Source organism: Puntigrus tetrazona, chromosome 21, assembly GCF_018831695.1.
Source record: "Puntigrus tetrazona isolate hp1 chromosome 21, ASM1883169v1, whole genome shotgun sequence".
NCBI lineage: Eukaryota > Metazoa > Chordata > Actinopteri > Cypriniformes > Cyprinidae > Puntigrus > Puntigrus tetrazona.
The window spans coordinates 8,031,833-8,262,503 of record NC_056719.1 but is presented as its reverse complement, the minus strand read 5'-3'; the positions used below and the strand labels follow the sequence as shown (position 1 = coordinate 8,262,503).

Below are 230,671 nucleotides of genomic sequence, written 5' to 3'. Positions count from 1 at the left end.
TATCAGCATAATAACACATTCAGCAAATGTCGTCTAATTATCTTCATCGAAAAAAATCTAAGACAATGTTTAGATATTATTTTCTTTGTCAATATGGCACACTCCTAGTAGCCTACTGACAAAATGATTTGCAACAGTCGCTCTGTCACGTTCAGTCTAGACATAGCCTTTGTTCTTTTGGCTAGAAGTTGTTCTGAATGGCCGTTAACTTGAAAATGTAGTAGCCAGATTGTCAGGGAAAGTGAAAAAGTTCATTCCCTGTTAGTCACGTCACACCTGTACACGTTTTCAAAGAAGAATAATCGACTTAGGCATTGTTTTTCAGATAAACAGGCACGTTAACTTAGCATGTTTCTCAAATATCTGCAAACGTATTATGGTGTTTTTATGCTTTAATAGAGTCAATATCCTACATACAACACTAACTAAGAAGAAAAAAAGAGTCAATAAATGACTGAAGCTTTATTTGTATCAGCATCTGTCAGGTCTCTGTCTTCATAATCAAACTTGGATCTTCTTTCACCATCTCCAGTGCCCTTCACATGCCCCACTGTCTTTCAGTGACCTTCTCCAGACTCAATGAGTGGTGACCCTCACTAGCACCAGTGCTGTGTTGTGTGATGGTCTCTCAGCAGTGACCCTCAGTTCCCCAGTGTTCTGCTGTAAACCTTATCGGTCCCATTGTCTTCTGCTGGCCCTCACGCCCCGGTGTCCAGCAGTGGCCCCGGTGTTTTATAGCCATCCCTCCCATTTTTTTTTTTTAACTCTAGTGTATCTGGTCTCCAGAGGCTTCTTCGTGCTCTATGTCACTGCTATGTGGTGAAGGAATGAAAAAGAAAAGTCATTTCTTAACTTTCTATGAACACACACACAGGACAACCAGATCGGTCTCTTCTTCCATAATCAAGCATAAAAATGTTGTCTATCGTGACTGTACTGTGAACCTACCTGTAAGTGCATGAGCACAACGTTCTCCAAAAACCTCTCAATTGTTTTCTAATTCGCCGAAATTGTCCAACTTTGGGAAGCTTTGATCTGCCACAGAACAAGAGTGAACACAACCGTGAAATCATTATTATAAACCTATAATGACCACCGTCCTGAGTGCGCGTGTGCTTAGCATATATACCTTATTTCCGTGAGCGGCAGTTGTGGGACACACTCTTCATTAGCCCAGTCCCTCTTCTCCTCAAACACACAAACACATTTCTAAACATCTCTCGGACATATATACAAAACTGCAGAATGCTCTGTTGCTTTCACTCTTACATTCTAGCAATGACTAATAATTCAAAACATCCTGATGTAATTCATCCACCCAGTCGCACAAAGATGCCTAGTAAAGTAATAAACTCACTGCCGTGTGGCCGGTGGATGCGTGAGGGTACATGTTGGGCAGCAGGTGGATCACGTTGTCCAGCATGTGCTTAGTCAGAGCATCACACTGCCCCTGTTCCTCAAACATGGTGGGGCCGAAAGGAACGCTGCACGTACAAAAAACAAATACATGCCACCTTACTAGATACACCACACACCCCAGTCCTCATTTCATGACTGACAGCTGCATCCGACTAGACCTTATAACATCCTAAAATGTGTGCATGTAATTCTAGACACCTCAGTCCTTAGGTTATTTTGACATTTGTTCCGAAAAACAGACTGTATTGGCTGAATACACACATACAAACACTTACTGAAAGATGTTGGGTCCAAAAACCTTCGACAACTTTGTAGATGTCATACGATTTAGATGACTCCTAGCGGCAACACGGGACAGGAAGAACATCAGATAACAGAGGACATTAAAGTGTTCCTCTGGAAGACTGTTCAGCACAGTCCTCAGAGCCTGATTCAGTTCTTCCTTACTGGAATCTGCAAGATACAAGGATTCGGTAAGACTGAGTCCGATCTTTCTCTAAGTTTGTCTCGTTGAGCAAGCACTTAATACGTTTGCTCATCACCACCCCGACTTCTCTTACCCCTGAACGCCTTCAGCAGTTGTATCTTGTGTGGCTCTGGAATCAGTCCACCGGGGATTTCCTTGAGGAAAACTTTCAGCAAGGAGGCCGACGTATCGACATCCCAACCGTCAACCTCTGGAAAGCCTCCTTCATCAAAACTTTTCCTCAGTTCCTTGCAGCGCTTCACTGATCCACCAACTCTGAAAAGGCCAATCTCACGGAGACCTAGACACGAACACACATTTTACAACCTCTGCATACAAGTGAAAAACACTGAGGAGCACTGTCCAGCACTCACCCTGCTTCTCCACAAACTCCACGATGTGCGTGAGCACCAGAGGAAGACCCTGCCTCATCTGTCCACTCTTCCTCAGGTTGATGAGGGGCACACCGAACACAGCCCTCGGTGTTTCCACCTGCACAAGCCAAAGGTTCAGTAGAAACATCTGAACATCTGAACTGAGAATGTTTTTTTTATTTCTAGCAGGTGTACATTTCGATATCTAAGAACGCAAAGCAACGAAACATATTTATTGTAGTGTTCAATGAACACTGATACAAATTGAGAAATTCCCTATGTGAACATTAAGTCGCATGTGCTAATATGTTCTGAACCATCATTAAGCGCTTTATTGGACAATGTTTGTAATATTTTGTGTGGATATCTCATACTTACACACAGCGATAAAACACCAATCGCTCCCATTTCCACGAAAGGATCGGGTTTTTTCAGCGGCAGAGCTACTGAATCAAGGAGAGTCCGGCCGTGGGTCAAAAACAGAAAAGGGTCAAAGCCGGGAAGTCCAAACAGAGTCAAAATCGTGCGTCAAAACCAGAAGGAAGTCAAAAACCGAGAGTCAAAATACGAAGCGAATCCAAAGCCGATAGTCAAAGTCCGAAAACAAGTCAAAAACCGCAAAAACCGTCGAAAAAAATACACTGTAGAAACTCGTCAAACTCACAAAAACACCAACTTCACAAATCGCCAAAACTCCCAACAGAGAATTCTACAAAAGAACGTTCATATAACTGCTTGCAATTGTCACGTCATGATGTCGTAGAACATTCTTAATACAGCCCAGCTGTGTTTGACTACATTGTGTGCATACATGGACATTTAAAACACGCTAATAAAATCAATGAAGCCTTCATCCTATATCTGATTCTTAACATAAACTAACTTAACGCGTTTCACATCATAAATGTAAAAATAAATAAATAAATAAAAATCAGCGTGTGATGGACATCCAATCGTTTGTGCGAAGAGCGGAAGCTGAAGCGCTTTGAAGGGCATGAAGGCTCTAGTGCGATCACTTGCATTTTTGTTTTCTCAGTAGGCTAAGAGTGGAAAATTAAAACAACCTAATTTTCCTCATAAAGGCAAGAGCAGGCATACACCACTCGGAACTGCAAACTTTTTTTTGGTGCGCGCACTCTGAATATAGCGCTAAAGTATACTATAAATGACTAATTAAATGATTGAAATGAAAACAAACATTAACAAATTTTTACGTGCATTTCTCTAAGAATCCAGTCCAATGAGCAGATATGTGGAGGCAGGATCGTCAACTTCGTATTTATGTTTTTTACGCTTCTTTGGGGCCGCTGTACATTGACTTTGCACGCGGCAGTATAGAAAACAGCGACCCTTTAGAGTCACGCTGTAGCTTACTAAATAAATACGATTAATGTCATACTATTTTAAGAATAAAGTCAAATTACAGGAGACGTTAGTTTGTATTAAATTGTTCTGATTTTATTTCATTTTAAAGGTGCAAAAGTGTTTATTCGTGTTTATTATTAGGCGAGAATCTCCAGTCATTCGTTACAGGACTGCGCGGCACTTTTTTGCTCCGGCGCGCATAAGAAAAGCAACACAAGCTAGTCGGTTTGAAACATCAAGACAAATAAAACCAAGAAACAAAACATACTTTCGTCTTTGTGGTTAATATATCCGTTCTGTGATACATACATACGGTGCATACTGCCAAACAGATAACACAACAACTTTGAATACAACGTCTGTATGTCTCTGTCTCTCTGTGTGTGTGTGTGTGTGTGTGTCTCTGTGTAGATCATCCTAATGTCTTTTGATGACGATTGTTATAGATGTGGGGTTATGCCCAAGATGAACACGATGGGGAACACAAAACCACTTGTTACCGTTAGCATGAATACAGATGCTGACTGTGCAGGAACGTCCTTGAAAATAAATCAAATGAGAAAATCAACATTTTCCTTATACACGAATAATTAATAATAATTAATAATTAATAATAATTTTTACATATTGTATATGTCTGTAACTGCAAATTACAATTACAAAATGATGAGGGGAGTTCATCTTAACATGGACTTGAATGAAAAAAAAAGTTAATTACATTACATATTATAACATGATTATAGAGGTGCTGTTTAAAGACAAGACAAGATGTGCTGCCACTTAGAGGAATGCCAATGGCATCTTTCTTTGTCGGAAATTCAAACAAAATTCAAAAAGTAATTGATTGATTGATTGACATGACCAAAATAACATACCTCAAAATAGCAACACAAACTCATTCATATCACTTAACATTTTTGAATAACATTTTCTTGTTTTTGTATGTTCTGATCCAATTAACCTGTGCTAGTAAGATTACTTAATAACTGATAGCCAGGTAGACACAAGGTGAAGACAGAAATAATTAAAAGAAGGGAGAATCCAGAAAAAGAAGTGTAGTTCCTAAAATAACTTTTAGGTCAATTGTTAAGTTAATGAAGATCAGACAATCTCCTGAAAAGTTAAAAACGCATGAAGATATGATTAGTGTTGCACATCTGCTATAATTCCAGTCAAACGACATCGGTTTTATATTATTCAGTATACAATTCATCGAAAAAATCTAAGACAATGTTTAGATATTATTTTCTTTGTCAATATGGCACACTCCTAGTAGCCTACTGACAAAATGATTTGCAACAGTCGCTCTGTCACGTTCAGTCTAGACATAGCCTTTGTTCTTTTGGCTAGAAGTTGTTCTGAATGGCCGTTAACTTGAAAATGTAGTAGCCAGATTGTCAGGGAAAGTGAAAAAGTTCATTCCCGTCACTATACATCCCTGTCATTATACTGTACAGTGCTTTGATGCAACCTGTGTTGTTAAAAGCGCTATATAAATAAAAAATTATTGATTGATTGAAATGATTGATTCCCTGTTAGTCACGTCACACCTGTGTTCGCGCCTCTACAGGAAGTGCTGCACAGGATGCTTGAGACGCGCTCACCTGCAGCTCGAAACTGAGTGGGAAGCGAAACCTTACGATTTGCAATAAAGATGTTTGATTTTGAGGTTCAAAACCCGCATTAAAGTCAAATCAGTGGGGTTATACACTTTTAGCGCCAAAGGATCATGTAAAACGGGGCGGAAGGCTAGTTTCTTGCGGTTTCTTCAGCGGACACCTGCGCGCGCGTGTCACCGAGTTTCGCTGTAAGGTGAGGACAAAAGGCCGCCTGCATGACGCACGAACGGCAACACACAGATCTGACAGCGGCCAGTTTGACGAATACATCGTTTGACATGGAGCCAGTCAAATCTGGGAAGAATTTTCCGGTATGTTTTTAACTGAATATCATACTTTTTGCTTTTAGTCCGCCTTTTCCGTCGTTGTCGTTTGTTACATTTTCCGATATTCAGGGACGATGTACAGTGCTGTTTGTGTTTGCCCAAATAGTTAGGTATTCATATTTGCTGAACATATACGGTAGGTTTATATGTTAGTTGTATAATATTTTGTGATATAACCTATTTTAATAAGTTATTTGTAATCATCATATGTGTACATACAGTAATGCGAGCACACACACACACACACACACACACACACACACACACACACACACACACACACACACATATATATATATGTACACACAGGCACAAACAAACACAACACGCACATACACACACACACACACACCTGTGTGCTCTGATTTTGTCTCACTGCATTCAAATAATGGTTATTTTTCTTTCAATTTGACTTTAATGCTTTATTTAACATTTTTAATTATTATAAGAAGTGACTGTAAGATTGCCATCTAAAAAAAAAAACCTGCTTTTCCTTCACTAAGAAATGCTGGCACTTGAGTCACATGACCAACGCATGCTTTTGCTAATGCATACTTGATTGGGGTGGGTTGTTGACGCTGAAGTGCAAGGTGTTGGTTCAGGATTTAAAAAACAGTTGAAGCTGCATTATGCCATATAGTCATACCGATGAGTTTGAACCACTTAAGAGGAATAGCCTGTTTTGACATGGGCGGTTCAAAATTAGTCATGTACAGTACAGCACTTCCTTAGGGCAGTTGCAAAACTCATTTTATTTGTAAAAGTCACATGTAAAAACAAGTTTGCATTTCTCTGTAGGACCATGACTTGGGCCAGACAGAGCAGTTTCTTTCAGCATCAGATCCAAAAAAGGTGCAGAAGAAGAGGGTATCGTTCAGGGCCATCGTGGCAGTAGGTCTACCCACAGCCCTGGCAATCATTGCATTAGTAACTGGACTGTTAGTGTGGCATTTCCATTGTGAGTTATTTAACTTAGAAACAAACCAACTCACTGTTATTATCACCATTAAACCGCATTTTATGCATTTGAGTGCTGATGATAACAGTATAACTGTGTTTATTGCTACAGACAGGTATAATGGGAGGGTTAGGAAGATGTTCAGTGGTTATTTGACCATCTCCAGTCAGACATTTTCAGATGCTTATGAAAACAGCAACACCTCTGAATATAAAGAACTGGCTTTAAAGGTCTCAAAGCAGGTGAGGTGGTTCTTTGTAATGTTTTTATTTATCTTTTTTTTTTTTAAACCCTGCTTAAATCTTTGATTCGATGTATGTTTCAGCTCAAAGGTATATATGGTCAAGTGCGCTTACTGTCAAAGTACCATGTGGCGTCCAGTGTGCAAGGTTTCAGGTAATTTAATTATACCGTTTATGGGATAAAATGATCGGGAGTTGACATGAAAGGTCAATCAGAAAGGTTGTTTCTTTTAATAATTTTTGTATAGTTATTAAGTATGCATTTAACCTTGTATGAACCCATATTAACTGACAGACTGAATTAAGTATTTGGGCTTTAGAAAACACAAAATTTAGGTCAAGCTCTAAATTGTCATTATACAAGTAATCAATTTTTTTTTCTTTCCACTGGCATATGCAAAAAATGTAACCTTCTCTGTGAAATCCAGGCTGAATTCTCAAAATTATAACAAGCATCAAAATTTGATTTCAATATGATTTTAATCTTTGACATAGGTTTACTCAGTCAATATTAAAGATATCAAGGTTACATTTTTACAGAATGTTCTTTACCTTATGAAGGTTTTATTTAGAAAACGTTAAGTCACCAAAAATGACATTAGCTGACTAAAATTTTTTTTTTTCACAGCCAGGGTCACATAAAAAGAAAGTGAAATAAAAATAAGATTGAAAAATATATAAAGAATTTAAAACTCATTTAAGACACAAGAATCAGACTTACAAACTTACACAAGTAATAGTGTATGTGTAAAGATTAATTTTAAATTAGATTTTTAGTTATTTAAAACAAAAGACAAGTTTTTGTCAGCCAACTTTGAATAGTTCACCCCAGAGTATATTAGAGCATCACACATGCCAGACTTATTTTACACTGTGGATCTCATTGATGCTTACTTGTAATGTAAGCTCCACTGTTGTTTTTTCCCTTCAGTGAGGGCAATAATAATGGTATTATCGCTTATTACCTGTCTGAGTTTAATGTGCCGGAGTCCCAAGTATCTGCTGTGGACGAGGCCATGGCATCCCTGGATGGGGGAGAAAATGCAAGGAAAAGCCGGAGGGGGTTTAGTCGCAGGACTGACAATAGCCTCATCATTGATGGCATGACGTCAGGAGGTAAATCTGCTGGAAGAGAGATCATATTACTTGCATAGTTTCAGTCTGTCACCTCTTGCAATCTAAATAGAAACCTAAAACTTCATTTTAGTCTAGCAATATTCAGCCTGATTCTTAACAGTCAAAATTCATATTTTGGTGTGCATTACAGCTGTGGATGCTCGGTTAGCCGACAGAAACCTCAAACGTGAGTTAACAATGCTTTCTTTACATTTAGCTGTTTATCGCATGAATGTGTTTACATCGTAGACTCATATTCAACTTGTTCTGTCTTTCAGGGTCCAGCAAGAGGTCTCATCATGCTCACGGGAACCAGATAGACATTATCAGGTCTCCAGGTTTTCCAGATTCCGCCTACCTTCCCAACCTTTACACAGAGTGGCAGATCCGGGGTGACCCGGAGCACAGGATCAGACTGGAGTTTGACGTCTTGGACTTAGAGAAAGATTGCCGTAATGATTTCATCAAAGTGTACGACTCATTAGCACCATCAGAGAAGCATGTCATTACAGAGTAAGTGTTCATGCACACTCAGCCATCCTCTTGATGACACAGAAACACATGTGTGAGCTGTATCACGTTACATGTGCCTGTTTGTTTTGTCTTTGCGATGTATGAAATCTTAAGTAATGTGTTCATGCAGGAAATGTGGATATCGCTTACCTAATGAGAAGCTAATTTTCATCTCTTCTGGGAACGTCATGCTGGTTACACTGGTTACGAATGAAGAGAAAAACTTCCCAGGTTTCAGGGCATTTTACTCTCAGATTCCAGCCACGATTCAAGGTAGAGTTTAGTGAGATATTGTAAACTAACAAGGGTCCAAAGTTTATTTTTGACAGACTTTGCCGATAATAGACAGCTATTTCTTACTTGCCACAAAACCGTATTTTGCATTACTTTGCATAATTTTTACTAGCCAAATCTGCATTTATTTGCTCAGTTTAAACAGTACTGTTATTAATTATTGTTACAATTTACAATTACTTGTAATATCGTAAATATGATTAAGTATTTTTTAAAATACATTTTATTTTGTCAGTGGCAAAGCTTTATTTTTTTGTACCTGTGATGCTTTTTTCCCAGGATTCTTTGAATATTAAAAAAATAATTTAATAATATAATTTATTTATTTTTAATATATACATGTTTTACTGTTGTATTTCAGTTATATAGAAAATTACCAGCCTCTTGTCAGTGACGTACCAAAGCTTATTCTATCGTGAGCATTATTTCTGGGTGCTGTTAAATCTATTAAATCAAGAAATCTAAGCTCAGTATTTGTGTTAATAATGTCTTGTCACGTTGTTTAGACTGTGGAGGGAGACTGATGGGGCTTCGTGGTAGCTTCACATCACCTGGCTATCCCTCTCACTACCCACCTCAGACTGACTGTGTCTGGAACATTGAGGTAAAAGGATTTTTCCTCAGTGTGATTTAACATCTCCTTCATCACTGATCTGTTCCTAACATTCATATTGTAAATTCTTAAATGTTCTGTCTAACAGGTTCCATCAGGAAAGCATATCAAGGTGAAGTTTGACAAGTTGTCTATACATAACACTGAACAAAATACCATCAGCTGTCCAGCAGACTACTTGGAGATAAACTACAGGTCAGATAAAAGTGTTGAAAAAGTAATCATACAATTCATGTTTTGTGATGAAATTATATTTTTCAACTTTCTAATTATTAATAATCCTGAGAAAGTATCACTGATTTAAAATATTAAACTATTTTCACTGCTTCTCAGCTTTGCATTACAGGAATAAAGGATGTTTTTAAATATATTAAAATAGAAAACGGTTGTTTTAAAGTGTAGTAATATTTCACAATATTAGAAGTTTTCGCTGCATTAAATGTAGCCTCGGTGAGTATAAGAGACTAAAACATTTGACAATCTAATAACTGTCATTTTATAAACTGTTTTAGGATATGTGGAGAGAAGCCATCTAAAACGGTGTATACAATCAAATCTAATCAAACAACAGTCAGATTTCATTCGGACCCGTCTTACGTGAGCGAGGGCTTTTCTGCAGAGTTCGAGGCCTTTGAACCCACTAATCGTGAGCACAATCATATTATTTTTCCTTCTGACATTAAAACGCAACGTTTACAACCATGACAGAAATATCGCAAATCATTTTTGCATAGCCTGCCCTGGGAGGTTCGAGTGTGACAATGATCTGTGTGTGTCCACTAACCTGCAATGTGATGGCTACAATGACTGTGGAGATATGAGCGATGAAAGGGGCTGCAGTAAGTTCACACCGTATTACCAGCGCTCAGTCTTTGTGTTATTTTCTCTTTTAAGATACTGCATTACCTTCTTTACCCATGCATGCAGGGTGTAATGAGACTCAAATAAACTGCAAGAACGGCTTCTGCAAGCCCAGTTTCTGGCGCTGTGATGGAGTGAACGATTGCGGAGATAATACAGATGAGGAAAACTGTGGTAAGGATGAAACCGGCACTCAAAATGTTGAACCACGGAGCAAAAGTGATAGAAACTATTTCTGGTTGTTTGTGCTCTTTTCTCCGTAGGGAACTGCAAAGCTCATGAGTTAACATGTCGAAACGGTCGCTGTATCCCAGCACAGAAGCGCTGTAACGGCTACGACGACTGCGGAGATGGCTCAGATGAATCGAAGTGTGAGAGATGTGAGAACTTTCAGTCAATTTTGACCTCAAAAATGTATGTAGTAAATGAAACAATTATCATTATTATTAGTAAGCAGTGGCTACATTAAGTTGCCTCTTTTATATCCAGCCATAGCTGTTAAATGCTCTACTGGCACATATAAGTGCAAGAATAACCAGTGCATTAGCAAGCTGAACCCTATGTGTGATGGAGAAACTGACTGTGTGGATGGATCGGATGAAGCTGAATGCAGTAAGTCCAGAAGTCTTTCCTCATATGCCGTACCAGTAAAAAGGTTTTTATGTTAAATTTTTGTGTTGTACGATTTTTGTTTTCTGAAGGAGTCTATTCTGCTCATCAAGCCTGCATTTATTTGATTTAAAGTACAGCAAAGATTGTCAAAGATTAACTTTTGGCATCATTACTCTAGTCACACGATCCTTCAGAAATCATTCTAATATTATGATTTGCTGCTCAAAAAACATTTGTTTTGTATTACAACTTTTGCTTTTTTATGGATCAATAGATGCAGGCAGAAAATACTTCTTTAAAAAACATTCAAATCTCACTGTTCAAAAACCTTTGACAGGTAGTGTACAGTACTTTCAGTGATGTTTCAAACTAGTTAGTTTTCATGTTTGATTCATTGTAGAATGTGGGACAAAGCCCTACAAGTCCAGTCGTATTGTGGGTGGAAAGGACTCAAACGAGGGAGAATGGCCCTGGCAGGTCAGCCTCCACATGAAGACGCAAGGTCATGTGTGCGGGGCGTCTGTCATCAGCAACCGCTGGCTGCTCACTGCTGCTCACTGCGTGCAGGACAATGAAAAGTTCAAGTGAGTTCTTCTCTTGTTTGGCCGTCGCCTTGCCTCCTGCTCTGATCCTGACTGAATATTTGGTCTTTTGCTAGATATTCTCAGCCTGACCAATGGGAAGTGTATCTAGGTCTGCTTCACCAAGGGGAGACTAGTAAGTCCACCCTTAAGCATGTGAAGCAGATAATTTCTCACCCCAATTATGATCACTTGAACTATGACAATGACATTGCTCTGATGGAGTTGGACAGCCCTGTAACCCTCGGCCACACCATCTGGCCCGTCTGCTTACCTGAAGCTACACATGACTTCCCAGCAGGCAAATCCGTCTGGATCACTGGCTGGGGCAAACAGAGAGAGGAAATTGGTAAGTCACGCAACAATCGACATTGCACTACCAGTAGAAGGTTAGGTGTTGATAAGATTATGTAATGTTTTTGAAAGTGTAAAAGATGCTGTATGTACAGTTGACACCTGGAGGTTGAACTTGGTATTGCAGTTTAATTATCAAGTGCATTCTTCAAAAATGACTTTCCAGTCCAACTAAACCATTAGAAATAATATACATTTTACAGTTTTGTATAAATTGAAATATATACTGTTTATCTGCTAGATTAATTTAATTAATTCAAGGGTATATTTTAACCCATAAAGAAATTATTTTGACAAAATCAAAATAAAAAATAAATTTTGCACCTTCATATGCTTAAACCCTCTAGACCAGTGGTTCCCAACCGGTGTGCCGCGGCACTAAGGGGTGCCGTGAGATCTTTTGAGGGTGCCGCCAAAATTTCAACAAAAATTTTTTATTAAGGCAGAATCAGTGTAAACAGTATTCTCATATCATCTAGGACTAGGTATAAGGTGTTGTTGCATGCAAACTCTCGAAATGAAACAAATAAATAAATAATAAAAAAAAAGCTACAGAGATTTTAAATATCTATTTCCTTATAAGGGTGCCGGGAACTTTTTAAAGGCTTTCCAAGGGTGCCTCAAACAAGAAAAGGTTGGGAACCACTGCTCTAGACTCTAGAGAAACGTATTTAGTCAAGTGTCTCTAAACTCCTGCCTTGAGTTACTGTGTAAAGTACACAGTAAGATATGAGCTTCTCTGATTGTACGAACCAGACAGTGAGAGAGATTACTAAAAAATTCAGGTTACTGGCTAAAAATTATGACACAAGGGCCTTAAATTGTTAGTAAGTTAAGAAATTTTTTTCTCTCTGCTTTAGATAACGTTGCATCAGTGTTGCAGAAGGCCGAGGTGCGCATTATTAACAACACTGTGTGCAACAAGCTGATGGATGATGGGATAACACCACACATGATCTGTGCAGGTGTATTGAGCGGAGGAGTAGATGCTTGTCAGGTGAAACGTTGTTTTTTTTTTCACATTCAGATACATGTCACAGCCTTACATTTCTCAGTAACACACAATATTGGTCATTCCTCTGCCAGGGTGACTCAGGTGGTCCAATGACGTCGGCCGAGAGCAATGGCCGCATGTTTCTTGCTGGTGTAGTGAGCTGGGGAGATGGCTGCGGGCGCAGAAACAGGCCTGGTGTTTACACGCGGGTCACAGCATACCGCAGCTGGATCAGGGAGATGACAGGAGTATAGTGTCACAACACTGATAAGAAATGGACCAAAGCAAAAAATATTAACCCGTATTGAAGATAATTAAGACATTCATGGTCTTTGAATTGTATTTCGGTGGCCATAAAAAATGTCTGAAATCAGGCCAATTGTCCTCTTATTAGATTGAATGTAATAATAATCAGCTTTCATGGTTACTTTTTATGTGTTTCTTCTTGTATTTATGCTCTAAAAAAGTGTGAACAATGCAAAGTCTTTCAGCTCAAATGTTGTTCTTACTGTGGAGGAAAAGTATTCTTGCTGTCTTGCTTAAAAGTCATTACAACTTGAGTGCGTCTCAGGGATTTTTGTAATGGAATTGTTGGCCTAATGTGATAATTGACAGGTTTGTTTTATTACATTGTTTTTATTACATTTTCACCTTTTTGTACGGCCACTTCATGATCAGAGCTGTGCTCAAATGTATTTTATGGGTAAGTGACAGGAAACAATTTTACAGTTTTCATTTATTCTAGGCATTTCTTGATCTGCTTTAACATCATGTTCATTTTATATTACATGCTGATAAACTAATTTCTTCAAGCTTTGTGTTTAGTGGCAGACTAAATGTATTTTGTTTGTGTGTGTATAGATAGACAAAAAATAGTTCTTACCAGTGGAGTTTGAAACTTGAAATATGAATGTCAGCATTTTTTAATTGGCAAGTTTTTGTTTACATAGTAATTCTCTTTGTTTTACTGCAGTCTTTATCTATGATATATATATTTTTTTCATTTTATTTTTGTTAATGTCCTCCTTGCAGGATTGGTATTCCCGTAATGTGCCTTGATACTTCAGTGGATTCTTTGTTAAACATTAAAAGGGAAATTCTTATCTGCAGTGTTTTTGCTTAATTTTTTTCATGTTGTGAAATCAGAGGTCAAGACAAAAAATGTATTAAAATATAAAAAATTTAACATGTAAACACCTTAAAAACAACATAAAATAGGAAGAGGTTATAAAAAGGTCTATAAAGATCAGTGAATACTTTTACTTATCTTAATTCTGTTTTTGTTTGTTTATATGTGTGTATATATATATATATATATATATATATATATATATATATATATATATATATATATCTATGCAATGGCTTATTGTCTTAAAATTGTAATGTAAAGCTTGCAAATGTGATATTTTCATATGTGAGATTTACTCAGAAATAAACGAAATTCACATGAAACTTGCATATTCTTAAAATAGTGTTCCCTTTTTAAACGCTACGCAAATATGCTTATGGGAAACTTCTGTTTACTCGGAATGCTGAAGCTTTCAAGTTCCATTTCAGCCTGTTGATATGGGCACTGAATAGCATTACATACTGGACTGAAGAAGAATGAAGAAGCCTGCTGTACTAACCCCTATCAGCACAGACAACCTTTGGCTTAATCTTACAAGAGATCAAAGATACGGACAAAGTCACCTTCCTCAGTTCAGTGCCGAGGCAGGACCACCCCAAAGAAGTCTTCCAGTTACCTCTGGGATGATGGTCCTACCTACTCAAAAGAGCATTTCACCTCTTAATGACGATACTCACTTGCTACCCTGGTACTTTTGGCAAATTTTACAGCAACTATGTCATCCTTAATCTCAGACACATGAACTGTGCCCTATAATGATATGTCTATCCAGTCTACTGCCTGTGTATTTCTTTTATAGTCCTAATTTGTAAGTCGCTTTGGATAAAAGCATCTGATAAATGACTAAATGTACACGTGAAATGAAACTGCATTACATTTAAATGAAAATTAGTTTTAAGGATGCCTTCATTGTTTTTAGACTGTCTAAGTCCAACAATACAATACAATCCTATATAGAAATCAAGTTGACTGGTGCTGTATAAGTGCAGGATAAGACAGGATGAGCTATCTGTTTGCCCAAAACAGATAATAAAAGAAAAAAGCACTTAAATGTCACAAATGATGACATAAGAGCTAAAATTGTTAGTAAGGTAAGAAAATGTCTTCTCTCTGCTTTAGATAACGTTGCATCAGTGTTGCAGAAGGCCGAGGTGCGCATTATTAACAACACTGTGTGCAACAAGCTGATGGATGATGGGATAACACCACACATGATCTGTGCAGGTGTATTGAGCGGAGGAGTAGATGCTTGTCAGGTGAAACGAAAGGGTTTTTTTTTTCACATTCAGATACATAGCTTTACATGAATGTGTTAATTTACTGTTATTTTTATTACATTGTAGTTTTATCTCCTTTTATACCGAACAGACCTCAGGATCGGAACAAAATTCTGCATTTTTGATTTGTTCACACAATTGGTAATATTTCACATTTTATTTGTGCAACGTTTGTTTATTTACTTATTTATTTTTACTGTTATTTGTCTCTGTAATGTAGTTAAAATACTTCAAGTGATTCTTTGTTAAACATTTAAAGACAAATTGTAATCTGCTTTGTATTTGCAATTTTTTTTATGTTGTAAATCCAGGGCTTGATGCTGCATTTTAAGAAAGTTCTGAAAAATATTACAGTTGCATAAAATAACCTACATTTTAGATTGTAACAAATTTACGTTAATAGGTTAACACAAAAATTAAAATGTGATGTAAGGTGCCATTATTATATTTGCATTTTTGTATATATATAAAACCGGAGAATAAAGCCAATAACAAAACTTGTATTTTCTTACGGAGAAAAAAAAAAAGTTGATTTCTTTATCTAAAAGCTATGCGTGCGTTATTCTCCATCTAATGCACAGAGATTCATTCATTCATTGATTCATTCATTCATTCATTTGTGTGTTTTTATTTAGGATTAATATTTTTTGGAGAAATCATTCCTATGCAGAATGAACGGAAGTTCCGATGACAGACCGGAAATGTGCACCAATGTTTTTATTCCTACCGCCCTTGTGCGAAGCTAGTTAGCATATTCTTTTCTCATTTCCAGCAACATTCATGGTAAGATGCTTTAAATATTTATTTGATGTACGTAAAAAATAGATTACAATTACGATACATTTGGTTAATTAAATCATAATAAATATAAAAGCTGAACGGGACTGTTAGCTCGTTGTATTAGCTAGTAGCAGAATCGGCACAGCATCTAAGATAGTTATTACTTGAGTTTTTGTTATAAATACATACGTGCAAGTTATCAATATAATTGTCAAGGTAACAGTTTTACGGTTTTTATACTTTATATTCGTCTGGTTTGTTGTCGTCAAATGTAACGCAAGCAAACATGCTTGACAATTTACATGCATGCTTATTTTGTTGCCATTTATTTCATTAACACAAACGGTATATTAAATATGTGTGAAATAAAATAATTTAATAATTATGTATCTTTAAAAGCCGTGTTAATTACCAAAAATCTTTCTAAGGTCATACAAAATACTGCTCTAAAAAAAAAAATGAAATAATGTTTTTATTTAATTTTGTAAATCCACAGATACCGTTTTTGTTGCTGTGAAGGCTTGGGTAAAGATGGATGCATTGGATCACATGTTAACAGACCCACTGGAGTCTGGAATGGACCAGGATGGACGTGTGATGGAAGAGTGCATGTTAGGAAACTGTAGAGTTCGGGTTCCTGAAGATTTGCTGGAGGACGTGAGTTATCATCCTTCTTATTTATTATTTTAGGAAAACATGCACACAAAAACTAAACCATCCCTTTATCTTGTGTGTGTTTGCATCTTTGCGTAAGAGCAGCCAGAGATATTCTTCTCAGTGTTGAGTGATAGCACATGGACAGATGTGCTCACAGATGCTCAACGGACTCATCTACGTCAACTCCTGCCTCATTTCTCCGAAAATAACATCTCAGAACAGAACAACATCATCGGCGACCTTTTCAACAACCAGAATTTCTTCTTCGGAAACCCCTTGCACATTGCCCAGAAGCTGTTCAGAGGTTGCTCTCTTTTCTTCTTATTTTTAATCCTTTTAACTTTAACTTCACTAAAATACCATTTTAAATACAACTTCATGCATATTAGTTTGTTCACGTTTCCTTAGATGGCTACTTTAACCCAGAGGTGGTCAAATACAGACAACTTTGTGCTAAATCGCAGAAAAAAAGGCACATCTACTCTCTTCAGCAGTACTACCACAAATTGCTCAAGCAGATACTGGTTTCTAGAAAGGTAAAAAAAAAAAAAAACACAGACCTAACAGAAAAGCTAATTCAGTTTCTGTTACATCGTTATTGTTTATCTTTCCGTATACACTACCGTTTAAAAGTTTGAAGTCAGTAAGATTTTATATATTTTTTTAAAAACTGTAAAGAAATTTAATTTGACAAATTTTAATGAAAATTATATATGAAATACTAGTTAAAAACTTTTAAATCTATTCATCAAAAAATTCTGAATCATGATATCATGATAATATTTTTTTTACAGTATGTTAAATAGAAAGCATATTATTATTTTAAACTACAATAATATTTCACAGTATTACTTTTTTACTGCATTTTTGGTCAAATGCATGCAACCCGGATAAGCATTAAAAAATCTTACTGACCACAAACTTTGTAAATAATTGAGTAGTTGGTGCAACTCTGTGTGTTCTACTGTTTCTCTTGTCATGCAGGAGTTGCTGGATTTGGCGGTCCGCAGTGGACCTGAGCTTGCGGTAAAACGGCGGTACCCTGTCCCATCTCACAAGGAGATGCTGGAGAAGAGGGTGAGACGTCGAGTGGGTCACATACTGAAGGATGTGAAAACTGAGTGTGGGGACAGTAATGTGTCATCCGATGAAGATGGTGAGTGTGATGCAGTGTGAAAATGTATTCTTTATTGTAATGATGTTCGATATGACGATTATATGTTCATGTAAGCAGATACACCTTCTTGGCTGCCTGTTCCTCAGTCGCCCTCCTCCCCAACTCCAACTGTCTCTCTTAGGGTGCTACCCAGCCTTTCTACTCAGGACATGAAAACCAGAGGTCAGTTAAAGCTTTCATATAGCTTTAATGCTATATAAAGTTATAAGAAACTAAATATGATTTTCCATGTAGACAAGCCTGAGCTGGGTGAGAAGGAGCTAAGAGCCATGCTGCACAGACACAGAGAGAAAAGAAAACGGCAGCCAGTAAGTTGCCAAAAAGGGTCACTGTTTTATCGTTTATGTACATTTCTTATGTTATGTTTTTTTAATTTTTAGTTCATTTTACTTCTGCTGCATCTTTAAGAAACTGATTTCACCAAGTTTCAAACGTGCAGAACAAGCCATTTTTGCATCTCATTTACAATAATCATTTATTGTAATATAAGTTCTCAAATATACAACATGTTTTAATAACTGAAACAATAATTCTAACAGTATTTTATATTTGGTTGTTGTAACCTAGTGAAAACCACTATCTTAACAGTGCGCACACACACACACACACACACACACACATATGTGCTCACAGTATAAAATTAATACTTAACGCAAAACAAAAAGAACCTGCATTAAAAATTGGGGTCCCTCCCATGAGGATGATTATGTTTGGGGGTCTGTGGCATCCAAAAGATTTAAAAACATGGCACTAAAAGACAAGATAGAAATAAGTAATGATGTTATTTTTAGGACCACCCTGACCTGATGACCTCTGACCTCCATCTCGGGGATATCATGTCAAGAGTCAACATCGGCAAAAAGGGATCTGCCACAAGTGAGAATGATTCATTCATGTGCTTCTCTTAAATATGAGATGCATGAATTATCGCAGCAGGTAAAATCTGTGTGCTCCGTGTCTGTGCTTTCGATCTGTAGATGTTTTTGACCTGGCTTTACCTAAGAAAAAGATAAAAGAGGAGAGGAAGAAGAAAAAGATGCGGCCTATAAAACTGGAATCGGAGGAGGTCTGCGATGTTCAGATGTCTACAGCGTCTGTAAACGCAGGTCTTGCTGATGTCCCCACTGCTCCTCCACAAAGCGTTAAAGAAGAGTACGTCTTTCTAATGTACACAAGATACTTTGTTCACAAGTCTCAGCGTTTAAATATCTCACACTTCCTTTTGTACCAAAGGCCCATAGACGAGTCCCAGACGAGCCCTGACACAGTAGAAGAGATAGCTATGAGCTTTTTTCATTTGCTTGAGGACATCCTCAGACTGGAAAGTCTAGCAACATCCTCAACGGTACATGTAGCACCTTTGTATACATATATACAGTATTTAGACACGTTTACCTCTTCCATCACGCTTTAGTTTGGGCACCAATTCTCACTATGGACTGACTATTATCTACATTTTTTTTTTCCTCAATAAACTCCTAATTTGCTTATTAATGAAGATTAAAGTGTTAATATGTGCTTTATAATCAGTCAGTATGCTATAATGTGCATGCTAGTTAATAGTAAGAACTGGATTTTAAAATAATTATTAAAATTTGTTGTTAACATTGTTACAATTTTAATTTTGAATATATACAGATACATTACTTTTCAGTTTTGAGTTTTTCTTTTTTTTTTTTTTTTTTTTAGTAGAGAGTAATGAGCTTTGAAAATTATTACTTGCCGTTATAATTAATTTTAAAATACATTAAAAAACAAATTGTTTTTGCTAAAACAAATGCAGACTTAGTGAGCATATTTAAAAGTATATATATATATATATGAAAATACCTTACCAACACCGAACTTTTTAACTGTATTATGCATTTCTTCATGAGGTGCATCCTAGTGCTTTAACTGTTTTGAAGGACTTACCATGTATTTTGGCCAGTTTTCTTTTTTTTTTTTTTTTTTTTTTTTTTTTTACAAATGTACAATTCATTCATTTAAAACCACTGTAAAGTTGTAAATAAACTAAAAGGTTTTAAATTCATATACTAATTGCAACATTTTGTTTTGGACCAAAAGTTACTGTAAGCATGAAAAATATACATTCAGTGTCCAAACTTAAAATCTGAAAATCAGATTTGCAGAAGGGGGTTTTGTGGTTTTTCTACTGACTTTGCTGCTCATCCTAAATATGAAATAATTATTGTGATTGTGTCTGGTGTTCTCAGCTGGAGGAAAAGGTCCAACAGTGGCAGTCATCTCCTGCCAGCACACTCAACCCCTGGTTCTCTATGGCCCCCTGCTGGTCAGAGTTGGTAGTTTCTGCTCTACAGTTTCTCGCTGGAGAGAGCAAAGGTATACCTGAATAATTTTTTTTTTAATGAAAAATTTATGAAGATAATTTGTTGGTTATATTTTGAATTATGGTTAATATCTCTGTTTCCTGTCAGCTGGTGTAATGGCTCTTCCTACTGGCTTTGTACCTTTTGTGGAGTTCAAGGAACTTTCCCAGCAATGGAAATGGATGGGTATGATTCTCTTTCCTATAGAAGATTGCAGGATACACTAAAATTTGTTTGAGGTTGGGGAGTTAATTTATTTTATTTAAACGTTTAAAAAACCTTTTAACCGTTTAAAAATCAGCTGTTTTAGTGTTCAAGAAGCCTGTTTGATTATCGTTGAAGTTGAAAATAATCATGCTTCTTAATATTTGTGTTTTTTTTCCTTTTAGATTTCTTTTGAAAAAAATAACAAATATAAATTGAATGCACTTACAACAGTAACATTCTAACCATTTTACAGTGAGAACTGCAGTGTGCACAATTATTGCGTAAGACTTTTTAAAATTACTTTTAATATTCAAGAATTCGTTAAATAAACCACAAGTGTCTAATAAATTATTTAAGAATAAAATATGAAATGAAAATAATGAAAAAGTCTTACAGTTGTATACACTCCAGTTGTCTTTTTGAAAGGAAAAAAAAAAAGTTAGTATTATATTATTCGTATAAGTATTTATGTACTGTATAGATCAAAAGCACCAGTAGTGTGAATGTCTTTACGCTGATATGTACAGGTCCTGGTCAAGAAGCAGACAAAGACCTAAGTGCCCTGTGTCAGTTATGGCTGGAATCAAAGGATCATGTGATTGTCAAGGTAGTAAACGTTTTATGTTTTTTCACAATGATGTAATGGCATACTTGCTGGATTTCTCATCCTGTGTTTGTTTTACAGCAAGAGGGAGAGGAAACTGCAGAGCTCACGCCTCCAACACCCAGAGTGTAAGTTTGACAAGAGGATCTCAGTGTGTTTACTTAACCAAAACTGTCATACCCGAACAACAACCTTTGTCCGAACAAGTCTTTTTAATTGCGACCGGTGCATTTCATCCTGCTTTTTCCTGCTCTTTATTAGGTGGACTGACTATGTGGTGAGGCCTAGTACGGGAGAGGAAAGGCATGTTTTTCAAGAGCAGGTTAGTGCTACCCTACGGAGGCATGCTGTCAAACGTGCATTTTTTTTTTTTACATTGTTGGACTGCTTGCAGTATGTTGTTATAATTATTCTTTCAATCACTGAAGTGTTTGTGTTTTTTAGGAGCAGCAGCGTTATGATCAGCCTCATAAAGCCTTCACTTACCGAATGCATGGCTTTGAGTCTGTGGTGGGACCAGTCAAGGGAGTTTTTGACAAGGAGACATCGCTCAATAAAGCACGAGAGCATTCTTTACTGCGCTCTGACAGACCAGCCTATGTCACAATACTATCTCTTGGTAACCACTGCGTCCACTTTCTTTTTGCAGTTCTGTTAGGGATGCTTTGTACCAACATGATTTATTAAACCATGTCAATACAATATATTATTTATTAAGATCGTTTTTTCTTCCCAATTTCTGGTGTTAGTTCCTCAGAATGATAACCGTTATCGGGAACAGTTTATTACTACAGAGATTCGCAGAAGGGAAAATAAAATAAAAAGGCACATCTATGTTTTTACTTTTTACAAAAACAGTGCGAGATGCTGCTGCCAGGCTTCCTAACGGAGAAGGTACTAGAGCAGAGATTTGCGAGTTACTCAAGGACTCCCAGTTCTTGGCCCCTGATGTCACCAGCGCTCAGGTCAGACTTGTTTTATGCTGCCGTATTTACTATTATAACATTATAGTCATTGTAACACTTACGCCTTTTTTGTCCTTTTTTTTTTTCAGGTGAACACAGTGGTGAGCGGTGCCCTTGACCGCCTGCACTATGAGAAAGACCCTTGTGTGAAATACGACATCGGTCGCAAGCTGTGGATCTACCTCCACAGGGACCGGAGCCAGGAGGAGTTTGGTGAGCAACCCTTGCTGGCTGTAACCAATGCATTTACGACAGAAAGGTTTCATTGCCACAGGCATAATGTGGATCAGTATGTGTGCGTGTTGTCACACTTTACTAATGAATCCCATTTATTTTGCCCAACAAGTAGAACAGGTTTAGGATTCAGAGAATAGCAGGCTGTGTCAAGTTTCTATATGCTGCTATTGGTCAATATGTACCTGCAAAGTCAGATATGGTACTAAACCAGTTTAATTTTTGTATATATATATAGCTTAATTTCAGGTAACAATAACAATAACAACAGTCCATTAAACAAGCTGGATCTTGGTCATTTGTCTGATACAGTGCTTCCAAAAGTTCCTGATTCTTGAAGAACTATGCAAATAAAGGTTAAAAGGAAGAAAATGCCTAAGAAATGATTTAGTTACATGCTGGGTGTAATGTAAAATAGATCCGTATACTATATGAATATAGAGTATGAATACAAATAACATGAATATATCTTGAATCAGAGCGAATACATCAGGCCCAGGCTGCAGCTGCCAAAGCTAAGAAAGCTCTGCAGCAGAAGCCCAAACCAGCTCCCAAACCTGTGAGTACTTCCAGATACATCCATGACATTGTTTTCTCACACTAATTTGAAATGTGGTGTGACTGTTGGTCCAATGCCGATTTGCATCAACTGTTGCATACGTTTATGTTTGTATGTAACGTAGAAGGCGGGTGGTAAGGAGCCAGGAAGTAAAAACGGTGCTGCAGAGGCTGGTCCGAACTCAGGGAGTGACGGAGTAGCCATCGCAGCTGCCAGTTTGTCTCAGCCTCCCTCCACCCCCACACCAAGCACCCCAGGAACCCCTAAATCACCCCTCCCTCCCACAGCAGCTACTCCAACCAAAATAGGTGTCCCAGAAACCGTCAAAACCAATCCCAGGTCAGTGGCTGATAAACAACTAAAAAAGAAATATGCTTTGGAGCTAATCTATCTTTGTAGTTGGCACAGCTAAAAACAAAAGTCTTGTCGTTATTTTTTCGCCTTCACGGTTTGCCTTTTTTGAAACCCATGTGACTGAGTGACGTCTTTGGAACACTGAGGAAATGTAAAATTAGAAAATTCCAAAGAATGGTTCTTTTTCTGATCAAGTCGTGCAGGTTTTACAAACAGCACGAGAGTGAGGTAATGAAACGGTTTCCTGTTTTGGTTGAACCATTTGTTTCATGTGCATCTCACAGAGAAAAATTCAGATGAAACTTTGGCTGACAATGCAATGCAACACAAAGATAAAATTCAGCTGTACTGTTGCTGCCGTGCTCCATTATTTGACTTTATATATGATTATTAAATTTCCCTTTTTTTTTCATCCATAGTGTACTGTTGGTGTCTCCTCCTTCGATGCCACAGTTAGGAACGTTGCTATCTGCCAGTCAGCCTGGCCCACAGGTTTCCCAGCAGGCCTCTCCGCAGCCTGCAACTCGGGTGGTGGCACACTCTGCTGCCACTGGTTCTCTACCTCAGGTGCGAGTGGTCACTGCTCAGCCCGGGCTTCAGACGTCTTCTGCGGGCCAGACGGCCACATTAGTGCATCAGAGCCCTCACCACATCCGGGTGCCGGTCACTGTGGCCCATGGAAAAAACATCACGCAGGTGCTCTGCAGCATCTTAGATTACAATAACGTTTGCTTAGTCAGTGTAGTATAAACAGACGACGTGTCCACTTGTCTTTGAGCAGGCGGTGGTGACTCTACCTCTAAGAGGCCAGTCTGCAGGAAGTCCCATTCAGGTGCAGGCATCACGGAGTCAGGCCGGTCTTACTGTTCCAGGTCTTGCCTCTGCGGTCACAGTAACCAAACCTCAGACGAGCTCCCCTGCCAGCCCGGCACACAACCCAACATCACCTGCGGTATTGCAGGGTGTCAGCAGCCAGAATATAATCAAACAGGTACAAACTGTATTTAAACCAGGTATAAACTGTGGATGTATTTAATATTGTCCATTAACTATACCTTTTAATGGACAATATTAGATATCAGACATCACATATCTACATCAGACATGTTTTTGAATTTAGATTACCTTTGCTGTCATTAATTACTGAATTTACAGAAATTTTTAAATTAAAAAATTGAGTTTCCAGGATTGATGAATTGACCTGTTAGGTTTAAAAACAACAACAACAACAACAATGTAGGTTTGCATATCCAAAATCAAAACTGGGTTTAGGTGCAGGACAAAATAAAACCAATAAATTAAGAAATTGGAATTATGTCTGATAAAGACCTTATTCTTCAATGTTTTTTTAATAATCTTTCTGGAGCAGTAATTTCATTTTTTGACTTATCTGTATTGGTCAGAATGTATTTGCACCTGTAATTAAAACACTGTATGATAAACAGGATGTTATCCATTCTATTTCCATACAAAATCTCACTCCCATTTTTGTTTCAACCAGGTTGCAATCACTGGTCAGTTAGGTGTAAAGACCCAGAGTGGGGCAGGGATCCCTCTCACTGCCACTAACCTCCGAATTCAGGGGAAGGATGTGCTCCGCTTGCCCCCCTCTTCTATTACGACCGACGCCAAAGGTCAGACGGTACTTCGCATCACTCCGGACATGATGGCCACCCTCACTAAATCTCCAGTGGCCACTGTCAAACTCACTCCAGACATGCTGAGCGGCGCCGCAAGCGCGGGCAGTAAGAGCATCTCTGCTACACTACATGTGTCTCCACCACAGCCCTCACCTCCTGCTTCGAGCAGTGCTGCATCCGCGGCAGCTGAGAACCTAGCTGCCAAAGCACCGGCTACCTTAGTGAAGGTTCACCCGGAGCTGAAAGCCGCCTGCGACACGGCCATCCGCCTCATGCCCGCCCTGGGTGTCACGATGGCTGACCCCAAGGCCCGCACCTTCTCCACTGTCACCTCGTCCGACTCTAAAGCAGGCACCACTATTCGAATTGTGCCAAACCTGGGTGTGATCCCTCAGAAAACAGGTCAGACTGTCTCAATCAGTACAACCACCACAAGTTCAAAGCCTGTCACGGTGTCATCAGGGGCGGCCACTGTGACCATAGCCACCAGTGGAGTGGGAGGGGCTAAAGGTGTGACGCTGGGGCCTGCAGGAACGGGCTCTACGCTTTCACTGAGCACTGCTGGGGCCACTGTCAGACAGGTGCCGGTCAGTGCTACTGTAGTAGCCACACAAGCAGTAAGTTTATCTTTCAGTATATGAATTAACACGTTTCAAAATTAGCTAATTTGAAAATACCTTTTTAGTACTCTACTGTTCTAAAAATGTTTTTATTCTGAATTATTATTGGAAAATTCTGAAACTATTAGTAAAAAAGTATATAATAATAAAGTATATAATATTATTATTTCTATTAAATTTAAACAAAATTAGAATGAAACAGTCATGTTTTATTTTGCATGGTATTATGAGCTTTTTTATTTTTTTAATTAAAAATAAATATGTAAAATATTTTTGAATCACTTTCGGTTCAGAAAATGTTTGTTTAGATCAAAAATACTCTTAAAAAAACAAAAGTATTCTGAAATATTATTTTAATGTACAATTGCTCATCTCTAGCCATTACTGCAGTCTTTAGTGTCCCATGATCATTCTAATATGCTGATTTACTGCACAAAAAAGTAAAAAAAAAAAAAAGGCAGCATTACATAAATGCTTTGTAGAGAATGCAATCCCATAACAAGCTTAGTTTTAAAAAAATCTGTATATGTTGGTTATAAATAAGTATTATTTGCTACTGTTTTTGTTCTTTTTTTTTGCTGCCTATTGAGTGTTGCAAATCCGGGGGTTTAATTTCAGTTATGATGCGGCCTATCAGTGCAGACTTTGGAGCAGAGCCACTGTCTGTTGTGCATAACTGCCTGTTACAATGATGACTGAAATTCTAATCTTCGCTCTTTTCAGGGAAAACTTCCCACAAGGATCACGGTGCCTCTATCTGTCCTCAGCCAACCCTTGAAAAATAAGAGCGTGGTCACTACTCCCATACTTAAAGGGAACATAAGCACCAAGTGAGCATTCCGTTTCTAATCTTTTATCATTTGTTTATGTTCCCCATCAGCTGAAATTGCGAATGTGTCTTCTTTGTTTTTAGTATCAGCAATCTGGGAAGGAATATTATCCTAACTACCATGCCGGCAGGCACCAAGTTGATTGCTGGGAACAAGCCCGTCAGCTTTGTCACTGCTCAACAGCTGCAGCAGCTACAGCAGCAGGGACAGGCCACACAGGTTGACTCATCAGACTTCACCGGCTCACTCCTAAACAAACTATAACTGGTCTTACAAGCCAAACCAAACCATATGCGAATTAACCGAATGCGTTTCTGTGCCCCAGGTTCGAATCCAGACAGTACCGGCCCAGCAGCTACAGCGCACAGCCGCCGGCTCTCCGAAGTCCACGGTGTCCACGGTAGTGGTCTCTACCGCACCCTCGCCAAAAACAAACCCAGACCCTCAATGAGAAGCACCGTAGTTAAAAGGTCGTAGCTCCAGCCATTAAACGTCATAATAGCCTTCAAAACAAAAAGTCTGCTTTCCCACGAAGCTTGCATATGGGCAAATTAGTGTCAGATTCTAAGTGCTGGTCTTGTCCTGACGCAGCGTTTTTGTAACATTGTTCCCATATTTCCAGTTATTTGTTGAAAAAGAAAGGTTGATTTGGATGCTGATATATTGTAAAGTAAGTAAGGTATCGGTCTACGACTTCAGTTAAAGTGAATTGCCTTTCTGTAGAAGCTGTTGACATGTACACAGAGGCAAGTTTGTTTGTTTGTGCTTTTTATATCATGTGTTCTCCTAAAGAAATGTAATTTAACAAGTACTGTTTATATTCAGCGACCAGTTTGTGTTATCGTAAATAAATGACCGTGCTTAACAAATCAAATCAAAACAACTGTTACGTTAACTCATCTCAACCGAATCTAAGGCTTAACCTTGCATTTAAATGACATATATGTAAAAGTCAATATTTGCCTGTTTTGGGCCACTTCATTTACATGATGTGGTCGGTAACATAAATCAAACTGACAAACAATTGCATGCTTGTTTATTCATGTACATTTCATTAGAAAATATTCAAATGCATTATTGTGCAACTATTACAGGTATTTCGGAGTGAATATCATTCAGACGTGTTTTATATCCTGAAAGAATATGTGATCTGTTTTTTTTTTTTTACCTCTAGTTTGGCAAATTTCAAGGTTTCCAGGTGCTTCTGACACCTGCGGCAACCACATTATTTACAAGTCCATTTGGATGTGATATTTTCAGCATGAGCACTTTTGAGAAAATCTTTTGCAGTGAAATGATGCAAACATAAAATAATCCTATCAGAAAGACAGCTTGCTAGAAGAGAAATTCGTTCAGTGCGTTCAGCCTCGGCGGTCGTCACAGGCTCTCGTTACTCTTCGTCTGATTCCTGGAGCAAAGCCTTCTGGGAGCTAGTATCTGAGGCGGCGGACTTTCTGAGGCCCATCTCCATGTCCCCGAGCTTCCTTCCTTCACACCATTTTGAAGACCTGTAATGGGCGCAATATAAGCAAAATGAAAGAGTGGAAACTTTTCGATTTGTCCAAAACTTGGTTTATCCACCCACCAAAAAACTCCACAGTAGCAGATGCCCACAACCAGGAGAGCCACAGCGTAATGCCAGCAGAAGCACATGGTGATGAACATGATGTTATCGTGTCTTTCCAGATCCCACTGCTCTCCGTTTAGAGGATACAGCACGAACCCGATCTGAAACATACCAACATAACTCAACATTGCAATGACGTATTTACTCATTTTAAACCAGATTTTGTCTGATGTTGTCCTTACCTGATAGAACCACGTGCCTTGCAGGACGGCCAAAGTGCACCTCAATAGTTCCAGCACTACGTTATCTCGCTTAAACACCTCCATCATTGTGCTGGCGGCTCCACCAAACACCGCAAACAAAAGCAGAGAATGAATGTGCTGGTCCAGAGGAGGACGATTGTGAACATGGAAATAGAAAAGGAACCCTGTAGAGGAAGAAGCGATGACATTTCAGGAAGCTCCACGACGGTGTATCGCTGCATATTCACTTCATCGGTGACTCATTTTACCTTCCACAAAGAGAGCCAGAGAAAGAGAGAGGCGGTCGAGGCCGACTGGCACGTGGCGAGAAGACATGCTGAGAACATCCGCAATGCCAGAGATCCCGAAGAACAAGTACATGGTGCTGTGCTGCCAGTTCATCAGCTTCACCCAGCCGTCCTGATACAGATGTGCATGAGGGCCATCGGGCACGAACTGCTCTGCCATGATTCCTGGAGACAGATTTCAGTGTTTCTAATAGTACAGTGACTATTTTGCCTCATTTCGTTCTCATGCTTTTACTCTCAGAAAGGAAGCGGTAAAGAATTGCGCGCGATTTGCAGCTCACCAGCGAATGCAAAAAAAATCTTCAGAGCTCCTTCAGCTAAATCGAAGCGGTTGAACAGGACAGTGTGCATTTGTCTGTTACTGTTTCCATGCTGTCCCCTCTCTTTTTTCCTCTGTATCTGTCGAAACGGGTACTTTATCGACCACCACAGGCCAAACAGCAGGAAGAATGTACCAGGTAAAGCATGTCCCTTGAAGTTGGCCATTCTGCCCCTGGGAAAAAAACAGTGGCTGCTATGAAAATAAATAAATAAATAAATGTAAATATTTCAGTATCAACTACAACAACGTGCATAAAAACAGCCTCCAGCAACTGGAAAGCTGAGTTTCATAGGGCCTGGACATGTTAGTCATGCAAAGCAAAGTTCAGTATGATAAGCCTTTATTACTTAAATCTATTACAACATATCTGATAGCGATTCTAAAAAGAATAAATATGTAGAAAGAATAAATATGAAAATGTTATTGATAGGAATGTATGCTTAAACTAAATGTTTAAACAAAAACTCTTCTTTCTGCAAGACTGGTCATAACTTTTTAAAGTCAGTTATAAAAAAGGAAAATAGTCTGATTTGAATTTAAAAATTAAGTGGTTATCTTTTTGCTATAGCTACTAGGTCAAACTAGTTATTGAAACACAGTGCAACTCGCCCCCGGTTACCTGTTGGAATCCATATCAGCTCAAAATAATTAGTCTTACTAATAAAGCTCTGTCTAATAAAGATCAGACATAGTTAAATTCCTATAATCCACTTTTAATCTTCATGCACCCCTGACGCACAAGAAACTCCTTTAAATCTGAAGCATGTGAGGGAGTTCTCCTAGCAGCTGTCACATTGGCTTTACTATTCAAGTCATCTTCTGTAAGAGAGGTTGGAAATCTAGTTTTTCCCGGTAGGTAAGATAGCACTTTTATTTACTCTCGCGCGTGTGGGAGAGGTTATTTTCTTGAAAATGAATAGTCGACTATTGTTTCAGCGCAGCAGAATCCTCCAAGGAGACCTTTCACCACAGTAACTACAGTATCATATAAAATATATCCACAGTAGTTATTGTTACTGAAATTAAACTTTCGGTAGCCAATTTCATTAAAAAAAAATTAAAAAAAAAAGGCAGATCTTTGGTTGTCTCTTGCTTGTTTGAAAGAGACGTGATTTATTTATAATTTTTACAATACAATAATTAGAATTACTGGCATATTGGCAAAATCTGTGGTAACACTAAATGTAATGCAGCCTACAGATTTAATATCAGAAAATCACACTAGCTGAATGATTGTTCGAGCTCGAGACTGTGCAGTATTTGTATTCATATTGGCTAGTCATCCTTAAAAAACAAACAAACTATAATATCTGGTACGAATTTCCATAATTGAATTACATAGGCTACCGTAAAATGACCTTATGAAGCTGAGGGTGTTCGTGTTTGTTTACTGTACCTTATCTCTGGCCTGTGTTGTCACGGCGGGGCGCCCAGTGCTCCTGTGTGGGTCTTGTGATGGGAATATCCTAGTTACCTGTCCTCAAAAAACGCACCTGCTCACCTGCCCTACGTTGTAAAAAAAAAAAAAAAAAAAAACCCGCCCCTCCTGTGCTTGACTGACAGAACGTGTGACTTAGAAAAGATGACCCCGCCCACCTGCTCCTAGGTAATTGACAACTTTTCTAAACGCAACTTTGTTATTTTAAAATCTACTTTTTTTTTTTTTTCATATTGCTATACAGGCAGCATTGTAAAAAACATATAGCCTAAATATTAAAAAGCTAGTTAACACAAATAAATTGTACAAATCTGTTTAGGTATGTAGGTATTGATGAACTTGTACAGGATAGAGTAATAGATGTTAATATATAAACCATTCACGGAAGCTGATACACAAGGACATACAATAAACAAACCTTAAGCAGAACGAACTTTGCTCTCTCTTGTTTTATTGCTGTTATGTAGGCTGAGAAACCTCACTAAACACTCAGCGGCGGTACGGATGAATGCAGGTTAACAAACCTTTTAAAACTGTAGCGCCACCGTGAGGAAAAATAATATATTCATGTAGGAAGAAATATAATTAAACGATGACCTGGATGGATGAAAATTCCAAAACACAAAGAAAGTTGTTCTTGTAGCCCAAAACATATTCGGACGTTTAGAGATTATTCACATTTGTTGACATTTGAGTGGCATTTATGAGATCAATGAAACATTTGGCTTAAAGAGATCGTTGACCCCAAAAAAGAAAATTCTCTCGTTAATTTTCATCAGAAACACAAGTTAAGATATTTTTGATGAAATCTGGCCCTCCATAGAGCATAGAGAGCAATGCAACTGAAATGTTCTGTAGTAAGGGCATATTTAAAATTTCATCAGAGAAGAATTGTTGAATAAAACAAAAATAAAAAAAATTGCATACAAAAAGAATTCTTCATAAAACTACAATGAATATCACTGCCTTTCTGGATCATTTGAGTTACATTGCTCTCTATGCAGAATCAGAAAGCTCTCGATTTTAATCAAAAATATGTTAATTTGTGTTCCTAAGATGAATGAAGGCCTTACAGGTTTGGAACGACATCAGGGTGAGTTATTAGCCTAATGACAGAATTGCAATTTTTGTGTTTGTCCCTTTAAGGTCTTGGAGATATCTCGAAAATAACAAAATAAACCTTAACCGTATGTTATAAATAGCATCTACAAAATGGTACAGAATATCTTTTTCTCTCTGAAGGGGTTTTCTGAGGATGGTACGGGGGTCACCAGGGGGTCCTCTTTTGCATGAGACTCACAGTAAGCCATCAGCTCAGCCGCTGCTTTAGATACCTGTGCGAAGAGATACATCCCATAAATGTGCTTTTCTGTGTATTATCTTTTCCTCTCAAACAACTGTAAATCATTTTGTAAATGAGTTTGAGTATCTAAAATAAATCACTTAGCAAAAAAATGCATCTTACCATCATTCTGTCAATATTAACCTCCAGTTTCAGTTGTTCCACTGTTTTTCGCGCGTCTGCAATCTTAGCCATGTTATTAGACATTCTGCTCTCTTGTAAGACACCAAATTAACCCTGCAGGAATACAGCAAAACAAACCCCAGGAGAGTCCAGCTAAATGCATCTGGTAGATAACAACTCACCTCCAGTTCTACAGACGTCTGATGTTTTAGTTCCCTAAGAAGACAATGCTATTGGCTCCTCTAGGCTATTAAAGACATATCTGTTGCAGAGTTGCAGTAATTGTTTTGCTGGGTCTCAGCTGGTTGTGCTTTGGATGAGGCTCAGTGGGAGAGAGGAGTGCAGATATCCTCTAAAGACCACAGATAATCTGCTAGCTTATTAATACAAAGTCGTATAATGATAACATTTAAGTGACTTTTTCACAAAATTCAAACTGTTTACTTTCAGCTCAGAAGCGGAACAATATATCGTGAGAGGCTATACTGAAATGGTTTATGCATTTTTAAAAAAGTTTTGAGGGCATATCTTCATAAATTTAGCATACGGAAACTAGGAACATATTTCCATATGAAAATCAGCAATGCAATATAATGTGGCATAACTGTCTGTCGTATTATATTAAATTATGTTAAATTACAAAACAATACTTTATCTATATTTAATACAGCATGCTGCTTACATATCGTAACGACTTACCCCAGTTGATCCAGATTTATCTGTGATGCCGGCAGAAGAAAAGTCTTGTTATCGTAGATTGATTGTTGTACACATTACGACCTGCAGGACTGAATGAAGAGATAGTAAGGAGTGGAAGGATGGGAAAGCCTGCCGTCTCTCATAATTAGCTTTTATTCCTCCCCCTTATAGGGCTGAAGAGGCAAGTCACAGGCATCATGGGGTGTGACCTTCAGCTGAATATCTCAGTCATGCATAATAGCATTTGAGTGATACCTGCCACCACAATGAGCAGCACCGAGCTATTATACTGAGTAAAAAAAATTTTAACAGACAGATAAAACATTGATAAAACATTGATAATTAATGAAAGATGGTTTCAATAAAAGAGAAGCATTTTTATTCTTCGTAGAGCGTATAAAAGCCTTGGGTCTGGGATAAAGGTACACCACGATGATTTTCAACAAATTAAGGTTGCTCTACCCGAAAGCTGATTAAATAATCTGTCCATTATTGTATGGTTTATCAGGACAATATTTGGCAACTATTTGAAAATCTGAAATCTTAGGATGCAAAAAAAAAAATACATAGAGAAAATTGCCTTTAAAATTGTCTAAATTAAGTTCTTAGCAATGCATATTAAAAAAATTACGATAGGAAATTTTCAAAATAACATCCTCAAACATTTAGGTATACTTGGCGACTTAAGACTGCAGGGTCCCAAACGTTTGCAGCCTGTCAATACAGAAGGCTATCAATCCTGCATGTGATTGCTATTGTTTCTCTCTCTTTATTTTTTGATCTTTTATTATTTGTGAAAATTAAATATTTGCACACTGGATTAAGATGTCCCTCTTGATACGAGTCCTACCCAGAGGAGGTGATACCAGGAGAGAAACCGATGCTGTGGTTAAGTGTTTCAGTTCTCATTATTAATACCTGGGGAAGGATTGCCTGTTGAGCTCGCTGCAGGTGGCTCAAAGCTCTTCTCCAGGGCTTTAATGTCAACCGGCTCATTAGCAGCTGTTCTCAGACATGATTTATTGATCTACATGTTAGTGCAGATGTGAAAAATGCAGCTAAATCCAGAGCTGTACCGAAAATTCACTACACCAATCGGCTTTGGCATTTAAACAATTAATCATGGCACTTAGAGAGTGAGGGAGGGAAAAGAAAAGAAATGAAACAAAAAGAGACTCTTCCAGTTTAAAAAAAAGACTTTCTTTGGCTCAGTGCCATATTTTAAAGTTACATGATTTAGTATATTTGGACAAGCATTTAAGAACACGTGTCTGCTGGTTGTAGTACAATGTTTGTGTTTGCAAACATGTTAATATCTGAGTAAGGTGCATTTTCAGAGAACTAATATATTTTCTTTATTTGACTCTTTTTTTTCTCACCCCACAGATTTTTACACATAAACCTCACTATTATTTCCCCACTTTTTTATTTGCCCTGCAGAGTTTAGCTCCAGCCCTAATTAAAAACACCTTCCTGTAGCTTTCTAGTGATCTTAAAATACATTCATTAGTTAGTTCTGATGTGTTTGATTGGGGTTGGAGCTAACTCTGCAGGACAGTGGCCCTCCAGGACCAAAGTTTCTCAGCCCTGATGTAATGTGTCATGTCATATCATGCACTTCATGGGTTGAGATTTTACTCCATGTTAAACTTCACAAAGCACTTCTTCTCTGCTGTGAAACAGAGGTGCATCTTACACTTTTTGCACATCATATATTAGTTGTTCTTGCGCACCCAGGAACCTTGCATCTTCCCTTTTTTTCACACTTGTATGTATTGTCAATGGGAAATTCTAATTAGGTATAGGAGCCACAGATCACTGATTCCTTACCCTTTAATACACAACGTTGCCCTTAGGCAACAAAATGAAAAACAGAATTTCTGAACATGCAAAATACACCATGTGTTCCTGTGACCATGTGTCAGAAAAGGATGACCCACCTTTAAATAGTACTTGATCGGTTGCAATTATTTAAAAAAACATGTACTGAGCATGAAGCTCAATAAATAAATAAAAATAATTTATAAAATTAAATTTTTATAAATAAATAAAAATGATTGATTGATTGAAGCATAAAAAAAAATGCAATAAAGAGATATTTTGCTTTTAGATGTTTTTACTGAAGAAGAACAAAACAATTCTGTCATGGTGACCCTCACAATGGGATATATTTTTATTTGCACTTTTTTATGTATATTCTTGTCTTGTTTATCATTTAATGTGCATCAGTTTTAGGAAAACTGTTATTGTTCGTTTAATGTCAGCTTTCCACTCCAAAACAGAAGCTATCATAGAGAGAGAGAGACTGTAAATCATGATGCATGGATTATTTCTTTTTGAACTGTTGCATAATTGTTTAGATATTTGAATACTTGAGTACTTCAGTGTGTTCACATAGGTTTTGACAGTTTGTTGAAGTGAAAGCAGGAAGAAAATTTAAATGTTGGTTCTGTTAACTCATTTTACTAAAAGGTAGGATTCAAAACATGACCCTTGTGATATTGTTTTATTAAAAAGAATCACGGACCAAGTCTTGAATGTTTCTGCCTCATGTTCATGCAGAGGTTCCCTGCAGCAACATGTGCTGTTTAATTCACTTGCGGGAATCAAGTAGAATTACACAAAGCAGAATTTGAACTGAAAACACAGATTCATTAGGGTTACAGCTGTTCTCTTGTGTCACTGACATTATATCTTAATGTCCATCAGCCTCTGTCTTCAGCCGTCATGCTTCACGTCTAGCATGTGCAGTAGTATCCTGAGATGGAATCGTTCCAGTCTCCAAACAGGCCTTTCTTCACTTCCTTGAGGTGGTACACGATGCCAGCAGAGAACTTCTTCTTATATCCTTGTTTCTTGGATTTAGACCACACTGTCAGGGAGCAGCCTCGGCCCACCACAAGAGAAGAAATACGGTTATTCCAAGCCCATGACATGATTGGGGTGTCTTCATCGGGATAAACGTACAGGAATTTGCCGGTACAGCTTTCATCGTAGTAGTAGCTGCTGTGCTCAAACATCTGGGCGCAGAGCTTGCTTCCATAGTCATCCTTCAGCGTGGCTGGGTCGGGACACTCTGCATTGAGTCCCTCAAAGCAGAGAGCTGCCAGGAGAAGAGCGATGACCCCCTTCATGTTTTCAGCGTGTCGAGTGAAAAGAGATCTTTTGCCCTGGACTATATACACGGAGTTTCTCCACAAGAATGACGTGTGTGAGAAACTTCAGATGGTCCAACAGACTCTGTGAAGGTCACCTGCAGAGTTCTTTTCCATACAGGTAAAAAAAAATGCAATTCTGCAAAAATAAATATTTATTTAAAAATATGCATTTACATGCATTCATGTAAATATATAAAATCTATATTAGAACTAATATTTTTGCTCATAAACATTTATATACAATAAATTTTTTTAGGCTTGCTTGTATTTTCTGTTTATTGTCTTTTTAATCTGTTTAGGTGAACTGAGAATGTAATTTTTACAAAAAAAAAAAAAAATTAAAAAAATCACAAACCAAGGCCATGTCTGAATGTGCCGACACTTATGTAACAACATGTGGAAACCTTCCATATGCAGTGACTGTCAATAACTGAGACTGTCAAAAGAGAAATGTGCATGTTGTTGAATATTTGGAATTTTTTTACATTTCGAAAATTTATAGAAATATCTTCAACAATTAAAATGAAGCATTTCGTATACAGCTGTGCATACATTATCACTGTATCTGAGCTTCTGTAAATAAAATGTTTTGCCATGAGATCTAACACTAAAATTGTGGCTGAAAAACTAAACAAAACAAATATCTAATGTGTTAGCATGATTTTAAAAGGTTAAGTTCAAATCTGGATGCACTGCACTACTAAAGATAAAATGATTGTGGTTATTCTGTAAAATGACGTTCATTTTGTCACATACATTTTCATATTGCCACCCCCTTAATGTGATGTTAATGTGATTAGTGTAGTTGATCACTATAGAATAATGTTGCATTTAAAAGATTTAAGAAAAAGAAAAGCGATTTAATATCTGAATTAATAATGCATAATGTACTTATAGAGATTCCCTGCACATGCTTTTTTTAATTCATTTGATGATCTTAAAATATCATTTAAAATAAAATTATACTTGTATTCTTGTACACTGAGCTTTTCTTTTTACTTAATAAGGTTACATATAATGTCTTTTGAACTGCTCCGCAAAGAAGTTTTCTTCACTAAACAAAGACAAAGAAAAACTTGTCTGATCCCTCCACTCCTCCAAAGAACACAACAGTGAGCAAATAAGCATTGTGTCAACTGAACCTGGCACAGAGCTAAAATAAACTTACTGAGAAGCCTCTGGTTTACCGACAGATGCTCTGAAGGTTGAGAATTCAAACAGCTTTGGCCATCAGATAATTTACTCTAATAAGTCTTGATGTTGTAATTTAAATTGTTCAATAAGTATCATTTCCATTCAAATAACTACTATTATTGTAATTGACACTGACATTTCAAACCATTTTATATAGTTATGAAAAACGATAGATTACTTGATGCATTGTGTTCATTCTGTAACATTTTGGTATAAAGTACTCAACAGAAAATTAAACATTGTTGAAATTGTTCTTCGAGAATGATAAGCAATTTTGTTACTTTATTCTTACATCAATATTAATATTGTTTCTTTTTGTTTTATAATTATTTAATTGTTTTATGAATAAAAAGGCAATTTTATTCACAGAATGTCAGACACAGTCAGGCTGTGTGATTTGATCCTTGATTCTTTGCGCATACAGACACAGATCTTGTTGCGATCGGTATCTACAGAAGAATTGACTTCTTTTGGTGTCGGCCATTGTGTATTCAGAGCAGCTGCAAAGCCATTATCATCTTCATGCTTTCAGTCTCTTTAGGGATTGTTGTCCTACATTTGAATACAGACAATCTGATTTTAGTGTGAGAAACCAAGTCAGTATTTTTTATTCATTCATTCACACACACACACACACACACACACACACACACACACACACACACACACACACACAGACATACAGACAAACAGATAGATAGATTCTTTTAGGATTTAATGGTGGTTGTCCATCATCTAATACAACCTGGAGTGACAGATTATTTATTTCCAAATATCTTAGAGCATGACTTAGTTGGAAACGTTGTCTTTCATAAGCCGCACATTTTATATGTACATGTTTTTTTGTTTTTTTGTTTTTTTTTTACCCACATTTTCCATTTTCATGTTTTTCTATTCTATGTAAGCACTGGTTTAATAAACATTAGAACATCCTCTTTCCTATTTCTAAATCTTCTTCTCTCTGATCCAACTTTTTCTTGTATATGCAATATAATTGTCTATCTTTTGTTCCTTCTTTCCATTCATTCTGACACATTTCCTGCATTTCTTTTGGTATTAAAGCTTTAATTTCAGTTTTACATAAAGCTACCTCAGTGTATATTTCTGAATGATTTAATGCCTCTTTAGCCAGATGATCCTCATTTCCATTCCTCCCAAATGTGAGGTTACCCACACAGCTTTTACCATAAGCCCATATTGTCTAATTCTAAAAAGACTCCTAAAAACTTCCTATGTATCCTGTCTTGCTAATGATTTTTCACTTTCACTAGTGTTGAAAGAGAATCTGTACATATCACTGCCTTTGCTGGTTGTATTTCTTCTATCTCTATATTCTTCTATTCATGTGCCAGTATGACTGCTATCAGCTCTGCAGTAAATATGAAAACGATCTGAGGTTCTTTTTTGACGGCCGCCATGTTGGAACGGTAAACTTGGCGTCACCGTACTGTAGATAAGCGCTTTTTATACTTATTTCTGGGGACCCACAGCTCTGCACATTTTGCATTTTGTCTCCCTAATTTACGCAACTGAATCAGATCATCAGCTTTTTAGAAAAGAGCTCTCTGAACTCAAAAGAGTGTGTCAGATAAGGGAGACACGCAAAATGTGCACGTAATGCATCGCTGCCCATAGAAACAGCCTCTAATGAGGCATCTAGGTATATATATCTACGGTCATAGGCTTCCCCCGCTGCCGGAAGTGGCGTCATTTCAGATCTGTTTCGTTCCTGTTGTGGCGGGAATGCGCGCTAGTCTCAGGCAACATGGATGTTGAAATGAAAGAGGCGGACGGTGAGCAAAGTCAAGCTGACAGACCGCCTAAAAAGGATGATGCTGCACCAAAATCCTCATCGAATGCTTATGAACTACCATGGTACAGTTTGCGGTTTGTGTTTGAATCGCTTTAATGTCGCTGCAGATAGCGAACTGTTAGCTGTGTTTACAGTCAGCAAGCTCGCTTTGCTCTGCAGCCGCACGTCCGTTGGAATGAATAATTGTGATTTAATTCTGTTATTATTGTTAACAGGGTTGAAAAATACAGACCTCTGAAGCTGAATGAAATAGTTGGAAATGAAGAAACTGTCAGCAGACTGGAGGTCGGTGTGACACACAGCGCAGACTGATTTGTTTCAGGGGGCCAGTTTGACGTCTTTCCTCTTTTGCCCTTTTATTGTTGCAGGTGTTTGCAAGAGAAGGAAATGTGCCCAACATAATCATTGCTGTAAGTTAAAATGCGCTTTTACAACCAGGTGCCGTGATTGAAATGATGCCACTGTGCACTAAAATAAGGATGTCTTGTTTAGGGTCCTCCTGGCACTGGAAAAACGACCAGCATTTTGTGTTTGGCTCGAGCTCTTCTTGGTCCAGCTATGAAGGATGCTGTGCTCGAGCTGAACGCCTCAAACGACCGGTAAGAAACGTAAACATAAAGCGTCTTCAGTACATTTCGGATGATCACGTTCTTGTTTTAATGTCTGTTATTTAATGCGTAACCGTCTATTATCAATTTTAGTGGAATTGATGTTGTGAGAAACAAAATCAAAATGTTTGCCCAGCAAAAGGTCACCCTCCCTAAAGGTCGCCACAAGATCATAATCTTGGATGAGGCTGACAGGTAAGAGCAATTTCTCTCTCTCTCTCTCTCTCTCTCTCTCTCTCTCTCTCTCTCTCTCTCTCTCTCTCTCTCTCTCTATATATATATATATATATATATATATATATATATATATATATATATACACACACACACACACACATATACATACCGGATTATAATTCTTATAATATGTTATCTTCACAATGAGTTTTAACATTGTTAGTGTTTATCGTTATTGATGAAAATACCAAATGTCATTTTCCAAACTAATAACAGACACAGGAATCACTGAAATCACCAACCTGAGTATTAAATTGCAATTAAATATTTAGGTTACATTTAATAAGCATACACAATAATGCTTCATGCAGCTATGTTTTTTTGTATTTCTAAAACAGCATGACGGATGGAGCCCAGCAGGCTCTCAGAAGAACCATGGAGATCTACTCCAAAACCACACGCTTTGCTCTGGCATGTAATGCGTCGGATAAGATCATAGGTGAGCGACGTGGCGCACAAAACGCTTTTTGGAAAAGAATGACTTTGATGACGTTCTTCAGATGAACTCGAACACCGAAGTGAAGGACAGTGCACACGTAAGTAATCTTTTCTTTCGCTTGCAGAGCCCATCCAGTCCCGCTGCGCAGTGCTGCGTTACAGCAAACTCCGAGACGACCAGATCATGATGCGCCTGACGGAGGTGGTAGAGAAGGAGAGCTTGCATGTGACCAACGACGGCCTTGAGGCCATCATCTTCACCGCCCAAGGAGACATGCGACAGGTCAGTTGTCTTCTTCAATTGTCGTGTGTATTATGAACAATAACCACAATAAAAGTAATTAACATTTTAGACAAGCAAAATAATATTAATAATATATATGATATATTAATTTATTCATTTAATTTGAATAATTAATATATGTACAGAAATAATGAAAAAAAAAAATTTAAGTTGTAGTAATAACAACCTAATAATTTTTTTGTTTATTAATTTCGTATTATTTACATTTTTGCCTGTAATATTCACTTACTCGCTGCACTTTTATTTAAGGTCTGGTACTTTGACTTTTATTTAAGGTCTAATAATTTATTATGATTTTACCTGCAATGTTTGTTTATTGTTGTTTTATTATTATCAATACTTTATTATTGTTTTGACTTTTTATCCAGGCTCTGAATAACTTGCAATCAACAAATTCTGGATTTGGTTACATCAACAGTGAAAATGTGTTCAAGGTATTTTTGGATGCATTTTTACTGCGGTCGTTTTCTAATGCATAGAAATAATTTCTGTATGAAAATGTATTGGCGATTAAGTACCAACAGCGTTATGCTTATGCAGGTGTGTGATGAGCCACATCCTCTGCTGGTTAAAAGCATGCTGGAACACTGTGTCAATGCCAACATCGATGAAGCCTACAAGGTAACATTTGCCCTAGAAAATATTCTTGATCAGCTAAGAAAACAAAACAAAAAAAAAAAACGCTTGATGAGGCAGAAATGGTGCGTCTTTCCACAGATCATTGAGCAGCTTTGGTCTCTCGGATACTCACCGGAGGACATCATAGGAAACATCTTTAGAGTGTGTAAGACCTTTCAGATGGCAGAGTATTTGAAGCTGGAATATATCAAGGTGTGTATCGCCCTTGTAGTGTCTCTATAAGCAGCTTTTACATTAGCTTTTAGCTTTAAAAGTTTCGTTCAGTTATGTCAGTATTGCAATGAAAGTCAGTTTTGTCACCAGTCAGTATGAAACTATCATATGTCATTGACTACTCTAGGTTAGATAGATTAGCTATTCATTAGCTACTGTTGTGGCCATGTTAGTTTTAATTACACTGTAACTTGACTTTTGGTTCTCCAGGAGATTGGCTACACGCATATGAAAGTGGCAGAAGGAGTGAACTCTCTGTTACAGATGGCAGGGCTCTTGGGTCGCCTGTGCAGCAAGACGGCTGCGCCTGACGCAAGCTAAAGATAAGAGATCATCACATGCTCATACTTCAGCCTCATTGTTCCTAATCTCCAGAACAAGTAGCAATACTAATAACTGAATATATGACAAATTGCAGTAATAAAATGTTTTTTTGTGAGTGATGGCCTGTGTTTGGTGTCAGAGTGCTTTATAATGCAATAGATCTTACCATATGGCAGAAATAGTATTGCAGAATGTTATGACGGGTTTAACGTCAAGCTGATGATGCCAGTGACAATTTTAGCGCGAGGGAGAGAAGCATTATCAAGAGCTGATGACATGGTTTTTTTTTGTATATGATGTGGGCTTAAAGTCTTGCACTGATAGCTTTTTGTTTCACTTGTAATGTAAAGGGCAGAATACTCATCTGACTCATTTGTCACACCTCTGAAACTGGTGAGGTTTTTTCCTTTTTCAATCGCCCATCTCGACGTGTGTCCCTCATGTTCAGTGCCTTTTGTTGTGCAAAATATTTTAGAGGTCTTGTAGTTTATACACTTACTCATTAATTGACAGTTAATTAATTGTTTATTGATCAGAAGAGCTGACTGCACATTTCCACTCAACTGAACACTTCAAAAGTCAAGCAGTAGACTTTTTAACATTTGATTTAATAACAGTAATTTCAACACCGTAAAAATGCTTTTCTTCGGTTTTTTTTTTTTTTTGTTTGTTTGTTTTTTTTTTTTGTTTTTTTTGGTCTTGTTTCCAGGCAAAATGTCTCGGTATGTTTCATTGTTTTGTTTTTGAGAAAAAGCAAGTTCAAAATTAGAACAAACAACATAATTTTGTTTCCTGTTTGGAAAAAAAAAAAAAAAAAGGTTCCTATTCACTTTCTGACGTCATTCACGTAGTCTGGTTCATCTAAATAAAGAGGAAAGGGGAAAAAAAAAAATTTGTTATTAACAAATTAAAATGTTTTATCCGTGTTATTGGTTGAATATTGAACACATTACCATCCTCATATCTATTGTCCCAGTTTTCATAATTACAGCTATCTGAAAAAAAAAAGCAAAGAAACATTTTTCTTAAAATGCCAAGTAAAATAAAAAATGCTCTTAATCTTAATACTCACATTTAATGTAGATCAAGTCTATTTTACTATTTAAAAGTAAAAAAATTTTTTCTATAATAACTAGTTACTTTGAATAGAATTGATAGAAGTAATAACAAAATAACACACAAATGAATAAACCACTTGTATGCATGTGTGTGTGTGTATATATATATATATATATATATATATATATATATATATATATATATATATATATATATATATATATATATGTACACATGCATACACCCACCCACACATATACATACTGAATTATTAATTACATACTGAATGTTATCTACCCGTTGAGTCCTTCATGAAAGAAAGTTTTTCTGAACTAATAACAGTCACCAACACCAACCTGAGTCATGCCGCACTTCTGATGTTGGAAAAACATTCTCGTATGTTCCTGTGTCTAAATTTAAATAAGCATATAATTAAAACCACTGATTCAAGCATTTTGTTAATTTGTGCAGTTAATCACATCCATGAACGCTTTTTCAGTTTTATGATCTTTTTTTTTTCATCTACAGTTTTCTCACATGTTTACAGGTTTTCTGGTGGTCAGGTTAACATGTCACTTGACCTCATTTTTCCTGTGAGCAACTGAAGAGAGTGAACTGTATGAAATGGTTGCATTAGACCATGACAATTATCAGCACACATTTATTTACCTGTGTCATCCTCGTTTGCATAAAGTGAATTTGGAATTGGGTCTCTATACAAAAGACAAACATGTATGTGTATGAAATACAGAATGTACAAATAATTTTGAGCAAGCTTAGCTTATGTAAAATCTTACAATTTTTTTTTAACAAAACAATATAAAAACACTCACACATATGTTGGTTCCAAGATGCCCTTTTCTACTGCAGAGACAAAAACATGCATTACTGTTTGTGTTTAACGAATGGCTTTCGTCAAAAGTAACGTGTTATGATCGCAATGGTGATGAATCGTACCATCTGGGAGGTTTTGATAACTCCACTGGGTCTCGCCTGTTTGGAAACAAATATCGATACAAATTTTGGATACATTTTTAAAAAAACCTTACCACAGAAAATAAATTGAACATCCCAAATTGTAAAAAAAAAAAAAAAAAAATCTTACTATTCGGCCTGTTTGTCGATGACAGTCTGTGAAAATAAAATATCACGCCTATAACATTTCCTTCCTTTTGATCTTTCTATCATGACTATTCATAAGATAACAGTTAATATTGTTCGGTTAAATAATGCGGATTTTGAATGCTTTCAGTTTTATATAGAAACATTTGAAAACATTTACATATATACAGTATAAATATATAAAATATATATATATATATATATATATATATATATATATATATATATATATATATATATAAGTAGCTGCAATGAATACTGCTAAAAATCTCACCTTGAGGTTGAAGGCATCTTTGATTGGTTCGGTCTTAGCGCTAAAAAACATGACATGAATAAAATCTAATTCTTGGCTAAAAAGAGCGCATTTTGAATCTCAGCTTTCCTCTGATAGAACATGTGTGTAATAGTAAGTGCTTTGTAATAATATCCTAAAGATAAAGCATCGTATATGCCTGCATTTGGGTGCATTTTCCTCTTTAGAAAGTGTTAAAGGTGGACATCGTTTACCTGGTTTATGTTTTCTGCTTTCAGCATATTCACTGTCCTGACTGCTGAAGAAGAAAAACGTCATTATACCAATTATATAATTAATTAACATTTATTAATATATAAAACATTTTTCTTACAAATCATCTTGGTCATACAGGTCGTTGTCCTCTTGTTGCATACCTCAAAATAAAACACAGCAAAATTAGACGAAAACAGCAAATATGTGTATAACAAAGAATTAAATGTTGAGAAAACAAGCATAATTTTTTTTTTTTTTTTTAAAGCTGAAAGCATTTTAATGTCAGACTACTTACTTGATTTCTTTCCGCAGCACAGACAGAGAGCATAAATACAACCAAGGGAGAGCACGGAAATAATGGCAAGGACAACTCCTTGCTGGCTTTGGACTTCAATCATGCCTTGAGTGAAAAGATTCAAAAAGATTTCTTTGGAAGCCGTAATTCTCTTTTATCTTATTTTGACACTTTCAAGGGCTCACGCATTTCTAAAACGTCTTATATGGGCTATAAGAAAATCAGGAGAACAAATTACAGTTATTTATTCACAACCGCAATTACAGCTCTCGCCGTTCTGACACAATGGCACGAAGAATTAGCCCTCAAGATAAGAAGTGCAAGATGATAGCGTTTCGATGGAGCACTGCTTCACGTGTTCTTTCTCATCAGCAACTAACTCAACCACAGGGTGCACTAATGTAACCATTGAAAGTTTCTTTCTTTAAATTTTATATTTAGATGTGAAAAATGCAAGCATCTGATAACAACAAGCCAGTTTCCCCCCCGCATATCAAAAAATGCGTTCAAATACGTCACAGTTTTCTATCAGTCACAGAGTCGGATTAAGCGGAGTATTAGTAAGTAATCTGTTACCTTTTGTGAGATTGGGCCTTTCACTTCATCTCGCGCTTGAAGTCGAGTGAAGGACTAATGAGAGCGGAATGAAGCTTTGTGTTTCCTGTTTAAACTGAATCTAACCACATCCGTGCAGCACCGTGCCGGACACCAAGAAAGAGACCCCCACAAACCCACAGCAACGCACAAGACTGCTCGCTGCCTGTCGAAACCTTTGAAATGCAGCCCTTTCATTAGCACTTGGTGACAAACTGTCGCAATAAGCACCGTAGAACCCGTTTTTTTGTGTCTTCAAACAGCAGAGTGATACGAAGGAGAGAATCGAAAGCTGGGTGTTTCAAGCATAAACTCTCAGAGGCTCTATCGAAGCTGACGAAGGCTAGTTAATGGCTGTGAGGTGTAGTTTTGTGAATGCCAGGATGGTGTGTCATTATTTAGGGTTTTTGACATTTGGAGTCTGTAGGTGGTGTGTGGGTATGTTTTCCGCTTTTTAAGCGTTTTGTGAAGATTGTTTTCTTACAACAACAATGCTGTTACACTTGCCAAGGACCTGTTTTGAGATATACTTATATAAAACCTGCTATGATGTAACTGAATTCAGTGCACGTGATGTGATAAAATAGTGCACGTGTAAGATGTGTATGTGTGATCATTATCTTTTCTCTTTAGCCCGCTACTTGTGGTGTTTTTTTCTCCTGTTTTACATCCTTTATGTGTTTATGTTGGGTTTTATCGTTTTTGCTAGTACATTGTGCCGCTCATTGGTCAGTTGTTGTAAATAAAGCTTGTTTGAATAGGGTATATTTGTTTGACAAGATGTGGAAAGCATTATTTAGATTCATTTATTTATATTTATAAATATTGAAATAAAATTTCACAATAAAAAAATCAATTCATTAACATTATTAGTTAACATTAGAGCTGCCGTTTTCTAAAGCAATTGCTAATCTTAATCGTTTTAATGAATTTTTTTTTAATTAAAAAAATTTACTAATTTATTATTACAATTAAAAGTTGTATCTGCTTTTATTATTTGATGGACCTAACCTAAACTAACAATAATCAATCAGTACTGTAACAAATATATTGCTCATGGTTACTTAATATTAGTTGCTGCATTAATCAACATCAACTAATGCACTTTATTGTAAAATGGTACTGAATTTTTAATAATGATATTTAAATTGTATAGTTTGCATATATGTGACCCTGGATCAAATAGAAATAATATGCGTTAGAATGATCTTTTAAGCCAAAAACCATTCGGATATTGAGCAAAGATCATGTTCCATGAAGATATTTTGTAAATTTCCTATTGTAAATAACTTATTTTATTAGTAATTTGCATTGCTAAGAGCTCAGTTTCATTTTTTTTCTTCTTCAGATTATCAAATGGTTGTATCTCAACCAAATACCAAATACATCAATTTATTCAGTTTTTAGTTGACTTATTAATCTCATTGACCCTCATGTCTCGTCCAAGGTCACATATCATTTTTTTTTACGGACACACTTTATTATTATCATTAAGTTATTTGAATTTAATTGATCCTTATTATTACTGACATCTTATTCATGTTATTACATGGAAAGATCGAGGAGCGAATAACCAGAATAGAATTTCTTTTATTATTGTAGCAGGAAGTGATCTGACAGTTTGATCTGGTGTTAAATTAGTACAGAATTCAGAGAACATCACCCCACAGTCGGGGGAACTGGTCTTTCATCATTTTATTTTTAATGTACGTGATGGTGTGATCGTAATGTCACGTAATGCTTAATGGAGGTGTTCTTCGTGAAGTCCGTACGTGGAGCGCAGCATTCTGTTGTGGCTTGAAGAGTGGAGGCTGTGAAGCTTCAGTAAACAGTTGATGACACTGCGTGAAAACGACGGAAAATGTGACTACAAACCAACATGACATTTCACTGCGAAATATTACTCTGTGAACATCATTTTTACCATTTGAGTTGTCAATTTTTATCATCACTTATGCTGTTTTATGAGCAGAGAACCCCGAGGGAAAAGATGAACTGAAAAGCTTACATATTCCAAGTGTCTTAGTTACCAGCATGACGTTAGAAAGATCCAAAGATCAAGCAATGGTACATAATACATTTATAATATAATATAGTATAATATGATATTACTATTTTTATTATCATTTGATTAGTGACTGACACTAAAACCCCCCCGAAATGTTCATAAACTTCATGAACTTTCATTTTACTCACAACTACATTCTTTGTGTGAAAACATGAATACTTACAGGCACTGCTGCTCAGGCTGGAGGACATGTAACTGCTCCCTGCACCAAAGGAGCTTCCCGCTCCTCCTCCTCCAAAGCCCAGTCCTCCACCGAGTCCCAGTCCTAGACCCCCAAGACCACCTCCCAGGCCTCCGCCCAGCCCAAATCCACCTCCAAGACCTAGACCGGCACCTCCACCAAAGCCTGCAGCTCCTGCACCCAGGCCTAGACCTCCTCCTCCTCCTCCAGCCGCTGCTCCTCCTCCTCCCACCACAGTCTTAGACATGTGCACGGTGACACCACCTCCGGATTTCAACCTTTCCCACGAGACAGACACAATGTGATCATGAAGTAAATCTCAATTATTCACGTCAAACAATCTCACCTGTTCTCCTCACTGTCCAGGAGTTTCTTATAGGCTGTGATTTCAACATCCAGCGACATCTTGCTAGCGAGAAGCTCTTGATATTCTTGGCTATAATGAGTGATTTGCTGAAAAAAAAAAAGATTGTAAATTGGAGTGATGATCTAGGGTATGTCATTGTTTTATTCTCTGTTAGTGTCTATCCTTAAGTCTTCTAACAGATTGATATGTTTTACCTTTCTGAGATCATCAAGCTGGGACTTAAGAGTGAGAACCTGATCCTGGTATGTTTCTGTGTGGGAGCTGGAGTGAACCTCTGCCTCGTCCACCTGAGACTCCAGCTGGAGGTTCTGTCAGTGCAGAGGACGTGGGTTATTCACGAGATCTCTAATCTAGGGGGTTTTAATCTTTCGTGACAACATAGTAAGTGCTCACCAGAGACTTGAGCCTCTCGATCTCTCTCTGCACAGAGTCAATCTGTAGTTTGTAAACTCTGAGCTCGTCCTTGGCTGAGGTGAGTGTTTGAGACGTGGGCTGAGAGGATACAGACATCAAGGAGAGCTATATAGCCGAAAAAAGAAAAAAAGAGGTTGTGGCTTGACCTTAGCTTTGACCAGAGCGTGCTACTAGACCTGCAATGCAAGGACTGACCACGTGAGGGAGGCAGTTAGTAAAAGATGAACTGGGTTTCACTGTGAAGCGGCACAAGGACGCCTTAGAGTTATGTTATTCATTAGTATAATCTAAATAATAGTATTTGGCATCACATTTCAACTAGGTTCTGTATGTTAAAACTGCATTAAATAAAGTGTTTTGCAATATATCTGTTATAATTGCATTTTATGAAACACGGTCTAAATATAAGATAATAAATAAAATTTGATTAAATAAATTATATTACATGTTAACCACAACTCAAATATTTTATATATTCTTAATATGTTTTTATATTAATGATTTATTTAGAACACACACACACACAAGCATTATATATACTATATATATATACATACATAAAATAATTAACTAATATATAACCTATTTAGTTACAGTACCTAATATTCTAAATGGGCAAAGGTTTTCTTACACTGTCCTGCACCGAGAGGAGGGCATCCTGCTTGCTGCGTTGAGCCAGGACTTCATAGTGAGACTTGACTTCAGTCAGCGCTGAGGTCAGATCCTGTGCCTGGGCTGCGTTATCCACTGAGATAGACACTGCTGACTTCACACCACCAGTCACGATGTTCCTCACCTCTTTCACTTTCTAACACACACGCACAGACAAAAATAAGCTTAGCCCCACTTTGAAATGAACGATCCATTTTAACACTGCCGAAATAAACGGAGGCTCAGAGGTATCCTGCAGACTCACAGCGTCATAAACCTGTTTGGACAGAGCAATCTGATCCTCCAGTCCGCCGATGCTGGTTTGCAACTCGAAGACGGAAAGGTAGAGATTATCCACTTCCTAACGGAGGAGAATTTGTCGGAGTCAGTCAACTGTCAGCCTATAAACAGTCCTAATTATATTGTGTGTTTCATACCTCTTTCAGTGTAGTCCAGTCAAGCTCCAGAGATTTGGTTTGAGCAGTTTCCTCATCATACCTGGCACAATAAAGAAAGACAGAATGTGCGGGTACATAAGTAATTATCCTCTTGTCTGGCTTTTCTTACCCAAAAAAGGGCAAATTTCACAATAACCTAAGCAGATGGTCAGAGATAGAAAGACTAATTTGAGAATGTTTAAATGCCTTTAAATATTCATTTGCACAATTACGTTGGCGATACAGATGAGGACTATTCACGTAGAGTATTAAAATCAAACCACAAAGCGACAATAAGAAAGCAGAACTAATATCATTGAGCAGCAGATGAGTGGAATATAATTACAAATGTGTTCTCAAATGTAATAAAACATTTTATGGAAAGATAAAGGTGTGTCTAAAATTAGCTGTCAGGTTTCTTTGATGCAATATTTCAAACTAGTTTTCAAAAGTTCGGGATTCACAATATTCTTTTTCTAAATAGTTTTGAAAGAAGTCTCCTACAAACAAGAACAGTAATATTGTTTTCTATTTTAAAATGTAATTTATTATTTGCTTTAGTCATCAATGCCGTATGGTCCTTCAAAAATCATTCCAATATGTTGATTTGGCGCTCTAGAAAAATATTATCAATGTTAAAAACATTTGTGCTGCTTAATACTTTTTTTCTGGATTCTTTCCTTTGCGACAATATAAATGTATTCTTTGATCGACATTACTAAAAAATTACTAAAAATAAACTCACTGCCGGTTTGATATATTTCTCTTGAATGTGTGTTTCTTTAGATTGTGTGGGCTCACCTAGCCTGAACATCTTCAATAATGCCTTTATAGTGATCAATCTCAGCAATGATGGCCTCTTTCGTAGCAGTGAGGCCGTCGATCTGGGATTTATACGTCCCGATGGCAGAGGTCAGAAGGATAGAAGAGCTAGCAGGTCCACCCTGCTCTGGGTTAGTAAACATGGAGATTTTGGCTTTTAGTACTGCGTTGTGCTGCTCCAGAGACCTAGCCTGTGAAACGACCGAGTTACAACCATTAGAACCCATTTGTAGAAATCTTTTCTAATTACTGACCATACTAACACGGCTTGCTATTCGTAAAACTTTTACCCACCTTATCGATGAAAGATGCGAATTTATCGTTGAGGGCCTGCAGCTCCTCCTTCTCTTTCATGCGCGTGACCTGGACCATGTCCGGTGACGGGAGTGTTGGGTCGATGCTTGGCATTGGACCGGCACCTGCATCCACCGTAGTGGTAGAGCTGATGAAGGAAGGGTTGAAACCATAGCCTCCGATTTTAAAGACTCGGCCAACCAGACGGGTTCTCAGTGGAGCCACACCAGCCCTGGCCCCCGCTGCTCTGGCTCCTCCGGCGCCCAAACCGAGGCCCCCACCGAGAGCGAGAGCCCCTCCGCCGAGACCCAGTCCAGCTCCGGCGCCGGCCCCAAAACCTCCTCCCAGGCCGAGACCGGCTCCTGCTCCGCCTCCTCCTCTCGCCAGGCCGAGCGAACGGGACAGAGCCGAGCTAACGCCTGCACCGCCCCTGGCTCCGGAGAACAGACGGTTGCCTCCATAGGTGGCTCCAAATCTGACGGCTCCCCCACTGATATGCAAGCTTGACTCTGTCATATCTACACTCAGAGCTGGGGTCCAGGTCTTTGCAGAGGAGTCCTGGTGCTCAGTCAGGATGCCTCGATCACACTTTGTTCTTTAAATACACAGCTCCTTGAAGGGCCGCCCAGTAAAAGTCATATGCAGACACACAGGCAAGCGTCCCCCCTGAAGGCAGTGATTTCTCTCCAACACGTCTGAGGTAATTTAACAGCCTTGGTATGTGGGATTGAGAGAAATACAAACCCTGCAGCAACTCTGTGCACATTTAAAGAGAGTCTGATTGACGTTTTGAAGCTCATTTTATATTGATCTATAGCGTCATTATTTTTGGTGTTGTTCTTTGTGTTCAAAACTTTTTTACAAGTGGAAACTGATACATTTTTCAGGATTCTTTAAACATTCTTCAATTACCATTAATAGTTTTTAAACGTTCTAATAGCGCAATAACATTCATATGAAACGTTTTAGGTGGATTTTTTATTTAAAGCATTATATGTTCGCAAAATTATTCAATGTAATGTTCCATTAACGTTGTCTTTAATGTAAACCAAATAAAATGTATTTTAAACGCTTAAAACTGTACGTTTTGAACATTCTGATCAAATAATTTTGGACAGCAAAACATTCTTACGTTTTTGTAACATTATAAATGGAATTTGTAAATGCATTGCTCATTTTAATTTATCCTTTTATGTGTGTGTTTAAATAGAGTGTCCTATGATTGACATTTTGTTATTTTATATTATGGTACAGTCTCATTTACTACAATAAATGTTGAAAACAATTGTCTTTCTAAATATGTTTTTTATAGAAACTCATCAGTTTTTCAGGATTCTTTATAAGAAACTCGAAAAGAGCAGGACTTTCTGAGCAACATTACAAACGTCTTTACAGTCACTTTTGATCAATTTAATGCGTCCTTTAATGCAAGAGTGCATCGTATGATTGACATTTTGAAAGTCATTTCATATTCGCGTTTAGTCTTATTCATGCTCGCGTAACAGATAAACCATGAATTTCATGTTACAGAGCTGACAAACCTGTAAGAGAGACCTGTCATAAATCAAGATGGCTGTGACAGTGAGAGGCAGGTGAAATGCATTTTTTTATAAATTGGAGTTTCTGCAAAATTGCTGACAGGTATGCAGCGTGCTGCAACAGCTTCCAAAGTGTAATGCTGGGTCAAGCTATACTTTAACTGTTACTTAATCAGTTTAGCTGTATCTTAGTTACAGGAATCAACTGTTAAAATAAACAGTTACAGTAGTTGGCAGCTGAATAAGATAGAGTCAAAAGAGATCAAAAAGACATGGAAAGTTATTGTCCTGACCCTGACACGCCATCTGAGATAGAAAATCAGCCTCTTTTTTAATCATTTTCACCAGTGTTAGATGTATATTACAGAAACCTGCAATTGTGGGGTTGCTGATGAAAGCTGTACAGATTCATACGTTTATGAACGCATAATCAGAGATGAAGTGGGATCTCGTTGAAAGATAACAACCAGGCTAATAAGAAAATTGTCTTCTTTTTCATGCTTTCTAATAACAAGATGCGAATGATTATAAGATGATCTGCAGGTTGGCATGGATTACGCTGAAACTTTGCCAGAGGAAAAACAAAGGCTTTCATGAGTGTCCAAGCCATGTGCTCACTGATACAGAAGACTCCAGAAATACAGAATACAGACTTGCACAAATAAAATCCCATAAGAAATGTAGCAAAATAGAACAATGTTCTATTCATCTGCTGGACGTGTAGTCAAATAACCTTTATTATGTACACGAAAAGTCATCACAATCATTAGAGTATGTGTTTTAATAACATAAGAGGTATAAATCTGAAAGAAACACCTTACCAATGATCTTTTAGATCAATGTGCTTTAACATTGATAGGATTAGTAAATGGTTTTGCTAAACACTTGGTTATGGATCTGGAAAAATCAATGGGATAGGATAAACAGAAAGTTGACTGAGCTCTTTTCCAAGCTCTGTAATATTGTTTCATTACAAACAAATACATAGTCTAATGCTAATAGTAACTATTCTAACAGTGGAATAATAAAGCTCTAATTTCTATCACTCCCCTCCTGATTAGACTAAATTAACCCATTTAATCCCAAATATTTTTTACACACCTTGAATAGACCTATGGAATGAATGGCGTGCAAACACACACACACACACGCGCACACACACAAAAGACTGTGTAAAATGTCAACATATTTATTTTTTCATTTTAATGTATAAAGTAAATGTATTTTTTTCAGTTAGTTTTGAAAATGGAAAGATAAAAATTAATTAATTAATTAATATGACTTTGTGTTTTCATTAATATAGCAATACATTGACATTTACACTGTTATGTTTGGATTCTAATAATTTTTTTTATTCAAATGATTAAACTAGAAGTCACGTGACAGTTTACAGCAGCCAGGTAAAAGCGTCCGCAGATTCATTCACGGTGTGTGAAACACCTCAACTACTCGTTTGAACGGATTCCAACTCCAAACTGAATGCAATCAGTGGGATTAAACGGGTTAAAGGAGTACAGAATAACATCAGCACCTTGGACAGCTTCTAGAGACAATCAAGATTTCCATTAATCACTGGCCCACTGTTGTGTTTGACCATCCATTGATTTCCAATTATAACGCGCTTAACTCATCTGTTCTTAAATTAAGACGGTCACTATTCAGATACTTCGTAAAGTCCAACATACAGCGATCTTAGGAAAGGTCAGTCGCATCTTCCAATGCGAACGAATAGATTATAGGCGCCTGCTCATTTTACGTATTTACAAAAGCCACAGTTTTCACTGGTCCCGTTACGAGGAGCCTGCAACACCGTCCAAATCGACTCCGTCGCGGTGTTTAGCGTCAGTGTTTGTCGGCGGATGTTGCGGTGGAGCGGGGCGAGCGATCACGCAGCGGCTCAGCGCGGGCTTTACTCGGACCGGGACAGAGGAGCCACAGCTATCCCGCTCATATTCCTCCTGTGCCCTCAGCATCTTCCTCTTCTTCATCTTGCTTTTGTGAAAGTGGTAGGTGGTCAGCGACAGCAATATAATCCCTATAATGACCATTCCCAGCACCAGGAGCGCGACAGTGGAGGAGAAGGGCTGGAGCACGTGCTGAACTTTCTCCGCGCGCGTCCCGTTAGTCTCGGTCGCTCCGTTAAAGGCGCCCCACGTAATCTCAGACGTCTTCATTATTCACAGTCCAGCTTTACAGGTCCAAGAGAACCGATTAGAAATATCCGTTACGCTTTGGATCCGTTCCAGTCATCCCTTTGCGACGGCCCTGAAAATGATTCGAAAAGAGAAGAATAATGAGAACGCTTCGAAACTTGAAAGATGCCATTTCGCAGACTTCAAAGACAACCAAAAATAAATAAATAAATTGCTTTTTGGAAAATAAGGCACGCTAATTAAATGTTTTGTTCGTACCTGATATAGCAGCCCGATCCCGTTGACTGAATTGGTGTGGGAAAAAAAGGTGTTGGTTTGGAAAGATGACTTCCCACAGATCTCTGACGTAGCCTGAATTCATTACGTATTCTGCAAGCCTTCGCGCGCAACTACGTTGTAAAAGCCTCAGGAACGGCGTTAACGTTTTATCGTAAGCGCGTAATAAGACAGGTGTCGTTTTTTGACGTAATAATTATTTTCACGTTTTGAAATTATGTTATGAGGCTGTAAGAACGTCCGCTTGCGAGGTTTTAAGAAAATCACTGCCATGTGCAGACTGCATAGAAGTATAGTAGCCTACTGCATGTCGATGTTTTTGTTAAAGCGCTTACCATTAAACCGGCATCAGGGAGAGAAACGGATAAATCAAACATAAAACTTTACTGTTATTGATATCTGTCATGAGGTAAAAGTGCCTTACCTCAGGAAACAGTTGTGTCAGACTCCCTGCGCGCGCCCGTGTCTTTCATTCACGTTTAAGAAAAAACAGTTTTCTCACGTGAAATATCTGGCATTTGTGGTGAAACGAATTGACTTCGTCTTTTAAGTGTGTTTAATTCAGACTTCGCGTAAACAGTAGCCCGAGAGAGCTTTCTCATTAATCTTGCGATCCAGTGCGTGCTCCCCTATCATTTTTCGCCATTTATTTTTAATGACGCATGAGCTTCGGACTGCTCACCCGGCCAAATAAACCCCACGAGAAGGAACATTTGGAGCTCCAAAGGCTAGTGAATCAATGAAGTGCTCCAGTAAACACTTCACAGAGAGGGATCGCGTGGACATGCATGTAAATGAGACAACAGCCAACAATAACAAATCCCCAGAAAGATAAGCTAGAGAGAAGGTGCTGTCCAGTGCTGAAAATATCCGGTGGCCGCAAATTGCCTGCATAAATCAAGGACGCATATTCCTTTTAGATGGGTCGTTTTAATGTAAATTTATTTAGGGGCTTTAAAAATTGTATGGGACAAAGAATGTACAATATATACATTTTTTGACACTGTCTTTTGGCTGACAGTTTATGTTTAATTGCTAGCAACCACAGTCTTGACTTTACAACTGTTTACTAGAACAAATAATTTTCTACAAAGATCCGGTTTGAAAACATGCTAAAATACAGATTTATAATTACAGCAGATTTAGGGAAAGAACTCAACAGTTCATCAGTGAACACGAAAAGACATTAAAACTGTGTTTGTAAGAAACACATCCATCACTAAGTCGCAGCACATCTTTATGACGCTTTGTAAAATTAAAAAGTACATTCCATGTTGTTTTCTCACATCAAAGTCCAACAATGTATTAGTTTAAAACTGATTTGACTTGTAAACAGTGCTCTCTTGATCAAGACAAGACTACTTTTTCTAATTCATAAAGCAATATTATAATCGCCGGGTTTCTTTTTTGACACAAGAATGTTGTTTTTATAATCTTTAACCTCAAGAAGGGTAAAAATGCTGACCATTCAACCTGAAATGATCCAGTGATTGTCAGACATTTCTTCTCTCATGGTCCAGCCTACCTTATCTGAAGTCAAGTCGACAGCTGTCCCCATCTCTTCACAGGTCAGACAGCTCTGGACACATCTTGAAACCAGAGCTAAATTGCCTTATAATCTTCACCCGGCCCAAGAGCCAATAAGCAATTCAACCACTTGGCTGACCTCCCAATACTCTATAATTTGATGCAAACCCATTCTCCCCAGCTACGATACACAAGTAAAAAATTAATTCACACATTCCTTATAATTTACAACACCACCATCACCATGGGGAAATGGAATGTTACGATCCAGGGAGTAGGAGAGATAAAAGCGTCTTGGGCATCTCCTGTGTATCATCATTTTTACTGTTGTACAGTGTTCCAATCTACAGCATATGGAGAGCTGCTCTCATACGTATTCACCGGATCAGAGGCACAGATGTGATGAATCTAAGCTTTTCTGTCGCTAATAACAACATGGCATGTCGCATCCTCTCCCAAAAGGCACTGCGGTCCTTCTCTGTCACAAACGAGCCACGGCAGCATCAAGCTAGAGACATCAGCTAGCATGGAATCAACAGTTCAGCTTAGAATAAGAATTTGCTGATAATTTACTCTCTCAGACCATCAGAGATGTAGATGAGTTTGTTTCTAAGAAAATTATTCTGATAGGTTTAGCATTACGTCGCTTGCTTTCCAGTTGATCCTCTGCAGTGAATGGGTGCCGTCAGACTGAAAGTCAAAACGGCTGATTAAATCATCACGATAATCCTTAAGAAATCCACATGACTGCATTCCATCAATAAAAAGACTCATGAAGCAAATGTAATAAACAAATGTAATCGTGCTTTCTCCAATGAAGTTTTATTTTCTGAATCAGGTAAAAAATGTTGCTCAGATCAAGCAGTGATCAAAAACAAATAGTAATTCTAAACAAATACAAAAAAGCAAGCCCAGTCTTTGTTTTTTGATGTGAGAGGATAACAGGCATTAGACTTCACTTTCACTTGAAGAGGTGTTTTTATAGATTATGTACTCATTTTTTGGCCAAAAGCGACGGTTTAAAGTTAAAATTCCTTAAAGGATATGTTTTTTTAGTTACTTGGATTACTTGTGCATTATTGTAATGCTTTTATCAGCTATTTGAACTTTCATTCTGATGGCACCCATTCACTGCAGTGGATTTATCGTGAACGACAGATATTTTTAATGGCTTGTCCAAGCTTTTCTTTTCTATATAGTGAATGTTTATCATGGCTTTTTCAAAGCAACATTTTCAGTGAATAATGGCTTAAATTTCTTTTCATTTCATAGAGCTATTGCGCTTTTTCAAAAGACTTATACAGTAGTGTTTAAGACGTATAGACTACCACTACGGCAGCACATACATCTTTTAATGTACTTTTAATGGTGCTTTTTTGTCTTTTTTTGGGCATCCACCTTTATTGCATTGAGGAGAACTGCTAAACCTCCAAGAAGAAAGGCTAAGAAGTTGAGAATGACATAAGAATGTAAATGATAAGTATTTTCAAATTTGACATAAGCAATTTCTTTAAAAATCCTTCTTTGTTAAGCAAAACAATAGATGCAGCCTGAATTTGTATATTCATTAACACGTGCATGTACATTAAGCTCTGGGTGCACAATGCTACAGAGAAACGACTGAAGGGCTACACACTCCTCAGTGCTGAAACAGTCATTAGAGGGGAGAAATAGCACCAAGGGAAATAGCTTTCCAGGCAGGATGAAGGCGCCTAATAAACTCATGCCTGTGATGGATGACTCTGCACACACAAACCCAGAACACAAAGAGAATATATGCAACCCAGTCATATACAAACACAATACATCAAGTTGCACGGCTGTCACATCCACCACACTACGAGTACAGCCTGCCTGCAGTCGTTCGGTAAAGGTGATAAGTGATAAGAATCAAAGATGAATAAACAAGTCATCTCCAAACTACACAGAGTGAGCAAAAACAAGCCCACTCTGAACAAAAGCCTTCACCGTGTACGTCCAGTATGCCGCTCAATTAAATGCGCATTAAAGTTTCGGTGAAATCAAAAGAAATGTTTTTTTGGCTTTTAGTGCAAGTAGTTGAAAACAGCCTCATCAAAGCTGCTTTTATTAGTTTGAAATATTATTATTAAAATAAGCTACATTTTTTAGCAGTCATAACCCGGTCTTCAGTGTCAAATGAACCTTAAATCATTCTAATATCCTAAATTGGCACATACCACGTCTATATAAGGTCTGAAGCTGAAAACGCATGGAGCATGTGGCTTCCACGATCCTTAATGGAATAAGTCTGGAACATGCAGCGGCTTCCTACAGCGGCTCTATTACAAAAAAAAAAAAAACATTTTCCAAGCATCATGTCTGGAAAAAAACAGGCACCACTCACCACAGTACCTTCCCTATGTTGAAGCATTGCTGGGGGCAGCTTAATGCTGTGGGGGTGATTTTCAGTGGCAGGGACTGGGGGTCTTGACAGGGTTAAAGGAAAGCTCATTTCAGCAAAACATATCCTTCACCTGGTTCAGAGGGCTCAGAACCGCAGACTCAACAGAAAGTTTACCTTCCAACAGGACAGTGACCCTAAACACACAGCTAAGACAGCTCTGTAAATGCCCTTGAGTCGATTGAACCCACATCTCTGGAGAAACCTGAAAATGGCTGTCTGCAGAGAAAAATGGCAAAAAAAAATGGCCAAATGCAGATGCATCGCACCAAGAAAACCTGAGCCTGTAATAACTGCCAGGGAATGAATACTTACGCATCTCAATCTACAAATCTGTTTTGCCCCTTGTTCTTTTTGCACAATATGGTGTATGAAGAGTAGGTTGATTGAACTGACAAAATTTAACATGAGGCTGCAATGACAAAATGTGAAAAATGTGTGCGAAAAAATTCATAGCTTAAAGGGGTCACATGTTGTTGCTAAAAAGAACATTATTTTGTGAATTTGTTTAAATACAAATGCAACTTGTTTATGCGCTTTAAGGTTAAAAAAACCAACACATTATTTTCTGCACATCCTACATAATTTGTGCTCCTCTCTTCCCCACCTTTCTGATAAGCATTGATTTTTACAAAGCACACTGCTTTGAAAAGCATCCTGTGTTTTGACTGGCCAGCTATCCAGCGCATTGCGATTGGCTGAAATGCTATTATATAAATTTTCTCACATAGTTACATATTTGTGGGGGCGTTTTTAAATTAGACGTTCTAAGAAAAAGGGTTGATGAGACTTTTAGAAAGAATATCTTTTTGGGTTCGAGACTTTAATCTTTACAACCTTCCTTCGTTACTAGTTCTAAAGTGGCTTTTTTTGAATTAGTAACAGAAGCTCATGCTTAGCTGGTAAACGCTCAGCGTAAGATTTGAATACATGGTATACTTAAGTAATTTTTGAGAAGCAATTTTCTTTAAACATTTGGTAAACTCTTTTTATAGAAATTAGTCTTTAAACTACTTTGCAAACTTAATTATTTTTGAAAGCTCATTGTGATACTGTATAACAGGAATGACCCAAGACACCCATGTTAAACTGAGGCTGTAATTACATAACGTGCATTAAAACCCATGTCGTTATGGAAAACCAGCTGCCAAATGAGAGTGGGCGAATGATTAGATCTCTAGAGCACTTTGAGAAGCTGTTAACGGATCTGATAAAAGCAGGGTTGGATAAGGTCACCATTGCACAATGCAAAGTTATGCTGGTGCTAAATGGCGGCTATATATAAAACCAATCCAATGCCCCACCTGACATGAGCCAGCTAAATGCAGACAACCAGACAGTTCAGAAAGATGGATTTTTGTTGAATAAGGGACAATAGTCACGAAACCAAAGTTTTCTCAGAGAACCCTCCGTTTCTATTTCTGCCACAGAAATGAGGGAGAGTAAATCACACATTAAGTGACAGTTTAATGTGACAGGAAGGCAATATTCAAACCAGAAATAATGAGAGCAGTTTAACAGTAATAGGTTATAGATGGCACCTGGGACTTCACAGTGGTTCTCGATCAAGATTGACATCAGCTGTGCTGCTTTTTCGCTTCACAGCAAAACAGGAGTTTTTAGGTAATTTGAGGCTGTCTGGCAAGACTCCACCTGAAAATTCAATTCCTGTCTTGAGGATGTAAAGAAGGAAAGAGGCAGGAAAGGAAATTATAACCTGCGCTCTCACAATAAATCACATTAGATATGTGCCGCAATGAATCTTGAGGTTGCCATCACAATCAGGATAAATTTTATTAGTCAAGGGGCATTTTAATAAACTCGTCATACAGGTACAATAAATGAGAAAACTCTGGGGGGGGGGAAGCTGGGTGTAGGGATCTAGCTGTGACTGCCCAATAAATGCAGCACAAGCTCCTCGTCTTCGGCCAGCGAGAGGCCAGTGTCCAGAGGAGTTACTGTGGACTCTTTCCTGGGCTTCTTCTTGCCCGCCTGTGTCTGCTGTACTTCATCGTCGCTATCATCATCATCATCCTCCTCGCTGCTGAAACTTCTCTTCCTGCCACCGCGGTCTGATGAAGAGCTGCAATGACAAAGAAAGGTCAATGCACGGATGTGAAGACGAAGGGAAGATAGGCTAGATATACAGTGAAGAGTGGGGCCAGATGTGTCACATAAATCAATTTTATGGGAAAAGTTATATTCACTACTGTTCGAAGTTTGAGGTCTGTAATATTTTTCAACATTTAAATGTTTAAACGTTCGAATGTTACATGTTTGATCAGGAATGCAGCATAAAAAGTAATACTAAGGCTGGACAAAAATTCAATATCATGTATCGCAATATAATAAGGGCGTTATGATTTTTAAACACATTTCCGATATTTCGATATGCATTACCAGTGTTTCCCATTCATTGATTTATTTGTGACTTTTTCACGTTTCAAAATCAAAATGCAGCTGTTTATATGAACTGTTTTCCGATAAGTTTCTATAACACTTTCATTTTTATCTGATAATGTTGTGCTCATGAGCGGAGCGGATTTGATTACAGCAGTTCCTGGATAAACTGATAGTTTTAACACTTCATTAGAGCAGTAAGAGACTGACTTTGCATTTTCAATAAGCCTGTCTCCAGGAACATTTTTCAGTTTTTGTTGTTTTTTGTTTTCTGCATCATTACTTTAGTCTTCAGTGCCATGTGATCCTTTAGAAATCACTAATATGCTGATTTGATGATTATCAATGGTTGAGTAATTTTTTTTTTCTGAATTCTTCAATGAATGCAAAGATCCAAAAGCTCATGTAACATTCACTATTCCATTCCAAGTCAATATATTTGTATTTTTTTCAGGGTGGAAATAAATGATAGAATTTAATATTTTTATTTAGGAAGAGTGCCTAAAATTGATCAAAACTGACGATAAAGGCATTTATAATGTTAAAAAAGATTTTTATTTTAGATAGTGTTCATATCGATATCAGAGTTATATCATATTGACCGAAACATATTGTGATTTCTGTTTTAGTATATTTAAAAATACAATTTATTCCTGTGATGGAAAAGCTGAATTTATTTATTTATTTATTTTCAAATCCCTACTTTTTTTTTCTATACATACACAACATTAAAATATTTTCACTATTAAAGCTTGCTAGGATGAATCATGGATATCTTTAGGAAAATGTAAATAAAAAAATTGGAATAATATATAATACTAAAAAGTTAGCTCGTTTTGTAAGCTCCTTTTTAAAAGCAACATTTAAAAAAAAAAATCTTTCGAGAAGACTCAAATTAAAGATGCTCTTTTTGAATTTCGGTTGATAGGGAGACACCTTGAAATATAATTAGGCATATTTGTTTAGCGTCATCTAATTTCCCTTTGCCTAGAGGACAACTTAAGTTAATGCGGCACAGCTTACCACATCCCATCTACTACTTACAAACACAAGAGATCCTATGATGTGATACTCGTACTTGATCTTTAAATACAACAGCAGCTTTCAGCTGTCGATCAGAGATTACAGAGCATAGATACGGGCAGAGAAAGGAAAGGACTTTCCTTGAGCTGACTGAAACTTCTTTGGAGTACTTGCATTTGCAAAACAAGACATTGAACATTTCCCAGAGGACCACTGATGCACCAAAGCGCTTACAAAAGCAATCATCCGAGATACATCTAGGAGGCATTGACAATTCCTATCATCAACGTGCACTGCATTTTAAAGACATCTATGTGCTGTTGAGTTTTTTTTTTAATGTGCCGGCCCATGCAGGTGACCTTGATAGCCAATGCAGACAATTCCTAACTTAATTAAATGAGGCTAGAATGGTGCATTCGTGCACATCCAGGGCAAGTAGTACTATTAAGGTCCTGTCAAGAGACTCTGAGGTGTAAAAAGCTGTCATCTGGTCTATAATAGGTAGATTTATAACAAGAATAAAAGTTTTGTAAGAGAAAGTTTTTGGACTTCCACCATTATTGGAGTTGTGCAGAATCAACAGCACAATTATTTTGAGCTGCTTAATTATCAAAAGTGGCAAGTTTTTCGCTGCACACTGTGAGTGCTAGACTGTTTAAAGCATGTTTTTATGGGAACTTTCTGTGCCTTCCTGAGCTTTTTGCAAAAGACAAGGTTTTACACGTAATGAGATGCGTACTTGATGGGAAAGATCAGTGTGTTTGTGCAAGTTATTTATTAGGAATCTCATTCAAAGTGGTCGCTGCACAGCTCTCTTCAGGAAATCAGGTAGGATGACAGATCAGAACAGCATTTAATTAAGTTAGAAGGTCTTAAATGGTCTGAGCTTAATTAAGTGAGTTGGTACATGAATGGTGTACTCATGTACATCCAGGACGCCTAATATCATTAAAGGTCTATCCAGAGACCACCTGGAGGAGGGAAAATCCATCCTGTGGTCTATAGCAGTCAGGGTTGTAGCTAACAAACCTTATAAAGCTGTTAAGGGCTTCTGGTCATAGTTTAACATTACTGGGTATGTCCGACCAGCTCAATGACTCAGGATTAGTGTGTAAATTAACTAGCTAAATAAAGCAAAAAGTAAAATATCAAAATTTGGAAAAAACAATTACCAAAAATGAAAATTTGGAAATTTGTGTCTCAGTTTTTTTCCTCCATGCAATGCAAGTTAATATTGCAGTTAATAGTCTGTTAATAGCAAGATTCGGACATTAAAATAAAGTGTGACCAGAAAGTCATACATGTTTATAATGACTTGGGGTAAATAGGCATTATAGGAATTATAAAAAAAAAAATTGTCCAATTGCACCATCCACTGTGGATTACCGTCAGGCAAAGGAGGGGTTTATTTTCAGTGCAGAGAATATTAAAATAAATATTTTCATATAGCTTAATATAAAAATATTGCTTTTTTTTAGGCAACATAAATTATATTAAATTCTAAACTTAAATCCCTGATCGTGAACTGTTTGGATGTAAACACAGTAGCGCACTTCACTTACATTTATTTAATGAAATTATTATTACAGTGCAAATTATTATTATTTGATAAAGCACTAAAATGTATTGCATATCGGTTTTTTTTTTTCATTTCAATTAATCATGCCGCCCCAGCTGTTGGATCCTCTCTATGATCTGTCAACTGCTGCGACAGGATCAACGAGTCAGTTAGTTATACTTGAGACAGAGAGTCATAAATTAATAATTCAGAAATGTTGCTGACCCCATCGCCTGATTCACTGAACACATTCATCATTCACAAAACATTTCTCCTCCATACTCCTCATGAACCTTTACAGATGGACACTCATTCATTTTATTGTAACTCAGCATTCATTGCAACTGCACTCTCCCTTTAAGGAATATTTCTAAAGATTTGTACGACCTATTGCTATTCTGGACACAAAGCGTTGGCAGGGGCAGAGGTGAGGCAGGGCCAATAAGATCCCATTAGATTTATGGGAGGGGGGTGGTAAAAAAGCAGGAAGACAGGTACCGCAACAGGAAAGAGCTCAGGGTTAGTGAAGCCTCTGGCTCCAGTCCCGAACACCAGCCTTCGATATGACGGAAGAGAAAATGGGCGAGCGAGTGAGATTTATCAGATTTACAGAGCCGGAGCCTCTCCTGCATTCAGTAAGGGTAGCCATGCAGTAAACACACCGCACCAAGTCATTAATCAGAGCCGCCGCTGCTGCTGTCTATGCCGTATCACCTGCACTGCTACGCCCCAAGTGTTTGTGTGTGTCAGTGAGCGTCCTTAATGCGCGTACATGAGTGAGTGACAGAAAAACAGAGACATAAAGGTACGGGCCGACAGATGGAAAGACTGAAGGCGAATGAGAACAGAGGACGTGACGGGGTTTTACAAGAGGGGATCGAACGAAAGACAAAAAGAGAAAAGAAAAAAAGAAAAGAAATAGCGTAATGTATGGTCCTGCCTCTCACTTTAAATCTGGATGTAATTATGCATTTTATAGATTATCTACAGCCAACTAAAGGATCTGTGCTTAATGCTGCCATGGGGAAAATGAATCATCATGAATCATTTTAGCCTGTAGTGGTATACCTCCTCTGAGAGGCAATTCTGCAGCGAACCTCAGTACAAAAAGAACACCGGATCAGCATGCCTGAGCCTAATCGAACGCTACAAACTCAATACAAGCAGAGAGAGCTGAGAAAGCCGAGGCGGTAATTAAGTATCAGAAGAATCAATTCCTCATTTCGGAATAATTATGGCCTCGTGATGTGGTGTCGGACTGATTGGCTTGATTTACTCGTGTAATGGTTTTCCACTAACACAAAGCCCTGCATTCCTCCGCAATGCACTGATAAAGGGAAAATATGATCTTTGGTTCGACGCTCAAATACAGGTTTTCAATTTGAAGCTGTGCATAATTAGAAACTTTGTGGAATCAATATCTTTTAGGGCACGTCCTGAGCCTTTTTAACGCTCCTAGCTTTTCAAGAAAAACTCAATCTGTCTTCATTGAGATGAATCGGAGGTTTGACAGATGAAATTGCTGCAAGACCTTTGAAAGTGGTGAAAGTCGTTCATGTTGTTCGCAAAAAGTTTTATTCTTACCCTTCTTCCTCCTCAGAGGAGGACTCGGAGTTGCGCACTTTGTCGGGGTCGGGAAGTGTGCTGGGGTCAAATTCTTCATAGGCACCCGACAGATATGCTACCGCCTCTTCCTCATCACCGTCGTCGTCATCATCATCATCATCATCATTATCATCATCACCTTTCTTTTCCTGTGTGACAGAGAGAATACTTCAATTACATCCTATACGTATGTATCGATAATATTTTTAAAGTAAGCATATTGTATTTTTAGCGTAAAAACTAAGCCAACATCATGATTTACACAAAAGAAAATTTTCTTAATATATTTAGAAAATATTATCAATTCATTTGAATTTTACAATTGGATTATCCTTATTATTATGTAGTAACTTATAACACATTTACAACAAAAAGGTGAATATTAGTAACTTAAGAGAAGTAATATGTAACCTTAAAGGGCACATAAGGTACAAAGATGTCCTTCTGATGTCCTGTTGTACCCCTAAAGGTAAAATCTTTGCATCAGAGGGCGTCCTGCACCAGCCGAGCAACTGCCATTGAGAAAGCTAATGGATAGATCTCTCTAGGTATTATAAATGCACTTGTGGCCATTAGAGGTACTTCACATCCTGTTCAGTGGATACCATCTCCCTAAATATGTCAGGACTTTGATCATTTACAACCAAAGTGTGTCTGTTTCCATCAGCGGTAGTGGTGAAAGGATCGATTCCAGCCCTGTCTTTGTTCATTAAAAGTTTTCAAAAACCTAACAACTCAGACCATAGGCTGGTCACAAACAGCTTTATTTTCCCACTGGTCTGCTCCACCTCCAAGACTAACTTGCTGTGCCCTCAGGCAAGCTTCTTAAACCTGGTAACGTCTATGGTGTGCAGTGTGACCCCATGTGCTGACCTCTTTTTCTTTGGTTTATGACAAAAAAGCATATATCAGTGGCCAAACGTTTTTTCTACCTTGTTTCATACACGCCATAAATCTACATCCACACTGTGTAAACTCACAGATCTACGGTACTACGCACATCTAAATAGACTGCCCATATTGGTAGAGGCTGAACAGGCTAATATTGTGGTCTATAATCCATTTCAGATAAAGTATCAAAATGAACTGTGCTTGGTCACTTTACAGGCCTTCATGTGGATCTTTAAGTGGGTGGTACTTGGGTCTGAATAATCTACAGTGTAGAACAGCCTTTTGCCATCAAAGATTTGGATAGGTGGACCGTGTATATCTTGTGCCCGGACCCGATATGGGTTTTTTTTCAGGTACAGGATACTCTGTATTCAGTGGTGCTTCTCCCTGTGTTGTAATCTAATCATGCTTTGTAAGACCCATTTGAATTCTGCTGACAGACCTGCGCTTTGAACAGATGCGTCTATGTGCACTGAATAACGCCAGAGAACGAGAACATAAACGGGGGTCAGTATTAAAGACTCTGGAATAAAGCATGAACAAAACAAAACTAGAAAAAAATTAAATACACTACACTAAATACAATACACTAAAGTGACAGTAAATAGTACACTACCATTCAGTTGTTTCTGGTAATTTTTTTTTTAAAGAAATGAATGCTTTTATTCTGTAAGGATACAATAAGAAATTGCACACTTTTTAAAGTTTTCACAAGTTGGAATGATTCATAAAAAGTCTATAACAAACTTTGGTTAAAACTTCTCAATAGTAGTGTAAAACAACACCCCTTTAAATGCTAAAAACTTAACTTATTAGTCCTATCAAACGATTATTGCATCCAAAAAAAGTTTTTGTTTAAATAATGTGTATGTGTATACTGTGTATATTTATATATGTATAAATAAACACACACAGAGGACATATTTTGAAAATATTTACATGTATATATTTTATATATAAGCATTTGTATTTAAAATAAATATATGTATTTAAATATACATAGTATACAAAAACCTATATGAAAAACCTATTTTGGATGCATTTAATCATTTCACAGCACTACCGTCAATAGTTGTGGGAGGAGCCTTGGCCTGTGTGATGTCACTATGCCAACAATCTGTAAATGGCTTGACCTGAGACAGTGCTTATGATTTGGTGTAATAAAAAAAATTGTTGGTTGTGTATACATTGCCAGTGCACATTTATGTTCAAAAACAATGTAAAAGGGAATTTTGCATCTGATCCGATAGAGCAACAAGACCAGGGTCCACCTATTTTCTCAAATGCCTCAAGAGGAGACCCAAAAGAAGTGAAACTGACAGGAAATGAAGCGGCACAGCTATCTGTTACAGCATACGCTGTCAAAAGGGGCAATTCAATAGCTCTCTAAATTAATCCGGACCATGTGTAATGACTGATAGATCGACCACCAGTTGGGCTGTTAAGTCGAAGGAATGAGTGAATGCTAAAAGAGTGCTGAGATTCATTGTTAGGGTGGTGATGAATAGTCACGCGTTCTTGGACAGACCGCTGCATTGATCAGATGACAAACGAGAGGAGAGCAGCAGCTGCATTTCCATATGGATGCGCAGAGCTCAATCCCCCAGCGAGGACAAGCAGAGAGAGACGAGACACATGACAGCTGCCATCCTGTGAATTATGAGTTGTCTGAGGGAGGGAAAGGCCAGAAACTGAGGGGATCTTTCCCCTCTGACTTCCTGTCACAGGAGTTCCTCATTTCAAATAGTAAACTTTTTATGGACCTTTCAGATCCTCAAATTTGCGTTAAATGCGCTTTGCTTTAAATTCACATACTATGCAGGCTCCCATCATTAACATTCAGCATTCAAGATGACATTGAGCTACGCTTGACGTACCTCTTTATGCTTTTTGCTGGCTTCCCTTCGAGCAGCTTTCTCCTTCAGTCTTTTCTCCTGTTGATACGAGAGAGAGAAAAAGAAAGACTTAATAAATAGGTGCTCAGGTACTTATATTTGGTCACGCCACAATCTCATAAACATGTCAAACAGCAAGGGGTTGAAATGATTACACAGACTCGGGGAAAAGAAAGCACAATTTAACTTCAGTGCTCTGCATTTCTTTCGGAGAAAACGAATTGGACTTGATGTTTGTCTCGTGTCACTTTCCAACACGAACCGGGCGGCTGGACTACCAGACACAACTATACACATTACTAGTGACTCACAGATGTCTGGGAGACGGAAGATATTAAGAGGTTGAGGGTTGAATGGAAATCAGAGCGCTGAGAGAGTAATAAACCCAATGTCAAGTGCATTTCATTGGCTTTTCATTACTTTCGAAATGTCAAATGATGCTAAATGTGGAAACAAATCCATGGGTTCACTTGGATACGTCACTGCACAAATACCAGTGCCACAAAATCAAAGTCAATGACAGTGGTGGGTCGTCGTTAAACATGTCATAATATATTGCGGTAACAATGAGTTTTCTCTGAACAAACTCCTAATTTGCTGCTTATTAAAAGTTTGTAAGGTAACTTACTAACTAATAAGGTAGGGTTGATAATGTTAGGTAGGATTAAAGGATCTAAAATATGGTCATGCTGTTAATTTAGCTTAATGTGATTTTATTTGCTATTCATTTTCAGTTAACTATAAAGGTGTCTTCATTTATTACATAAATAAAAAAAGTTATTATGAATAAAGTTTTAGAGTGAGTTTGACCTGAGCATATCTGAGAAAGCGAGGAACATTATTCTATCTAAAAACTCTATAAATAGGTTATTATCCTCCAACAGATGCGCAAGAACACTGCGATACTGTACAAAACTATATTCTCATTTAAAATAAGTTGCTGACTTGGCACACGTCACATATGCAGCAAAAACCCATCAGAGGTTTTAAAGGAGCGTAAAAAACCCTATGCATGATGTTAGTCTCAGGGTTCAGCTACAAATGTTGTTCTGCTGGAGTAATAAAGACTCCATGAGAGAATATGAATCACAAAGGCACCGCCGAGCCTAGCGTGTCTGATTAATGAACATGCGCACGTTTCTGATGGATTACTGGGTAACTGCCTCTCAAAGTCTTTGACAGCACAAAACGCTAAATCCAAATGGATTAGGATGGTTAGGCTTTTCACAGGCGCAAGACAATGTCTTCTGCTTCGTGACTTTCGGAGAAAAAAAATAGTTTTTACTGTATGCCAGTCTGCATGTCAGTACTTGACAGAACTGGCAGGGGAAATTGGCAGCAGAGACTGGCACCAGCATGTTTTATTTTAGTTATTGCTTGGCTGAGAAGTGAAAGATTTAAAATGTACTTTGCTGGGTTAACACAGACAACAACTTCTCTGTTTACAAAAATTTTGTGCCAAAAATTCAGTGCATTAAAATGACAACACTTAAACATATAAAATAAACTAAATAAAACTTAATTTCACAATTTAATGTATTTCTGAGCAAAATTGTGTTTTTATAAGATGAAAAAATGGTCATTGTATTAATTGGAAAAACATGGCCAGTACATATTAAAATAGAGCCCGACCAGAACGAAAGTTTGCTAAAACACTGGCTAAATAGCTGTGTGGCTACTGGGGAACATTACATGTAACACGTAAAGTCTGATTTATGAAGAACTAGCAGAGATAATGTAAAAACAGCCATGCAGCAACAAAACTAAATGCTGTTGCATCTTATTTTACACTGACTTGAACATTTGTATTTAATGGATGATTTATCCGGTTGAATGCTTGACAAAAACCAAGCCGGTACCTGTTGCAAAGACAACAGATTTTTTTTTTTCTTTAACAACACATTTGCATGTTCATGATTCACTGAAGTAGATTGATTGTTACGTGACATGCATGTAAACAAATGAAATATTTGTTACTTTTTTTTTTTTTTGTAAACAGATTACTTTCATGACTTTATGATTAATTATTTGTCGCTAAACACGTAATCTTTTGATTAAAGTATTTTATTTTGACAGTTTTTATTCTAAACATTTAACATTTTTGATTTATGATTTCATTATTCATTTTGATTTAAATAAAGTTAAAACCCTGATCTACTAGTCAGCGTACATATTAACGCCAAATTGTTAATGCGACTACCACAAGTTAAAATCTTTTTCTAGTCAATTCCTACCTTCTGTACTCCACCGTAATAAACCTATGCCTGGGTTTAACTGGAATGAAGAAGGGCCACCAAAAGAGGACATGAACACATCTGGTCCGTGTCCCATTATAGAAATAGATTACTTCTGTGCTTTCTCGTTGGAGCTAAACTCAAACAAATAAACTGAAAACTACATCAGACATAAACTAGGGATGCACTTCACCATACTTGACTGTCAACAAAAAACGGTCTTTGCAGTGATTTTGCCGGAGAGCAATCCTTTAAAAACTTGTCCGATACTCAGAACTACAGTAATAAGTCAGAGGCCCAATCTCAGCACTGCTGCCTGGAGCTTCAAGCCACGCTGCCTGCACAGGCATCTCAGTTATTTCGATTTGCCTGAACCTGCGAGAGCACCAGCCACAGGGCCAGAGTGTCTTTTCGATTGCCCATTGCTCTCAGCTCCTTCAATATTACTTTAATCTGAACACCTGGAGCTGAACACAATAAATAAAGTGATTCAAATGAGCCTTTTGATTCGAGGAGGAGCTATATAAACCTGGCTTGAACCAAGAGGATGAAAAATATGATGGTACGGTCGATCTCACCCTGTGTTTCTCCCTGACTTTACGGCGGTACTCGATCTTGTCAAACTCCTGGTCTTCCTTGCGAAGCCGCTCTTTGGCTGCTTCCATGTTAATGCCATACGTCCCATCATCCTCCTCCTCTTCATCTGGCACCACGGTCCTTTGAATAGGAGGCCACTGCTGCACCACCTGCACACATACATCACAGTTAATTTACACCGCTTTTTATGACTCTCAGTAATGCGCTTCTGGTAATACAAACCTCTCCCTCCTCAGTGAAGACGACCTTCGTGTTGACCTTGTAGTTCTTTTTCTGCATTTTCTTTGCCTCTTTGAATCTGGATTCCTTTTGTTTATTTTTTATGGCCTTATCACCTGTTACCTAAAGAAAGACAAGATGTATTTTACATAACCAGATGTAATTATAAAAGCTGCCATTTTTACTTTCCTGGGGCCAAGATAAAAAAAAAAAAATCATAAAGGAGCTCCGAAAGCAGTTTATTCAATCCAGTCATTCAACCAGGGCACTGAGATACCAGACACCACTTCAGAATATTACTTTCTCCTCCGTAGTCATGAAAGTCGATTGCTGATGAGATGTGAAAGGTTTCAGATCTTGAGGAAAACCACTTTCCAATTAAACTCCCTGCAAACTTGAAAAAAGGTACTTGCTCATCTGCACTTCAGCTGTGCGTCAGTTACATCATAACAGCCTTTGTGGATCATAATGACTGTTGACTTGACTATAAAAATCTAAATCAAATCATTTACAATGTGCTGAGTAATCAATATAACCACATTTGCAGAGAAAAGCCAATAAAAGATGATAATTCAAAGACACTTTTATTACTGTGGTATGTAATAGCTGAATAGATTTCAAATGTTTTTAGATCTCTATATATGGTTTAATTTTACATTATTTACTTCATTATAAATTATTATGCAATCAAGTTTTCCATCCTTTATATATAACTTCAAAAATAAATTCAAAATAGTTTTTACTTTTAATTTACTTTACAACAAATTTATTTCTATTTTCAGCAGCCTTTACTTCAGTCTTCAGTGTCCCATCCACATTTAGAAATCATTTTAATAAGTTTATTTGGTATTTAGGAAACATTTCTTACTCTTCTTAATGTTAAAAGCAGTTGCGGTTTCATAGTTTTGCGGAAGCCGTGACTTTAAACAGAATTTATTTTTATTAAAAAAACAAACAAACAAAAAAAAGCATTCATTACTGTCACATTTGGTCAATTTAAAGGATCTTTATACTTTAAATACACTCCAGATGCACTTTTTATTTATTTATTACTTTAAATATTTTTTAATAATAACAACAATACAAATATAGGGTTAAATCAACACAACCGACCGCCCTAGTTTTGGCAAAGTCGCTGTATGGAAAGTTTTACAATTATCTTATTATTATTATTAAAAAAAAAAAAAACACATCTGACTGTACTGCAGTATTTGATTGCGGGCCCTAAAGTCAAATCAGGCAATTCTGACATGACTCACAGGTCCGCGTCTCTCATAAACCTGCCAGGTTTGCACAGGAGTCATGTTGACTCTGTCTCAAAGGCATACTGAGAGGAGAGTTACATAATTGAGCTTGTCTTCATATCTAGAGGCTTATTAAAACAACGAGCTTTAAATGCAAAGTGCACAGAACTTGAATAGAAGCTCTTCTGAATAACAGCGCAGAAGGTCACAACAGCCGAGACCTTAGAAGAAAGATGACTGAAAAAAAAAAAGTCATCTTCCTTTTACAGATTTATTCTCTTTCATGTTAAGTAAAGCTTATTTGTTTAAAATAGATGCCAATGAAGAATTCAGGAATATCCTGCTTCAGGAATATGTTTCTGCACGGCAAAACAAAGCCAAAAGTTTGCAGACAGTTTGCTCTAATTTATAGTTTGAGCCATTTCAGCCACACTTATTACTAGCAGGTGCACAAATTCAAACATACAGCCATGAAATTGCCTTAGGCAACCATTTATATCGAAATGGGACCCTTAACTGCTAATAATTGCTGTGTTTAGAAGCACATCCCATCAGAAATGTGCAATAACTGTAATTACACCAGATGTGTGTTGTTTATTTACCTCAATATCCTGGTTCTCTTCTTTGATATTGAACACATCTTTACGCTTGACAGTCAGCAGGTCCTGTTCATTCTGGTCACCCTCATCCTCTTCATTAAAGCCACACAGCAGAGTTGCGGGCTTTAATGTCTCCTTATCCTCATCCTCATCCTCATCTTCATCCTCATCCTCCTCATCATCATCATCATCATCATCATCTTCTTCCTCAGACTGTGAAGACTGAGACTTAGACTGTTCTCCTTTAAGTTGGGCTTTGAAACTGTTCAGCTCCTCTTCAGACTCATGTCCTGCAGCGCTGCTGTCCTGTCTGTTCTGTTGCTGGGCCTTACTGAGGAAACGGACCCGTGGAGCCACAGCCAAACCCAGTGAGCTGACATCGACAAGACCAAACAGACTTGTCAAACTTGTTAAATAATTGTTTTAGATTTTTATCTTAATAAAATCAAATTGGTAAAATACATTTAAAAGGTACATTTTGGTAATTTTAGGTAACACTTTTTGACGTTTTTTAAAAGTAAAGACAGTTTTGGACAGGATATGGGGAAACAGAGACAAAATTATGGACACTAACCACTAGACTATAATAAACTATGAACAAAGAAATTGTATTAAACAGTCTGTTTTTAAAACAGATGGTTTCTTTTTGCAAGATTTAATTGCATAACAATGGCGCATCATTTGAAGTCCTCATGAGTGTGTTCAAAGTGGAAACACATGGTGCACACACACACACACACAAACACATTTACACAGAGGACTGCTGGGCATTACTTCACAGCATCCACTCACATGGCATATTCTGGGAGTTTGAGCTGGAAAACATCAAAGATGTCTTTGTTCTTCATCAGATAGACAGAGCGAAGGTAGGACACAAAACACTGCCGTGGGGAAGAGGGGAAAAAGAGAAAGACCATTACAGAGGATAAAATCTGAAAACTTATACCTGATAAACACATTAGTGAGAGTGCACAAGCAGGCAGCAATTTGCCCGATTACATTTCATGCTGTTCTTCTCTCTATAATGAGCCTCGCAGAGCTCAGCGCTGAGAGTGAGGCAGACAATCAGATTATCTTAAAAGCATGGCTCAGTATAGCATCAACCTTTAGTGTTTGAGTCGAGGTGTGACAGACCGCACAAGCAAGTGAGGTCTTCTTGGGCCTTACCCTCTGTGCTCGCTCCTTCTGCTCCTTCTCCTGTGCGAGAAAGGCCTGTAACTTCTCCTGGACACACAACAGCTTCTCTGGGTTCACCCTGCAGATAAAATAGATGATTAAGCCAATGGCCTTGTTTAAACCACGTAATAACAACAGCCAGTGCAGATGTTAAGAGGGTGAAGCGTGTAATTGGATGAAAATGAAAACGACTAATAAAAATGTCTAATTATGGAATATACACTAAATAAACACAAAAGCATTGGGACACCTGACCATTACGCCAACAGTGATTTCGATGAAATTGAATCTTAAATAAACACAAACTGGGGGAATTATTGCCCATTTCATTCAGGCACTGATGTTTGTAAATGCAACTGAGCATTCTGGTTATAACGTGACTTTTCTGGGAAAACGGTAACACTGACTAACAGCAAACATAAACTAAGGCCCGTGGAGACTGTGACTGCAGCTGCAGATATCACCGTTCATAATAATCTCACATGATTACATGCATTAAGCTGCCATCTTTCATTCTCAGCATGCATGTGGCTTCACAAAGCCTATGCATACCCTGACAAAACTACACCTTATTTCCTAACTCATCTTATTTTCACTGCACTGCTGTCTGCATGCGGCCACACAGGAAAGGAGAAACGCACTCACTCGATTTTGTTAATGGGAACTTTCTTCTCTTGAAGCTGTGCAATCATGCCCTTCTCCTCTGAGGGCAATAGGACAAGAAGAGCTTCACCTCCCTCCTTATACCTGCAGAGAAAGAGAATGCGTGCGTGTTAAAGGAATATTTCACTCAAAATGTCCTCTAATCCGTGCCGTGAAGGTTGGAATAACATGATAGTGAGTACACAAAGTCAGAAGTTTCATTTCACCCTATAAAAGGAAAATAAAAATAAAAATTGTGTCATAATTTACTCACCCTCAAGTAGTTCCACATCTGTATGAATGTCTTTGTTCTGCCGAAAACAAAGGGACATTTTGATTTTGAAGAAAGTTTGTAACCTGATCACCATTGACTTTCATAGTATTTTTTTTCCTACTATGGAAATCAATGGTGATCCCAAACAGCCTGGATACAACCTTTCTTCAAAATTGTTTTTGACAGAACAAAGAAATTTGGAACTATCCGAGAGCGAGTAAATGACAGAATTTTCGTTCTTTAGTGAACCATTCCTTTAAGGTCACACTAGGTGGTCTGCTGCAGTACAGGCCTCTCACACATCCATTTTTTTTTTAATGCTCAGCTCTGTGAGTGTTCGTGTTAAAGCTCATGAGCTTTCTGCAGAGGGTGGTGATCTATGAAGGGGAGTTACTGAGAATATTGATTGTACACTGAAAAGATAAGTGTAGCACAAAGAAAAGAGTGCAGCTGGGTGGATGGCAGGTGTGCGCTGTCTCGCTCTAAGCGCTGAGAAACCTGACATGTTTCTGTAGCTATCCAGCTTCTAATACTTGCCCTCAAGGTGAGACTGTAACAAGTCAAGCCAGAGTCCAAAAATGGAAAAACTCAATAGCTGAGCTGCTGTTAATCCATCATGTGTCTAGTGTAAATAGACAAATGTGTTCAGTGGTTATATATGATTTTATGTAAGAGCTTATTCAATGTCAACATTGTTTTTATATGTATTAGAAACATGGAAGTGATGAGAAACAGTTAAAATCTGCCATCTAGTGTTACAGGCAAAACTTATGCAAATTCCTGTTAAGATTTTTTCAATGTTTTTTGAAAAATTAACCGTGGCTAAATACAGATAAAAAGAGTTTATCAGTGGTACCTGGCTGTCCTGCCAACTCTGTGGATGTATGTGTTTGCATCTTCAGGACAGTCAAACTGCAGAACCCAGTTCACTGCAGGGAAGTCTAGGACCACAAACAAAAACCCATTAAAAGGGTGTCAGTTACGGACGTCAATCGAATTATTTACAGGTCATGCTGCGTCATTAAAAAAATATTTCCAAACATTTGCTGAGGTTTGTACAGTCATTCAAAAGTTAATATGTGACCCTGCACCACAAAACCAGTCATAAGCAGAAATCATATATATATATATATATATATATATATATATATATATATATATATTTATCATATTATAGTATGTTTGTAGCAAAAGCCCAAAAAATTGTCAAAATTACAGATTTTTTTTATGCCAAAAATCATTAGGATATTAAGTAAAGATCATGTTCCATGAAGATACTTAACAAATTTTCTACCATAAATATATCAAAACTTAAATTGTAATTAGTAAAATGCATTGCTAAGAACTTCACAATTTTCACTATTTAGATTTTTTGCACAGGTCAGATGTTCAAATAGTATCTCTGTCGAATATTGTCCTATAATAACAAATCATACATCAACATTATGTATTTATTCAGATGATGTATAAATCTCGATAGGGGTTGGCTGATAAACTGGTTAATGGGCATCGTAATGTTGAGAGATTTTGGAGAAGTCGCCCAAACCTAAATCTCAATAAAACAAATATTCACCCTTTTGTGATAACAGGGTCACATATGTGCACTGTTCCCCAGAATACATTTCCATTACCAAGTCCTCTGGCAGCGATGTCTGTAGCAAAGAGTACAGATGAGGTCTTGCGGATAAATTCATTATAAACCTCCATCCTCTTAAACTGCCGCTGTTTGCCATGCAGAGCAAGTACGGAGATACCCGGACGCAGCCGGCAGAAGACTCTGAACATATACTGAACCTGCACAGTACAGTACAACGAGCATTTCATCATCTTTACATTACACATATACATATACACTACCATTCAAAACTCTTTTGATCAACAAGCATGCACTTAATTGAACTGAATATAGTGATAACGTTACCACAAATTTAGTTCTTCTTAACTTTCTATTCATTAAAGAATTTAAAATAAATCTTAAGCAGCACAACTGGATTCAAGACTGTTCATATAAAGACATGTTTAAGCAGAAAATCAGCATATTAGAATGATGTCTATATGATTATGTGACACTAAAGACTGGAGTAATGCTGCAAATTCAACAAAATAATTTCCAAATATTTCCAAAATGTTATTGCTTACAATATTTCCAAAATGTTACCGTTTACAGTTTTATCTAAATACAAAAGAAATTTCTGAACTAAATGCAACCTTGGTAAGCATAAGAGACTCAAGAAAAGTTATATAAATTTATATAAGTTTTATAAAGTATATTTATATATATAAAATAAATATTTAAAAAGAAAAGTTTAATTTAGTTTTTTTAATAAATAAAGCTATATGATTTTTACTAGTGGTTTTGGACTTTTTAAACCCACTTAATTCTTTAACCCAAAACAGACACTGAGGTGTAATACAGAAATTGTTTGAGCCGTTACCTCTTTGCAGCAGGAAAAAAATACAATTATCTTCTTCTTAAGGTGACTCCTCAAAAATGAGAAGAGCATGTTGACTTTCTGGTGCAGCTCACACACCACATAGTTCTGCTCCAGAGTAGCTGGTGTGCTGCAGAGAAGATCAGGGTTTAAGAGCTTTGTGTTCATGAAGCTAGACACATTACAGGTATATTACAGGTATATTTGAAAGAAGGTGGGTAACCAAGCAGTTGCTGGTAGTCAATGACTTCTACAGAATTGTTTTCAATACTAGAGAAGTCAGTAGGTAGCAGCAACTTTTTGGTTTCCAAACTTCTATTTTTTGTGTTTGTGTGTACCAGAGAATAATACACATTCATACAGGTTAAGTGAATTAAGGCAATTTTTATTTCTGGGTGAACTCTCTCTTTAAGAGCAGACTGACTTACACAGATGCCTAACATAAATCACTTTAAAACCACGATCTTACCTGAACTTGGCCTGCTCATGGACCCACACGTACTCTGGGTTCTTCAGGCTAAGTCTAGCCAGATCTTTGACGGACTTGGTTTGAGTTGCAGAGAAGAGAAGGGTCTGCCGTGTTTGTGGAAGGTTTTCAATAATAGCATTGAGCGTGTCGGCAAAACCCATGTCCAGAATTCTGTCGGCTTCATCAAGTACTGCCACGCAAGAGCAACAATGTCATGTTATTTAAAGTAAGAGGCTGAAAACAGGAACTGCACACATGCAAGATATGCATCATGAGCATCAAAACAGCCAACTAAAATGATTTCTGAAGGATCGTGTGACACTGAAGACGAAAGTAACGATCAAACAAATACTCTGATCGAAATGTAAAATCTTACTGACCCCAAACTTCCGAACAGCGGTGCATTTAAAACTCTTTCTAAGCATCAGCTTACCTAGCATGTGCAGATCTGAAGCGTAAAAGCTAGCCGTCTCATCCATGTGCTGCAGCAGACGTCCTGGAGTACAGATAATGATATTGGTCTGATGGATTTTTTCTGATTCATCTTTAAGATCCTGCAGACATATTAAAAAAAAAAAAAAAATAGAACACGATAGAAACCTTGACAAAAAAAACATGCAAGAACCGTACTAATCACTAAAGACAAGAGATACACACCTTTCCACCGATAACAAGACCAGCAGAAAATTCATGGTTCTTCCCGATCTTCCTCAACACCTCAAAGGTCTGATAGGCCAGCTCTCGCGTGGGAGAGATGATGAGAGCACCGAGGCCGTCCATCGCAGTCCACTGTTCACGGTACAGACACTCCAAAACCTGGAGACAGTCAAATAGAAAAAAACTAAAAAAAAACTCTGCTTAAAATGTAAAAGAGTGTCGTTAAGTATGTCATCATTTTCTCAGCCCTATGTCGCTTTGAAAGGTTTATTACATATTTACATGAATATATTAACATACTTAATCTTATGATATATTATTACATTTGAAATGTTACATATTGGACAAAAATATAATTGGGCTAAATATTTAACGTGGTTTCTAAATGTTTTTTTTTTCTTTTTTTCAAAATGTTCTTTTCTGGCCCTAAACCATTAGTGTTGGGTTTTGTGAAAATAACCAGGGTGACGCCAATTTCCAAGCTGACATCCAAAAAGATGTCACCATTGCTCTATTGCTCACCGGGATGAGGAAGGCCAAAGTCTTTCCAGAGCCAGTCTTTGCAGCACCAAGAACATCTCTCCCTTGCAAAGCAAAGCCAATCGTCTGTCTCTGAATCTCTGTGGGCTGCCTGTACTGAGCCCCAAGAAGACCTGACGGCATGACCAAGTGCATCATTAAGATCAAGTAGACGCGAATTTATTAGCATGCAAATGATGAAGTTTGCTCACCTGTCAGAGTCTTTCTTGAGATTGGGAAATCAGAGAACTTCACAGCCTCTCTGGGATTGATCTAGAAAAACAGTTACTCGCCGATCGATTAGGTGTCTAATGAAGGATATCAGGACTATTACAAAACATCACCACATAAATGGATGATGCAGAACACTAAACGTCTGATCACTTAACATGTTGGATCAAATTAATCCAAAATATTTTACATCTAGACTAAAAAAAAAACACTGACCACCAACAAAACAGTACCATGTTTATTTGAAGAACTGTGCTGGCAAACTTCACGACCAGAAACAACCACCAGCATTTCAAGAAACATCCAAAGGACTAGTACTGGTAAACATTGTTTTTAAATGTCAAGCCAGATGCCACAACAGCTGCATAACAAGTACGTAAACACGTGGCAACCCCTAGAAACATGTACTATACGAGAAGTCAGAAATATTTTGCAATATTAGCCTCATGACATCTCACCTCCGAGTACTTTTTCATCAGCTTCTGTATGTTTTCTCTCTCCACCTCCCAGTCGCGTTTCTTGGTCTTTTGAACTCGTTTGATTTTTTTCTTTGTTCTGTTGTATTTCCTTTTCCATTTCTCAAAATTCTCCACATGGTTATCGGTTCTCTGTGTTTTTTCTTTATCGTATTTATCCTGCATTTCCACTCTGTTTAGCTGACTAGCTAGTGTGTAACACCGTAACGACACGTGAATGTTTACTTCGCGAGATGTTTCGCTGTCAGTGAGCGTCGCTCAATACATGACTCAGCGCCACCTAACGACCTGGAGCGAGGATTTATTGACCGCTAACATTATATTAACGTTATATTTTATTTAAATAATTAAATTGATACACCGTTTTTGTTTATATTGTGTCACATTAATGTTGTTTATTAATCTGAATGCAAAGGGGTGATTTTATAATTGGAGATACATTTGGCATTTCATAAAGTTAAGAAAATAATGCTCACTAATAAAAATTCTTTCTTGTGTCTTATTGAAAACACATTTATGTTCTCATAATTCTCAACTATTACTTCCTTTTTTACTTAATGAAAACAAATTCTCATTTCCTTTAGTATTATTTGCCAACTTTGTTGAAATGTGTCCAAGTAATAATAAATCATAACAGGAAAAATCCTTCTTGCTTCAGTCTTTTTATTAAAATACTTGAAACTGAGATAATTACCTATGCATAACATATGCAATTAATAAATAAACATAAATGTTTTTGTGAGTTTTTTGATACTTTTTTTATCCCCTGTGGACCTTTTTTAAATAATGCAAAAAATACTTTTGCATTTAATAAAGCTTATTTAACAAAAAACACACAGTGTATACTGCTTCAAACTGTTTATTTGCAATCCAGATAACGTTCTTCTTTAACCAGCAATGCAACCAGCAGTAATCATGAGTCATGTCACAGTCACCTGCGTCACCATCAGAACGGTTCTTGTTAGCTACAGGCTTCTCTGATGAGAATAATTGTGTGTCTTTTTTGGATACAAAGGGGACATTTTCATATCTTTAAAATATTATTCAGTATTTATAAGACATCATTTATACAGTGTAAAGGCACTATGCCTCGCTCTGTCTCTGAAATATTAACATATTTACATAAATATAAAACAGAACAAAAATACAAAAGGCAAACCCTGGGCACCTCTTTTTCTTAGCAGATTCCAGGCACTTTCCTGTAAACTCAAATCAGTGCAGCTGAACATGATCCGATAGTTAACGTTTGAAAGATAGATCATTGTATTTGAAAGCCTGCAAGTGATAATGCAATTTATCTGTACTACATATTATGTTGTGCTATGTTCAAAATCATGAGCTGTAATTTCACCACATTTATACTACAGTCAAATCTTCAGTGCAGACAAGCATACAAAAAAGACATGCATACAAAAAAAGAAAAGAAAGAAATCATCTCTTTAAATGTTAAAACCAAGGCTTCTTTAAAAAGACGAATTGAATCTTATATCAATCAAGCAAAACACTTTGGTCCTTGGAGAAGTCTTTTTTGCAGAACTTCATAAAGAATGTGTCTAACATATGTCTTAGGGAAAAAAAAAATGTATATATCTCACAGCAAGGCAACAGCAGACGCCCAACTCCTTTCTGCTCTATACTTGCATACTTTTACTGTATAGAGATGCTTTCTTAAGATTCATAACCACATTCACACATGTACTCTTGACAGTCAAGATTACCTACTTCTCTATCCACAGCAAAATCATAGAAATTTTGGTTCATCGAAATCAACAACAACAAAAAAAAAGTACTCTGGCAGAACCTACTTAAAAGTAGGAGAATTGAACAAAAGGCTCCTCCGTCACAGTGAAGAGTTTGTCTGCTAGTAAAGCATTTGTATGGGTGTCTTTTCTATGGCAAGACCTCTAAAAGAGATCTAAAAGAGTTTTCCCATCTTCTGTACAGTTATGTTTGAGTAATACTGGTCTGGACAGGACACAAGATGGGACTTCCTCCATATGGTGATCGTAGCAATGATCTTCCATGTCTTTTCTTGTTCATTCTGCTGTTCAGCTCATGCAGGACAGAGTAAAGGTGGGTTTGACTTTCTTAGGACACTAAATCTCCGTCTTCTGAACACTTTTGAGTGCAAGTCAATGTTTTTTCATTTTGGCACAGACGTCTCCATTTTCTAAGACAGTTTCTTGCTGACTTGTGTTAGGTCCTGTCGAGGAAAATGAAGAGAGTGAGCTTAAATGGTGAGAAACGGATGTGGTAACAGCTGTGTAGATGAATGCAGTACCCTCTTTGCCCATGATCCTCTTCTACCCAGGCCACGATCTTCCCTTCCCAGCCGGGCACCACTGTGTCGTCCTTAAACACCTGGGAGAAGCCATGGGTAGTTTATATGCAAAATTGTAAAAAAAATAAATAAATAATTCTGTATATCTCATGTTGTTCCAAACTTATAAGAAAATTAGTTCATCTTTAGAAATCCAAATGATTGTATATTTGATGAAATCCGAGAGCTTTCTGTTCTCCTTCCATAGTCAGGGCCAAGAAAGATATTAAGATAAGATATTAAAGTAAGGACATTATTAAAATAGTCCATGTAAAATCAGTGATTTAGTCTTAACTTTATATAGCTATTAATAAATTCAGCCAATTTATAAAAATTTGTGCTCCAAAGATGAACAAAGGTATTACAGTTTGTAACGACATGAGGGTAATTAATAACAGAATTTTCATATTTGGGTGGTCTATCCCTTTAAAAGTCACTACTGTTCAAAAAATATTTAAAGACCCTCTTCGTGGCCCTCTAATGGGCCCTGGCCTTGTGTATGAGAAACACTGATTTAGATGCTTGAACGTAATGAGCAAATATCCTGTTGACGGATTATGTGGCAGTACCTCTTCCTTCACAGTGCCAAACTCTGGATCCAGTGCTTTAAAATGGTACCGATAATTGCCTTCCCGATCAACAGCAGCCTTGAAGTCTCGCAGGGTGACCTCCCCAAGTCTGTTGAAATTAGACAATGGAAAATCTTATATAGCACATATGTGTCCCTAGACCACATAAGTCGCATGTGCATGTTTGTAGCAATAGCCAACAATACACTGAATTTCTTTTATGCCATTTTTTAAATAATCATGAAGATATTTTGTAAATTTGCTACCGTAAATATATAAAAACGTCATTTCTGATTAGTAATATGCATTGTTAAGGACTTAATTTGGAAAATTTTAAACGCAATTTTCGTTATATTTAGATTTAGACCCTCAGACTCCAGATTTTCAAATAGCTGTATTTCGTCCAAATATTATTCTATCCTAACAAACTGTGGTCCATGGTAATGTGTCTAAAAGTATATTACATTATATTTACTTAAGGCTAAAGATCCACTCAAGCCACATATACATGTGCAACAGAGTCTGACTGACCTCTTGGGGATGTTGATCATGAATGGCGTGAGTGAGCGGTCAGTGAAGTACAGGACTTTGGTGCATGCTGATGAGTTTAACGCAGGGCTGCTCTGAGAATGAGCCATTTCTGTAAGTGAGCAGAGGAGATTATTCACTTCAGTAGCCACACACCTACTGGGAAACCAGACAAAAGATAGAAATAATATTCCTATTTATTTAAATGGTTATATCATTTCCTGCACTGAGCTGTCCTGTAAGGTGGCTCAGTAGTGCACAATGAAATCTCAACACAACGCATAGGTTGTGCCGTTGCTCGTGTTTGTTGTGTTGTAACTTTTGTTTGTTAATTGCTAATGTGCTAATTGCATGCTCACTTGAAGTAGGAGGCCAGGAGTCTCGATCTGAGTGCGACGCCTTATGTCCTGGAGATTTGCCTCGCGTCTACAAAGAAACAGATTGATTTGAGAACAGGATGATGATCAGGTGCAATAACAGCTGTGTGAGAACGGATAAACATTCATCGTACCCTCCTCTCCTGTTTGTGTCGTGTTTCCAGGTCGTAGAGGCGGTCCATCAGGCTGGATACTCCTTGCTCAAGGGTGTCCAAGGTGTGATGCTGAGGGTCGTGACCCCCAAAGCTATTCCTCAGACTACGGAGAGCATCTCTTACTAACTGCAGCTCCTCAGCCTAAAAGAGACACAATTACATTTCTCTCTCTCTCTCTCTCTCTCTCTCTCTCTCTCTCTCTATTTAATATAAATTAATTGAGGAAAAAAAAGGCTTGAGGCTTATTTACCCCATGGTGTGTTTTTGATGTTGTGACGGGTGGGTGTGAGTAGCCGTTGTTTTGCGAGCCAGGAAGCTGAAACAGACGACAAGGTGACAAGTCTTTACTTGAAAATGTAATAAATAATAATTTAAGCACTAAACATAATCTGCAATGTGCGAAAACAAACAGCTGTGGGGAGAACTGTGTATTATTTATAGGCACGTTACCTCCTCGGTCTCATGGCTCATTAACTCTTTGAGAATACTCTCCTTGTGCTCCAGCTCCCTCTGCAGGCAAGCCTGAGAAACACACAAACATTCTCATTCACACTGAACTGTTCAACTGCAGAAGCCTTCAGTTACATTAAGAGGTAAACAGATTCATTAGGGATCAACAATATTTTTTCCTGCTGGGTTGGGCGGGCCTGTACTTGCCTTAGTGACATTTCTACTTGCAAACTTTTAAATTAAGTTGAAAAAGCATTCACTCTATATGTATGTTTATATGTATGTATATATATATATATATATATATATATATATATATATATATATATATATTCAAAAATTTCTCAACTATAATGTCTCTCCTATCAACCCTCAGGCAGATGGGGGTCTCTGGAACAGCCCATTCTGGTGGTTTGAGTCCTACCTTATCTTTTTTTATAGGTCTTTCAGGGTATCATGGAGGGTGATGTCTCAGAGTCTCATCACCTCAATACTGGAGTGCCTCAGGGCTCAGTACTTGGGCCACTGCTTTTCTCCATCTACATGACATCACTGGGTTCTGTCATTCTGAAGCATGGCTTCTCTTATCACTGCTACGCTGACGACACTCAACTCCATCTCTCCTTTCAACCAGACGATCCCACTGTTTCTGCACGTATTTCTGCGTGCCTAAACGACATCTCAGTCTGGATGAAGGATCATCACCTGCAGTTAAACCTCACAAAAACAGAGCTCCTCGTTTTTCCGCCAATCCCAACATACAGCACAAACTATCTTTTCAGCTAGGCTCGGCTACTGTATCCTCGTCTAGGTCAGCTAGGAACCTTGGAGTGATCATTGACGACCAGCTAACTTTCACTGAGCACATTTCAAAAACTGCTCGATCTTGTAGGTTTGCGCTGTACAACATCAGGAAAATCAGATCGTACTTATCAGAACACGCTACACAGATCCTCGTCCAGGCACTAGTCCTGAGTAGACTTGACTACTGCAACGCCCTCCTTGCTGGCCTCCCAGCCTCTACAACCAGACCTCTTCAGATGGTCCAGAATGCAGCGGCAAGGGTGGTCTTCAACGAACCAAGGAGGGCCCACGTCACACCCCTCTTCATTAGTTTACACTGGCTTCCTATAGATGCCCGCATCAAATTCAAATCCCTGATGCTGGCCTACAGGACAATCACAGGCTCCGCTCCCTCGTACTTACACTCACTAATTGAATCATATGTTCCCTCCAGGTGCCTACGCTCTGCAAACGAAAGGCGTCTTGCAGTGCCTTCACAAAAAGGTGCAAAATCACTCTTGCGCACCTTCACCTGGTCTGTTCCTCGCTGGTGGAACGATCTGCCCGTTACCACTAGGGCAGCAGAGTCACTAGCAATCTTCAAAAACCAACTCAAAACTCATCTTTTTCGTTTGCACTTGACCCAACATTGATAGCACTCTCTTCTTCTTCTCCTGTTCCTTCCTATCCTTTTTCTTGTTTAATAAAAAAAAAAAAAAAAAAAAAAAAAAAAAAAAAAAAAAAAAAAGCCTTGTGTCTGCGTTAGGTAAGACAAGACCCCACTCAAGAGCACTTATGCACTACTGCCCTTTTGCTGATATTAATTTGCTTCTATATGCCTACCTCATTTGTACGTCGCTTTGGATAAAGGCGTCTGCTAAATGACTAAATGTAAATGTAAATGTAAATACTAAATACAAAATGTCCAATAATAACCGAACATTATATAAATCCAGAAATCTAATAACTATCCTGCATTTCCATTCCTATCATGCAGTTCTCCTTCACAGCTAGTTTGGAGTAGAGTCTGCAGGGCTGTGTTTGATGTGGTACCTGCTGGCTGCTGCCGTCTGTCAGCTTGCGAAGTGTCTCATCCAACTTTAGCTGTTGCTGCTGCAGAAGCCGATCCTTTTGGCCCAGTTCTTTCTGTACAGCATAAGGGCAATAAGTTTGAATATATTATAGAAAAAGATATGGTATATCTACCGAAGCTTAATGCTGAAAATCAGCATTTGATTAAAAAAGGCATCCTTTAATATGAGGAATTGCAGAATTTTAAGCAATAATCCATTCTAAATTAAAGTACTAAACTCAAGCTACCCTTTTGTAAAAAAATAACAATAATGAAATAATAATAATAAAAACTAGTAACAATATATTTTAAAACGTATAAAAAACAGATAACAGTTTATTCATTTAGCATTTAAATAATATAATCTTGTGTGTGTATATATATACACACACACACATACAAAAATTTTAATTAAGGTTGCAATAAAACATTAATCACTATATAACAATCAAACTAAAAAACTCTACAATTTATATAAAAACAACTGAAAATGCTAATCAGTAATTAGAGGTCATACTATATATTGTGGAAAAAATGTTTGTAATAAACATTATTATAGTTTGCAAAACAAGACATGCCTTATATTCGCTGAGAAGCCTGTTCCGCTCCTCTAGCTTCCTCTGTAGCTCGGCCTAAGAATAAATATACACACATAATAATTGACAAATGATCTCAGATGTGGTATAGCTGAAACAAAAATAATATGGATATAAAAAGCACAAAAAGACGTCAGCTCACATTTTGTCCCGCCAGCTCGTCTTTGGCCATACCGGTGCGCAGGAGTTCCTGTTTGAGCTGCAGGACTGAGGACTCCTGCACTGCCATACGCTGCTGAAGAGCATCCTGAGTGATGACAGTCAATCAATCTCAACTCGCATATATAACTTGTTCTGCTTTATATCAGTCTGAGACTAATTGAATTCTTGGTAATGTGAGTGTGAGGGTCTTATTTTAAAGACGTGTGGAGGTATGCGAGGCTTACCTTTACTCCCTGCAGGTTGCGAGCCTCCTGTTTGAACCTCAATAGCTCCCTCTACATGTAAATATAACACAAATAAGCAAAATAACTCTAGAGACTTTACAGCATAGATTGGTTATAAAAAAACAACAGGACTTGACAAGATCAGCACATAAATAAGATCTTACAGAACAAACTATCGCAGGGATCATGTATCATCATAAAGTAGTCAAACTAACTAAAATGATACTGAAAACAAATACATTAATACAGTATAGTAGTCTCTTATGCTCACCAAGTCTGCATTTACTACAGTAAAAAAGGTAATAATATTACCATTTAAAATATATTTTTGCTGTTTAATATTTTGTGGATAGTTTTTTTTCAAGGTTCTTAATAAAAGGTTAATAAAAAAAGAACTGCATTAATTTTAAATAGTTTTTTTAACATTATAAATGTTTTTACTGTTTAATGTATCCCTGATTAAAAGCATTTATATTACATATATTGTTTAAATTATTTATACTGCTTCAAAAACTAAATCCTGTATAAATATCTGGTACAAAATGAACGAAACAGTCCAGAACTAAAATACCCACCTTTAGTTCTTGACTCTCCTCCATGCTTTGGTCCAGGCGACTTCGTATTACAACCTGTAGCACCGCAACAGAGGGTTTTTGCTACTTCAAAACAAAACCACCAAAACTACAGCACACGCTAGATTAAATACATAAAGAACAAGTTTACACGATAACCTAATAGTAAAGAAATGGAAGCGAGAAACAGACACTGTAGGAGAGAAGGAGAGAAATGGATACCTGCGTCTCTCCCACAAACAAAGCAAAGTTCACCGTGAGAGTAACATGATCTGCCCTGATAGAGCTTAGTGAAAGAGCAGGAGAGAATGAGAGAGATGGGGGAGAGGGAGGAGGGGCCTAGGAAGTCACATATTATCAAGAGGGAGGGATATGCAGGATATGGAAGAAAAGAGGCCAATTTGGGGTAAAACACAGTCGGGACAGAAATAAAGATACACACCAGTTGCTGCTCCGCATTTTCAACTCCCTCACCCAGACTGAGCGACACCTCCTGCTCATCCTCGGGTAATGAACCGTGGAGAAGGAGAGCCTGTAAAACACGCAAAACCATCTGTTATAAGCCTCTAAAAGCCATTTAAACTAAATTAGGAAATGATGTATGTTAGTGTCACCTGTAGACTAGACACCATTTTCCGTGCCTCCTGCATCTCCCTCTCCAGATGCTCCTGCTGCTCACACAGTTTGTCCTCCCAGGTGTAGCCACCTGCTAGACCATCATGCCCCGAGACAATGGCCTGGTCACACAGGGCCAATTTCACTGTGTCTTCTAATGACAAACCGAGATTGATCATGACAGTTTTATGTGGATGAGACCATCAATGTCCAGCTGACTGATTGAAAGGAATCAATACCTGACTTAATTGTTTTCTCCCTGGACAAGGTGTCTAATAGTCCTGCCTTCACGTCTGATAGGCTGATGGAGTCTTTGGGAGTGTGGGTGGGGCTTGATGAACTGAGGCTGCGGGAAGAATACAAAAACATAATTACTATATACATACATATACATATGTACACTTGTTGATTCTGAACATTTTACTGTTTTTAAATTACATTTAATTAAATACCCTAACAGAACTGTAGATTGTAAATGGAAAATAATTACTAATCCATGCACTCGCAGGAACAATTTGCTACACTGTATGATTTATAAGCGTTTTTGAAAAGTGTCCTGAAAATTCACCTTGTAATACCCATGTCATTATACAAATTCATGTCCTGATTTGTCACAAAAATGAGTGCCCACACAAAAATGTAATTACAATAAATTAAATAAATCAACCAACCAACCAATTCCATAAATTATCATAAAAGTAGTCCATATGCTCTATTTCTGGTCATAGACCGAACATTTTTATGCCTGTGTACACACTCTTCTATGAGTCTGGAACAACATCAGGCTGATTGAATGATTAGAAAAAGTTAATTTTCATTTGAACATCCCCTTTAAATTAATTCTGCTTATTGCAGAATTATCATGAAAGTGTTGCAAAAGTGAGCTAGAATATCACAAAGACGGATGCTTCTGTTGTTATCAGGTGCTGCATCAGTTTTTTTCAGGAAGGCAGAGCTAGATAAAAATAAACAGTCCTGAAGCAAAGGAGGAAAGTGCCTTTTAAAACCAGTTGCCATGGAGACCTTTTGCAGATATGAGCAGCAAAGTCTGTCAGGATCTGCTCTTGTGTTTGATCTGATGCCCTATCAATAATGCACCATTAATCCATTTCAAAGACGCAGGATCATGAGCCAATGTCTTTCATGCATGAAAATTATAACACCTTCAGTTTGAATTTTTCAGTACAACATTTCTGTATAGATGTCAAACATATGTTTTAAAATATAGGGTATTAAAAATACAGTCTCTAGAATGACTCATTTGCTTAAAAAAAAAAAACTCAAATAGACTGTAAAAGCAAATCACATGACCTAAGGTTAAATGCGTGTCTCTTGAGAGGACATGATTGTTTTAAGCAAAGAAAATATTTAATTTAGGTCTTTTTTCACACATGAACATTGATCAACGCACATATAAAGAGCAAAACCAAATACTGTAAAAATAGGGTTGCAAAAAGGTAAAGAGTTTCCAGAAACTTAGAAACTTGGGAAAGGAAATGTTCCACTCCTTTGCAACCCTATATAAAATAGAAACTTTTCCATACTTGTGCATCAAACAAGCACATTTACATTAACATTTCCCATATTTACATTTTTTATTTTATGCCAGTCCTAGTCTATGGAACAAATTACCAGCCTCTATTCGAGCTGCACAATCGCTTTAAGCTGCACACCAGTATTTAAATACCTCCTTAAAAACACCTTCTGTCAATACTTTCATGTAGCCATTCAGTTGTATTGTTATATTGTGTTTTTTTATTTGTTTTATTTTAGTTGGATTGCACAGCATTTTGGAAAAAAATTCTTCATGCATATTCAAATTGATCATGTGCATCTGCAGCGCTGACTAACAGAAAGCTGCTTTTTTTTATATATCTTTTTTTTTTAAATGAAAGTTATGTATTTGTAAGAAGGAAATTGTGAAAACTATGAACAAAGAGTATATTTCTGTTAGTTTCAGTTTTCCTGGACAAAAGTAAAGGCTTGACACCACAATGTCTTTTAAGCCCTGAAGTGAAGGACATGGATCTAAACTCAGCTCATGATGGGCCAGTCCGTGAAGGGACAGCAAACACTTGCAGCTCCAGTATCCTCACCCACTCTCAGTCTGCTATCCTGATGCATGCAAATTTAAACCCTCCCACATCAATTGTCCTCCAAATCCAAGTCACAAAAATAAAAGCACAGTTCTGCACCCTTTGACAAAAATGACCTTCAGAATGAACAGAGTGTGACGATGCAGGCATTATCAATATTGGACTTATAAATTGAGAAATAAATCCCATCCACCTCATTGGTTCCATTCAGTTACAGTGACATTTCCACCAACACATAGATTGAATGGATCCCGCTTGGGTGACCTTTGGAGGATGCATGTTTATTTTCAGACAGATTAAGGCCTGGGGTTTCTTCATGCCAATTGTCATTGTGTGGATCTGGTGCAGTGCTTCAATAAAAAAAAACAAAACTCTGTAAATGATTTATGTTCTATGTTTGATGGATGAAGACAAAATACCAAGGCTGAACTGCTTTGTCGTTTTAACAAAGCAACAATGCTTCTTCTGGAAAGAAACAGAGTGCTTGTTGTTGTCTTTTCTTTTTTTTGTTTAGTGTGTATGTTGTGCTGGCTCTCATTGTCCTAATCCAGGCTGCGGGCCGCAGAGATCCTGAAAGAGGCGGCCCGTCGCACTCCACATTACTCTCTTTGTTTTATTTTTCTCACGTTGTGGGGAGGGGGAACTAAGGGGACTGTTCTCTTTCAAAACCAAATCCAGAACCCCCTCCTGTTTGTGACCCACTCAGACACTAAAGACCCTTACTTATTCAGTTCAGTTTCCACCATTTCATTCTTCTTTCAGTGCTGTGTTTGCCAAAGGAAAACACAATTAATAGATGGACACTGTGAACTGAACTGAAACTCGTGATCTAAACTAAAATGGAAAAACCCCTCACTGAGTTTTGTACTGATTTTGAACCACTGGTCTAAAAACAAGTCTCTATGAACAATGTGCATATTGATGTGAAATCTACAAATATACAACATAAGACTTAAGTAGAGGGTGTATTAAACGAGAGTACCAGTTCTAGGATGGTTGCCAGGGTGTTGCTAAGTGTCTGTTAAGGAACTTTTTAGTGTCTACCTGTGTGGTTTGGAAGGTGTCTCTTTTATTATTTAATGGCTTATCTCCAATTTTCTACAATATTCTGATCCATAGATTTGGCTCAAGTCGTTCTAATGCACATTACTGTTTGATTGTTTGGGGTCAGAAAGATGGGTGTTAGATGACATTGATATGTAAAATTAGCAGACATGAACATGCATAGTTAAATACAAAACAGATACCTGAAAATATGGTACCAATATATTGTGCATCCCTTATTGCCCTTATTGGCTCTTCCAGCATCGGTAATGCAGGTGGATGGCAGCCATTATTCTGAAGCTTCATAAATCAAAAATATATCCGAAAGCACTGTGACGTAAAACTAAACTATATGTCTTCGGGGGTTGGATGGGTTATCACATGTCCTCTGAAGCAACTCGATGGGTTTTTGTGACAAAAATATTTCTAATTATAACAAAAATAACTGACTGACAGAATGAGCACTGAGTTCTGTCCTCTTGGCTGACCTATAACTCAAAGTATGACGCAACATATGTACATCGAGTCAGAAGACAGCCAAGAAGCCAGAACTCAGCACTTTTCTATGGAAGTCAGTGGGGTCCAACATCTCTTTGGTTTTTCAAAATATCTTCTTTTGTTTTCGACATAAGAAAGAAACTTAAACAGGTTTGTACGACATGACGGTGAGTAAATGATGACTGAATTTTTAAGTGTCCAAGCATGATTTCTATAAAGGAAGCCAATGCAAAAGGATAACAATATTGACATCCACAATTTATTTTAAGTAGAACAGATTGTCAGTGTTTTTAACACATCATTCGGAAAAAGAGTCATTCTGAAAGTGATTCCAATGATATCGTTCCCCTGTGTTGTTAGTGAGAACTGGCATTTAGATGTCAAAAACCATCAGATTCAGTGTATGATTTAACTAGCTGCCCAGAGGACATGAAAACTAACACATTCAGCACTGTACAGCGAAGGCATTTCAAATGGCCTTGAAGTGTACAATATCAGCAATTGCTGTTGCTGAAACATCCTTTATCCACAGCAAAGATGGATGGAAAACGACAGCTAGAGAATGACTGACTGATTCCACTGGGACGGTATCAAAGCGAATCCACAAAGCGTTCTTCTAGTTATAAATAAAGATCCGCTAAGGCTGTTTTCTCTGGATGAAACACAAGCCTGGGCTGAGATCCTTTCTATGCAAAGTATTCTCACCATTCTTTTTGAAATGCAAAACAAAAAGAAACAAGTAAAATGTGCTCCATTTTTCATAAGCTGCTGCAGCATGCACTGACTGGGTTTTATATAACCACTGATTGAATGCAATGGGAACATACAGAACTGTTGCTGTATGGTGAAGCCTGATCTGATGATTCAGTCTGCCTACAGAATCCCAGCAGTAACCCAATAATCTCTTTAACAGAGCTCCCTGTGATCCTCCCAAAACGTCTTCTCCCATGATAAAATATTACCGGATCTCAGAACCATTTCTCACATCTCCCACACACTCGCATATCAAACCGCAAAAATGACCAACAAGTGGTCCAACGCAAATAAACTTGAGATCTGCTCTGAGATTCTCACATGAGATTAGTCAGTCTGAAGGGTCATTAGATGATTCTCATGAGAGCTCATCAGACAACTGTCACAGACCCAGAAGTCATTTGGTGGGATGGCAGGAAGCTCATTAAAGTGTATTTATGCTTCAGCATCAATAATTGGGCACAGGAACCTGTGTTATTTAAAGAAAAAGGTCAGCTGATGCAAAACATCAACATAACGGAAATTCTCGGCTGCCAGGGTGAGAGTTCGGGAATTATTTCACATCTGGGAGGCTGTTTTGGAGAGAAAAGGCTGAGCAGACATATCCGGCATTCTTTGCACTGTTGTAAGGAAAACAAACAGCTTTATAACAAAACAAGAGAGGAATATTCTTCCAATATTTCTTATCAAATCCACATGCATTCAAGTCATTTCAAAGTGAAATATTGTCAGTGAAACGTCAACGGCAGATGCCAATGACACAAAATTTGTTGCTAGAGCACCGCACGGGTGGCACTGACATACAGTAGAGAAAATGATTCAAAATCTTGTATGTGACATATAGTAGAGAAGTAAACTGGGTCATATCCTCTGAAGAAGTCACAGCTGTCATTCACAGCCAGACAATAACAAACAGGCGGATTCTAACTGACAACCATTAAATCGCTGGAAGTCAGCAAGTCGCTGTACTGGCGGCTTCTAGAAAACGTTCCTGCTGTATCGGTGAATCATGCGTTTGCTAAGAATTTGCATAAAGTTGAACCCTTCACAATGTTATCACATCATTAATGGTCTATGTAGCTCACATCCCCTCAGTCTGCCAACTCTCCTAATTAATTCATTTTGAAAATCTTGAAATGTTTACTGAGAAGCCCCAAAAAGTATGCTAAATCAACTTTACTAAAAAAATACTAAAAACACTTGTAAACTTGCTTTTCATAGAACTATCAACTGTTAAGTGTTTATTAAAGGGATAATTCACCCCCAAAATAACAATTCTATCATTATTTACTCACGCTCACGTTGTTACAAACCTATGTTCTGCAGAACATGAAAGAAGATGTCTTGTATATATCTTTATGTTCCACAAAAAAAAAGTATTTTGCAATGACAGAATTGTCATTTTTAAGGGAACTATTCCTTTGAAACAAATATGCTTTGATAGAATCTTACCATTTGATTTGTTTGGCTCCCATTTTGGTTCTAGAGTTTCTAGCCCTCTGCACCACGTTTATTCATCCATAGACCATAAGGAAGTCTAGACATCAGCATCGTTCTTACAGACAACTTCTTTAGAGTCCTGTCTCAGCATGCAGTGTCTACAGCATTGCCACCGGTTTGCTAACTAGCTCCTCTTGATCACCATGCCTGGAACTGACAGCGGATCCTATCTGTGAGTTCAAAGCCTCTTCAGATACACCCGACGTTGTCCATATGGAAATCCTGTTTTCAATCCGTCCACGGTGACAGGAGAGAGCGGCACTGCACTGTCACCAAGGCAGCTGCATCCTACCTCCCTTCTCTCTCCGGCTGGGAGTTGGGCTAATTATTCCTCTTTCCAGTTCAACCTGTTCAAAGACGACTCCTTCACTTCATAAAGCTCTCCATTGCTGAGATCTGCATGTCCCTGTCTAGTTCTCGCGCTCCCACCCTCCCTCACTAGCTCCTCTTTTTCTGTGCGGAGATGTTAGACTCAGTCCGGCCTTCCTCTTTTTACCCTCCCCCTCCAGCCCTCCCTCTATTTCGTCTTCTCTCTCTGTCCTGCCTCTCTCCCCATCTGTTAGGACCGGTATTTTGACAGAGGGGGGGCTGGTACCGGACTGTCTGGCTTGTAGGTGGGCACAGATCGGCTCAGTTCTGATTTCCAAACATTTTTACTATCAAATTGCTATAATTATATACATGATTAACCAACATACAATTGAGTATATGATTCAAAAGTTTGGGGTGAAATTTTTAAAATGTTTTTTAGATTTTGCAGAAATCATTTTAAGGGCAGAGACGCTGCAGTCAAAAACCCTGTTTTTCATGCACCTGTCAAATGTGAGATTATGGGCTTTTTGGTTTTTCGTAAAAAAAAAAGTTTCAGACTAGTGGAAAGAAAACATCCAAAAGATCTTTTATAGAACTATCGATTTGTAGTAATAGAATTCAATTATAACTTGTTTCCCTGTCTATATCCTAAAGGTTTTCATATATAATTTGCTTATATTCAACAAAAAATGTTTGACTCTAATATGTCAAAAAAATTTCATACAGTGTTTAGATGTTTGTTCTAGAAAGGTATGCAAATTAGAGCATTATTAAAGCATATTTCATTAAATAATGCCTCGTTTGCATATTTAAACTTAATATAGAAAACTTGTGATATAAAAATGTTTGCAATTATCAATGTAATCAATCAACTAGACAAGTAAGATTTTTTTTTTAAAGTTTTTTTTTTACTCTATTTACCTGTAGTGTCTCGCCTTAAAATGCTATTTTGGTTCTCAAGAAACAATTTCGAAAACAGCTGCTGCTTAATATTTCTGTGACAACCACAATACACTTTTAGATTTACTTGATGAATAGAAATTTCTTGCCTTTATTGTACATTTTACTCTTTACAAATTAATAGTTCTTTCCTGAATAAAAAGTTTTTCTTTCAGAGGAAAGGGGCATTATTTTTTGCCCATATTAGCCAAAACTATTTAATTATGAGTTTAGAGGTTCATTTAAATTTTTGTACATATTGTTTTATTAAAAATAAAAAAAAACAATTGTGCATTATAAATTCCTTGGGCTACTGGTAGATTTTGTAAATGATTCTGCAGACACAGATCAGCGTAGCTCATATATTTGTCTGTCACTACTATTTAATAAATGGAACTGTCAAAAGATAATGAAATAATACTGTGGTAAAATGAATGGAATGATTGTGACATTGTAATCTTGAACGAGTGTCACTCATGTAAGCTCACATCAAAAGCCGGCACATTACCACTGCAACACCTCTGAGAGAAAGGAAATCTAAAATGATCTCTGCAGAAATCAAAAAAAAGTAAAAAGCTGCCTATTATGGCAGACTAATCTGTTCTGTGTAGATGGATTGCAGAGATATCAGAAATACCTACCTCATAAGGAAAATAAAGAAGAAAAATGTGCAGAGAAACAATATTTTGATATTTTCAGTCATTCTTCTTAAAACCTATACATTAAACGGTCAATATAAACGTCTGAATGATTTATTAAAGCATTTGAGTTTAAGCATTACCCGAATGTAGCTTTCTAGATCTGCCAAGTTATCACCGATCCAAGTGCCTCTTTACAAGTCACTGACCTGACAGTGTCCTAGAATGCTTTCTTACATAACATTTTTAAAGACATTTACATACATCTCCAAAACCAGTATTAACGACTAAGCGTACAAATGGTGTTCTTTTTGGACAATCAGCTGCTGAACAACCATTAAATCGCTGAATCAGCTCCTCCGGATAAAATCACAGCATGTCCCACATAAAAGAACAGTCACACATTTTTTGGTTTTCGGTGGCAAAGCATGATGATGCCTTAAAGAAAGCCTGTGGGCAGGAACATCTCAGGCCTTACAAAACAAGCAATGAGAAAATCCTCGTGACAGCCTCCTCCAGCCTATCTATGTGGTCTCCTCTCATAAAAGCAGAATAAAGAAGAGGGGTTGTGATAACTTGTTTGTGTATATTTTGTAACTAAGAGACGAGAATGCTGGGAAGCCGGTTGGTTTTTACAAAACCAAAGCAAATTATTTACAGCTAAACGTATTGTCGATGTACATGGTTTCACTAATGCTTTGCTCCAATAATAATTAACTACTAGGTCTTAAATATTAGCGTTGAAATTTTTTTTATTTACCCAGCAGATCTTGCTCCCGTCTCCTCTTCAATTGTCCCTCTCTGGCCCTCATACTGCTGAACCAATGCTCGGACACTCCAGCAGGGGTTGTCACTGTCCTCTTCACCACTGCAGCCACGACTAAAAGCAAAAAATACCGTGAGATTAGAAACTGTAAAAAGCTGTTTCAAGTATGTATGATCCATTTATTTGTACACTAAACAACTTTCTCTGAATATATATTTTTAATCATTTTAAGGGCACGCTAATTATTGCTGAGGTGACATCAAATCTTAAGTTGTGGATGAAACATATGCTTAGATCTGGAGATCTGATTATCCATATGCTACCTCTCAACTGAGCTGCAACTCCTAATTACAGCAGCAAGAGGGCAATGATTAATCCGTTTTATTTTGTCATTGTTTTTTATTAGGTCACTTCATTTATTCTTTGAAACACAAAAGGGGGACTATTAGCACTAATATTTCAAATCAAAGAGACCGGAATTTATGTTTTCACTGATAACATGATAACACAGTTTGGGGAACTGAATCAACTAATTCTTAAGAAAGATCAAAATCGTCTGATTTTTTTGTGACTAAGCGACTAACAACATTCTGGTTGACCAAGCCTATTCTGGTCGACTAACCATCAGTCAGGGGGCAGATCTACTAATCTCTGTACGACAGAGTGGAGTTTCAGCTAGTTGACGTAAGATATAGGTATAGCGAGAATGTGCTAGTGAGTAAATCGTGGGGTAATTTGAATTTTTGGGTGAATTATCCCATAAAATGAGAAGGAGACTTAAAAATAGCTACTCATGGAAGTAGGCATTTACAAAACTCTTTTAAAGGAGGTGCAGGATATGAAATTAAAAAATGAAGCTACATGTACCTCCATTCTTGCCTTAGATGAAAAATGGAGCGGCCAGGGCGAGAAGCATCCTGCCTGGCTGCTGCCAGTGCTGCTGCTGCATTCTGGGCCATGGCCATGGTGGAATGAGGTCTGTGATTGGCCGAGGAGCCAGTGGAACTCCTGCCAATGCCAGCTCCAGCTCTGTGACTGGCTGATGCAGAGGGTTTAAAATGTGCAGCTAGAGCGAGGATGAGCCTCATGGCGGATTTGAGGTTCCCCTCCACAATGTCTTTGAGTACAAAGAGAAAGAGGAGATTTTGAATAAGCAGTTTCATCAGCTTAACCATGATTAAAAGCCTTCTTTGTAACTCACCCCTGGCAGACGTTTGTGGCATTCTGATCCGTTTGGATGACACAAACTGCAGAACCTTCTCCACATTCTGCTTCTTCTCCTGGTCATCACGTGGCACATAATGAATGCCATCCAGCAGCTCCCCAGCTTGCCAAATATATAAAACACATCTCAATACAATGCCGTATTATACAGTCCTGCAATAATTAGAATTGAATTTACAGGCTTACCCACTATCTCAATGAGGTGTGCTAGAACCACACCATCTCTGAGATCCTGTCGTAGATCACTCACAGGTTTTAGTCCGGGCTTCTTCCTCAGCTGTGCATTAACCCAAGACACATAGGCAGCCAGTTGCTGCTAGAAAAACAAATATTTCATACAGGTAAGTGCAAACTTACTATTTGAATATATTTAATATTTTTAGCAGTTACTACTTCAGTAGTATGATCCTTCAGAAATTGTTCTAATATGCTGATTTGGTGCTCAGGAAACATTTCTCTTTATCAATGTTGAAAACAACTGTGCTACTAAATATTTTTCTGGAAACTATAATACATTTTATTTCAGGATTCTTTGAGTGGAAAGTTCAAAAGAGTAACACCGATCAACGTCATTATGTTTATTCTTATAATCAGCTGAATGTATCTTTGCTGAATTAAAGCATTTAAAAATCTTACTAATGCCAAACTTATTTTTAAAAAGGAGTGTATATAAATAAGCATGTATTAAAAACCAGATGACAATTATATATCTGCAACTTCCACCTTTTCCCTTTAATTACTGATGATTCCAAAACTGATCCCATTTTTGCAATTTAAACAAAACCTCATCTACTCTACAGTATAGGTTTATTTTCCTCAGGCCCAGCCTAAGCACAAATCAGTGGAGTCTCAATGGAGCCAATGACTCTAGTGCCGCTAAACTGCATACCTCCCCAGTTATCATTAGTGCTGACGGTCCTGGTGGAGAGGTTATGCAGGATATGCCTGTGTTGATACCCACTAGGATACCCGTTGTCAAAAGAAATTTCTGCCTCAGTGCTCAAGATGCACCTGCTTTGACAGAACAAGTCCCTCCTCATTCACCCCGGCTGGTCAGCATCACCCGGGTTCAACGGAGTGGATTAGTCTGACTTGCACTTTCTCTGCCCTGTCACAAAAGGACAGCTTAACTCCCCACGTTCACGCTTCCTCTTCAGCAAATACATGTAGGAACACATAAAGACAGCGGTGAGGTTTGCTGCAGTACTACCCTCTGGCAAAAATGAGGTTTTTTTAAATGCTGAAGAATGTGGGATGCAGAAAAAAATACAGCATGTAGAAACAGCATTTACTTATTTAGACTAAACGAGTCCAGTACGTTAGAGGAAAATCTTGTTCACAAAATTGACATGCTATTCACAGATTCTTGATTTGATTATTCGTTCCAATATCAGTGTAATTGCGATTTAATCATTTGTTATAATATAGTAAACTATACTATCTGAACTGAACCGAGCGGGACGATGACGTCAATGAATCAATGATGAAACATTTACTGTTGCCTTCTAGCATTATAGACACACTATTTTCCTGTTAAATAATGTAAAGACTGTGTAAAACACAATCTGCATTGTAAAAGTGCTATAAACCAGAATAACTGATCCATTAAAAAAAAAAAATACGGTAAATAAAGTCGGTGATCACTTTTTTTTTTATTTCCTGACCAATAAGAATTATCATATTATAGTTCAGAGTTTAATGCAGTCATAAGGACTAATTTTGTGATGCTTCCTCCTCCTTTTTGAAGTCTAAAGGTTATTCATTTAAAGATAAAAGTAGATGTTCATGTTTCTTTTTGGGAGGAAACATTTTTAATTATGGAGTAAATGAAGCAAAAAAATGTAAGTTTTTGATAAACTACTCTTTTAAACAATTCTCATATATATAATACACTATTTAGTAAGATCAGTAGTATTATGATTTTTGCAAATTCTAAAATGACATTTGTTAATGCAGTAACAAGTTATTTTTCAAATAACTGATGTATATAACTATTCATCAAAAATGTCATGTATCACAGCTTCCACAAAATATTAAGTAGCACAAGAGTCTTCGAAAAATTGATCATGATAAGCATCTATCTTGAGCATCAAATCAGCATAAAAGAATATAATAAGACTTCTGTAAAAAACATTTCAAAACCTTATTGACCCCTAAACATTTGAATTAAACTAAACAGTCATTTGTGACTTCAAGAGTCACACCTCGACAAAACACAGTCTCCTATTAATCTGGATGAAAACCTTTCCTGGGTTGTGAATGTGTAGTTCACATCAAATACCAACACAAGCACCGTCAGGTAAAACACCAAAGTAAAGAAAACAAAACGAGCTCTGCATGTTTTTCACGAGGGCTTCCATGCACAGCAGCATTTATTGATTTGCCACATGGTGGGCTGACTAGCACAATGCAAGCTCTGTCTGAAGCAAATCTGTCTCACTTCAATTTAACAGTGGCCCAGAGTGACAGGCTTCCCAGTGAGAACAGCTAACACCGAGAGCTTTCAGCACAGATGCACTGTAAGATGCTGACCGTGCTGTAAAACTGGAAGGTAGTAATAGTCCTGCGCAGCCAGCTGCACAAATGAGCACACGGTGACCCGACAGAGCGATACATCTCCATCAATGGAGCCTGCCGTTCTGCTGTGTTCTCGCCTTATATTCTATGTGGACTTGAAATATCTGTAGAGACTAAGACAGTTGGAATTCATAACAAAAAATCAATGATGGTTTGAGAACAGCGCTTGACGGTTTAATGGTTACAGCCGAAGGGCAGGCAGATGTAGAAGCACTCAGTCTTAGGTAACATCAGTAGGGAAAAGTCTGATGGTAGTGCACATGGTTATTGAAATGGCATAATATGTTTAACACCTCCTCCCACACTTATCACCATTTCAAAGTGCATGATGTAGTAATTTCCACAGATTAAAAGAACTTTAACACTTATTCAGAGCTAGTTTCTGCATTAAAAACTATCACATTATTCTAAATTTTAAAAATATAAAGTAATCGAGCACTACACTAATCTTTATAAGTATATCAAAGTAAGCAGAATAGAGAATACATGTATAGCACAATGTGCCTCAAAGCCCAGCTCGCTCCCCAAAAATGCTGTCAAGGTTGGCAGCTCACTAAACAAAATATGATTTTTCATTAGTAGGCCTGTGCATAACATAGTTTAACAGCCGTCAAGTCCATTCTTTTCTCTGTCTGACTGACATTTACTGCTAACAAACAACTGAAATGATAACTTTTATTGTGCAAACTGTGATGTATATATGGCATAATTTAAAGCTTACTGTTTTTATTTATGATTTTACGTTACCACTTCCTATCAAGACTTCCATTGGCATTACTACTAACAAACCACTAAAATTATTAATAAACTTATCTATGGCATAATATACAGCTTACAGCTACATATGCAAAACATTATTTTCAAAGCGTTACCTCTGTAATCGTCATTTCCACGTGAATGCATTCACGCACCAAATACATCATATAAACCCGTAAGTGTATGTGCAGCAGTCTCTGTCGATTCAGGATTAATAGGATTGTGTCCCCCATTGTTTATTAGCTGCCAGGACAATCCTTCTTTCTGATTAGAAGTCTTAAGGACTGCTATTGACATTATACCGCTAATATTATCATTTCTGCTGTGCAAATCATTCTATACGTGCCATATTTTGATAACAGACTATTTTTATTCGTACATTATTTTCAAAGCTTTTACCAAAACGCATTTATATCATTATTAATTATAAATATACAGACTTTACAGTAGGCCTACGTATGCCAACGCATGTTACATATGCAGATCAAGTATTTTAGTCCGCATGTGCTCTATGAATTTGCAGCTGTTAAACAAAAAACAACGACTGTACACAAACTTGACTTTAGTGCATGAAATACTACATTCAAAAGAGCCCGTGTATCCGTTGTTATACAGCAGCTGCTCGCAGAAGATGCAAACAATACAACGCCGTCGGAGTTTCTTGCGTAAAACGCTTCATAAGTTGCGACAGCTACCGGTTTTAACTTTTTAGTGAGCCTGGACTTAACAGAACCTACACGTGAAACGAGCAATGCACACGTAAACGGACATGAGGGTTCGGGTCGGAGTTCGGTACCTCGTTAGGACCCTCCTGCAGCACGTCAAGCAGATTTCCTTTAGACAGGGATGCGATCATTCTTCCGACTTCTCATCAAGGTGAGAGCAGCGCGGGTGGAAAATGTTAACGTCCTTTGTCAGCGAGAGCGTTTTAACCGCATATCGGAGGAACCGGGGTAAACAAAGGAAACTACAGAAAACACCTCGACCACGGCGATGGCCATATGTGCCACCCCGTTAGCTCGCTAGACCTGAAACAGGATACGAGGTGGACGCGGATGGGGAGAGAGGTAACGCGCATGCGTCCGCAGCAGCTGGTGCCGCACGGTCGTTATGGCGACGCTTCAGCTTTCTGTCTCTAGCTTCTGCGTTGAAAAGTACACTGGTCTGGGACCGTAAATGCACATTAGGTGATATAATTGAAATTATTGAAATCCTTTTAAGTTACATGCATCTTTTTGAACGCAGAGCATATGTGCTCTAGCCTGTATAATCACACACTGCTGTTCCTGATTGTTCAAACCAACAATACACCACAATGTGTGAAATCAAAAAATTGTGTACGAAGCTTACTCTGGCTCCATTGTGTACAGCCCCATTAGACCACATCCTTCCTGCCTGCCTCATGCTTCCTGCTTCTGCCTCGACACTTTTTATATATAACAACTATAACAATTAGCTATAACTATTAACTATATATATATATATTACACTGAGTTAAAGAAACACAGAGGCTACCTCTATAATTAGGGCATGTTTTGTCTATTATTTTATTCATTTAAATATTCTTTATATTAAATGCGTCTCCCCCTGCTGTAAGAACTACAGCCCAGAAGCAAAAAACAGTTCTAAATAGCCAGTAATGATAATAATAACAAATAATGGTATTTGGATTGTCATAATGTATTTTATTAAATACAATATTAATAAAAAAAATATCGTATTAAATGTTTTAAATCATAAGTTTTTTAAATTATGAATTAAAATGATCAGATCACGAAAATTAAAAAAGCAAATGATCAGTTATATGAACCTATAACAGATTGAACAACAACAAAAATATAATTTCATTTTAAATGATAAAAACAAAACAATAATACCATTATTATTATTCTTATTAATGATTATTATTAGTATTAAAACAACAACAGCAATAATAATAATAATAAAGTATTATTAATATTTAGAAGTATTTATTTAATTTTTTAAACCTTATTAATGGGATTAAAACATCGAATACCTTGTATTTTGTGTGTAAATGCATTCATGCCTCATACACAGCATATACACCTATATTTGTGTGGTATTACACAGACTTCAAATAAATGCAGCTTCTGTGTACTGGCGTGCACAAACACCACCATCATTTATTTCAAACATATTTATTATATTTTATATTTTATCAAATGCATTATAATAGCAGATCATCTAAACTATATTTGCAGACAGTTAAATGAGCTCTACTAAGTTGACTGGTAAAATTGATTTTTTTTTTTTTTTTTGTTATTTGTAGCAAACAGTAATTTACTGCCGTTTTTTAACAGAGGCTCATTTGAGTAATCGGTTCAATATGCATTTGCAATTCAAATCTTAATAGACCCCCTAAAATGCATTGTGGCTCATATATAGCACATTTCAGGCTGAACTCCTTTAGGATTACACCTGTCTTCCACTTCCGAGTTTTATCACACTCACAGATTTCTCCGCAGATGGCGAATGCAGCGTTTTGATGATCTACGGAGCGATAAACGTTTACGTGTTTTGATTTGTTTGCTCCTTATGTTACGAACCGGTTGGAAAATCGAGGACGGGAAAAATCACTCAAGTCCCTCTCAGAGATTTTCATCGCTTTCGCTTCAAAGGCTTCACTTAAACGGTTCATTCCGACTGAACATGGCGAGAAGAAATATTACTTAACGTTACTGAAACTTGTAAAACAAACGGGCTTGTTAAACACATTCCTCAGCAGCCCCCGAACACGTTAAAATTAGCGTTAGCATTCATAACGTTACCGTAAACCGGTGTTTTACGTTTAAGCGACCTACCTTAGGTTTCTCCCGCTTTCTTGACGATATCATTAGTGATTTAGGTAATCAACGTTCATGTAAATATAGTTATACATTTCCACCAGTAGAAAGTAAATCAGAGTAGCAGACTTCTGACTCTGCAGCGGTCATTGTTTCTATGGTTACCAGAAACAGAAGCACGTGCGCCGAACAGCCATTGGTTTAAATCTGGATTGACATTAAAATGGCTGCAAAATTATTAGTGCGAATGTTTTGAATCGTCCCTGTAGAGATAAAAAGCTACATTTACCCTGTTCATTTTATTTTATTGTTTTGTGTTAGTGGCCTGTGTCTCCCCCTGCTGTAAAACCCATAAACTGTAATGAAGGTCAGAAAACACTAATCAAAAAATCAAAACCGAATAGTTATTAAAACAAATCCCAAGTGACACATTTTTAGCTGTTGTAGGTTTGTTTATTGATACAAAAACAAACAAAACAAAACAAATATCTGCACAAGAACAACCATATATAGTAACAAAATTTAAAAATATATAAATTTATCAATAATTATAAACCTTCCAATGTTGTGTTTTACAGGAATACGGCATTTAGCACATCAGGCTCACTGCATATTAAAGACAATATTGGCAATCTGACATGCTAGCTATGTGATAAATGTTTACTACATCTGGAACAGCGTTATTTGAGTTATCAGCTGATTGGATTATATTTTTATACAGCTTAAAAGAAAATCACAGTCTCAAAGAATCTAAAAACAAACAAAACCAAACAATTTACAAAACGATACACAAAAGTTAATACAGAATCCAGTGTCTCCTCTCCAACCAGGAAAAGTTCATACAGGCATTTCTAAGCACCTTTCAATAATCTTTTTCTTTGCTCATACATGCAGAGCTCTTTTTCCCCCTCATATTCTTAATTTTTTTTTTATATACGTCTGGATACACATCCGATGTTTTTTGTTTTTTCCCCTCTTTGCACACAATTTCTCAGTGCGGCATTAAACGACAATATATTTGCAAAGACACTTTAGCTTCCAAATAATGCTATATTTCCTTTTTTTCACTTTTAAGTTTGAATCGAGCTTTAAATCATGTTTATTTTCACTCAGTTTCTGTAGATATTTCAATCTTCAGACCGCAACACAACCACTCCACTTTGCACATACACATACATATTTGGGCACCTTTGCTATTACATAAATAACATAAATGACTTGGATTTCGACTTAACATGTAAATCTTATTCTGCCCATTTATTTTTTTTAAACTAGAGCCGTTAAAGCACAATATTTAAGCTCCAAGCACCGCAGAACTGAGCAGAAATTCACACCCATCGCTTAATATTTTTGCTATTCGCCTGTCCATCATCAACTTTTTAACATATCGTGGGGAGGTTATGGATATTCATGCTGGGTTTGAACTGACTAGACGTTTTCAATGACCAGTGAAACAAAGACAGTGATTAATCAAGATATTTTAGGATTCATCGTGTGGATGCTCGATTGATAAATTGATGCAAATACGTAAAACACAAAGCTATCAAAATATAGAATATGTACAGGTTGCATATCCTGTCAAAAGTGTCCAATAAGGACAAGCCAGATCTTGTTTAAAGGATGTTTTAGAGATGGGCTAACTGATTTAGATGGATCTCAGCGTCATCTACATTCATCTCCAGAAAACAAGGAATCGGGAGATATGCATCGGATAAAGATATTAAACGTTCCTATATAACCACAATCATTCGTAAACTTGCAATTTTAATCATACTTTTCGAATAGTTTAAACATCGCATCTCCACAAGTGTGAGCGTTCAAGTTTAAAAATGAGAGATTTCAAGAACGTACAGTTATGGTTGGCTTTATCACGCCATGAAAACGTTTTATTAGGTTAACACACTTTATCATACAACAATAAATGTAGGCAGTAATGAGCACCTTGTGACTAACACTGACTTGTTAGTAATACTAGTAACGGTGGAACACTAGCCACCAGTGTAAGAAAGAAAAGAATGTACTGAAGCAAAAGTCAAGCCAGAAAAGCTTTCTTGGCAGTTTGGAAGTACTGGTTCTGCCTAAGATACAGATTCGAGACCAAAGCATGAGATGGTTTGTGATTTCTAAGTGCACAGAGCCTGGAAAATAGCACCTACTCACTATAAACAAGTACCAATACTGGTAGAGAGCGCAATAACTTAAAGGAATAGTTTACCCAGAAATGAAAATTTGCTAAAAATGCATTTATCCTCAGGCCATGCAAGATGTAAATGAATTTGTTTCATCAAATTCGTGATCTTAATCCATAACAACACTTCCTCAAGTCCATCCTCTGCTGTCCTCTCACATCAAAATCAACTCACATATTTGATTACAACTTTGGACTGATTTTGCTTATAAATGGTGCTTGATCTACTTTTTTTTAGTGGTAAGTTTATTTTTTAGTGAGAAGCCGTTTAAAACATTAAAGATTCGTTACTAACAAATGTGGAGGATTTTACAAAATGTTAATTGACGGACTGGGGTTGCATGGATGACTTTTATTGTGACTTTCGGACTCTCATTCTGGCGGCACCCATCCACTGCGGAGGATCCATTGGTGAGCAAGTGATCTAATATCTCCAAATCAGTTCTTCTGATGAAGAAACAAACTCACCCGCATCTTGAAATGGCCTAAGGGTGAGCAAAAGTTTCATTTTTGGGTAAAGCATTTCTTTAACCAAGAGTGTATTGACCCCTGAAGTGGTCACATTACAGTGGCGATTTAACTGCAATGGTGAACTACTGTACAGACTTAAACACAGAAACAACATGAAAATCAGTGCTCCAAATAAAAAGTCAAGTCAACCATACCCTGTTTTCACATCCCAGACATTTACAAGTGTTTTCCACCCATTTAAAAGCGTTCTTTATACAGACAGACACACTTCTTGATGTCTTAACCTCTAATAAACATCCATTACCGATGCAACTTTTTTCATTAAATCTTGTTAGCTTATTACTTACTATCAGCAATGCAAACGCTGTAGGATGGACATAAAGAAAAATCGTAATAATTTAAAAAGTGCAAAAGTCAACAAATAAATTACACAACTTCGAAGCCACACCGTTGTGACGAAAAAACAAATAAGTGCACATTTAAATCATGTAAACTTATAAACAAAGCAGCAAAATGGAGCATTATCAAAAAATGTGAGAAAATGTTGCTCAACGTGTGAAAAAGCAACAACCTGCAGGGGACAGTCTGTGTCTTTGCACCCGAATTTCACGATCTGAAGACGTGCACGGCTCGAACCACGTACTGTCGGCAGATGGGACACTCGTTCATGCGTTTCCCGCACTTGCTGCATGTGACCATGTGCCCGCACTCCAGCAGAACGCAGTCAATGGGGGAGTCCATGCAGATCTTGCACAGGTTCTCCTCCTGGCCGCTGGGTTCAGCAGGATCAGCTGGAACAGTGGTGAGATTCATTTATCACACACACAAATTCAAGAATGCTCTTACTTTTAAATCAATTTTATAGAACATTTTGGGGCTAATTGCCACGGTGTTTAGAAAACATACCTGCTTCTGTTTTTGTATTTGAAACTGAAAGTAAAAGACAATGCAAAAACGTCAATTACAGTAAAACTGAAGGACAACACTATACAACGATTTAAGTTACACTACCATTCAAAAGACTGGGGGCGGTAAAAACATTCTTATACTTTAAAGTCTCTAATGCTAACAATGGCTACATATATTTGATCCAAAATACAACTTTTGAATTTACTTTCTATTTTAAAACGTTATGCATTTCAGCCATGGCATTTTCAGCAGCCTTTATTGTCAAGTGTTCAGTGTCATGCCAAGATATATTTCATGATCAGGATTGTTTTTGATGTATAAAAAAAGTTTTAAAATAATTCTCTTCTGCTCACCATTTTGATCCGAAATACAGCAAAAGCAGAAATATTGTGAAATATTATTACTATTTAAAATTTGTTTTTGTCTTCAAAGCTACAACAATTAGTGTCACATGATCCTTCAGAAATCATTAAAATACGCAAGAAAGAGATTTATAATGTTACGAAATATTTCTATTTCAGATAAATGCTGTTTTTCTGAATTCTACTCAAAACAACAGCAAAAACAATAATAATAGTAACACTTTAGAATAGGTAACACTTGTTAACGACTTTTTCCTTAATAAATTCTTAATTTGCTGCTTAATAATTGTTAAATTAAGGGACTGGGTAGGATTAGGAATGTGGAAGAAGGAATTAATATGTGTTTAATTAGCACTAATAAATGGCTAATATTCTAGAAATATGCATGCTAATAAGCAACTTATAGGTGTAACCCTAAAATAAATAGTTACCATAATAATAATAATAATAAATGTTTTTGAGAAGAAAATCTGAATATTAGAAGGATTTCTGAAAGATTGTGACTGGAGTAATTAAATTCAGCTTTGAAATCACAGAAATAATTTATATTTTTAATATTTATGGAAAAATAGAATGCAGTTATTTTAAATAGTGAAAGTATTTCACAATATTGCTTTAATTGTATTCTGGATCAAATAAATGCAGGTTTGGTGAGCAGAAGAGAAATTAAAAAAAAAACATTTAAAATCTTGCTGTCAGAAACTTTTGATTGGTAGCGTAAATGTGTTTACTAAGCTGAATAAAAGTATTAATTATTAATAAAAGTATTAAGCATCAGGAATAAATAAAATCATACAGAATTTCCAAATACTAGTGTATATACAATAATTTTTTATTGTGCATTTATTGCAATCTGATCCTGTCTGTTTAACTATCCATTTAAATACTTTTCAAAGAATATTTCTACTTGTTTGAACAAAACATGCTAAATAATACACAACAATAATGTTATTATTTAATATTATTACAATAACAGTATTTTCACGAAACAATCAAAACTGCATTATTTACGTTACTAGTCCAAGTCTTTAAGCTCTAGGCAACACTCCCGCTATCATGGTTTCCCAGTGTTCATGCAGAAGGACATACCAAGGTTGTGAAGGTCTTTCTGGTCATTGAAGAGGTGGGTGACCTTCTCCATTAGTTCCCATTTCTCACAGCAGCCCTGGTAGTTCACAAAGTTACGCGCCAGAATCTCCTTCAGCTGCCGCACGCTGAGGCCTTCGATGTCCTCCACCCTGCTCAGGTCAGACAGAGAGGCTCTTCTGCTGTGCACCAGCGTCTCCTCGCTGTCCGTGGACTACAGCCAAGCGCAGATCAAACACAATTACATCTGGACCAGAGGCTTCTACCACTACCACATAAACACAGCGTGTTTCATCCATACCTCTTCCTCATCATCCTCATCATCTTCTTCGCCCCCTTCATCTTCTCCTTCTCCATCTCTTTCTCCATCTTCTTCTTCCTCCTCCTCCTCCTCCTCCTCCTCCTCCTCACCCTCTTCGTCCTCATCCTCGTCATCCTCCTCCTCCGTGAGGGCTTCCGATTCTGCGAGACGATGGGAAGGCAGAGGACGCGCAGAGGCGCTGTCGCTGGGAGTTTGTTGAGCCAGCACCAGCTCCACCAGCTCCTCCTTCTCTCGGCACATCTGCGTGGGGATTTCGTGCAGGTGGAGATAGTCACGGAGGTCCTTCACCTTCAGCCTCATCAGCTCTGCCCGTTCAAAGAAGGTGCAGTGGAGCCGCTGACAGGTGTGGCACATCCTCGGCCGGAGGTCCACCTGCACCGAGCAGCGGCTGCAGAAGCTGTTTTTGCAGTCCACGCAGACATGCTATGAAACGGAGCGAAATCAGCAAAAATGCTCAAATACGATTAGAATCGATATCGCTATAAAGGGTTAGTTCACCCAAAAATGAAAATTCTGTCATTAATTACTCATCCTCATGGCGTTCCAAAGCTGCAAGACCTTCATACATCTTTGGAACACAAATTAAGATATTTTTGATGAAATCCGAGAGCTTTCTGACCCTGCATAGCCAGCGTGGATCCTAACACGATCAAGGCTCAGAAAGGAAGTAAGGACATCGTTAAAATAATCCATGTGACATCAGTGGTTCAATCTGAATTTTACGAAGCTACAAGAGTACTTTTTGTGAACAAAGAAAACCAATGACTTTATTCAACAATTTGTCTCCTCCACATCAACCTATAGCACCATTTTAGAGAGTGTTACATATGTAAAGAACGTATGTGACATACGTATGCGGATATGTTGCTTACCTTCAGATTAAAGTGTTAAAATCGACAACATCTCTGCATACACAAAATATCTCAATTCATCTTCTGAAGATAAACAAAGAATTGAAACAACATGTAATTAATGGCAGAATGTTCCTTTTTTGGTCTCCTTTGTTTTCGGACCACAAATGAACATATTTTTGATTAAATTTGAGAGCTCTTTGCAACTGCAATGTTCCTAGGACCAAAAAACGTAGCAAGGACATCGGTAAAACAGTCCATGTGAGATCAGTGGCTTAACTTCTCTTTTGCAAAGTTATGAGAATACTTTCTGTTTACATAACATAATTCATTCAACAATTCTTCTCTGTGTGTTATCTTCTGCCATTTTGGAGAGTACCACAGTACATGTGTGCTTTCCCCAGAACGTACTTCTATGTAATCAGTGTTTTTTACATTCAGTATGTGTGTTTTCTCCTGAGCGTAAAGAATTTTGCTTATGTTGATTACGTCCTGGGGAAAGCGTACACATGTGTCGTGGTAAAAAAAATTCTAATAGCTTTGCAAAATTGAGGTAGAGGCACTGGAATGTTTTACCGACGTCCTTACTATGGTTCTTGGTCTGGGAACATTTCAGTTGTATTGCCGTCTATGCAAGGTCTGAAAAGTCACAGATTTAATCAAAAAATCTTAATTTGTGTTCCAAAGATGAACAGGTTTGGAATGACACGAGGGTGAGTAATTAATGACAGAATATTTTGGGGTGAAATATCCCTTTAACAGCAGAACTGGAGTGGATGTAACCTGATTTACCGTTCTTACAGTGTCAAACTGGCCTCCGCAGGCCTTGCACAAGTGTTCGGGTGGTGCTGGGAGGGGGCTGGAGCCCGAGTTTGTGTAGGCCTGGTGCCATGAGCTGCCGTTTTCTTCCACGGTGGCGGTGATGTCCACACAGAGCAAGCTATAATATAAGGTCTGCGCAACCCATCCTGCTCACACGACAAAGTATTAGTTATTCTGAGATTAGATTGTTTCAATATATGCTTGTTCTTGCTATCAATTAATATTCTCCATCGCTCTACGCTAAAGAATTTGAAAAAGAGTCCCCATTAATTCAAGTTTTATATAAGAAACACTTTGTAATAATAATAAGTCTAACTAATAAAATAACTGCAAATCAAATCAGACAAATATACATTACAGTCAGTGTAAAAATTTCATCTTCACATTATAATCAACCTAACATGTTTTTCACCAGTCTATAACTGAAACTCTTAAAAAAAAAAAAAAAAGTTTAGCTGTAATAGGGTTATATTAATTCTATATTATTACAGATTGTGTTAATATTTTTATGACTTTAGTTTCTAATTTTAATTAAAATAATTTAAAATCTTTTTCATTTTTTTAAATTTACTTTTTATCTATCTATCATACGTTTTTCAGCTATTTTTCATCTAATATGTTTTATATTATTTCATCTAACAAAAAAGATTTTAAAATTGTTTTAGTTATTAAAAAATAAATTAATAAAACGATTCACTGTTGATATTTCAAAAACAAAACAAGAGTTTTATACGCATGTGGGCCTGTTAGAATAATTTACCATAAACAAGCAAAAACAAAATAAAGTAATAGTATTGAGCATTACTGTGATGCAGTAAGACATTTGCATGCATGCATGAACCCAGAGAGCTGCCTACCAAGACAGGTTTGCTATGACGGGGGCTTATGATGTCCAAAAATGTTGTCTAGATAGGCAGAACGCTGGGTTTTGAGACGCAGCCATAGACTGTCTCTTGCAGAATACAATTAAGGTAACCGAATGCATATGAGATCTTACCCAAAATAACCGTTGCAACGTCCTATTAAAGCCATAACATATGTGTTTAGTCGGGAACGCACAAACGATAAAATACTTAAACGAACGAAAATGCTCTATACAGAAATATAGGTGAAATCGCTCTGCAGTTCCCTTGACTAACGCAAAGGAGCATGACGTCAGAACGTGTAATCACGCGAGAACAACCGGCGCCTGCCTAAACTAGGGTTTCTTCCAATGTTGCCATGTCCACTTTATTTGATTATTATTATTATTATTATTATTATTATTATTATTATTATTATTATTATTATTTATTTATTTTTTTTTGTAAACCTCATTTAAGGACCCGAGCATCGTATTTTATTTTATTTTTAAATTGTTATTAATTACTTTTACCTTGTAATAATTGTAAACACACCACACAATCTAAGCAGCATACCCCCAAAGTTATTATGTACATGTACGTATGTATGTATATTTAAATGTATATGTACGTATATATATATATATATATATATATATATATATATATATATATATATATATATATATATATATATATATATATATATATATATATAAGTTAATTTGTTAGTTAATGCATTAAATAATGTTAACAAATGACACATTGTAAATTGGGCAGCAAAATCAGAAAACCTTCCTGGAGTCTCCACAGGTGCGATGTTTCAGGTTCTCTGAGACTTTGCTTGGGTACAAAATAAAATGCAATAAAATGACCCCCACTTAATAAGAATAACATGCTGAAGTTGTCAGATCCATTAAGACTGATTTTTCACAGGTTTTACGGACATAGAAGTTGTGAGTGACTCTTGAGGGAACAGCATCACATCGAAGAAGTTATCTCCCACAATCCTGCAGTAAGTTAAGGGAGCTCGTTTTAGTCTCCTATCCTGAAATGTCTGTGTAGCAGAAATTGACTAAGCTCCTAAAACTTGATGGATTCTGTAAAATAAATTCTTCAAACAGTGGTGATGCTTATCCTTCAAGAGTATATGAAAGCAATTTACAACAATTTCAATTAGAGTATTAGACTGAAGGAGATTAATTCATAGACGCCTATTGCAAGTAGAATCATTCCTTGATGCTTTAAGGATTGGGATAAAAGTTAAAACAACAACAACAAACTATATTTAATTAATTTATTTATTTTTTCTCGATTGTGGAACCTTCTGCAGATTTATCAGACCAATATGGTTAGACTACGAGAGTTTTTTTTTTTTTATTGTGAGATCTGGCAACCACAGTTTTTCTTCCTCTCTTGTGCTTCAGCGATCATCAGCGCTATACTGCCATCATCTGGGCTAATGCTACGCATTTTACTCCAGATTTACTACATTCGTAATTGATTTCTTCTTCTTCTGCTATATATGACGCATAATGTGTATCTAATATGTACGTATCTATCTACTTATACGTACAGCGCAACTCGCTTCCGTCTACACACAGAGATAAAAGGATTTGTGAATAATTTGACGGAGCCGAGCAGCCGGACTGCTAGGAAAAACGATCCTTTCTGCACCAGAAGAGCGCGCTGTTTACCAATCTTTGGCCGGCAAATTCATTTGCGTCCGCCGACCCAGAGCTGTTTAGCGTCCAAACAAGCAGTAGATTAATCTAGAGAGGTCAGTGGATCAGAGGTGAAGCCCTCAGCAGCGATGACCCAGCAGAGCAGCTGATTCGGGTTAACTCGCTGATCACGCTGCCCCGCGGATCCCGATCGAGGAGGCTGTTAGGTGTAACAAGTGGATTTCTCCAGTCGTGTTTATAAGACTAACGCTGTTAAGAGAGAAAAAGCGGCGTTAGCAACAACCTCGCGTTGATTGAAGCTCTCTTTCGATCCGAAACCAATTAGCAAGACTAACATTCAGTATTAATAACAAGTGTATCAGGTAAAAAAAAAATTTAAGTTGTTTTTATTTTGCGCCTTCCAAATAAGCAATTCGGTATTTTGTGTATTTTGTTATAGCAGTCGACTTGGACCCGTTTGTGAGATAAATGTGTGTTCAGCTGGACATAGCAGCTCCCCTTGAGGTGACCTCCTCCATGTAAAATAAATCTGCTTTTATTAAACCACTCGGCCCTTCATCCCTTTGTAGGCCCACAGGATATTCAAAAGTCCTCATTTTTATGCGAGAAACTAAACTACGCGGATTATTCGCCCAAAAACTTTATTTATCGACGACTTCCAGAATTTCTGTCTCTTGTCGTTACCCGTTGCCGCCATTTCTATATAGACGATGAATTCATAAAAAAAAATACCTGAAGACAACGTAATGAATTTACGAAGTGAGTTTTATTAATCACAAACATACTGTTCAAGAATTCACACAGGATTTGTACCGGCCCCAAACCAATGGGACATTACATGAATTCGGTGAATGAAATATGTTCCATTTAAAATTCCAGCTGTCTCCAAAAACAACCACAAAACTAAAATGAGTGAAAAACATCTGAACTCAGCTTCCAAGAAATCTTGCTCAAGAGTTACAAACAAAATAAAATAAAAAAAAAAAAAAAAGAGAGAGAGAACTGGGAGCAGAATAATACCGGGATTGGAGAAAATGCTCTTTTGGCAGTCAGTATTTGGTACAGCTCTCTGTTTTTTATTCTTTTCTTTCAAACCAGAACATTTTTTTTTATTTTCTGTTTCCCTCACAGTACTCTAGTGACCTGTGCAAGGGATATTGGGCTGCGTGTGACCCATAACGTAGGCTTACCTCGCTTTCTAACTTATTATATAAATCAATCATTTCCAATTCCACCTGCTGAATTAACACTAGCGCTCTGTCCTCTTGAAACATTATTTCATTCTACATTTAGGCACTAATACATAATAGAATATCTACGTCAATGAAAAAAAAAAATAAAATCCCCAAATCAATGCACAACAACAGGTCTATTTACAAAAAATATATATAATATTAGATATGTGTGACCGAAACGGTGAGCACAGAACATGATCATTCCTCTCAAACACCTGTTTGTTTTTTTTTCTAAATGTTGACCTGGTTTAAGAGCGATGGATCGGATGTGGATTAGAAAAATTGTCCTGCGTTTTCCAATTAACAGCTACAGCATTTAACGATTGAAACTGCGTTATTATCACCGTCTGCATGCAGAGGAAGGCACTTAAGAGGAATGATTTATGATTCTCATCAGAAGTTTTCTGAGAATAAAAAAAATGGTTTTACTCATAAAATATTATCAATAGCGTTTGCTTTCTTTGAAGTCTTCGAAAGCATGCGAGTTCAAATAGTTCGAATCCATAATCGCCGTTACGGAAGAAAATGTTTTGAAGAACACGAATAAAGGTTTACATGGTTCCCGAGTTGGTTTTGTAATGTATTTAATAAAGCAGATCCCCTCTCTACCGCGACCGATTAATTTGTCAATGCAAAGAGTGTCATATTTGCCTCATTAAAGGTTCGTTTAAACCAGAAACCTTTTATGCACAGTGTAGCTCACAGTGGATCTATATACAACCAGTACAGTTAGTCAACAAACAAACCCTGTTATGTTAAAAAGTAACTCAAATAAGAAAAAGAAAAGATGAGAGAAAAAGTAGAAGAAAAAATAATAATAAAAAATAAACAACCTAGACAGTATATTCACTATATACAAGATAAACAGCTAGCATAGAAGGACACTTAAAATCAAGGATACGCAGCACTGGTCTTTCAAAATATTCTCCAGCTTTTTCGCTGGTGTTTTTCTGAAGATACTCACTGTCTAAGACTATCTACAAACATGAACATGGAACGTCCTTTCACTATTAACATGAAATCCCAGCAGTGTAGTAAGTACATAAGACCTTTGATTGAAGCCGACGTTGCTGGATATACAATTGAAAGGATTTGAAATCTGAATGGAAAACAAAACATCCACACATCGAGTGGTCTGATACATTATTTGTTTGTTGAATGACTGAAACAGAGGATGGGAAGTTGGTGGAAATGGTTTCTTTCACAACCAAATGGAAAAAAAAGAAAAGAAAGAAATGTACTGGCTTCCAGGTTAGTATTTTACAAATATTTAAAAAAGTAAAACTTTTTTTTTTTTCTGTAGGCATTTTAAAATATATTCCATCAAAAATAGTCTGACAAATTTACCTAGTACAAAATAAATGTTTTAAAAATGACAGAAGATTTGAGGAAAACGTTTTCTTGCTGGATATCGGCTTCTAATTTCAGTAAAAAGGGGCTGTAAAAGTTGAATTTAAAGAAACAAGCAACATCTAGTGTCTTTAAACAGTGATCAGACAGGATTTTTTTGTCACCTTTGGCAAATACAAATTGTACCGTCGCAGACGTGCCGTAAAGGGAGGCACGTGCAATGGCAGCTCCGACGCCGCTGTCCTCATTTGGGGATTTGTGTTTGCGAGGTATAATAGCTCCAATAACTTTCAACGTAATTCCACATCTCTTCCATCACCCGTCTTCCTCCTCTCAGATGACGAACGAGGATTTGTGTCGGAAATCCCCCTGGAAGAGAGAAGATTGAGTAAAGGAGGTTTAACTGATTCTCTGTCTTAAAACTGCTAGACTTTCCAGGAGGTTTCTTAAGCTCTTGGAAGTCTTAATACAAAAATGAGATCTTTTTATTTTCCTTTACCTCATCCTCTGTTCTGACATAGTCCACTCCATCCCCTTTTGCTGGAGCTTTGTAACTGAGGAGAAAAAATATAAACTCGGTTTTACATCTGCGAAATCTTCTAAGCCGACAGTCACTGCTACGTATTTCAAATATCTGAACAGACTGCATATGATGTTAGGACTAAGCTGGAAACATTCAGGAGCTCCTTGGGTGATGAAATGGAAAAAAGCCGTAAAACGGTGAGTCAAAACTGCTCTGGGACAGAGTGTGACTCAGACGGAAGTCGCTGTCAAAGTCGTGTGCTTACTTGTTTCCTGTCTGCTTCTGGCTGGTGAAGTAGCCTCGTTTATAGGCACAGAAGATGCCAACTGTTATACACAGAAGGACCATCACCACAACCACTACGCCCAGGATGATTCCAGCAATGTTGATGTCATCTACAAAAAAAAAAAGGTCAAGTGTGAGATCGTGGCTTTGCAGGGTGTCTTTATCACATGTGAAAAGGCAGTCAAAATACGTACAAACTTCCATCATCTGCGGTCCACATTCAGAGAACCCAGCCTCATTCCTGGCTCTGCAGTAATATTCTCCAGCATCCTCCTTCCTGACCGCACTGAATTTCTGAAGGTCATAAATTATAGTGGATTAAATCAACAAGTCAATTTGGATAATGTTTGGGCTCACTAGGGTTTGAAATGTTTTTATATTTTAATATTTAGCGAGGTTACATTAAACTGATTCGAGAAAAAGAACGTTATAACAGTTTTAAAATAATGATTGTAATTGTAATTGAAACAAATAATAATTACATTTATTTTTTTATATTATTAAAATAATTTATTAAGGTTAAAAAAAAATAAGATATTAACAATGTCTCTGTGTTAAGGGTTTGTTAATAGTAAGAATTGGACTTTAAAATAAAGTGTGACCACATTTTTTAAATATACCATGGCCCATAGACAGGGCTTAGCCTAAGACAGGATTAAGCCATAGTTCAATTAGTTCAATTATTTAAGTAATTTTTATAAACATGCCTTAGACAAAACAAAGGAACTGACATGTTTTCAATCAGTGCAATTTCTTTCACTTGAAACAGCTCAGATTTACATTTAGTCTAGGACTAGACTTGACTAAACTGAGGGAACATTTTAAAATATTTGGTTTATTTTTGAACTCTTGCATCATAACTGACCTAAAATTAGATGCCAAAACTGATTCAACTCAATGAATATGACATGATGAAATATTAACGAAATGTAAAGGAACGTTTCATCGAAATACCGAAGCCTAGAAGCATCTTTGTGTACGTGTATGTTATAAAAGTAAGACAGAGGTGTGGAGCGAGGCTCTTGCAGATCTTAAAAGACACACAGTAAACTCTTCAGAGGTTGTCTCCTCTGGGAAGGGGCTGTTTTGCAGAGCAGGTCAAACTTTAAAAAGTGGTGTGAAGGTTGACGAGGGCACAGAGTACAAATGGCGGAGAATGGCACTCTGGAATGTGCAAATGAGGGCAGCAGATTCCCTTCATGGCTGAGCCCATCGCACATCAACTGGCTCCCCAAAAATATCCCTACGCCTACCCCATTGCCTCTTTTCCCCCAACTCACCAGAGTGCCCATCTCTCCACTCAGGGTGTAGGTGGAGTTCAAGAACTTTGGGCTGCTCTTGGGATCCTCCGGGATTTCCTCCTTGTTGCGGAACCACTGGTACTGGGACTTCGGGTAGCCCTCGTCTTCCAAGCAATGCAGCTCTGCGGGTTTGCCTACCGGGACGGACTTGGGTACGGAGCATCTGGGCACGACGGGCTTGACTGCATGGCACATGAGAGAAAAGAAAGCATCCTCACACACATGCACCTTAGTGACTCCAACTGCAAGCATCCTGGCCAACTGAACATGCTGCTCTTTCCCCTTTTAGAGCCCTGATTAAACTCAGATGCAGTTTCAGAGGTTTCCTCATATAGCCCCGAACACGCCCTGTAGAGTTAGAGCTGCAAGCATCCTCAAATGTGCGCCAAGGGTGGGTGCGTTGGCCCACCGTTCCATCTCGTGTTACATCGTAGCAGTTGGGAAGTACTAACAATGCTACGTCTACAACAAATTCCTCTCAAAAGTATGTATAGTGAGGATCTGTTACAGCACAAGAGAGATTGAAGACTTTGTGGACTGAGCAGTTCGTGGATAGAGAGTTATTTGTGTGGAACCCTCACCTCTTACAGTGAGTGATATCAAAATCTCATCAAAGGATTTCTGGTCGTTTGGGGCAGTGACTTCACAGCGGTAATCAGCAGTGTCGGCTCTTGTTGCGTTGAGAATGACTAAGGTCGCAGGTTCTCGAATTTTTGCTCTCTTTTCCAAGTCACCTGGAGAAAATTAATAGAAGTGAGAAGATTCACAGTTGGAGGAAAAGCTCCTAAAGCTGTGTTTGTACAAACACTTTATAATAAGTTTCAATTTGACAACAGTAAAATATAAATTATTAATGTTTAAATTATTAATATTTAACATGAACTAACAATGAACAATACAATATTAAGGTTAATGTTATAGTAAGATACAATATTAATATTATTCTATTTAAAGTTTTTTTTTTTAATGACATACTTTTAGTATGGAGGTACTGAACTGATCAAAAGTGACAGTGAAAACATATTTAATCTTTCAAAAAAAATCTATTTCAAATGAACACCCTTCTTTTTTATTCTTCAAAAAATTCTGAAAAACTAATTCTCAGTTTCCACAAAAATATTAAGCAGCACACCTGTTTCCAACTAAGAAATATTTTTTTTCAGCATATTAAAATTACTTCTGAATGATCAAGACTTGAGCGATGGTGCTAAAAATTCATATTATGCCATCAGTAGAATAAATATATATATATAAAAAAACATGACTATTTTTACTATACTTTTTTGTACAAATGAACAAAATGAACAACCAACATGCTGTTTAAATGTACTTGTTAAATATTGCATGAACTGAATGTCTCAAAGTGTTGTAAGGCACAGTGTTCGGTAGAAAGTCGAATGGCTTACCTGCTATTTCTTTTTCAAAATATACATAACTTGGCTCTCCCTTCTTAATCTTCTTCCATTCTATTCTGGGATTAGTAGTGGAGATTGACTCTATCATGCAGGACAGCTCGATGGCTGCACAGGGAGAAAAAAAGCGAAAGAGCTCGTGATCAGATCCAATGGCCTGTTTAATGTTAGAATCAGCAGCTAACGACTGCTGGAGAGCAAATTACTCAGCCTTACTTTCAAACTCATTGACCCATGGTTTAGCATTCGTCGTCTTGAGGATGACTGCCAAGGTGCCGATGTAGCCTGCAACGAGAAGACACAAACAAACGTCAGTTTTGCGTAAAAAACGTTGGGGGGTGGTGGTTGTTACGGTCAAAACCACATGTGATATTGGTACCAATGCATTTCTCTAAAGATTTCTGAAACTCAATTAACAGTTGAGCCCAGCGGCCAAACCCTCTACCCTGACAGCACGCATTCTTCGCGTCACTGTGAGCTGTGAACGGATATGTTACCAGCCATTTTTAGTTTCACTCTCACAACAAACATCACTGATGTAAAAGCGTCCCACCGCAAATAATTGTGTAGACTGACAAGCAGTCTCCGTTCTGTTATGAAAAACAGCTGACTGCTTTAAAGTGAAGGCCAGGGGGCTCGCTAAGTTCATGTAGTCGCTAATAAACATGCTAAATCAAAAAGGTCAACTTTGAAGTTCATACTAATTTTAGAAATTTGCGTCTCATCGTTTTTGTCCAGCATCAAGGAAATGTTCAAAAGGATTTAAACTAATGTAGTAATGAAGAAAGGCACTGCTGTATTTGCATGGAACATGACCTATAAACCCTATCGCTTTCTTTACCACTTTAAAAGGTTAAAGGTTAACTCCCTATGAAAAGCTGGTCGGTTAAAATTTTTTTTAGCACTACCACGGATAAGCAATTAAACGCCATTTATAATCAGTTACCGGATTAAGGTAATTCTGTGACCTAATCTTCCATATAAATATCAAAAACATTGTTTTTTGAGCATATATTCAGGGCAAATGAAATTTTAATGGCCATCTGATTGCTAGGGATAATTTTTATGAATCTTTGATGATTGTATTTTGGGCCAAGGCTCTTGAGAATTCATCCATCTAACACAGAACAAGGCTAGCAATACAACAGAAGTAGCAGCAAATCTGACTGAGAAACCATATCAGTGTATTGAGAAAGACAGTAAGTAATGATAAAGACCACTGTCAGAAAAATCCAAGCCTTTTCTTTTTATTCCTAATTACCATTATTAATGTACATAACAAAACTTTGCTGTGAATATGCATTTTTATATACACATTGACATAGGACCACCGGAGTAAACAGATTGATGTAATCTCCCAAATCAAACGTTTACATCATAGTAACAATTCTCAGTTCATTTCACAACAGATAGAAAAATGACTCAGTTGAACTTAGTAAAGGCTCAAGATGATTTTGAGTTTTGAGTTCTGAGTTTGAGGCTACTTCATGAGTCTTTTTGACCACATCATTAAAAAGAATCATTTGATTGCAAATCAGGATATTACTACTCAGCCTTAGTAGGATTCAGTTTAATTTTATTAATTACTTATATACTATAAAGGCATTGATTCATATTTTAATTGATTATATTTTCTTTTAATTTCAATTTAATTTAATTTTTTAATATTCTTTTAATTTTTTATTAGATTTGTTTTGTTATTCATTTTATTTAGCTCATATTTATTTTTATTTAATGAATATATTAAGTACTTATTTTCTGAGCCAACATTTCAACATTTAACTTTTAATTAAATTTGTTATAAGACATTCATATTCCCATTTCAGTTATTGATTATTAACTGTTTTAGATAATAACAGCAGAGGTTTACTCTGATGAAATCAACACACACAAAGTTTCCCTGACTATATTTGGAAAAAAACAGTATTTTCTAGTGACAGACCAAGGCCCTGCACAGTCTAAAACATTGTTTTGTGTATAAAACAGTATGAGATAAATGTCCAACTTAAAATAATAAAAGAAAATTCTTTACAATTTTAGTCAGATAGACAAATTAAGCACAAGTGTTGGGTGTAATTAGTTACATAGTAATTAGTTACTGTATTTAATTAAAATGTAAATATTTATTATTAATATTTAAAAATTGTAATTGAACCCAATACTATGTATAGACTGTAGAACATTACAATAGTTTATTTAACATTTTAACGTTTAAAAATGTTAAATCTAACCCTTAAAATGCATGCTTTTATGTACCCTTCCCACTTAAAATACTTTGTTGAGTTAATAAGTGTATTGGTATCACTTTAGTGTCCATTTCTCATTATTAACTAGTTGCTAGCGTGAATATTTCTGGGTCTATTGTTTCCTTTAAAAAACACATATTATTATATATTATTCAGCAAAACCTTGTTCTAAATCCTTAATGCAATCCAATTCTTAAACTTAACAACTACACTATGTATTCATAAGCAGTCCGTAGGAGTATATTGAACCAAAAGTCATAGTTAATAGTTAGTTCATATTTTAAAATTGGACTCTAATATAAAGTGTGACCAGAATAATTTATGTATTTATCTATTATTTATTCGAAAAAGAAAGAGCCCTTAAAAGAGCCCTTCATGTCTATCCTTGTACCATTAACTTATAGGATTTAGAAAGTCATTAGTAACATGTGATTAAATACTTTTTGGAGAGAGTAATTTGTACAGTAATCTAATTACACTGTTGAAGATGTAATTGGTTATTAGTAACCAACAGTTTGACCATATATTAGTTGTTAATTCAGAACCTCTAAGAAGACGTGCAGATCAATGGGAATTATGTAATTGAAAAGGATGCAGGATGTGCCAAAAAAAAAGACAATACATAGCTCACAAACAAACACATGTACGGATGATAACATCCTCTTTTAGAATCCCATCCAGCCATACACAGGACACAAAGGACACTGGCCACTCTAGACGGGCAGGAAGTGGTGATGATGTCTCCCGTCTCCTTTTTCTGCCCGCCACATCCTGTCCTATCATATCATCAAATAGGAGGCTGGTGCTCAGCGCTACCCAAACCATAGCTCGTGTCAGTAACGTTCGCCTCCCTACACCTCACCCAGTGATGTAAGGTCTGTCCTGTCGGGTAAAGTCTCTGTGGTTTGATGCCATTTGAGGAACAATTGAGCCCTCAAACAAGGCAGGTGCTCTATGACCTACATATCCTGACCTCTCTCTTCCTGTTTGGAGAGCACAGCTGGATGAGATGTGACAATCCTAGTCAAGCTTTAATCTTCCGCTTCTTCCTTTAGAGGCATAACTGTTGGTTCTCTTCAGTAATCTTAGTGTAATGCCACGGTAAAATCCTAGGCATTACAGAACTGAATAATATGATAGACAGAGAGAGCTTCCTGACTTAGCCTAATTTCCATATCTACATAATGCATCTGCGTGCCGTTAAAACTCAATGAATAGTGTTTGTGGCATAATGTTGATAATCGCTAAATTAAATTTTTGCTGATCCCTGTTTTTATTTTTTTTAAAAGGGTCTGGCTAACAGTGAGGTACTTATATTAGAAGAGAATTAGGTTGTAATAATAAAATACTGTTTCAATAGTATAGCTACAAGATATAAACAATATGCTTTTTAACATGGTTTGTTTTTAAAAATAAACTCTTACAAACATTGTATATGTGAAGTTATGTTTATTTAAAAAAACAAAACAAATACAAACTTATGTAAATGTATTTTGTTCACCAGTGATGTGAAATAATATTACAATTACATTTTTTTTATATATTTGAAATATAATTTATTTCTGTGATGGCATAGCCATTTCAGCAGCCTTTACCCCAGTTTTGTCACATGATCTAGAATCATGTGAATCATGTCACATGATCTTGCTGATTTAGAATTTTTTTGTAACTTTATAAATGTCTTTACAGTCACTTTAGATAAATGGGATGCATCCTTGATAAATCCAAATATGAGAAAAATATGAGTAAAAACTCTTACTGAAAGATACCATCAAACTTTTGAACATGAGTGCTATTATAAGCTTCACATTTCTGCCTTTATATAATTTCTTTGAGAAAAGGAGAGACGTGTCCAAATGAATTTTCTGAAGTAATCAGCATCGCCCCTGCAATACTTCTTCAAAAGCACACAAACAGACCACCATGGAATAAAACTGAAAAAGTGCACGATGGTGAAAAAGGTCAACAAAGGGGTCGCCCTACACGAGGAGGCCATTTTCTAATCCTGGCAACGACACCTAACTCAACATGATGGTCTATGGAGAAACATTACACCACAGAGAAATGAGTTATATGGCCAGAATCATGGGGCTGTTTGGACAGCCTCCACAGCGCAGTGTTTAAAGCCCACCACACCCTGCATCGTGATCTGTGTGCGGCGCGCAGAACCGCCGAAACACATTCTGCTCCGATGCAGCCTGTCAGAGAGCATTCAACACATGCGGTTCACTCAGCAATGCATGAAGTGGATAATATTCCTTGTTATTTTTAAACTGCAGCATTGATTCATTTTGCTGGGGGGAGGAGGGGAGGCTGTTCACTGGCTGAGAAAGAGATGCCCACAGAGCCATTCATTACACATCCCGGGTCTACTTCACTGGGATTTGATTGGATGTTGATCGTATCCAACTGGAATAGATTCTAAAGCTGGAGGAGCGATATCACATGGAGAGCCGAACTCGGGCTCTGCCCCCACAGCTTTAAAATGATCTGCATGTTTGTAGCCCTGAACAATTCATGATGTGCAAGAGGTCACAAATCCTCCTCCACTGACACATGGATAACTGTACAACAATATTCCCAGAGTGACTTCGCTGAGGAGTGTGTTTCTTACACTACACCCTACGCTTGTGTGGATGCATGGTATAAACTTGAGTGTTGGATTTCTAAATCATTGAGGAATAACAAAGGAGACAACATGTTTAAAATTCACATTTCGTCTCATGGGCATTTTGGCATTTTGTTTTTGTTTGACACTGACAGAAGGAATTGAGGCTCTGTTCTGAAATCTATTGGGCTACCTACCGCCCACATATAGGCAGCTGAATTCTAAGGGAGCATCTTAATGGACAAAGAGCCTCATGGTGACTGATGTGCAACTCCAGCAACTCCATATTTACAGAGATTCAGGGTACAACAGTTTGAACTACACACACACACACACACATATGCATGTAAAATTATAGTTATGAAATTTAAATTATAGCAAATATAAAATATTATTATTATATTATTATATATGGGTAACTGATGTATCAATGTGTTTAAAAAATAATAAGATAAACCTAAACTATTACATACACATATAAATTGTATATAAAATTCTTTGTAATTATTTGTAATAGAAAAAAAGTAAATAAATAAAGTTAAATATATATATATATATAAATTATAGTAATCAGTAAATATATATATAAATATATATATATATATATATATATATATATATATATATATATATATATATATATATATATATATAAATAAAATTATTTTTACAAGACTTTAACATTTTTAGGTAAATAATTAACATTATTACACAAATATATGTAATGTATTGTATTAATATGAATGCTTTTCATATTTTATTAATAATATTATATATATATATATATATATATATATATATATATATATATATATATATATATATATATATATATATATATATATATATATGTATATGTATATATGGAATTACTATAAGGAAGGGAAATGTCACTTTACTTTACGCAAAAATATTAATGTCCACTCTATTCCAATATTCTCTAATAAGCATAAATTTACAAGGGTAATATACTGTGCATTTCTGTTGAGATAAGGCTCCTCATGAAGCCAGTCACCTCAATACTTGACATGGCAGTGTTAAACCCCCTCTACAAATAATCTCCTGCATAGGACATCCCACCTGCTCCAGGGAAAGTAGCTTAGCTGACCTCTCAGAACTCACGAAAACAACGGCATCAACAAAAGTGTAGAGGTTTAAGCTTTGAGTCAGTAATGGTGGTGTTTTTACAGCTGTGGACGGCTCTTTCTCTCCTGACGCTGCCCAAATCAATGACCTCAACGTTCGACATCCTTTATTTAAACATTTACGTTCGCTACGGTTTATTTGCATGGAAAAGGTTCAACGAAGACTCTTTTGCATAAGCACATAAGATTAAAGAGAAAATCTTCATTTGTAAAGGTCTGAAGTTGAACATTCAGTGGCTTCCCGTCTAAAAACCTCCTAAGTTGCTGTAGAAATGACAGTAATGACCTCTTGCTCTGCCCTCAGACTCATCTGTTTCATCCAATCTCAAGTGAAGACATCTAATAATAAAAGCTGAGAGGAAGGTACCTCGGGGAGTCAGATACAGTCATTACATGGGCTGTACATCTTGTTCATTTCTCTGTATCCCTCATATTGGATCTATCTGTATTCTCTGGTTTTTATTCAATTCAGAAAAATAATTCTGTTACGCAACATATTCCCAAAGTCCCATTACTCTAAATGTTGCGAACTGCCAGATTTCTACCATGGAAGAAATGAGTTTGTTTCTTGTTCCACCAAGACTAAAAATAGTAGTGTTCAGCAAAGATAAGGCAATCTCCACAACGAAAATACCTCTGATATTCCTTCAGCTGCTGAGCAAATGTCACTAGGCGTCACTTCAAAGTGCAAGTGTAGAACAAGCAGGCATTCCTCTGACGAAAACACAACACTGAATTGGCCTACAGTAGGAGGAATGTTTATTGTCTTTGTGAAGATGTGCAATCTTATACTTATACTTATTATACTTATATTTCTTATAGAGCATTTACATAAGGAGTGTTCCTGTGTTCAAAAACAAGTAGACAAAGAGCGAGGGAACGAAATAGAAAGCAGGGGAATTGAGACACCTTTTTAAGAATTTGACTATTTTTATCTCGACGCAGCGTCTTAGAAACACACCACCCGAGATGGGACGTTTAGAAAATGGCATGCGACAGCTTAAGACATCTGTCAAGATATAGATCCTATATATGTGATATATTCCAAAAATAAGCATAACGAAATATTTAATAATAATAATTTATATATATATAAATATTGTACAGTATGTTTTATATATATAAATATATATATATATATATATATATATATATATATATATATATATATATACATATATAGACACACACACACACACACACACACATATATATATATATATATATATATACAATACACGTTTTAAAATTTATAGATGCATATACATATATATTGATGATCCAAATTAAACAATTTAAAGAACTTTTTTTTAAATAAAAATTAAAGATGGATCTATCTGATGGAAGCTATCTTGAAGCATTTTTTTATTTAGATGAGAGAAATCTAGGAAGACTAGACTAGTGTGCACTATCACGTGCAACAGGATTCATTTGCATTACTTCTAAATTTGGTGGTCTGTGACAGTTCACTTTTTGCCACAGGCTCTGCTCTTTGCATTTGTAATTTTTGCATTCACGTGTGGATGCTATAGGCTCTCTTGGAGGTATTTGAGGGCTAGACTCCAGCCGAGCTCCCCTCTGATCTAGCCAGGTCAAAGACTAAGCTTGAGTTGAGCCAGTGAGAGAGGGGCAGCGGTGTCACAGAATGCCTGAGTACATGTCACTTTGCGTCAGCATTAGTTACTGCAGGAGGCCCCCTTTCCTTTTGTCCTCCAGCCGACTAGAGTTCACAGGACCGGTGTGCGTATCTCCCACTCCATATCTCTGTCCTGTATCGCTTTATGCCCCTTCTGCATGCCAACAAGCTTCAACTGAGGTGAGATTTTGACAGTCAGATATAATTTAGTCGGAAGATCAAAATAACCGAGTATGGCTTCAGTTGATTGCATTTGGAAATACTATATTTTGTCACTAAAAAGCAGTATAGAGAAATTAATTTCACAGATATGTCATATTAGAAATACGTTCCACCTCACATTCCAGTCACATGAAATAACTGGGTATGATTATATCACTGCTTTTTTTCCAATAAAAATAGACCCCTTGTTTAGTGTCACACATCACATGGTTGAAGTTCACATGAACACCAATCGAAACCTTTGTTTTGTGACACAGTTTCAGGCAGTGGGAGTGAATGAATACTAAATTAATCGGGACAGGGCCTGATGGCAGAACAAAAGCATTCCTGATAGCAACAGTACAAAGCCAGATCATTTTTAAGTGGCACAATTTCACAATTATTTTAAATACAAATATCTCATCAAATTGAAAAAAAAATTAAAAGTTCTGTTAAAATTTTTTTAAGTTTTAAAAGAGTGAAAACATTACATAAAAATACTCACATTTATTAATTAAACAATAAATAATGAAATAAAAAAACTAAGTAAAATGTACTATGGAATGGCCATCTTTCCATGGTATTTCATTGCCTTCAGTCTAAAAAATAACATTAAAAATAATAATAATAATAATAAAATATTTATTGGGGTCCCTGAGGCCTCAGACATCAGAAATTCAAAATACTTTTGAACACATAGGAAAAGCCTTGATGTATCAAGTTGATATGTAAGTGCTTTCCAAGCTACTGAAATGGCCCTAGGGTCTCAGAGACGGCCGCACAGAACATGAGGGTTAAAATGCTGCCTCAATTAACCCAACACAACACAGGTTAGTTGAATATTCAGAGGGCAGTTGTATGTAGCAAGACCATGAGTTATTTTCCACAAGGGTGAGAACAGGTTACCGTTGGAGAAGCCTTCGCTATTTATAGCAGCTGTCAACAGCAGGCAGAGACTGCACGGCATACTAATTGGTTGCATTTGCAGGTAAGTCAGAGCTGTGCTGTATCTCCTCCCGTCCCGTTCGTGGGCAGCCGGGAGCACTGACCGTCCCCCCGATAAGATCTACTGGAGGCTTATTTTTCACCCTCGTTGCTCTCAGATGCCATTTCAACAACTGCTTTCCACAGAAACTGATAATGAGAGATATGAAATGCATTTGCATACACGCACACATTATTTAGTCTATGCTTATCTCCTCCGTCAGCGATAAAAGGCCCTAATTTAGCTCACCAAATCGGCTGATCGGAGGATCCCGTATTCGCCGTGAGGCTCCAGCCCGAAATCTGTAAATCGTGTCGCACTCAGCTCCAGAATTAGCTGCTCCCTGCTTTCAGCACAGATGGCGTCATCCCCGCTCACTGCAAATGCCTCACATTCTAGTACAAGCACACTGACCTCTTCCTTAATCCTAATTAGGACTGTAATTTCTGCCAGAGCCTTCTTCAAGAGGGGTGGTGGTACAAGCGTGTGCATTGAAACATAAAGAAAAACCTTCTCTAACTTGTGACAATATGAGATGATGACGTGTCTGGATTTCTGATGACGTCTTTACGATGATGGATTATAGCAATACATACAGAGTCGTTGCAGCCGGACTGCGTGTTTCTCTAAATAATGAGCTGTGACAAATACATAGGCGAATTGGGATAAATCCCTGAGCAGGCTTAATAAAATCGAGAGTGAGCTGAAGTCTAAAGGACATTAACTCGTATATTCTCTCAGCTGTTAGAGTCCTAAAAGGGCCCAGTGCTGGAAACAACATCTATTGTTGGGCATGTGAATTGTGTAGCAAAAAAGCGAGGTGAGGATTGGCTAACAGCTGAATAATGCCACCCCACAGTCGCTGGAGACTTGTTGATTTAGCAGGGATATGCACATAATCCTCCTCACTTCCTGTTGAAAAGAAATGCCCCAGAATGCAATGGGGTAGGTGAAAAGAGCTCCCTGGGGGTGATTTGTATTGTTATGTATCACAAATGTAATAAACATTTAGTGAAAAAACATCAGGGTTTTGGGGATCATCTTGGTAAATTTTAAAGGCTATTTTAATAAATCATATATATGATAGACATATGTACTTTGATAAAATTCTAAGTCTTATTTTTTACATATTTTTTACGTATTTTTAACTTTTTTGTATATGTACGTTTTACTTTTACATGTAAATATATTAACAGAATAGCAAGTTAATCATGTAATTGTGACTTTTAAAAAGAAGCTATACGGCATATTAAAACATGCACCCAAACAATAAATAAAATGAAATAAACTCAGTGGGGTAAACAAGTAGTATCTCTAACAGTCTCTATAGAATCAGCCTCTCACTGAGCAGTGACTAAACCAGCAGCAGGAAGCCTATAAACCGCATAATAGACCCGGTAGCAGCATTCACTCCTCTCTTCAAGATACAATCAGTGCTAAAACAGCAAGCCAAGCAAAAACCCCTGAACTCTCATTGTCTATTGTACAGCGCCGGCCCCCCATAGCATCTCTTGTTAATTGCCTTTTGTTTGCACTCTTGTACAAAAGCCATGTTGTGCGGTGCAACTCGCTGCTCTGAACAGTTGGAGCTGAAGTTACTGCTGCCGTTATAAAAATCTTTACCTCTGCCACATGCATCTGTTATAAAATAGATTGCATTTAAAAATGAAATCGATATGACTATTGGCTGAAACATAACGTTAGTTTGTGTCAGTAATTGTGGATTGATTTCTTGTCATCACATATTTACAATATAGGGAATTCTAGAAAACAACAAGTAAAATGCGTTTCTTAGCGTATAAAATGCATCTATAGTATATTTAAAAATGATTGTTCATGTCTTGCACGCAATGTATTTTTTAACGACTTTTTTCTCTTTAAATCTATATTTAAACGCTATTTTGTCTTTAAATCAAATCAATTTTCATTATTAGATTTGAGTATAATTTTAAAAGCAGCTGATATTCTGCTATAAGAGTCTGCAAAAAGGTACGTTCCTTTATGACCACTTCTTTCTTTTCATTTGCAAATGCGCGAATACTCTATAGCAACACAAAATATGCCTTCTCTCTCCAGCGCATTTCGCTTTACTTCAGTACCAATGAACTAGCAGAGTGTTTTAAATCAAGACCACAAAACCCAATCAATCTATGAGCACAGTTCTGCAAATACTGTAAATAGCTGGTTATGCAATCCTTTCATTGGGAAAACGGCCAAACACACATATGTTGAGGTTTTCAGCATCGCTAAAACGCGGCCTGTTTAAAAAAAAAAACCTGTTTATCTGAGTAAATTAATTAACGTGCAGAGAACTGTGACAGTCTTCCGGGCTTTTGAATCTCCGAAGGGTCTCCAATGTAAACGAGAGAGGGTCTACTCTCAGTATGATTTATACTGTGTATAACAGGCTTGCTTGTTTGAGGAAGGCTTTTGGATGTGTTTTCTTTGATGTCAGATTAATGCTCATCCTCATGCCAGATCCACAGAGGTAATGAAGAACAGATAGACACGAGGGTCACTGATAATGTGTGTCGCTCAGAGACAAGAAGACAACAGGTGAGTCAGTGTTTGGACAGACACTAACGGTGAGAGGTCGAGCAGGGAAAGCTACTTTCAGTGCTGGATCGACTTTCTACAACTGTTGCGACTTTCCTTGTTTGCCGATTGTAAGGGATTTTTCAGTCGAAATTGAAAATGCTGTCATCATGTTCTGTATTAAACCTATATGGCTATACATATTCACACCACACATTTTTTAGTAGTCTCTCATGCTCACCGAAGATGCGTTCATTTGTTCAAAATGATAGAAAAACTGTGATGTTTTGAAATATTATTAAAATTAGAAATAACTGTTTAATATGTTCATATATTAAACATTTTAGTGAGACAAAGCTGAATTTAGGAGTCTTAAGTAGCACGCAATCCTTCAGAAATCTTTGTAATATGCTGATTTGAAGCTAATATGACTTTTTTGGGAAACATTTTGTTCAGTTTTCTTTGATAAATAGAACGTTTAAAAGAAGAGCATTTATTTGAAATAGAATTTTTTATAACATTATAAATGTTTATCATCGTTTTCTATCAATTCAACCTTGTCGAATAAAGTATTCATTTAAAAGGTTTACTGATTCCAGCATAATACATTCATATAATATATAAAACTAAATACAAAAAAGGCCAAGATTTAAATTTCAGTCCTAAACACTGGATTCAGAACACAGGACTTATAGCATAACATGTCGTATGTACCAATTTATTGATACTTTTAGGGTATTTCTGTGGATTTTTGAAGCATTAATACTCCAGACCCAATTAATTGTAACAGCATCACTTTTGTGTTTTACATCAGAAAAATATTTGAGAACACTTTAGTATATAAAGACAAATAGTAACTAGTTAATTGTTAGCATGCCTATTATTAACATATTGACTGTTTATTAGTAATTATAAAGCACATATTTGTAAGTTTGAAAGTAATAAGTTTATTGAGACAAAAGTCATAGTTTCTTAATAGCGAAAACTGGACCTTAGATGAAGTGTGACCAAATCTTCATATAAATTCCATTATAAAACTAAGAATTTTCCAGCTTAAACTGTACCGAGAAGCTTTATGCATAAACATCTTCAATTTGATGGGCAAAACTGATCGCTCCTCAGAGACCGAGTTTTAACACTTCCATAAATTAAAACAGTAAGAGTTTTGCATAAATCTGTAATATATACTCATGCTTCACCTAAAAAAAAAAAAAAAAAGAGGAATTTAAAGAGAGTGAGTTAGCCTGGAACAACAAATGTTCGCAAAGGCATGCTTCAGACTCAAATAGTTCGCATACGCCGTCTAAGTGGCCAGAGAGGGAATGCTGCAGTGAAACAGGTGGGGTGAGAGTGGGGGGTTCACCATCTGAGCACCACGCAAGCAGTGACCTCCCCAAAGAACCACTTCATCACCTGCTCAGGAAGATCCCCTCTTGTTTGGGAAACGCTTTGCTCCTGCTCACTCGGCGAAAATGTGGAGCATTCGATGCCCATCCGCTTGCCCGGACATCTAAAACAAATGTGGACATTCCGGTGGACCGTGGGAGGATGTAAAAGACTGACATCTTGATGCAACCACAGGAAAGCACATGATATCACGTGGCTTTAACAGTGGAGCAAGGGCATGCAGTCAAATTCTGTTGCTCTTTTCCCCATTTGCAGATCTGCCAGAAGCGTTAACACTTGAAAAAACAAATGCAGCATATTTCAAATTGTGAAATGTTCTCGGTTTTCTACAGAGGCGACACTAAAACTTGGACAGAGCTCTCACAATCCTTCATGATTTACCAACAGTGACATTTCAACTGCTTTGGCGCTTCTTCAAGGCCCAGGAGGCCACACTGATTAAGGATGGAGATTACGGACGCATCTGATGTTAACATGCCCTGTTTCAATGGAATAAATAAGGGAATAAACCACATTTACAAGTGAAGGTTGAGCCAGAAGTATTCAAAAGAAGCAAAACAGGTTTGCCAGTCCAAACCTGTAAGACCTTTGTTCATCTTTGGAAGACAAATTAAGATATTTTTGATGAAATCTGAGCGCTTTCTATATTTTTGTGCCTTGGACGCTTTAGGACTCTTGCTGTCTATGAGGGGTCAAAAATATCTCAGATTTCTTTAAAAAATATCGTAATTTGTGATTTTGTAAATGAAAGAAAGTTTAATTATTGAAAGATTTTGTAAAGTAGGGATGGGTATCGATAGACATTTTCTGATTCATATGGCTATATTTCATTTACAATGTGCATTTATAAAGCAAGTAAAAATGATGCAAGGTAATGGTAACTGTATGTTGAGACATTATTCGCTCTGTTTGAATTTATTATACTGATTGAAATTCCTAAGCTATACAGTTTTTTTAATGATTTATCAAAAGCACCCACTAATACGAACTGCACTACAACTGTTGTTCTGCACAATTTTGATTCCCTAAAAAAGGACTTTTTCATAAGAATCATTAGTTCATATATTGGATGTTGACATGCATAGTTTAAAAGAAAAAGGGACAGAACAATGCTTACTAGTGAAGCTTGAACCAGAAGAAACAGAAAAAATAGGTATAGGTATATATACACACTCCCTGATTTGAGGGAAGGTTATTTTTCAACTTAAATGGTAAATGGTAATGTAATGGGAGGTAAGTTTTATTGTGAATTAGCAAATAACACGCTGTTCTGGGTCAGCAATGACACATGCACTGTTTTAGTTCAAATCAAATCAAACACTTAAAAGATGTATCCTTCTGTCGCAGCTGACACAAATAAGCGTGCAGTGATGGACTTGTTCCGTTTTCTTTTCGTGCAAAAAGTATTCTGATGGCAGATGGAGTATTCAGACGATGTTTTTCATACTTTTCTGGTAATTTACTTGGCAGTCAATGGGACAGTCACAAGCCTCACGGTTTCATCCAAAATATATTAAATTGTGTTCCAAATATGAATTAAACTTTTAAGGGTTTGGTATAACATGAGGGTAAGTGATTAATGACAAAATTACAATTTTGGGGTGAACTGACCCTTTAGCGTCTCATTAAAAGGACTCCCTCAAAGGACTTAAAAAGATTTAGGCAAAGGAGTCATTTGTTTATAAGACGCGTTAGTTCATGAAACCGGCCACGGTTATTGTAGCCCATGTGGACAGTGGTAAGGCAGCACATTTTACCTCACACGTTCTATTTGGAGGGCAAACTAAGGTAAAATATGGATTCTTTTTCGACAGTTTTCATCGAGATCTCACAGTTATCATCATCAAATGTTGGTGCATTCAAGCTAATCCACAAATGTAGCGCAAAACTCCCACCTTTACTGTAAGGGATTTATACGCACTGCATACATTTTGCATCAGCTGATCCAGATGTGCGTTCCTGCCAATTCCCAATGTCCTGACCCGACTGCATGATGCTTATCTGCTTTAAGCCTTTGCTGCCCAGAGAGAATACAATGTAAACGCACTAATGAGGGTAGTTTTACGAGGGGAATAGTATTTCCTCAACTGCTGAAAATATCTCTCACTTACTCAACTCATTTTGGAATCTCTAATTTGTATAGCAGCAGATATAATTAACCCCACCCATGATAAGTGTAGCACATGCGATGCCTGCTTCTGATAGACAACTGCACTCAACTGTAGTTTCTATTTTTTTTGCAGCCAGATCAATTATCCAGCAAACTGATACAAGAATAAGTGCTTTACCCTACATTTTCTACCTCAGATTTGCAGTTTCCATCGCACTGATGGTCTCGACTTCGTACAAATATTCTCCCTCAACAATAGGATGTTGCCCATAGACATATGAGGAGTGATCTTGAGTGGTGCTGATAAGAAATAAAGCTGCATGGTTGCCCACTTCTGCATGAATGACTCTGTAGCAGAGAATTTATTTCTCTGTACATCTGTAGCAGTTTCATCCGCTCAGAAATGGAGATTACGAGTGAAAATTCCATGAATGTGCACAGAACCATAAGATCATTGCGCAGTGGAAAAGAGGAAGAAAAAGAATCTATTCTCAACTTTGGGGAAAACTTTTACTTCTGAGGAGTGCAATGGCTGTAGTGTATGGGCTCATACTTTCAAGGGACCGAGCTAAAAGGCATTATTTGTGTGTCTTCTTGGGCCATATTTTTGCCATAAATTATTTGTTGTCTCTATTCTTTCTCTACTGTTTTATGTTTTAATATTTCAAGAAGCCACACATCAGTGTTCTCTTTGTTCTTCAGTCCACAAAACAACAAAGCGAAGCCGTAATTTAAGGTACTACACAACACGTCCTCGGAAAATATGGCTTTCTGCCACTTCTAGCTCAGTACTAAACACAATAAATTTAATCCAAGTGCACTGCATCATAATAAAAACATAGAAAAAAACTTGTGAACTTATTTTTTTAACTCAAAAGCATGAAAAAATAAAAGTAAATTATAGAAATAAAAAGAGAAGTGTTATTGAGCTTGAAAGCAAATGATTGAAACTAACCTTCACAGAAATTCAATTGAAGCATTAGCATAATTACAAATTCTCTGTCCTCTAAAGGCACAATTTATGCCATTGCAGTTCAATACTTTCAGAAGCCAGAAATGATCATAGGGCATTAGGAAAAATTGCTAAAGCCAATAATTTCTACTATTTATAAGAACATCCCCCAGGACATGCGCACTCCCAGAGCTTTGCTAATGAAGAGGTCAAGTACAGCAGATACAGGCCTTTAATGTAGTGCAATAATGCTAGCAAATACACATAAGTGTATATCTAATACTAAATCCATGCACAAACTAAATTATAATCCAGATCTGAGCGTTGTACATATATGTATAGCTTTACACTGCTAAACATATAAAAGTGCATACGGAAAACATATGTACAATCTGTAATGGGCATTATACTTGATTTAAATGAATACATTAAATCAAAGTTACAAAGCTGCACTCCTTCTGTATTTGCTCTGATGTTTCTGTAAACATCAACAACAGCAGCAGTATCTTTTCCACTTCAGTTAGTTACAGTAAGATCTTTTAATTACATCCAGCATTCTGGCATTGTTTCCGTATCTCTGCACGTTATTAGAACGTCTTAAGTCTCAGCAAATCTTCTTAAAGGCTACTGACTGATTAGTTTCCTGCAGGAAACGTCTCATGCATCCTATCTTAGTGACTCCTTTTAAGGTCATCTTGGTGTACGCTGATATGCAGCCGTGATGTAAACACGTAGCCTGTATTGTCTGCTATAGGCCAAATCTCTGAGATAACATGTCCGCCTTGGGACACTCCGAACAAACTGCTATGTATAACCCCCACAAGCAAGAAAGTAGCTTTTTGCCATGATACTCAGGCCCAGTCCCATTACTACCCCTTACCCACACTTACCCCAACCCCTCCACTTCGAGTGTTCATGTGAAGGGGTAGGGGTGTCTTCATTTTCTTTTGGTGTGAGGCGTAGGGGTTGGGGGAGGGGCCAGACAGCCCACCAAACTAAGATTTTTAGGGACCACACTTCAAGCGAAGGGGTGCGACATTTATCTCAGCATAAACTGGCTACAGCGGGAATACGACTGCACAAGCGACCAAAAAACACCAATAAATGTAAGCATTTTGTGCATTAATAAAGATTTTAATGAAAAGTAATCATTTGTTTTATGTCACATTTAATTGCATGTTCATATTTATGGTCCTGTTATTAAAAAGAAATATTTGCAACAAAATAAAAAAATATTAAATAGTAAAATAAATAAATAAAAACACCAATGTAGGAAATATTATATTCTGAGGAAATATTTTGATCCCTACCCCTTTGCAGCACTTTGCAGGTAAATGGATATAAAATTGAACTGGGATTGATACTTAATGAGAATTGTCATTTTGGGTGATATATCCCTTTTTTTCCTCCTCATAAATTAGAAACCGCTATACTCATAAAAACTCAAGCGAAATTCCTGAGTTTTCCACATTGGCCTTCTAATTGGCGTCATGATTGAAATGCTTTATTGTCAGTCAACAGTTGCTTAACAGCTTTATCCATAAAACCTCCAGTCAAAACAAAACTATTCTGCACATTAAATATACTATACGTACATAGGCTCTTGCACACACCTCTGGGCCACCGGGTAGTAAGATCTCAACCAATGTCTGGCATAATGACAAATATCCCAGGCACTTACTTGTTCAGGACACACTCTTAAACCCACAGCAGCTGTACTCAGCGCATACTATTACAAAGTTCATTTAAGTTTTGCGGCCACTGGAGGAATCAAACATCCTTTTCAAAATATAAGCAAACCATTAAGCTTGCACTTAAGAGTAACTTGCTTTTCTTCGGTCTGATTTTGCTGTGCATAAAGTCTATGGGGGAGCTACAATGATGGTAATCTCACTCGAATAAAGACTTTTAAGTTTTATCTTAATCTTTAAATACAGACGCTCAGATTTAATAGCATTTTGTGAATCAGATGGCATCTTGAAATAGATCTAGTTTGCCTGTGGCTGTCATAAAAAGTTCAAGCTCGGCTTTAAGGGTTGCCCGGTTTTATTTTCAAACTCATCCCTGTTAACTTAGCAAGTAAGTGCGAGAAGCGTTATGAGGTGGCCTTAACGCCGGTCCGCCAGATGGTCAAAGCGCAATCTGTCAGTGCAATCTGACCAGTCGGCTAAACGCATACAACAAATCTGGTGCTAATGGTGGATTTTAACCTAGAGTGGAGTTACACTGCAAATAAGATTCTCATTATGGTTGCTCCATTTATGTTGCCTTAACTTATCAACTGCTAATTATTCTTTGATACAGTGAGTGGAGGCACTATTTTAAGAGAGGTGTTTTGCAGCTATTGCTCTTTAAAATATATAGCCTTAAAGGGACTACAAATGGAAATCGTTAAAAATTGATATGAAATAGGCTAGGGTAATACATTTTCTGCTTTCTGGTGAACAGCCGTGCGAACCCAATGAAAAAGTGGGCCGTTGAGCAGGTGATAAATTGTTCTTATGATTGACTGTATGCGGGTCTGGCTAGAGTCGTAAAAATGACAAAGCGTGATTTGATGGAGAGATAATAAATCCAAGTGTGCGAACTGTTTGTTGATAGAGTTTCGTACCATGTATCTGAGTTTCTTGTACAGCCACACATCATCTCCCACAGTCGCTAACCTCAAAAATGAGCTTCTGCTTGTGTGAACTTCTCGGTATTTGGAAATGTGAAAATATGTCACGTTCATCTCATTCCCTCAAAACCTCGGCTGGAACAGTCAACAAATGCATTTGCAGGTCTTTTTTTATCGCCATACCGAAGTCATCTGCTTTTCATAGCAGTCGCTTTAGAACTTGATATCTGCTGTGAGGGATTCAAATCATCGTCACCAAGGTGAATCATGGGAGTTCGTCTGTTCTATCTGTCAACATTTGTACTTGTGTTAGCGAACATCAAATACAAGGTGTGCATTCAGCTGGGAGGAACGTAATGAAGATGCCACTCAGTTTAACCCAGACAATGGTCTTATAGCAGTTTTCTGTCCTAACATATGCATGAGATGCATGAGACATAAGGCAGTGGAATGAAGAAAAGTTGAATTTCTTTTAATCTGAGAAATGCATTTTTAGAGTGGCACGTCATGCACCAGCCATTGCAAAAGATGTCAGACACAAGCACGATAGCGTGTTTGATAACTGAAAAGCAGCACAGCAATTCATTCTGTTTGAAAGCCACCATAATCTATACGTGACTGATATAAAACCAACAGAAAAGACAACAGTTAGAATTTCATTTCTTATAATGTCAGTTCTATCGAAACTATTACTGTCGTAGGCATTTGTAAGATTATAAACAGGGCACATGACTTGTTTCCATAGAGAGTCCTGCATTCGATTCCAGCGGCTGTCAGATGATCTGTTGCATATTTCTATTTTTAGCAATAATAATTACCTTTGTGATTACATTATAAATCAAGGTTCAGTTTGAATTTGTTTCATACGCGAAACAAGTCTATTTGAAAATTAAAACGGAAGGGGAGAGAGATGCTCATTATCTCCGTCTCTGAAATTGGCTAATAAGAAATTATTGCATGAAGCTGACAGTGTCCAACTGATTCACTCTCCAGCTATTCACCTACCGGGAAAGATGAAGTTCAGAAAGAAAATCTTTACTTCGTATAGATGTGAGAAGATTTTTAATTTTCTAAACAGTCTATAGTATTCAGAAGTTATCGCCCAAACTTGGATTAGATGAAGAAGAATTATATCTGTCAGCATACAAAGGCTAATTATGTATTATGATAATTACATAAAAATGTTTTTAAATACTAGTCAAATCAAGAATCAAGAAATCAAAAAAGAAAGACAATACCTATTTAAAGAGATAATTGAATAATGACTCTGAAAGAACTAATTAAACTAATTAACAAATGAAAAAATGTTGACTCTTTTTTTTTTTGTTATAACAACTTCTAATGAAGTTATGTTCAACCAAGAACCTACACGGAGTTAAGCTTCTCCAGATATTTAATTCCTGTTCCTGGAACCAATTATTCACCAGCTAATAACACATGTAATGTATTTAGTATGCAGATTTTACTTGTCACTGGCATTAGCAGTCATAACCTAACTACAAGCATTACTCTACTTCACAATAGCAACCATAAAAGCCACATATCATGAACACTTTCAAATGTGAAACATAACATTACATATCCTTACCTTTATTAATGAAACACATAAAAACTACACTCCCCAGTCCTAAGCAAAAAATGTATGGAACTAGAAATCCACTCTTAATAAGACCATTTCATTAAGTTACCATAACTTCATTTTTAAGAAAATAAACTGACACAGAAATCTGAGTTTACATTACACACAGTGTTATGTTGCTGTAAATATCAACTTGTCAGTTAACAACCTTGCATTTATTTAAGTAGCAATGAAAGGCATGTTTGTCGGACAACCTTTGCCTTTTACGTTATGTTTCAAAACATGTACTTTCGTGCTCTAAGAAAAGAATGACACAAAATAAAAATAAAATTGCGGTCCGTCCTAATCCTTTTGCTTTTGCACGGGCTCCAGTATATCCAGCACAGCAGTCAGAAACTATTTTGATCAGCGCCCATCTTACACATGGAAGTCTTATTGACATTTAGGGAATGCACATGCTTGCCATTCCTGACTCGCGAATCTGTTAGTTCTAGGCTTTTCCATCCACATCTGTCACTGCTTACCAAAAGATACAAACGAATAAAAAAAGCAGGATAAGCAAAACGGTTCACGTTTCTTTCAGAGCGACTTCCACGAGATTTCCTCTTTACATTTTTTCCTTTCAATGCCTTAGTTTTTAATACTTCAGAGGGCAAAATGTTTAGTTCTCTTGACATCGTCTGCACCCTTGCGTGTCTGTTATGACGCATTCGAAGTGAATGAATTCTCACGGCTTCTGTTTGTGTGTGAGCGTTCCGCATTTGTTCTCAATGCTGAGTATCTGTGGTGGGCTGAGTGGGACATATTTCAGTTTCGTGTCAGGGGGGGTCCTTCAGTCACTAGCACCCACAGCACCTCAGCTGTTTCTGCACGTCGGCCAGTACTCCGGCTGGCCGACCGGACATGTGCCGCTCTCCTGTTGCTCAAAGACTCAGCATGTTTCATCACGACAGCCTGCCTGTCCCGGTACCCAATGCGGATTACGCTGGGACCCCCCGTCTGGAATTTTTCCCATCACTATACAGTGACGATAAACTGCCTTTAGGAACACAAGATGCTGTTTGCGACATGCTTTTCTCATGCGGTACCTTCCGGCTGAAACGAACCTAAGCACGTGCGGAAGGGCAACGTGTCTTTGTCCGCAACAGCCCTGGGTGAAGAACACAGAGAACGGCTATCTTTTCCGTGCATATTTCTCTCTGTCGCTTACTGAACACATCAAAAATGTCAGCTTGTAACTGATGGACATGCCCAGAAGGTCCAGCATGCTTTTCACGAACCCCCAGAAAGCCATTTGCTGGGAAGCAGCGGGTGGAAGAGAAAGCGCACTCAGCCTTCTAGGGACAAGCTATCACTTTCACTGTTTTTCACTATTTAAGCTGTATTTAATCACATCTAAAAGTACCAATCTCACGAACCGACAATTACCAGCATTTTCATAGGCGACAACTACGGTGAATACGTTTTACTGTTTCACGGCACCACGTTTCTCCAGAAGTCTGAAGCGTTCGCTGTGGACTAAAATGGAAGTCCAAGGCTCGTCCAAGCATTCGTATAAAATATGGGGTGTGATCTCAACCTTTGTACTATTCCTGAATCTATTTTATCCTATCCAGTAAAGCATATCTTGGCACCAAAAGTGCTGGCAAAAGACACCGGAGAGTTTCCACTGTACAAATACACTCCAGAGACTAGACACTGGCTTTTAAACATATAAGGTATAACAAAGCGCAGGGAAACTGCTTTTGGCAAAGACTTTCAATTACCCTGTTGATGAGCTGACTCGTAAATGTACTTTTCAAATAAATGAAACAACACCGACCGAAAAAGTCATGCCTGAAATTGCTTAAAATTACACTCCACATTAGCTGCAATGCTTTTAAATGAGTAAACACCAAAACAAAGCATGGTTGGAAAATGAAACCGTCGCTGTCATGTAAAATTTGACATTTTTAAATTGCAGTTAAATATTCATGTATTTAAATGCAATCTGAATGCAAAACTATTTTTAAACGCTGCTCTCCTTCTCGAAAACATAAATGAATTAAATAAATCAAGTCATATAAAAGAAACCGAGAATAATAAAGACAGCCAGTATACAATACAACACAACACAGACTTACCAGCAGTATTTAGTATTTTAGTCTATAATTAAGCCAATCATCACACTTTAAATAATCACAGAAGATGTGTTTTTTTTTGTTTTTTTTTATATATATAACATTTTAGGTGACAGTCCACGAGGCTATGTCCCTACAACCACAAGCAGGCTACAGTTAACATTTCAAAAGGTCATTTAAATCAAACAAAAGTAACAGAGATAAACAGAACATTAAACACACATGACCTGAATAACTCAAAGAGTTTATACCGTGTTCAAAATCGAACTCAACAAACTGTCGATATGAATTATTTAGGCTCCAACGTCGAAGCTACTGATTATTTTCAGTCCACAGAAAGAAAAGAAACCTCGCCTTCTGACTGAATTTAATTAAGCTATCGGTCTAGACGGAGTCTGAAGCCTCCGATTAAATTACAACCGACTCTTCAAACGACGCAGGACAAAAATATGCCATCTTTTTAATTATTTCCCGGAGCCCTAAACTGAAGACCGAAGTACCGCGCAGGCTGAAGGCAATGTGCTGTTCAAAGCGCGCCGCGTGATCCCCTCTCGTGAACACTTGAGGCGGAAAACCGTTATCTCGCAACAAACACGTCCTGCTTGCACTCCAACAGTTTCCAATCGTTAAAATAAACACCCGAAACCACCGAAAACCTGGCCGTTTTGAAAAAGCAAAATGGAGAAAACCACAGCATCGAGACGCTACGCGGTCCTCGCTTGTTTTGTGTCATTTCAAAAAACTTTTAAAGCGCGAACAAAGAACTGAGCCGGAGAACAAGAGAGAGAGAGAGAGCAACTTTTATGCGAGTTTTATGGGATTGTAAAGGCTGAGCTTTAAAGGCAAATCTAATATTCCCCGCAAACAGCCCGCGTAACCTGTAGAATAAGGGAATTGTAGAGGCGTGCGGATTTATTTATGGTTAGTTGCACAAACACGCAGAGCGGGATGCGAGTCTCAGCCGGCGATGAGAAACATTCCAGCGAGAGAAAACTAAATCTCAAGCTCGTGCCGCGAAGCACGGCGCATTCGCGCGAAAATGTTACTTTTCTCCCACTTTGGATTCAACAGCCACATCTAACATATCACCCAAAAGAGCTAACGGGTTAGCTCTATAGTTTAGTTGGCTTGAAGAGACGAGCACTTCTGTGAAACAAGGACGTTCACTCAAACACGTTCGAAGAACTTCGATAAATAATTCACCGCTATTTGTATCACTTTTGCCTCTTCTACAGAGAAAGTGTGACAGTGCGGGGATGCGTACTCACATTGCATGGAAAGGAGAAGCAGAACGCAAGCCAGTGGTGTTAACGCCATCTTGGAGTCGATGAAATGTTCAGTTTAGCCGTACATGCGCAAAGTAAAAGGCTTTAGGAGAGGATGGAGAGGGCTCGCGCTCACCGACCGAAGTGAGAGAGAGAGAGAGAGAGAGAGAGAGAGAGGAGGAGAGGGAGAGGGGGGCACGTCGACCTATTGTGTCGAGTTTCCATGACTACAAACAGCATCATTGTCAGGAATATTCAGCATTTTTTAGTTTAAGTTGCTTCAGTCCCTTCACTGGAAATGAACGAACATCACGTTTTTAGTTATGTTTGCCATACGACAGACTATCTAACGGGGACGGATTATGGGTTTCTTCAAACTTTTAAAACTTTACATCACATTATATGAAGTGCCTTCCTACATGTCCAGCATGATTACTTATTAATTTATAATATTTCACAAAAAAACAGGAGTGAAGCACAGGTCAAGAAATTGTATATATTTAAATATAAAGCTATCCACCTCTATGTAAAAAAAGAAATATAGAAATATGCTTGAATGTGCATTTGCGGTGTAGCCTACTTCAAATTGTACAAGTATTAAAAAATGTACAGTGTAATATTAATGAAATAAAAGGCCATATGAGTTTACTCTGAGACTGTAATTTTATAACTTTGTTTCTTAATGCATTTAAAATAAAACCTTTAAAAAAGAGAATTTTGTAATACTTTCAAATTAAATTACGTACTTTTACATTTTTGTCATTTAGCAGATGCTTTTATCCAAAGTGACTTGTATACTTTATTCATTATGATTTAATAATCTTTTGTTGTTGTACTTTAAAGTACACTAATTTAATTTGTTGACTGACGTATAAAGCACATACAAAGTACTCGATTATAATTTCTGTGTGTAACTATAATTGCATCTTTATTATAGAAGTATAATTTAAAATATAATCTACTTAAATGGATTGCATACACGTTTCAACAGAACCCACATAAAAGTGTATTTTAGTCTACCGTATACTACATCAGTATTCTCAGCAGTGCACTTTATTCATATAAGACCAGAAGTCATTATGAAATGAGAGCTTCCTATGCAAGTATGCCAACAACTATGCCAAAATGCTTCTATTTCAAAAGGGCAGTCTAGTTCAGGGTTTTCCCTACAGTCTGTTTTTAACTATACAACGTGTTGGAAATCAAGTACAGTATTGGACTTTGACAAGCACACATAATCTTAAAGTAAATTGTAGGATTTTAATCTGCAGAAATACCACAGAATTAGAGTTAATAAATGATGCTATCAAAATCTGTTTATGTGAATTTGTCTGATGGCAAGGATACGTGTTTGTGAGGGACCATTTCAGCAAAAAAAAATCATTCCAGTGTCTGACAATGGGAGATAAGCGCAAATCCTGAAGGCTTAGGGCACATTATGTTTTTTTTTCCAATTCCAGACATTATCGACAACAAGAACATTCAAAGCAAGAGTCTTTGGCATTGTCAGCCACTTCGGCACATACTAAGAGAAGACTGTAATCAGCGCTCTGATTGTCTGTGCTTCAGTAAGACATCGATGTGCTGGGAAGTGATTATAGTGGGGCTGAAAAACGAAGAGATATCAAGGCTGTGTATTTATATCTTGATGTTCCATCTTTTATATGGAGGGTATACCAGTCAAGGCCACTCACATCCAATGTCACTCTTGTTTGACAAGAAATATAAATAAATAATACAAATTAATAAATAAAAAAGACATTTAAAATGACATTTACAGGACGAGCACAAGCTGAAAAAAAAAGCCAGAATAAGCATCATGGATAGATATATTTGTTCACACATATTTTTTTTTTGATATTTGTTGTTGACACTACTCCTTGTTGCAAGCTCCAGAAAGTGATTTATAACATATTTCCTCAAATAAATAAATACACATATAAAATAGAAAAGTAAATAAATAAATAAAAACAATAATATAACAAAACAAAAATCATATCTATCTATCTACATATATAAAGAAAAACAAATCAGCATAGCATTGTCAGAGCTGCATTGTAAGTCGTTATAAATGTTCTGCAAAATCTGATTTAAAATGACATTATCCTACATATTATTAGAAAATAGCCTTTTTAATACGTTTACTACACTTCAAAAATAAATATATAAATAAATACATGCATACACACTTAATCCTGTCATTGAAAAAAAAAAAAACTGGCAGCTGTGGTTGCCAGAATAATTAGGACAAATACAATAAAAATGCAAACATCTTTCCAAAAAAAATTTAAATGTATAGTTAAACTCTATTCACCTGGAACATCTCTGGAAGATGCAACCACTATTATATCCTTTTGATTCATCCAAGATTGCATTTATATCTCTGTTAGCAGGTCCTGCGCTATAATAAGCAGAGACAACCGTCTCTCAGACTGGCCCCGTTCAGTCTCCAGAGCTATGTCAGCCACTTCCTGTGTTTGGGGAAAATGGACTGGGATGCCTCTGTAGGTGAACAGATATAGCTTACAACAATGCAAAAGTTCCATTCACGAATACACTGTCAGATTTACTCTTACAACTCATACAACTCAAGTGGTTAGAATGAGAAGTCACTGTTGACGACCTACAGATTGAGGTACTGGTTCTGGCAGGGTTGAACGCAGACATCATAGGGTGCCCATGGTTTGCGAAGCATAAACCTATTCTATCCTGGAGTTTGATTCTGAAGTGGGGCAAGGACTATTTCCCTGGCTGCTTGCCAAATAAGCCATCTCATCACTCTAAGATACTTCCAGTAAACCTCACCACTATCAAGAGCCTGGTAGAAGAGATCTATGGATATACCTCCCTTTTACACTCCCTTCAGCAACATGTTCTCTCCAAAGAAAGCTTCCCAACTACCACCACCCTGTCCATGGGACTGTGCCATCGACTTTCCGGGTAAGCCAGTGCCTCATGGAAAAATCTACTTTCACTACCTGAACAGAAGGAATGCATAGACTAGGCTCTTGAGAGGTTACAGTCGTCATTTCAGTTCCCCTGCTGCTTCCAGTTTCTTTTGTGGCAAAAAAGGATGGAGGCTCGAGGCCCTGCACTGGCTACAGCATCCTCAACAAGGCAAACCCGTGCTTAAACGATCCGCTGGGTGTTGGTATGCTCCCAACGCACCCCACTAATTCACTCCTAGGCACTGGCCACTGGATGAAGCTGTGTATGAAGTAAAGGAGATCTTGGCTTTCTGGCGTTGTGGTGGTTGGCTTGAGTATCTTTTGGATTGGGAATGATATGGTCCTAAAGGATATTGGATGCCGCACTCATGGCTGAATTTCAGGAGGAGTAGCATGAATTCCATGCACTTCGGGGCAGAGGTAGGCCACCATGACACCTCGGTCCTTGGGAGCGGATTGTGGAGGAGGGGGTACTGTCACGGATCAACCAAACTCTGCCACCAACCCTTCAGACAGATCACTATCACCAGAGATCTGCGCACCTGTCACTCATCAAGCACCAAGCATAAAGGCACACACCTCACCCACAGCATTCATCCAATCTCGTACCTAAGAAGTGGACTCCCTACCCCCCTGGAACATCTGCCCATTGAGTGTTAATAAACTAACATTTCATCTTGCCTGTTGTCCAAGTCCCTTCTGTTACAACAACCTAATTCATACAAAAATGTTTGAGGTCATGCAACTTTATGTTTTCTGTGAGGGTTTGGGTGCAGGGTTAGAGGTGGTCATTCATACCAAATTACTATTAGGCACTTCATAAAATGCAAATTGCTGCGAGATCAGGTTGGAAATGCACAGAAGGTGCAGTGTCATATAGAGTAGTAATACACATAACATTAAAAGAACACAATAAACATCATGCAGTAACTTGCTGTTTTTATTTTGCAAAATGTATTTTATTGTACAATTCTGAAATAAATGCAGGGGAATTGTTAACTTGCAAGTGGGTTGTGTTTTTTTTTTTTACTGTACCATTTCTAAAGTTTTTGCCTTTTGCATGTTAAAACTAGTATTAGCAAAAATCTAAATGGCAATAGAAATAACTTCTTTTTGGTTGTTTCACCTTTCCCCCCCTTTAGGCGTTTAATGCAATTTCTTTTTGTACCACAAACAAAGAAAACGAGCAGTGAAAGCCGTGTGTCACACAAGGAGAGCCAGATGGTGGACAGTATGGTGAGCTCAGGGGAAAATGAATGAATTCCCCATGGCTTTGCGTGGCTTGCGAGCATTCAGGCAGACATTCTGACATCTTCACACACTCACTGCAACCCCTGGCCGCTGAACACAGGAGAGCAGTTCTGTGTGTGAAGATGTACTTGATATTCTGGGAGGCAACAGAGGTTTGATCTGTTAAAATAGTTTTGTGATATTGCATGGAAATTTCCGAGGAACCTCATGTCATGGAATCTTAATGGTATTCTTAAGGGCATTACTCATGTTTTACTGGAAAACAGACTCATTAGTAGTCATGTCTGATAAAACAGCTTGGTTATCTGTAGTCCAAAATATAAATGAAATACATCAACATACATTCCACACTACAATAAACACAAATTAAACATGATAAAGCAAAGAATTTGTATTGCAGTGGCCTGCATTTCTGATTAAAATGCTTTATACTTGATTACCAGATATTTCATAAATACCAAGGCATCTGCAAACATGACTGCCTGAATTTAGCTGTTCAGTTCCTCCTCCTCCTCCTCTTATATCAGTCATGCAGAATTCCTTTGACTTCCTGTGTTAACACACTTCCCATCATGCACTTATGTTAAACAATATTCTCCGCTTTCCTATAAGCATCAATCACTGCTATTCCCTAACAACACATTTCCTCCAACTGCACAAGAAAAGGATGTGCATAAACATTAAATATGAATACATCCTGCGCCTTTTACCTTCAGAGGTTACCATCTAATCTGAATGATTACGCTTGTTATTATTAATAATACTAGTATTATTATTAGTAGTAATAATTTTATTATTGCTGTTTATTTATTTAATTTCTTTTGACAGATATGAGACCGAAAAATAATCATAGTAATTACTAAAAATAAAAAAATACTCATTGATTTTATTAAGATTTTTTGTTATTATTGTTGTTTTCTGTCTTATTGTTATTTACTATGTACTACTATTTACTGTTTTTACTACTACCACAACTAATTAAAAAAACCTCAGAAATATGTCAGTTTAATGTTGGAATAATGCTCCATAATAGAGAGTAAAAATCTTCAGTAAATTTGAGGAATTGGGGAAAACAGTCCAGTTCAGGATTTTTTGTTCTTGTTACCCTCGTTTGATGAGTCACACTGTAAGATGACACATTTAGTCAAGCTGCCAACAAATGATTTTAGCCAAAAATGAGGAAAACTGATCCAGGCTTCACGCAGCTTAAATGGCCCATGGTGAAAGGCTTCAGTTTTTAAAAGAACATTATAAAATCCTCTTGAGAAGTGGATTTCAACTCAAGTGGGTTGTATCCTGTGACTCTCCCCCCTCTAGCTAGGGAGGAAATTTATTCTCATAATACCAAGAAAAACAGAGCCTTCCACCAATGTGAGCGGTAAATTTGTCACCTGAACCAACTTAAAATAAAATGCGTTTTAAACCAGGGGTTCTCAACTGTTTTGACTCCAAGGCCCAAATTTGGCCAAAACTGCATCGGATCTAAGCTAATATGTACCTATGGTACTACTTTTGTAAAAAACAAGCGAAAAAAATATGATGTTAGCTGAATGTTGTACATCTTTCATTTGAAATGTTTTAATAAGCATTTGCATTTAATCTTTTAGCAGATGCTTCTATGCAAAGACACAAATGAGGTCAATATAAGCATTTAGAATGAATAAAAATTATATCAACACTTAAATAAAATTATTGGGGCCCCTCTGGAAGCTTGCTGAGGCCCCCTTGTGGGCCCCTGCTTAAGAACCACTATTGAAAATCAGATTAAATTTGGTTTACAACAGCAGGTCAAAGGTCAAATCAGAGAACAATCTATAAAAATAAATAAATAAGGCCACATGCACTATATTGATATGAAGGAATTGTCTGTATTTTTTTATATTTTAATATGGATGTTTGTTCTTTAATTTTGCATAGCATTGAATTATGTCTTTAGGATTGAAGGAAATGTGTTGAACTCTAATGTAAAAGGTACTGGCTCGAACCTGCAGAGCAAACTATGAAGAGGAGCAATTCTACCTCTGCAAGGACAGTCTGGTGCTTCTGACTCACAACTTTTAAGTAAGTTATGTTTTCTTATTGAAAGAACCTGCTATTTACTATTCAAACGTGAAGGATAATGTTAGTGCTTGTTGTTTGTTGTTCGATCACGAATGCAGACGTGTTACATTTAAGAGGTGACACGTAAAAAGACAGTACTAAGTCATTATAATTAGTAATTATGTCTCCACTGGATGCCTTGTTTGTAATGTGTTTTATTGTTTTGTTGTCGTAGTGCCAGGACGCAGCATCACATTGTGGTAGGAGGCATAACATTTCAATACAAATAATGTATTTTTTGCACCTTAAACTATATAAACATATTGCATTACACCAAATACACAAAATAATGTGATTTTTAGCAACATCATCTGACCCCTTTAAGAATTTCGTTACATATACAGAAGAGAACACTAATGGAGGTCATTTTTATAATTGTTAGCTGTCCCGTGGGTACCACTTTAGACAGGAAGTCCGACAATTAAGTTAGCAACTCCCTGCCCCACAGATGTTTAGTTTTACATTTTATACAACTTAACCGTTTTTTACTGATAAAGCCGGTTCAGCTGTGCCCTGCAACAACGTGAGGACTGTCACGAGAGACAACAAAAAGTCAATGTCTCAGCCCGAAATGAACATCGATCACTTCCTGCTTGTGGTGAAACTAAATAAGAGTCATTACAGTGGATGCAGCCTGCTGAAAACTAAAAATGTGCAGTAATGAATTACTGTTGAGATTCACGAAGTCATTCGAATTCCAACCACTGCTGTTTCTATGATGAACCAACGACACAACCAACGATAGGATTGTGACACATGCGAGGTGCGGTTGCTATTTTCCTCCACGTATTTTGAAAGAAAGCTGCATAAACAAAGCGCATCGTAACTCTTTGCTCTCGTAAACATTTCGCGTTGCGTAAGACAGCTTCACACAGTGTTTACGTTAAATGCTGTTGCCATATCCGTCGGTGCGTTGTCACCGGCCGTTAACTCCCTCTCTTCGTAGAGAGATTGTCGGACGCCTTTAAAGTCTGCAACATGCAGCATCTGTGTGAGGCTGAGCGAGACACGCCATGCAGGCAACAACACAGGACAGCTGCATCTCAACTCCAATTAGGTAATGGGAGCTGACAGCGTCGGTGCCTACAGCCTCGGTTCAAGGGGAGAGAAAGATAGAGGGGCTGAAGCTCTAACCCTGCACCCCTCCAATCCCTTTGGGCCAGGCTGGAGACAGGACGCAGGCGGACCCCATCAGCAACAAAAATGATTGTGGGGAACCAAGCTGGAAGTAACTGTAGGTGTCACGTGAAATCGAAATGTAGGCTCGGTAAAGCCCAGCACACGGTGAGGGAATTAATTGCTTAATTCACTTAGGTGAAGTGTAAGCACTGCCGGTTTACACACCTAAATTAAGAGGGATTAAGATTCACTGAATCCATTTGATGCAAAGCTCTCGTTCGGAGTGAAGCTTCTTAGTTAGTAAAATACTAGGACATTAGAAGAGCTTTTGAAGAAGGTATTAAGTCCTAAACCTCTTACACCTTTCTTTTCACACTGCAATATGAAGTTGGATTGCGCTTGCAGTGTCTATAAATTGTGATAAAATGATTGTAATATCATTTACGTCCTGGCAGAAAGAGTTGTAGACAGTCATGTCTCTTTATGTTGGTAAAGGATTTGCTTTCTAGTTTCACTCAGAAATGATAAGTGACACAACGAGTTTATTGTAAAAACAAAAAAAAAGAAGAAAAAATGAACTGAAATGCTACTTTTTTTTACAGTGTACCTACATTTTTGCAGAATTCAAAAATATACCTATATACAATTCACTGCAGTGTCCAGCTGACAAAACGTTTATTCCCTTATACACAGAGACAGATAAAGACATATTTTCATACAATTCCTTGCACAATATTATGTTAGGAGATCAAATCGTTTTTAACATAGTGCATGATTTTTAAAACAATACATTTTGAAGTTTGCAACACATAACCGATTCCATACGTAGGGCTTTTCTAAGCTGGTGTTTCTGCACTTGATCCTATTCACAGTCTGTGATCACATATCTACAGTTATTAACACTATAGATCTACATTATTTTTACATCTTCTTCTTCTTTTTTAAAATATTTACATTTTAGTGCTATTACTTGTATCCAAAATAAACGTTTTTGTTTATATATGTGTATACTGTGTTTATTTATTATGCGTATATAAATGCAAACTCATGTATATATGTCACGGTGTGGTTTGCGAGAGAAGTCTCTGCCCAACGTCTTTTCACAGCTCCGTGTTTACTCTTTCCAGGTATTTGTCACAAATAGATTAAGTCACTTGAACACCAATGCCTCACATTCCTGGCACGTGATATAGGTGTGCCCTTGGCCAACCCCGTACGCAGATGGGTCTGCTAGTGCTAGTCTTATCCACCTGTTCGCCCGGCCTGCCAAGACTCAGGCACTGTCACTGTCTGGCCCTCCACAGCTACAGCTGTCGTGAGCTCCCAGCGTGTCAGGCGTGCATGTGGTCAGGAGAGCTAAAGAGGGCAGAGCCTGAGTCTGAGATGGCCCAAACACAGTCGGCCACCGATGGAACGCGTTCTGGCTGTAGTCACCGCTCTAATAGGACAGAGAGGAACGTATGCAGAGGAGCAGACAAGTGAGAATCAGCAATAAAAGTAGTGATGCAAGTCTCTCGATGATTTAGTTTCCTTAAAGGAGTGTTTCACCCAAAATTAGTACTTAAATTAGCTTTTATGTCGCCCCCTGAAACTTTAGGAAATGATATATTGAAGAATCTCGAAGAATTATATTATATGCTGAAGAATTTCACTGTAATGAATAAATGATAAAGATATTTTTTTTAAATAATCATGCAGTTTTGGAATGACATAAGAGTAAGTAAATCATATTCGTTTTGTGTGAACTTAACTACTGTTAATGGTTCAGTCAACCGTTCTTTTAGTTCTTTCTTTCTTTATAATGTATTTAAAACACTACTTTTTAATGCAACGCAATAACTGTCCTTATATATTATACACATAGCATATATTATACACAGCAATTCATTACAAAATGAATAAATAAATAATGTTAACGTTTTAAACAGCCAAATTGACAGTTAAAATAATAAAAATTTGACAGTTATAAAGAATCTGTTCTAAAATAATCATTGGTTTTGCAGTTACTTTCATGCTGCATTTAAAAAGAAATAATGCATAAAAACAACAAGAAAAAAAAACTGAACTACATAAGTTTTGCTGTATGTTTCTCATTTACAACGACTCATTAGATTGATTCATTCTGGTATTTGATTTGTGCTGTATGTTTTGGATTCGCTAAGAACTGGCTTACAAAGATTCATTTGTATTTTTCATTCCCTAATACATTCGAAAATTGCCTACATTGCAGCAAAATATGTTTTGATTTGTTGAAAAGAAACAAGACTCAGACTATATAGCTGAATGTGTTTCTATTGCACAAGAATGATTAGATTTAGATCAATTCTTTCAGGAACAGCAGCCTTCATCTGTATCATTCTATCTTTAGTCAGTGTTACAACACTGTTGTGCACTAAAAGCTGCTTTGCTGTTGGTATAATAGTCTGTCGGCAATAGGTCGCAAAATCGGAAGCAACAGGAACAAGGCATGGATCTCGGTTCTCAACCCTAAAGAATAGACAGAAAAAGAGAGCATGGAGAAGGAGAGATGGGGCTCTGGATGTCTGCCATCTGAGCAGATGCTCCACACAGGAACACCTGGGTCTACAGCTTGTCTAACCTCCCCATGCACAGATTAGCCAAAGACTCACACTTCTGAAAACCTCATGAACCAATGATAATTATCCTGGATTGTATTTATAGCCCTCGCGTTCATTGGCAGCTCCCAAGTTAATTTCCATTGTGGGAGGAAATTTATACACCTGCGTTGCATGGCAACTGTGTTAAGCTAGAATGCGACTTGATGGGGAGGCGTTTCTCACGGACCCTTGATTAAAACTGGAGGGGCTGAGTTGCCACAATTAGTTTAACCAGTTAGAAATTGATGAAATCTCTACAGAAATCTGTACACGTTGCAATTGCTACCCCAATTTTTTGCTATGATTTGTCACTGACATACTGTAACTCTTCACAGTTGATTCAGAATCACCACCGAGTGTGGGTTTGCTGTAAAAGAGCCTCCCAGCAGTGGAAGGATTTTAGTGTTTCCCAACGCTTGTTCAAATTCCAGGCTGGTTGTCCAGGTTGCCAGGCCTTTTAAGACTTTGCCAGCTCTCCTCAAACCCTGAAATGCTCTCGTGGATTGAAACTCTCCAAGCAGAAGTAATAATACGGCGTGCGGATGATGAATTCGTAACACCTGTATTGCTGGTGTCTTTCAAAACAACCCCCACCACGTTTGAGGCTAACGGGCTAACTCACTCAAGGTGTTCTTCTGAAAGAGAAACTGGTCACATCTGGAGCTGGTTAGCTTTGTAACGTCACACGCAAATGAACTACATACGGTGTCGTATGAAACTTATGCAGTCGAATGAATTATGTTTAAAAGCAAGCACGCGCACACACACACACACATTTTTTTTTTTTACTTTTATACAGTAAGGATGCATTAAACTGGTCAAAAGTAGCAGCAAATAATTCAAAAGCTCAGAAGAACTGAATTATACGTTTGAAAAAAAAAAGCTTTCATTTACTTTTAAAAATATGTACAAACATATCAAAGAATCTTAAAAAAAAAAGGATCAGAACGATTTCTGAAGGGTCATGTGAAGCTATGTTTTAATAAAATTATTAAACAGTTATTTTAAAGAATCATTTATAATATTATCTGTTTTACTGTATTGTTGAACAAATAAATGTGGCTTTGGGGAGCATAAGAAATTTCTTTCAAAAAAAAGAAAAGAAAAAGAAAATAGAAAACCTCATAAATCCCAGACTATTAAATAGCAGTGTAAAGTGTTGTTCTAGCAAATATTGATACTGAAACATTATTACTGTACTGACAGCAACTTAAACACGAGAATTTCACATGTAAACAACTCCAGATACATACAAATGTTTATGAATCTTTTTTGGTTAATAGAATACTGAATACATTTAGGTAATTTACAGATTTTACTGTATTTAACTGATTTAATAGAGATTAAATTAAACTCAAATGAACTGCATTGTGCTCATTCTGAGCAGAATTTGTAATTTATTAAAGGTTCATTCTGCATTCTGCATCATTTCGGTCTGCATCATTTTACTATATAACAGCTAAACCTAATGATACAAATAAAATTACACTGCAAATATAAATATACTAATTAATACTTCTAAAACTTGTACATTTTAGATGCTCTTAGTACATATTTGTATATATCCAAAAATACAAATATATACATGTAAACATGCAATAATTGGAATAGTAACGAGATCACAGATCAAAAATGAGCAGCGAACTACATACAAATAAACATATAATATGGTACCACAAGATCATCAGAGAGATGCATCAAAAGTGTCAAGAAGTGACATCAGAGGAACAGTCAATGTTTTATGAAGGAGTCTTGTGCATTATTCACCACTTTCATCTTTTATGGAAATGTGTCATCATACACTCAAAGATTTAAAAGAAGTTGTCGGTGAGGTTTGTGAGAAGTATCGGTCACACCAAGCAGCATCTTGTGACCTTCTGATAAAAGGAGCTCTTCATTGGTTTGGACTGGCCTCTAATGAGATTTTCAGAGGCTGTCACATTTGTCAGATTTAAGTGCTGATGCTTCAACAGGGCTCATGATAAAAGCTTTCACGCAAACAAGCTTGTATATATATTATTGAAACTCCTTTCTGTGACTTGCACGCTACTTTGTGGGTTACGTCATCAATTTGTTTGGAAAACAAGTCACATATTCCCTTGTTCTATTAACATTCTAGTCTTTATTTGAGAGAGGAACCTTTTGTTTTTGTTTTAGTTTTTTTTGTAAAAATGTCTATAATGAAAATAATCCTAGAAAGTCCACTCTCAAAGATTTTACGTGGGCAAGAACATTATATTTATTTGACATATAAAAAAGAATACTGAAAAAATGATCAGAATGATTTCTGAAGGACCAAGTGACAGCGAAAGCTTTGAGAATCCAACTTTTATGTAAGTAATTTTTTTTTTAAATATACAAACCTGTTATTTTAAGTTATCATTAATAATATTTTCATTTTTACTGTATATTGCTCAATTAAATTTAGCTTTCCTGAGCATGAGAATATATGCTCAAGTATATATATAGTATGTATGCTTTTGTAAAAAAAAAAAATAAAATAAAATAATAAAAATAATATATATATATATATATATATATATATATATATATATATATATATATATATGCATACACACAATTTATTTTATTTACGCACACAACATTTATTTATTTATTTACTGATTTTTTTTTTTTTGGGATTGACAAAAAGTATAAATATATATAAACAGGACGAAAAAGGAGCATGAATCAAAATGCACAGCAATAATGCACAGCTGGATTGTTTACCCCAGAAGCAAATACTGAGACCAGAGGGATTTCAGCTTTACAGCTCTATAGCACTATATGAAAACAGACATTGCATAGCTTCCACAGCAAGGACAATTGTTTAGCAGCGCGTCATAAAGGCTCCAGACTGTCAGTTGTTGTCATTTTGTGATCTGCCAAATGCTTTCTAATGTTGTAAATGAAACGCTGGAGAAGGAATGTCATCAGAATGTACAGTTGACATCAAAGTGTGTTAACGTCAGCCAGAGTCTAGAGGAGCTGTGATGACAGATGAGTGGGCCACTCCGCTATGGGATGTTCCTTCTGCCAAGGCACAAAAGCCTCTTGGCACAGGCACGACTAAAGACGCCCTAAAAGATGAAGAGATAGTCCTCTCATTCACTGTCCGTTGCACAGAAGCAAACTTTGTAAAGTAGATTATCTATCTATCTATCTATCTATCTATCTATCTATCTATCTATCTATCTATCTATCTATCTATCTATCTATCTATGAATTGTATGAGGCATCTGCAATATCAGACAGAAAGGCAAATGTTCTAGTCCGCCACTCTGACATCCCGGGCCATTTTCATGCTAAATGTTTAAGCGGCAGGTCTGCCCGAGGCAGCAGAGCACCGAGAGGAGGTCTTAAATGCCTTGTCAGATCCAAGGAAACTCATGGTGAAACTGTTAGTAGAAACACCTGCCCACAGCAAAGTCACTTCAAGTCTCTCCTCAACAAAAGGCCTGTTTCAAGACCGCCAGCAGGCGAACTGAGGAAAAACGGCTCTGACAGCACAGGAATACGAGGAAAAAGCACAATGAGGTGACCTTTGACTTTCTCCCCAGTCTTTTGACTTCTATATGAATGCATATTTAATTTCTTGCAGTAACTCTGTAACCTGTTTCTGGTTCTGTGAATGTGTGCTGTTAAATAATAATGACAACAAAAGTAGTCGTAAAATATTAATTGTACATAAGAATAGCTTTCTCGTCCTATACCCTGTTCTCGTGATGATTTGGAAGTCAGCTGCTGAAGTTTTGACGTCTGAGTCTTTTGACGTGCGTATTAATATTTTCCAAATTCCGCAATGCATTTAAACCAACAACACATCTAGGCAGGAAAACATTAACATTCATAAATAACTGATGAAGAATGAATTGAAAACATGACTGAATTATTTATTTCTAGTTGGTAAGGTCTAGAAAGATATTGCTGAATGGTAAACATCAATTAGCAGGGTCAGCTTCTAAAAAAAAATACTGGATGATCACTGACATCTAGCGGTACAAATGAGACTTGCAGCCATTTCTTTCTGAATTTTTGCTTTGAGCTTTATTAAAGTCTTACTATCTCACTTCTAACAAAGAAAGAGAAAGAGAGAGAATATATTAATAGTATTAAATTTATCAGCTAACAATTATTACTTTATTATTACAACTAGTAATGCATATGTAGCAGTAGTCGTGCGACAATAGCAACGAACAAAACAGTTTTGTTTATTTCATGTAATAGTTTATCAAAGTGATGTTGATATAGTTCATTCCCAACATGTTTCTTGAAGAATTACGTCAGAAATGATAAAAAAAGCATATTATTCTCTTAACCCAGGTAAAAAACAAGTACGCTTCCATGATGTAATTGAAGTGCTATATTTTCGCGCACTAATTTTGCGCTTGATGTACTAAAATTGCTTCTTTAGCACTTCTTAAGATCATATGTTTACAGTTGAGTGCACTAATGTATAAAAGCTGGATAAGTGTGCTACAATTGGTAACTAAATACATTTTTAAAAACAAAGATAGCATGTTAAAAGTGCATATGGTGTCTCAAAATAGCACAGTTGAGTACACTTAGAAGATTTTAAGTTTATCTTAAGAAGTACTAAAGAATCGCTTTTAGTACATTAAGCACAAAATTAGTGCACAAAAATAGAACACTTTAATTACATTATGAAAGCGTGCTTGTTTTTTTACCTGGGAATACAATCTCACAGAACGCCAGTAGCTAATGTACTACTATAGGTGGCAATCTTTCACTAATATATAGTGCGTGTACCATTTATATGTGGCACAGGTAATATATAAATGCTAGTTTTTTAAAGTAAACATAATTAAAAAATGCTTAAGCTTCCTATTTCAGTTTAAGGAGACTAAAATTTCCTTATACGTAAAAAGAAATAAATACAAACTTTCAAAAAGTCCCAGATAAGTAGATGAGACTCTGAGGATTAAGGGAGAGGTGCCCAAACTGAGATCATGTACTAGTCCTCTGTTTCTATACGAGCCATTAAAAATAGTCAGCGATAATGAAGTTAGTGTAAAATCACATTGAATTTAAATTGCCTTCTGTCTGGATATTTAACAGCAGGGTACAAATATTCTGTGACGCCAGTTGATGCATTTTCATCTGCTATTATGAGACGTGTGATAAAATATAACTGAATACGAAGATGATTAAAGCCTTCCTTCATTACGGATAAAGTTTATTCACTCTCAGATCTCAAAGATCTGTTTCACATGCCAGCTTCTGCGCACAGGTTTTATTTACTATTACAATTTAGTTTTTTAAGCTCACTCCTTATCCTCTTCGCCTTAGTTTTAACTGTGAGAGAGAGCTGATAGCATCAGTGTGCAATGCTGTATCAGTCACAAGAAGCAGAGAAAATCCAATATAATCCTGCATCGGATATAAATCAAGACTCCCAGCTAAACAGGAATTGCAAATCATATAATGAATCTGCCAGCCGTGCGCATATAGAATCACACAGTGACGTAAATGCTCGCTTATCGGGGGTCTTCCGCTGCGGAGGGGTCCTAAACCCTTGTGTCACAGCAGAGCCAGGTGATGCCATAACCAACAAAAGTTGCTAAGCGATCCAGTCCCCCTGGATAAGAGGCCTCTCTCCTGAGACAACTATTTCTTACACGCAGCACTGAACCCTATGATACCGAGAGAGGCTAAGAATGAAAGCCCTTGGATTGTTTTTCACGTTATATGGCTCTCCTCAGGGGACTCTTTCGTCAGTGTACTATAGCCATGTGCCAATCTGTTTTTGTAACATCCATTCACAAATAAGATTTGTGTGAATCTTATATACTGTATGAGCGTTTCCTAGCTTTTCTTGTCTTCTGCATGCCCACAGGGCCATCAGAAAAACATCCCCCGTTCAATGGCCCAAACCAGAAATTAGCTTAATCTATAAACATTTGCTATATTAACCTTACATTAAGTATGACACGACAGAGTTTCAAAAGTTTGGTCTTAGTAAGATTATAATTGTTTTTTAATTGCTGCCCAAGAAACACCAATTAAAAATATCAAAAATAGTTGCTTAGTATATATTTTTGGAAATCTATGAAGAATTATTATATGAATAAATTCTCAAAAATCATTTCCGATTAATATTAATCAAACTACAGTTAAAAAAGGTTAGAAATAACAATATATAACAGCTAACTAACACAATAGAACCATAATAACAATAAAAACCTGATTTTTGATGATATATAACTTAAGCATGTATGATTTATAAGCTGCTTTATATGTTTATGTTCATAAATAATGTCCTTTGGTCCCCATAATGTAATGTATACCTGGACAATAGGCCAAAAAAAGTATTCAATTTTAACTACAAAACAAAAAATTGGAAAAGGGAATGAAAAAAATCATGGCACCCATCATGATCTTTTTCTTTCTGATTCATAGTTTTAGCTAATCGCTCTTTTAGAGGGAGGTCCATGATGCATTGACTTGCATCACTATCTGGCAAATATTCTTGCTTTTGTAATTTATGGAACTGTGATAAACGGTATCTAAATATACTAACTGTTAGTGTGCCGAGACGTGAGCGTGATGTTGTTATATATAGTGCAGTAATAGTGGGAAGAATAGTTCCTACATACTGCAGGAAGAGAGTTCTCGGTAACATGTTGTGGCTATATCTTTAGATGTCAATTAAAAAGTGAGACACCTACCTGACATTTTTAACAGTTAGGTGAGAACCGAGATTAAATAACACGTAAACGTCGATTAAAGGGATAGTTCACTCAAAAATGAGAATGATCCAGTCTTTTACTCACCTTTGAAGCATCCTAGGTGTATGTGACTTTCTTCTTTCACACAAATCTTTGAGTTAAACAGGTGATAGCCGTTACACTTCGGAGGACGTGCAATAACGCGCAAAGGGGGTGAATAAAGTCCTCTTGTAGCGAATTCATGCATTTTGTACTTTAAATATCCATATTTCAATCTCATTAATGAATTAGAAGCGCAAACCAAGAATTTGCAAAGAAAAACGTAGGAGGATTTCGCTATAATCTAAGAGGAGACTGGTTTTCCTTTGCTAAAGTAAGGAAAAGTTGTTTCCTTTTGAAACTTCATTTCCCAGAGGCACACACGTCCACCGGGACTGCTTCCGGTTTTCAAAGACAGCAGACATGAAAGAAAAGTGCTCATTACTTTTAAATATGGATATTTATTGAACAAAAATGCGTATATTCGCTACAGGAGGGACGTTTTCTTACGTTACATTATTTTACATCTTGCGAAGTGTAAGGGCTATCACCCATTTATTTATTCATTGTTTGTCAAGTGTTTTAATGCATTATATGCGTCACAATGAATAGATGAGTATTGTGTTTTGTAACTGAGCTTGTAATTATTCATGGGATCATACAATGCGTCTCTTTTTCTCATAAAGAATCTGCTTGAATTTTAACAGCAAAACTCTCACATTTTTGAGACTTTGACACCACACATAATTCTGACTTGTGAGAGGAAAATCTTGAAATATCAGATAAAGAATAGAAAAATATATCAGAATTGTTAGATAAAAAAAATGTATTATGCTGTGATGCTGTCTTAAAAAGAGTTTGTGAGATATAAACAGAATTCTTAAAAAAAACAGCTGAGTAGAAGTATATAAACAGAGAATTAAGAAATTAGTAAAATTAGTTAAAAAGTGAAATTAAGCAATTTATTCATGTGATGGCAAAGTTGAATTTTAGCAGCCATTACTCCAGTCGTAAGTGTGAAATCAAACTTTATAAACCTTAATTTCTTGATCAAAAAGTTTTTTTGATACCTCTTCAGAATTCTTCAAAAGTTTAAAATAACAGCATATACTTTTGAACATTAGTAATTTACTGTCTCATTTAATCAATCAAGCATCTTTGCTTAAAACCTAATATCTGATAATGTATCTAATAAAAATTAATTTTAATAACTGTTAAGGGGAACACAAGCGTAAAAAGCCAACAGTATGAACTAACGGCGTAAAAAGTTTCACGGGTGCATTTTATCTTCTGATTTAGTAATGTATGATAAACATAGTCCATCCAGTCTTGTTTCTGGGGTCAAAGGTCGGGCCTACGCTGCTAGTGTTTAGTAAGACCTACTCTAGTTTGAGGGTCTGACTCGCAACTCTTCCCATCCCTTCGCTTTAACATGCAGGGAGCCACACGCAATACACTGTGACGAATGAGCTGGAAACCATGGCAACAGCAGGGAACAAGCGGCTTGCCTTTCTTCAGCTGTACGATCAGAACGACAGTCTGGCTGACCAGCAGAGTGCTAACGGTGGGCCGGCGGCTTGATTCATTGTTGTGAATCATCTCTGTAGGTCTAATGAGCGTGTTCATTTCAACACCTCCTTAGAACATGAGAGGGAGTCCGGTACAAGGAGGGGGAAGGGAGGGCTATCTGACTCACGCTGGACAACGGAGGAGACGAAAAAGGTAGCTGAAGGTTTCTCTGTCAACTCCTATCCCGTCACCATAAGACTGCTACAAGGAGATGTGCTCTGACTCACGGTGAAGTGTAAGTACTTAATGTACCAAGGGCAGCACGTATCGGCGTAGGGACGCTTAAACAATGACGATACAGTGGGGTAAGTTGTATGAGGCATCGGCATCAGGTGTGGGTTGTTTGTGGGCAGCAGCTGAGAGGAACATATCATTCAAACAGGAACGTGAGGCCTTTATTTTATATTGCAATTGTGCTGATGCTACGAAAGGTCATAGATGATCATCCTACACACTGCGAACTCTCTCCATGACTGTGAAATCACTGTGAAATTTTTGTTTCATGCTATTTCATCCTATTATACAATAAAGTTCATTAAATGACATTTGACTCATTGAAAATGTCACTGTATTATTCACAAGGTGCCTTTCGATGACAGAACCTCGACTGAAGAAAAAAAACATGTTTGAAAGTATTACATATCTGAAACTTTTTACTGCGGAATAGTGAAAACTGCCTTTAAAGTAGCGTTTGAGATTGGGTTTGAGATTAAGAAAAATTCCTGAATTGCAGGCAGAAATCTTACTGAAGAAGTGGCGACCAATGTGATTAAATGTAATAATGATTGCTTTTCCCGGATAACCAACTTTTGGAAAAAAAATTCTGTATTGTAAAGAAATACATAAAAATGAAAATTTGCTGAAACTCACCCTCAGGCCATACAGCATGTAGGTGAGGTTATTCCTTCATCATGCTAGATTTAGAAAAATTTAGCATTGCGTAACATGCTCACCAATGAATCCTCAGCATTGAATGGGTGCCGTGACAATGAGAATTCAAACTGCTGATAAAAACTTCACAATAATCTATAAGTAATCCACGCAAATCCAGTTCATCAATTAACATCTTGTAAAGTGAAAAACCGTGTTTGTAAGAAACCAATCCAACATTAAGGCATTTAAACCAAAATAACAAAATCCGTAAACAAAGTCCGTAAACAACAATAATGCTTCTGTTTGGTGTAGACATGGTGTGAGTTTTTTTAATGGATTATGTTATAGCCGTACTTGTTTTTTTAATTAAATGCCTGCATGATCATATCATTGTATTATTTACTGCCATGTAAGCCACAAAATTGCAAGCTTTGCAATTAGCAACACTGCCTTAGTGAAAAAGGCCATGTCCTGTTGACCCCTCACATCAACATCTTTCCCAACTTATTTCTCTCCTGATTCAGACAAAGTTACTTTTTTACTTGGGGAAAGAGTGGAGTACTTCATCAGCTGTTTGTCCTCTCATTCTAACGGCACTCATTTACTACAAATAATATACAGTATTGGTGAGCAAGTGATGTTATGCTCAATTTCTTCAAATCTCAGCAAATCTTGAATGGCCTGAGGGTTCAAGTTTATTAATCAAACTAAACAAGCTATGAACAATATCTAAAATTCACTAATTAAAAAAAAAGGTCTGAGAAGTTCTGTTTTAGTCTTTACTGCTCACCACAACATAGAAACTGCTCTGTGATGCATGAAAAAGTCCTCCTATGGACCCCAGTGTGAGGGGTCATGTTTGTGGGCAGAGAATTACATGCACTGTACCGTCATTCAATGAGTCACCAAGACCACCTAATGTCCACTATGTCTTCAGATTACAAACGCACCCCAACACCACCGCCCACAACAACAACTACATTAAAGAACACTCAGAGAGTAAGTGACAAGGGTGACATTTTAGAGCACACATTTGCCAAAACAATTTCTTTATGGTTAGTGGAAAGATTCAGAAGTATTACAATTGTAACATAAATATCGATATCCCGGCACAACATATAATTTGGATTTTATTCACGTGCTTGTAAGTGAATCATGGTTTGAATGTATGGTTTGAGTTTATTTTGAGATAAATTCTAGCTAAATGCGCATTAATGTTACTTGTCTACCAACAAATGTCTGTTACAACAAAAAAACTGTTGTGTTCGTATGAAACGAAAAGTGTGTCCACAGTGTGATACAACAGACCTTAAAGTAGAGCTGGTTTCAGTTCTGAGAGCTTTCAAAGACTTGTGATACTTGTGGTGGCAGGTGATGTCACATATTAATTTGCATATTTATGATGTCATTGCGTCAACTTTTTGCGTTTAGATGAGTTTTGTCACATCTGTTCTACTCTATGAACAGCTGGGATGCTGGTTTAAGCTGGTCCTTTTGCTGGTTTAAGCTGGTCCTTTGCTGGTTTATACACCAAATACACTTGGGCGGCTGTTAATATACCCACCCAGGTACAGCCTATGTGTGAGAAGCACTGCAGTAGTAGGAAGCAGTGACACTGTGTAGGGACCCTGTCGATTGGAACACAGCTTATGTTTAAGCTATAATTTTTAACAGTTCCCCTTTTGACTTCAGGCCATCTCTTAGCTCTAGACATGTAATCATTTCTTCAATGACTTTCTTTATTCAAGCAAGCACCTCAATGGCCTCATTTGCAGGAATGACAGGGCAATATTTGCTCGCCGCTTACTGAAGCACTCGGGCCCTGTGGGGAAATATGAGACAGCCTTGTTAATATTCCACTCAGTGGTCAGACTCTTGTGAGGGATCACAGCAGATGAAGCACAGCGTTGTGTAAAAGTGATGCGCTGTGTCACTAACAGGGTTCTGTGATAATGAAGATGACTGCTCTCCTTGACAGTGTCCTCTCTTTTTTCCCTCCCTCTTGGGAAACGCTTCTCACGTTTTCTTCTCCTCAGCACTAATCCGAGAAGAGTCTGGCACCCCCACGCTCCCCATAGCCCACAATCATATTGCACTGAACTTGCTGGGAACTAAACATGGAAACCAATGATTGCAGAAATCACCATGTTGCCCAATTAGAATTTCAACAATTGTTTCTCAATCCTCCTGCAAAGCCTTTTAAGTGTTTCAAACAACCTTCAGCTAAGCATGCAAGCTCAATTATCATTTAAAATAGGACGATTAGAAAACATTCTAAGCACAATGCATAAGAAATGAGACATGCACGCAGGGCCAATTACAGTACACTAGAAAGTACTAAAAGCTGTTTGGAAAATTGGTTCAGACTGACGTTTTACTGTAAAAACATTATTTATTATCCCTTGCTCCATTTACACACAAAATGTACATCTTACCTCAGTTACATTTCCAGTTTATAAGAATAGGCTTAAAGTGCACTAATTATGCAAATTATAATACTACCTTTATAAGGGCAGTATTACTTTTGTACAGAATCAGAACGTATAGGAAAATATAAGAAAATAATGTGTGTGTATGCCCTTAGTATTTAAAAAATCTACTTACTGCATGATTACATTTTGAGTAAATCTGAAAAACAAAATGCTGAAGTCATCACAGCTTTGAGGTGAGTTACTGAAATGGAACCAAACGAAACCCTGTTCCTGCTAAAATATCCACTGGCATAGAACTGAAATTTTAATAGATTTATTTAAAAGGATGAATTAATTTACTCCAGCATGGGAATAGAACCCAGGTTATTCTGTATAATGAGCACCACTGCTAATTTTGCCCCAACTACACACTGTAAAATTCCTAAAGTTCATAAGAATGCCTTATAATGTATTAAAAGGGTTGAACATTATTTTGGTGTAATGCAATGTGTTTATGCAGTTTAAGGTGCAAAAAACACGTTATTTTCCGTATACTTAAATCCCTGCCTTCCTGAAACGGGTCGATCTGTACAAAGCTCATCGTTCTAAACAAGTGAGGTGTGCTCTGATTGGCCAGTTAACCAGTGCATTATGATTGGTCCAGATGCTATGACACCAAAACTATAAAACACATTACAAACAGGCAGTTGTTGCATCCAGTAGGGACATAATTGGCATTGCAAATAGCAATGGATTCTATTTACACTAATTGAAAATAGTTATTTAGTGATATGCAACAGAATACATCTCACTGAGTGTAAATGATTATTTTAATTCCAATTATTAAATAGATGCTATGGTTAACACCTTTATTGAGACAATAAAGCCCTCCCTACACCTATCATAACCCGACCCAATTATCTTCAACTTTTTGGATTAGTTCCTTCATTTTTATTGAAAATAAATGCTTTTCTGATGTGATTTGATATTTAAAAAGGGAGAAGAAGTTAGTCAGAAGGTGGATTCGAACCCAGATTGATTGTGTCAAAATAAGTGTCAAATGACCCTCTTTTGTAATGATGACTAGACCAATCACATGTTGTTGGGCAGAGTTAGTATAAATATCCACTGCCAATAAGGCATGCTATTTGCACTTAGTGTAAATACATACTCCGGATATAATAACTGATTGTAATGATTTAGCACTGTCTTTTTACGCAACGCGTTGCATTGCACCTCATAAACATAACACCATGTCTGCATTTGTGATCGAAGAAACAAATAGTATTAATGTTAGCCTTCACTGTGTAAAACTCAGGTTTGAATAGTAAGTAGCAGGTTCTTTTAATAAGAAAATGTAACTTACTTAAAGGTTGTGAGTCAGAAGCACCAGACCGTCCTTGCAGAGATAGAATGGTTGCACTTTGTAGTCTTTGTGCGCAGCTAACATAGGTTGCTTTGTAGGTTTTAGGAGTCAGTCCTCCACAAGTGCGCTGAACACACTCTAATATTTGAGTTGAACTGTTCTGGAACTGGTCTTGTGAATACAACTTGACCGCTGATTTCTAGTTGTCCTTTTTTGGAAGCACAAAGTACTTTCACTGTCACAACGACACATTGTCTCTTGAACCACGGCTCCGGCAGCAACACTACAGTGAGAATAATAGTTCCACCTGTTTTCTTTGTATGCACATTTGGACTGTGTTTTAAATTAAACCCACTCTGTGACGTAGAAAAGTGGGGGAGTGTTTAAACAAGCTTTTATAAAGAATATCTCTTTGAGTATTTAGTCTTTGCAACTTCAGGGATCTTACCTTATCTAACAGCTAGCAATTTGGTGTAGCAATTAGATGATTCGGAAGTGCCAGATTGACAGAACAAAGACAGAATTTACACATTTTTTAGAAATAGCCTTTGCATGCATTTGTATTCTCCTAGGTTAATAAACTGTCGTCCATAAAATGCATTAAACAAACTCAGCTTGTAACACTCCAAAGAAAAATGAAAACTTGAAATCACGTCATATAATACCTTGAAGTGTGAGGTCCTGAAATAATAACGTTTTATGCTGTCAACCTAATATGCTAAAATGAAGCAATTTATAAAAATACTAAGAATTATTATTCATTTGTCCATTTCCAGTTGACCCTCAAGAACAATGACACAATTTATTACAACCTAGTGTCATACAAGCACACTGATAACACAACCAGTTCTGCTTTCTATCAAGTGACACTCAAGTCAAAGCTGTGTTGGATTGCAGACAAATCAGCCCATGATTTCTCTATCTCAGAAACAAGCAGTGTGTATTCATCTTTAACAAAAAGTCAGCACTGGCACAATACAGGGTGGATTGTTTAGTGTACATGGGGGACAACTCGGCCATGCGGTGTCCTGCTGAGCCACATGGACATGACTCAGAGAGTAATAACCGGCGAATGAGGGCATTAAGTCTGTGTGACAGTGTTCCGAAGGCCCACTTTACGTCTGACAGGGGGGTGTTAAAGGTCAAGGCCACATCCAGCGCTGTTATTCCTCTAATTTCACTCCCTGTCAGAATCGTTCTGCTCTTCGTTTGTGTGAACGATTTTATTCAGGCCTATCAAACCAATAGTATCAACTGAATTATTATTAATGTCATTTGTCAGTTTGTCGCAAGTTGGTTGGTTTGGCGTAGTGTATAGCAAAATGTGACATAGCATTTTAACTACATAACATGAGATAGACATGTATGTTTTTGATGCTGAACAATAAAAACCTCTGGTAATAATAGCCACCATTTTACGCATAGTTTTCACCAATAGATCAATTTTTTCCGTAGGGGTGAGTTGGAACTTTAAATATCAGTCCAAAAGTGAGTTCTGCGTAAAAGTGAATGTCTATTCAGTCATTTTTTAATGTTAACATTTCATGCTAGAAAAAAACGAATTAGCTGTTTAAGGCCTGTTTTTTATTTGACAGGACAGCATAGAACGTGCATCGTTTTATGGTGTTTTTCATAGATTTTATAGGAATATTTAATGTATTTTAAATCACAGTGGGTCCCTGAATTACTGGCATTACTATGCAAAGCTTGATTTATCCAGTGACATCATCGCAGAGGAGAGCTCATGGGAAATGAGGTATGATGAGTCAGTGATGAAGCTGACGAAAAAGAAAAGGAAGATTGGAGAACACTGCTCAAACACACTGCGCCATCTATATCTTATAAAACTAGGACAACTTATCAGACCAAAGAAAGCTTGAAACACATTTAATTGTGCTGTATTACCTCAATATAACTCACAATCGTGATCAATTTATCATGTTATTTTTTAATTTTTTGCTCTGGACATATTTGTATGAATGTAGCTACATTAATGAGACTCCTGTTACTTCAGTTCGTGGTGAGGAATTAATGTATGTGATTGATTTAACTTTCCTGAGATGATTTTGCAATGGGAATAGTAAGTGTGTAATTTTTTATTAATTCCCTGAATGGTAACAAGGGGTTGTTTGCTCAGACTGCATATCTAAAAACTCATCAAGTTTTGGATGACTCAGATTGAGTAAACAATTAAAAAAGAAATCTGTCAAAAATTATAAGCATTTAAGGGCATTTAATGGAATAAATTTGACCTTTTTTTATCCCCCTTTACGTCATTCCAAATCTGTTAGACTTGCTTTATTTTTTTTTTGAAACACAAAAGCAGCTGTTCAGCAGAAAGTACCTTATGAAGGTTCACTTTAATAGTTCTGTAAAGTGGTCAATATATAGTGTTCTGCAGTCTTCAGAATGCATTATAATGTTAATCTTTCTCTCTTTCCACATGAGACTGACTATTTGTAAAGGAAAGGTTATATATATATATATATATATATATATATATATATATATATATATATATATATATATATATATATATATATATATATACTGTTTTTGAACAGAGGTATTGTTCCTTAAAGAGGTAGGAAATAATAATAATAGGATAATAATAATAATAATAATTTAATAATAATATTTTTCTAGTATTTGTGTTGGTGGTATGGCAGCCTTGTCTTTTGAATGGCCTTCTTGAGTTAGAATAATTAAAAAAAAATTCTAGACTCACAAGATTAAAAAATAAACACAGAACAGTAGTTCAGAGCTTCAGGCCAGGCATGTATACCTAATGAAACATCAGGAAACCTGTAACTGCCTGTACAATAAGGTAAAGTCCACCCTCGTTGCCAGGTAAGCAAGTTTTGCTGCACTGTATGGTTGTGGTGGGTGGGACAACGGGTGGCAACTTGCCAAGAAATCACAAAAAAAGGTTCCCAGAAATGTGTGACAAAAAGCAATTCTATTAATTCTGTATAGTGTACTACTAATACTATACTACAGTGCTTACGCATGAGCAAATACAACAAAAAAATATGCTATTAGTGAAGGGATTAATCATAAATTGTGCTTACACTTGACTTTTATATTCTGCAAAGAACTGTGTCCTTAAACTCCATGCAAATTATGTCAAGTGTCAGCCAACTTAAAATCAATTGCTAAACTCCCAGTAGAGTTCTCACTTCTCAAGCATTTGCCTGTGGGTTCATAAGAGACTTACATGTCCTTAAACCTATTGGTTTTGGCAAGCATAGTTTATAAAAACAACTTTATGTAAATCTGAATTTAATAGTGGTCAAGAACTGCCTTTGTTTTTTAATGTTGTACTGTTCTTTAAGGTCCCCTTATAATGTTATCCAAAAAAGAATAAAACCTTGCAACATAGAATATGGAATGCCTGTTTTATAAAAGCAATAAGCACCATCAATTACAGTACGTTTATTACAGCTAAGGGGGTTCCTTATAGATGCACACTGCTGTGATTTAGGTCAAAAATGCATAAATAACTGAACAAATATAATCAAACAGAGCAACAGAGAGCACTTAATGAAAACAGTCATTCACACTTATGCTGTGACATTACTGTCAGCTCCAATATATAGTAGTCGGCACAGTACCATCTTTTAGTTTTAATATTTTTGAAAATCCTGTATCAAATTGTGCTTTGTTTGCAAATGAATGCATGGTAAAAATGGAGTGAATAAACGACCATGTTTTTATCGGCACAGTACCACATACTGATTAAAAATGAAGCTTTCTTATGGAATCAGAAGGAAGGTAACACAAACACAGTCGTTGTTTTTTTTTACAACTTGGCACTGCACAGCACCTTGTCTTCAGAACCAACTTTATTGTCTGGTTTCTGAGTAGACCTGCGCGTTCGCCTCTCTCATAAACACTAAACAATGGGCAGGGCTAAACAGGCAGCAATGCGGAAGCAGGCGTTGATCGTCAAGGCAGTGCTTATCTGCACTTTATCCAATATCTGAACATATGGAAGAGACCACGGTGTAGCTTGACATGTTAATGGAGGCCTGCTGTTTCTCAGGATAATCTTGTAAGCACTGTTTGTTTTCTGCGTAATTAAACAGAGTGAGAGCCCGATAGTGTTCCCTCTAATGTGTGCTGCCCTCTCTGTTGCTCTCTCACTGTATCTGTGCACTCTCATTAAGCAGAAGCACTATCGGGATTGCAAGCGATTCCTTGGACTGCTTCCAGACCAACCAAATATTTAGGAAGAAAAAGTAGAGAAATGAATCAATATTATAATGTCACATTAAATATAAGTATGGGATAATAAAACCTAATAAGCGATATCATACTTATGGACATGAGACATGGCTGTGAGTCTTTGTATAAGGCCAGTATACAACAGTTCGATGACACAAGTGTGTGAATACATAAAAAATGGACTGTCTTTTGTGAAGAACTGCTTGCTTCCGCCATGGATTCAAATCTAAAGTTTAACAGCTGAACCCAAGACTACGTTTCTAATTCCAAAACATTTAATATAATATAAAAAAATATATATTATGGACTAAAATCGTATAATATTTGGTCTAAATAAATTAAAAATACAAAAAAATTAAATCAGTAAGTTTGAAATCAATAAAACAAAAAACACCATTGCATGATTAAAATATTCCAGAGAGTCTTATAGTAAATACAAACAAATACAGAGTTTCATTAATCACCTTCTTCTTTTCAAACTTTAGCTGCATTGCCTCACATATACAGTTAGGACTGTGTCTGGACTTTCTTCAACTGGTGTGCCAATTTTTTCTCTGACAGCTCTTTGAAATGCTGTGCCATTTAAAAATGTTTTTTGACGTTTTGATGTATTTTTAACACATCTGCTTTGTAATCTAAATTAAACACAGTTGCTCTTGAACTGCATTGCACAAACAAACTCTAAGCATGCTGATTTCTCAGTGCCTCCACATCAGGAAGTGACTAAGCTGGACCGGAGGCCCTCAATATGCTGGCAATTAAGCCTGAGCACCGCTATAAAGCATTAACCGTGGGGTCGAAGCACACTGCGCTCTGATTTATTGGCCCCTCTCCATTGAGAAAATGAGAATGTATATGAGGTAGATGTTCCTCCAAGCATCAGGCCATCTAATGAGGGCATTCCCGCTTCGTTCCACTACTGCTGACCAAGTCTCAAGCTTTATTTCAGTTATTTGGCTTTAGTATGGCACAAGTAAAGCCTGATAGCTGACACATTCGAAAATGAACGGACCGGACAAAAGTACTGCCGGGAATGTCTGGATGCGGGAATGCGGATGAACGGATGTGAGCACAATAACCTCGACTCGGTGTGTAAATTACGTTCTGTTTACAGTTATAATCAGCTTTGAGTGATTTGACTCCCGGGCATAAGCGTAACCGTTTTGATAATGTTCTCCTCAATAAAAGAACTGAACAATGATTTTTTTAATGCCCCTTGGCTCCTCGTGCCATTAATGTGCTGTATTCTGTGTAATTTTGTCTGAAGGCAAGGTTTTAATGAAACATTAACTTGATTACAGGCCACCCAGAAAGCTGTCACAGAGGGGAATGACTCAGGTAGAAAACAGTAAGCTAGTCATTTTTGCTTTATTCACGGATAAAGCAGCTTAAGAATAGCTCTGCTTCTGTGTTATACTTTAAGGAATGCTGATATTTACTACAATAAAACACATAGTAAACTTTATAGTAACATACCAAACATAGTAAATTGCCAATGGCCAATTACTAATAAACGATGTCAAAATAAAACAATATCAGCGCACATGGCACAGCAATTGACATTAACTACATAACACGAAATGCTCAAATGATCATGAAAAGAATAATATAATTTAAATTAATTTAATATAATGTAAATAAATACAATCGAATATGAATTCTGGAAAAATCTTTTACTGCATTTTACTTTACTTGAGGTGAACTAGTTGAGTGTAGTAATTAAGTGTAATTTTTCACTATTAATGGCAAGGTAACCAATCAGCACTACAGTCATCCTACAAGATACAAGGACCTGTTACTTCAAGAGCGTCTACCGTGAAACTGCTCACTTACCTGAACCTTCTCCGGCTTGATTAACATCTGCTCAATGAGTGTTGAAAAAAAACAAAAGACTTTAATCTTACCTCTTTTCTGAGCCCCTTCTGTTGCACCTCCAGCGTTATGAAATAATTAAGACTCTTCTTCCAAGATATCCATTAATAGACAAGAACTTTTACTTTGCTATATGAATAAAAATAATGAAAAGACTAATATAAGTAAATGTGAGTTTTGGGAAACTCACTGTATTTTTTTCTGTTAATTATGGTGTGATTTGTATGTTACACACACTCTCTCTACAAAATCTGTCCTTTTTAACCTATACGTTTGTACCTAAAGGGTCCAATTGATGAACAATAACGGCTTTTCTATGAATAACCCATCATTTTTAATATTCAAAGATTCTGCGCATTTTCAATTTTTTCATTTCACAGTAGCCAACCAGACTCTGTCCTACTAAACTGACACATATTGTGTTTGTAGTAATCACATCAGTAATCACTACATATCTAGTGGACCATGTTAGCTTCTAGATGCAAATTCATCATCCTAATCATCATAAAGCTAAATTTAAATTGGTTTCATCCTCTTCATCCGACCCAACGCTTGCGTGAATTCTTATTTCAGTCTGATTGGTTGTGAAACTGTGGACAATATATAGCACGATTAGCATATATTCCTCTGAGACAGGTTTTCTGATTAATTTTGTCTCACCAGAGATGACATCAATTCCACGCACTTTACAGTTGCACAGATAATAGTGCATACACAAGAGTTGTGAAGTCTCAGCGTAGAAACAGCTGCTGTGGAGGAGGCAAATTGATGTAACTTGCGATCCCTGGTCAGCGTGACTTCATGTAATTCAGATGAGTAATAAAGATCATGATTATGGAAGAGTTCAGATGGTCTTATTAATAAATGTCTTCCTACGCATTTATGGATGCTCATATTATACCTCTTAATGAATCATATTGACAAGAAAAAACTATGTCTGATCAAAAAGTGAAATTATGAATGTAAAACGTAATGTAAATAATAATAACGAATTTTGAAAACGCTAAAAGCGGCATCTAGTGGCAAAGAATGAATTTGCATTTTCATTCAGACCAATGTGTGCAGGTAATATCTGAATGTTTCATGTTGAGTCAACATGAAATGGCTTGAGATTTGTTTTAAAAATGACTCATCCTCTACGCTTTAACACACTTATGTATAATGTATAACATTTTGTAGAAAAAAAACTGACTAATAAAAATTAAATTCGTCCTTTTTAAACAACTTTGGCCTTGTGACTTCCCTCCAATAGCCTTTTCATTTTCTTTCCTTCAGGGTAAAACGATCCACACTACACTCGCTAATATGCTAATGATGGCATATGTCATATGAAATAACTGTGGTTGTCTTCTGAAGTGTTAGGACCAGTCTGATGCTCTCATAGGTCAGTGAGATTTTGGCAGTGTAACATTAACACTGATCCTGGACCAGCTGTCAGGTGGCCAAAAAAAATGCTATGTGACAAACAAATTACGAGAGCAATCTCATTTGCTCACATCGCAAGACGTTATCAGCAACGAGGATTTAAAACATACTGTATCTCACTAGATTCGTAACACAAATACTGTTTTTGGAGAAAAGTAACAAGAAGGAATAAAAAAATTGTAAATCCGGGCTATTTACCGGATTAGATAGAATTTGTCTTTCTTGCGCTAGCAGAGAGCGCAGGAATGCTGAAATGGCAAGAATTCCCATTTTTAATGCAGTGTTTTAGGGATAAATAACGGCAAACCGTTTTATAAACGCAATGCACTTGGATGTTGAGCATTTAGTTAAAACTTTAAAAGCTGTCTGGCGAGAGGACAGCTCTCTTCAATTACATAGTTCAGTGGCCCAGAGCGACCAAACAAGTTCTACCTCAGTGACGGGGCTGGATTTAGATATTGCTTAAAATCTTGCTGTTGGATTCTTCGGTCTTAAAACTACTCTCATCTTCCAAACAACATTTCAAACTCTTCTATTGCAGTCTGAGCATCCAACTCATGCGGTGACGTGTATGCATCTATCCGAGCTTGACTGACGGCAGTGAGCAACACTTTTGGCTGGAGCCTGGTGCAAACCCCTGTCTGGTGGGAGAGAGAGTCAGTACGAATGTTCCAGAGTGTCACTCAGTACTTGACTCCTGATATCTCTATGAGAGCTGCGAGCAGGGTTAACCTGGTCTCGGCTGACCATTATTTGACTGTCTGTCCAGAAAGCACTCCTTCATTCAGTCGGCCCAATCCAGCACAGGAGAGGATTATATTTAGAGCGTCTCACACACGTCCCTTTTTGTAATCTCTCTGAGGTGAAAACTCAATGTACAGTTATTTAGAGCTCATGTTGCTGACTCACTCTGCAAGATAAAAGGTACTTTATAAAGGGTAATTCACATTTTAATTAACCTAAAGATTAATTTTAGAAGAAGATGATTAGTGTTCGAACAAAACATCTGCCAGAAGACAAGTTTAAGAATAATGCCGGTGTAAGTAATAAAAGGATAACTCTGTCTGTACATGTAAAATCTATTGAACCCAGTAACAGGATAAAGTAATAATAAAAAAGTGACTTAATATTTCACAGTTTGACTTTATATCACACACCTAGACCTAATCTAGCACTTACATGTATAACTTGCAATTTTTTCCTAATATGTCACGATGTGACTTATATATAAAATTTGCAGCTTTATATCTTACACTTAGACTTTATCTTGAAATTTTGACTTTATACTTTATACCGGTCTGGTCTCTTTATCTCACAAATGAAATTGTATATGTGAGTCAAAGCAGCAAATTTGTATAAATGTGCAAATTTATATCTGACACCCAGGATTCATTTAGCAATTACAATTCTATTATTTTATGTCTGGCAGTTTGGCCTTTATATCATAGAATTTAGTGCGACTTTATATTGCATACATATGACTTTACATCTCACACATATAATCACAATCTAGCTCACAATCTATATTAACAAGATCTCCCAGCTGCAACTTTGTTATGAATTATGACTTTAGCGTTTTATCTCACACAAGAGACGTCCTTATTTTAAACTTAATTTGACAAATATATTTTCTTTTTTACACATTTATATGCATGTTGAATTCCTGGGCTTTTTAAGGGGGCAAAAAAAAAGAGTAATACAGGTCCTTTTTCCAACCTGGTCTCAAAAAAATATGTACCTCTGTGCACTTTTTGCGCAACACCGTTTTTATGTCCCTTAACGTGAGTTTTGCCACAGTTTCAAAGAGAAATGAGTGGGAATTATACGTCGGTATAGATATGCATTGCTGTGGTTCAGAATTTGAATTCCTGTAACTGTTGCTAAAAGTTATCATGTTGGAAATATGCACTACACAAAATCCTGATATAAAATTACTGATATAAAAAACTGATATAAAAATGCATTTGTTGATGCAACCGTGCCATTTCAACTTCCTTTATATGTTCTATGCGTTCCTGGGTCAACATTTTAATCCAAAAATTTAATTTTGACCATATCTCTACACCTAAACCTAACCTTACCCATGAGCAATGCTTAAAATCTGAACAAATGATAGATGAATGACACTGAAGTACAAGCAACAAACACTGATTGTAAGCCTAAACTTCACAAAAACTGTAAGCTGGTTCTTTACATCTGATTGGTTAATCACTATGTTGTTCCAGGGTCAACAAAGGTGTTGATCCAGGAACATATTGCGCAATCAGGTTCTGCGTTCTGTCAAACTGTAGTTACACAGGATTTGAGCTCCTCAAATCTCAAGTATCTCTGTACTCCGTGATCTACCAAACGAAACTACAGAACAAAACTAAGCATCAGATTTCAAATATCCCAGCATATTAATATTGTTTTGAAGTCATAACATGAGTTTTACTGTTCATTTAGTTTGGAGACTGCAGTGATGTATACTTGTTGTTATGTATTTGGTGTCTCGCTTTTAAGCCAATTTGAGAACTACCTAATCAGAAACAACCTTTAAGTTATTTCACACATTCAAGCATTTCAATCTTTCTTTGGAGGGTAAAGTTTTGTTGAGAGGGTGTGTTTTCTAATTCAGAGCTTTTGATAACTTAAACGTTCATGCAAAGAGTACAAAAACTTTGGTTTAGTTGGATGACGCATCTCTGAACAAGATGGTTGGAGAGGCTGTTCTTTTCCAAATAAACCTTGGCCGAGTGGTTTGATCATCGTGACTCTGAGTGACACATTCACAGCACAGTCTGTCGACAGTATGTCCATCACACATGCTGTGCCTGGCTCCACTAACCTTTAACTCTTAGTCAGATGTGTGGGATCTCAAATCGCACCTCAGACCTGACAGCAAAAACAAAGTTTGAAACATTGTTTAATTGATCTTTAACAGAATATTAACATGAACAAAATGCTTGCAAGAGTTGATGCAAGAAAGTTGAAAATGTATATGAGAGTTTAAGTACCGAACATCTTGATGTTACTCAATAAACCATTTAGAATGCTTGACAAGTCTGAAGCTATGCACAAAATGGATTTCAATAGAAATATTGATTTGAAAGAGGTTTTCTCATCATTTTAAATCACAACATTTGCTTTCATTGGGTCGTCATTCACTGTGCATTCATCTTTATGATTAAACGTCATCTCATTAATTAATTGCATATTTGTAGATGCTGTTGTTGACGTGTGTCAACAAGTAAACTAACTCCCATTGACTGTTTTGCTACTCCAACAAAACAGCAGCAACGCTCAGGGCCTGTGTGAATCTCAGAGCAGAGTATGGCTTTGAACACAGCAATTAAAAATTAATCTAAACTGCAGAAAACAAGTGAGTTTGTGTTCTTCTGAGGATCAATGCGCTGAGAGACTTCATTTCAATATCTTAAAATAACAACCGAAAGAGGGACAGACAGAGTTGTGTGTGATAAGTCATTGGCTTTAGGAAACAAAAAGGTTGGAATAAAAGTGATGAATAGCAGCAGAGAAAACACTTTTCAAGTACAATTTCCATTTTATTATTCACCGAAAGTGAACTGATTTATAAAAACTGATTAATACTGAAAATTTTGCATTCCATCACAATAAGAAATCTTCCAAACCTTTGAGTTGCAAGTGCTGTGTAATATATATATATGTATGTGTGTGTGTGTGTAATTATTCCGAATAATAATTAAAATACATTTATTTATGACCAGTCAGAATATGAATCATGTTCTATACAGAATTAAAAGTAAATAAGTACTAACATTTTTCAATTACACTTCTAAATAAAGTTTAAATTACACTTTAAATTAGACAATAACGTCAAATACAATTACTTTTTCAGCCTCTTGGATCTCGCTGTATAGTTTGGCAGGTTGATTTGCATTTTATCTTATCATTGCTGTATATACACTTCACAGAATCTGGCTGTCTGAGGATGTTTCTTGCTCGCCGTAATGAATCACACTTGCACCTTTGGCCTGTCAATAAGAATTATAGGGCTGTAATCCAGGCCCGGGGGCATATTACTGAGGAAGAATCCATAAAGGCTGGCATTTGTGTCAGCATTATTAGGAATGAGCAGTATGAAATTTACAATCATATTGAAGCATCGCCTTCAGTCAAGGGAAGATAGTAACTATGGCAATGCTAGAGATTGACACCGAGGACACAAGTGGGATCCGTGCTTTCGACTGAATCACAACACAATGACAAAGATTTAGTGGAGAACAGTGCGTACAGTTATTATCCTGGCAGCAAATGATGATGTAATCAAGTGTCTTATATGCACGAGGAGAACGTATCTTATTGCTGATGAGACAGGAGTGCTGCAGTATACTGTTATTAAACGCTGAATAACAGGATGGTAAAAATAAACTGACAGTTCCTGCCGCTTACGAGCACTATTACGCTCACAATTCATCATGTCATGTTTTATTATGATGTCTATTTCACGCCACTGACATGTTTCTCATTTTCTAAGCAATCCCTTAATGGTGTTCTAGCATTCAGGAGTTTTCACACCGTTCAAACCTGAGTCACTCGTGTGGGTTTGTGGAAGTCTTGCTCATCGACATTTGTGCAGCCGGTAAAACTGAGTGTCCTTAGAAGGCAACAATAATTTTTATACATCCTCTGCTGGTAAAGCTCTGCAATTACATCAACGAAAAGAAAAAGGATTGGGATTTAAAAAATATCACCAAACAGCAAGATAGAAACGAGAAAAAGGGAAAAATGACTTAAGCAGGGTTGGGGGTCACAACGCTAGATGAACTAGCAATAAAATGTGAAAGTTCAAACTATTCCTGGCTGTTTATCATCGTTTGCCACTTTGTATTCATACTTCTAAAAGATCCCGGTGTTTATTTTTAAGGTCCCTGATCATTTCAGTTTGATCTTAAGAGCTTGTGCGACACATGACAGCACAGGCTGTTTTATGAACCTGTCGCAAATGTAATGCAGACTCTGAAAAGATCGTGGGGCAGTTATAAACTGTAACGGACACCACAGAAAACCTGCAAGCTGGTGTGTAAGCAATGAATTCCAGCACTCAGCTCTGCTGCTGGTTTCACATGCAAACGGATATTTACATAAGGGTCTTAAAGGAGCGGCAGCACAACAGCAATATTTCACATCACACAGAACTAATTATAAAATCAAGCAGCTTTCTGTTGGTCAGGATGGTACAAGGTGAACGAAATCTGTGTAGGGAAAGCTGCCTATTGCAGAGATTCCTATTGAAATGACTCAGCTTTGCCAAACAACGGTAAACATAACAGCACTTTAAAGAAATAGTTTCACCGAAAAATGAAAATTCTGTCATCATTTACTCACCCTCGAGTAGCTGTATGAATTTCTTTGTTCTGCCGAAAAACAAAAGAAAAAAGTTTGTAACCAGGCTGTTTTGACTTCCGGAGTAGGAAAGAAAATACTATGGATGTCAATGGTGACCAAAAACAGACTGGTTTACATAACTTTCTTACAGATTTGGAACTATTTGGGGGTGAGTATGATGACAGGATTTTCATTTTTGAGTGAACTATTCCTTTAAGAGGTACAGGAACAAATACTAAATATAAATGTGACCCTGGACCATTGAATAAATAAACTTTCCATTTATGATGTATGGTCTTTTAGCACAGGACAATATTTGGCTGAGATGCGACTATTTGAAAATCTGGAATCTGAGGGAGCAGAAAAATCTAAATATTGAAAAAAGCCTTTAAAGTTCTTAGCAATGCGTATTACTACTTAAAGAATAAAAATGTTGACCCATGCAGTGTATCGCTATTGCTACACATGACAGTTTTTTTTAATGTGTCACAAACACATTAAAAACATTTAAAATATGGGACATTCTGAAACAATAATTTTTCTAACAAAGAGCCTATTAAAAATAATAAAGCAACAAAATAAGTGCAACAAAATGTTTTTTACAATATTGCATAAATATATAAAATATAATAAATATTGCGATTTTTAAATAAAATTACCTTATGTAAGTCAAAATTAATTAGCTTCACTGAGCCATACATTTCTAAACTGTTTTCAAAAACTGCATGTGAAGAGCAGCACAAAACACTCTACAGTACAGCAACTGATGATCTGTGGCTTGACACGTTTTATAATTTATCTGTATCTCCGTATCATTCAAACTGTGTCCCCAAAAGAAGGAAAGTAGTTGTTTATCAGACCTGAATGATACACAGTGTTTGCAAAGCAATGGATCAAGCCCATGGCTTAAAAACGCAATGAGCCCTGCCACTGAGCTTTATCCGATTACAGTCCACAGAGCTTCCCTCTGTTTGCTGAATGATGCTCTGTTACAATTACCTTTGATCATATACTCTCATTATATATGCCAGCAGAACAATTTAATGCAGCCATCATGTACATACTATAAGAACAAGGATATAAAATCTGTTAACTATTCACTAGGGCATATTTGATGTATTTCATAATTCAATTGCACTGACCTCTTTTTTGGATAGTTTATCATAAGGTAATTAATCTCATTGCTTAATAGATGCGTGGCAATTATTCCAGGGCCGTTGATTTCCCTCCCTCCTTTTTTTTTTAATTAGCACATTGTAGGATTTTATGAATAAAAAATGCTAGCGCACTTCTCTATGTGCTCGCAGGGGACTCATTTTGCCTTTTGGCCCAGATTCGTTGCTTTAAGCTTTCATTAGGTAATCTCACTGACATACAGTATATTACCTATCCTCTCGCTCTCCCTCTATCACACACACTTTCCCTCCCACTCCTTCCTCAGACCTCTCTTGCCATCTTTCTGTGGCTCAGCAGTTTCTTCCTTCTAAATAAAAACCAATTAGTCTTGGCATCTACATTAAATATAGGCTAGAGGAGCCACCTATTCATCTTTAGAGGCTGACACCTCTGTTGAGGATCTGGAAGACAACAAGAAGAAATGTTAAGAGTGTCTGTAGACGGGGGTGCAGCCGAGCAAACTATTTTGCTAAAATAAATTAATTAATAATGGTCATAGAAAACTTGTTCTGTACTAAATCCAACCTGGTGTACCTCTGTGCACTTTTTGTGCAAAACCATTTTTACTAGTGCACGTTTTCAACACATCTGTTGATGCAGCCATGCCATTTCAACTCTCTTTTACACAGATTTGAGGCGTTTTGCTGAACTGTAATTACACAGGATTTGAACTGGAGCTTTTCGCCTCTCAAGTACTTCTCTGCACCCTGTGACCTACTGTCCACGAAAACCCATGAAAGTTAGTTATGAAACTAGATACGTGTCGAGCTAACGTTCAAAAGCATGATTTTTCAAATATCCCAGCATATTAATATTTTTGAAGCAGTTGTGCGAAAGTTATGTTTTATTAATCAGAGCTCTGTAAATTTGTGTGAAAAAGAATAAAAAATGTACTGCCTATAGTGTTAATTCCTTTTGGGACTGCAGTGATATGTACTTGTTGGTACGTATTTGGTGTCTTGCTAAGAAGTGCACCAAGGCCATTAGACCATCAATTTGATTTAAAATACACGCAGTTCAGTAAACAAGGTTATTACTCATATTTTACACACAATATGGCCAGTTAATTTGTGTATATTTTTGTTCCAAGCGAAGCCACAGCAGAATCAACTAACTGTTTGAAAAACACACAGTGGTGCTACTGAATACATCATAATGTTTGAATGAATTGGCTGAGTAAATGATTCAATGACTCATTCATAATATTTGTCTATGAATACTGTAAATTTAGATGTACTACTCTTTTCTTTTTTTGAAGAAACCGCTTTTGTAAATGATTGTATTTTCAAAATGTAATGCAAATGTAATTGATTTGTAAATTAATCACTTGTCGCCACCTACTGGCATATTAATGTAATGAGCAGAAAAGAAAATCCCTACTGATAATGCAAATACTGGCAGTCTGTCCGAAATGTGCAAACAGACAGGCAGAATGCTACAAACAATAAAAAGTTCCAGTGGTGTCTTAAAATCTGTCAGAAAATGTCAGCCCTCTAAGAAAATGTCAATTTGGACTCGCTTGTGGTCCGACACAGTGTGAGGGGCTGTTTTATACACACAGATGCCCCGGAAGATCAGGATGCGCACTAAGTACTCAAAATAACTGCACTTCACTTTAGAGAGGATTACGTCCAGAATCCAACCGACAGGCACCTCATATCACTCTGTCTTCCCCCTGCCATTACAGCCAGGCTCTAAAAAACAAGATGTGCCACAAGCAGGACTTTCACCTCAGTTCTTTCATAAAAGGAGTAGAGTGACATAAGCATTCGGTATGTGCACTATATATAGTTTTACGCGCTCATGAATTTGAGATGCATCAAGTAAAGCTCTCCATCTCCAATCAGCCTGTCTCAAACAGTTACCATGAGAAATGCATCTTATTCCCTAAGGAATATGGCAGCGCTGTATGTCTTCTGAAGTATAACTATTCTACATAATTGAAGCAAATGCATGTGCTATTCGCCATTAGTGCATTCTGCAGCATGTCATCGTTGCTTTGGGTGACATGTAATGTTGAGCTGTACCAACTTGGTATACAGAAAAGTACACTTAGATAGATAGATAGATAGATAGATAGATAGATAGATAGATAGATAGATAGATAGATAGATAGATAGATAGATCAGTGCTATCTATCTTGTCAAGAGTAATGATTAGAAAAAGTTTGTTGACTGTAATCATTTGGACGTGAATTACACACTTCAGCTATGACATCTTTATATCCAATGCAACAGCAGTAATCACAGTGACCTTGAATTATGCCTATATATTACGGGTTTTTTTGCCGGAGTAAAATCTTACATGCTGGTGATAACAAGAGGACAGTCGACAGCTCAGTGATGCTGCTGACACACTAATGACCCAACATATTGATCATTAGGGCTGATTCTGTGCTTTCAACACAAGTACTCACAGTTACTATGGTTATAGTCCCAATAACACTTACCAACTAAAACCGAGAGAGCTGATGGTTTTGAGTAGGGCTAATGAATTACTGGTAGGGGGTGTTGGTCACAGGCAGACTGTAGCTGACAGGAGTCCATATGACCTACTTTCCACCCCCCACCATGCCCAAATCCGAAGTGCCATGGCCATGCGTGTTCACCAGACTTCCCATGGGCACAGGGGTGGAGCAGTGCCAGCCACCCGCTATGCAATTATTTGCTCAACCCTGACCAGAATGAAGGGGGATTACTTTGGCTAGTTCATTTGAAAGGTGCTTTTAAAGGTGCCCTTTATTGTACAGCTGCCATGCTGAAAAATTAGTGGAAATTAAACAGCTGACCACTTATCAACCGCTCTAAATGGCCTGTACAGTAGATTACAGCAAACAGAGAGAGGTCATTTGTAAATGAAAGGGCTTACTGTGGATGCAGTTTTTGGAAACATGATGATAGTGGCACTCTAAACAAAGCAGGTAAACATAGATACAATTACAAATGTGCTAAGGGTGAGTGTGTACTCTGCACATTTGTGCACACACATTCCTAGCGACTTTGTAATTCCTGAAAAGTTTGGAAACTAGTTAAGTCACACACACACACACACAGTGGCGTGTGTGGCGGTAGACATACAGGAAGCGCGTATATGAGGGTACAGTGGCGGTACACAGTGGGTGTGGCGTCAGGCCTCTGAGAGGCTTTTTATTAACAAAAATATACAAAAAGTGTCCAGGGGAAAGAGTGTCCAAAATAAACGGGGAGCTGGTGTCCTCGTCGTGCTGCAGGGGGAGTGCAGGTAGGGCAGTGTTCCAGGGGGAAGGGTCCAGGTAAGGTAGTCGGTCGCTGGGACTACGGGTCCAACGGCTCAGAAGGATTCTCTGGCCCGTCAGCGTGGCATTTCCCTCGGGTCGCGCTCGCTTCCTGGACCCACGAGGACACCAGCGTGCGTGCACGGGGGAAGAGACCGGTCTCTCGAGGAGAGGCGCGCTCGGTATTTAACGGCGGCGGTGACGAGGCTCGATCCACTTCAGTACACTTTGCAATATAAAAGCTGGATTTTTTCAGCCGCCACACATCACTCCAGTCTTCAATATCACAAGATTATTCAAAAATCATTCCTTTATGTCGATTTGATGCTTTAAGATGCTTTCTTATTGTAATCAATGATGAAAACATCTTAGCATCACAAAATGCTAAGATATATGCTTAATATTCATTTCAGTAATTTTTTCTGAAATCTGACAAACAGAAACTGTAAAGAACAGCATTTTTTTGAAAGATGTATTTCTTTACTGTCACTTCAGTTCAGTTCAGTATTATGTGTGCAGTACATATACATATCACACACACACACACACACACACACACACACACACACACACACACACACACACACACACACAGAATTCAAAATATCTTAGCATTTTGTCAGTAATATATTACATTACACATTTTTAATCCCACATTCTTAGTGTGTACACTTTAAACGTCATGGGAAGATGTACGCAGAGAAGTGCACTAGCACTTGAATCTGAGTGTTCCGAGCATGCAATCTAAAGAAGCAAGAGGCTGATCGATCGTCCCCTCCCCATATGTGGTGCATTTTGTCAATATGGCCCTAATATGGTGCTAACACATGCAATAAACCTCTTTTGCATTACTCTACCTTTTTCTGTGATACAATCTTCCTGATTTGTTGGGTAAAGACAAAGACATTCATCAGATAAAGAGCGTAATGTCATTTTACCCAACTAGTTTTTTCGTCTACTGTTGTTTAGATGCACTTGCTGTCTATTCTTTTCACCAGCGTTTACCACTTGCCCTTAGCTCATCATTGATCAAATTCAGATAAACTTTATTCGGAAGTGAACGCAAAGCGATGGAAGACATTTTCTGCAATAGCTACGCTAATTTCTTAACTCAATTTACAATATAGAAAAACCCACCTGATAAAAAGATCTGTTTGTCTTTCTAATCCAGGAATCAATGACATTGACTGAACAAGTTGCTCCTGATCAATTGCAATTACTTTTAAGGAAGACCGAAGGGATGGAGAAATAATTGTAACATCAGAGTTGCTAAATGGTAAACGATTAACAACAGCCTTTAAAGAATGAAGGGACACATGATGCTTATTCCCCATTCACACAGTAATGCTTTGGATTGAAAAGCGTATTACTGACAGATGTGACTGTCAAATTATCCTGTTCACACAAAAGCTTACAGAAGCAGTTCAAGTAAAGCCTGTATGAATAAATAACCGAAATCAAGGGCCTTTCTGGTTATGGAAAGGTCAAATATGGTAACTGCTATATGCACCCTAGACTAGTTCCTACTAGGCTGAAGTGTGTTTCTCATTCAGAGAGCAATTTGATACAAAAAAAATAACCTCTTATGTCAATTTCTGTCTGTTTTCTCACTGTTGCGGTGAAAACATCAAGCTACATGCAGCATTAACATTAGCCAGCTGTTTATCTGTTGCCTTTGTATTTCTTAAGGGACACAAGAGCCTGGCCAGAGATGATTTGCGTTCTTGTGTTTGTCAAGTTGACAGTGGTTAACATTTCATGAAACGGCAGACAGTCCAAATGTGCCCTGAGCACAGAGAAGTGACAAACTATAGTGCAAAGCATCTGCTGTTCCTTTGATATATGTAAATCTTCTAATGGAGTGGAAAAACACAAAAGTCCTATTTATTATCCCCTGTGGGTACATGTGAAAAGTTTAAAGCTTTTCACGACTCGTGCCCTGGAGGACCTAATTTATGATGCATACACATTTGATATGAATTTTTATTATACAGAGTGCTCCTGACTTTCTGGTCAGCATTTTAAATATACCCTTTAAAGGAATAGCTTAACCAAAAATTTGAATTTTGTCATCATTTAGTCACCCTCGTGTCGTTTTAAACTGGTTTGAATGTCTTTCCTCTGGAACACAGAGGATATTTTAAAGAATAACACTGGACCGCTTTGACATATGACAAAGCACATACACGCACGACAAAACCTCTTTTGTTTTTGTGTTCCATAGCTTTGGAAAGACGTAAGGTGGGAAATATTCCCTAATGAATCAGCACTGAATCACATTGAAAGCTTGTGAATCTAACTAAATCTGAAAATGCTGGTTGTTTCCCGGTCCGGCTTTATCTCGATAAATCTAATCGTTGAACATGTTCACTCGAGGCATAAATCATATCAGTCCCTAAGTCTAAGATGACTGCAGCAGCGGCCTGCGTTTTTTTCCGTATAGCATTTATTTAAACATGCAAATCTTTGACTCTAATGGCCCTTTAAAGGCTTTGAAGCTGCTAGTTTGCCTATATATAGCACACATATGGTTTGAAATGGTAAGGAGCTGCCTAACTCCATCTATCTTCAATATCAGGAGATGGATAAACTATACATACTTCAGCGAAGAAAAAAAAGAAGAAAGAAACGCAAACCAAGACTTCGCTCATATATTATGCAGTTCACACATTGTGTCACACTTGCATGTCACACATTCAGGGTAAAAAATAAGATCCAATCTGCTTATGGCCAATCAAAAGAGAGATCTGAGTGTTGTGATGAGCTCTGCCAACAAGGTTCAGTGAAATATAAGATGCACTGAATACAAGCTAAATAAACTGTCTCTCGAATTTTTAACCAGTTTAATAAATATATTTATAAAATTGTTTATCTCATTAGTTAACAATAACAGCACTGAAATCCCTCGCTGGAGTGTTTTGATTATTATGTGAATTTTGTGGTCATTCAGGCAGTCAAAGCTTAAGATTGGAGGTGTTGCATTTTAGCCTTGTTATTATTCTGTGATACAATGCTCCAGTGAACTCTCCAGTCCAAGATGATTCCTCACTCTTAAAAGTGTCCTCAGAAATGTTTCCTTTTCTAAGCAGCTTTAACCCTGAAATGAATAGCATTTTTTTTTTTTCAAAAGGTATGTTTAAAAACATGCTTGCATGAAAACCTAGTCACATCAGTAGCATTATAAGCAACTGTTGACTATTAACAGAAACAGAATACTTATAGAAGGATAAAGAATAAATAAATAATTATTCAATCAATTAATTCATTTGAATCCTGATACAGGTCCTTAACGTCCCAGATCAATCCATTACTCTATAGCTATTTTCAGTGGCTTGCATGAGGTGCTTTTCAGAGCCATGGCAAAATAAATATCATCATACTTGCATGTGAACGTGAGTCCGCAACCTGTATTAAATGTGATGCAAATGAAAATTGAGATCGTGACCTTTTTAATGCTAAAAATGACCATTGTAAACTAATTCACGAACAAACGATACTTGTAATGAACTGGACATAATAACTGAAATATAACCTAATGAATCAGCACTGAATGAAACTGAAAGCCGTAAATCAGAACTGAACCGAATCTGAAAATGCTAATCAATACCTAGCCCTACTTTAACTTTATCACCTCTGTTGCTGAATGGGTTCATAGTATAATAAATCAAATCGATCAATATGCACCACTAAAAGTCCAAGACAACTACAGTATAACATACACAAAAAAAATACAGTGCATCTTAGCAAAACTTTTTTCTGTACATCTACACCATTTTAACATTACTCATGGTTTCCTGAACATCATAATGCCTGTCTGAAGGTGAGTTGTAGGCTCAGCTGAATATCTTTATCTGCCCTTCAGCTCTAAAATGGTTATGGAAATCAAAAGCGTTTTGAGGCCTGTGTGTTATTTTCAGTTCAGATGATAGCGCAGCACTTTGCAGCTGGTGTCAAAGCCAACAGATGTGTATTTCTTACCCGAGGGAAAACATATCTTTATCTTTTTACCTGAGAGAAAACAAACACATATTTGTGCGAAGTAATGTATACAGCCGTACCTACAAATACCTTCATATTGACTGCATGTACAAGCAGGTTAATAACTAATATGGGTGAGTGGGCGGCATAAAACTTGGCAATGAATGTAAATACTGAGACAGATAAGTTAGAGGTTATAAGAATTCATAAAGCCTCCGAGTGTTGGGGAGGTTTTTTTCTTCTTTTTTTTTAGTTGCCTCTGAACAGTGTGTCATTGAATGTGGGTTTGTATGATGGTACACTCATTGGCTAAATACAGCCTGAATGGGCATTTAAAAGGAGGATTTTAAAGTTTTTTTTCTTTATAATAGCACTGTATTAATGATGCAATCAATAAATCCTGCTATTCTATTTTGTATGACATCAAACATTATCAAACTTCCTTATGAGGTCTATTAGTTTCATAAACAATACTTGTAAGAAATGTACCCAGCCTTAAGATCTGTATAATTCTTGTCCTGAAGTCTATGAGCACATGAAAGACACCGGTTGAGAACTGTCGGCTCAAGCTGCTTTATAAACTCTCTGAAATGGCTGGAAGTTTTAAGGTACATAAGCACTGGCAGAACACAAGAACTGCCATTAAAAGCATTGCTCAAATGGACCGTATAGCAGATTCTACCCTTTAAACCGGAAGCGAGATGCTACATGTGAGTTTACGGCTGTCTGCTATTGGGCTGATTTGTGAATGTTCAAAAACCACCAATTTAGCAAAGAACCCAGCATGCATTAAACATTATGCTACTGTACATTGTAATTATTTGACACCTCTGCATTCCTGGAAATTTGCTTTTTAAACACATTTTATTCAGACTGAAAACAGCCTAGAGCTCCATTTTAACAATACATTATGTGATGAATGCAGTTAAAGTTCTTATACAAAAGAGCTTATACAAATGGGCTCAAACCCATAAGCTGGGGAACAAATAAGAAAAATATTTAAGTGGCTGGCAATAAATGATAAAATCAAGTATTTTTTTATTCTGAACTTGAATAACTAAATTATATTTTGGAAAATAATATCTGTTTCTAAATCTACTGTATAAATTCATAAGTTGTATTTACTACTTTTTTCAGATGTTGCTGTCAAGAGATTGGGCTGCAAAAGATCCTTACTTTGACAGAACAACCGGGCAAAATTTTCAGTCAATCCTTATTTTTAACTTAAAATGAGTTGCCAGCTGTTGAACTTTTTTGTAACATGAAAAGGCAACCGGCACTGTGGTCTTGCGACTTTAACAATACTTACATCATATATGCCACTTTCTTTTATCTTCGCAAATGCCCTGGCCAGTTTTAAAGGCTGTAAAAACTATATTTTCTCTCTTTTTAGCATCGCAACTGATCCCTTTTAGCATTTGGTAAATCAGGGATCAAGGCAAGCTAACTTTTTTGAAAACTAATGACAAAAAAACTTGAATGACCTGTTGATATTTTCTAATAAAACATTTTGCGTGTATGGAAAACAGCCGTTTTAAAATTCTTTTAAAGTTGCAGCATACGGGTTTAGAATGTTCTGAGGACAAATGACTGGATTGTGTTTCTTGGGTGAACTATCCCTTTAAGAATAGGCTAGTTTATACACTTAAACGGTAACGTTGTGTTCTTTATCCGAATCATATAAAGATATTTTGGACTCACTGAAGCATGATTTTGTGCAACAAAACTATATCGTTTATTTTTAGTGAACAGCAATACAACAAGCACTTATTTGACTCATATGTAAGCTGTGCCATTTCAATACAGTGCTCTCGTCACTTGCCTTCTTAGAACTAGTTTAGAGCTAAAGATTTGGTTCATCCATGATGTCACTAAGAAGTGACATCACTACTACCGGAGAATTCAGCGTGGCTCCAGATTCACGTCTCGGTACTGAGACCGCGCGCAGTGCAATCGATGGGATGAAATGCGAATGACGCATACAGGTTAAGGGTTTCCTCCCCGCACAGTGAAGTGTGACGTCTGCCCCTCCGCACCTTTAACTTTCACAACACGCGAAACCTTGTTACCTACGTTGGGCGTCCGACGGGCTTCTTTCACGACTTCAGCTTTTGCGCATGATACTGCGGTTCCGACGCCACTTCACGCTCCAACTCACCTTGAAACGCGGTGCTCTCGGTTTTTACAAGGAGAGCGACGGAGAGGCGACCAATCCCCGCCCCGACGCCTCCCCACCGGCCAATGAAATTCGAGCGGGGCGGAGCTAACAGCTAAATTGTCATGCTTGGTTTCACGCAGGCATTGCCATCAAGCCGCGTCTGGCTGCCGTGCGCTGGTGCAGGTGCTCTATTTCATCGAGAGGATGCGAAAGGAAAGAAGGGGAGGGAAAGAATGAAGGGAACCGTCGGAGAAAAGTATGCAGGGCAGGAATAAAAGGGTATCAGCAGCTGACAGTGTGTCTAACGTCCAGGGCTCGGCTAAGAATGATTTATTGAAAGGGCACTTTGAGATATGATGAGGTTTCTCTCTGGTTGGCAATAGTACTATGATTTGGTATGTGGCCACTTTGATAGCAAGTGTATTCAGCACCAGAGGAACAGCTGCTCAAGGTGAGTTGAAGTGCAATTTATTATATACAGCCTTAAGTTTGCTGAGTTATTTTCTTCTTCTCCAGTATTTAGCTAATATATAAATATATGTTTCTGGGATTGGGTCATTATGGGTTATATTTAAAAAATATATTTATTTAAATGCTATTTTATTCATGTTGAATATTTTCTATATGAATGACATAGCAGTTCTGTTTTTTTTATATTATTTTGTATCATAATTTTGTATTTATTTAAACATATTAATGCTGTGTCATCATTGCTTAGTGGCATTTCTTTTTAAGTGCTAGTTTTAAGTAATTTGGTCTCATAAAACTGAAGGGTTTGAGCAGTGCTCTCTTTTCCATCCATTTTCAGTAGTTTTTAATCCCATGAGCAACTTTGAGCTTGTGTACTTAAACATATTAAGTGTGTTTTATCAAATTAAGGGGATTGATCACCCCAAAATGAACATTTTGTCATGACTTACCCGCCAAAAGGAGATGGTATCATTGCATATGTATCTAAGGCTGTCATTTAGACTAGCATGGTTTGCATCCTCAGGATATTGAGTAAATTGTGACAAAATGGGTGAAATATCAATTTAAGCTCTGAAAATATACATGGTGAACTTTAATTACACATCTTAACATGCTTTTTATGGAGATGCTGTTATGTATAACTGGTATGTGCTCGATACTGATTATTATGCAGCATAAGTGTTTTTGGCTGTATGCAGTTTTGGTTATTCACTTTTTGAATAGTATGCCTTTTTTTTGACCTTGCAGACCTTTTTAAACGTGAGAGCGCTCCAAATGAGCCGTTATAATTGCAACTTAAAAAAAAGTGTTCTGTGAATCTGATTGCCTTTCAGACTAGTTTAAACAAGTGGCGTGTCTTTGTTTTAAATGTTAGGTTCATGGACTCACATAGCCCTGCAAATTCCAACTCGACCACAAGAGGGCTGCTAGTCGGATGGCAAGGAGCATCCAATCTAGAATCGCAAGAGAACTTTTCTCATTGCATGAACTATGAATAATTACACATTGCCAGAGTGACCTATACCTGCTTCAATATAGGGCTGTAGATGTAGGTGTTATTTAACCCTGATGTTTTACATATATAAAGCATAACGCGATCGTCTTGCCTTGCTAAACTTGAGCTGTATCATCTGTTTAATCTGACAGCGAGACGCCTCTTTCACCTTGCTGTACTGACTGTGCACTTTGCTACGCACGCTCAGTGTCTCCCTCCTGTGTGTCAGAGTCACGCTGCACTATCCCAGCCCCAATGCAGCTCTCTCCTGCCCTCACCCTCCCGTCTCAAGCTGTCAGCTGGCAAACATGCCGGCAATCACTAGATACAAACCTGGCCTAGTGCCAGATCTCTACTTTGTTGCTCTGTCTAAACAGAGGGCTGGGAGACGGCAGACTGAGAGCCATGAGCTGATGCGCCGCTCCGGGTAGGCCCTCGAGGCTCAATGCTAGCTGACCGCACTGAACTTGTTGAGACCTCCAGCAGTCCACCTCAGGAACAGACCTACTTCCCTCATGATAAGAGCTTGTGCCTAACATCTGTCCCCTCTAAACACGTTTGTCTGTTCGAATGTCATTTTGGCAGGTGCTCAAATTGATCTTTTGTCTAAATTTTTCTAGATTGGCACCAAGGAGGTTTATACTAGGAGAGAGTCGTCAGACAGCATTTCAGTTTATGTCTAGAGCTTTGAGCCAATCACCTGAGCCCTAAATGACATGTGACAATATAATATAATATAATATAATTAGTGCTGTCAAACGATTCATTGTGATTAATCACATTTAAAATAAAAGTTTACATAGTATATGTGTATATACTTTCTATATTAATTATGCATTTATGTGTTTAAGAAAAATATGTTGTTTATTATTAAATACACTTAATATATAAAATATAAGAATATACATGTATACATTTAAATATTTTCAAAACACATGCATGTGTTTTATTTATATATACATTATAAATATCCACAGTACACATACATGTATTATGTAAACAAAAACTTCACGATTAATAGTTTGATAGCACTAAATAATATAATATAATATAATCTATGAGCATGAGTAGCTGAGCAATAGCTGTGATTTTGCCTTTGGCACACTGTATATTAGTTATATAAAAATATTATTTATTGAACAATAATATATAAGTGAATAACAATAGCCATTATAAAAGTATAGTAAGTTTGTAAATAAACACAAGCAAACAATTCAGTCAAAAGTAGAAAAATATGCTCTAATACAGAATTTAATTACATAAAAATGAAAAGATAACTGTAATGCCAAATTGATTTGCTCTGCTACAGGTAATAGATTAATAAGACCAGGAAACAGACCTTGGCTGTTTAATGCAACTAAAATGAATAAAACCTTGCATAACACCATCAACATAAGAGCCAGCATCAAATTCCCGAAGGACAAAATAAAACTATATATAATTGTTTTATCAATATGTGAATAATATTATTCTCAGTGGGTTTATGTGCCCCAAATGGCCGTTGTTTGGCTTGAAGCTTACATCTCCCAGAATTTCTAAACAAATTGTCAAATATTTGCTTAATCTATATATACGAGGACACCAAAATCTCTTAAAACTACATTCTGTAATGCAAAAACAGTAATAATATTGTAAAATTATAAGTATATATTTTAGAAGTATCCATTTTCTTTAAAAAGTTTGACCAATTTTGTGACATTTTCCATATGTATATTATATTGTATTATATTATCATTTTATCCTCCACAATGCCATAGTTACAGCGTCTACCAGAAGGTGGTAACAGGCGAGTAAGCAGCCAAATCTTCACTCTTTGATTTGAGCAGACAGGATGTGATTTGAGCTGATGTGGGTACATGCAAAATGATGGTGATTTGTTTTAGCAGTTAGCACCTGCTAGCAGACTAGATACTGCCGGGTTCTTAACCCTTAGGCGTTGTTGATGTAGCTGCCAGCTGGAAATGGGGAATCTAAAGAAAGCTTGCACTGGAGGTTTGTACCGGAGTCTATGTTTCATGGAAAGCCTGTTAGAGGAGGGCTAGCGGGGGACCTGACAGCTGCTCATTTTTAAGCGGTGTTGGATAACATTGGATGTGTTTTCCAACAGTCATCACTTCTCTTTCATCCTCAGGCTGTGATGGCTTGATCCTCATCCAGCGGAATGATAAGCGTGTAGGCCTCTTTCCTGTGGAAAAATTAAAATTGTTTATATAACAAACAAGCAGCCTGTCATCACATCTGGAGCAGTTTCCAACACCACTCACACGAGCATGCTGTTTTCATGTCATTTCTCTGTCTTGGTAATACAGAAAAAAAAAAAAAGAACTCTCAGATTGCTGTATTTCAACTCATTGGCTCTCTTGACCGATACTTTTGATGTCTTGTAATTATGATTTATAATGTCAGCCATAATCCAGCCAAATCCATGGCAGGCGTTCCAATCAAACAATGAAAAGCAGCTGACTTGCACTGATTGCATGGAAAGCTGCAGAATGCACAGAACCACAGAGGGCACAGCTGAGGCAGCCAATTTCCAAATGCATTTTGTTGGCTCCAGTGATTCTGAGTGAGGCGTAATGCTTTGGGCAATAAAGAACAAAGTGGAGTTACAACTATAAGAATTTTTACAGTTACTTTTATTTGTTTCTGGGCTTTTGCTATATACACACACATACACACACACACACACACACACACACACACACACACACACACACACACACAATGTTAACATTTTTAATAGTATAGAAAGAGAGAGTCCAACTTGCCTGCCCTTTTACTTTTAAATTATTAAATAAATAAATGAATTGTGTGTGTATATATGTATATATATATATATATATATATATATATATATATATATATATATATATATATATATATATGTGTGTGTGTGTGTGTGTGCTGTGTATATTTTTCATGTATACATAAATACAAACACATGCATGTATATATTTGAGAATTTTTTATATATTTTAAATATAATTATATATAACATATAAGAATATAAAACACTCTACACACACTATAATAAGAATATGGTCATCTTAGATATATTTTAGGGCACTGGAAAGTGCTATAGGTTGTGAATCATCAGGTTTTGTCATATTGAATATACATTTGGGATGTCTTGTTCAGTTTTAAACAGTAAAAAACTGACAAAAATCTTCAAATAGCTCCCCAGCACTGTAGATTCTGATGTGAATGTCTTATCTATGTCTGTGGCTGGATTCCATTTCTACTTTCTCAGCACTTCAAAGGCTGTTTCCTGTCTCTGATACTCTCTCTCCTCAACACTATCAGTCTAGTCCGGTACCACAGCCAGATATAAAGCATGTGCCCAAACAGACTCCCCGCCGGAGCAATAGAAGACTTTGTCTCATTCAGAAATTTGTGTTTCAGATCTAGATGTTTCTATTATCCACAGACCCGTTGAGCTGTTTGGAACTTGGATATAAAATCTGGCCATTATCTGAGCTTCAGTCTTTTGGGGAGAATAATGAAAGTATAAAATGATTTCTCTAACTTTGCTACCGAGCTTCAGCCTCTGTTGTTGGTATGATATTGTTGGTAAAATATTGTGATTCTAAAAAATGTTTGAAAGATTTTTTCTTAAATATATTTGTACAATTTTGTAATGCAAACATTTTAACTAAAATGCTTAATTTGTTGTATAAAAATATTAAAACCTTTACGTGCTGTAAAATATTATATTACTAGTTAAAAAATATAATGTGCATATTTGTATATTTATGTGCATGTTATAGAACTATATAATATAATATAATATAATATAATATAATATAATATAATATAATATAATATAATATAATACAAAGCACAAACTGTTGATCACAGTTTTTAAAGGTTTCAACACTTTTTTTATATGGAGTTTTGTCTATTTAGTAATTGTTTTTTTCTGTAACAATATTTCATCAGTTTAACAATTGAACACCCTGGACATCTCTATCCCTCACGGCTATGTTTTTATTACAGTCAGAAATTAAATATTGCTCTACCCTTAGATCTAAAACTTAAATTCCTGGTCTGTTAAGTTTTTTTTCCCTTAATATCTTCCTCAATGAAATCACTCATCAAACACATTCTGCAGATACCCTGTGAACCTTGCATCAATTTTTCACCATGGGCAGACCTGTGTCCTGATTGATGTGAATAGGAAGTAACAGGCCACCGATGGCCCAGGGTGAAGGGCTCGTTCCATAAAAGTCACTAACCCTTATATGTCAATCAGCTGGTATTTGGGCCAGCATTGACTCAGGTCCCCCTCCCCCAAATACAATCTTCCTCTTCCTCTTCCTCTGTCTGTTAAATGCATGCAAGACAACACTAGTGGAAGATGTTCCATATATAGATACCTTCAAAAGAGCCCTGTGGAATTTGGTTAATTATGCATGACTTAGCTCTGGCGTCGAAGTAAAGACAGTATGTTTCTAATTCAAGCTCATCAACAGATGAAAACCTCCCCTCCCATGTTGGAGAACATGCCAGATGACTGTTTTATTTATGTCTAAGTACTCACTGGCTCCATTTAAGTGTCATCAAAGATCTAGACTTTAAACAGCAGTGTAAAACAATCAAGCTTACATGTATGCATTGGTGACACTATTATCCAATGTGACTTTTACATCGCTACTTCCACTTAAAAAAACCTAGTTTACCTTTTAACCTTCTTGTTGGGTATTTTATGTATCGTCCACACTGGGAATGGAAGAACTGGGTTTTTTTCTATGCACTGTTCGTTTAGTCAATGAAAAGCAGACTCCTGGTCTAAATAAAAGCTACAGCTTAACATCTGGCTTTGATCGTTAAAGAATTGAGAGCATGGGCCTATTGATCGATACACTCTTTGCTCTTGTTCAGATCTGCATCTGTGATGCAGCCACAGCCTTCAGCACACCCTAAATATCATCAGTCATCTCAGAGGGCCGTCGTGTGTGGAGTACTGGTGTATTTTGTGGACGATGCTGTAATGCAGTGGTATCTTGAAACACTTCTTGATTTCAGAAACAGAAATGTTTCTTTTTGATTGGCACAACTGAAAGTGATGACACTCAAGGACGCTTGGAAGATGGTACTCCAGCAGTGCGGTTAGAGTGCTGACTAATGGAGGAGTGATGCTGGGCGAGGTGTTTAGTCTGAGTCAGCGTCGGGAGAGCAGAGGAAGAATCATGATTCAGCACGTGGTAGAAACGTAGTTCAGAGTTTGAGACAGTGGAATATTAGGATAGCAATAGGCGCCAACGCTGATGAAAAATACACACAAAAAGCTGTATATGCTGGTTAGGTATGTTTGTTGCAAGTTCTGTTCATATTTTCTTGGGCCAGGATTTTGCAGATAAAGAGCATTTTGTGATATTTTGAACTTTTTATGTTTTATGTGGAGGCGGTGGATTTGTCTTGTAAATTCTGATTCTCAATTTCTCATATTGTCTGCTCATTGATGGCTAAGATATGAAAGCATGGTCAATATATCAGTATCGCATCTTGGCTAATTCGATTTTTATCAGCTTCCTTTTATCAGCTCATTTCCTAATCTAAGTTAAACTTTAAAACACTCAAACCCCTGGTTTCATAGAAAAGGCCTAGTCCCAGACTAAAATGTAAACCTGAGTTGTTCCAAGTGAAAGAAACTTGCACTGACTGATCTTAAAACATGTCAGTGCCTTTGTTTTTAATCTCAAGATGCCCAACAATAATGCTGTTTTTCTAAGCCATATTTATAAAAATTGTTTAAATCTCCTAATTGAACTATGGCCTAATCCTGGCTTAGGCTAAGCCTTGTCTATGAAACTGGGCCATAATTTAATAACACTCTTAAATGTACATTATGGCAGATTTCAAAATTCATAACTACTTTTTATACTTTATAATGCTTAAACCTAAATTAATCTGCAGCATTGATGACTGTCACTTGTTAGTGATTTATTTTATTTAGTCAAAATATCGGTGACTCCCTAATAAGGAATGTTAGTTTTGCCCAGTGATATTTCAGTATGGGTGGGGCTTCTCAACACAAGGCTGCAGAAACAGTAGTTGATTAGAATAAAAAGTCTGAGAAACATGCCTTTTTACCATGTTTCCACTTCACGTCTGCACAGCGTAACACAGACACTATCATCATCAGTCAGCGCTGAGATCGAGATGCCAGACTAAGCGTACGGTTTCAGATCCCGCTGTATCGTGTGTGTCAGGAAAGGCTGCTGGACTTCACAATGAATTGACAGAGATGTAGAGAGCATGTGTGAGCGTGTGACTCCTTTGACGTGCGTGGGCCCGGCAGGCAGCCAAGCAGCGTGCTGATCTCCTCTCTCCCTTCCCCCCTGACTGGACCGCTTCCCCCCCATGTCTCATTTTTCAACTGTCCATTGATGCAGAGCACTCGGCTTCCTCCTGCCCGGCTCCACCATGTCCATTAAACATTCATACTCTGGCCATGAGATACTTCAGTACTGTACCCCAGGCTCTCTGCCCAGGATACTCTATCGCCGCCCCTCTCGCTTTTCTCTCCGGCCCTCGTTTTCCTCTCCTCCTTCACCGCCATCCTTCAGAAGGCAATCAATTCTGAGCGCTCGCTATCTGTGCATCCATCTCTCTCAATCTGTCTGGCTGCGCTATAGATCTGTTAAAATTAGATTCATCATCCACCACGAGTCTATGTGTTTGCTCACTGTGTATCGCGGTGGATGCCTGGCACGGGACGTGACGCAGGCGGGATGCTGACTGGCTGTGATGAATCAGGCCCTCCTGAGCCGCCTCCTCTCTTCTCGTGGCATGGCGCCTACCTTCGATCAACTTTTCCCTTTAAATCCAACTATCCGACCTTCCACCCCAATCATATCTGCCCTGCCTCTTTTACTCAGGGTCAGCCAGACCATTAATAAGATTTAAAGGTATATTCGGATGATAGAAATGACGTTAATTAAAGAGGCTATATACAGTATATGGGATTTTTCAACCACTAAATGCCGCATGAGAGCACTGCCTCTCAGAGTAAAACAAACATGGTCTTTGGTAACACCTCATCCCTTCAGATCCCTGTGTTGCCAGTTGGTGGAAAACAGAGCGCATTTCATTTCAGTCATTTAAGCTACTGAACGAAATGGGCCCGGTAACCTTCATGTGTGTCAAGTTTGATTAAGAGGGGCCTTTGAGTTTTAGTTACGTGTTGGTGATTTAAGTTGTAAAATTTAATATATATTGCAATATAAGATATAGTTTTACAAAAGAGGTAAGTGAGCATTTTTTCACACTAAGACATTTATGGCTATACTCCTTTTATTAAAAGAGAAGTGAAAGGAGCTTAATTTGTTTATGGAACATTCCTTTAATGTAGAAATCTCCACCAGGCCGGCAAATTTAAGAGCAGCTGACATACTAGACTGTGATAGTTTTTCTGTTAAATTAATATTTTGGGCTGAATAAGTAATTTTGTGCCCGTGTTATATAAGGGAGCGACATGGGACATGACACTTTTATCTGCTTCTTCACAGTGCTGTGGAGCCAGAGGGAAAGAAATGTTGTCAGGAGACATTCGCTGTGCCATCTTGCCATGCACAAAGTGTAATATTCTGACAGACTGACAGCAAGTTATCTGTTAGCCCCTGTGTTTGGGAGATGAAAAGACCATGCTGTTTGTGTTTTAATTTTGAGCAGACTGGAACATATGTCTGTTGAACTATGCAGATGAGTACTCGCAATGCGCCAGGTTCAAAAAAGAACCAACCAAGCATTAGCCAACCAGTCTGAAACTTTTACTACTATCATTGCACTAACAAACCATTTTGGTTCGAAACATCTTAGTATTGACTGTTTAGACAGTCGCTGTTACAAATGAAAACAGTTTGCTGAGCTAGCTTGCTACTGTTAGCGTGTTTTCTGGGCTCTCCTGTTCTCCAGAGTGCAGTGGAATGAACTACAGCATGCGAAAAGCATACTAGGTGCACACCGCGAAAAGGTGAAGGGGAGGTACACAGGGAATAGCTGTCAGATAGAAATAGAGAGATATATTGCCAGAGAATCCAATTGCTGCTTATATAATGCTAGGCAGCGCAGAGAATTGTAGGTGTCTTCTGCCATTGCCAACGCAAATGTGCGTGTGTTTGGGAATATATTTAGATACAGATTCTGTTTTTGTCTCAGTTATTTTTATATTCGATAGGATTAATGACCTGATACCTTGAAAGGCGTTCCCGGGAATTGCTGTAGCGACTAGTGTTGCTTTCTTTGAGTAAAAATGGGCCTGTCTTGTTCTTTTTTAAATGAGTCTCTGTATTGTTGTAATCCACATTTTCCGGTCAAAATCCACATTCCAGCATGGCAATAAAATAATTACAACAACTATTGTAGTAAAATATGAATTTGGATTAGCTTAAAACTGAAATCCTGCTTTTGAGAATCATTCAAAACCAGTGAGATGGTGTTAGCGCGTGCAGGTTTTAGGGGACAATAGGTTTTAATTGTCCAATCCCAGAAGGACAGTTTTCCCTTTTTTTTTTCCTCAGTGCACAAAACTCGGATACTCTCTGTTGCTTTATTAAATCCATTTAAATGTCACATGGAAAACAATTGTTATGATATTATGCCATCAAATTTCGTTTCTTTATTGGACATTTTACCTCAGAATTTCCTTACAAGGAGTCATAACACAACACAATTATTCTCTCTGAAATCTTAGTTATGCTGCCAGGATACCTCATTCTGGCAAATATATTATTCTTTATGGAAATTCTAATTATAAATAAACATATTTGATTTAATATTAAAATGTATGAGAGTTAGCTTAGCAACATGCTAACATCAGAATCACTTGTAAGATGAGTTTCCCATGCAGAGTGCAATTTGTGAGGCTTACAAGGTTTCTGCCGATGTACTAGAGCTTTCAGAATCGATTATTTAAGAGGCAGCATGACAGTTTGGATGTTGGCGAAAGTAACTGCCTATTAAAGTTTTGAAACAGTTAATGTTTCACTTCTATCCTGTTTGGTATACAGAGCATGTGTAATCAGTAATATGCACAGATTTTCCAGGGAATGATTTTTGGATCTGCAGTCTCGGTTGCAGAAGTGATGCTGGAAGGCTGCAGATTAATCACTGACTCTTCAGCCATGAAAAGTTGCAGACTAAGAGGATTGAATACAGTCAACATTTCCCCAACAATATAGGATTAGCAGCCGATTCCTGCCATAGATGCCTGAGTATATTCACAAGCTCATATATTACAGTGCGCCCACTATTGTCAGATTTGCTGTCTTTGCTGGCAAATGAGTATAGTTTAGTTTAATAGAATTTCACAAGTACTTGTAAAAATATACAGTTTTGCCTACTTTTGAAAGAAGAATTACTGAAATAATATTCTTTAAAATAATACATTTAGGTGCAAACTGAATGTATTATCTGAAAGTACTGTTTATATATATAATAATCTATCAACACTGGAACTATAATCACTCTCCACCTCACATCTAATTATTAAATTACTCCGATTCATCTAGCAAAGCAAACCAGTACAGTATTACTAGAGTTTTTGTTTTCAGCTATGAACTGTGCAAAGTAATGACCGCTATAGATGGTTAGAATGGAATTTAGCTATAACTCCCGAATCAAAATAGATGCAAGAAAGAAATCCAGTCACCAAAGGCAACCGTACTGTCTTTTAAACATTGTAGTTACCTGAAATATGATTGTATAACCAATCATTTGTCAGTCTGGCAGTCAGTTTTTGGTTACTTGCCAGGAATCAAAAAAAGGCAATTGTCACAGAAGCTTTAAGACCTCATTAGTGGAAACCAATATTTTGTTTCTGTTTCTGCCTAGCCTGTTGTTGAGTCAGCCTCTAACATCATTACTACACAGTCATTTACACACATGCCTAAATGAGGAGCGAACACTGCCTGGGAGAGTTAGGGAGGAAATCAGACTATCCTCGGAGGAGTTTGTGGAGCTGGATCTTAATCATGTGGCCCCTATCTGGAGGATAGATTAACCTCTGTAGCCCTGACAACGCAAGCTCACAACAGCTGCGGGATATTGAAAAGAGAATTGGCAGCGAAACGAGAAATGAAAGTCGTCTAACAGGTGACACATCAAAAAAATCAGGAGAATATTTTTTGACTTAACACATAAGATTTGCGTGTTATTTTTTCAGCGTTGAGCTTCTCATTCACAAATGTCAAAAAGACCATTAAACCCATTGCATAATTGACCATATGGTGCTCATGCACCATGTGACAACAGAATATCTGTGGATTATTTTAGCTTTGTATAGGAGCGGTTTTGCTGTTTACTATACATTTTAAGCTGATGAGACTTTTGGCCTCTACAGCACATGCTGAGCTTTCTAAAGATCAGGTTTCTCGACCTCACAGCCAGCTTGTCACTCTCAAGACACTCTTTACAATAAACACAAATCAGTTCTGTGCATATTTAGTGCTTTAGTAAAACCAAGGTGTTATGTAGACTAGCACATCCCTAAATAAGTCAGCTAAATTGAGTAGTTTTTATTTGCCTGAACCACTAGTTGACTTATCTCTCATGTGAACTCCTGAAAGGTTTTATAGTTTTAAGATGTTTTGAACTTGTTTTATTCAACTTGATCAGCTCATTTGCATATTTTTGCACAAGATGTTTATTCCACACATTTCTGTACAAGTCACATGGTACAAAATGCATATTTAGTGGCATGTTATAAAATTGTTTTAATGTTGGATCGTATTCATTTTTGTGGCTGTTTCAATGGGGTTATAACAGAGATGCACAGCATACAATAAAGGTTTTTAAACTGTCCAGCTGTTGACTGTCACAATTCAAGCACAGTTATGTGCTTACTTAAAAAGTAAATAAAAGTCATAAGTCACATGGGTATATTTGTAGCAATAACCAAAAATACATTGTATGGTTCAAAACTATTGTTGGAAATTATTACATTTCCTACTGTAAATATATCCAAATTTCCCATTTTGATTTGTAAGATGCACTGGTAAGGACTTCATTTGGGCAACTCTTTTTTTCCTCAATGTTTAGATTTAGTTTTTTACACATATTGTCCTATCCTAACAAACCATACATCAATGGAAAGCTTATTTATTCTTTTATCTTTGTTGTCCAGGGTAACATATTTAAACCTGGTAAAGTTGTCTTTGTTTTCTCCTGTGTTTTTCTCAAACGCTGACAAAGCCACCAGCCTGTCTAAAAAGACCTCAGTGGTTGTGCCCTGCAGAGAACGTTGTAGGAACACTATATTAATTATATTCTCAATTTCCATCTCTTTGAGAACACTGTGCTAGAGGGCTGAAGGAAACAGCCAATTAAGTGATTTCCTCTCATTGCATTTTAAGTGTTAGGTCTTTAGCATTGTTGTTTTTAATGGGAAGGAAAAGCATCCATTTAGCGTTTCTGAGACATAGTCTGGAGTTCTCATTGCAGGTCAAATGCAGATGAGATTTGCCGAAGTAATTTCTAGTCATTTGCTTTGATTTGCTTCTTACTTTGCACAGCCATTCAGATTCGATTGCCTTGAAAAACATGGTTTTAGGCATTACTGCGTCTACAGTGTAGTCATTTTGAATTGACTTACATTAAGCATAAAAAGCAAACGTATTAGGGAATATTAAGCAATATGTGCTGGTCTACCATGAAAAGTGCTGTGTCGTTCAGTCTGAATCTAATGAAAGAAAATGGATTAAACCCTTAGTTTAGATTAACTGCTCTGTATATCTCTGATACTCTTGTGCCAATTGGCCTGTGGTACTAAAGCAGATCGAAAACCATATCAAATAGAAAGGAAAGTTAAATGTATTATGTTAAATCATTAATGTGTCTGTCATACTACTGTATTGCCTTATAATTTTTGGGGTACAGAACATTTTCTACAGACTGATAAGATCCCGAGTCCTGCCTCTTGTCAGAATATTCCAGAAATATTTGTAGCTAGCAATAGCGACAGTAGCTAGCTATTTTGATGCAGTGTATTTTTAAATCAAAACAAAAAAGACTTCAAGCCAGGGCTAAGAAAGAAAGTCATTTAGGGATTATATTCTAGTTTAAGTCTTAAACTCCAGCTGACCTATTAGGTTAATGTCATACGTGCAGGGTAAAGCTCTAAATGTGGTTGGCATGCCATTACTGTTCTTTCAGGAGACCAAGAGTTTGCTGATCCATCCTTAGCCATCTGCCCCAATACTAGCATTCAGCAGGGGTAAGAAGCTTGGTTTGGGCCCACATCTGCAATGCCCTTTAAACCCCGAAAGGCCAGATTTGTCTAACATTTGCATAATAACGCCATTGCCAGTTCTAACTTTAGAAAGATATGTGAAATTATATGTTCTTAATAAGTAACTGAACCAGGGATGTGTCTCCTGCCAGCCTTTAACCCAAAATGACCCCGATCTGACTTTGTAAGTTTGACACAGAGCAACTTTTGCATGCATAAACATTGCATTTCTTTCTAGTGTGTGAACTCATAAGCATAAGTCGTTAACTAGACAACCATGAACAAACATTTTAAGTTTTCATGTCTGCACATGAAATTCCATCTCACAATTTTTTTTTTTTTTTTTTTTTTTTTTTTATCAAGTCGAGGTAACCAGGGAAACTATATGATCTGAGAAGTGTGGGGGATACATTCTAAACCTTATCAGTCTGGCTCATGAATATTAATTAGGTGATGTAACCAGCAGATATAAAATATGACTGAATATATACACAAAATCTATTTAAAAAATGAATTTCTACTGCTTGGATACATCTACAACATTACAAATATTTACATTTTTAGATAAAAGAGTATTTACTGTAACTAGTCGCTTATTAGCATGCATATTATTTATTAAATATTTGCTGTTTATAAGTACTTGTGAAGCACATATTCTGCATGACCATATTCTACATTCCTATCCGATACCTAAACTTTAAAACTTCCTTACTAACTACTAATAAGCAGCAAATTTGGAGCATATTAAGGCAAAACATGTACTTAATGGTTTGTTAATGGCGAGAATTGAACCGTAAAATGAAGTGTGACCAATATTGTTATTAAAAATGACGTAATGCACCTCAAAAGTGCGTGTGATATAAATCAGTGACATTAACATAATAAATGGTCACATTAAGTATCAATCAATCATCCGAAATCTTTTAGAGAGCTGTCAAATGTGATATTCACCTTGAAATATGGGAGTAGCTGTGGCAGGTTACTGTGCAGCGATCAGTGTATTCATTAAGGATCCTGCTCACGTGAGACAGAAAGTTATGCACTGCCCCCAGTTCCTCCTTTGCAATTAGAGGTCTATCAACTCTTACATCTTACTCTGTGGTCATTACTTAGGAGTAATTTATGGTTATTTATAGAAGCAGGCATAAGTAGGTTCATCCTTTGCAAAGCTAACCTCTCAGAGGGTTTTTTTTACGAGGCCGGTCATTACAGCTCAGGACCTGTTCATAGAAACATTAATAAAGTGATTCAGGCGAACTGAAATAAAAATTGTGGTGAAGTGGTCGTCTTTATTGAGGTTGTTTCTTGGCTGTGACTTTCTGAGATATACTGACTTCACTCCCCATAGACAGTTTTTCATTTTTTTTTTTTTTTAAAAAAGAAATCACTTATGAACACCAAGGCTGCATTTATTTGAAAAATATAAATAAAATACAGTCAAAACTGTAATATTATGAAATAGTTTTACAGTTTAAAATATTTGCTTGCATTCTAATATATCCTAAAATTCATTAATATTCCCTTTGCCTTTCTCTTCAGTACCACGTCTTCCAGAAATCATTCTGAATTGGTAGTCTATATATATATATATATATATATATATATATATATATATATATATATATATATATATATATACAGTTACAGTAAATGGGTAAAAGGAGAAGGAATTTGAGTTATCTCTGGCCTGCACACAGAGTAGCATGAAATAATCTAATTATCCACATTTGATCATGAGCTGAAGAATCGTATGCTATTTAGCTCAAGAGTCTGTTTATTCCGCTCAAGCTGTAATCATACGGTTAAAGTCACCTGAAATCTGAGTGCAGCTCTGCTAGAGGAGACAGAAGCTAGTAGCCTGAACCTCTGAGGGTTCTGTGTGAACTCTGTGAGTGATCCATGGCATGGGTGGTGTGATCCAGCCGATCTAGGTCAAGTCCTTCCCTTCCATTAGAGCGCCATTAGTTTTCAAAGCCACCATGGTATTTCGGTTTTTATCAGCCTTTTCAGAATCGCCTGATGCAGATGAATGGGGAAGCTGCAGTCTATTGTTCACCAAGGGAGGTAATGTCATTTAATTCTGCACTGTACCGCTGAGCTTTTTATTCTTTCACTTTGTGTTTGCCCATTTGCAGTCTTTTTTCTCACCTTTTCTTTTCTTCCCAAGTCGTACACAAACCATCTTAACTTGTCGTCCGGTTGTTCTGCCAGGCGATACACTCTTCTAGATGTAATTGCACAGTCAGGAGCCATCCTGTTTAGTTGCTGTGTGTGTTTTTTTACACTGAAAATCAGAAATTCTCATCACCGCTCATTAAAGTTATGCAACACTGACAAGATTGCCTCTAAAATAGTCAGATGCTCGATGGATGCTCAAACAGATGCTTAATTCATTTTCTTGAGCACAGCAAACAAATATGTTTTAAAACTGCTTAATAGTAACAGTTAATTGTACAGGTGTGATTTTTTTTATTCATTTATTTATTTATTTAATTTTATTTGGAATAGTTTTTAAAGGCCTGGCACGATTATGAAAAACCCCTTACTTGAGCATTTCCTGTATATAGATTTTTTCTTTAATTAAGATTTCTCATTTGTCTTGCCATATTGATTTTGTTACTTATGAAATAGATGACAATATTATGACTCTTGGGTGTTGATTCAGTGTTTTCAAAATGAAGCACACTGTCCTGAATCAAATCCTTCACAATCTCGAAGCACTTACGGGTTACTTTGACCTACTTTTCTAAGTGGGATTTTCAAAGGAAGTACGGTGCCTCCAGCCTTCCGCTACATTTATAATGTTGAGCAAGATCTGTGAAGATGATGATATGCTGCAAGATCATTAATGTATGCCTAATATATTGATGCTTTCCATCAGTATATTCGTGCAAATTTGATGAACCTTCAAGGAGTCTGAAAACCAAAGTATATATTATATTATATTATATTATTTTATATGTGACCCTGACCTCTTATGTTCTTATGCTGCAGCTATGTTTGCAGAAATAACCAAAAATACATTGTATGGGTCAAAATTAACAAATTTTCTTCAGTGTAAAGACTCTGTCCATGAAGATATTTTATACATTTCTTACCGTAAATATATCAGAATTATTTGGATAACTTTTAATGGTGATTTTTCACAGTATTTAGATTTTTTTGCACCCTCAGATTCCAGATTTTCAGTTAGTTGTATATCAGCCAAATATTGTTCTATAATAACATCAATGGAAAACTGATTTCTCAGATGATGTTTAAATTATATCAACCGATTAATCATGATTAATCACATCCAAAATAAACTGTTTTGTTTCCATAACAAACACACAAACATATATTATGTAAACAAAAACTTAATCATGATTATATTATATTTGGTTGCGTTACAATGATTTCCTAATTTGAAATATGATCAAGGCTGCTGGAAATATAACAAAAAATATAAAAACCACTCTATTTTATTTGGGTGCACAAAACATTCCCATGATTATTTGTACTACTGCTATAATTACAATAATAATAATCACACACTGATATGTAAATACAAATGTAAATAATTAAGCAACTTTTACGTTTATTTTAAGTTTAGGGGCGCACGCTTCTGTCTTCTACCAAATAAATACTTTTGTGAAACAACAAGACTAAACAAATGATGTTTGGATTTGTAGTGCACAGAATGCTTAAGTCCTCTCTGTTGTAAATGCACATCCTATTCTCTCAGGGCTCAAGTGGTTTGACTGGCTCAATCCCTTGTGTCTTTCATTGTAAACGGAGTAAATCTGAGAGGGAGAGGAGAGAAGCTTGTTAACCGCTTGTTGCTCTCAGCCTTGCAAACAGTGAAGTCATACCTTCCAAGGCTTGTTTTGCTCTCCGGTGATGTCACCAGCAGCCAATCAGCAGGCGCTGCTGCAGTAGGTAGTGGGAGCAGCGAGAGTCTTGGGGATACGCACGGGGACGCGCCGGCGGCTCTCCGGCTCTCATCATCACATCATTACAGAGATGGAGAGAGAGAGAGAGATGGAGAGAGAGAGAGATGGAGAGGGAGAGAGATGGAGAGGGAGAGAGAGGGAGAGAGAGAGGGAGAGAGAGAGAGAGAGAGAGAGAGAGAGAGAGAGAGAGAGAGAGAGAGAGAGAGAGAGAGAGAGAGAGAGAGAGAGAGAGAGAGAGAGAGAGAGAGAGAGAGAGGAAAAGCAGCAGCTGAGAATATCTAATCACAGTCGTGAGTCAGTCATTTGATTCCTCAGCTCTTTGTATGTGATGTGCCTCACAAAGGAAATTACATACTGAATAAATCAATTTTAGTTGACCTAGGTTTTGGATTAGGCCAGACTGTTTTATCTGTCTTATTAGGCACCTCTTAAAGAAGCTATCATACACTGATTATGCCAGTTTTTCTTTGGCCAGTGACCTTAAGCCAAGGTCAGTTTTGCTCGCGAGGAAGGCAAGACTTGGGTTTGTATCCCATATAATGCAAATATCATGTTTGATGAATCCTTTTTGATTGCCTGTTTATCTACTGCATGCAAGATAAGCTGGGATGTCATGGTTACTGTAGCGAAGGTTGAAAGGTTGATAGCAGTTTCTGATAGCAGTTAATACTGTGTCATTGCTTGTATAGCTTTCTGAAAATTGTGATTTGATAAAACCTACTCATTTAAATCAATCTCAGTGTGGTTGTTGTTATTCACCTTTTCAGGTGTGTGCGTGACACACAGTGGGGTCTTACAATATGAGACACATTTTGAGAGGACTGAGAGATAATTGTTCAGAATCATTAAATGATACAGTTTACATTATAGTGTGTGTGTGTGCGTATATATATTTAATCTGACATAACTGTAACTCTAGTTTATTAATGGAGTCAGTTGTGAACACATGGTTCTAAATGATTCACTCATTTAGTGAATCTGATTCGAGACTGTTTCACAGAATCTTTTGACTGCCTTATTAAAAAGAACAAAATATGTTTGTTGCCATGTAGAAACGATTTTTATTTTAAGCCTAATTATTATGATTTGAAAATAATCCAAAGAACATTTTATGCTTCAACGAAAGCAACAACTGAGTGATCATCTGTAAGAAATATATATATGATCAGTGTGAATTACAGAACACAGAATCATAAATATTTCTTATTTTATGTTTTACATTTTTAAAAAACCTACAAAAACTTTACTTCCAGCTATAATAAATATATAGGGACAAAAAATCTATATTTTCTTTTGGAGTCCATTGACATTGTTGTTGTAGTTAATAGAGAATGAATGAGTGTGCGTATATTGATTAGTAAAATAGTTTCAGGAAATCCGGATATAGCTAATTTACACGGAATTGAACTTCAATCAATGCTTTAGTGCAGCACATAGTCTGCAGACTTACTTGATCTACTAACCAAAGTCTATTTTCAGCAGTCAGATGAATCATTGCTCCCTAGAGCAGTTTCAGTGTGCGGTTTGTACAGTCCTAAGTGTGTGTGATTGCTCATCAAAGTCCATATGTTTTCACAGGTGCCCACGGAGTCAGAGAAGAGCCCCAGTTTGTGACGGCCCGCGCAGGGGAGACCGTGATTCTGGGATGTGACGTGGCCCACCCACTCAACGGCCAGCCCTACGTGGTGGAGTGGTTTAAGTTTGGAGTGCCCATCCCCTTCTTCATCAACTTCCGCTTCTACCCTCCTCATGTGGACTCGAATACGCCGGTGAGCTTGGATTTCCGCCTCACCGCCTTAAATTTTTCACATGAAAACAGCTACTTTTTATTATTTGGGCAGAATCGTAAGAATTGTTGAATGTTAATGATTCATTATTGCATTTAATACAGTAAACTCCTATTTTATAAATCAGGTTTAGACTTGATTTATTTCAGGCAATGTTTTGCACTGAAAAATAAACGCCAAAGTGACATTTTTCTTTTTTCCCGCTTTCACATGACTTAAGCTTTTTCATGCCCCGATGTACTCATTAAATTGCACTGCAGCATAATTTGTGTTTTGTTTTTTCGGTTCTGATTTGTCTCATGAAATTAGTGAACGGTAAAAAGCGTGTTTGCTTCATTTGTAGTCTTTGTCAGATGAAAGAGTTTGTTTCAATATCCAGAAAACACTTGGATTGTTTAATCTGTTATATATATATATGAATTTAATTTACAATTTTTTTTTCAAGGTACTGTCTATACTAGCAGTCTGTACTAATTTGGTCAATCTTCACCTATTTAATTTTTTTATTTTCATATGCATGGAATCACAGCAGGTCTCTCAGTCATGTGTTTGACTCACGGAAATGGAGATTACTCAGCCCAGTCCAGATCTCAGTACATTTAATCTCTCTCATAGAGGTTGAAAGCTTTATCACAGGGCAAGAGCCGGTCGTGTCAACAGATTATGAATCGAAAAGTGCGGGTTGGTTTGAAGAAAGCTCTTATCTTTGCTCCGTGTATCTGGCGGTCCAGATCTGTGGACAGGTAGAAGAGGTGCTGATCTCAAGAGCGAAGCACCAGCTCTGATACATGAAAGAGGGGTGGAGGGAAGTGCAGAAGATCAAATATGATCCTTTTCTTCCTAATTGAGATTGGAAATTACATCATTGATAAGGAGTGGAAACAGAAAGGGCATAATTTAAGAGCATGTCAGATTTATAAAAGCAAAGAAACTGTGATAGTTTATCAGACGTGGCTCAGGCAAGATATGCAATTTTAATGGCTCTCACTCAGAGTGAATGGTAATGAGATTGGAAAGTTTTTTAACTTTCTCTCATCCTGAATCCTCAGCTGAATTTCCAGCAGTGATCTTAACACATTGTGCAGAGCTGAGCTGTATTTTTAAAACATTTTAAGATATTCAAAAGTTGTTCTGTTGGTGCTTGAAACCTGAGATTATTATTTATTATTTTAAATAAAACGTTTGAAATATTACTTAACAATAGTTATAATTATAATAGTATTATAATTTGCATATATTTTATTTTCAACAATGCCCACTTATTGCTTTTCTAATATGCATGAAAATACGAAGCTATTTAATATTTAAATTCAAATAATGATTTGTTGATTAGGCCAGTAACACGCACGTTTCTTGCAGTAATAAGCACTGTACATACTGTTGTATTTGTACGGTCTCCACACAGGAAGCACAAGTTCCACATGTCTTTATCTGCTCCACTGATCAGGATCCATAATTACCATAGATGGCCTTGTGACCTGTACATACATGAGTTCTTGCATGAGGCCTCATTCAGCAGTGTATTTCCTCTGACCTCTAGTCTTATATTGGTCATCGCCTCCTCCAGATAAATAGCTCTACTCAGCAAATATACAGTAGCTCTGTGTCTTAGCGTGTGAGACCCCTGCTGTAATGGCAACTGGTCCAGCATAACTCATATCTGATGTCCACCACAAAAAGCCTGCTTGTTACCAAATGACTCTATATGAATCTCATGTATTGGGTCTTTGTGTAAGCAAGATACTGAGAGAAGATAAAGTGGATACATATGTGAGAGTCAATGTATTATTCATTAATGCTAGATGGAGTTGAAATAGCGATGCTTCAAAAAGTTTTAGTATCGTTCAACAGTTTTTTGAAAGCAATTTTTTTATGTTTTAGTTAACATTAATAACAATTGCTATTTACTCTGCTTTTGTCTTCCGCGACAAGTTTGAACTGTGCATTTATCTAATAAGAGAGAGAGAAAGAAAGAGAAAAGTGAAAAGAATACGAAAGAAGGAGAGGAAGTTTCGTGCTTTCATTTTGTATTGACCTCCAGCGTGTCACTTCCTGAGGACTGTCTTTACCCTACATTGCGTGTCAGCATTGTTTCTCGTTCTCCCATCAACACTCTCTCACAGCTGTAAAAATAGGCCAGGCGCTTGACCGCTCTCGCTTTCGCTTCTGGTTCTCCTTCAGTGTTATTGATCTGCGACACTGGTGTGGGCTAAATATCCAGCCGCAACAAAAGCGCTGCTTTCTGTTTGAATGAAGAATATCTGAAACAATTTGTGAATGTGATATTATTTCAAGCAAAGTAAATATGCTTCTTTAGCTCGACTTATTTTTTTCTGGCCATCCAACTAATGCACATTTTCCTATATTGATGCGTATGTTTGCTAAATATTTTTTTATTTTGTATACTGTGGGACGGATTCCTTTCAGACTGTGTATTGGCCGTGGCAATTCCATTTGATTTGGGAAAAAAAATGTTTTTTGAGGACAAACACAGGCCCTTAATAGCCTTTAACACTGCTGTCTTGCAATCCCTCTGCCTGTGCTGATATTGTTTCCTGCCATCTGTCCAGCACTGTTGCCAGAATATAGAGAAAAAGGCATAAATCCTCTCTGTTTGACCTTTGAAGACAGCCAGCTAGCTATATCATAGTGTCATGATGGATTTGCCCACGTCTGGCACGGTTAGAGATGTGTTTCTCCATGTGCTCACGGGAGTGTCTGGAATTACCGTGGGCCACTTTGGCTCTCACTTCAGCCGTCACAGACCTCTGGACCTGACACTGCTGTCGCCAAAACAACATTCATGAGTGAAGCGGCTGTGGACCCAGGCTGTGTACATTATCGCAAGAGCAAAGATAAACAATTAGATTTAATTAACTTGAATTAAATGTGTAAATGACCTTTGGCTTTTTTTGTCTTTTTTTACGTACCAAACCAGAATGTATTAGGATTTTTTTTAAAGTCCCTGTTGGAAAGACCAGCTTGGCGTGGTGTGAATAAAAAAAAAAGTATAAAGTATACAAATTATTATTATTAAAAAGTATATATATTTTTTAAAACAAATTTAATTTAGAGAAAATTTAACTATAATTTTAAATGTTATTTGGAATGAAAAAAATTCACCCAATAATTAATCTCTCACTCCTGTCGTTCCAAACCCTGACAAATCCTGACAAACCGTCCAAGACCTTTGTTCATCTTCTGGACACAAATTGAGATATTTCTGAAGAAATCCAAGAGTCTAACCCAGAGTAGACAGCAATGTTTCTGAAATGTTCCCAGGCCCATAAACATAGGAAAGACATCACTAAAATAGTCCATGGTCCAATGGTTCAACAGACGGTGACTCCCAAGGAGCAGAATAGTTGAATAAAAATGTTATTTTTGTAGCTTTGTTACATTACAATTGACCCACTGGTGTCACATGTACTAGAAAGCTCTTGGATGTCATCAGAAATATATATTAATTTGTGTTATGAAGATAAACTAAAGTCTCACAGGTTTGGAACAACACAAGGGTTAGTAATGACAGAATTCTCATTTTTGGGTGAACTGTCCATTTCAATAATATTTGTGTCTCCAACTGACTTCCTGTACACAGTTTACTTGATTTAAACAGTTGACTTGTTGTTTTGAGGTAGAGGATGTTTTGGATCCCGTTAGATCATCTCTCACATCTTCTGTATCTCTGTATCTCTGAACTCCACAGGCCGAGCCAGCCTGCATGGCAAGTCGTCTCTACGCATTGAGAGGGTTCGCCGGAAGACCAGGGCTGGTATGAGTGCAAGGTCCTGATGCTGGAACAACAGTACCACACCTTTCACAACGGCAGCTGGGTGCACCTCACAGTCAACGGTGAGTCTCTGACGTAAGATCAGAAGTCACTCAGAGGAGTTAGTTTTTGTTTTTAGGCCGAGGAAGATGAGCCTGGATAAGGCTGAGAAAGGCAGGTTCGTGACAGAACATCCTGGAAATGTCTTTTCCAGATATGATACGATAAAGTCCATGCGCTGTTCTGATTGGCTTTTGCTGCCGGATCATGCCTCATGCGACACAGTGTCTGTCTTCCTGTGAATGCATCATGTCACTGTGCCTTCTAGATTCCGTTGCCTAGGTAGCAGACACCCAAATCCCCAAACCGGTTACAGCACATTAACTCCAGCTCATTGCTGTGTGATATACTCTCAGCCTCTTCTAATAGACAACAGCTGTGAATCAGATCACCCTTGTGCATCATTTCATTTGACTCTCAAGTTTTTAAAAGATGAAAAGCATCGCCTTCTGCAGTGTCTCTCCGCCACATTGTGTGTGTGTGTATCCGTTTGTGTTGTTGCTAGTCTCAAATCCAGCAGCTCAGCACACAAGTTGGAGTGTTGACAGGCCAGTTTATCAGCCGCGTGTGGATGTGTGTGTGACTGTGTGCCTTATGGCCCTGTGTGACTAACACACTAATATCAGCAGTGTTTCTTCTATGAGACCATGACCAATCGGTCTAGCACTGGGAAAAGCAGCAGCATACTAGTCTCTTTTACACAGTTTAATCAGAGACTAAACTGTACTTTTAGGGTGTACTGTAATATGTTTGCGTCTCATCTGTGTGAGGGGCAGGTCTTCACCCTAGTTAGCAATTCCTGCTCTCTCAAAGGTTTTTCTGCAGGCTTTGTGAAAAAAAAAAAAAACTTCACAAGCATAAAGCTTTTTGCATATCTCTATGAATATATGCATGGGGACGGCTGATTAAGTGCTTTCTGAAGGGTATTGTGTGGAGTGCTGGCGTATTTGGGGCCATTTAAGGGCGGTTAGCGCGGCAAGAGTGAGTGGCTCTCAGGAAAGAAATTAGCTCTATGTTAGCTGCTGTCGCTGTGTGCCTCAGAGCTGTTGTTTTACAGCTCTTGTGATATTTTCACACACACACACTCACACTTGTGTCGCTCGAGGTGCGAGGCACATGTCAAAAGTGCTAAGCAGGGGGAGAGGAAGTGATGTAATGGTTAATCAATCCAGCAGGGTTGAGCGCTCACTCATACAGGTGATTTTTGAAGCGACACACTGGAGTGCACCTCTTTTGGTCTGCGTGTTTAAAGCAGTAACTCAAGCAGAAATCTAAATTCATTCTGCTGTGTAACACACCATAAGAAAGAAATAGGTGGCACTATATTTCAAGCCTTCAGAAAAACACTACTAGAAAAAAAATGAAATAGGAAATTTCTCAATATGATGGAATCTCCTAGTGTTTTTTTTTTTTTTTTTAAACAGGTTTTTTGAACCTGTATTTATATATACATTTATACATTTTTATACTACAATAATATAGACAATAAATAATAATAATGTAAAAAGTTGCTTTGTAATGTTGTTGTTATACATTTATTTAAATAATAGTTTGGGCTGTGTGTTCTCAGTTACATTAAAGGAATAGTTCACCCAAAAATGAAAATTACCCCATATTTTACTCATCCAGAAGCCGTCCCTAGGGGTATATGACGTTCTTCTTTCAGACAAACGCAGTTGGAGTTTTTATAACATTTATCCTGGCTCTTCTTCCAATTTTCATTTTCGAGTGAACTATTCCTTTGATGCTGTCTCTTATTCGTACACTCTTTTCCTCCTTTCTCTCTTTAATTAATTAATGAATTAAATATATAATATATATATATATATATATATATATATATATATATATATATATATATATATAACAAAAAATACACAAAATAACAAATACATTTTAAATAACAAATAAATTAAAAAGCACACTGTTTCAGAATGGCCTGAGGGAATGATGACTACATAGGAACTATTTAAAGTAACTAAGATCTACTAAAGGTGCCTGACTCTTTAAATAGAGAGTCTCCTCTGCAGTGCTGAACGTCTGTGGAGAGAATAAACTCCAGCACAGGGCAACACTGGAGATCCTCTGCTTTCTCTGTGATCTTACAGCAGATTTACACTCCACTGCTGGTTAGCACTAATCCTTTGGGTTTCAGATTAAACTTCTTGCAAAGTTGGAGAGGGGAAGCACAAAACTCTCATTGAAATCCAAACAGAAAATCGGAAATGTTCAGCATTGCCCTTTTGGAATTATTTAATGTTTAATTTAGCCTTTGATTTCCAATGTTAGCCAGTTTCATCATCAAAAGCCTAGTCAGTGTGAGGCTAAAAATACATTTTCACAGGTAATGTGTGTATGGTTCTTTCCTATCCATGAGACATTTCTAAGGATTCTAGGGTGTTAGTATTTACATTCTCATCAAGTACACTTAAACAACTTTTCTATGGAGCCTATTCTGTGATCAGTGACAGCTATTCAGCCCTAATTTGACATCACATACATGCCCTTAAGCTCAGTAGATGCTCCGCCTCTTTCAGTTTGAATGACAGCTGCACCCTGTATTCTGGGTTGTGATGTATACAGAATGGACACACGGTTATTTGTTTATTTCACCTTGTGGTGACTGTTATTGAAGTTAACTAGACTCTTAGAAGCTAGGAGGTCATGTCCTGGCCACAAGGTGAGAGGCTGGGTTGTCGTAGCATCTCGTTAATACTCAGATCTCTATGGCAGGGTCAGAGAGGAGAACAGAGCGGTTAAATCTATTCCAAACTGACTGTGAGCTAACGCTAATCCTGTGGGATTTAATGGGATACCTGCATGAGGAGAGAACGTCTGTTGCTTAGTCTCAGGGCAGTCCAAAAATCATATTGCATTTCCGCTCACATCCTGTGACTTTGCATGATTGCTGGTGGCAGATTGCTTGCTGTGAATACAGTCAAGCCATACGGTTCACATATTCACCCGAATATCTAATGTTTGAACATATTAAGGAATGCATTTCTTTTAAGTGCTTCATCATGTTTTAAAGAATTTAAAAGAATTTAAAGAATATTTATTTAGTTGTTGGTTTGTTTATTTATTTTATGTATATATGTCTTTGTGTAATGCTACATTAATAATAATATACAAATAATGTTTTTATTTTAATTTTTATTTATTTTACATTTATTTTACACTTAATATAAGGCTGAATTCATTAAAATATAAAAACTAAATTGAATCATTAAAGTCATTTTTTGAGTTTTAGTTCTTTGTAAATGTATTTATATTTATTTATTTTAAATTAAGTATATAAACATTGATATATAAACAAATTTGGAACAATTTTGGCTTCTGTTTCCTTTTCAGTGGTTATGAGATGTAACCAAATGTCTGTGATTTTATTTATTTGTTAGTTTATTTTAAATGTACAAATTTTGTCTCAATATGAGGTGCATGCACAATAATTATACACTGCATGCATAATAATTCTAAACACACCTGATATAGCTGTTTAAAACATCTTAGATTTAACATGGCATGTCAAGCCTTCCAGTAGTTTAGCTAATGATCCATCTTACCGCTTTATATTTAGAAAAAAACACATTTTAAAGCATTTCAAATGACTTACTTGCATCTACATTGTTCCTCTGTAGACTGAAATGAAAAGCAAAAGGATATAAGCATGCTGACATTACCCTGACTCTTATGTTCAGCCTCAAAGATGAAGTCATTGTCATTTTAAACAGGTGCTAATTGCCTGCTAGACATCTTTGTGTTTAATTAAGAGCGTGCATTGTTGGTTTAGAGACTTGTGAAATAAAAGCTCATTCCTTTTCGAGCAGGTGAATTCATCCACAGCTTAGAAGTTAGAGTTCAAAAAAGCGCTGTTATATCAATCGGCTTAAATGAACCGCAATTTTGATAATGCCATTACAAATCTTCTTTCCCACAAAGCTTGTTAAGTGAATGAAGTTGCAGCCCCTTCGGATAGAGCACAAACCCTGATAAAGCCACAGAGACAAACGAGCACAGCAATTTTGGAGGTTTTCTGTTGGACTTCATTGACCTTCAGGGTGAAGTGTGGCTGTTTGGATGATACTGTTGCCTATGCTGCCATTCTAATTGGCTCATTATCAGGTTTGTGATGATTCAGACTGAGCCTATAGCAGAATCACTACAGGGCCGAGTTAGGGAGCTGTCCGTGGTGCTGATGTTCTCGGGCCAGGGAGCTGTCCAGGGTACTGATGGCCTTGCAATCTCATGTGGGCGCTAAATGCTCAGCACCACAAGGCCATATGCTTCAGAAACACTGCAGATGGCATCATGGCATGGGATAAAGGCTTTTAAACGATAGCGCGGCAGTAGGCACAAAATTCTAGAACTGGCAGAATTGATATTTGCAGCTCCGATTGTGACAGTCTGTTGACCTGCAGCATGTTTGTTGGTTTGTTAATGGGAATGGGAAGTGTGGGTTTAGCCACAGGCAGCCGACAGGCCTGGTTTTACAATTTTAGTTGAGGGATGGCCCTTGGTGTGTTGTCATTGGGTGTAAATAAAGCTGACAGCATGCTAACCCCTCGGGTGCCATATTGTTAAGAATGGTGCCATTGTGCACTACACTTACTAATAATGACTTACTGTGCTTATTTCGGTCTGTTCACTCATTTTATTGACAAATGTGTTGCGTGTTTGTGAGCGAATGTTTGATGGTTGAACTTCAGCCATTTCTATTGATTCTCTGACTTTTAAGCTATTGATAATTTCACTAATTAAAAACAGGAGACACCAACAACTTCTGCAGGATTTACACGGAATGGCAGCATTATTTCAAGACCCAGACTTTACGTTAGACATCAAGTTTTATGTGATTTTGTGATGTTTCATGCTCATATCAACGTTGTTGTTGTTAACTAAAGAAGTTTCGTTGATTAATTTTATGTTAGTTGAAACTAAATTAAACTAAATATTAAATTAAACACTTGAATTAAAAACAAGAAAATAAATATCACCTTGGCACTTAACTAAAATAAAAAGTACTAAATCATTTAAATGAAAAAAATAAATGAATAAAACTATTGATTAAAAAAAGTCACAGAATAACAGAGTTACTAAAACTTAAATGAAAATTGAAATATACAAATAAATTTAATGGGGTATTCAAATATTATAATTCACACATTTAGGCTTCATAACATTATAATGTATAAAAGATAGATTAAATTTGAGATTTGCTAAAGATTACATTAAATTGTATAGTGAAATGAGCTTGAACATCCAATACAGATTAATTAATAATATCAGCTGATGGTCAGTGCATCCCCACTGGAATCCTCTGCCCTATATCATGTTTACTTAACCTGAAACGGAATTGCATAATTAGCCATAAACTATACATCATGAACAATAACCAAGGAGGACAAAAGCCATGGATTACATGTGTAAGCAGATCAAAGTGTGTAAGGTGATTATATATGTCTGTAATATGAAAAAGGAGAATTAAAGCCTGAAATCTGCACAGTCATTCTCTCTCATGCGTGTGTGAACTAGATACAGGAGCCAGGGGGCCATTAGCTTCTAGAGCCTTTTGGATCATCTTCTAGATTTCCATCAGTGTGAGATAAAGAGTATTTTTACATTATGATTAGTGTTTCAGAATAGTGGTCTGGGGATGGTTCTGGCTTTTTATGTTTGTGCTTAATTAGCTTTGGGTATCAGTCCCTTTAAACTCCTCACCGGCTCTGTTTTGCTGATTTCTTTCATGTTGTAACAGGTTTCACAGTTGCACCATCATAACATAAACACACACATATGAACTGAGGGAAATTTGCCCCTGCGGTTTAATATTACAAATCTCTACCTCAGGCTTCTTTTGTTAGTTTACTGCAATGTGAGCAAGATTCTATATTTTTTTATAAATGGCCCACTGGATAAATTTTACTCTGTATAAATAAAGATAAACCTGAATGAAGTTCATAGCTGGAGTGGTTTATGTAACCTTTCCTTATTAGCTACTTTGAAACACACTCACACACTAATAGAAAACACACTCATTTACTGTACATAACAGAGTAGAACGGTGATGGCGAGCAATATTAAACTAAATGTTTTGCTTCAAGAAAAGACCCAGTGACTTAATGGTCTAATTTTTGTTTGAACTCTCATTCTGACGGCACCCATTCACTGCAGTGGATCCATTGGTGAACGATGTAATGACAAGTTCACCAAAATTCTACATCTAGGAAGTAAATATTCGGTAAATGTTCATTTCTGTGTGAACCATTCCCTTACTGCAATCTCTCGATGATTTTCACTGAGAATCATTAATTGCAGTGAACAAACTGATTCACTTAAATGAATCAAACTCACCATAGCTATGTATACAGATGCGAGAATAAAACACGTCCGCTTGCTGTAGCAGTGAGGAGAGATAAGTCTCAGCATTTGACACGGAAGGAAGTAACAGAGACAGAGAAACAGGAAGTGAGGGTCAGTTCTCTGGGCAACTGAATCAGTGTTTTTTTTTTAGTACGGACAGAAGGGTTGTTTAGCAGAAAAGAGCAGTGATACTCAGTTCTTTGTATTCGTTTTTGGGTTCTGTTGAAAAACCTTCTGTCCACCAGGCTTTCAGTTTCCTCTTCCAGCCTCCGGTGAGGCTCCTCTCTTCTCAGTATGCATCGCTCACATTTAATCTGTGTTTGACCAAGAGTGTTTGGGAGATAAGAAAATAGGTTTGCTCACCGATGGGCCCTTCCGTATGTGACAGGACTTAAAATTTGGTTGCATTCACGTAACCTCTTATATATAAAAAATAAGAGTTTTCTTTTATGGAAAAGTGCTTTGCTGCTGCTATAATTGGCTCTTTGAATGGCCTCTTATCTTCCATCGTTAACAAAGACACTACATTTGTTTGAGCCGTTACAATTTGATGCTTTTGTTCAAGTGTGTTTCTTTGTTAAATATTAGAAATGAATCATAAAGAGGATCTGTTAAGCGAATAAAATCTCAGCTGCTGTCAAAGCTTTTGAAGGAGCATATGAGCAGCATGATCTAACGGTACGGGTCTGTCAGAGTTTAGCAAGCTTCCGCATAGACGTAATATGTAATAATGACGTGAAGTGCTGTATTGAATGTCTCTATTGATTCACTTGAGTAGATCATGTGACCTTGATAGCGGCAACATCCTCACCCAAACTTAGCTTCCTGTCAAGGTCAAGCATGACTACAGCGTGTATTTTAAACACACAAATCGATTCACTGTTGAGTGGGCAGTTTGCTACTAATGTTTCCTAGATAAAAACTAGATAGATATAGATAGATAGATAGATAGATAGAGAGATAGATAGATAGATAGATAGATAGATAGATAGATAGATAGATAGGATAGAAATTAAAATTTAGACCTGTTAAATGTACCATTATTACGCTGTACAAAAATTGGTTATAAAGTAATAAATAAAAAATACAGAATAACATTATTTACAGAATAATACAGAATAAATAATAATTAATATTTGCACATAATATTTGTGTGGAACTCTGGATTTTTATTTCTTTATACTGTGTTTTTTTATTTTATTATCCTGACATTCTGTGGCAATGTATGACATGTGCATTCATACTAAAAGTACATTCCGCCCCATTTCAGACCTTCTGCATTCAAAACTATCACTTAGCTTTGGATTCTCCTGCGGTTGAGATATGTGACAGATAACAGTTTAAGCAAGCCGGTGTGTGTACAGCTGGAAAGTTGCCTAATGATACTTGCATGTGTGTAAACGCGTCTCACAAGGTGTAATCCAGCCGAGCAGCGCTCACACAGATGCCCTGTACTTGTACAGGATTCTAAGATAGACAGGGGAGGATGAAGATGTTCCTGTGGGACTCATTCTCCACGCGCATCCCTCTCCACGCTTCTCCTGCCAATTAGCTCAACAATTGGTGCAATGCGTGTGCTGTTAGTGCGTATGTGCACTAAAACATCTGCCCGTGGCCGTGTAACCACAGAGCCTTATTATAGCTGAATTCTACAATCTGTGCCTGTGATAAGAGCTTCAGGATTTTATCAGCTGCCGCCGGCTGACACACGCTCGGGTGCAAAAGAGGTGATGTCATCTTTCCTGCAAGCACTGGAAATATCGGCGGGATTATTATCCAGCAACGGGCAGCAAAACGCGGCGTATGTAAGGTTTCCCCGCGTGAAAGGTGTGTGTGTGTGTATCGCAGCAGAGGAGTTGAGCAAAGATCGCCTGGCAACTGACAAACTATCCAGGACTCTACTATATAGGGACATAATTATGAAGATTAATAACCTCATGCTGTAACAGGGTTCAGTGAGAGGCTCTTGTTTGCTTCGCTTCACAGATGAAACTGCCCTCTTATGAACGCATAGATAAACACATAACCTGCTGAAGGGTCAACAGCATCCACTTAGTGCTTCAAGGCTGGGGCAGGACTACACTATAGCTAGGCAATACTACAAGCTCCTCTTAAACCACCTCATACGCTTACCTATATCACCAAACCTGTCCTCAACAATATCCATATCCCACCCTGATGAAGTAATAATTATAAAAAAATGAAAAGTTATAACTCATCAGCAGCTTTTTGATTACCTAACATTGAAAATCCAAGTTGTTGATCAACCGTCATCAAGTCAGATGTTTTTGATCAGTTAACATAATTTCATTATCTTAATAAGTTGATGAATGTTTTTTTCTGTTCTTGAAGTCTTTGTAAGTTAGCTCCAGTATTGTCTTGTTTCTTGTAGGATGGGCAAGATAAAAGACTATGTATCCAGAAAAAGGACATAAGTCAGCATATTGGAAAGATTATGTGACACTGAATCTGTAATGACTTGCTCAAAATCTGCTTTACATCACAGAAAAAAATAGAAATAGAAAATATTATTAATATTATTATATTGATAATGATTTTTTTTAATTAAATGAAACCAGTATTTCATTTTGCTATCTAAGTTCGCTATAAAAATTAATTTTACTGATGACAAAATCAAAACATAAATACTAACTTTCTCCACTTGTAAAATTAAATCATTGATTACCCAGTGATAAACAAGTCCTCACCTAAATAATTTACAAAATGTTATTGGCTGTCCTCTGGAAATGATCACACACAAGCATGTCCCATAGCTCATTATTTTAGCAACTAAACTTGATGGCTAAATAAAACACCACTGGTAATTTCACACTGACAGAATAAAAAGCTTAAACAAATTCGATTATCTGTGCAGTAAATCACACAGTATTTTTTTCAGTCTGGCGAGACTTATTCTATGATTTGTATACACAGCAGGTGCTGGGCAGTTGCTCTCCGTTTGCAAAAAGGCAGCTTAGCTAATGTCAAGTAGAGATTCGCCTGAATGTTGACACCAATGGAATTCTAGATTGAACAGAGGCAAACTAGACGTGTCCATATCAATTAACTGCTTCCTGCATTATGAAATAATAAACAAACACAGATGAGGCTGTTTTTTTTAATGTCTTTTTCAAGGCACATAATATCTCATCTTTTAGTCACTATAGAGAGCGTGTGCTCTCTGCATTTTTGTGTGTGTGTGTGTGTGTGTGTGTGTTTATGTTTAATCAACATCACAGGTCAGCAGTGTGTCAGAGTGTGTAAGGCAAATGAATTTATGCAGATGGAGGCTTTTGTTTTACAGATGTCTCCAGCCGCTGGTCTTCAGAAATGCTGGCTTTCCAGCACTCAACACAGCAAAGAACAATCTGGTTCTTCAAAAACTGAAACGCTTAGGTTTTGAACAAGCAGAATAAAGTGGAGTGCTAAAAAGCCAGTAAGCAACAAGTAGGAATTGGTATTATGAACTTTACCAGTTCAAATCCAGAAGGCTGGATCGAGGTGGTTTCCACAGACAGTGACATTTAGGTCGTGCATAATAGATGCTTGGCTGAAGAAGGTCTAGTCCAGGTCTCTGTAAGTGCAGAGATATCGCTAAACCCATATTCCTGAGAAGCGTGATGTTCCTGGATCTGTGTGGTAATGTGTGACCCTGTCCAAGCTGTCTTAATATTTGAACACAGTCTGAGATGTAAAAAGCTTCCTAGTTTAGTGTTCTTGCTCAAATGTCTATCATTGTGTATAGAAATAATTGAGTAACCAACAATTAATTTCCTAAGAGACACAACAAGAAAATGGATCAGTTATGTATGTCACTAGTATTTTATTGATTTTAAATATATATTATGCAGCACAACATAATCTCTGTGTAATACAAAACTAAACCCATTTCAAGTTATTACACACAGAGATGCGCTTGAGTTGCAACTGTAATCAGGACAGTCTAACAAAATATACAGGAAGTACTTTATGCTCGCTTACTCCATATTTATGCTTGATAGCCTGACTGGAACTTTATAATTATCTGTGCATGTGTGTATAATTGTGTCAACATTATTGGTTTTAAAATTAATATGAAATATTTTGTAATAATCACTTGAGAAGTGGTAATTATATATTATATATTTGGTGACAACTGAGATTTATGACAGCTCCTCGAGAGGAAAAGGTCCAAACCATGTTGGGTCTTATTAACCCCAGCTGTCATCTGAGGGAGGGGTAATGTCTGATGTTGAATGACCCAAACACCAAATATTCAGGAACATCACTGATTATTGTGTCCCAATGTATCTAACATCTATCTATCTATCTATCTATCTATCTATCTATCTATCTATCTATCTATCTATCTATCTATCTATCTATCTACTTCTCATTCATCTATATCTATCTATCTATATGTGTGTATGTGTATATATATACATGGCCATCCCTTCTTCATCCTTCATTTTAGCTTCTAAACCAACTAGCTGTGAACTAGCTGGGAATCAACATATACTGTATACTAAGAGTCGCAAATGAGCGCTTATGTGACCAGGAGGCAGATCCATGACCAGGAGCCTCTCACCACAGCTCCGATGACCTTTCTCAGAACTCCTATGGCTCTTATTAGCTGCGAAGGGTCTTATAAAAAGAAACTTATACGAGACAAAATATTGTTATGAATAACTGTCTTATTTCAGAGAATAATGGAGAATTCACACGCTTCGTCGCAGCCCCCCAACTTTCACGGACACACCACCCCGCGCAGCATGGAGGCCAAAGAGGTGGCAGATCACCTGAGCTGCACGGCCTCGGGAACTGTAAACCTTCAGTCAGCTGGTCTAGGAGGAGAGATCCTGTACAGACAGCAGCAAGTATAAGGTGAGCAAGCACATCTCTGATTTAGGAACTTGAATAGCCTACGCCAGGTCATCTGAAGTTGCATTATTTTTGCATTTTCAAACTGTTACGCTTCATCGGGCAGATTAATAACAAATATGCTGCAAAATGCCGTTGCCCTATTCTCTAGAATAAAATGTTTTTTTCTCTGTGTTTTGTACACTTATGGATCTGTCCTTATATACATTATATTTATTCAAATTAAACTATACCTCTAATTATTAATCTGTTGCTTTGTCTTAGTTATGCAAAGTGCTGCAACAAGATTAATGAAATCAAGCCATTTAATTTATATACATATTCATTAAACTAGTTTTGGTGAAAAGACACTTCATTTGAGCCTGTTTTTTTTTTTTTATAATGAGATCTGGCAACACTGCTTCTGTTTAAATTGTTCAATTTTTTTTCAAAGTTTGGGGTTGTTGAGGTTTGAAGTCTCATCACTATGTGGCATTAATTAAATAAAAGTTACTCATAAAAACAGCATATCTGAAATAGTTTAAATAATAGTTTTATAGTTTGAATGGATTTTATATGCTAGTTATTACTGTAAATTCAGTAAAAGTTAAAAACATCTTTTATGAACTGATATAAATGTCTACATTTGACACTTTTTGATTAAGAAAAACCCCATCTTTTAAACCCCATCATTTTGGTTGTGCCTCTACAAATGCAGAAAAACATGCACAAATGAAGATAAGTAGATGTTATTGTTCGCTTGTTAGCTTTAGGACTCATAGATATTACTGCAATTGTTAAAACTAAATACAGGGACCATCATTAGTGCATTTTAATGATAAATTTTCCATTAAAACATCATGAGATAATGGAAGCAATTTTAGATATAAAGATCATAGTTTCAAGCATTAGTAATGTGCCAGAGCCGAGCTGGCTTGAAAAAAAAGCACACTGCCGGGGTCAGTTATCTAATTGAGGAAATATACAGTGAAGTTATACACTACAGACAGAGGCTATGTTCAGAATCCAGCGCTCTGACAGATGAAAAAAATGATACATGTTTGTACCATCACCCGGGAGAAGAAAACATTGTACTCATTATCTGCCTACTTCCTCTCATAGCTGGGATAGTTCTGCCTGTGTGTCTGCTGAAGATACCAGCGCCCAGTGGTCCAGCAAACCATTAGTGTCAGTGTAGCCAGTGAGTCACTGTAACTGTGTCTAAGCTCTTAGTAGTAGAGTATAGACTAGTAAATAGTGTAACATCTGTAAAAAGTCATTTTTAATGAAATGAGACGTAATTGCAATATGGCTTTATGTGTAAGCTTAGGCATTTGTATTAAAGCATATTTAGTTTTGCTGTGGTATAAGGAAATCGTAAAACTTTAGTATGTGAGGATATTAAGACAGAGTTCCTGTGTATTGATATCCCTCGCACAAATAGAGGGCTGGAGTGTCACTGTGAGGGCTCAGAATATTTAAAGGCAGCGGAAAATGACAGGTCAAAGGCACTTTGTCATTTTTTTTACTTGTTCCCTGCCTTTGTCTGTCCTACTTCCACCACTGTCACAGCCCTAAATCCAGCCCTGCATGAGGTTATCAGCGGCACACCAGCTCAATAAATGTGCTGCTTCTCTGTCTAAACTCTAAAGAAGATCCACATGCAGCCTCTACTCATGCCTAAAGATTTTGTTTAGGCTTGATTTAATTGTTGTTCATTTAAACTGAATGAATATTTCTAAGAAATTTGCTCACCCCCATGTTCACATATTTCTTCTTCAAGAAATAGTTTGAGGAAAAAACGGGCAGGATTTTCTCTCTTCATATAGTGACTCTATGTTAGCTAGCTGAGGAAACAGAAAAACTACTCAAGACAAATGCAAACTTTTATAAAACTGTTTGACCTTCAACTCATTTTATTCTACTTGAAGCTCATTAGTATGGAGAAATTCCTGAAATGTTTTTCCTCCGCAAAGAAAATGATTTCTTTGGACTAAAGTAAGAAAAAGACATGAACATCTTGAATTTTTGCTCCACACTGTTAATCTCTAACATTGACAGGAGGAAAATATTCTCTGAAGCCACGTAGTTCAGGTTTTGTATTCTGCAACATACATTCATTTGATAACGTGATAAAAAGGTGGTATTTGAACGCATGCTATTTTGAATGTTTCAGCCTTTGAGCTAAATTCCACACAACATTAATAATACTAGAAATGTTTCTTGAGAAGCAAACTGCACATTAGAATGCTTTCCTAAGAACACTTTCAGCACTAATGGCAGAAAATCCAGTTATTAAAGCTAAAATGACTGTTTTACAGCATTCAAATAAATACAGTTTTGCTGGCATAGAGACTTTCTAAAACGTTACACAACTTTTTGACCTGTTGGGGTCAATGAGGTTTGACTTACTGACCATTAAAAATTGCTACCAGTTCCATTTAAGCTGTCCCCAATAAGCTTGTATATTTCAGATGGCTTTGATGTTTGTCCAAAGTGCTTTTACAAAAGTGTTTGAATTTCCCTGCTGTATGTTTTAAGCCCTCTGTCAGATTAAAAATCAAGCAGCAGTTTTAACACTTGCAATTTGATAGCCACGAACTTCTCAACCTGTCATATTCCCTGGTCATTTAGCAGTAGCCTCTGTCCATCCTCATGTTCTGTGAATCTGTGCCTGCTTTAACGATATGTCGGGCAGGCATCTTTTGGGCCTGTTATGTTAACAGTGATGTGCAATTAGGAAACCAATAAAACCATCCTAGTATTTTTGGGTCACATTTAGTGGAATTTCTTTAGACTTGGAGGGCGCTTCTTTTATATTTCATCCATTGAGCCATGTGATATGAAACAGACTTTAGACTTCTTGTCAAAACGGCTACTTAAAAACACAAACGATTCTTTTGATTGTGGCTCATCAAACCGCAAACCAAAGATACTGAACGAACCATCAAACGCCTAGAATATAAACCATCTGCTCGCTGAAGACTAAACGAAGAGATTCCCTACAGGAACGGATGGCCTGTACTTTCCTGAAAAGAGCGTTTGATTTATGTAAGAGCCCACTCAGAGATCTCCATCTCCTCACACACAGCAGAGAAATGACAGCCTGTCACTTACTTAGCCTTGCTTAGTGATTGATGAACACTTGAAGTAAGGTGAGATAACATCAGGAGAGGAACAACAGTATCTGTTGCTTGTTAATTTGAATGATGGTGAGCCTCTTTGTTCAGTCAAGCAATAGAGCGCTGTTCTGACTGGATTAGATTCCCAATGTTGTTTACAGAGGCAAGTAAAGACGGTGCTCCCAGTTGCAGTTGGTGAGGGTTTTTGCTGGATGTGTTTGAAGCTGAACCTTCTTGAAGGGTAAATACAGACTACCTCTTTTAGAAGCATTTAAAATAGAGGAATCCTGGTCCTAAATCAGTGTTTGGGCGCTGTTTTCGCTATAGGTAGTTTTAGATAAAGTCTAACAGAGTTGGCTTCCATTTTCAGGCCATTATTTTCCTATTCTATAGAGATTTTAAAAACGTCTTGTGGAAAGAGTAAGCCATGAAACAAAGAAAGTAAATGAAAGGCAAATAGAAGAATGTCTGAAAGTTTGGTTTAATCTACAACATTTTAATCATACAAAATCGTGTGATACGCCCCAAGTATCGCTTACTGGATGTATGGAGTCAAGGATAATGTTCTTTTTGAAGTCAAAGTGCAGTTTAAAGCATGCTTTACTTTCCTAATGCAATATATTCTTAGAGATTTAACTTTTTTTTTAAGTGATGCCCTAAAAAGAGAGACAGCATTGTAAGGTTTATGAATGGGAAGGTTGGGGTGAAGTCTTGAATAATGCTAAATAATAGATATCGATCATAAAAATATTTTTAATGACTCCTAAAATGGTGTGCTATGATTTATTAGACACGTGTGTTGTTGTTGGGTCTGCTGAGCTCGCTGCAGCATCTCCGCTCATGGTAATTAGCGACTATGGAGTCTGGGATCCAGGAGTCCCAGACTGCTTATGCTAGGAGCAAATTAGCCGCTTACTTCATCGCCTGTAGAATGGGAAGGCATGTATGTTCAATCTGTAAAAAGAGGAGGAGGTTTTATACAAGTCAAGGGGTCAAGGTTTGGCTGATAGTATGGTCCTGTTAACATCTGCTGTAAATATTATAATCTACAAATAAAAGCATCTTTCATTGATGAGCATTCTAATGTAGTTTTTTACGATGAAATACATTAATTGTGTTGCTTTTACCTATGTTAAATTGTATATATTAATACTTTTGAACTTTTATATATTTTTTTCAATTTTAACGGTTAATTAGTTCTTTTTTTTTAAGTATATTGTAGCTTAAATTTATATATTTATTTAATTTTATTAAAATGAATTGGCCCAATCAAAGTTTTAGTATTATTTAACTGGTTCTTAGCAGTGCACACGTTTTGGGATTTTTTCAAATCTAGAATTCAAAGTCTACATTTAACATCTAATATGCGTGGTTCGTTCCTATATGGAGAACGCTACGGTGCTTGATATCGGCATGAATCATGGCGATAATGCTTTGCTATTACACCGTATGATGGAACACTGGAATAATTCATCAGAGCCCTCAGCAAAGCCTTTACTTTACCATGATTCAATGTCATCCGGCCTGCACTTTTTTGCAATTCTTTTTTCTCAAAGCACTCTTCACCTGTTTACGGGCAGCAGTAAAGGGACTTCATAGATCGCTAACCGCCCAGTTCTGACAGGCCGGGAGTAAAGATGCTCTGTCTGAGTCCTCTTACCTGTCAGGTCCGTCTACGGGAGAGCAGCGGAACTGTTATGCTGTCTCCAAGACTAGTGAAATAACCGGCCACATACTTCCCATGAGATTGGCAGCAAATTGCATTCCAAAATTGAATGAAGGCTTTTTTCCTTCCCTGCTGACTTATAGTGTAATAGTGAATAGACTATTCATTTTAAATACAGTTTAGATTTTCTTGAAGTGGTTTACTTTAACTGCCTATAGTAATACATTTGCTGCTTCTGTTATTAGCTTGTAAGCTAGCTCACAAGTTTAGGTGTTGTGTAGGAGCAGGGATGTAGAACGCAGGTCATGTAGAATCAACTCTTTAATATGTGCTTAATTACTACTTATAAATGGCTAATATTCTAGTAATATGTATGCCAATAAGCAACTAGATCTGGAAAAAGAGGTTTCCAATAATAATAATAATCATATTTTTTATAATTATTTAATAAAACATTTTGGTAAATATTTTATTTTCTTGTAATTCTAGCTTTTCACGTATGCAATGTGACATTTATTTCAGTTGCATTTTTTGTAAAGATGTCCTCATACAGTGTAATTATACATTTAATTACTAAGTGACTTTAATTAAGACATGTACTTAGTATAGGGTTTGTTTTAGGTTACTTTATGCAGTTATGCATAATTTCCATTAGTTATTACAATATAAGTACATGTACCTTGGAAATAATGACACCTTTAAAATAGCGTTACTCCAAAAAATGTTTTGTAAATGAGTTTGCTCGTAAATAAAAACAAGAATATGAGAAATGGTTCTTAAAATGAGAATGAACTGTTGTTCTCTGATACTTGACGGTAATGCCAGAAATCTTATTGCCATAACCTATATTGCACAATAAATTAAAATCTAGAAAAGGCGCATTATTTCATTGCTCAGTGATGTCAGCTAAAAAGAAACTTATTTCCAAAGGTGAAGCAAGGATTGCATTTTGATGAAATTGCAATTACAAACATTGGTGTTGTTGTTTTTTTCTTGCACACATGCACTGATGAATCATGCATAGTGAGTACCTGGCCCCATACCTGCCCTCTGCCACCAAACACACACTCTTGCACAGATTAAATCAATTATTCAGCCTACTCTCTGAGAGCATGTGCATGATCTGCTGCCAAAACAAGTAGAGACACTCTCTCTCCTAAGTGCGGTCTTTGTCTGAAGGATAATTGTGGAAATTGAGCCAGTAAGCTAACCATCGCAGCTTGGAAAGAGCTTCGGAGTTCATACAGGATCCTATTATTAATGAATTATGACTTGCATGTTTTATATCATTTCAAATAAAGACGTGACGCTACAGGCTGGACTAGTATTTTACTAAAAGCCTGCCTAAAAGAAAACTTCTTTGCTGTGCAAAAAGGCTTAGCTCAAGAATATTAACGAGTTTATCCGCAAATAATTGGAAATGACTTACGAACAAACTAATAAAATAAAACAAGAAATGTAGACGTTCCCTCTGTATTAGAGATATCCCAGAAATTTAATAAAGCACAAAAATTGGCCATTTCTAAAACTGGGAAACTTCTTATGGATGTGATGCTTTTGTATCCAAATTTCTAAAATGTTTTATATAAAATACCAAACCTTCCTCGGTCCACATGGCACAGATCATCTATCCGAAGAAAATCCAGAGTATATTAGATAAATGCAAGAACTGCCTACAATTGGTAAAATGGAAATAACGTATGTGTGGGCGCAGGAAAGAGAGATGCATACTTGATCTGTAAGCCCTGCTGGAGTGGCCTGGGTTTGTTTGATCTCCTACGCAGCCCTGCACTTCTCTGTCCCGGTTCCACAACGCTTCACTGCAAAGCGCTTTTGTTTGTACTGTAGTGGTTCAAGATAATTTGTTTACAAATTGTTTTAACTTCACAGGAGTTGTTTTGTAAGAGTAGCCCGTGTCATGATACATGGGTTGAATGTGGTTTGCAGCGGGAAAATGGATGTCTCGTGGGATGCTGGAGCATGGTTCCCAGCACATCATTTCCTACTGATCTGTGTGTTCATAAGAAAAAAGCCAAATCTGTCACAGAGATAAAAAAAGAAGAAGTTGCTCAAGATCAAGGCGCTACTTTTCACTTAGCCAAACAGACTCTAAAAATACCTGAGCTGTTTAATAAGAAAGGAGATTTAAGAATTAATTTATTGATTGATTGATTGATTGATTGATTTATTATTTTAATATATTTAAGTTTCAGAGACATCTTTCTTGCAAAAGTAAATTTTTCCAACCAGACAGTTCTTTTTTCCAGAATACACACTGAATAATTGAAAAATCCTGAAAAAGTATTTTTTATAATAATGTTTACAGACATTTAGGACAAAATGTGTAAAGTGAGAAATTTGCGCCCTGTGTCAGAATGTGTGTTTTTATGTTTTGATCTGTGTGATTCACCTCTACTGCCAATTTAACTAGCAGCATTTTGACTGGTTACCTAGTGGGGAAAACATAGCGATACAGCTATGGAAGTAAACCGGTCGGGCCAGATTGCAGAGATCCCACTCAACATAAAAAGCCTTGAAACTATCGAAAAAGCTTTATGACCAGAAGCATATTAAAATCTACTTTAAAGTGTAAAGCTTGTCACCTTCCATTTTCAGTTGCACTCATTCACGACGTATGTCCTCAATCTTTGTCATTGAAATATCGTTTACAGTTCTGATCATTCATTTTGCCTAATAACCTATTTCCTTGTTTTCTTACAAGGAGCC

General features: G+C 37.1%; 12 protein-coding genes and 1 long non-coding RNA gene across 19 annotated transcripts; 3 read left to right on the top strand and 10 right to left on the bottom strand.

Moving 5' to 3' along the window:
• The first annotated feature begins 5,203 nt into the window (after positions 1-5,203).
• st14b (ST14 transmembrane serine protease matriptase b) lies at positions 5,204-13,810 on the top strand. Its single transcript, XM_043221229.1, has 19 exons — positions 5,204-5,554; positions 6,368-6,527; positions 6,639-6,769; positions 6,853-6,923; positions 7,701-7,885; positions 8,037-8,072; positions 8,164-8,398; positions 8,529-8,671; positions 9,199-9,296; positions 9,394-9,500; positions 9,818-9,951; positions 10,040-10,144; positions 10,233-10,340; positions 10,430-10,546; positions 10,656-10,778; positions 11,179-11,362; positions 11,437-11,708; positions 12,574-12,710; positions 12,800-13,810. Exons 1-19 carry the CDS (start codon positions 5,459-5,461, stop codon positions 12,959-12,961), a joined length of 2,604 nt encoding a protein of 867 aa, XP_043077164.1. The 5' UTR covers positions 5,204-5,458; the 3' UTR covers positions 12,962-13,810.
• A 1,962-nt stretch (positions 13,811-15,772) lies between these two features.
• On the top strand, positions 15,773-27,582 carry nfrkb (nuclear factor related to kappaB binding protein). The gene is made up of 26 exons (XM_043221228.1): positions 15,773-15,899; positions 16,393-16,553; positions 16,656-16,857; positions 16,962-17,089; positions 17,538-17,709; positions 17,788-17,892; positions 17,965-18,038; positions 18,522-18,606; positions 18,708-18,882; positions 18,964-19,075; positions 19,947-20,073; positions 20,169-20,246; positions 20,795-20,874; positions 20,953-20,999; positions 21,133-21,193; positions 21,316-21,490; positions 21,730-21,836; positions 21,926-22,049; positions 22,550-22,629; positions 22,754-22,968; positions 23,403-23,679; positions 23,765-23,974; positions 24,485-25,240; positions 25,967-26,073; positions 26,157-26,292; positions 26,399-27,582. The coding sequence occupies exons 2-26, from the start codon at positions 16,428-16,430 to the stop codon at positions 26,522-26,524; spliced, it is 3,885 nt and encodes a 1,294-aa protein (XP_043077163.1). The 5' UTR covers positions 15,773-15,899; positions 16,393-16,427; the 3' UTR covers positions 26,525-27,582.
• tmem45b (transmembrane protein 45B) lies at positions 27,093-30,054 on the bottom strand. Of its 2 annotated transcripts, none has more exons than XM_043221230.1 (6): positions 29,909-30,054; positions 28,472-28,683; positions 28,152-28,355; positions 27,883-28,067; positions 27,659-27,801; positions 27,093-27,581 (listed from the first exon to the last, which is right to left on the bottom strand). In XM_043221230.1, the coding sequence occupies exons 2-6, from the start codon at positions 28,674-28,676 to the stop codon at positions 27,464-27,466; spliced, it is 855 nt and encodes a 284-aa protein (XP_043077165.1). In that variant the 5' UTR covers positions 28,677-28,683; positions 29,909-30,054; the 3' UTR covers positions 27,093-27,463. The 2 variants fall into 2 exon arrangements, with proteins under 2 accessions (XP_043077165.1, XP_043077166.1); XM_043221231.1 differs by having other exon boundaries at positions 28,472-28,704; positions 29,909-30,020.
• A 327-nt stretch (positions 30,055-30,381) lies between these two features.
• Positions 30,382-32,251, bottom strand: gng8 (guanine nucleotide binding protein (G protein), gamma 8). The gene is made up of 3 exons (XM_043221232.1): positions 32,115-32,251; positions 31,416-31,529; positions 30,382-31,284 (listed from the first exon to the last, which is right to left on the bottom strand). The coding sequence occupies exons 2-3, from the start codon at positions 31,497-31,499 to the stop codon at positions 31,156-31,158; spliced, it is 213 nt and encodes a 70-aa protein (XP_043077167.1). The 5' UTR covers positions 31,500-31,529; positions 32,115-32,251; the 3' UTR covers positions 30,382-31,155.
• A 2,396-nt stretch (positions 32,252-34,647) lies between these two features.
• LOC122327001 (syncollin-like) lies at positions 34,648-37,662 on the bottom strand. The gene is made up of 2 exons (XM_043222216.1): positions 37,652-37,662; positions 34,648-35,333 (listed from the first exon to the last, which is right to left on the bottom strand). Exons 1-2 carry the CDS (start codon positions 37,660-37,662, stop codon positions 34,853-34,855), a joined length of 492 nt encoding a protein of 163 aa, XP_043078151.1. The 3' UTR covers positions 34,648-34,852.
• A 521-nt stretch (positions 37,663-38,183) lies between these two features.
• rfc2 (replication factor C (activator 1) 2) lies at positions 38,184-41,162 on the top strand. The gene is made up of 11 exons (XM_043221912.1): positions 38,184-38,341; positions 38,495-38,564; positions 38,648-38,689; positions 38,772-38,878; positions 38,981-39,082; positions 39,463-39,563; positions 39,688-39,845; positions 40,235-40,300; positions 40,407-40,487; positions 40,584-40,697; positions 40,929-41,162. Exons 1-11 carry the CDS (start codon positions 38,232-38,234, stop codon positions 41,037-41,039), a joined length of 1,062 nt encoding a protein of 353 aa, XP_043077847.1. The 5' UTR covers positions 38,184-38,231; the 3' UTR covers positions 41,040-41,162.
• A 386-nt stretch (positions 41,163-41,548) lies between these two features.
• si:dkey-183i3.6 (LAT2 domain-containing protein) lies at positions 41,549-45,529 on the bottom strand. Its single transcript, XM_043221914.1, has 12 exons — positions 44,603-45,529; positions 44,027-44,131; positions 43,850-43,892; positions 43,731-43,774; positions 43,498-43,537; positions 43,207-43,232; positions 43,059-43,094; positions 42,935-42,965; positions 42,771-42,814; positions 42,458-42,511; positions 41,996-42,037; positions 41,549-41,903 (listed from the first exon to the last, which is right to left on the bottom strand). Exons 2-12 carry the CDS (start codon positions 44,127-44,129, stop codon positions 41,869-41,871), a joined length of 498 nt encoding a protein of 165 aa, XP_043077849.1. The 5' UTR covers positions 44,130-44,131; positions 44,603-45,529; the 3' UTR covers positions 41,549-41,868.
• Positions 45,530-46,190: 661 nt separating this feature from the next.
• si:dkey-183i3.5 (uncharacterized protein LOC566445 homolog) lies at positions 46,191-51,116 on the bottom strand. The gene is made up of 10 exons (XM_043221911.1): positions 49,855-51,116; positions 49,540-49,751; positions 48,739-48,799; positions 48,567-48,662; positions 48,282-48,458; positions 47,630-47,755; positions 47,431-47,544; positions 47,216-47,322; positions 46,852-47,147; positions 46,191-46,461 (listed from the first exon to the last, which is right to left on the bottom strand). Exons 1-10 carry the CDS (start codon positions 50,368-50,370, stop codon positions 46,442-46,444), a joined length of 1,725 nt encoding a protein of 574 aa, XP_043077846.1. The 5' UTR covers positions 50,371-51,116; the 3' UTR covers positions 46,191-46,441.
• A 2,446-nt stretch (positions 51,117-53,562) lies between these two features.
• On the bottom strand, positions 53,563-54,683 carry LOC122326775. Its single transcript, XR_006247507.1, has 3 exons — positions 54,246-54,683; positions 53,804-53,829; positions 53,563-53,657 (listed from the first exon to the last, which is right to left on the bottom strand). It is a non-coding gene; the product is annotated as an uncharacterized LOC122326775 (long non-coding RNA).
• Positions 54,684-59,217: 4,534 nt separating this feature from the next.
• Positions 59,218-79,147, bottom strand: ddx10 (DEAD (Asp-Glu-Ala-Asp) box polypeptide 10). Its single transcript, XM_043221543.1, has 18 exons — positions 78,894-79,147; positions 78,417-78,477; positions 78,208-78,338; positions 77,686-77,844; positions 77,462-77,582; positions 77,029-77,218; positions 76,563-76,689; positions 75,759-75,921; positions 74,984-75,068; positions 73,857-73,958; positions 73,203-73,290; positions 72,828-72,916; positions 72,039-72,408; positions 70,196-70,315; positions 69,955-70,122; positions 67,125-67,181; positions 64,336-64,505; positions 59,218-59,853 (listed from the first exon to the last, which is right to left on the bottom strand). Exons 1-18 carry the CDS (start codon positions 79,074-79,076, stop codon positions 59,652-59,654), a joined length of 2,586 nt encoding a protein of 861 aa, XP_043077478.1. The 5' UTR covers positions 79,077-79,147; the 3' UTR covers positions 59,218-59,651.
• Positions 79,148-79,754: 607 nt separating this feature from the next.
• On the bottom strand, positions 79,755-103,404 carry dixdc1b (DIX domain containing 1b). 5 transcript variants are annotated; one of them, XM_043221546.1, is made up of 21 exons: positions 103,260-103,404; positions 97,291-97,420; positions 97,082-97,207; positions 96,748-96,997; positions 95,875-95,994; positions 87,574-87,680; positions 87,334-87,488; positions 87,162-87,251; positions 86,723-86,776; positions 86,148-86,198; positions 85,904-86,008; positions 85,744-85,797; positions 85,147-85,239; positions 83,311-83,382; positions 83,111-83,176; positions 82,840-83,001; positions 82,688-82,754; positions 82,332-82,440; positions 81,801-81,909; positions 81,193-81,272; positions 79,755-81,114 (listed from the first exon to the last, which is right to left on the bottom strand). In XM_043221546.1, exons 1-21 carry the CDS (start codon positions 103,290-103,292, stop codon positions 81,108-81,110), a joined length of 2,040 nt encoding a protein of 679 aa, XP_043077481.1. In that variant the 5' UTR covers positions 103,293-103,404; the 3' UTR covers positions 79,755-81,107. The 5 variants fall into 5 exon arrangements, with proteins under 5 accessions (XP_043077481.1, XP_043077482.1, XP_043077479.1 ...); XM_043221547.1 differs by having other exon boundaries at positions 97,291-97,417; positions 103,260-103,385; XM_043221544.1 differs by lacking the exon at positions 103,260-103,404 and adding an exon at positions 101,234-101,489.
• Positions 103,405-103,672: 268 nt separating this feature from the next.
• Positions 103,673-111,401, bottom strand: zgc:171740 (uncharacterized protein LOC795694 homolog). Of its 2 annotated transcripts, none has more exons than XM_043222116.1 (6): positions 111,250-111,401; positions 110,223-110,398; positions 108,559-109,002; positions 108,261-108,471; positions 106,807-106,830; positions 103,673-106,691 (listed from the first exon to the last, which is right to left on the bottom strand). In XM_043222116.1, exons 3-6 carry the CDS (start codon positions 108,931-108,933, stop codon positions 106,507-106,509), a joined length of 795 nt encoding a protein of 264 aa, XP_043078051.1. In that variant the 5' UTR covers positions 108,934-109,002; positions 110,223-110,398; positions 111,250-111,401; the 3' UTR covers positions 103,673-106,506. The 2 variants fall into 2 exon arrangements, with proteins under 2 accessions (XP_043078051.1, XP_043078052.1); XM_043222117.1 differs by having other exon boundaries at positions 110,232-110,398.
• A 2,125-nt stretch (positions 111,402-113,526) lies between these two features.
• jam3b (junctional adhesion molecule 3b) lies at positions 113,527-142,432 on the bottom strand. The gene is made up of 9 exons (XM_043221892.1): positions 142,295-142,432; positions 119,102-119,170; positions 118,880-118,993; positions 118,055-118,207; positions 117,453-117,655; positions 116,367-116,466; positions 116,153-116,282; positions 115,864-115,918; positions 113,527-115,733 (listed from the first exon to the last, which is right to left on the bottom strand). The coding sequence occupies exons 1-9, from the start codon at positions 142,341-142,343 to the stop codon at positions 115,698-115,700; spliced, it is 909 nt and encodes a 302-aa protein (XP_043077827.1). The 5' UTR covers positions 142,344-142,432; the 3' UTR covers positions 113,527-115,697.
• Between the last annotated feature and the right edge of the window lie 88,239 nt (positions 142,433-230,671).

Coding starts and splice junctions, on each gene's coding strand:
- st14b (XM_043221229.1), top strand. CDS start 5,459: ATGACGCACGAACGGCAACACACAGATCTGACAGCGGCCAGTTTGACG. Junction 6,528..6,638: donor GTTAGTGTGGCATTTCCATT/GTGAGTTATTTA, acceptor TTATTGCTACAG/ACAGGTATAATGGGAGGGTT. Junction 10,779..11,178: donor ATCGGATGAAGCTGAATGCA/GTAAGTCCAGAA, acceptor GATTCATTGTAG/AATGTGGGACAAAGCCCTAC.
- rfc2 (XM_043221912.1), top strand. CDS start 38,232: ATGGATGTTGAAATGAAAGAGGCGGACGGTGAGCAAAGTCAAGCTGAC. Junction 38,342..38,494: donor AATGCTTATGAACTACCATG/GTACAGTTTGCG, acceptor TATTGTTAACAG/GGTTGAAAAATACAGACCTC. Junction 40,488..40,583: donor ACATCGATGAAGCCTACAAG/GTAACATTTGCC, acceptor GTCTTTCCACAG/ATCATTGAGCAGCTTTGGTC.
- zgc:171740 (XM_043222116.1), bottom strand. CDS start 108,933: ATGTGCCACACCTGTCAGCGGCTCCACTGCACCTTCTTTGAACGGGCA. Junction 106,831..108,260: donor GAAAGACCTTCACAACCTTG/GTATGTCCTTCT, acceptor TTTTACTTTCAG/TTTCAAATACAAAAACAGAA. Junction 106,692..106,806: donor AAATACAAAAACAGAAGCAG/GTATGTTTTCTA, acceptor CCACTGTTCCAG/CTGATCCTGCTGAACCCAGC.
- si:dkey-183i3.6 (XM_043221914.1), bottom strand. CDS start 44,129: ATGATTGAAGTCCAAAGCCAGCAAGGAGTTGTCCTTGCCATTATTTCC. Junction 42,038..42,457: donor AGAAGTGCGGCATGACTCAG/GTTGGTGTTGGT, acceptor TTTTTTTTTCAG/ATAGCTGTAATTATGAAAAC. Junction 41,904..41,995: donor GGACAATAGATATGAGGATG/GTAATGTGTTCA, acceptor CTCTTTATTTAG/ATGAACCAGACTACGTGAAT.
- tmem45b (XM_043221230.1), bottom strand. CDS start 28,676: ATGGCCAACTTCAAGGGACATGCTTTACCTGGTACATTCTTCCTGCTG. Junction 28,068..28,151: donor TCTGGCTCTCTTTGTGGAAG/GTAAAATGAGTC, acceptor CTTCCTCTACAG/GGTTCCTTTTCTATTTCCAT. Junction 27,582..27,658: donor TGCTACTGTGGAGTTTTTTG/GTGGGTGGATAA, acceptor CGCCCATTACAG/GTCTTCAAAATGGTGTGAAG.
- ddx10 (XM_043221543.1), bottom strand. CDS start 79,076: ATGCAGGATAAATACGATAAAGAAAAAACACAGAGAACCGATAACCAT. Junction 77,583..77,685: donor GTCTTGTTATCGGTGGAAAG/GTGTGTATCTCT, acceptor ATATGTCTGCAG/GATCTTAAAGATGAATCAGA. Junction 72,917..73,202: donor AGAAGGAGCGAGCACAGAGG/GTAAGGCCCAAG, acceptor TCCCCACGGCAG/TGTTTTGTGTCCTACCTTCG.
- gng8 (XM_043221232.1), bottom strand. CDS start 31,499: ATGTCTAATAACATGGCTAAGATTGCAGACGCGCGAAAAACAGTGGAA. Junction 31,285..31,415: donor TTAATATTGACAGAATGATG/GTAAGATGCATT, acceptor CTCTTCGCACAG/GTATCTAAAGCAGCGGCTGA.
- nfrkb (XM_043221228.1), top strand. CDS start 16,428: ATGGATGCATTGGATCACATGTTAACAGACCCACTGGAGTCTGGAATG. Junction 16,858..16,961: donor TGCCCAGAAGCTGTTCAGAG/GTTGCTCTCTTT, acceptor ACGTTTCCTTAG/ATGGCTACTTTAACCCAGAG. Junction 20,247..20,794: donor CCAGCAATGGAAATGGATGG/GTATGATTCTCT, acceptor TGATATGTACAG/GTCCTGGTCAAGAAGCAGAC.
- dixdc1b (XM_043221544.1), bottom strand. CDS start 101,293: ATGATCGCATCCCTGTCTAAAGGAAATCTGCTTGACGTGCTGCAGGAG. Junction 83,177..83,310: donor TGAGCCATGAGACCGAGGAG/GTAACGTGCCTA, acceptor CGTCTGTTTCAG/CTTCCTGGCTCGCAAAACAA. Junction 82,441..82,687: donor CTCCTGGCCTCCTACTTCAA/GTGAGCATGCAA, acceptor GCTCACTTACAG/AAATGGCTCATTCTCAGAGC.
- jam3b (XM_043221892.1), bottom strand. CDS start 142,343: ATGGCGTTAACACCACTGGCTTGCGTTCTGCTTCTCCTTTCCATGCAA. Junction 118,208..118,879: donor TTTTGAAAAAGAAATAGCAG/GTAAGCCATTCG, acceptor AATTTTCTCCAG/GTGACTTGGAAAAGAGAGCA. Junction 116,467..117,452: donor GTGGAGAGATGGGCACTCTG/GTGAGTTGGGGG, acceptor TATGACCTTCAG/AAATTCAGTGCGGTCAGGAA.
- si:dkey-183i3.5 (XM_043221911.1), bottom strand. CDS start 50,370: ATGACAGAGTCAAGCTTGCATATCAGTGGGGGAGCCGTCAGATTTGGA. Junction 47,545..47,629: donor TCGAGAGGCTCAAGTCTCTG/GTGAGCACTTAC, acceptor CTGCACTGACAG/AACCTCCAGCTGGAGTCTCA. Junction 46,462..46,851: donor CAGCCTGAGCAGCAGTGCCT/GTAAGTATTCAT, acceptor GTTTTCACGCAG/TGTCATCAACTGTTTACTGA.